This window comes from Myxocyprinus asiaticus, chromosome 8 (genome assembly GCF_019703515.2).
Source record: "Myxocyprinus asiaticus isolate MX2 ecotype Aquarium Trade chromosome 8, UBuf_Myxa_2, whole genome shotgun sequence".
Lineage (NCBI taxonomy): Eukaryota > Metazoa > Chordata > Actinopteri > Cypriniformes > Catostomidae > Myxocyprinus > Myxocyprinus asiaticus.
This window is the reverse complement of record NC_059351.1, coordinates 28,561,130-28,826,970: the sequence shown is the minus strand read 5'-3', so window position 1 is coordinate 28,826,970 and position 265,841 is coordinate 28,561,130. Positions and strand designations below refer to the sequence as shown.

General features: G+C 41.7%; 1 pseudogene; it reads left to right on the top strand.

Annotated features, from left to right (window-relative positions):
* The first annotated feature begins 40,584 nt into the window (after positions 1 to 40,584).
* On the top strand, positions 40,585 to 260,402 carry LOC127444921 (dachshund homolog 1-like; annotated as a pseudogene).
* Positions 260,403 to 265,841: the final 5,439 nt, after the last annotated feature.

The window sequence follows — 265,841 nt, the reverse complement described above, 5'->3', positions numbered from 1 at the left end:
CTGAGAGGAGATGTGTTTGTGTTTCTTTTTGAACTATTTTCGTTGGTGGAAAAGAAATGCAAAGTTAACTGGACAATTTCTGCCTAAAACGGAAGCTATTTAATATTATTTGCATGTTGAATTGTTGTATAAAAGCACTGCTGTACTCAACCTTTGGCTTCATGCAGAACAACAGCCCTCATGCCCGTGTGATTTATTTTTATAATTATATTTGAATGTGTTGTTAGGACAAGGGTGGATTTTTTTTCATGAGTGTCAGGTAGGGAGATTGTCACACTTTTTATGTTAGACTTCCTTGTTACAATTTCTGTTAGCCAAAACATGATTTAATATTTTTGATTGTACCTTTTCCGTTGTTTTATTTATTTATTTATTTATTTACAAAGTTTTTCTGTTTATTAATTACTCTTAAAATCTAATACATTTCAAATACATGTATTTTGTAGAAGATGACTTAACCCTAACCCTTTTTTAAAACAAAAGTCTCAAATCAGTTTCGACAAACAACATCTTCCCAATGTGACAACCTGCCCTACAGGGTAGAAGTTTTGACTTAAATGAACAGTAGTATTTGTTTTCCTGGGCAATGGAAAGCAGACAAACTGGTTAATCTGAACGTCTGCTAGCTGCCTTGAGACATCACACAGGTCACATAAACTACAACACATAGAGACTGTATCATCTAGATATCATATAGAGGCTGTGTCTGTTCCCCGAACTTCCAAACACAAAACCCTCACTAAACAAATTTGATTAAGGTCAAACTTGAACAAAACAAACAAATTAAAGATAAACATCATATAAATATAGGGCTACTAAACATCAGCTCTCTTTCTACCAAAGCACTAATTGTAAATGAAATTATTACAGATCATAGTTTGGATGCGCTCTGTTTGACTGAAACCTGGCTTAAACCGGATGAATATATTAGTTTAAATGAATCTACTCCCCCAGGTTATTGTTATAAACATGAGCCTCATCTGAAGGGTCGAGGAAGAGGTGTTGCTACAATTTACAGTGAAGTTTTTGGTGTTATTCAGAGGACAGGATATAAAAGTAAGTCTTTTGAACTAATAATGCTTAATGTGACACCATCAGGTATAGATATAAATAAACTCTGTCATCTTTTACCCTTGCAACAGTATATAGATCACCCGGGCCTTATTCTGATTTCCTTGGTGAATTTGCACATTTTTTTATCAGATCTTGTAGTTACTGTTGATAGAGCTTTAATTGTTGGTGACTTCAACATTCACATAGATAATGAAAATGAAACATTGGGATTAGCATTTATCAATATGCTCAACTCACTTGGAGTCACACAACATGTAACAGGACCAATTTATCGCCATAATCACACGCTAGATTTAATTCTATCATATGGAGTTGATGTTGATAATATAGAAATTCTGCCGCAGAGCGATGATATCTCGGGTCATTACCTCGTCTCTTGTATACTGCGATCAGCTAATGTTACTCGATGTACACCACGCTATCGTTCAGGTAGAACTACTCTTTCGACCACTAAAGATAGCTTCACTAATAATCTTCCAGATCTATCTCATACACTCAGTAAACCCCAAAGCCTAGAAGAACTTGATGAAATAACAGAAAATATAAATACAGTAATCTCTAGCACTCTTGATAGTGTCGCCCCCCTTCGATTAAAGAAAAAAGCCCTGCACCATGGTACAATGATCACACTCATGCTCTCAAGAGAGCAGCTCAGAAAATGGAGCACAAGTGGAAGAATACAAAATTAGAGGTATTTCGCGGTGCATGGACGTATAGTGTCTGTAGCTACAGACAGGCACTAAAAGCTGCCAGGTCAGCATATTTTAGCAAAATCATAGAAAATAACCACAACAATCCTAGGTGTTTATTCAGTACTGTGGCTAAATTGATTAGGAATAAAGCCTCAACAGAACCAGATATTCCGTCGCAGCACAAGAGAAATGACTTCATGAATTTCTTTACTGATAAAATTGAAATAATCAAATAAAATTGGAATTATGCAATCATCTGTTACAGTACCTCAGAAAACAATGTCTCATCATTTTCCTCATATGCAACTTCAATCCTTCGCTGTCATAGGTCATGAAGAGCTAACAAAACTTATCGAAACATCAAAAGCCACAACATGTTTGTTAGATCCAATACCAACCAAGCTCTTAAAAGAGGTATTCCCTGTAATCTCAGAATCTCTTCTTAATATTATTAACTCCTCGCTATCCTTAGGATATGTCCCAAGAAACTTTAAAATGGCAGTTATCAAACTGCATATTAAGAATCCACAGCTTGATTACTGGAGAACTGGCTAATTATAGACCAATTTCAAATCTCCCGTTTATGTCAGAAATACTAGAAAAGGTAGTATCCTCCCAAATATGTTCATTTCTACAGAGAAATAGTATATATGAACAATTTCAGTCAGGATTTAGGTCTCATCACAGTACAGAGATTGCACTTATCAGAGTTACAAATGACTTGTTCTTATCATCTGATCACGGCTGCATTTCACTTCTAGTGCTTTTAGATCTTAGTGCTGCATTCGACACGATAAGATCACAACATTCTCTTGAATAGGCTAGAGAATTATTTTGGCATTTGTGGAGTTGCATTAGCATGGTTTAGGTCCTATTTAGCAGACTGCTACCTTTGTCTATGTAAATGAGGAATTGTCAAACCAAACAAAAGTAAAGTACGGAGTGCCACGGATCAGTTTTAGGGCCTCTGATTTTCTCCTTGTGTATGCTTCCCCTGGGAGATATTATCAGGGTTGAGAGATTTCACAATTCTTAGCAGAGTGTATCAATGAAATAAAAGATTGGAAGGCCAGAAATGTCCTTCTACTCAATTCCGACAAAACAGAGGTACTAATTATTGGACCAAAAACCTCTAAAAAAAATAAATAAAAAATAAGCCTCTAAAATATAATTTGACTCTCGATTGATGTACTGTTACATCATCTTCAACAGCAAAGAACTTAGGTGTTATATTTGATACCAATCTCTCCTTTGAAAATCAAATTACCAATGTTTGTAGAACAGCATTCTTCCACCTAAGAAATATTGCTAAATTACGACACATGCTCTCTGTTGCTGATGCCGAAAAACTTATTAATGCGTTTATGACCTCAAGACTAGATTATTGTAATGCATTACTGGGAGGATGTCCAGCAAGATCAATAAATAAACTTAAATTGGTTCAAAAATGCAGCAGCCAGAGTGCTGACGAGAACCAAGAAATATGATCATATTAGCCCCATTTTATCATCGTTACATTGGCTACCTGTTAAATTTCGTATTAATTTTAAAATTCTGTTAACTACATACAAAGATTTGAATGGTCTAGCTCCGCAGTACTTAAGTGACCTTCTACCATGCTATATTCCATCACGTTCATTATGATCGCAAAATTATCTGGCCTGTTAATAGTTCCTAGAATATCAAAATCCAGAAAAGGAGGTAGATCCTTTTCATATTTGGCTCCTAAACTATGGAATAGTCTCCTTAACACTATTCGAGATGCAGACACACTCACTCAGTTTAAGTCTAGACTAAAGACTCATCTGTTTAGCCAGGCATACACCTAATTTATCCTTCAACTCACAATTAGGCTGCTTTAGTAGGTCTGCCAGAACCAGAAACAGTGATCATGATCTATAACTCTGCAATAAATTGAATGGCATCAGTGCTAATATTATTTTATTTGTTTCCCTGTCTCAACCTCAGGACTCCTATCCTGAGGTCACCAGAACCGGCTGGATCCAGCTCCATTCCTGCTTCGTGTTGGACTTCACTGCTATGTGTTGTTGTGTGATGATGACTAATAGCAGCCGGTGCCAGCCAAACATCACTTCAGTCTATTACGATGGATTTCAGAGGATAAACTGATGCCAACTCCAACCATAAAACATGGGATACTTCATATGCCATTGCCTGAACCTTGGATTTAGGATAGACCTCACCGAAATTACCGGCCAGGTTGAACTGCGATGCACCTAACTGATCTCTGCCTGCATCACCTCGGTCTAATGACGGACTACACTCTTGAAATGGAATACATAGACTATCAATTAATTGCCAACAAAACCCTTCATCAGCCAACTAACAAGGACAATTGCATCTATATGAACTTCTGCAGTTAATCCAGGATGGACTTCAAAGACATTAGTCATTAATCTTACAGTTCATAAAAAATCTCTGTTTTAAACACTGACCGTTAACACTTACTTAGTTTAATAATTTTAAACCATGACTTGCACTATACATAAGTAATATTGGCATTATATTCATGATTTTAGCCAGAGGGGAACTGGCTCCCACAGTGAGTCTGGTTTCTCCCAAGGTTATTTTTCTCCATTAACCAACATCTTAAGGAGTTTTGTGTTCCTTGCCACAGTCACCTTTGGCTTGCTCACTGGGGTTATTAATACAATTATTATTTAATTACTTATTTTTAAACACAGTTCACAATTGTATTTTATCAAACTACACAATGATGACTCTAAGACATTATAGATATTACAGGTTTATCTTCTGTTAATGCCTGATCTTTTGTAATGCTGCTTTGAAGTGATGTGTGTTGTGAAAGGCGCTATAAAAATAAAAATGACTTGACTTGGTGGTGGAAATGTTCAATTGCTTAATAATAATTATGATAATAATAATAAAAATATGTATTTCGAGAAATTAACTTTCAAAAGTAACCCTTTTTAACGTTACCCTAACTGAAGTCAAAATGTGATACAACTAAATAGTCTAGAGTTTATGTTATGTAGCCTGCTATTAAGATTTGTTATTAAAATCATATATTCTCGAAGTAGAACTCAATGTCACAATCGCATGGTGATTATGACATGCACCACAAAACACATTACAACTTCTCAGTTGGTGCTGATTAATCTTGGCTAACACCTGTCACAAGGCAATATCTCTAGAAAAGTACCCTACTTTTCTTTCACACAATATCTTTCATGTGGAATGTCAAAAAGCACAACGACCGACAGACTTGAACTCTTCCGTATGTCAAGCCTGTTACTAACTTCATCAGAAGTGCATAAATTCCCATCAGCACCAAATTAACGTGCGTGAGTCTCCTCACCTCCTTGCTCGTTTGATCAGCGGCGCCGTATAAATGCCACTTCGACTCTCATTAACCTCCGCACCGGAGCTGCGGACATTTTCCGAGCCGAGCTTCCCACTAGACAAACAAAAAGGTCTGATAATACTAATGCCTGTGTTGTGACAGCGCTATTTATAATGATTAATGATCCGATGTTTTAGTTGATTAAAGTGCGGCCGAGTCTCCATGCTTGTTTCTTTTAGTGTTGTGAAGGTCGCTAAACTAATCCCTCACCCCTCCATAATCTTTTCTCATTAATAACAAGCAATACTTTCTGCCCTCTTGTTCATTTGAATCACTAACACGGCTAAAAGAAAATACATATTCAAGTGCTACTGCTTTGGACAAACATATGATGACCTGTTCCCTCAAGGGATTGGGCTAAGCTCTAAAATTTAATACATCGTTATTTGTATAATTAGAATGGATGTAATGATATTTATGTCTCATGAATCTTATCTGCTACCAAAACTCTTTCTCTGTAGGCTTGAGTGGGTCATATATTACTGTCAACAGGACCAGAAGCAACCTGTCATTTTCTATCAGGCCCACTCTGTTGTACTGCACACAGAGCATTAGATGCTTAATGCATGACTTATTTAAATTATGTTTAAGCAACACCATATCTGTGGCCTGAAAGTCCTGTCAGCTACATTCCATAACTTTTAGCATAGATAATGTATAGGATGTGGTATACTGTGATCCTTCTCACATAATTTTATATTTTTATTTTTTACTGTTTATGCTGGACCAAGAAATGCAGTGTTAGAAAGTAGTGAAGTGTGCCATATTAGGATGTTGCATTAAGATGTCTTGTAAGGAAATACAAGCCTTACAAGGTTCAGTTTAAACATTATTACATGATTTTTAGAAGGTATGTTCTGTTTTATTGTGAATTACACATAACTTTGCTGTCTGTGGTAGTTAGTTTGTGTTGACAGGGCCCTTTCTTGTGTAATTGATTCATATGGTCTTGGTTATATAAATTGTGATCCATACATTCAGATTGCAATGAAATTTGAAATTCATTGCTGGTCAATATTTATGGCAAAATAGAAAGAATGAACAAATCCACTGAGACAGTATACAGTACATTTGCCCCTAAATGGGTCTATTATTGATTTGCAAATGCAGATAACACTATTCATATTTGCATATTTTTGTCACATAGAATGCACATTTGACTGTAAAACATTGATTTTGAGTTGGGATACAGATGTAAATTTACTGATATTAACAACAATAATATCTGTAAAAAGTTTAATTAAAACCTAATTTATGGGGCTAAGTTCAAACATTCTGACTTTTTAACTAATATAGATTTTTTTTTATTAGGCTCTTAATTATTGAATAAACTTTTTCCTTCAATTAAACTTCATTAGAACTGATTCATAGATGTTCCAGCTTTAAAGCCCTTTTGTTAAATTCTCCTTTGTAGCTGCATTTTTGAAAATTTCCATTGATTTTGCACAGTATCCAGAGTTTAACTGTATTAGTAACATCATGGTAATCACAGGTAAAACCATGCTTCTCATTACCATGGTTAAATGTAGTTATGTATCCTCCTTAACACATGTAGAAAGTATATAAAGAACCTCAATAAAAGTGACTATTATTTAGGTTCCCTAAATAAACAATATTTAATATAATTGTAATAATAGTAACACTTAATGTAAAAACATATCTGTCAAAATACTTACAAAAACTGTTTCTAGAGTTAGTGCCAGTAACTGCAAGGTCAAGTTTCTATGAGGGTGGTGATGTGTGGATTAAAAAGCTTGTAATCGTTGTGCATGACTCAAAATGTTGCTGTTTACCTCATCACTGCTGTTTAGAATGTCAGGGCTGTTTAAAATGGTAACCAGGTACAGCATGGAGTCCCTAGGTACCCATATTGTTATATAACAGATCATTCTGTGTCGAATTCAAATGGGTAGCGTGACCCACGCTGTGTTTGCCATCAGGGACTAAAAACGGTTCATGGAACAAAAACAAATGAAATTGTTTGCAGAACGTAACCGAAAACGGGAATGAAATCCCTTTAAATTGTTCCGGAGTGAAAACATTATTTTTAAATGCTGGTAACCTGCTATTAACTGGTTAATTTTGTTTTGATAAGTTTTTAATGAAACCAAAGACTAAAGGGTTTATCACAGTACATTTTCGGAAATACATCACTTCCTGTTGCCCGAAAAAATGAAGCATCTCTCTTTTTAGTAGAACATAAGCATGTGCGTTGATTCTGTAGGACACTGCTAATTTAAAAACCAATGTAAAAAATTAAAACAAAATAATATCATTTAGCCCGCAAAAGGTGAAGTTTAGTCCAAACGCACCCATGCAGTATGTGGCGTGCATGCAGAAGAGAAAGATTTAGGCTATTAATTGATTTTAGGTGACCAACTGAATATTAGACATTTTTTACATATTTTTGGGGATACGGGTATATTTAATATTAAGAATAAATTTATTGAAAAGACATTACTTTATATAGGCTACTGTATACAATGCTTGTTATAATTTCTATCCTGAAAATTCCCCCACATGGGAAAATTTGAATCACTTACTTTTGTTGAGGCAAGTCCCTAATTTTGAGCTTGTTTTCCAAAACTGGTGCCTTGTTTACCTCATGATTTGGAACTGGAATATCACCCACCCTGAGCACAGATTACTGTAATTTTTAAAAAAATGTAACCATTCTTTTATTTCATTCTAAACTAATACTATTTGGAATGAAGGCAGCGGAACGCCGGAACCAAAACAAAAAAAACGCTGTTTCTGCTCTGAACGAACCAAAATGAAAAACATTTAGTTTTAATCTGTGAGCGCAGAGCTACACATGTACACATGTAAAACAAAAAAGCGTACTTTACAATGCTATGACTGTTTAGAACGGCATAAAATATGCTTTTTGGATGTAAACACATTATATCTGTATAGCGTATTTCTGAACTTGTCGGTTTGCCAAACAGTCCCGCTCTGCTATCATGCTGCCGCTGGCGGATGTGCTGCTTGGTTTAATCAGGTAGCGCCGTTTCATCACACTTTTGGACTTAATAAATAAAACTGGGGCAAACGTCTGATTACGATCATTTCATGGTCTGATGTGGGGGTGGGGGGTGCAGTGCTGGTGGTGGTTGTACTCCCGATGGCCAATCCATCTCACTGAATTCTGCAATAGTAGGTGGACAGTTCTGGAGCAAAACAGTTCTTGGTCTGTGCTTAACGAAAGTGGTCGAAGCAGGATTTATTTATTTATTTTTTCATTCTGCTACCTTGTGCTTCAAATGTGAGCGCCAGTTTAAGGGTAAAATGTCCACAGAGGGGCGCCAAAAGCAGGCGGTAAAGTGAGTTGTTTTTAATGGTAAATTATGTGAAACAGTGAAAAGGAATGCATATTTTATTAACTCTAACTCAAACCCTAAACCCTAAACCTTACCATCAGTGGAGTACAAATATAATCTTAGAGCAGTGTTATTTTGTACACCTTTTTTTTTTTTTTTTTTTTTGTCTGTCATGGTTTTAGTCTTTTAAAGGATTAGTTCACCTAAAAATGGAAATTCTCTCATCATTTAGTCACCTCATTCCATCCCAAATGTCTATGATTTTCTTCTGCAGAACACAAACGATGATTTAGGGAAGAAAATTTCAGCTCTATAGGCAGGGGTGGAGCTAGGAGGTGGCCAGGGGTGGCTGTGGCCACCACGGACAGAAGCCTGGCCACCCCATTGGCCACCCCGCTCACAGCCGCACCTCACGTGTAGTAATGTTCACGTTAACACGTTATTACCATATTAACACGTTAGTACCATATTACCATATATAGCCTACATAAGAATGAATGGTTATTTTTTTTACTTGTGTACTATTATGTGCTTTTCTGTGTATAGTGAAATGGTTTTCCTATTTAGAAATATAAATTGAAATGACTGCATAGCATGAGAAAAAGGCACCACAAACAGCAGTGAAAGTAAAAAAAATATAAATAAAAAAAAAAAAATAAAAAAATAAAAAAAAAAAGAGCATCAAAAATTAGCACGGGTGCAATAACATACAGTATTTTCACAAAGTTTAATTGCATAAGTTAAATTTAAATGTATATATATACACACACTATGTGTGTGTGTGTGTGTGTGTGTGTGTGTAGCAGGGAAATAAATTTACAGTGCAAATTATGGTTACTCCAGTTATGCTTGTGCATCAGATGCTGGAAATGTCAGCAGCCATATCACCCTGTAGCTCAAGACTGGTTGCCTATTGAAGCTAAGCAGGGCTGAGCCTGGTCAGTACCTGGATGAGAGACCTCCTGGGATAACTAAGGTTGTTGCTGGAAGTGGTACTAGGGAGTCTAACAGGGGGTGCTCACCCTGTGGACTGTGTAGGTCCTAATGCCCCAGTATAGTGATGGAGACACTATACTGTAAAAAGGCACTGTCCTTCAGATGAGATGTTAAACTGAGGTCCTGTCCATCTGTGGTCATTAAAAATCCCAGGACATTTTGTGACAAGATTCCACCCCATTGGCCCTTCTCAATTATGGCCTCCTAATAATCCCCATCCATTAATTGGCTCTATCACTCCACTCTCTCCTCTCCATCAATAACTGGTGTGTACTGGTGCACTATGGCTGCTGTTGCATTATCCAGGTGGATGCAGCACACTGGTGGTGGTTGAGGAGAGTCCCCTGTTCCCTGTGTAAAGTGCTTTGAGAGTAGTGTCACAAAAGTGCTATATAAATGTAACATTCATTCAATGTCCCACCCCTTACTGAAATGGAAAATATGATTCGTTAGCAAATGTCCCTTGTTGTGTTTTTTCCCCCAGTAGAATCTTAACACAATCTTTTCTAAGAGAATCTGAATGCTGCTCTTTTCCATACAAAAACAGCTCATATTGACCACTGCTGTCAAGATCCAAAGAAAAAAAAAAACATTATTAATTAACATAAGAGTAGTCCATATAAAACATAGCTGCTGTATGGCCCCAGAAAACTTGGAATGTAATGCACGTGTCATACGGACTACTATTATGATGTCTTTATACTGAACCTTTAATAACGCTTTATAGTATTTGTCCTTTTTGAAGCTTGACAGCTACTGCTCACTATAAACTGTTATTCTATGGAATAGAGCTGCATAAAATATCTATTTTTATGTTCCAAGAAAAAGTAAAAGCATGTGGGGTTTGAACAACATAAGGGTGAGTAAATGAGTGAGTGAAAGTAAATTTTCCATTTTTAGGTGAACTACTCCTTTAACTGGTGGCTCATACTGTACTCAAAATAAAATTACCTCTTTTAAAAGGAGATGCTGTACAAAATTCAGAATTAATTAAAGACATAAATAAATTATTTATTTCTTATCTTAAATTGATTTTAAATTATTACCTAATAACATTTGCATTAAAAATATATGACACTGTCCTTGCCACAACCTAAAAACTCAATTGAAGCCACAAGTCACAGGTTTTTACCATGTTCTAGTTTTAATCTGAGGGTGAAAACGCTCCAATTTGTGTTATAGATCATTTTCTAAGACAATATTAAGTGAATTTTCTAAAAAGCTACTTCAGAAACTTGCCAGATTACCACATTCATTAAATTCCTTTACAATATACACACTCTTTGTCTTAAGCCTGGTATTCTGAAAACGGCTCCCTTAATGTTTTCACATTCACAGTTATGAATGACATACTAATCACGTACTGTATGCCTATGTGACAGATTTTTAATTCAAAATGGCAAACTTCGGGAATTGTCCCCCTCAATGTATTATTTAATTGCAACAAACTATACATCATTAGAGGCGTAATCTCCAGATTTGATATTTCACTACTGTTTTATGATAGCATGCTACATTGAAAGTAATTCCTTAAGTTATATAAGGAGTACACATCTGACATGTAAAATCAAAAGGAGAGTTTTGATTTTACAGCAACTATCATGATGGCTCCGCGGATGGCTGCCTCGATGTGGAGCACTCCTATTGTTTTGTTGTTTTTGTTTGTTTGTCCTGTGTTTATTAATCTTTTTCCAGTCAGTTTTATCAGAGACGAACTGCTGAACATTCGACAGCATATACCAGACAATATTTTCCCGGTTTTTGAATATTCAGATGTTTCGCTGGACAGTTTAGTTGGAGGTGCGGTTGTGTTGTTAGGGAGATGCAGGTGAGGGAGACAAGCAGGCGTGCTGGTCAAGCTCCGTCGGTGCGGCTTTCGAACAGCGCTGCCGAGCATTCATCTAGCAAATCTCCGCTCTCTTCCTCACCCACACAAACAAGGACTTTTCAACCTCTGCTACCTTGTGCTTCACAGAAACCTGGCTAAGTGAAGCCATTCCGGACAGTGAGTTACATTTGCCGGGCTTTCAGCTGTTCAGAGCGGATCGCATTGCGGAGTTAACGGGGAAAACGAGAGGCGTTGGAACATGCTTTTACATCAATGAAAGTTGGTGTACAGATGTAACAACGTTAAAGAAGATGTGCTGTCCTAATTTGGAAGTACTCTTTATTAACTGTAAGCCTTTCTACTCGCCACGGGAGTTTTCCTTGTTTATTCTGGTGAGTGTTTACATCGCGCCAAACGCATGTTTGAATGCTGCGCTGCAACAGCTGGCTGATCAAATCACAGACACAGAACAACAATACCCGGACTCAGTTATTATTATTCTTGGGGATTTTAACAATGCAAACCTCACACGTGAACTGCCCAAATACAGACAGCACATAACATGCCCCACCAGAGACAGAAATATACTGGATCATTGCTACACAACAATAAAGGATGCATATCGCTCTGTCCCTAGAGCAGCTTTGGGACAATCTGATCACTGTCTGGTTCATATTCTTCCAAACTACGGACAGAAACTAAAATCTGCTAAACCTGTAGTAAGGACTGTAAAGAGATGGACCAATGAAGCAGAGCTGGAACTACAAGCCTGCTTTGACTGCACTTATTGGAGTGTTTTTGAGGCTGCTGACACCAATCTGGACTAGCTCACAGATACCGTTACATCATATATCAGTTTTGGTGAGGATATGTGCATCCCTAGTAGGACTTATTTAATATTTAACAATGACAAACTATGGTTTACAGAAGAGCTCAGGCAGCCTCGTCAGGCCAAAGAGGATGCATACAGGGGTGGGGATAAAGTCTTGTACAATCAGGCCAGGAACACACTGAATAAGGAAATCAGAGTGGCTAAAAGAAGATACTCTGAGAAGCTGAAAAACAAGTTTTCAGCTAACAAACCTAAATCAGTGTGGAGTGGCATGAAACAACTTACAAATTACAGGACTCCTACCCTGTGGTGGACCAACAACTGGCTGATGACCTGAATGTGTTTTACTGTAGATTTGAAAGGCCCAATCTCACACCCCACACCCACTCTGACCTTCACTTCACACAAACACCAACACTTCCTGCAACCCCCCTCTTCCCCCCTCCTGCTACTCAACCTGCACTTTAGATCTGTGAAGATGATGTGTGCTATGTGTCTTTCAGAAACAAAAGATAAGGAAAGCTTCAGGCCCAGATGGTGTTTCTCCTGCATGTCTTAGATCCTGTGCTAACCAGCTGGCCCCCATCTTCACACTGATTTTCAATAGATCACTGGAGCAGTGTGAAGTCCCATGCTGCTTCAAACGCTCAATCATCATTCCTGTCCCAAAGAAACCCAAAATCACAGGACTTAACGACTACAGATTGTCGCCCTGACGTCTGTGGTCATGAAGTCATTTGAGAGACTGGTGTTGGCTCACCTGAAGGACATCACTGGACCCTTTCTAGATCCCCTTCAATTTGCTTATTGAGCAAACAGGTCTGTGGATGATGCAGTCAACTTGGGATTGCATCATATCCTGCAACATCAGGACAGACCAGGGACATATGCAAGGATCCTTTTTGTGGACTTCAGTTCAGATTTCAACACCATCATTCCAGCTATTCTCCGGACTAAATTACACCAACTCTCTGTTCCCACATCTATCTGTCAGTGGATTACCAGCTTTCTGACGGACAGGCAGCAGCTTGTGAGACAGGGGAAATTCACTTCCAGCACCTGTGCAATCAGCACTGGTGCCCCCCAGGGATGTGTGCTCTCCCCACTACTCTTCTCCCTCTACACCAACGACTGCATCACCAAGGACCCCTCTGTCAAGCTCCTGAAATTTGCAGACGACGCGATCCGAGATGACGATGAGTCTGCATGCAGAAGGGAGGTTAAACAGATGGCTGTCTGGTGCAGTCAAAACAACCTTGAGCTGAACACACTCAAAACAGTGGAGATGATTGTGGACTTTAGGAGGAACACCCCAACACTGTCTCCCCTCACCATTCTAAACAGCACTGTGGCAGCAGTGGAGTCATTCAGGTTCCTGGGCACTACCATCTCACAAGACCTGAAGTGGGAGACCCACATTGACTCCATTGTGAAAAAGGCCCAGCAGAGGTTGAACTTCCTTCGCCAGTTGAGGAAGTTCAACCTGCCACAGGCACTGCTGATACAGTTCTACTCAGCAGTCACTGAGTCTGTCCTCTGCACGTCAATATCTGTCTGTTTGGTTCAGTTATGAAATCAGATATCAGAAGACTACAAAGGACAGTTCGGACAGCTGAGAGGATTATTGGTTGCCTCCTGCCATCCCTTCAAGAACTATACACTTCCAGAGTGGAAAAATCACTCTGGACCCCACTCACCCTGCCCACTACCTTTTTGAACTGTTGCCTTCTGGCCGACGCTTCAGAGCTCTAAGCACCAGAACCGTCAGGCACAGGAACAGTTTTTTCCCTCAGGCTATCCTTCTCATGAACAGTTAAAACTGCCCCATTGAGCAATAATTAATGTGCAATGCACAGCTTAGTCTTTTTATATTTATCCAACACATCCTACCTCTTCTGCCATTACATTTCCTTGCACTGTATATAACCGGTTTATATTTAGATTTGCACTATGTATGTGTGTGTGTGTGTATGTATGTATGTGTGTGTCTGTGTGTGTATGTATATGTATGTGTATATATATGTGTGTGTGTGTATGTATGTATATTTATGTATGTATATGTGTGTGTGTGTGTATATATATATATATATTGTCTATTGTGTATTCTATATATACTTTATTTTCTTTTCAATATTTATTTATTTTTTATTCAATTTTTAATTATTTTTTAAAGTCTTGTTGCTGTTTTGTATTGTTGTGTACTGGAAGCTCCTGTCACCATGACAAATTCCTTGTATGTGTAAGCATACATGGCAATAAGGCTCATTCTGATTCTGATTCTGAATAAAGAAACATATGTCCATTAAAGCGAGTAAGCTCTCGTGTTTTTGTCATTGCAAGGCTTCAGTTAACAACATCCATTAGAAGTTGTAGTCTAAATATGTGTGCATTTAGAGACAATTTTATGGATTCTCATGTTTACTTCACATTTCTTTAGAAAAGATTGGATTGTCATTCAGTTTTCCTCTAAATGATGCGACTCATGGTGTGTGTTACATTTGTACAAAAAGAGAGGGGCACATATAGAAGAGAGTTATTATCACAGCTAGTTTATGCTGTCAAGTTTAGATAAGCAACTTCTAGTATGGATTAGATCATTTATTTTTCATGAAAAGAGTGGTTGTGAGATGGCATTGCCAGCTTTTGAACCTATACTGTATGTTACAAAAATTAATGCTTGTTTGTGAAATATATTAGTTTAAATGCTCCATGCTTTCTTTTCTCTCTCTAAGAGCTTCACTGAAGTTTTTACAACACCCCAGACAAGCACATATTGAATGTGATTTCAATGTATCAGGTATTATTGATATCGATATGGCCTTCTCTCAAAAACTATTTTACCTAATTCTGTGTGTTACAATGAGAATATTCATGTTGAATGAGAACATTCAAGCTTCATTTATCTGATTATCTGAATGTATGTAATTATTTACTGATATCTGAATTTATATAATTATTTAATTTAATTATTTAGCAGTTCCATGGACTTCCAGTGCAGCCTCCTGCTCTGCTCATGATGAAGAGGATCTTCACACATCCAGTAGTGCCATCAGCTGTACCACAACAGCAGGTACTTCCAACACATCAACACCTCATAAAGAGAAAGAGGCCAAACCACTCCCTGGTGGCATCACCACAACAACAGAAGGCAGTCAGATCTCTTTAATAATATCAGATGACCTGTACTATGGCTAAGTGTCAAGTGATGCTGTGAAATAGTGAAAAAGGAGTCCCGAGTGCACTTTGAATTATTATTATTTTTCTTTTTGTATTACAGCGTGCACTTTAAACATGTTTCTATAATTGCATGAATTTAATATACGTGCATTTTAAATATAGCTTACTGCAAATGTTCTGTTTGATATGTCCCTGTTATTTTTGGAATGGTTAGTGTTTTAGAAGAACCTGTTTTTTTTTTTTTTTTTTTTTTTTTGTTTTTTTTGTTTGTTTTTTTTTTCAGCTTGGAAAGTCGTGCGGAAATTTTAAACTTCGCTGAGATGCAGGTGCGTGATGTCACAATCATGTCGGAACCCAGGAAGATATACAAAATAAGTGATAAACATTCACTTGTATTAAATAATATCGATAAATGAGTCAAAGTTCCTACATTACATGATATTAAAGCGTGTTTAACAAACGTTAGCAGAGTAGCAAGTGTTCAAACATGGTAAATAATCATACACCGGTATCACAAATGCTAGCGTTGCAAATTGTTTATGAATTAGGTTGCTAGGAGACATCTCTGGTGACAGTCAAACACCTGCTAAGCAAACGGGAGCATTGCAGTTTTGTTTCCTTCCGTGCATCTGGCAATGGAATGCATTTATGGTTGGAGTAGGAATATCCCACATCCGATTTTAATGGAACGCAGGAGTAGGAAAACTTTTTTTCCTTTTAAAGGTCATTTGAGTATTTACAAAATTATTTGGAGGCCATTCAGTTGCTTGCAATTTCTGATTGTAGGTTAAAATTAACGTACGTACGTACGTATTCCGTTTCATGCTCACGCACAAAGAAAAAACAAAATAAAAAAAGGTCTTTCTATCATACAATATTTTGTGTTGTTATTATATACAATTATTTTTAATCATTATTTATTTATGTTTTTTTTTTTTTTTTTTTTTTTTTTTTTTTTTTTTTGCTTTTCAAATTATTTCTGGGGTCAGGTAAAATGGTCTAGTGGGCCTTATACGGCCCTGAGGCCGGATGTTTCCCACCCCTGCTTTAGAGAGTCTGTTATTGATTTTCCATGTTTTAGCCAGTTTGGGATATTGTTAATATAGTGATTCATCTAATTTATTCAACAGTTAGTCTTGGTCCTCGAATCTGATTAGATGAGAGGCGTTCTAAGAGTGCTGATGCAAGAGTAATTTTAGCACTGGTATGCTACACTGTTTGTATCACTCCGCTTGTGTTCCTCACTTTCCAAACTAAAGAGTAAAAGCAGTGCAAATGTGTTGCAGATATGTGTGGACTTTGATCGGACTGTGTTCAACTGATTTTATTTGGAAAGAATGGAACCTTTTTTAAATTTCATATATTTTTTCTCTTTTATTTGCTGCCACACACTAGGTGTGTAAATGTACAGTACATTTTAAATATGTATTTTATCATTCTTGTGCGGCCACACTTAGCAGCCAAACTTTATTGTTATTCTTCATTAACAGTACAAAAATGCAAACAGACTGAACTGCACAGTCAAAATCCACAAGTAAAACTGAATTATTAAAGAGCTCATATTATGCCTAATTTATAGGTTCATTATTTTATTTCGGGGGTCTACTAGAATAGGTTTACATGCTTTAATGTTTAAAAAACACATAATTTTTCTCATTCTGTACATTTCTGCTAAACCTATTTTCATCTTCTGGCTCAAACGCTCTGAATTAGCTCCTGTCTCTTTAAAGCCCCTCTTTCCGAAAAGCCCAGTCTGCTCTGATTGGTCAGCTGGCCTAGTCAACCGCGTAGAGTGTGTGTCGGAAATGTAACGGCCGTTACCATAAACGAGTTTTAGCTCCCGAGTCTTCCTGAGCAGCTGTAAACACTACTGTAACTAAGGTAACAGTGGCGTCAGTTTTTGCCGTACCAGTATGAGTCCAAGTCAGATAATGAAAGTTTGGAAGAACAAGCTGATTGACCCGAACCACCTTCGCAAGCACGACTTGAGCAGGACGTTGCACAGTGGCAGGTTTTACTTTTGTAGCTTTCTACAAGTACATTGTTGATTATTGTGAACCTAACAAAGCTTCAAGTAAAAGACACATAGTGCATCTAACTTAGTCATCTTTTGCTGGAATGGGTGTATCCGAAATTCTTTTGCCCGAGATATGAATGGAAACAGAGGCTTACTCCCAGTTAGACATTACAGGGTGTATTAGAGAGTTAGCGATAGTGGTCGTAACATTACAGTTTGTAATTATATAATTATATAAGACACTTGTGATCGACCATTTTGTTACACAGTTTTAGGTAAAAGCCGGCCCACAGCTGAATAATAAACCCTTACCAAAACAATAACATTACATAGCAAGTTAGACAAGCACTACCGTGGATTGCAGACTTAAAATTACCGTTTGTAAAAATAAATCCATCTCCACACTTGATCAATATTCATGATAGTAAGAACAACAAACATTCTGCATAATTCTACACAATTGTAGGTTAAAATGGGCCCGCAGCTGATTAGCAAAACTATTTCAACACAATAACGTTAGCTAGCAGGTTAGCAGAGGCCTACAGCTGTGCACTGGGTGTACACCGTAGCTACAACACTAAACTCTGCATTTGAACTCTCGGAAGCAGATAAATCCACAAAAAATCAAACACACTTACAGGTTGTGATACTGAAGTGCCAGATTGTCCCAACAAAGTGGGAACTGCACCATCTTTCAGGAGTAACCATCTTGAAAATCCGGCATTGGTTGTGGTTGTACTGCTGAGGAATAGTGGTAAAATATATTTTAACCACTGATTCTTCAGTTCGTCTGCCTTTGGAAGTCCAAACAAAGAGGTTTTGCTTTCGCAGTGAAGAAAACAGCATCTACTAGACATGGCGACAATACTAACCCAACTTATATTGGCCTCTGCTATAACTACTTTTGTTTAAGGGCAGGCCAAAGTAGCCCTTAGACAGGCAATATGCAAATGTGTTACATAGTGACCTAGATACTTTACGGAAGAAATGGCTGGACTACAAACCAGCCATTTCTTGTAGTTCTTGAGCAGTGTTGTCTGTGGGAAAGAATAACTCCCTTTTGCATGGACTTTGTGCTTTGTAACTTTGCAGACCTTTTATATGCACAAACAGCTATATTACACACTAAAGGAAAGGTAAAATCCCATAAAGCATAATAGGGCCTCTTTAACAATAAGAATTAGCTTCCGCCATGATTCTTAACTTGACACCCCTAAACTCGCAAACTCGGAAAGTTGGGACTCAACGAAAATTCATTCCCACTCCTAATTACAACTTGTGGTGGCATTCGTGTGCGCTCAATTTGTAAATATTATCATTCCGACATGTCTTGTACACACCATGATACCCAGGTTTCCAAGGTGGGAGGAGACTTAAATTTTCAACAAATCGAGTACTGTAGTTTCTCTGACAATGTCCAAATAAGAGTTCCCCAAGAAATATACAAGAATGAAACTGGCATCCTCCAGTTAACCTAACCCTAACAAAACACTTGAACATAAGTAAAATACTCATGGGATAATTCTGATAGTGTCACGGTCCTGTCACTCTGTCAGTCTGGGTTTTTGTGTGGCAGGACCGTGACATCATCGTTCTATGAAGAGGTGGGAAGTACCATGATACATTTACTCCGTTACATTTACTTGAGTAACTTTTTGAAAAAAAATTTACTTTTAGAGTAGATTTAAAAATGGGTACTTTTTACGCACACTCAAGTACATTTCTAATGACATTTTTTTACTTTTACTTCTTTACAATGGGTGGTGTTCCTGTCGTTACATTACTGGGTTTAATTAATGTGTAATTTATTGAGAGATTATTGAATGGGACTTTTACAAGAGCTGAAGTTCACACAGCTGCGCGCGCTGAGCCGCTGTCACAGACTCAAGTCATCACTGCTGCAGCATCAAGCTCTTCAAAGTGAAACATTTTCTTCGCTCTGCACTTTGAAAAAAAAGAATAGTTTTATCATGCAATGCCTTCATTTAACACCAAGCCAAGCTGATATTTAAAGATTAAAATCACAGCTCCAACTTAAGGCTGAGGTAAGTTTTGGCTCTAATCCTAACGCAGGCTTTTCTGTGTAATGAAATGGTCATTTTCAGGGTGATAATGTAACTGGGCTCTTATGACACCAGTTTTTAAGTGTACATTTTAAAATCAGTGCAGCAATATATCAGTGCGCTTTGTCCCGCGTCCCGCATGTCATGAGCAGTATTTACGCATTTACCCCGTGCCCTCACGGGGGTACTGGAAACTATCAGAGCTACTTCAGGTGGATTAACTGTATAAATCCATGTAAACATCCAAGTTAAGTGTAAATCACTGCCATTCGCGTGATCGACAACTGGAGCATGAACAGACAGCACTTCTGAATGAGCACAGTGAGGTGCTCGAGGCACGCGTGTGTGAGATGTGTGGGTGCGAGGCAATCTTATGGCGAAGATAGTGGCTGTGTCCGCAGTCGTTCACTCATTCACTATTTCCTAAATAGCGCACTATATCTCTATAGCAGTAAGTAAACAAAATGAGTGAATTCGGACGCTGACGTATACACCGAGTGTCGGAGCTCTGGGGCTGTTGCAGAAATAACGTCACATATGAAATTTGGGCCTTACTTGTTATTCTTATTAAATAATATATTAATACAATAAATCTTCATTCTGTTTGTCATTTTTAACATATACTGTGTGTTAATATAAAGAGTAAACACATTTTATCAAATAAAGAGTACATTTCAAAAAATGTATCTGTATGTTTTGTCTCTCTATATGTTATTATGTTATTTTAATCAAGTAATGATTTGTCAAAAAGTAATTTACTACATTCAGCATGAAATAAAACATTCCAGGAGTGAAGGAAGCAGTAAACTCCCAGCTCGTACATCTTCCCCATGGTGGATTGTTGGCAATTAACCATTGTCGAGTGTACATCAAATGTACACTTGAATTTAGAGTGCATTGTGAGTAAGAATGTGTGAACAAAAGTAAGGAACGAGTGGCTCGCTAAGAATTCAGACACTCCTACAAAATGGCAGACATCCAAAATAGTGCACTATATAGTAGATAAGGGGTGGTTTCAGACACAGCGAGTGTTCCACGACCGGGGTTGGTGCCCTACACACTAGGCTGCGCATATGCATTTAGAGAGCGGTTGTACTGCTGTACAGAACTAATGATCTAAATACTTACGACACTGAAAACTGTAACTACACTGAAATAAGAATCCACACAGGACTTTAAAAGTTATGAAATAGTGAAAGAAGGCATTAATAAAGCATGATCTTGCTTTGGTTTATATTTCAGCATTATATATAATGTCCTTGTGGGACATTTTCATGTTTTCACTGTAATAATTACTAGAAATGTTTCCAAACCTCTCTTATTTACAAATTCATCCAGATCTGACAAGAGCCCTTAAAGGGATAGTTCACCCAAAAATTAAAATTCTCATTATTTACTCACCCTCATGCCATCCCAGGTGTGTATGACTTTCTTTCATCTGCAGAACACAACTGAAGATTTTTAGAAGAATTTCTCAGTAAATGATGAGAGAATTTTCATTTTTGGGTAAACTCTCTCTTTAAAGTGATAGCTCAGCCATAATTTAATATTCTGCCATAATTTCCCTACCCTTATGTTGTTCCAAACCAGTGTGATGCTTTGTATTATGTGGAACACAAAATATGTTAGACAGAATGTTAGGGACTGACAGTCTCAGTCACCATTCACTTTAAAAATATGGAGAGAAAAAAACACATTCACTGAAAGTAAATAGTGACTCAGGCAAACAATCTGTCTAATATCTCCTTATTGTGTTGCATGGAAGAAAGAAAGTCATACAGGTTTGAAACAACATGTGTTTGGTGACAGAATTTCCATTAATAATAATAATAATTCTGTAGTACATGTTCAATGTGTATTATGTAATGGAATATAGGGGAGTAAATGTCTATTATGTCATTTGTGAAAGTAATGAGTTACTCACTACTTGAGTACTCTTTTAATTGGATACTTTCTTACTCTTACGCAAGTAATTATTTATGTTAGTATTTTTACTTGAGTAATAATTTTAAGTAATTGTACTTTTACTTGAGTACAGTTTTTGGCTAATCTACACACCTCTGGTTCTATGTCTGTCTTGTGTTTCGTTTTCTGTCTTTGTGTGAGTGCACAGCTTCAGTTGCGATTTCTTTGCCATGCGCTCCTCGGATAGTCTCATGTTTCATGTTTGGTGCATGGTGTCTGGATCCTGAATTCCCTGTCTGGTTCGGTTTCGGTTGGTGTTGGGATCTGGACATGCATGCTCCATGTTCTGTCTGTTATTGGCTTAAGTGCATTGCGCTAATGTCATCTTGGTGGCATGCACTCACATCAATTGTTTATGTCTGTCTCTCGCTACCACAGACACGTTTTGCGTTGCACGCGCATTGCACGCCCGGGTCACTAGCTGTCTTCACTTTGTGCTGAGGTTCGGTCACTTCGGTCTGAGGTGTCTCTCGCACAGGTGTTCTGTCTCTTTTTGTCACCTGTTGCTTGCATCGCGTGGTGTTTGACTCACAATGTACGCTCAGGCTTTGTCTAGTGTGAGAATGCATGGCATTGCTTTGTTAGCGTTGATGTGCATTCTCTCGTCTTATCTATCAGTTGGCATGAGCACATGTTGCCTGTTGTCTTGGCGATATGCGCTCGTGCCGTTCGGGTGTCTGTGTCTTGTGAGAGCATGTGGTTCATTTGTTAGACCTGCCCATTAACCTGTTTGATTTCCTTGCCTATTTTAGTCTCCTCGTGTGTGCTGTCCAGTGCCAGTTCATCTTGTTTCGTGTCCATGTCGGTGTTTTTTGTGTCCCTGTTCCTAGTTGATTCAAGTCGGTCCTGTACCCAGCACGTCCGCCTCAGCCCAGCTTCAGTGGGCTCCAAGCCTGGATTGTGTTTTGCCCCTATGGGTTAGTTTTTGTTTGGTTTTGTTTATTTTTGTATAAATAAATCCTTTTGTTTTTTCACTCTGCGTTTGGGTCCTGACTCTTTGCAAATCTTGTGACAGATAGCATGTCCAATAGGCAGCATCACTCCATGTTTGATTGGAGCAGATTACTTCCACACTACAGCTGAGGAATAGAGTTAAACTAACAGCTTATGCATTAATGTTCAGCACTGCTTGGGAGTCATAACAGACGCAAGTGAACACACACGCTCTGTTGCGCAATCTTTCTTTCTCTCTCTGTCTCTCTCTCTCTCTCTCTCTTTCTCTCTCACACACACACACAAATGTCCTTGTTACTAGAAACAGTCTAAGCCATTGTTACTAGTTCTAAAGTGATGCGTTTAATTAGTAACATCTTGGTTACTGTTGTAACCTCTGTTCCCTGATGGAGGGAACGAGATGTTGTGTCGATGTAGTGACACTAGGGGTTCAATCTTGAGAGCCCCAATCACCTTTGCTTAAAATAGAAAAGGCCAATGAAAATTGGCGAGTGGAATTTGCATGCCACTCTCCGCCCTGGACATACGGTACAAAAGGAGATGGCATGCATCACTCATTCAGATTTATGCTGAGGAGCTGATAGAGAGTCCTGGCCATGTCAGCGGCCGGTTCAGCACCGCGGCAGGAAGGACACAATGTCTCGTTCCCTCCATCAGTGAACAGAGGTTACATCAGTAACCAAGACGTTCCCTGTCTGTCACTCACTCGACATTGTGTCGATGTAGTGAAATTAGGGGTTCCTATAGGAAACGCCACAGGCACTGAACCATGTCACGTGGTACAGAAGAGTGGACATGTGCAATCTGCTGCGTGCCTCGCAGCGAGCGCTCAACCACGTCGTGACCTTCCAGCGAGTTAGGTAAGGCATCTCCCTGGTCCTGTCAAGGGGGGTGGAGGCACTTACCCAAGGAGCAGTGTCTTAACTGATTGCTGTTAAGCAATGTCCCGCCGAGCACTTTTCTAGAATAGCGCTGGGAAGTGCTCTTCCCTCTCCAGGAAGGAGAGCACTACGGAGACCACATCTTGCCGAAGGGAGTTAGCATGTGGAGAATACCTCACATGGACTTGCCACGGGGAAGTTCACATATGGAATGATACCACAGGAGGACCCTATCTATAGAGAGGGTACACAGCACAGTGGCCGAGGCAGAGAAAGCTCTCACGAGGGGAAACACAGGGTTCACCTAAGGGGAACCGAACAGTGGAAACTCATCATACGGGATTACCAAGGGGAATCACCATGCATGGAGCACTGAGCCCGAGCACACAGGCTCACCTGAAAAGGGAAATACCACAAGTACTGGGCCTGGTGGCATCACTCCTCCGCCGTGTTCATCACCTGAACAGTGATAAAGAATTAAAGAGGCATCCGGAGTTCGCCGGAACAGGGAACTGTTGTGGACAAAAAGCACACATTACCACCTTTGAAAAAGGGGAAAGGCACAATGCAAGCAGAACACCCAACCGGCCGCCCGGTCTACCTGCTGTTACCATGTAACACTCGGGTCGAACCTGGGTCTATGCGTAGGTTATAAAACCTTGCAAAGGTATTGGGTGTAGCCCAACCCTCAGCTCTGCATATGTCTGAAAGAGAGGCCCCCCTTGCCCAGGAGGATGCAACACCTCTAGTGGAGTGTGCCCGGACTCTCAAAGGGCACGGCAAGTCCTGAGACTGGTATGCAAGGAAAATGGCATCCACAATCCAATGGGCTAATCTCTGCTTGGAGACAGCTTTCTACTTCTTCTGTCGTCCAAAACAGACAAAGAGCTCCTCCGAGCGCCTAAAGCTCTGGAAACTTTGGGCACATAACTGGGCCGGGGTCTCAAGATCACGTGAGAGTGTGCCGGCCCAAACTCCAGGCATTCGCTGGTAACAGGGAGCACCTGCAGATCCCCCACCCTCTTGATAGAAGTGAGCGCCACCAGAAGGGCCGTCTTCAGGGACAGAGTGCTGAGCTCGGCCTGCTCCAGGGGCTCAAAGTGGGCTCTCTGTAGGGCAGGTGGGACCACAGAGAGATCCCAAGAGGGGATCAGGTGGGGTCTAAGAGGATTCAACCTCCTCACGCATTTGAGGAACCTGTTGATCAGGTCACGCTGTCGTGAGGGTCTCCCATCCAGTGTATCATGGTATGTACACTTTCAGGGTAGAGGGAGACAGCCGTCTCTCCAGCCCTTCCTGAAGGGAAGACAGCACAGACCCAACGGCGCATCTCTGTGGGTCTTCCCCATGGGAAGAACACCAGTTAGTGAAAAGATGCCTTTTCAAGGCATACAGCCACCTTGTAGAGGAGGCCCTGGCCTGAGTGACCGTGTCTACCACCGTCCTGTCCAGGAGCCACACGTGGAGATTCCAGAGGTCCGGCCACGGGTGCTGGAGCATGCCCAGCCCCTGAGTGAGAAGGTCCTGCCTCAGGGGAATGCGCCAGGGAGGTGCTACTGTCATCAGATCTGAGAACCAAGTCCGGTTGGGCCAGTATGGCGCAATGAACAGGACTTGCTGCTCATCCTCCCTGACTTTGCACAGAGTCTGTGGAATGAGGCTCACAGGAAGAAACGCATACTTGCGTAGCCCCCGAGGCCAGCTGTGCACCAAGGCATCCATGCCGAGGGGGGCCTCGGACAGGGAGTACCACAGAGGGCAGTGAGAGGAGTCTTGGGAGGTGAACAGGTCTACCTGCACCTCCCCGAATCTCTACCAAATCAGCTGGACTACATGGGGTGGACTACATCTCCACTCCCTACGGAGTGTTACCTGCCATGAGAGTGTGTCCACTACATGGTTGAGGATGGCCTGAAGGTGAGTGGCCCGCAGAGACTTCAAGGTCTTCTGACTCCAAAGGAGGAGGCAGCGGGCGAGTTGCGACGTGTGACACGAGTGTACGCCGCCTTGGCGGTTTATGTATGTTACGGTCACTGTTTTTTCGGTTTGGACCAACAAATGTTTGCCCTGAATCAATGGCTGGAGCCTCCTCAGGGCCAGCAATACTGCCAGCATCTCTAAGCAGTTGATGTGAAATTGGAGTCGGTGCCCCGTCCAGAGCCCTGACACTGCCAGCCCGTTGCACACAGCGCCCCAGCCTGAGTTTGAGGCATCCGTCGTGACCACGATGCGCCTTGAGACCTGCTCTAGGGGAACACCTGCCCATAGAAACTCCAGGTCCGACCAAGGGCTGAAAGTCTGATGGCACTGTGGCGTGATGGTCACACACCGGGTGCCGTGGCGCCATGCCCACCTCGGAACTCGAGTCTGTAGCCAGTGCTGAAGCGGTCTCATATACATCAACCCGAGGGGGAGAACCGCTGCCGAGGATGCCATATGCCCCAGGAGCCTCTGAAATTGTTTCACTGGTGCCGCTACCTTCTGCCTGAAGGTCTTCAGGCAGGTCAGCACTGACTGAGCACGTTCGGTCGTAAGACGGCCCTGAGAGTGACCGAGTCCAACTCCATACCGAGAAAAGAGATGCTCCGCACAGGGGAGAGCTTGCTCTTCTCCCAGTTGACCTGAGGCCCGAGTCGGTCGAGGTGCTGATGCACAAGGTCCCTGTGCGCACACAATAGATCTTGCGAGTGAGTTAGGATTAGCCAGTCATTGAGATAATTGAGAATGCGAATGCCCTTCTCCATCAGCGGGGCCAGGGCAGCCTCTGTGACATTGGTAAAGATGTGAGGAGACAGGGACACATAGAAGGGGAGGACCTTGTACTGGTATGCTCATCCCTTGAAGGCAAACCGTAGAAAGGGTCTGTGTCAAGGAAGGATCGATACGTGAAAGTACGCGTCCTTCAGGTCGATGGCCGCGAACCAATCCTGATGTTGTACTGATGCCAGGATGCGCTTCTGCATTAACATCCTGAATGGAAGCCTGTGTAAGGCCTTGTTCAGGGCACGCAGGTCTAAGATTGGGCACGACCCCCCCTCTCTTGGGCACGATAAAATAAGGGTTGTAGAAGCCCTTGCGCAACTCGGCTACGAGGACGGGCTCTATTGCTTCCTTTGCCAGAAGGGTGGCAACTTCCGCCCGGAGGATGGAGGCACCCTCGCCCTGCACCGTAGTGGAGAGGATGCTACTGAACCGGGGCGGGCGTTTAGCGAACTGGATCATGTAGCAGAGGCGAATTGTCCTGATGAGCCACCGAGAGGGGCTGGAGAGCTCTCACCAGGCCTCCAGTCTCCGTGACAGCGGCACCAGGGGGACAACTGGACTTACCGTGCCCGGGCAGGGTGGTTCGCGGCAAGGCACAGCAGGTGCCCCACCTGGAAGACAGCCCAGGGGGGACGTGCTGCTCCCCAAGCCCGCAACGGTGGCCAGTGACTGGGGCGGGCAAGCGGCCCCAGAGACCAGCACACTTACCTGTTGCGTACAATAAATCTTAAAAAGCACACTTACCTGCTGGCTGTCTCTCGATGGAGAACGAGGGAACGGGAAGTACTCGCGTTCGCCTGATTGACCGGAAAGACTTCCAGTGCCTGGCCGTTGCGAGTGCGCTGGCTCAGGGAATGAGGAAACTGCTCTTTTATTGACTATGTGGGTGATGAGACCCAGGGGGCACTCGGCGATGTTATACTCACCACACACTGGCCCAGGGGTGATGATGGGGCTGGAGAGATGCCCGGGCCAGACCGGAGTAATCGCCTCATCCCTGGGTGGGCCAGGTTAGGACCACCTCGAAGCCCATCTGGGGTTCTTGGGGGCTGGCTGACAGGCAGGTGGAGCTGACTTCCCGCGGGAGGATATTTTTCTCTGAGGCCGGCACTGCAGGGGAACGGCTCTGGCGAGAAGCAGACAGGGTGCGGGACCTCGGTGGTCTGAAGGCGGCCGGGTCGCGCTGTGGCAAGATGTGTTTAATTGCCTCGGTCTGCTTCCTCACCGTCAAGAACTGATGGGTGAAATCCTCGACGGTGTCGCCAAAAAGCCCCCCTTGGGAGACGGGCACATCAAGAAAGCGGACTTTCTCGGCGTCATGCATCTCCACAAGGTTGAGCCAGGTGCCGTTCTTGGACCACAAGAGTGGACATCATCCGGCCCAGGGTGCACGCCGTGACCTTCATCACACGTAAGGCGAGATTGGTTGTAGTGTGCAGTTCCTGCATCAGCCCTGGATTGGTCCTACTCTCGTGTAGATCTTTTAGCGCCTTGGCTTGGTGGACCTGCAGAATGGCCATGGCATGCAGGGTGGAAGCGGCCTGACCCGCGGCCTAGTAAGCCTTCGTCGTTATAGAGGAAGAGAACTTACAGGCCTTGGAAGGGATCCTTGGTCGGTCGCGCCAGGTGGCTGCGCCCTGTGGGCGTAAATGCACCGCTATGGCGCACTCTACCTGGGGGAGCTCAACATATCCCTTAGCTGCTCCGCCATCGATGGTAGTCAGAGTGGATGAGCTCGCGAAGCGTGTACGGGCAGTAAAAGGTGCCTTTCACGACATCTTTATCTCCTCGTGCACTTCCGGGAAGAAAGGCACCAGGGCGGGGCGTGGCTGTGAGTCGCATTTCAAGCCCAGAAACCAATCATCCAGCCGCAAACGCTCAGGGCAGGGTGGAGGGTTCCACTTCAGCCCGATGTTCATAGTCACCTGGGCAAGCACGGCTGCCATCTCAGCGTCCACCTCATCTTGTGCTCTACCGCCCATGGGAGGGAGCTCAGAAGATTTGTCCACTTCCGATAGCAGAAGCCCACCCTCCGATGCCACGACCGAAAGCTCATCCTCGTCGCAAGCCACGAGCGACACATTAAACCCGCCCTAAGGCAGACCGCCTGCATCGCTTGACAGCTCATCTGGATAGAACGAGCATGCTGGGGGATGGGAGGTCCTTGGGGGCTGAGCCGGCAGAAACGCTCCCATGTCCACATCCAGATCGCCCGCGGTGTTTGCCGACCCGGCCGGCTGAGCGTCAGCCCAGGACGGACCAGGTTGGGGAGCAGCCGCGGTGGCTTCTTGCTTCACGAAGAAGGAAGTGAGCTGCGACCGCAACGTTCTCATGGGCATTTTCTCGCAATGAGAACACAACACTTCCACGAAAGCCGCCTCGGTGTGGTGGCGCCCCAGACTCTCGAGGCAGATTTCATGGGTATCTGGAGTGGAGAGATAATGGCCACATCCAGTAGCACTTTAAAAAGATGCCAAGCGTTTGCGCAAGCTCTTTTAGAAGGAAAATATACTCTTTCTTGAATATACTCTTTTAGCACCTGCAGACTCAGGCTGCCGAAGCGCCCAGGGGAAGTACAGCACTCAACCATGCGAGGGTGACCGCTGATATGCGCCATAAAAATCCACCAGCATAGCAAGAGGTGAGAGGATGAACACACACATGCATTCAGCTCCGAAGAAAAAAATCTGAATGAGTCATGCACGCCATCTCCTTTTATATCCATATGTCCGGGGCGGAGATTGGCATGCAAATTCCACTCGCCAATTTTCATTGGCCTTTTCTATTTTAAGCAAAGGTGATTGGGGCTCTCAAGATCAAACCCCTGGTGTCACTACATCGACACAACGTTGAGTGAGTGACAGACAGGGAACTTGGGCACATCTTTTGAACTAGCAACGGCAGATCCTGATCTGTGGTGTAAAAACAATAATTGTATTGTTATACAATTATACACAAGTGCATATTTTGGGTCAGTCCTTAGTTTTTCCTTAGTTATTTATATGGCCAAAGCAGCACTCTTGCTCATGTGATATTGCTTTAGGATAAACAGGATGTGTTTGAGTGAGGCAATTAATCTCTTTGTCTCTTTCTGTTCACGCAGCTCAAGTGAGAAAATGGCAAACATTCTGAAATATATAAATTCTTTCTAGATGTTTTTTCTTCAGAAAACATGTTTCTCTAGATGTTTCTTCTACTGTTTGTGCACTGTTAATATCTTGCAGTATTATTTTTTTCTTGTCATATTTTTGTCAATAGTATGTTTTAATTAAAATAGTTTAATTATCTTCATGATGCGTCTTTTACGAGACGTATTCATTAATGGAACCTCCAAAACTTGCTCATCACTTTTTGGGAAGTATCGGTTGCACCACAGGAGAAACTGAAAGTGAACACACTGGAACTGACACAGAAATGTCTGATTGGTGATTGTCAGTAACTTGGTGGGGTCGATGTCAGGGTAAAGAAACATTCAGTAGTAACATGTCTGCTTCCTGTATGATCATATTGCCAAGGTAGCCATCTTTCCAGATATCACAGATCAGTGCTATGTTTCAAGCAAATTTTGTATTTTAGTATATCAAGGACAAGCTGGTCTAGGATCACCACAAAAGAATAACTTCTTTCCAAGTCCTAACTCACTCCTGGCCTACGCTAGCAGTAAATATTTTATCAACAACTTGCTCAATACTGTTGTTGAGTGAAGGTTATTTGCCAGCTGAATGACCCCTCTTGTTTAGGTTTGATGGATGTTGTACAGAGTGAGCACAGCAGGAGTCTAAGGGGCAGAATGTGTGTGTGTGTGTGTGAGTGAGTGTGTGTAAGGAAACAGATGCTCTATGATCTGTGAAGAACCAAAGCGAAAGGGAAAGAGAGTGAGCACCTGAGTGTTAGCATCAATGCTTATGAGGCTTATTCATCAAACTCAACACACAGCTTAGCACGAATGAATAACACTCGCCCTCTCTCTGCCTCAGGAGGAAAAGATAAACAATCACACTGCCATTGAGGTCACAGAAGTTGTTGGTGGAAAAGTTCAGATACATGTTTGAAAGGAACTGTTTATTCTCAAAACAGGTTTTGCATGGTAAAGAGAAGAGAAAGCCCATGAAATACAGTATGAGAATTAAAAATCACTGGACGACTCTGAATGATAAATTTCAGCATTGTAAGTATTTTTCCCAACAACAGCAAAGGCTTGAGCTAACAAAATGTGGATGTTACATGTATCCCTTTTTGTGTCCAAACTGCTAGGGACAACAGGTTTGTAAATGCCACTATTGAAATCGAAATAGTTTGACTCATGTGTTCACAAGGCTGAACTATTCTGAAACAGTATTACAAAGAACCACTTGTTGCCACATTTTCACATATTTAAATGAACAGAGTGACTATTTGCAGTAGGTGAAAATAGCAACTGCCACAAAGTGCAGCTATTTTTACTCTAGTAGTCTGGTGGAAATACAGAAAGTTAAGACAAATTTCAACCCTTTGTGTTGCTGTAGTGGTGTGGGGTGTTACACCAGTTTGTGTAACAAGTGCTGGCACTGGCAACAATGAAGACGATGACGATGACGAAGTGTAGAGAACCCAAGTGCAGTTTATTTACAAAGTGAGAACCAATAACGCTGACTACAAAACAAAACATGAACATGGACTAGACTAGACTTGACGATGGCTTGGCTTGGCTTGACTTGACTTGACTTGACAACAGCGTTCCAAACACATACATTCACATTCAATACTTGACAAAAGACACAATGGAAAACATGAGGCTTAAATACATGGACATGGGGGAACATAAACCAATGAACAAACAGAACTGATAACAAGCTAATTAAACAATCAACCAATGAAAACATGACACATGAACATGGTGGGAAACATGAAATCACATGACAAGGGAACAGGAACTAAACTTTTCAAAATAAAAGACATGAATCAACAAAATACACATGACATATCCCCCCCACTAAGGGGCGGCTCCCGACGCCCCAACACATAAACAAAACACGTAAAACATGACATAAATTCAAAGTTCTGTAGGGAGCTTGGAGGGGTGTGTCTTGAGGCGTGGGGCGTGTGACCAGGGCAGAGTCCGTGGGGGGTGGGGCCATGAGAGGCTTGAGGGGCGGAGCCATGGATCTTGGTGCCAGGAGAGTAGCCAAAGACTCGAAGGGCCAGGGTGGAGCCGATGGCAGAGAGGACCAAGGCGGTGCTGGAGGCTCGGAGGAGCAAGGCGGAGCTGGGGGATTGGAAGACTGAGGTGGAGCCGGTGGGACTGAGGGCCAAGGTGGAGCCGTAGGGAAGGATGTCCCTGGTGGAGCTGACAGATCGGAGGGACGAGGCTCAGCCAGAGGATCGGCGAGCCAATGTGGAGCCAGGTGACCGACAGATCAAGGAGGAGCCGGAGGGACGAGCGACCCCGGCAAAGCCGACAGGCTGAAGGACCGCAGTGGAGCCGAGGGAATGCAGAGCTGAGGCAATGTCGAGGGACCGACAGGCCAAGGTGAAATCCAGGGCTCGGAGGGTCCAGGCGGGGTCAGAGGGCCGAAAGTTCCCCTTGCCTGCTCAGGAGAACTAAGGGTGGGTATAAGGGTGGGAACCATCTCCAGGTCCAACTGCTCAGGTGTGGCTGTGACATGGCATGGAGCAGGCTGAGGCGTTGCTGTGACGTGGCATGGAGCAGGCTGAGGCGTTGCTGTGACATGGCATGGAGCAGGCTGAGGCGTTGCTGTGATGTGGCAGGGAGCAGGCTGAGGCGTTACTGTGACGTGGCATGGAGCAGGCTGAAGCGTTGATGTGACGTGGCATGGAGCAGGCTGAGGCGTTGCTGTGACGTGGCATGGAGCAGGCTGAGGCGTTGCTGTGACGTGGCATGGAGCAGGCTGAGGCGTTGCTGTGACGTGGCATGGAGCAGGCTGAGGCGTTGCTGTGACGTGGCATGGAGCAGGCTGAGGCGTTGCTGTGACGTGGCATGGAGCAGGCTGAGGCGTTGCTGTGACGTGGCATGGAGCAGGCTGAGGCTTTGCTGTGACGTGGCATGTTGCAGGCTGAGGCATTGCTGTGACGTGGCATGGAGCAGGCTGAGGTGTTGCTGTGACGTGGCATGGAGGAGGCTGAGGCATTGCTGTGATGTGGCATGGAGGAGGCGGAGGCGTTGCTGTGACGTGACATGGAGCAAAAGATGGCACTAGCTCAGCGACCATGATGAGGAACTCTGGTTTGGCGGCCATGACGTGGAACTCTGGCTCGGCGGCGGCCATGTCGTGGAACTCTGGCTCCCCCTCAGTGAACGTGGAACCAATGATCTGTAGGGCGAGGTCGATATATTGAGCCAGGCTGAGGGAACTGCGACCGCCAGGCCTCAAGGAGGAGATCGGCTCACTTAACCCCATCCTAAATATGTCCTTGAGGGTGACCACATTAAAATCCACCTGGCTGGCCAGAGCGCAAAAGTCCTCTACGTAATCCTCCAGGGAACGATTCCCCTGACGTAGGCGTATGAGCCGAACTGCTGGGTTCATTATTTGGTCAGGTATTCTGTAACAAGTGCTGGCACTGGCAACGATGAAGACGATGATGATGACGAAGTGTATAGAACCCAAGTGCCGTTTATTTACAAAGTGAGATCCAATAACCCTGACTACAACACAAAACATGAACATGAACATGAACATGAACATGAACATGAACATGGATTTGGCTTGGCTTGGCTTGGCAACAGCATACCAAACACATACATTCACATTCAATACTTGACAAAAGACACAATGGAAAACATGAGGCTTAAAAACATGGACATGGGGGAACATAAACCAATGAACAAACAGAACTGATAACAAGCTAATTAAACAATCAACCAATGAAAACATGACACATGAACATGGAGGGAAAACATGAAATCACATGACAAGGGAACAGGAACTAAACTTTTTAAAATAAAAGACATGAATCAACAAAATACACATGACAGTTTGGGTGTGCTTTTTTTTTATGCAGATGGCCCAGGTTTGAATTTGCATTTTGTCCCACTTTTTCCCATCCTGTTTGCTATCTCAACTCTTAATATTTCCTTTAATACTACTTATAATTATAAATAAAGTGTTGATTTACTTGTATTGATTTGGTCACTGTGAAGGTCAGGGAGTTTAAAGAAATGTTTGATCTGGATAAAATTAACCATGGTTTTGTAGTAACCATGTTTTTTAGTGGAAGCCATAGTTTTAATGCAATTAACCATGATGTTGCTACAGAAATAGGGTGTTAATATAGTAACCATGATTAATTTTGTGGTTACTATGATTTTACTTCAAACTACCATGGTGATACTATTACTGTAGTAAAACCAAGGTTAATTTTTGTAAAGGAAGGTTAGGTGTAGGATGTCTTTGGGATTTAATTAGTATTAGTATTTAATTAGGGGTGTGGTGCAAATAGTATCTGTGACTATTTGCACCAGGGTGCAAATGGCATCTAACACTGTTTGCACTTAGTGTTATTAAGCAGATTTTTGTTGCTATTTACACTTATTGCTAGCACTTAGACTCAGCTATCCACAAACAGAGAACAGATTCTCATTATTACAGGGGAAAGAATGGATTTTAGACTGTTGATAAGTGTTTTCTGGCTGTTGATTAGCTACCGGTCGTTTTCATGGAGAATCCAGACTATTCAGACCACTGCCGACACACTGCAGAACAATGTGTGTTGTCAAATATGACTTAGTGGGATTGTGTTGCAGATTACTGTGCCATATTTTTAGAGGGAAGGTATGATGACAAATACATTTAGAAGCCAGCGGCAAGTATTATCACTTCTAATTTGCCCTCTGTTTTGCTTTCACTCTGATTCACATATAAGAGTCTTTGCTACTCGCTGCAACCTTGTTACCTTAGTATGATTACACTATTCTTTACATTTATTTTCCTATGACCCATTAAGCAGATGACCAGGGGGAGTGGAAGAAAGCTGCAGAGGTCTTGTTTTTACAACCCCCTATACACTGTGACACACAGTGAAGCTGAGGTGCAGCATACGGAAGGAAGGTGGTTAACTTAACTGCTGGGTGATTGATAAAGATATGTATGTTGGAAAATATGTAATGTGTATAAAGAGCATGTTGACAACTTTCGATCATAAAGTACCAAGATCAAAGAATGCGTTGCCTCATGTATATGTATGATAAAAGGAAACTTGTTCATTTATAGTGACATGTTCAAAAAAAGTTCAATTTTCATCTCTTTTGGGAATATCTTGTTATGCATAATTACCCAAATTTGATTAGAACATAACTTGACTTCTGGAGATGACTTTTAATGAATGTAAATCAGGCATCTCAGATCCCCACAATTAATTTTGTCTGTACCCCCCCCCCCCCCACCCAAAAAACAAAAAACAAAAAAAAAAACTTGTTCGAAAACAGAAAAAAGTTAAAGCGCTGACAGAGGAGTGCTGTCAGGCATTTTCTGCTCTATCTCATCTCCATCACTGGCACTCTAGAGATATTTTCCCCTCCCTGACTTTGATCATAGAAGTGATGTTCTAGAAGAAGCTGGAGTGAATTCCAATGTGTAGTGGGCACATCTTTAGCATACCTTAAGCATACCCCCCAAACCCCCCTCCACTGTTAGAAGTTACAAGAAAATGAGAAGTAAAATAATTATAGTGAGGTTTATGCTTAAAACAGTTGATAAAACTATTTAATATATATTTCATATATTTATTAATTAATATATGTCAAGTTTTACTATACTGTTTGCAAAGTTACTTCTAAGGTAAATGTATTTTGCTTTAAGGATGTTTTACTGGACAAAGATACTGATTAAGAATTGCATTTGCAGTGTGGGAAATTTAAACAGTCACACATTTGTTTTCCTCCATCCTTGAAGGACACATTCAAAGCAGCTCCCCAAAACCCACATCCATCTTCAGGAAAACAGGACACTGGCGTTTTGGCAGAGCTTGATTTATGGCACCAAGCGTCAGTGGCTGCATCAAACTCCATTCTCTTCTGAAGGACCTTTGTGGAAATGGCATGATTAATCCATCAGGGGACATGGCTATGCAGGGTGTATGCATGGCGAAGGGAATTAAATTACAGGGCTGTTGCAGGGACCATCCCAGCACTGTGCACTTGAAAGTGTGGCAGTTTTAGCTGATGGATATTGGTGGTCTTAATAGGCTGGTGGCCTGTGATTTGAGGTATTGACTCCTTCCCACTCTGTGTCCTGTACTTTGATGTTAAGGTTGACATGGGAGAAGAGAAAGTAAAACATGAAGCCTAGTGGATTCATATGCACATGTGAGATTTAACTAAAGTGAATATCCATGAGGCCTCATGAGCACATATGATGGATGTTCTAATTGCATGTAAATGTACAGTCGTAGGTGTATTGATTGTGGGAACAGCATCACTAAAAGACGTCTCAGAGGAATCGATAAGCATGTGTATATCAGTAGTGCATACAGTTAATTGTCCTATTGTAAATTGTATGCTCATAGTTCTCTCTATGTCTGTATATTTCTCTCTAGTACTACATGGTTAAAATTATTGATCAAGATTGTGCAAAGGCATCGGATGTACATTATAACAAATGTTCTCTTTGCATTACAATAGGGGAGCGACAAATGTGCCCGATCGATGAAGAGAAGGTCAAGGAATGGACTCTGGCCACAGCTCTAATAGAGAAGTCAATGAGGATCTACTGTAATCACTGTAGTGAACTGAATAAAGGAATGTGAGGGATGCAGGCAGTACAACTGCTTCTTGAAAACATCAATATGAAATTCCTCCAGAAATGCAAATTGTAAAAAAAATAAAATAAAAATAAAAAATAAAAAAAATGCTACAATTAAAAAAAAAATAAAAAAAATATCTGTTACAGTTTTTCTCAATGGCTTCGGCACATTCGTCGAATGACTATTAAACTTCGTCAAACTATATGACTAACTATATGAACATTAGGTCATTTGTTCACATGACTCTTGTCATTTATAATTGCTTTGGCACAAAATGCACTGAGTAAGCCTTGCAGATCAAAATAGTTTGCATTCAATTGCTACTGAATGATATTACTCTCAAATGCAATTATACACATGTTCATTGTGTAAATCCCTACATGCTAAATAGAACAACCTACAACCACAATAACCTGTCACACATATATTAGATACATAATAGTTATGTGGTATTGTTGTAATAGTTGTCAGATGGATAGACTTAGGCTAGATGGGGAACAATTCAATTTCCTCACAATTTAGAGCAACCAAACGCAAATGTGTCCAATTTAGCTGACAGGTGAAACTCATAAACTATCAGTTCTCAAACACATTTATACTGCTAGGGTAAGACTGAATTTCACAGCTGTGGAATATGGATCAGGCAGGAGACAGACAGGGGTAAGAGCCTGCTTGTGCAAGAGGAAGGGGCATTAGAGTGCAGGGGGTGGTATGGTGAGGGGGAGAGGAAGAGGGAGAGGGGGGCGGAGAGGGAGAGGGGGGCACAGAGGATGAGGATGAGCCAGAGAAAGGCAAAGGCACAGAGAAATCTCAAATGAGATACGGGCAACAATTATAGACCATGTCATCAACCTTGGCCTAAGTATGACAGAGGCTGGTCAGAGAGTGCAGCCTAATCTGGGCCGGTCCACGGTGTCGTCAATAGTCCAGACATTCAGGAGAGAAAGCAGGTGTGTAATCAAATATTGTACTGCAAAATTCCTTCACACTGGTATTCCAGTAAACTTGGCCAATGCATGTCTCAAAATGTATGTAGAATACATTGCCTTTACTGTGCTGTATTTTCTGTCTAGGATTGAGTATCTGCCCCATGGTGGTGGCAGAAGATTAGTTTTCACTGCTCAAGCACTTGAAATTTGTAATATAGTTGTATCAAACAATGCTATTAGACTAAAAAATATTCAAAGTGCAGTCATACAAGATGACAGCATCTTTCAAAATGCCAACACTGCCAGCCTCCCCACAATTGATAGAGTGCTGAAGAGAAATCAGATTGCAATGAAGCAACTCTACAAGATACCTTTTTGAGAGGAATGGTGAGAGAGTGAAGGAGCTGAGGTACCAGTATGTACAGGTAAGAATTCATCATTGTACACTACACAGTGCTGTAATCTCCTTGTCTTTTAGTATTGACAAGAACAACCTGTATATGCAGAATGTTACACAATGTGGGATATGTGTAACTGTATGATTTACAATATCTACTGTAAATTATTTCCTAAATTGCTTTACACTTTTTATAGAGAGTGATGGAGCTGGAGACTGATGAATCCCCACATTATTTTTATGTATGTTGATGAGGCATGATTCAGCTTGACCAAAGTCAGGAGACGTGGCCATAATATTATTGGTCACCGAGCCACTGTTGATGTGCCAGGCCAGCGTGGAGGGAACATTCTAATGTGTGCTGCCATGTGTGGGAATGGTGTACTCGGCCACATTCCCATCGTTGGGCCCTATAACACACCGTCTCAATTTCCTGGAAACTCTTTACAGGGATCTCATTCCTGAGAATGAGAGTGGGTTGGTAAGAAATGATTTGCCAACGTATGTTATAGTTTGGGACAACATACGTTTCCATCGTTCAAATACAGTCAGGGAATGGTTTGTTGCCCACCCATGTTTTTTTGATGACGTTTCTCCCACCATACTCCCCATTCCTAAATCCTATTGAGGAGTTCTTTTCTGCATGGATATGGAAGGTCTGTGATCACCGTCCTCACGGCCAGTTGTCCTTACTGTGTGCAATGGATGCTGGTTGTGATGATATCAAAGCAGATTGTTGTAGGGGGTGGCTGCGTCATGCCAAAAGATTTTCCCCTTGTTGCATTGCAAGGAAGGATATCAGGTGTGATGTAGATGAAATGTTGTGGCCAGACAGAGAGGAAAGATTGGAAGACCCATGAGGTTGATTAACTTGCAGCATATTTTCTTTTTCTTGCACATATTGTAGTTCCTGAATTTCTTTCTTTTTTTTTTTTTTTCTGTACAAGCTTTCTTTACGTATTTTCGGTTGGCTGTAAAGTGTGTACATACAATGAGAAATGTTTGAATGTTTTGTTGAAAGTATAGTGTGTGTGTGTGTGTGTGTGTGTGTGTGTGTGTGTGTGTGTACCATGACTTTTTAACATGGCACACACCATTTTCAGCTTCCTACATATACAATGTTAGCAATTGGACAATATTACATAGTGGGTAACTATCACACTTTCAGAGTACACTGTCATTTGACAAGATGTCTTTGCATTTTGACTGTCTTGGTCTAAGCAATGATAAAGGAACCTTTTGTTTTGATGACAATGAATAAAGCATTTATGGATTTATTTACATTTGAAACATGAGTTAATTATTTTGAGTAATCACCTTTTGCAGGTCACAGAGCAGTGTGCTGAATGTACCATGTGATGTGAAGATTGTACTTAGAGTTTTGACAATTGTAAGTTTGTTTCAGTAAATGTGCCAAATCGATTGAGAAACTAAATAAACCTTTCCCTACTGTAAAAAAGTATTGTATTAACAAGACATTTCACTGTAGAATATAAAATAATAAGTAAAAAGTATGATTTACCTGGTGAAAACTCTTGTTTAAACAAGACAATACTTGTACTTTTGAACTACTGTCAAAATTACAGTGAAAAACAACAATTGGGCAGTCCCAAAAGTCCCTGCTTGACCCATTATTTTATTATATTTTATTGAAATAGTTGTTTCTTGTTTGGTTTTTATATCAGTTATGTACACTGGGACGTTTTGTTACATTTTATGTTGTTTAGTTGATGGTTTTTGCATTTTAGTGTCCTGTGTGTTGCCCTGATTGTGTTTGTGTGAGTGGCACTGTGAACTGTCTGTGTTTTCACCATTACTCCTGGAAATGGCACTCTTGATGAAATTAAGTCATCATGAGGCCTTTAAGTTTTACCACCTGTGTTACTATGGTGGTTAACAGCCATTGTTTTACTATAGCATTTATGTCGGTTTGCGTGTAATGCAAACGTGCAAGGTTGTAACACCAGAAAACAGAGCAGATCATTAGGATCTGACTGACTGTTTTTGTCCACCCTGTTATGTCATGATACTATGACCTTTAATTGAAAATATATGTTATGAAATTACATCACACACACACTGGAGGTGGACATCAGCCATTCAGCAAAATTATTTTGAGTTATTTTTAACTCTTGTTTTATGTATGTTTTCTTTATTTTGTAATGTTAGTCATATGTGATCAACCATAACATGTCCACCCAGTTATGGTAAGATATATGTAATTTTAATATATTTATGTTATCAGAAATAAAATCAATATAAGTTTACAAATATTTTTGCTAGACATCATTCATAGACCTGGATAATTTATTAACTGAATTTCCACCCCATTATTGTCCATCCTGTTATTTTCTACCCTGACCCTACCCATTTAACTGGATGGACATCTGAATTTGTATTTAGTCATTTAGCTTGACCAGTATGACTAATAAAATCTTGAACATGTCCCTTTAATGATGAAAGATAAAGATACTTGTAAAGTTTTCTTTTTCAAAAGTTGCAAAGCCAAAATGTCACAGAATTGTAGGAATTACCAATATCTAAACCCAAGCGACAGTCTGTACAGTAAGCAGGGCTGAAATGAGGTACAAAAGTGACTTCCTGAAATTTCCTGCTATACCAGGGATACCATGAGGCCTAGAGAATTACAAAGATAACAATAATTAGATTAATGGGGGCCCGGGTGGGGTGGGGGAGTCAGCGGACCCCCTTACAGAAGCCTGGCCCCCCATGTGCCTCCCACTCAAAGACCCTCCTCCCACCAAGTTTGAACTTTTCTCCACAAGAAGGATGTTATAACACAACAGAAGTTGTTTACCCCTCTCTTAGAGTTGACAAGTTATATGGTGATACTTGTAATGTTCATATGATGTATAATTGCTTTAATAATTTCTTATTCAAATTTTCACTGTGCTTTCTAAGGCATATCAGTTTTGTTAATACCATGTAATTAAAATATGTCAGTGCACTACAGCGCTCCATCTGTTATAGCCAATTATAGTAAAGCCCCAACCATGAGAATTGACATTTAAATGAGCTTTATTTAAACTGCTTTCAGTATTGTTTTATCAGAACTTCTCATGCCGCGAATTAATCACTTACCCATGAGTAGGCTATGTACAAAGCGACATTAACTATTTATTATTCATTTCACCTCATGCTTGCATTGATAGACTACAATACGTATGTCCTTTCATAAACTTTATGTAACTGAAAAACTGAGTTTATCACTGGATGGCCTATTGCAGAATCACACAGGAAATGCTTCCAAATGTTCATGTACCCTGAAATCGACCCCAAACTGCCGAATTACTTAAAAGCCGCATTATAAAAACTGGAGGTTTTTGCGTAATTGACTGAATATATATATATATATATATATATATATATATATATATATATATATATATATATATATATATATATATAATTTTATTTCACGCAACTGTGTTGTCTATTGTTCTGTTTATTTATCTCTAGTGTCTGCGTATAAAGGGGTGCCTTGTTAACCACGCACAATATAAGAGGTGGCATGAGTTCTTCTTAAGTCCATTGTTTTGTTTCATATATACTTGCTCAGAAAGAGACGAACACACGTGCGCGCCGTGTCTCGTCCAAACTGTCTCTTTGTTACTTGGCTCCTCCTTCGGACAACAATTTGACAGATTCAGCCCGTCCGAACACCAGCGCAGCACTTCACTTATTCCCGCTGTCACTATCACGCTTTGATCGATGTCGTGACGCACCCCCACCCCTCCAGTGCTAGGCTGTTTTTATTTCTTAATCAAAGCGGAATCGTTTCTGTAATTCTTACATCAGTTTTCCCACATACATTACTTTTTGTCCGAACCCTTTGAAAACAATTATTTAGTGTTGAACATGGCCACACCGGCTGCGCTGCTGCCCGCGACACCGATGGCTCACGCGCCTCCAATCTCGATCTCCGCGGCTGCCAACTCCTCGACCCCGGCCACCCTCTCCCCTTCACCGTCAGTGGTAACCCCTGCCGGACCGAACTTCTTCAGATCGGAACTGCCCTCCTCCGCAAGCCCGGGTATCCCCATCGGTAGTCTCCCGCACAAACCTGTTTATTCCACCCCTTCTCCAGTGGAAAACACCCCACAGAACAACGATTGCAAAGTGGTCGAGGTCCGAGGCGCAAAACTCGCGTCTTTCACTGCAAACGGCGACGAGCTCATTTGCCTCCCGCAGGCGTTTGACCTCTTTCTCAAGCACCTGGTCGGCGGACTGCACACCGTGTACACGAAACTCAAGCGTCTGGAGATAACGCCAGTGGTGTGCAATGTGGAGCAGGTTCGCATCCTCCGTGGACTGGGCGCGATTCAGCCTGGAGTCAACCGTTGCAAACTCATATCGAGAAAAGACTTCGAAGTCCTGTATAACGACTGCACCAATGCAAGGTACATTTCATGTTCTCAAAGTAACATCAGAACAACTTTAGTTAGGCTATACTTTGCAAGCATTGTAAATTATGCCACAAAAAAAAAAAAAAAAAAAAACAAACAAACAAAAAAAAAAACAACAACAAAAAAAAAAAAACATGACGTTGCAAACTTAGTTATAAAGTCGCAACAAACTAAAGAATCAAAGTGCAATCACACTTTTCCCCGTGAACTATTAGGCTAAGAAACATTTATAATGCTTCATGGTTTTATTCAGTACAGGATCATATCAGTACAGGATCTTGCACAGACCTTACTTGCATCGTTCTTTGCTAAGATAAGCGCAAATATCTGCTTATGTTCAACAATAGTTTGGCCTTTGATGATCATGCACATATCAGGTTACTTTTATACTGAACTTATCAGCTTCATTAATACACACTAAACTTACACCACACACACTTTGCCAGACCTGGAACACCTTTGGCCAGGAGAGAGATGTTAATCATGTGTGGTCAGCCATAACATGTCCACCATATTATGGGAAGATATATGTGACATTAATGTAATTTTAATATATTTATGTTATCAGAAATAAAATCATCAATATAAGTTTACAGATATGTTTGCTAGATAACATTCATAGACCATGGATAATTTATTAATTGAATAATAATTGTCCATCCTGTTATTTTCTACCCTGACCCTGCCCATTTAACTGGATGGACATCTGAATTTTTATTTAGTCATTTAGCTTGACCAGTATGACTAATAAAATCATGTCCCTTTAATGATAAAAGATGAAGATACTTGTAAAGTTTACTTTTTCAAAAGTTGCAAAGCCAAAATGTCACCAAATTGTAGGAATTACCCATAACTAAACCCAAGCGATAGTCTGTACAGTAAGTAGGGCTGAAATGAGGTACAAAAGTGACTTCCTGAAAGTCTATCCCTAGCTATACTAGGGATACCATGAGGCCTAGAGAGAGAGAGAGAGAGAGAGAGAGATGATATCAGTCTGTGATATGAATATTTAATGGGACTACTCTGCTTTTGTTACCAGTTAAGCTGAATGTCAACTCTTGTCCCGTGCTTGGGTATCATGTATCCACACTTTTCGGACATACAGTTTATTGTGTTAAATGATTTTAAAGCTTGTGTGCATGTACTCTAACGAGTGTAATTTCCTTATAATAATCCTTATAATCAAAATAATTAGCCTACTGCAGTGTGGATACGTAATAAAATCTTTCCGTGCGACTGTGTGCTCATTTAAGCTTTAGCCTGCTAACGCTGCTTTCTCAGTAAATGTAAAACTCATTATGAATTTGCAGTGACTCACAACTTGACCTGAATTATTATTCCAGGTAGCAATTGAATATGGTTATCAGTTAAGATGCCTTGGCATTAAAAGTTCTATATCATGTTAAAATTAAATGTAGTTCAGCCGATTCTGTTGGCAGCAAGGTTCGCATTCTTTGAAAACAGTTACCCTTTATTTGCGTATTAATAACGCATAGTACACTTACATGATAATTGATCGCAATCTACTAACAGACGGAATTTATAGAATGGTGGTGAACAATATGTGTTTGCTTATCTAAACCACTGTGTCTGCGAGAAAATGTATGACACCAACTCAAATAGAGACTAGCTTATTAAGGAGCGCATTTACGGTATACAGCCATTGGCACTGAGGAGATGTTAAGTGCTTGTGACACAAGTTACTGGAACGAGATTAGAATCTCTGATTCCTGCCCGCACGCTCGCTCTCCGGCATTGTCTAATATAGAAATTGATTCTCTGCAGAAATTAACTAATTTTTCATATTGCCTAGAGCGGCAGTTTTAAAAGGGTGCTCTCTAACAGTCCCTCGCCTTCCCCTCCTTGTCTCCACTTTGAATTATATCCTAATCGTATTAAGACCTTTTGCCTCAGGATTAAAATACACATTTTACCAATGTGTTTTGAAGTTTTTATCACTGCCTATTTATGATTGAATAATGCAAATTAGATCATTCTGTCTGCCCTGTGATTTGGTCATTTGGGCTCATCATACAACATGAGAAGGTATTTGGGAATCTGAAATCTGACTAATATACTGTGTATGTAAAGGGCTGATCACTGTGAGATCATATAGCAAGACTAGACAGCATGGGCAATGTTCAGGGACCTCTGTCTTTGAATTCTCTGAAGACCTAACTGAAAAGTTTGATTTAAGTGATATGATAATATGTAGAGATTGGTATTTGATTTAAAAGTGACTCATGCTGAGTCAGAGTTAGAAACTGCACTTTGACTTACCATGACCGGATAAAGGGATTCTGTTCAGCTGGCACGTTATTTGTGTTTTCCTCAACTCATTAATACAACATCAGTTAACATATTTAGAAAATGTAAATTTAAACAATAAAACCAATCCTCCTCCATGTCACAAGTGTGCTTCAAACTCAAATAAATGGTTATCTCTGATGTCCTTCCTAGAGTAAGTGAGCTATGCTGTTATTCATCAAGTCTGACTACTTCCTCACCGCTTCTCTTTGTTGAAAAGATACTTCGGTTCTTTGATACTTCAGTCTTCTCGGACTGTCATCTGATCCATGTGCTCTTTGTGGCAGACAGAAAGAATGCCCTATAGGTGCTGACTTGGTCTGTCTGCTTTATAGTCATTCATCACTCTGAGCATTTCCTTTTATGACTAAATTCTAATGGTAAATGTTCTGAAACAACAAAACATAACTTGGATCAGCATAAAAGTAGTTGATTTACTGCAGTAGTTCACACACAGTGCCAAATAGAGTTTTTGTTGCACACAAACACAATGTTATTATTTAAAGGCTGATTCACTACCATGGAAGTTCTGAATGCCCTAAAGAGGTGTTTGGCTTTCAGTGTCTTTGTTTCTGCTCATAATAGTAAAAAAGCTTATGCCCTCTTACAGTTAGCCTGCACTTAGTCAGCCTTTATTTATTAAATTATTTGTTTTCTCAGAATCACATTCACTTCCAGAAAGTCTTAAATGAACATGATGTATCATGACTCATTGGCTTTATGTTGTGATCTTTCTCTAAGAAATGCTTCATCTGTGAAGTGGAGCTTAAGTTTTGTGTGTGAGGCCTGTGTTGCATGTCTGTGTGTGTGTGTGAGACTTGAGACCAAGCAAGAGAGTGCGAGACATAGTTTAGCACAAACCTTTTTATTAATACGCTGCAAAAATGGGTATTTATGTCTTTGAAGATTTTCTTGTCATAGAGTTAAAGTGTGAGAGGAGTGTGTCAGTGTGTGTTCTCTTTCTCTGATATTCAAATTGAAGGCATTTTAAAGGCCACGGATTACAGTCAAAACAAATGTCCATCCCAGTAGGACTGGCACTCTAGACAGCAAATTATCTGCAGACAATTAATTGATGTCAGTGTGATAGCTTTCATTTAAAAATTCCTGTTATCTTCCACTCACCCACTGTTTTCCCCACTCTCTTACACACACATACATGCATTAACCTCAAACAGACGTTTCTGCATGTCTTTCTCTTTCCTTGACCTTCAGGTCCTATTCAGCAGTAACATGAGCTTCTATCAGTCAGCAAAGTTTGATTCAGCCCTTCCACCGTGTGTTTGTGTGGAGCGAGGGATTAGTGGAAGAAAAATAGAAGAGTTTGTAGATGTGACAGAACCAGATCTGTTATCCTTCCACACAGTTCTCCTGCACTTCTATTGTAATGAAAGGTTTTGATTGCCTGTGCTTTCAGGACTACAGTGTATTTTTAATCCTGTAATATCAATCATTACACACAGCTGTGGCTTTGCATTTATGGTTGGCTGTTGTACATGTGTGGTTGAAATAGATACTCTTTGTGTGTGTGTTCAGATATCTTAAAGCTTTAGTGACTCTATTCAAAACTACCAGTGCAGCTGCTCAGACAGCTGATAGCTTTGTAGTGGCATGCTGTGTATCATAAAAGAAACGTGTTCGCGAACAAGGGCTTAAAATACTGTTGATATCTTGATGGTGCTATTGTGTGTGTGTGTGTCCATCTGCCTTTATGTGTGTAAGAGAGTGTGATCTGATGGATCAGATGTGATTAATGAGACTTTTGGAAAATATCAACTTTCTGCTTTCATGTATCACAAATAAATGCAATTTCTTGTAAATTACTTAGTAATTAGAAGATAAAAAAGCAGCCAAGAAGATAAATGTAAGTTAAAAAGCACTTAATGTGTCAGCACAGTTTGTATGTGTGTGTTTTTTGTGGCACTATTGTACCAGGGTTTGCCTTAGGCATACTATTTTTTACTCTTCAACAAATGTCCAGCAGAAATGATCATACACACAGACACACAAATTTCTCACAAACATACTGTACATGTGATAAATCTGAGATTGAAAGAGAAGACCGTGGCGGCTGGTGCTTTTTTAAAAGTGGGGAAGCACAGACAATGTTTTTGGATTTTGCAATGTTGCTCCCAAAGCTGCTCAATCTACTACTCATACAGCTAAATGAAAATGAACTAAGCTTATTTTGAAAATATTCTATTGTGAAAGCTGAAATAAATGTGTTACATCAGATTGCAAATAACTGCATGCAGCATGTGTATCTTCAAGCTGCCGAACACTCTGCGCTCCGGCAGCAGTGCTCTTCATACGCTGTCAATCATGTACATCACGGTTTCAATTATTGTTTTGTTGCGAAATCCCACCCAATTGAGAGAGTGACCTATCATCATATAGAGCAGCCGGGCATCCATACAATCAATACATTGATTAAAAGCCCAATGTCTAATATGTAATCAGATGCAGATTCAATGCAAATAGTGCTCATGAAACTCCCATAGACACCAAGAGAAGCATGGTGTCCATGAGGGACTCAAATTGACTTGTTTTGAGCCTCTCATCCAATGAACATTGTAATTTTAATCTTCAATGGGGTATCCATTTACTTCTATGAACACTCGTGCATTGTGTTACTGGAACGAACAGCGCGAACGTGATGTGTGATATTTTAAACTTTTATTTGCTAAAATATTGAAATACACAAAGAGTGATATGTAGATTATATGAATTACTGCATTTGTAGATACATTAAACTCATAATTGTCGTCATTCCCATGTAGTCTTGAGGCAACCGCCACTGGTTGAATCTAACAGTCCAAGGGGCTTCAGTACTTTGAAGCCCTCTTTTATGGTGAACTGAAGTGGTTCAAATAAATAGTTTACCCAAAAATGAAAATCCTGTCATTATTTACCCATGTCGTTCTACAGTAAACCTGTGTGACTTTGTTTGCATTATTTAATTTGAGTTTGGAACATTATATTTTTTTTAAATAATTACAGCATTTTTTTATGTGGATGAACTATTCCTTTAATATACAGTATCTCTTGAAATGGTCGAGGTGTGGAATTGGGTGGACAAGTTACTTTCATATCAGCATAAAGCACCTCTTTATTGGGCATAAAGTTCATCATGTGCACTCAGAAAGGGTTGTGCATTATTGTTCTTCCTGTTTGATCTGTGGGAAACTCCAGCTGCTGTTTATCACACACACACACCTGTGGATACACACATCTTTACAGGTGTACACCACTCTAAACTACCGCGTTCATCTTTAGTTCATTATGGTGCTTAGGTGTTTTCTTTTATGCTGAGTAGGCGAAACACACTGTAAAACAAATGATGGATTACTCTGATAACAGCTGTTCTCACAATGTTGTGCGCTAGTTAAGTCAAGTCATTTTTATTTGTATAGCGCCTTTCACAACACACATCGTTTCAATGCAGCTTTACAGAAAAATGCATTAACAGAAAATGAAACCGTAATATCCGCAAAGTCTTAATCATCATTGTGTAGTTTGATTAAATACAATGATGAAGTGTGTATAAATAAGTAATTAAAAAAAGCAGGAATGGAGCTGGATCCGGCCGGTTCTGGTGACCTTGAGATAGGAGTCCCGAGGTTGAGACATGGAAACAAAATAGAATAATAATAGCGTAGATGCCATTCAGTTTTTTGCAGAGTTATAGATCATGATCAATGTTTCAGGTTCCAGCAGACCTAACTAAAGCAGCCTAATTGTGTGGTGAAGAATAAATTAGGTGTATGTCTGGCTAAATAGATGAGTCTTTAGTCTAGACTTAAACTCAGTGAGTGTGTCTGCGTCCTGAACAGTTAGGGTTAGGGAGACTATTCCATAGTTTAGGAGCCAAATAGGAAAAGGATCTACCTCCTTTTGTGGATTTTGATATTCTAGGAACTATTAACAGGCCAGAGTTTTGCGATCATAATGAATGTGATGGAATATAGCATGGTAAAAGGTCACTTAAGGACTGTGGAGCTAGACCATTCAAAGCTTTGTGTGTAGTTAACAGAATTTTAAAATGAATACGAAATTTGGGGAGTCGCATGGCGTCATGCGGGTGTCGGAAATATGAACGTGAGCTCTGAGCACTTTGCAAATTTGTAATTCTTTTTGTGTCTTAAAACAGTGATATTTGATACACCCTGTTACATAACTGTTCTACATGTCAAAGAATTCAAAATCCTCGGGCTCTGGAGATATTAAAAGACACTTATGTGCTCAAGCTGATACCCCAGACAGGGCCACAGACCAGGGACTCAGGAGAAATTCAATGTCAGCTGTCCAGCATGACTGTAATGCTGGTGAAGGCCGTGGCGGACTTGGAGGATCTTGTGGTAATATGTCGATTGATCGATTGACCATGGAGGTGAAATTCTCTGAGTTGGTTACAAGAATCGGGGATGTCGAGAAACGGATTGATTATCTGGAGTCATCAGAGGGAGTTAGCTGCTAATCCACTAGCGACCAAAGTAGATTTGGAACGCATTTGGGAAAAGTTGGAAGACCTTGAGAATCGTAATCAGCGAAACAAGGTCCGAATTGTTGGAATTCCTGAGCATGAGAAAGACCGAGATATGGTAAAATTCCTAGACAAGCTCTTCCTGAGTCTGCTCGACATAACAGGCCATAAGCTGGAAATCGAGCAAGCTCACAGAGTTCCAGCTCGGAGATCGGCTGAGGGAGACAGGCCCTGATAAATTCTGGCCAAATGTCTGAGATCATCCGATAAAGATCTTGTGTTATGTGAGGCGAGGAGTAAAGGAAAGCTTTCTTGGAAGAACCACAACATTTTCTTGTTCTCTGACTTTGTGAATTTGACAAGAGAGAAACGTGATCGATTCAAGGAATGCAAGAATCTCTTACATTAACGGAAGATCGCTTTTGCACTGATGTTTCTGGCCAAATTGAGAATAGATACTAAGGATGGCCGCAAAATATTTACATGCCCACAGCAAGCATTGTGTTTCATAGAACAATGGGGTGAGTAAGCCATTTGGTGATTTTCATGTTGCCCCCAGGTGAGCTTGACTCACTGAAAATACACTTGACTGTCTGAGGAAGCTGGGTGCCTTTTTGTTTCTTTTTGTGTTGGTTCCGCCTAGCGGCTGGAGTTTGTTTTGTGGAATAACACTCCTTCAAGAAACTTTTGCATCGACGGAATGCAAGAAACTCTTACACAACAGAAGGTCGCTTTTGCACTGATGTTCCTGGCCAAATTGAGTATAGATACTAAAGATGGCCACAAAATATTTACATGCCCACAACAAGTGATGTTTTTCATAAAATCAATGGACTGAGGAAGTCATGGTGTGTTTCTCACGTTGCCCCCAAGTGAGCCTGACTCACTGAACATTGTTTTGTGGAATAACACTCCTTCGGGACAGTTGTGGATGAATCTGCATATTCTTTGTGTTTATGCCTCCTATTGGCTGGAGTTTGTTTTGTGGAGTATTTTTTGCAGGACATTGGAAGAATTAGGTCATCTGCTGCACTCTTGAACAGCCGGCTCACTGAGCACTCGTTTGACTGTCCGAGGAAACTGAAGGGATTTAAAAAAAAAACAAAACAATTTGTGATGGTTCCGTTAGTGGCTGGAGTTTGTTTTGTGGAGGAACACACCTTCAGGACACTTTTGTGAATTAATCTACATGTTCTGTGTGTTTATTCCACCTATTGGCTGGAGTTGTTTTATAGATTATTTTCTGTTATGTAATTCTGTCTCACAAAAGTTTTATAGAAACACCGGACTTGAGCAATCCGATGGCAAAGTTGTCGTGGGGACTCTCGTAGACGTACATGGACTGTTTGAGTTTAGAGGAATGGACGCCGGTTGGTGCTGTCGTGCGCAGGGTTAATGTGCACGTTTTTCTTTTTTCTGTTTGTTTGGTTCGGGGGGAAGTTCGGGGTTTGACTGTTGCACTAATGTTGGAAAGAGGTCTTTATAATTTTATTTTTGACACACAATATATTTTTTCTAAATGTCAAATGTTAATATGAGTGGATTGTCTCTCTCCACGTGGAATGTGAATGGGTTGGGGCACCCCATAAAAAGAAGGAAGGTTATTTCTTTTCTTAAATGTAAGAAATATGATATAGTGTTTCTTCAAGAAATGCATCTTACCCTGCAGGAAGCTGAAAAACTTGGGAAGATATGGGGTGGACATGTTTTCTTTAGTGCTTGCTCAAGTAAGAGCAGGGGAGTCATTATATTGATAAGTAAACATCTACAATTCAAATGTCTCAAAAAGATAAATTAGGAAGAGTCTTTATTATTTTAGCAGAAATTCTGGGGCAAAGGTTGATTTTGGCTAATATTTACGCACCTAATGCTGATGATCAGGGCTTTTTTATAGATCTTGAAGGGATGTTGTAAGCCGTTGGTACCCCTCATGATATAATATTGGGAGGAGACTTTAATCCATTGATGGATTCAGTCCTTAATCATAGTGAAGCAAAAGTGTATAAGCCCCCTAGAGCAACATTGACGCTTCATAGGATGTGTAAAAATCTTGGTCTTACAGATATTTGGAGACTTTAAACCTATCTGGGAGGGACTATACATTTTTTTCATCAGTCCATAAGATTTATTGTAGAATAGATTTTTTTATATCTAAGTCCCTCATTTCATCTGTTGTTGATTGTTCAATTGGAAACATCTTAGTCTCAGATCATGCCCTGGTGAGTTTAGAGGTGTTGCCACATATGGAGAAAAAGAAATCATATGGAAATCAAATCACTTTTATTGTCACACAACCATATACACAAGTGCAACAGTGGGTGAAAGTCTTGGGTGCACTTCCGAGCAACATAGCAGTCATGACAGTGATGAGACATATACCAATTTACAATAAACATCAGATTTACACAACACAATTTACATATCTAATATACACATAATTACACACAACACAATATACAAATAATAATATACAATGTACAGTATACAATACACACAATATAGAATACACATACACATAATATAGAATACACATACAATAAAAATAATATATAAGTATATATAAAATATACAGTAGGTTGCATTGTACTGTATTGACATTCAAGCTGTCGGTTGATAGTCAGTTGCCAGTGTGTTGTTAAGAGAGAATATCATTTATGACAGATTAATGAAGTGCAATGCTGATGTGTATTGATCGTGAGAGATCAAGAGTTCAAAAGTCTTGATTGCTTGGGGGAAGAAGCTATCATGAAATTGGCTGGTGCGGGTCCTGATGCTGCGATACCGCCTGCCTGATGGTAGCAGTTAGAGCAGCCCATGGCTCGGGTGGCTGGAGTCTCTGATGATCCTGCGAGCTTTTTTCACACATCGCCTGGTATATATGTCCTGGAGGGAGGGAAGCTCACCTCCGATGATGTGTCTGGCAGTTCGCACCACACTTTGCAGGGCTTTGCGGTTGTGGGCGGTGCTATTGCCATACCAGGCAGTGATGCAGCCAGTCAGGATGCTCTCTAAAGTGCTGGTGGTGGTTCATTCCAAATTTCCTCAGCCGTCTCAGGAAGAAGAGGTGCTGATGAGTCTTCTTCACAATGGCCTCAGTGTGGACGGACCATGTGAGATCCTCTGTGATGTGGACACCGAGGAACTTGAAGCTGCTGACTCTCTCCACCGGTGCTCCTTTGATGGTGATGGGGCTGTGTTCTCTGTCTTTTCTCCTGAAGTCCACCACAAGCTCCTTGGTCTTGCTGACGTTGAGGGAGAGGTTGTGCTCCTGACACCAACGTGTCAGAGTGTGCACCTCCTCTCTGTAGGCTTTAATGTATCCCTTTTGCAAAATCCTGTTTTCCAACAAATGTTGAAGGCTGAAATCAATGTTTATATGGAGACCAGCTGGTCCTCAGTATCCTCTTTGGGTGTGGCTTGGGAGGCACTTAAGGCAGTTCTTAGGGTTCGGATCATACAGTATGCCTCATTCATCAAAAAATCCAAAGCACAAGAACTTGTGGAGTTGGAAGGGAATATGAAAAGTGCCGAGGCAGAGCTGAAGTGCCGAATGTCGTCTTATGGCCTCAGAGAATTGACCCGATTGAAATACAGATATAATACTATTATGGAGTTTTGGTTATTCAGGGCAAGACAGTCATACTTTGAGTCGAGGGACAAAGCAGAGAGAGTCTTTTTCTATCATTCCCTCAGTGAAATCTGCTGGTGGTAAAATTTTTACCTCGGCCATTGATATTAATAATGCTTTTAATGTATTCTATATTGATCTCTTTAGTTCCACGTCTACGCCTACTGATGAGGCTATTCAAAATTTTGTGGAACCTTTAAAACTCCCTAATCTGACGACTGAGCAAAAAACAGGCAAGGCTCTGGGGCTAGATGGCTTTGCCGCTGAGTTTTTTAGATCTTATGCTACAGAACTGGCTCCACTTTTGTTAGAAGTTTATACAGAATCATTAAAGAATAGAAAGCTTCCACCAACTACGACACAAGCCCGGATCAGTCTGATTCTTAAAAAAGACAAAGATCCAAGCGAGTGTAAGAATTATCGTCCAATTTCCCCGATACAGCTAGACATTAAAATATTGTCAAAAATTTTGGCTAACCGATTAAGTAAAGTTATGACATCTCTTATACATATAGATCAGGTAGGGTTTATTTGGGGCCGCAGTTCTTCTGACAACATTAGGCATCTCATCAATATCATGTGGTCAGTGGCGATTGATCAGACCAGTTGCGGCCATCTCACTTGAAGCCAAAAATGCGTTTGATATGGTAGCCTGTATTTCCCATATTTAAATAGGAATTTCCACAGCAAGGTCCTCTTCCCAGGCAGATTACATTTTCTCCATAGACAGCTTTTCCACCTGTTCCAAAGCCTTATATAGAAAGGAGATTGTACCATCGCATCTGTGCGTCTATCCAAAAATGAATCCAGATATGCAGGTGTAGCCGTGGCATAATTCGGAATATTACACTTCACGAAGTTTCTAATCTGAAGGTATCTGTAGAAATTATTAGAAGGAATACTATATTTCCCGCACAATTGCTGAAAAGAAGCACATTTTCCCTCCACATATAGTTACGTATGCCCTATGTTACGTAACCCTAAATTTGTCCAAATCTCAAATGCGCCGTCTATCATGGACGGGCAAAAGGCAGGGTTAGCTGAAATAGAGAGCAAAAAAGACATTTGGGTAAATTTAAAATGTGACTTTAATTGTTTCCAAATCCGAATAGAATTATGAATAACTGGATTATAATCATAAAGTGAACTATTTATACCTGTGGGTGATAGAAGAATTGCGTTAATGGAGTATGGAAGACAATCCTCCTGCTCCAATTTCAGCCAATTCTCCCCTACCTGTGGCGAATCAATCCATAGATTCATAGCTCTCAGATTCGCAGCCCAATAGTAATAAAGAAAATTAGGTAAAGCGAGCCCTCCTTGCATTTTGGGTTTACAGAGGTGCAGTTTGGAAATCCTATGAGCTTTTTAGTCCCAGATAAAAGGGACCAAGATAGAATCCAATTTTTAAAAAAGGATTTAGGTAGAAATACAGGAATGTTCTGCACCAAGTACAGAAACTGTGGGAGAAATATCATCTTAATTGCATTCACCCTTCCCAGAAGAGAGATCGTAAGTGTTCTCCAGGACCTGATCATGGATTCAAGCTTAGGCAGCAGAGGTTGAAAATTAGCTTTGATTTAAGTTGGAAAACTTTTTTGTCACCTCAATTACTAAATATATGAATTGTTCCGAAGCAATCTTAAAAGGCAAGTGATAAAGCCATGAAGAATCTTTGATAGTGACTGGCATTAACACACTCTTGTCCCAGTTAATTTTATACCCTGCAAATGTACCGTAGTAATTAATCAAATTGAGGATATTTGGAATACTGCTATTGGGCTCAGAAATAAATAAGATTATGTCATCTGCATATAGCGCTACTTTATTATCGGTGTCTTTTGTTTTGAGGCCCTTAATACCAGAGTGAGCTCTAATAGCCTCTGCCAAAGTTTCAATGGCTAATGCGAACAAGAGTGGCGACAAGGAGCAACCTTGTCTTGTGCCTCTATGTAACTCAAAACGAGAGGATATTGTTTGATTTGTGAGAATTCTTGCATACGGGCTAGAGTACAACAACTTCATCCACGAGATGAAATTATCGCCAAGGTTAAACTTTCAAAACCGCAAATAGATAAGGCCATTAAATTTGGTCAAATGCCTTCTCCACGTCCAACGACAGAATGGCTAGATCCTGTGCCAAACCTCTGAAAGAGTACATGATGTTGAAAAGGTGCCTAAAATTGGAAGAAGAATTACGCTGAGGTATAAATTGGTTTGATCTGATTTCACTAGGTTTCCAATTACAGCGTTTAATGTACATGCCAAAGTTTTTGTCTGAATTTTTTGATCTGTATTTAGGAGTGAAATTGGCCTGTAAGAACCCACCTCTTCTGGATTTCTTCCTTTTTTCGGAACCACAATAATAATTGCTTCACCTAAAGAGGGCGGCAGAGACTGATCTTGAAATGACTGATTATAAACCCTATTTAAATATGGTAATAGTAGCTCGTTATATACCTTATAGAATTAATTACAAAATCCATCCGGACCAGGAGTTTTGCAGCCTTTTAAAGATTTTGTAGTATCTGAAATTTCTTTAGAAGTAATTTCTGCACCTAGCTCGTCAATTTGTTCTTGATTTAAAAAGGGAAGATTCTGTTGGGCTAGAAACTGAGCCATAATTGTAGGATCTATAATTCCCTTAGATGCGTACAGCGATTCATAAAATGTCCGGAACCTATTATTTATATCCCCGGAGGAAGTGAGAACCTCTCCATTGTCCGATCTAATTTTACATATTGTACGTTCAGACGCTGTTTTCTGAAGTTTTTGAGCTAAAAGTTTATGAGGTTTATCACCAAATTCAAAATATCTCTGCTTTACATATTGAAAGGATTTTGAAATTTTAGAGGAGAGAATTTGGTGCAATTTGTATTTAAGCACACAGATTATTTTATACTTTCCAATACATGGCTGTTTGGCATTTTCCATATCCATTTCTCGAATTTGAACTTCTAATACCTCTGCTTCAGTTCTACTTTTTTTCCTTTGAGATGCCTGATAGGAGATAATACACCCCCTAATGTAAGCCTTAAACGCATCCCATAATATCCCCATGGATAGGTCAGGTTTGTCGTTGAACTCAAAAAAGGTCTTTATATCCTATTTTAAGTGATTGATATAGACTTTATCTGCAAGCAAATGGGAATTAAGCCTCCAAGTTCTTTGTGGCTTCTCCATATTACCTATTTTAATCGAAAAGTTCACTGGGCCATGATAAGAGATAATTATGTTATGATATTTAGCCGTGCAGACCTGGGACATAAGGTTACCATCCAGAATGAAATAGTCTATTCGGGTATAGACATTATGGACTTGAGAATGAAACGAATATTCCCTAGCAGTCGGATGTAGCAGTCTTCACACATCAAACAAATTAGAGTTATTTATAAACGTATTCAAAATGTACTGGAGTTGGAGCTAACTATTTTTGTGGAGGAGGATTTGTCCAAATATGGATCTAGGACACAATTAAAATCACCCCAATTATGAGATTTGTGTCTGAAATATCAGGGATTAGGTTAAACAATTTATTAAAAAACTCAGGGTTGTCATAATTTGGCCCGGAAACGTTGACTAATGTCAAAGACACAGAAAATACTTCTCCAACAACTATTACGTATCTACCTTCTTTGTCTGGAATAGTCAAATTATGTTTAAATGGAACTCCTTTACGGATAAGGATAGCTGTTCCTCTAGATTTTGCAGAGAAATTGGAGTGATATGTTTGTCCAGCCCAATTGGTCCTCAGTCTAGTATGTGCAGAATGTTTCAGATGAGTCTCTTGCAGGAACATAATATCTGAAGACAGCAATTTTAAATGCAATAGTATTTTCCCTCTCTTAACTGATTCATTCAGACCTTTAACATTCCAAGATGAAAAATTTAGAGAAACCCCCTTCATATTTAGAAATGTCTCATTGTACATTGACAGTGATTATAACAGACATCTTACTCTGCTTCATGTTGTTACAATGAATATTGTTAGCACTTACCCACCCTCCCAACTGAACACTAAATAACAAAACATGACCAGCTGTTACAAGAACAAGTGTACAGCACGACTTACCATGAAGTAGATGGCAAAAGAAACATATAATAAGAGTCAAAAAGAATAAATGAACAGCCAACCTTCGTATATTTCTTCTCTGAGACTTCAGAAAAGTCCAAGATTGAGTCCGCCAAAGAAGAGGCATTTATGCAAAACAACATACGTTCCTTTCGACATTATTAAACATCATCTAGCTCTTTGCGCCAAACTGTTCAATTGCGAATTTCCATGCTTCATTTGAATCGGTGAAGATCTTCTCACCCTCGCTGTAAGTCACTCGCAGCTTCGCTGGATGTAGGATGCCAAACTTCACACTGGGTTTTTCACGAAGAATCTGCCTTACTTTTGCAAACACTGCCCTACATTTGACCACAGCCAAAGGGTAATCTCTGAAGACCTGAATGAATGGCCGTTAAAGGTTAACTTTCTTTGTGATGACACCTTACGCATGATGTTTTCCATGACATGGCCTTGATGCACCCGAACAATGAGCTGTCGCGGAGGGTCACAGTCCTTTGGATGGGAGCGGAGTGCTCGGTGAGCATGGTCCAGAACAGGGAGCTCGTCTAGTTCAAGAACCTCCATGAGCAACTTTGCTATAAATTCTCTAGTACTTTGACCATGTTCCAGTCCCTCACGGACTCCCACAATTCTGATATTTTGCCTCTTAGAACGACCTTCCAGATCTATGCATTTCTCCGTTAATTCTGAGACCTCTGCGGACAGATTTCTGACCTGAGCTTGCAGTGTCGCAACAGCATTCGACGAGGCCATAGCGGCCTGTTCAAGATGTTTGAGAGTTGTACGGTGGTCATTCACAATTAACTGCATTGCATCAAACTTCGCATCGATTTTCTTTTCCAGCGTTGCCAACTCTTCTCTCAAGCTTTCTTTAATTTCCGTTTTAACTTTGCACAGATCAGCTCGGAGAGACTCAATCGCAAGTAGCACTGGGTCATTACTCATCATTGGGATAACCTCTTCAGGTGTGCCTGCGGTCTCAGCCGGGCCTTCTCCCTCCGCGCCATCTTTTTTTCCTTGTTTCTTCAGAGGCATTAAAATGAGCAAAGTGAAATTAAAGTTTTTTTGTAATTAACATTCTTATTGATTCCTATGCACATGCCAGTGGAAAAAACTCAACACATATATAACGAATCAACATTTTACATTTAAACCCTACTAATACAATCCCACCCTGACCCCTAACGAGCATCTCTGTGGTCCCACTTAACACACACACAATCCAAAAAAATAAAATAAAATTATATATATATATATATATATATATATATATACACAAAATAAAATATATTATATATTTACATATATACATACACAAATAAATAAAATAATAATAAACATACATGATTAAACTAAACTACATTCTCCACATCCCCTCCCCGAGAGTCCCCCCAAAAAACGAAATATTTGCCCCATTTTTTAGCAAATAAGTCCCTAAACCCCAGCCTTCTACATACCGCCTCTTCAAATGCAGCTACCCTCCTCATTTCCACACACCACTCCGAAAAATAGGGTGCTCCACTTGATTTCCAGCCCCTTAAAATTACTTGCCTGCTGATCATGAGACTGGTCAGAACCCAGTTTTTTATGTGATTATCCCCTAAATGCATGACCGCCACATCACCCAAAATACAGAGTCTGGAACAAAGCAAAACCTGAGTGTTCAAAACATCACACAAATACCTCTGAACATTCAACCAAAACTCCTGGATCTTAACACACCCCCAAAAGACATGGGTAGTGTCTCCAACTTCTGATTGGCATCGCCAGCAAGTGGGTATGTATTTAAGACCAAGCCTATATAATCTAGACGGGGTCCAATAAAATCTATGTAAAATCTTAAATTGCAAAAGGCGAACCCTTGCATCTCTAGATACAGACTTGACATTTTTAAGAATCTTAATCCACACTCCATCTTCCAATACCAAATTCAAATCTTTTTCCCATACTCTCTTGAGAGAAGTCAAGGCTCTATCCCCCAGACTCTGAATTAGTAGGGAGTAATACACTGATGCTTCGTGGCCTTTTCCAAAAGCAGCAATCACCTCTCCCAAAGCACCTGCCGCTTTAGGGGGTTGCGTGCCACTCCCAAATATAGTGCAGAGTAGGTGGCGAAGCTGTAAATACTTATAAAACTGAGATCTGGGAATGCCAAAATGTTGAACCAAATTTTCAAAAGGTCTCAATACTCCACCCTCATATAGGTCACCGAGTGTATTAACCCCCCTCACAATCCAATCTGACCAACAGAAAGGGGACTTATTAATACATATTTTAGGGTTCAGCCATATGCTCGAGGGCTGCGTTTAAATAAATATCCGAATTAAACACTTTGGACACTTTTGTCCATATCGAGTGCAAATGCAAAATAACGGGGTGCGACTTAACCTCTCTGGCTAGTTTGATCAAAAGGCTTTGCAGTGGCGAGATGGGGGCAAGAACTTCCTTTTCAATACAAAACCAGGGAGGGGCTCTCTCAGGTGGAAGCGACCAATGAGCCAAATGTATAAGACCGAATGCATAATAATAAAACAAAATCTTGGGTTGGCCTAACCCACCATTGTCAATTGGCCTATGTAACTTATTGAAATTTAACCTGGGGCGCTTACCATTCCAAATAAAGGACTTCGCTATGCTATCAAATTGCTTGATATAAGAGAGGGTGACATCTACAGGGAGAGACTGAAGCAGACAGTTGAATTTTGGAATACAATTCATTTTAATAACATTAACCTTCCCAATCATCGATAAATGCAATGAAGCCCACCTGCCCACATCACTTGAAAACCTTTTTATTAAAGGGTCAAAATTAACTCTAACTAAATCAGACAAATTTGCTGGGAACAAAATCCCCAAATACTTAATGCCCTGTTTGGGCCACTGAAAGGTGCCCGGCTGGAAAGCCAAAGCTTCGGATTTAGACCAATTGACTTTGTATCCTGAGAACTTGGAAAAGGAATTAATAATTCTGTGGAGGCAAGGCATAAATCTAGTAGGTTCAGAGACAAATAATAAAATATAATCTGCGTAAAGCAGAAGCTTATGCGCCACACCTCCCGCCATCACCCCTGGAAAATCATCTTCCTTTCTTATCGCGGCTGTTAATGGTTCCAGGGCAAGACAGAACAATAATGGGGAAAGAGGGCAACCCTGCCGAGTGCCCCTATTCAGAGTAAAATAATCTGAAATGAATCCATTTCTTTGTACTGCTGCTACAGGGTGTTTACAAAGTAACTTAATCCAACCAATAAATGTACTCCCAAACCCATACATTTCCAAAATCTTAAAAAGATAATCCCATTCTACCATATCAAACGCCTTTTCAGCATCAAGTGAGATGGCAGTGACCGGAGATTGATCATTCGCCACTGACCACATGATATTGATGAGACGCCTGATGTTGTCAGAAGAGCTACGGCCCCGAATAAATCCCACCTGATCTATATGTATAAGAGATGTCATAACTTTACTTAATCGATTAGCCAAAAGTTTTGACAATATTTTTACATCTAGTTGGATCAGGGAGATTGGACGGTAACTTTTACACTCGCTTGGATCTTTGTCCTTTTTTAGAATCAGACTGATCCGGGCTTGTGTCATGGTTGGAGGAAGCTTTCCATTCTTTAATGATTCAGTATAAACTTCTAACAAAAGTGGAGCCAGTTCTGTAGCATAGGATCTAAAAAATTCTGCGGCAAAACCATCTGGCCCCGGAGCTTTGCCTGTAGGTAGGGAATGAATTGCCTTGTCAAGCTCCTCCAAGGTTATCTCAGAATCAAGAGAGTTTTTTTGCTCAATCGTCAGTTTAGGAAGATCTAATGGTTCCACAAAGTTTCTAATATCTTCATCAGTAGACGAAGGTGTGGAACTATAAAGATCAATATAGAATTATTTAAAGGTAATTATTATTAATTAATTATTAATTGATATTAATTATTAATTATTAATATCAATGGCTGAGGTAAATATTTCACCACCAGCAGATTTCACTGAGGGAATGGTAAAAAAAGACTCTCTCTGCTTTATATATCTAGCCAAAAGCTTCCCTGCTTTGTCACCCGACTCAAAGTACGACTGTCTTGCCTTGAATAACCAAAACTCCACTTTCCGTGACAAAATAGTATTATATCTATATTTCAATCGGGTCAATTCTCTGAGGCCATCAGCTGACATACGGCGCTTCAGCTCTGCCTCGGCACTTTTAATATTTCCTTCCAACTCCACAAGTTCTCGTGCTTTGGATTTTTTGATGAATGAGGCATACTGTATGATCTGACCCCTAAGAACTGCTTTAAGTGCCTCCCAAGCCACGCCCACAGAGGATACTGAGGACCAGTTGGTCTCCATATAAATACTGATTTCAGTCTTTAACATTTGTTGGAAATCAGGATTTTGCAGAAGGGATACATTAAGGCGCCAACTATATGATTTTATTTTTCTCTACATGTGGCATCACCTCTAAACTCACCAGGGCATGATCTGAGACTAAAATGTTTCCAATTGAGCAATCAACAACAGATGAAATTAGGGATGTGGATATTAAAAAAAATCTATTCTAGAATAAATCTTATTGACTGATGAAAAAAATGTATAGTCCCTACCAGATGGGTTCAAAAGTCTCCAAATTTCCGAAAGACCAAGATTTTTACACATCCTATGAAGCGTCAGTGTTGCTCTAGGGGGTTTACACACTTTTGCTTCACTATGATCAAGGACTATAGTCCTGGCTTGCAACATCCCTTCAAGATCTATAAAAAAGCCCTGATCATCAGCGTTAGGTGTGTAAATATTAGCCAAAATCAACCTTTGCCTTTGAATTTCAGCTAAAACAATAAGTACTCTTCCTAATTTATCTTTAGTCTGTTTGAGACATTTGAATTGTAGATGTTTATTAATCAATATAATGACTCCCTTGCTCTTACTTGAGCCAGCACTAAAAAAACATGTCAACCCCATATCTTCCCAAATTTTTCCGCTTCCTGCGGGGAGAGATGTGTTTCTTGAAGAAACACTATATCATATTTCTTACGTTTAAGAAAACTAATAACCTTCCTTCTATTTATGGGGTGACCCAACTCATTCACATTCCATGTGGAGAGAGATAGTACACTCATATTAACAACTGACATATTGATATAGTAGAAAAAATTAATTGTGTGTCAAAAACAAAATTATACAGACCACATTCCCCATTAGTGAAACAATCAAACCCCGAACATCTCCCCGAACAAAACAAACAGAAAAAAGAAAAACATGCGCATTAACCCCGCGCACGACAGCGCCAACCGGCGACAATCCCTCTAAACTCAAAAGGTCCATGAACGCCCACGAGCCCCCACGACAACTTTGCCATCGGATTGCTCAATTTTGCCTCACAAATTTGTGAAGCAAAATTACATAACAGAAAATACTTTGTAAAATAAACCCAGTCAATAGGAAGAATAAACACAAAGAATGTGTAGATTCATTCACAGAACTGTCTCAAAGGTATGATCTTCCACAAAACAAATTCCAGCTGATATAAAACCGATCAGATTCCTCGGACAGACAAACAAATGTTCCGTGAGCCGGCTGTTATGAGTTCAGCGGATGACATAATCATTTCAATGTCCCGTAAAAAAAACTCAAAACAAACTACAGCCAGCAGGAGGAATAAGCACGAAGAACGAACAGATTAATCCACAGCTTTTCCAAAGGAGTGTTTTTCAATAGAACAAGCTCCAGCCGCTAGGCGGAACCAACACAAAAAGAAACAAAACCAGCATCATGGTTCCCCGGATGGTCAAGTCAATTCACTCGGAGGCCGTATAAACATACATACCATGACTTACACAATCCATCAACTTTATAAAAGTCATCCTTTGTGTGAGCATGTAGATATTTTGCGGTCATCCATAGTGTCCACTCTCAAACTGGCAGGGAACATCAGTGCAAAAGTTTTTTTAAGGAAGTGTTATTCACAAAACAAGCTCCGGCCGCTCGGCAGAGCCAACACAAAAAACCCAAAATGTCGCCCAGCTTCCTCAAGAGTAAGTACAGCGAGTAACATGAGAAACATCCAATGGTTTACTCAGACATTGATTCTATAAAAGACATTGCCAGATTTGGACATGTAAATACTTTGCGACCAACCTTCGTTTCTATTCTCAATTTGGCTGGAAACATCAGAGCGAACGAGATCTTTTTCTGATGTAAGAGTTTCTTACATTCCTTGAACCGATCGCGTTTCTCTCTTGTCGAACTCGCAAAGTCCGGGAACAAGAAAACATTATGGTTCTTCCAAGAGAGCTTCCCTTTGCTCCTCGCCTGGCACAACACAAGATCTTTATCGGATGATCTCAGAAATTTGGCCAGAATTGGTCGGGGCCTGTCTCTCTCAGCAGATCTATGAGCAAGGACTCTGTGAGCTCGCTCGATTTCCAGCTTGTGGCCTGTTATGTCGAGCAGACTCGGGAAAAGCTCATCTAGGAATTTCACAATATCTCTGCCCTCCTCATGCTCAGGAATTCCAATAATTCAAACGTTATTCCTGCGGCTTATTCTCAAGATCTTCAAGCTTTTCATGGAGATGTTCCAAATCAACTTTGGTCATGGGCGGATTAGCGGTTAATTCCCTCTCCGAAGATTCCAGAAAATCGATTCGTTTTTCAACATCAGTCACTCTTGTAACTAGTTCAGAGAATTTTATTTCCATCGCCGTAATCGATCGACGTATTACAGCAAGATCCTCCAAGTCAGCAAGAACCTTCGTCAACATCACTGACATGTTGGACAACTGACGCTGGATCTCCTCTCCCGCCGCGCCATCCAAATCGAGTCCCCAGTCTGTAGGCCTGTCGGGGCTTTCATCCTGAACATGTAAGTGTCTTTTAATGTCTCCAGTGCCCGAGGATTTTGACTTCTTTGCCATGTTTTGCATCAAAGAGCAATTGTGTAACTGGGTGTATCTAATTCACCAGATTAGAACATGAAAATAATTTAAAATTTAGCAAAGTGTGCAGAGCTTGTCGCTCACACGTCTGCTCCTTGCATGGCGTCACGTGACCTAAAGTGAAATTAAAGTTGAACATATACTGTATAACTTTCAAATCACCAACGAGTTTTACGTATTCTTGTTGTAATGAAATTGAAGTGAAAATCAGCAGAGCTGCACGAAACGTCTTACTCCATCGCCAGCACGGAATTCCCCCCGGGGATTATCTTTTTAAGATTTTGGAAATATACGGGTTCGAGAATACTTTGAATGGATTAAGTTACTTTATAGACACCAGGTAGCGGTGGTACAAACAAATGGATTAATTTCAGATTATTTTACTCTGGACAGGGGCACCTGGCAGGGTTGCCCTCTTTCTGTCTTGTTCTCTTTCTGCCACGTTCTGTCTTGCCCTTGAACCATTAGCAGCCGGGGCAGTAAGAAGGTAAGATGATTTTCCAGGGGTGGTGGAGGGAGGTGTGGTGCATAAGCTTTTGCTTTACGCAGATTATATTTTATTATGCGTCTCCGACCCCACTAGTTCTATGCCTTGCCTCCACAGAATTATTAATTCCTTTTCTTTCTTTTTCCCCTTTTTCACCCAATTTGGAATGCCCAATTCCCAGTGCACAAAGTCCTTGTGGTGGCGTAGTGTTTCGCCTCAATCCGGGTGGTGGAGGATGATTCCCAGTTGCCTCTGTGTCTGAGACCATCAACCCGTGCATCTTATCACATGGCTTGTTGAGCGTGTTGCCACGGAGACATAGCGCGTGTGGAGGCTTCACGCCATCCACCGCGGCATCCGCGCTCAACTCACCACGTGCCCCACCGAGAACAAACCACGTTATAGCGACCACGAGGAGGTTACCCCTATACCCCTATATATGTGACTATACCCACCCTAGCAACTGGGCCAATTTGGTTGCTTAGGAGACCTGGCTGGAGCCACTCATCACACCCTGGGATTCGAACTAGCGAACTAGTGAACTCCAGGGGTGGTAGCCAGCGTCTTTTACCACTGAGCTACCGGTTGTTTAGATCAGTGTTACTATCAGAAATAATTGATAATTATTTCTTAGTTATTAATTAATATTTAAATTAATTAATTGAATCTAACTCATTAAAACCTCATATGGGGCTCCAGTAAATGTAGTGCGCTATGTTTATGAGCGGGTTTGGTTATTATCAATAATTAATAATTATCAAAGATAATTATTAATTGTTAAAATCAATAGAATATTGATTTGAATCAGTGTTAGCTTTTTTTTAATCCTTTAAATCAACAATTATCAAAGATAATCATTAATTGTTAACATTGATGAAACATTAATTAAAATTAATTAAAACACTAGCTTATTGATCCTTCAAATTCAACAGTCATCAAAGATAAGTATCAATTATCAAAAAAATCAACAGAATATAAATAAGGATTAATATTGCCAGGGCACCACCATGGAATCAGGGACTAATAACCAGATAGTATAACAGTCTCAATATTAGATTGTTTTCCTAGGAAAATCGACATCCGAAGAATATCGATTTTCGGAAAAAAACAATGAATGAAGGCTTGAATCTGAGCCCTGACATCCCGTCAGCATGTGACACACGTGTATGCAAAACAAACCAAAACACTTCTCTTTGAATTATAACAAAGTTTATTTATGCAGTAATATCAATTAATAATTAATACAATGCAGTCAATAAACTTCCGAGTTACAACTACAAACTAAACAGTGATATGATTAGATATGGTAACCAAAATAATCCTATAACACATGAGGGTGTGTGTGTGTGAGAGAGAGTGTGTGTGTGTTTGTGTGTTTAAGGAGGAATGCACACAAAATGGCGGATGGTAAGCGTCCTAGATTACATTACAATAAGTTACATAGGCCGATTGACAAAGCTAGGCCTCCCCAAGATTTTGTTTTATTATTATGCATTCGGTCTCAGACATTTGGCTTATTGGTTGCTTCCACCTGAGAGAGCCCCTCTCTGGTTTTGTATTGAACAGGAATTTCTCACCCCTATTTTGCCATTGCAAAGCCTTTCTATTAAACTAATTGGAGAAGTTAAGACACACTGTTATCTTGCATTTGCACTCGGTATGGACTAAAGTGTCCAGAGTATTTAATTCGGACATTTATTTTAATGTTGCCTCAAGCATATAGCTGAACCCAAAATTATGTATTGATAAGTCCCCTTTCTGCTGGTCAGAGTGGATTGTGAGGGGGTTTACTACACTCGGTGACCTATATGAGAGTGGAGTGTTGAGATCTTTTGAAAATTTGGTTCAACATTTTGGGATTCCCAGATCTCATTTCTTTAGGTATTTACAGCTGCACCACCTGCTCTGTATTGTTTTTGGTAGTAGCATTACCCCCTAAAGTGGCAGATACTCTGGGAGTGGTGATTGCTGCTTTTGGAAAAGGTCATGAGGCATCAGTGTATTACTCCCTGTTAATTCAGAGTCTGGGGGATGGAGCTGTATCTTCTATCAAGAGATTATGGGAGAAAGATTTAAACTTGGTATTGGAGGAGGAGGTGTGGCAAGGATTCTAAAAAATGTCAAGTCTGTATGTAGAGATGCAAGGGTTCACCTTATACAATTCAAGATTTTACACAGATTCTATTGGACCCCCTCTAGATTGTATAGGCTTGGTTTTAAAGACACACCCACCTGCTGCTGATGCGAATCGGAGGATGGAGACACAACCCATGTTTATTGGGGGTGTGTTAAGATTCAAGGGTTTTGGTTGAGGGTTCAGAGTTTTGTATGTGACATCTTGGGCACTAGGCATTCGTTCTGCCCCAGACTCTGTATTTTGGGAGATGGGACGGTCATCAGGAGGATTGGGTTCTATCCAGTGTTATGGTCACCAGACAGGTGATTTTGAGGGGTTGGAAGTCCAAAAAAATTAATACGAAATTTAACAGGTAGCCAATGTAATGACAATAAAATGGGGCTAATATGATCATATTTCTTCGATCTAGTCAGCGCTCTGGCTGCTGCATTTTGAACCAGTTGAAGTTTATTTATTGAACTTGCTGGAAATCCTCCCAGTAATGCATTACAATAATCTAGTTTTGAAGTTGGAAGAATGCTGTGCTACAAACATTGGAAATTTGATTTTCAAATGACATATTGGTATCAAATATAACACCTAAGTTCTTCACTGTTGAAGACAACGTATCAGTACATCCATCGCGAGTCAAATTATATTTTAGCGGCTTATTTGTAGAGGTTTTTGGTCCACTAACTAGTACCTCTGTTTTGTCGGAATTGAGTGGAAGGAAATTTCTGTCCGTCAAATCTTTGATTTCATTGATACACTCAATTTCAGTTTCAATTTCATTGAAATTTCATCGGGTTTCGAAGAAATATAAAGTTTGGTATCGTCGGCATAACAGTGGAAACTTATTCCACGATTCCTGATAATATCTCCCAGGGGAAGCATATATAAGTAGAAAAGCAGAGGCCCTAAAACTTACCCCTGTGGCACTCCATACTTAGCTTTTCTTTGATTTGACAATTCCTCGTTTACACAGACAAAGTGGTAGCAGTCTGCTAAATAGGACCTAAACCATGCTAATGCAAGTCCACAAATGCCAACATAATTCTCTAGCCTATTCAAGAGAATATTGTGATCTATCGTGCTGAAGGCAGCACTAAGATCTAAAAGTACTAGAAGAGAAATGCAGCCGTGATCAGATGATAAGAGTAAGTCATTAGTAACTCTGATAAGTGAAGTCTCTGTACTGTAGTGTGGCCTAAATCCTACTGAGATTGTTCATATATACTATTTCTCTGTAAAAATGAACATAATTGGGAGGACACAACCTTTTCTAGTATTTTCGACATAAACAGGAGATTTGAAATCGGTCTATAATTAGCCAATTCTTCAGGATCAAGTTGTGGCTTCTTAATAAGCGGTTTGATAACTGCCATTTTAAAGTTTCTTGGGACATGTCCTAAGGATAGCGAGGAGTTAATAATATTAAGAGGTTCTAAGATTACAGGGAATACCTCTTTTAAGAGCTTAGTTGGTATTGGATCTAACATACATGTTGTGGCTTTTGATGTTTTGATAAGTTTTGTTAGCTCTTCATATCTTCTATGACAGCAAAGGACTGAAGTTGCATGTGAGGAAAATTATGAGACACTGTTCCCTATCTGTCACTCGACATTGAGTTGATGTAGTGACACTAGGGGTCACTCTTGGGAGCCCGAGACACCTCTGGTCTTTGATAAAAGGCCAATGAAAATTGGCGAGTGGTATTTGCATGCCACTCCCCTGGACATACGGGTATAAAAGGAGCTGGTATGCAACCACTCATTCAGATTTTCTCTTCGGAGCTGAACGGTCATGCTCACTGAGCTGAATTCTACTGTTCATTCACCTCTGCTGGATCTGACGGCACATTTCAGCGGCTCCTCCCTCCTCTGCACTGGTTCACTGCAGAGAACGCCCCTGGGCGTTTGGCAGAAAATAAAGAGAGTATATTTTCTGAAAGAGCTTTTCCTCTAAAAGAGCGGCACACACGGAACGTCTTTTTAAAGACACATCTTTTTAAAGATGCCTTTCCGATTGTGTGTTATTCCTGGTAGCGGTCGTTATCTCTCAACTTCGGGAGGCCATGATTGCTGTCTTTTGTGTCTGGACGCGACCCACACAGAGGCAGCGTTTGTGGATGGTTCATGTTCTCATTGCGAGAACATGACCATGGCAACGTTGCGGTTGCGGCTTGCTTTCATAAGGAAGCAAGCCACCCCAGCGGCTCCCCACCTCGGTCCTTCTACCTATGGGTATGAGGCCAGCGCGGCTAGCACTGGGGGTGATTTGGGGACCCCAATGGGATCGCCTCCGCCGGGTATCCCCCTGCGGACCTCCCATTCCCCAGCATGCTCGTCTGCCCCAGTCGGGCTTCCGGATGAGTTTGCCAGCTCGTCTCATGGCGAGTCTGGCTTCTTGTTCAGAGCCCGCAAAGATGATGAGCTCTCGAGCTCAGCATCGGAGAGTGGGCTTGTCCAGTCAGATGCAGAAGCCTCAGCTGTGCTCCCCCCTTGGGGATGATTGCCCAGTCACAGGCTGATACCGAAATGATGGACATGCTTTTCCGGGTGGCTTTCGTCGGGTTAGAGTGGAACCCTTCGCTCTCCCCTGAACCCTCGCGGCTTGATGATTGGTTCCTGGGCTCGTGGCGCCGCTCAAAGCAGCCACGCCCCGCTCCAGTACCTTTCTTCCCGGAAGTGCACGAGGAGCTGACGAAATCGTGGGAGTCACCTTTTAATGCCCGGCCCCGATTCCGCAGTTCCCCCGCTCTCATTACCCTCGATGGCGGGGCGGCCAGGGGCTATACGGTGATTCCCCCGGTGGATAAGGTGCTCGCGGTGCACCTATGCCCGCAGAGCGCCGCCACCTGGCGCAGACGCCCTAAGCTCCCGTCCAAGCCCTGTAGAGTCACGTTGTCTCTGATGGCTAAAGCCTACAGCGCTGCTGGACAAGCCACCTCTGCCCTGCACGTCATGGCTCTCCTGCAGGTCCACCAAGCCAATGTGTTGAAAGAACTGCATGAGGGTAGTTCCGCCCCAGATTTTATGCAGGAACTGCGCTCGCGACCGACCTAGCTCTCCGAACGACGAAGGTCACTGCTCAGTCTCTCGGGCGGACGATGGCCACATTAGTGGTCCAGGAGCACCACCTTTGGCTCAACCTGGTCGAGATGGGTGAGGCCGACAAGACATGGTTTCTTGCTGCCCCCATTTCCCAGGCTGGCCTATTCGGCGACACCGTCAAGGACTTTGCCCAGCAGTTCTCGGCGGTAAAGCAGCAGACGGAGGCTATCTGGCACATCCTGCCCCGGTGCGGCTCAAGATCCTGCACCCCGTCTGCTCGTCGCCAAGTGCGTCCCCCTATGGTGACTGCACAGGCTCCGCCGCAGCCCACCCCTCCGGCCCGGCTCCGGCGTGGAGCCCACCGCAGGAAGCAGACACCACCCGTCTCACAGTCGGCGCCTAAGAAACCACGGAGGTCATCAAAGTGCCCCTGAGATGGGCGACCCAAGGACGAAGGAACCCACACACCTGGAGCTGGTAAGAAGACCACTCCATCCCCCGGTGGAGGGCCGGATGGAAAATCTTTTGTTGCCTTTTTGTTTGATTTCGCCGCATGCCCAAGTGGCTGCGGTACCCAACAGTCAAGCAAAAGAGCAGTTTCCTTCCTCCCTGGGTCACATACCCAGTGTGCATGATCGTCATCATGACTACCGTCCACGGGTTTTTCCTTGCTGGATTGGCGCTCCAGTGGTGGTCTTTCTGCCCCTGAGTGCCCAGCTGTGGCACTCAGCCGCCCCTAATGTGGCATTCTCCACGGGTTACAAGGACGGACCTCTTCCTCCCCCGTCCCAGGCTGTTCCGGGGGTGGTCAAAAGGAGCCAGGTAAGTGCTTCGATGTCCCTAGACTCAGCATGGCCATGACATGGTGTGGCACCTCGAGCTCCGCCCCGCTGTGAGGCCCCACCTGCCGGTATGTCCAACGACATTGACCCCTTGGTCCCCCTTGTGCGGAACTTGGATGCGTGGCTTGCGCTTTCCAGTCCACGATGGCTGATCTGGACCGTCCGACTCGGCTACGCGATTCAGTTCACCAGGCGCCTGCCCAGGTTCAGCGGTACTCACTTCACCTTGGTCAAGAACAAAAACGCTGCTACCTTGCACGCGGAGATCGCTACCCTCCTACGGAAGGGCGCGATAGAACCTGTCCCTCCAGCCAAGATGAAGAAGGGGTTTTACAGCCCCTACATCATCTTACCGAAAAAAGGCGGTGGGTTGCGGCCAATCTTGGACCGCGAGTACTGAACCGGGCCTTACACAGACTCCCGTTCAAGATGCGGATGCAAAAACGCATTCTGGCGAGTGTCTGGAATCAAGATTGGTTCGCGGCGGTAGACCTGAAGGACGTGTACTTCCACGTCTTGAGCCTTCCTCGACACAGACCCTTCCTGCGGTTTGCATTCGAGGGTCAGGCGTATCAGTACAAAGTCCTCCCTTTCGGCCTGTCCCTGTCTCCTCGCATCTTCACGAAGGTCGCAGAGGCTGCCCTTGCCCCGTTAAGGGACAACTATCTCGAAGACTGGCTAATCCTAGCTCTCGAGACATGTTGTGCGCACACAGGGACTTGGTGCTCTCACTCCTCAGCTGACTAGGGCTTTGGGTCAACTGGGAAAAGAGCAAGCTCCTCCTGGTTCAGAGAATCTCTTTCTCAGTTTGGAGCTGGACTCAGTCTCTTTGATGGCGCGCCTTACTAATGAGCGCGCCCAGTTGTTGCTGGCCTGTTTGAAGGCGTTCAAACAGAAAACAGCTGTTCCACTGAAACTTTTTCAGAGGCTCCTGGGGCATATGGCATTCTCGGCGGTAGCCACCCCGCTCGGGTTGATGCATATGAGACCGCTTCGGCACTGGCTTCAGACTCGAGTCCCGAGATGGGCATGGCGCCACGGGACACATCGCGTGGTCATCACGCCGGTCTGTCACCGTCTTTTCAGCCCTTGGACCAACTTCTCGTTTCTACGGGCAGGTATTCCTCTAGAACTGGTCTGGAGGTTTCAGCCGTTGATCCAGGGCAAGCACATGTTAGTTTGGACAGACAACACGGCAACGGTAGCATATGTCAACCGCCAAGGCGGTCTGCGCTCTCGTTGTATGTCACAACTCGCCCGCCATCTCCTCCTCTGGAGTCAGCAGCACTTCAAGTCGTTGCGAGCCACTCACATCCCGGGCAACCTCAACACTACAGCGGATGCACTGTCACGGCAAGTTACCCTCAGGGGAGAGTGGAGACTCCAAACCCAGGTGGTCCAGCTGATTTGGAGTCGATTCGGACGGGCACACGTGGACCTGTTCACCTCCCAAGAATCCTCCCACTGCCCGCTCTGGTACGCCCTCACCGAGGCTCGCCTTGGCATAGACGCGCTGGCACACAGCTGGCCCTCTGGCCTGTGCACATATGCGTTTCCCCCAGTCAGCCTACTTGCACAGACCCTGTGCAAGGTCAGGGAGGACGAGGATCAGATCGTCCTGGTAGCATCCTCCTGGCCCACCCAGACGTGGTTTTCGGACCTCACGCTCCTCGAGACAGCCCCCCTGGCAAATTCCCCTGAGGAAGGACCTTCTTTCTCAGGGATGGGGCACCCTCTGGCACCTGCGACCAGATCTCTGGAATCTCCATGTCCGGCCCCTGGACGGGATGTGGAAGACCTAAGCGGTCTACCACCTGCAGTGGTAGACACGATCACTCAGGCTAGGGCCCCCTCTATGAGGCACCTGTATGCCTTTAAGTGGCATCTGTTCGCTAAGTGGTGTTCTTCCTGATGGGAAGACCCCCAGAGATGCACAGTCAGATTAGTGCTTTCCTTCCTGCAGGAGAGGTTGGAAGGGAAGCTGTCCCCTTCCACCTTGAAGGTGTACATTGCCGCCATAGCAGCACACCACGACGCAGTTGACAATAAGTCCTTTGGGAAGCACGACCTGATCATCAGGTTCCTAAGAGGTGCCAGGAGGCTGAATTCCTCCAGACCGTGCCTCGTTCCCTCATGGGACCTCTCTGTAGTTCTTCAGGGTCTACAGAGAGTCCCCTTTGAGCCTTTGCAGTCAGCCGAGCTTAAGGCACTCTCCTTGAAGACTGCCCTCCTGACTTCGCTCACTTCCATCAAGAGGGTAGGAGACCTGCAAGCGTTCTCTGTCAGCGAAACGTGCCTGGAGTTCGGTCCGGGTTACTCTCACGTGATCCTGAGACCCTGACCGGGCTATGTGCCCAAGGTTCCCACCACCCCTTTAGGGACCAGGTGGTGAACCTGCAAGCGCTGCCCCAGGAGGAGGCAGACCCAGCCCTGTCGTTGCTGTGTCCGTGCCTGCTTTACGCATCTATTTTGGATCGCACGCAGAGCTTTAGGATCTCTGAGCAGCTCTTTGTATGCTTTGGAGCACAGGGGAAAGGAAGCGCTGTCTCCAAGCAGAGGATCGCCCACTGGCTCATTGACGCCATAACTATGGCATATCATGCCCAGGACATGCCGCCCCCGGTAGGGCAATGAGCCCATTCTACCAGGGGTGTAGTGGCTTCCTGGGCCCTGGCCAGGGATGCCTCTCTAACAGACATTTGCAGAGCAGCAGGCTGGGCAAAACCCAACACCTTTGCAAGGTTCTACAACCTCCGGGTGGAACCGGTTTTGTCCCAGGTAGTGGCACGCAATACAAGCAGATAAGCTCGGGTTAGCTGGCCGGATGTATCGCTTACATATAGCGCCTTCGACCTCCCTTTGAGCTGAAGATGTGCACCATTAATTCCCAGTAGTGTTCACAAACTTTGTTCCCTGGTTGACTTCCTCCGAGCCCTGTGGCAGTCGAGTTTTCGGAGAGACTTGCTGCCGGCCCAGTACACATGCTAACTAATATTCCTGTTCTGGGGTAGGTGCTCCGCATGTGGCGGTTCCCTGTAAGGCTAACCCCATGCGATATATATCTTCTGCTAATTCGTTTCCCTATTGGCAAACTGCGTCTTCCTTGGGCAGAGCCCCTCTGCCCCAGTCTCCATGTTTGTAGTAACTCCTCCCACATTGGGTAGGATCTACCTTGAAGACTCTCCACATGGATGGAAAAACCATGTGATGTATTCTTTCACTTAAATATCCCCCCTCTCTTTGGGTGAGGTGTGGACTCTAGACCTGGCGGCCCAGTCGGATAATCCCCCTTCTTTTTTAGGGAGTGGAAAAAGAGAAGGGGAAAAGAGGCCACGACTGGGTTAAGCCTGTCTCTATCTCTTGAGTAGTCGACTTGTCCCCAAAGGGCCGTTCGACACTCATAACTATGTTGGGGGAGGTTACGTGTCGACCTGGTGTGCTGGCTATGAGGCACACAGTAGTCTGCCCACCACACACCGCCAGTACATGTAACACAGTTCAGCCAATTGTGGCATTTCGTATAGGGACCCCTAGTGTCACTATATCGACACAACGTCGAGTGAGTGACAGATAGGGAACGTCATGGTTACTTGTGTAACCTCCGTTCCCTGATGGAGGGAACGAGACGTTGTGTCCCTCCTGCCACAACGCTGAACTACCCGCTGAAATGGCCGGACCTTATATCGGCTCCTCAGCATAAAACCTTAATGAGTGGTTGCATACCAGCTCCTTTTATACCCGTATGTCTGGGGGAGTGGCATGCAAATACCACTCACCAATTTTCATTGGCCTTTTATCAAAGACCAGAGGTGTCTCGGGCTCCCAAGATTGACCCCTGGTGTCACTACATCGACACAATGTCTCGTTCCCTCCATCAGGGAATGGAGGTTACACAAGTATCCATGACGTTTTCTGAGGTACTGTGACAGATGATTGCATAATTCCAATTTTATTTCTTATTTTTTCAATTTTATCAGTAAAGAAATTCAAGTCATTACTCTTGTGCTGCGACGGAATATCTGGTTCAGTCGATGCGTTATTCCTAACCAATTTAGCCACAGTACTAAATAAACACCTAGGATTGTTGTGGTTATTTTCTAGGAATTTGCTAAAATATGCTGACCTGTCAGCTTTTAGTGCCTGTCTGTAGCTACAGACAGTATCCTTCCATGCACCGCGAAATACCTCTATTTTTGTATTCTTCCACTTGCGATCCATTTTCTGAGCTGCTATCTTGAGAGCAGGAGTGTGATCATTGTACCATGGTGCGGGGCTTTTATTAAAAAAAATGATTTAATCAAAGGGGGGTGACAATATCAAGAGTGCTAGAGAAGACTGTATATTATATTTTCTGTTATTTCATCAAGTTTTTCTAGACTTTGGGGCTTACTGAGTGTATGAGATAGATCTGGAAGATTATTAGCGAAGCTATCTTTAGTGGTCGAAAGAATTGTTCTACCTGAATGATAGTGTGGTGAAGATTGAGTAACATTAGCTGATCGCAGCACACAAGAGACGAGGTAATGATCCGAGATGTCATCGCTCTGCGGTAGAATTTTTATGGTATCAACATCAACTCCATATGACAGAATTAAATCTAGCATATGATTATGTCGATGAGTTGGTCCTGTCACATTTTGTCTGACTCCAAGCAAATTGAGAATATCGATAAATGCTAATCCCAATGTGTCATTTTCATTATCTATGTGAATGTTCAAGTCACCAACAATTAAAGCTCTATCTACAGTAACTACTAGATCTTATAGAAAATTTGCAAATTCACCAAGGAAGTCAGAATAAGGCCCAGGTGATCTATATAATGTAGCAAGGGCAAAAGACTTAAGAGTTTTTTTTATTTATATCTGACGGTGTTACATTAAACATTATTAGTTCAAAATACTTAAACTTATATCCTGTCCTCTGAGTAACACCAAAAACATCACTGTAAATTGTTGCAACACCTCCTCCTCGACTCTTCAGACAAGGCTCGTTTTTATAACAATAACCTGGGGGAGTAGATTCATTTAAACTAATATATTCATCTGGTTTAAGCCAGGTTTCAGTCAAACAGAGCACATCCAAACTATGATCTGTAAGAATTTCATTTACTATTAGTACTTTGGATGAAAGAGATCTAATGTTTAGTAGCCGTATCTTTATATGATGTTTATCTTTAAAATGTTTTTTTTTAATTTTTTTTTTTTTTTTAAGTTTGACCTTAATTAAATTGTTTCTAATTGATTTAGTGAGGGGTTTGTGTTTGATAGTTTGGGGAACAGACACAGTCTCTATATGATGTCTAGGTGATCTCAAGGCAGCTAGCAGATGTTTGGATTAACCAGTTTGTCTGTTTCCTGACCTGGGCCCCAGTTAGTCAAATACTATAACTATTAAAACTATGATTTAAATTATTAGAGAGGAGAGCGGCACCCTCCCTGGAGGGATGGAGTCCGTCTCTCTTTAGCAGTTCAGGTCTACCCCAAAAACTCTTCTAATTGTCTAAGTCCTATGCTGTTCTCCAGACACCACTCAGACATCCAGCCATTCAGTGACACGAATCTATTATAAACCTCGTCACCACGATGAGCAGGTAGGGGGCCAGAGCATATAACAGTGTCTGAGATAGTTTTTGCAAGTTCACACATCTCTTTAACATTATCTCTAGTGATCTCCGACTGGCGAAGCTGGACATCGTTAGTGCTGACATGAATAACAATTTTAGAAATCTACATTTAGCATTAGCCAGCACTTGTAAATTTGATCTGATGTCAGATGCTGACACCCGAAATGCATTTAATGATGGTGGCTGGAGTCTCTATTTCCATGTTCCTTACAATAGAATCACCTATGACTAAGACTCTTTCAACATGATTCTCAGTGGGTGCATCACTGAGTGGGGAGAATCGATTGGAAACCCTAACAGGAACGGGAGAGTGGCGTCACTTTGCTGAGCGAGTTTGCCGCTGAGACGTCACCCAAACACCCTGCTGTGGGGGCTCTAGAGCCGGAACCAAAGTGTGTGTGTTGCTTGCTGTACTATCTGCATCCGAAACAGTATCTACCGGCTTCTCTTTCTCACTGACCTCCACTGCCGTTCGGATGCGGGTCTATAACTTATTAACCTTCTCCGTCAGCCTGACTAATTCCTTACATTTATCACAGGTGAATCCCTCACTGCTGACGGAAGAAGCTATAGTAAACATGTGGCATGTAATCAGGAAGCAATAATATGAGCGGATGCCATGACTTACCACAATTGTTTGTTGTTGTTGTTGGTTGTTCCTGAGTGGCGAGGGTTTGAGATCGATGTGAATCCATCATGCAATTGTTTGTTGTTATGGTTGTTCTTGATAATTGGTGCTTTGAGATCAATGCAATAATCCATGTAACACAGAGGAGAAAACAGGTGCACGCTGTATAATGCATGCAGTTTAATCGCGATAAAAGTAGAAAGCGGATGCACGCTGAAAAATGCATGCAGTTGAATCGCGATAAGAGAATAATGCGGGGGAAAACCAGATGCACGCTGAAAAATGGCGGATGTTAAAGATTAAAAGCTGAAAACAGATACATAAGCAATGCTAAAAAAGCTAGCAGGCTACAAACACTCGAGCTAGGCGCCAGCAGCAACAGAAAGTCAGTTAACAGTTAAATATTATGTCTGTAGACTCAAGGGGTTTTATCTTTAATTGACTAAATTCTCATTCGGGTGCTAAAAAAGACATTTTTGGATCCATTAGCTGTTTGCATATGATGCATTGTAGCGTCTGATAGTGCACTTGTGTATTCAGTGTAAGCACTGCTCTAAAAGTTCCCTGGTGTTTACAGAATGTTACCAAGCTAATGAAACACAGGAGGACAGATAGAGTAAACATGTCGTTTCAATTGGAGTGGTCTGTGTGGGCAGCTGAAGAAAGAATGTGTGTGTGCGTGTTGGCACTGATGGCCTCTGTGGGAAGGCGAGCCAGCATGGACGAAAGGAGTAGGTCAGGGGGAGATTTTAATTAAAGTATGAAATGTGAGGTCACGTGCTCTGAGCCAACCCAACCACTTGCTACACACACAAGGACATGCCATCTCTTTTTTACTTTCTCCCTTCCTCTCTCTCTCTCTTTCTCAAACACACATACACACACACTAGCGGTTTCCTCCTCTCTCTCAGCTTGATGAGTTTTCCATGAAAGGGTTTTTCATTAATTCCACCTCAGGGAGTCTCTGTGTCCGGCTACCTCTGTAGCACATGGAAATGTAAAGTGTGTGTGTGTTTCTGTTTGTACGTGGCCACCATGATGTTTTAACTCGGTCTGATTATTAACTCACTGCTCTGACTTTTTGACCAAGTTTCTTCTCACAAGTTCACACACAGACACACATGGTCGATGAACTTGTTGATGTGAGAGGATGATAGACAGGACTAAAACGGTTTGTTAGTTTCTTGTGATTACTTCATAATGGACATTATAAACACTGAATTACAGTGGTTTTAGGATTATTCAAACCTGAATAAGACTTTGAAACAGAATGGGAAGTAAACGGAACAGAAAATACTCTATAACTGTCAGAGTATCCATCAATGCTATTTTAGGGTAGTTGACTTTTTTAGGATTTGATTTGAGGATAAAAATTCATAAGAATATATAAGGGAAAGTTATTAATTTTTTAGGCACTGTTTCTGGTTCACCATATTTAATCACAGTTATACCTTCATTAGTTCATTTTAATTAGTCCTGCAGTGTGATAAAGGAATTACTAGTACAAATATTCTATGTAGCTTGTTATTATTATATGGTATGCATATAATGTCATAAAAGCTGATTGCATCACAATTATAAAAGAATTAGCTGTTTAAAATGAGCTGTTTTTGATAAAGTAGCCAGGACAGCGCAGGACGTCAACTTTCCAAAAGCATTTAATTTCAACTACCAGTTAGCTTGGCCATCTGGACGCAGAAAGTTTTATTTAGGTGCTCACATTGCATTTGAAGCGACAGACGTGACATCAGAGAAGATCATGTTTATAAGGCCAGTGCTGAGTCAGTCACCTTTGGGCACACTTTATATAAATACAGCAAGATATGAAATGTTCTGTAACTGTGACTTAAGCACAGAACTGGTGCCAAAAAGAGCTCTTTCAATCTTTCAGCAGCTTTTTCTGATATGTAGTGAGAACTGTGAAGTTACTATAGTGAGTAACTTCTTCTAGTGGTTACCCAACTTTTTGTTGTTTATTTTTTTTTATCGGCAGATGCCAATATCAATATCTAATAGAGAGCAGAATGGCCGATGGTTATAATGCTGATATATACAATTCAATTTAATGATTGCAAATAAAATGTTCTCAAAAAATAGCGGCACAGTTATAGGCTAATGCCGTTAATTTAAAAAAAAATGGCCAAATGTTGCCTGATTAATTGGCCTGGCTAAAATACACTTTATCTGGAACACTGTGGTCCTAATAAAGTTTCCGACATGGTCTTCTACTGTTGTAGCCCATTCGCCTAAAGGTTTGACACAGGGATGCCATTTTTCAGACATTTCATAATCAATCGTCACGGAAATTAATGATCAATTATTCGATTAATCGTTAACATTAATATCGCAAAACGCATGTGGAGGACTCCAAATAATATGTGCATGTAGCGTACTGTTTAAATATAATTAAAATTATTGCACTTAAGAAATGCAAGTATTGGCAAATATTCTTAGTTCAGTGTATTTTAATATATTTAGGCAATGTTTAGTACGAATTTGTGAATTGTTTAATTACTGTTAATGAATTACTGTTAAAAAATAACTTCTATCACTTGATACATATTTGAGTTCATTAAAACTTCACATTGTGGATCGTGGGATATTTTAGACCTTTGGACGTATATATATTTTTTTTATTAGAAATTAAGTCAGATCATAACAAGCTGCGCAAACACAGTACATTTACATACCGATTCTCTGGTGATAGTATGATGTCAGATGAAAGTACCTCTATGCTTTCCCGGCGATCGCTGACGTAATTGTATGTTGGGATAAAACAAGCAGATCAACAGTGCTCGTTGTCATGTTGTACTTTCACGGTGTGTGCAGAAAGTATTAATGTTCATTTTAAGGATGGGCATTTTTCAATAATTTTGTATTCTAATATTTGAGCTTATAAAAATGAATACTCGATTATTTGTTTATTTAAAGTTAATTAATGAAAAAGAGATTGTAATTTTTTTCATCATTATGGTTGCATCACCATTTCAAAACAAGCTTATATTTATATCCAAAACAAGCTTATATTATGTCCTGTGTTTTTGTTGAGAAGTTTTAAATAAGCAATGTGTGTAAACAAAAAAGTATAGAACAAAAGCATCAAAGCGGAGAAAAAGAAACTGCAACTAAAGTAGACTGCTGCAGTTAACACAGAACGTATATAAAAACTGGGCATATAATGTTTATCAAGTTTATATTGTTTCACATGTCAAAAAAAGCATATCCACATGCTTGGGTGAAAGTCAGCTCCTTAGTCTGTTAACAGTATAAGGCCGGCCGCAGAGAAAACGTACTCTGGCGGCACAGATGTTGCAGGGACACACGGATAACGGTTTGCTAAGCGACCAAGTTTGTTGAAGCTCTTTCATAACTGTTCACCTTCCCATCAGTGATAAAATGACACGTTACAGTGACATAGGACTCCGTAGTTAATGCTGTCCAACTTTCAGATGTAATGGCATGAAGTCTACTTCCCCTAAACTTTAAAGTAGTTTTGAGATTGGAAACCATGCTTTTATGTTGAAGCTCAATTCTTACAATTATGGTTCCCTATCTGTCACTCACTCGACGTTGTGTCGATGTAGTGACACTAGTGATCATTCTTGGGAGCCCGAGACACCTCTGGTCTTTGATAAAAGGCCAATGAAAATTGGAGAGTGGTATTTGCATGCCACTCCCCCGGACATACGGGTATAAAAGGAGCTGGTATGCAACCACTCATTCAGATTTTCTCTTCGGAGCCGAACGGTCATGCTCACTGAGCTGAATAATACTGTTCATTCACCTCTGCTGGATCTGACGGTGCATTTCAGCGGCTTCTCCCCCCTCTGTACTGGTGCACTGCAGAGAATGCCCCTGGGCTCTTCGGCAGAAATAAAAGAGTATATATCTCTAAAAGAGGATATTTCTCTAAAAGAGTATATTTCTCTAAAAGAGCGGCACACACGGAACGTCTTTTTAAAGACGCGTCTTTCTAAAGATGCTTTTCCGATTGTGTGTTATTCCTGGTTGCGCTCGTTATCTCTCGCCTTCTGACGGTCACGATCACTGTCTTTCGTGTCTGGGCACTGCTCACGCGGAGACAGCGTTCGTGGATGGTCATGTTCTCATTGCGAGGATGTGTCCATGGCAACGTTGCAGTCGCAGCTCGCCTTCGTAAGAAAGCAAGCCACCCCAGAGGCTCCCCGCCTCGGTCCTTTTACCCACGGGTATGAGGCCAGCGCGGCTAGCACTGGGGGCGATTTGGGGACCCCAATGGGACCTCCTCCACCGGGTATCCCCCCGCGGACCTCCCATTCCCCAGCATGCTCGTCTGCCCCGATTGGGCTTCCGGATGAGTCCACCGGCTCGTCTCACGGCGAGTTCGACCTCTTATTCGGAGCCCGCGAAAGTGATGAGCTCTCGAGCGCAGCATCGGAGAGCGGGCTCGTCCAGTCGGACGCGGAAGCCCCAGCTGGGCTCCTCCCTTCGGGGATGATTGCCCAGTCACAGGTTGACGTGGAGATGACGACATGCTTTCCCGAGCGTCGGCTAGAGTGGAACCCTCTGCTCTTCCCTGAACCCTCACGGCTCGGTGATTGGTTCCTGGGCTCGCGGTGCCCCTCAAAGCCACACCCCGCCCCCGTTCCTTTCTTCCCGGAAGTGCATGAAGAGCTGACAAGGTCAGCTTCCCCGCCCTCACTACCCTCGATTGTGGGGTGGCCAAGGGCTATTCGGCAATCCCCCGGTGGATAAAGGCGCTCGCGGTGCACCTATGCCCGCAGAACGCCGCCACCTGTCCCCCGTCCAAGGCCTGTAGGTTTACGTCATCTCTGATGGCCAAGACCTACAGTGCCGCTGGACAAGCCGCCTCCGCCCTGCATGCCATGGCTCTCCTGCAAGTCCACCAAGGCGCTAAAGAAACTGCACGAGGGTAGTTCCGCCCCGGGATTGATGCAGGAACTGCGCTCAGCGACCGACCTCCCTCTCCGAGCGACGGAGGTCACGGTGCGGTCTCTCGGGCGGACGATGGCCACACTAGTGGTCCAGGAGCGCCACCTTTGGCTCAACCTGGTCGAGATGGGCGAGGCCGACAAGACACGATTCCTTGCTGCCCCCATTTCCCAGGCGAGACCGTCGAGGACTTTGCCCAGCAGTTCTCGATGGTGGAGCAGTAGACGGATGCTAGCCGGCATATTCTGCCCCGGCGCGGCTCAAGATCCCGCACCCCGTCTACTCATCGCCAAAGGCATCCCCCGCGGTGACTGCAACCAGCCCCACCGCAGCCAGCCCCTTCGGCCCGGCTCCGACGTGGAGCCCACCGCACGAAGCAGACGCCACCTGTCTCGCGGCTGCCCAGAACCCATGAAAGGCTTCAAAGTGCCCTTGAGACGGGCGACCCAGGGACAACGAAACCTGCTGCTCTGGAGCTGGTAAGCAGATCTCTCCATCTTTTTGTTACCTTTTGCATTTAATTGCGCTGCATGCCCAAGTGGCTGCAGTACTCAAAAGCTCAGCAAGAGCGGTTTCCTTGTTCCCTGGGTCACGTATCCGGTGTGCACGGCCGTCATCACGACCACCGTCCACCACTCTATTTGGCAGGTTTGGCGCTCTCCCGCCCCTGAGCACCCAGCTGTGGCACAAATCCGCCCCCGATATGACAGTCTCCATGGGTCACGAGGACAGGGCCGTCCCAGGCTGCTCCAGGGGTGGTCAAAAGGAGCCAGGTAAGTGCTTCGATGTCCTTAGACTCAGCACGGCCACAACGTGGTGTGGCACCTCGAGCTCCGCCCCGCCGCGAGGCCCCACCTGCCGGTACGTCCAATGACGTTGTGCCTTTGGTCCCCCTTGCGCGGAACTTGGACGTATGGCTTGCGCTTTCCAATCCGTTGCGAGGGCTGGTCCGGACCGTCCGACTCGGCTATGCGATTCACTTCGCCGGGCGTCCGCCCAGGTTCAACGGTGTCCACTTCACCTTGGTGATGGACGAAAACGCTGCTACCTTGCGCGGAGATCGCTACCCTCCTATGGAAGGGCGCGATAGAACCTGTCCCTCCAGCCGAGATGAAGAAGGGGTTTTTCAGCCCCTACCTCATCGTACCGAAAAAAGGCGGTGGGTTGCGGCCAATCTTGGACCTGTGAGTACTGAACTAGGCTTTACATAGACTCCCGTTCAAGATGCTGATGCAAAAACGCATTCTGGCGAGTGTCCGGCGTCAAGATTGGTTCGCGGCGGTAGACCCGAAGGATGCGTACTTCCACGTCTCGATCTTTCCTTGACATAGACCCTTCCTGCGGTTCGCGTTCGAGGGTCAGGCATATCAGTACAGATTCCTCCCTTTCGGCCTGTCCCTGTCTCCTGGCGTCTTTACGAAGATCGCAGAGGCTGCCCTTGCCCCGTTAAGGGAGGTGGGCATTCGCATTCTCAACTATTTCGATGACTGGCTAATCTTAGCTCACTCGAGATGTGTTGTGCGCACACAGGGACCTGGTGCTCTCACACCTCAGCCGACTAGGGCTTCGGGTCAACTGGGAAAAGAGCAAGATCCTCCCGGTTCAGAGCCTCTCTTTTCTTGGATTGGAGTTGGACTCAGTCTCCTTGACGGTGCACCTTACGAACGAGCGCCCAGTCGGTGCTGGCCTGTTTGAAGGCGTTCAAACAGCGAACAGCGGTTCCACTGAAAATTTTTCAGAGGCTCCTGGGGCATATGGCGTCCTCGGCGGTGACCACCCCGCTTGGGTTGATGCATATGAGGCCGTTTCAGCACTGGCTTCAGACTCGAGTCCCTCTGGAATCTCCATGTCTGGCCCCTGGGTTGTAGACACAATCACTCAGGCTACGGCCCCCTCTACGAGGCACCTGTATACCCTTAAGTGGCGTCTGTTCACTAAGTGGTGTTCTTCCCGTCGGGAAGACCCCCAGAGATGCACAGTTGGATCAGTGCTTTCCTTCCTGCAGGAGAGGTTGGAAGGGCGGCTGTCCCCCTCCACCTTGAAGGTGTATGTTGTACGGTAAGTCCTTAGGGAAGCACGACCTGATCATCAGGTTCCTAAGAGGTGCCAGGAGGCTGAATCCCTCCAGACCGTGCCTAGTTCCCTCATGGGACCTCTCTGTAGTTCTTCAGGGTTTACAGAGAGCCCCTTTTGAGCCTTTGCAGTCAGCCGAGCTTAAGGCACTCTCCTTGAAGACTGCCCTCCTGACTGCGCTCACTTCCATCAAGAGGGTAGGAGACCTGCAAGCGTTCTCTGTCAGCAAAACGTGCCTGGAGTTCAGTCCGAGATACTCTCACATGATCCTGAGACCCCGACCTGGCTATGTACCCAAGGTTCCCACCACCCCTTTTAGGGACCAGGTGGTGAACCTGCAAGCGTTGCCCCAGGAGGAGGCAGACCCAGCCCTGTCGTTGCTGTGTCCGGTGCGCACTTTACACATCTATATGGATCGCATGCAGAGCATTAGAATCTCTGAGCAGCTCTTTGTATGCTTTGGTGCACAGCGGAAAGGAAACGCTGTCTCCAAGCAGAGGATCGCCCACTGGCTCATTTACGCCATAACTATGGCATATGTCACCCAGGACATGCCGTTTTGTAGTTTTGTGTTTTGTGTTCACAAACTTTGTTCCCTGGTTGACTTCCTCTGAGCCCTGTGGCAGTCGAGTTTTCAGAGAGACTCGCTGCCGGCCCAGTACACGTGCGATCTAAGAGTCCTGTTCTGGGGTAGGTGCTCCGCATGTGGTGGTTCCCTGTAAGGCTAACTCCATGCGATATATAACTTCCGCTAGTTCGTTTCCCTGTTGGTAAACTGCGTCTTACTTGTGCAGAGCCCCTGATTTAGCTTTTTGTTTACTGGACTTTGCATGACATCAATTGATAAATGAAAACTATTTATGGCATTATTTTTGAAGACATCTTTACTATGCAACATTTTTCACCAGTGCCTAAACTTTTGCACAGTACTGTATCTCTCGTGATCATTTTTGCTATCAGGTGAGTGGTCTTCTTGCTCGGGGGCCTACCTGCAGTTGTGAATACAGCCGTCTGTCCTCATTTGACTGGTCAGTTTCAGTGTTTAAATTTGATATGATTTCTCATTGTGGTGCTATTATGATAGCTCAGTTTCACCTGACAAAGCTTGCACATGACATGTTAAAATCATTTTGATCAAAGTAATTTGAAACTTCACTGCGCCTGGAGGCAGACAATGCTATTTTCTCATCAAATGTGACATCTTGTGTCCACAGCGCCACCCAATGCATTCAGTTATAACTGCAAGTTTTAGTTTGGGTGATTTAATGTGGATTTCACCATATTTACGCAAAATTTAGCGAAATTCGAGTTGTTTTTTTACTTTTCGAATAATTATTGTAGAATGAATACTTGAGTGTTCGACTACTCATGCACATCCCTAGTTCATTTATAGAGAAGCACTCCAACATTGTTTACATTGAGCCACTTCATCTCTAACTATGCGTTTGTATGGCTCCTCTTCTGTGAACTGTGTGAAGCGAATAAGACATGACATGAAGCATGCAGGCGCCCTCTAGCGGTGGGTGACTGTAGACAGTATCAACGTCTGCTGTTATAATTAAAAATGCATTTATCCTGAAATTAATTAATCCACGATCGATAAACTTCATCGATTAAATTATTAACGACAATTAATCGATTTCTGATTAATCATTAACATCCCTAGTTTGCTCTCTAAAATTGTATAGAGAGGTTATTTGAGTTACCGTAGCCTTTCTGTCAGCTCAAACCAGTCTGGCCATTCTCTGTTGACCTCTCTCATCACCAAGGTGTTTCCTTCCGCAGAACTGCTGCTCACTGGATGTTTTTTGTTTTTTGCACCATTCTGAGTAAACTCTAGAGACTGTTGTGCGTGAAATCAGCAGTTACAGAAATACACAAACCAGCAAGTCTGGCACCAACAATCATGCCACGATATCACTGAGATCAAATTTTTCCCCATTCTGATGGTTGATTTGAACATTAACAGAAGCTCCTGACCCATATCTGCATGATTTTATGCATTGCACTGCTGCCACACGACTGGCTTATTAGATAATCGCATGAATATGAAGGTGTACAAGTGTTCCTAAAGTGCTCGGTGAGTGTATATCGGTCTATCAACTGCCTCATCCCTATCAATGTCAGACTCACCTGGTAAATCATAAAGGATAAAAAAAAAAAAAAATAAAAACCTTATGACAGGACATGTACACAGTTAAATGTGATTATTATGATAGAAAGCTCTGTGCTTTGAAAAGCTACTGGAAGAGACTGGATTGTGGAAATTTGGAAGGTGTTACAAACCTTCACGATTAAGCAGTTTCACCCTTCTGGCTTTGAAGCCAATGAGATTCTGCAATCAAAAATGAGATAAAAATGAGATATCCAGAGTGTGGGGAGATGTGGCACGGCCACTGCTATGCTTACAAAGTAAAATGAATTGTTAATTGGACAGAAAAGGCATTCTAAATATGCACTCGTGATTGTTTGTGATGTATCTAGGAAACGTGGCGTGCAGAATGTGGCTGTGCAGAGAGGGGGAGAGAGAGAGAGAGAAAATGCAGAGATTAAATTGGAGGCTGAGAGAGAGAGTGAGATGGAGGGGAGTATCTGGACAACTCATCTTAATGAGTTAATGAGCAAAATGGGGATTACTGTATCATTTTAAACTTTGTTTTCTCTTTTTCTTTTGTCCGCTCTCTATTCGCTCTCCTTTTCTTCAATCTTCTTAAAGGTACTGCTTTTTAAGTAGAACAGGATACTGCAGCAGGAACACATACAGTTTTTGCCTAAAGCTTCCTTTATCACTGTGACCTGATTAGTGGAGAGAGGACAGAGGAAGGACATTTTGCACCTCTAAAAATATGTGAAAGAGACAAAAATAGAGATGGAGATAGGGATGGAGAGATCACAGTAAAACACTAACAAACAAAAGTAATCAAAATAGTTTCTAACAGTTGTTCCACCTTGTGAAATTATAGCGATGTGCAATGCTTAAAAATTCATTGTCACCCACACAAGTGCCATTTTTTTCACACACAGCACTAGTTGTAGGTTAATTGATTGACAGGAAATAATCAGGCCTGATCATCGGTTGTTTTTAAACAATCAGGCGATGTGATGACTGATGATTGGCTTATACATCAGTGCATTGCTTGTAAATAAGGTCAATGTTGATTTCATGTTGTCTTTTAATTCACAGTCCATGCTAATATATGAAAGAATGTTGTACGTTACTGCATCAATGGAGCTAGATAAATTACAAAAAGATTTGAATTTGAATTTCGTAAATTAGAATTTTAGGTATGTGGCATTTAACAAAATTGAATTGTTTTTAACCAGCAGATTTTGTGTTTTTAATTTTTTAAAGGTGAAATTAGCTGTAAATATTCAGATTATAAAATTACAGCTGAAGAAGAAATTCAGTATTCTAAAATTCAAAATGCAGAAATTCAAATCGTACAGAAAGTAGGCCAGAGGTCAAGCATCCAGTTTCCACAGGGAAAAGTAGAGGACATCAGAGAAGTCAAACGGAGCATTTTGGCCAGTCACAGAGCTTCAATGGCAATTCCAGCATTTTACCCATGACCAGTATATATCAAACCATTTCAATGAATTATCATAGACACATGCAGATAGAATCCAGACATCAGAAAATGTTCAGTGTAAAGTTTTCTTCCACTTTAGATTGGGAAATGAACTTGCGATACAGACGTAACTAAAGTGGACATGAGTAAAAACTTTGTGAACTGAAATCCAGAAATCATCCCAGCCACATAATATAGAAGGGATGACACTCCTAAGAACATGTAGTAATTATTTTTTATTAACTGTTTGTGAGGAGGAGGGTGCACGGCCGGCACTGAATCAGCTGATCAGTGGGAGAGCGAGATAAGGGGGAGCCAATTTGAGAGAGAGAGAGAGAGAGAGACACACGCGGCCGCGCTGCATGTGTGCCTGTGTTCCTTTATGTTCCATGTTGTTTTAAGTTCATTTATATCATTAAACTTTACATTTATTGTTCAGCTGGTTCCCGCGTCCTCCTTGCCCACGTTTAACTGTTACACTGTTCTTTTCACATAAATGAGGGAAACCCATTGTTACGGACGTGACCATTGTTAAAGCAGCACTTACTTGATGAGGGGGAAATCAAAACACTAAAACTTGTAACTTTGATCTCTGAGACATCTGTATGATATAACCATCAATGCTACATGATGGATTTAAAAAGAATAAAACTGCGATATGGCCTTGCACAAATACAAAGCCGCTGTGTGCTGCATTTTAAATGAATTGGCCGTTTCAGAAAGTGCTGCGAGAGCGAGTGGTGCCATTCGGGAGTAAAAGCGGAACACGCAGTGTAGCGCATCAATTATGTTTATCATATTACAGTTCAAATCGCAAAGATTGTCAAAATGGTCCCTTCTCAAATGCTGGCTATAAATGCAGTAGCTTGGAACAAGTCACAGACCATAGCAATGGTCAGTCATCTATCAGAATACTCATATAGTAAAGAAGGAGCGCTGATGGTTGTGATTCTCTCACTGACATACATATGATTTGATATGAAGCATCCATAACGGTCACATCCGTAATGCATATTCATGAGTGTTTTTAGTATAGAAGGGAGACTATTTGTTCATCATACTCAACATCAACATATCAAGATAAGTTAGCTTTGTACAGAAAGTATCAATTTATTTGAATTAATATTGTTTTATTGATATAATCTCAACCTCTAAAATGTTATGGATGTGACAGTGCTGAAACAACAATATCTTAAATGTGACTCTTATAATGTAAAAAAAAAAAAAAAAAAAAGAGGCGCTGTTATGACAAAGTGTGGATATTTTTCAGATAATTCCTTATCTCTCGGGAAAATTATTATTGTTAACATAAAGTGAAAATAAGTAGTCCATCAATCCCTCTTTTGCAAAATTTTTTTGGAAATGTTCATAAGAAGTGGATAAACAATGCAATTTTCTTAAAAACAAATCCATTATAGCACTATAATAATATAAATCTAAATGAACAATTTTTTTCAAAGGGATTTGTGCCTTTGCTTAAAACTTTATTTCTACATGGTATGGTTGACATTTTCGTGGAATTGCTCACTACAGGTTTCTGACCTCTGTGGAGTTGGCACCCCATGTAATTAAATCATTACCAAAATTATACCATTTGTTTGTGCTGATTTGTGCCATTAAAATTAACACTGAACTATTTCCCTTTTTTAGATATAGCAAGAAACTTTTTGGGAGCAGATGTCACTCTCCACCCATCGACCAAATCACTCCAAACTGGTGCTTTTCATTTGTGCTTGGTTTTTTGCTTGTTTGTGCCATCAAAATAAACATAATAACGTTTTCCTTTCTTTGTATTCAACAATATAGCTTTTGGGAGCCGTGTTGTTGCGCAGGCTACACCCCATGTCAGTCACTCTCACCTGTCTCCATCGTTTGTGCTTGATTGGTGCTGGTTTGTGCCGTGTTTGGTATCGTTAAAGGGGTCATGTCAGGAGGAATCACATTTTTTTTAAATATTTTGACATGTAAGAGGTCTTTCTACTATAAAAACCTACTGTAAATTTCAGAACTCAAAGCCCCCAATGCATTAAAAGCATTTATTGAAACCAATCTGCCAAAACACCTCATCCTCTACTTCTCGACTTCCCTTCATCACTAGAGGCACTCATTAATTCATGACTGCATCTACAGCAACAACAACAAAGCCTACATTACATCATCGCACGCATGGCCTTGCCGACTGTTGTCATGTCTCTGGCGTCACTTTTAAAAGACGTGGTGTCAAATTACAACTCAGTTCCCTATCTGTCACTCACTCGACGTTGTGTCGATGTAGTGACACCAGGGGTCACTCTTGGGAGCCCGAGACACCTCTGGTCTTTGATAAAAGGCCAATGAAAATTGGCGAGTGGTATTTGCGTGCCACTCCCCCGGACATACGGGTATAAAAGTAGCTGGTATGCAACCACTCATTCAGATTTTCTCATCGGAGCCGAACGGTCATGCACACTGAGCTGAATTCCCACGACTGTTCATTCAACTCTGCTGGATCTGATGGCGCATTTCAGCGGCTTCTCCCTCCTCTGCACTGGTGCACTGCAGAGAATGCCCCTGGGCGCTTCGGCAGAAATAAGAGTATATTTCTCTAAAAGAGTATATTTCTCTAAAAGAGCGGCACACACGGAACGTCTTTTTAAAAACACGTCTTTTTAAAGATGCCTTTCCGATTGTGTGTTATTCCTGGTTGCGTTTGTTATCTCTCGCCTTCTGACGGTCACGATCACTGTCTTTTGTGTCTGGGCACTGCTCACGTGGAGACAGCGTTCGTGGATGGTCATGTACTCATTGCGAGGACATGTCCATGGCAACGATGCGGTCGCGGCTCACCTTCGTAAGAAAGTAAGCCACCCCAGAGGCTCCCCGCCTCGGCCATTTTACCCATGGGTATGAGGCCAGCGTGGCTAGCACTGGGGGCGATTTGGGGACCCCAATGGGACCGCCTCCGCCGGGTATCCCCCCGCGGACCTCCCATTCCCCAGCAAGCTCGTCTGCCCCGATCGGGCTTCCGGATGAGTCCGCCGGCTCGTCTCACGGCGAGTTCGACCTCTTATTCGGAGCCAGCAAAAGTGATGAGCTCTCGAGCGCAGCATCGGAGAGCGGGCTCGTCCAGTCGGACGCAGAAACCCCAGCTGGGCTCCTCCCTTCGGGGACGATTGCCCAGTCACAGGCTGACATGGAGATGACGACATGCTTTCCCGGGTAGCCGCGGGCGTCAGCTAGAGTGGAACCTTCCGCTTTTCCCTGAACCCTCACGGCTCGATGATTGGTTCCTGGGCTCGCGGCACCGCTCAAAGCCAAGCCCCGCCCCCGTTCCTTTCTTCCTGGAAGTGCATGAAGAGCTGACAAGGTCGTGGGAGGCACTTTTTTACTGCCCGGTCCCAATCTTTTCAGCTTCCCCGCCCTCACTACCCTCGATGGTGGGGCGGCCAAGGGCTATTCGGCAATCCCCGGTGGATAAAGGCGCTCGCGGTGCACCTATGCCCGCAGAGCGCTGCCACCTGGCGCGGGTGCCCAAAGCCCCCGTCCAAGGCCTGTAGGTTTACGTCGTCTCTGACGGTCAAGGCCTACAGTGCTGCTGGACAAGCCACCTCCGCCCTGCACGCCATGGCTCTCCTGCAAGTCCGCGAAGGCGCTAAAGGAACTGCATGAGGGTAGTTCCGCCCCGGGATTGATGCAGGAACTGCGCTCAGTGACCAACCTCGCTCTCCGAGCGACGGAGGTCACGGCATGGTCTCTCGGGTGGACGATGTCCACATTAGTGGTCCAGGAGCGCCACCTTTGGCTCAACCTGGTCGAGATGGGTGAGGCCGACAAGACACGATTCCTTGCTGCCCCCATCTCCCAGGCTGGCCTATTCGGCGACACTGTCAAGGACTTTGCCCAGCAGTTCTCGACGGTGGAGCAGTAGATGGAGGCTATCCGGCATATCCTGACCCGGCGCGGCTCAAGATCCTGCATCCCATCTGCTCGTCGCCAAGGGCGTCCCCTTGCCGTGACTGCACCGGCTCCACCGCAGCCCACCCCTTCGGCCCGGCCCCGGCGTGGAGCCCACCGCAGGATTCAGACGCCACCCGTCTCACGGCCACCCAGAACCCATGAAAGGCTTCAAAGTGCCCTTGAGATGGGTGACCCAGGGACCGAAACCCGCTGCACTGGAGCTGGTAAGCAGACCTCTTATTCGGAGCCAGCGAAAGTGATGAGCTCTCGAGCGCAGCATCGGAGAGCGGGCTCGTCCAGTCGGACGCGGAAGCCCCAGCTGGGCTCCTCCCTTCGGGGACGATTGCCCAGTCACAGGCTGACGCGGAGATGATGACATGCTTTCCCGGGTAGCCGCAGGCGTCGGCTAGAGTGGAACCCTCCGCTTTTCCCTGAACCCTCGTGGCTCGATGATTGGTTCCTGGGCTCGCGGCACCGCTCAAAGCCAAGCCCTGCCCCCGTTCCTTTCTTCCCGGAAGTGCATGTAGAGCTGACAAGGTCATGGGAGGCACTTTTTTACTGCCCGGTCCCAATCTTTTCAGCTTCCCCGCCCTCACTACCCTTGATGGTGGGGCGGCCAAGGGCTATTCGGCAATCCCCCAGTGGATAAAGGCGCTCGCGGTGCACCTATGCCCGCAGAGCGCTGCCACCTGGCACGGGTGCCCAAAGCCCCCGTCCAAGGCCTGTAGTTTTACATCGTCTCTGATGGTCAAGGCGCTCTACAGTGCCGCTGGACAAGCCACCTCCGCCCTGCACGCCATGGCTCTGACACTGTCAAGGACTTTGCCCAGCAGTTCTTGATGGTGGAGCAGTAGACGGAGGCTATCCGGCATATCCTGCCCCGGCGCGGCTCAAGATCCCGCACCCCGTCTGCTTGTCGCCAAGGGCGTCCCCTTGCGTTGACTGCACCGGCTCCACCGCAGCCCGCCCCTTCGGCCCGGCCCCGGCGTGGAGCCCACCGCAGGATTCAGACGCCACCCATCTCATGGCCGCCCAGAACCCGTGAAAAGCTTCAAAGTGCCCTTGAGATGGGCGACCTAGGGACCGAAACCCGCTGCAATGGAGCTGGTAAGCAGACCTCTCCATCTTTTTTACCTTTGCATTTAATTGTGCTGCATACCCAAGTGGCTGCAGTACTCAAGAGTTCAGCAAGAGTGGTTTTCTTGTTCCTGGGTCATGTATCCGGTGCGCGGCCGTCATCACGACCACCGTCCACCACTCTATTTAGCAGGTTTGGCACTCCAGCAGCGGTCTCCCGCCCCTGGGCACCCAGCTGTGGCACAAATCCGCCCCCGATGTGACAGTCTCCATGGGTCACGAGGACAGGCCTCTTCCCCATCCCAGGCTGTTCCGGGGTTGGTCAAAAGGAGCCAGGTAAGTGCTTCGATGTCCCTAGACTCAGCATGGCCACAACATGGTGTGGCACCTCGAGCTCCGCCCCGCAGCGAGGCCCCACCTGCTGGTACGTCTGACAACGTTGTCCCTTTGGTCCCCCTTGTGCGGAACTTGGACGCATGGCTTGTGCTTTCCAATCCGTCGCGATGGCTGGTCCGGACCGTCCGACTCTGCTACGCGATTCAGTTCGCCAGGCATCCGCCCAGGTTCAGCGGTATCCACTTCACCTTGGTGAAGGACGAAAACGCTGCTACCTTGCTCGCGGAGATCGCAACCCTCCTACGGAAGGACACGATAGCACCTGTCCCTCCGGCCGAGATGAAGAAGGTGTTTTACAGCCCCTACTTCATCGTACCGAAAAAAGGTGGTGGGTTGCGGCCAATCTTGGACCTGTGAGTACTGAACCGGGCTTTACACAGACTCCTGTTCAAGATGCAGATGCAAAAATGCATTCTGGCGAGCGTCCGGCATCAAGATTGGTTCGCGGCGGTAGACCTGAAGGATGCGTACTTCCATGTCTCGATCCTTCATCGACACAGACCCTTCCTGCAGATTGCATTCTAGGGTCAGGCATATCAGTACAAGGTCCTTCCTTTCGGCCTGTCCCTGTCTCCTCGCGTCTTTACAAAGGTTGCAGAGGCAGCCCTTGCCCCACTAATGGAGGTGGGCATTCGCATTCTCAAATATCTCGACGACTGGCTAATCTTAGCTCACTCTCGGGACATGTTGTGCGCACACAGGGACTTGGTGCTCTCACACCTCAGCCGACTAGGGCTTCGGGTCAACTGGAAAAAGAACAAGCTCCTCCCGGTTCAGAGCATCTCTTTTCTTGGTTTGGAGTCTTTTTGATAGCGCAGCTCACGAACGAGCACGCCCTGTTGGTGTTGGCCTGTTTGAAGGTGTTCAAACAGAAAACAGCGGTTCCACTGAAAATTTTTCAGAGGCTCCTGGGGCATATGGCATCCTCAGCGTGGCCACCCCGCTCGGGTTGATGCATATGAGACCGTTTCAGCACTGGCTTCAGACTCGAGTCCCAAGATGGGCATGGCACCACGGGACACATCGCATGGTCATCACGCCGGTCTGTCACCGTCTTTTCAGCCCTTGGACCGACCTCTCGTTTCTATGGGCAGGTGTTCCCCTAGAACTGGTCTCCAGGCGCGTCGTGGTCACGACGGATGCCTCCAAAACAGGCTGGGGCGCTATTTGCAATGGGCACGCAGCCGCCGGCTTGTGGACGGGCCCGCGACTGCATTGGCACATCAACTATCTCGAGTTGTTGGCAATTCTGCTCGCCCTGCAGAGGTTTCTGCTGTTGATCCAGGGCAAGCACCTGTTAGTTCAGACAGACAACACGGCAACGGTAGCATATGTCAACCGCCAAGGCGGTCTGTGCTCTCGTTGTATGTCACCACTCGCCCGCCATCTCCTCCTCTGAAGTCAGCAGCACTTCAAGTCGCTGCGAGCCACTCACATCCCAGGCAACCTCAACACTACAGCGGATGCACTGTCACGACAGGTTACCCTCAAGGGAGAGTGGAGAATCCACCCTCAGGTGGTCCAACTGATTTGGAGTCGGTTCGGACAGGCACAGGTGCACCTGTTCGCCTCCCAAGAATCCTCCCTAATGCCCGCTCTGGTATGCCCTGACCGAGGCCCCCCTCGGCATAAATGCGCTGGCACACAGCTGGCCCCCTGGCATGCGCAAATATGCGTTTCCCCCAATGAGCCTACTTGCACAGACCCTGTGCAAGGTCAGGGAGGACGAGGAGCAGGTGGTCCTGGTAGCACCCTACTGGCCCACCCAGACGTGGTTCTCGGACCTCATGCTCCTCGCGACAGCACCCCCTGCGAATTCCCCTGAGGAAGGATCTTCTTTCTCAGGGACGGGGCACCATCTGGCACCCACGATCAGACCTCTGGAATCTCCATGTCTGGCCCCTGGACGGGACACGGAAGACCTAAGCGGTCTACCACCTGCAGTGGTAGACACGATCACTCAGGCTAGGGCCCCTTCTACGAGGCACCTGTATGCCTTTAAGTGGCGTCTGTTCGCTAAGTGGTGTTCTTCCCGATGGGAAGACCCCCAGAGATGCGCAGTCGGATCAGTGCCGCCATAGCAGCACACCACAACACAGTAGATGGTAAGTCCTTAGGGAAGCACGACCTGATCATCAGGTTCCTAAGAGGTGCCAGGAGGCTGAATCCCTCCAGACCGCGCCTTGTTGCCTCATGGGACCTCTCTGTAGTTCTTCAGGGTCTACAGAGAGCCCCCTTTGAGCCTTTGCAGTCAGCCGAGCTTGAGGCACTCTTCATGAAGACTGCCCTCCTGACTGCGCTCACTTCCATCAAGAGGGTAGGAGACCTGCAAGCGTTCTCTGTCAGCGAAACGTGCCTGTAGTTTGGTCCGGGTTACTCTCATATGATCCTGAGACCCCGACCGGGCTATGTGCCCAAGGTTCCCTCCACCCCTTTTAGGGACCAGGTGGTGAATCTGCAAGCGCTGCCTCAGGAGGAGGCAGACCTAGCCCTGTCGTTGCTGTGTCCGGTGCATGCTTTACACATCTATTTGGATCGCACGCAGAGCTTTAGAATCTCTGAGCAGCTCTTTAGAATCTCTGAGCAGCTCTTTAGAATCTCTGAGTAGCTCTTTGTCTGCTTTGGTGCACAGCGGAAAGGAAGCGCTGGATCGCCCACTGGTCATTGACACCATAACTATGGCATATCACGCCCAGGACATGCCGCCCCCAGTAGGGATTCAAGCCCATTCTACCAGGGGTGTAGTGGCTTCTGGGCCTTGGCCAGGGGTGCCTCTCTAACAGACATTTGCAGAGCAGCGGGCTGGGCAACACCCAACACCTTTGCAAGGTTCTACAACCTCCGGGTGGAACCGGTTTCGTCCCAGGTAGTGGCACGCAATACAAGCGGATAAGCCTGGGATAGCTGGCCGGGTGTATCGCTTGCACATAGCGCCTTCCATCTCCTTTTGAGCTGAAGGCGTGCGCCATTAATTCCCAGTAGTGTTCACAAGTTTTGTTCCCTGGTTGACTTCCTCCGAGCCCTGTGGCAGTTGAGTTTTCGGAGAGACTCGCTGCTGGCCCAGTACACGTGCTAACTAAGAGTCCTGTTCTGGTGTAGGTGCTCCGCATGTGGCGGTTCCCTGTAAGGCTAACCCCATGCGATATATATCTTCCGCTAATTCATTTCCCTGTAGGCAAACTGCGTCTTCCTTGGGCAGAGCCCCTCTGCCCCAGTCTCCATGTTTGTAGTAACTCCTCCCCCATTGGGTAGGATCTACCTTGAAGACCCTCCACATGGTTGGAAAGACCATGTGATGTATTCTTCCACTTAATTATCCACCCCTCTCTTTGGGCGAGGTGTGGTCTCCGCGGTGTTTTCCCCCTGGGGGGGACACCCCCCCGACTAGACCTGGCGGCCCAGTCAGATAATTCCCCTGCTTTTTTAGGGAGTGGAAAAAAGAGAAGGGGAAAAGAGGCCACGACTGGGTTAAGCCAGTCTCTGTCTCTTGGGTAGTCGACTTGTCCCCAAAGGGCCGTTTGACACTCATAACTATGTTGGGGGAGGTTACGTGTCGACCTGGTGTGCTGGCTATAAGGCACACAGTAGTCTGCCCACCACACACTGCCAGTTCACGTAACATAGTTCAGCCAATTGTGGCGTTTCGTATAGGGACCCCTGGTGTCACTACATCGACACAACTTTGAGTGAGTGACAGATAGGGAACGTCATGGTTACTTGTGTAACCTCCGTTCCCTGATGCAGGGAACGAGATGTTGTGTCCCTCCTGCCAAAACACTGAACTACCCGCTGAAATGACCAAACCTTATATCGGCTCCTCAGCATAAAACCTGAATGAGTGGTTGCATACCAGCTCCTTTTATACCCGTATGTCTGGGGGAGTGGCATGCAAATACCACTCACCAATTTTCATTGGCCTTTTATCAAAGACCAGAGGTGTCTCGGGCTCCCAAGTGTGACCCCTGCTGTCACAACATCGACACAACGTCTCGTTCCCTCCATCAGGGAATGGAGGTTACACAAGTAACCATGACGTTTTAAGCAAGGTTACTTTCAGCTGCTGCTGTTGTTGTGTGCACAAACTGCTCAACATACTGTTCTTTTGCCCATATGTGCTATTTTTAATTGTTGGTGTATTTAAACATACACTAAATGGACGTCTTTTACCATTTTGATGCATTTCTGGTGATGTGCACCTCAGTACAGGATGACACTGGAAACTGGATGCTTCATTGTGCCTTGGACTATCATTGTGCAGCATGTGAATATGTCTTCAGCGTATTTCAGTGTGGATTGCTTGTGAACCAGTTATAAAACGATTCAAGCTTTGCAAGGGAATTGTCATTATGGATGGGGCAGTTAAAAACACTATTTGGAACACTATTGTAAACAGTTCCATACGTGAATATTTCAAATGTCATGACTGATGGTGCTGAAACCTTGTCTACACCGGGCGCGTCCATTGACGTGACGCAATGGCTTGAGGCTGTCTACACCGGGCGCATCGATATGAACTTTCTAAACCGTTTATTTTTGTTGTTAGCCAATCAGAACAGTGGCCATCTTTGTTTAAAGGTGGAGCTGTGGGCAAAACCAAGCATTTAGACAGAGAGTAAAAAAAACAGTGTGGAAAATGATGAGGAAAAAAACTTCACCAACATTATTAGTGGACCTCAAGGAAGATAATAAAACTATATATATATATATATATATATATATATATATATATATATATATATATATATATATATATAAAGAGCATTTCATGACCCCTTTAAAGCATTAAGGCTACAGTGCATCTGGAAAGTATTCACAGCGCTTCACTTTTTCCACATTTTGTTATGTTACAGCCTTATTCCAAAATGGATTAAATTCATTATTTTCCTCAAAATTCTACAAACAATACCCCATAATGACAACGTGAAAGAAGTTTGTTTGAAATCTTTGCAAATTTATAAAAAAAAATAAAAAAAATCACATGTACGTAAGTATTCACAGCCTTTGCTCAGTACTTTGTTGAAGCACCTTTGGCACCAATTACAGCCTCAAGTCTTTTGGAGTATGATGCTACAAGCTTGGCGCACCTATTTTTGGGCAGTTTCTCCCGTTCTTCTTTGCATGACCTCTCAAGCTCCATCAGGTTGGATGGGGAGCGTCGGTGCACAGCCATTTTCAGATCTCTCCAGAGATGTTCAAACGGGTTCAAGTCTGGGCTCTGGCTGGGCCACTCAAGGACATTCACAGAGTTGTCCCGTAGCCACTCCTTTATTATCTTGGCTGTGTGCTTAGGGTCGTTGTCCTGTTGGAAGATGAACCTTCGCCCCAGTCTTAGGTCCAGAGCGCTCTGGAGCAGGTTTTCATCAAGGATGTCTCTGTACATTGCTGCATTTATCTTTCCCTCGATCCTGACTAGTCTCCCAGTTCCTGCCGCTGAAAAAAATCCCCACAGCATGATGCTGCAACCATGCTTCACTGTAGGGATGGTATTGGCCAGGTGATGAGCGGTGCCTGGTTTCCTCCAGACATGACGCTTGCCATTCAGACCAAAGAGTTCAATCTTTGTTTCATCAGACCAGAGAATTTTGTTTCTCATGGTCTGAGAGTCCTTCAGGTGCCTTTTGGCAAACTCCAGGCGGGCTGTCATGTGCCTTTTACTGAGGAGTGGCTTCCGTCTGGCCACTCTACCATACAGGCCTGATTGGTGGAGTGCTGCAGAGATGGTTGTTCTTCTGGAAGGTTCTCCTCTCTCCACAGAGAAACGCTGGAGCTCTGTCAGAGTGACCATCGGGTTCATGGTCACCTCCCTGACTAAGGCCCTTCTCCCCCGATCGCTCAGTTTGGCCGGGCGGCCAGCTCTAGGAAGAGTCTTGGTGGTTCCAAACGTCTTCCATTTAAGGATGATGGAGGCCACTGTGTTCATTGGGACTTTCAATGCTACAGACATTCTTTTTGTACCCTTCCCCAGATCTGTGCCTCGATACAATCCTGTCTCGGAGGTATACAGACAATTCTTTGGACTTCATGGCTTGGTTTGTGCTCTGACATGCACTGTTAACTGTGGGACCTTATATAGACAGGTGTGTGCCTTTCCAAATCATGTCCAATCAACTGAATTTACCACAGGTGGACTCCAATCAAGTTGTAGAAACATCTCAAGGATGATCAGTGGAAACAGGATGCACCTGAGGTCAATTTTGAGTGTCATGGCAAAGGCTGTGAATACTTATGTACATGTTATGTAAATTTTTTTCATTTTTAATAAATTTGCAAAGATTTCAAACAAACTTCTTTCACATTGTCATTATGGGGTATTGTTTGTAGAATTTTGAGGAACATAATGAATTTAATCCATTTTGGAATAAGGCTGTAACATAACAAAATGTGGAAAAAGTGAAGCGCTGTGAATACTTTCCGGATGCACTGTATATTCACCACATCAATCTCCATATACAACAACGAAAATCATCTGTGTTTAAATAAAAAATAACAGCCCACCCCAACCACATTCAATTTGAAAAGAAACAGATCAAAATAAACAATTAACAAAACACAGACACTTTTCGGACCATTTTAAAACAACATTTTCAAACTGCTATATTTTATAATTGCAAAAGACGTATTGAAGGACTATTTATTTTCACTTTATTTTTACAAAAATAATTTTTCCGAGATATAGGCCTATGGAATTTTCTGAAAAATATGCACACTTTGTTATAACAGTGCCTTTTTACATTATAAGAGCTACATTTATGATATTGTTGTGTTTCAGTGATATGTCACGCCATAACGTTTAAGAGGTTAAGATTATATCACTAAAACAATATTCATTCAAATAAGTTCATACTTTGTACTATACTAACTTTGTTGATATGAACAAATGGTCTTCATTCTATACTTTAAACACTCAGGAAGATGCATTACATCCGTTATGGATGCTTCATATCAAATCATATGTAGGCAATACAACCATCAGCGCTCCTTCTTTTACTATGATTATTCTGATAGATGACTGACTCTATTGCTTTGGTCTGTGACTTGTTTCAGGCTACTGCATTTATAGCCAGCATTTAAGAAAGGACCATTTTGACAAACTTTGCGATTTGAACTGTAAATGATAAACATAATTGCTGGACTACACTGCGTGTTCCACTTTTACTCCCGCAAGGGTGCCACTCGCTCGCGCAGTGCTTTCTGAAACATATATTTAAAAATGCAGCCCATAGCGGCTTTGTATTTGTGCAAGGCAAATGTTTGCCAGAAATTCGCAGCTCTTCACCGGTAGTGGTGAACCTCCGGCAAACCTTTGGCAACAATGGATGTCTCAGAGATCAAAGTTACAAGTTTTAGTGTTTTGATTTCCCCCTCATCAAGAAAGTCCTGCTTTCACAACTGTCACGTCCGTAACGATTTTCCTAATTTATGTGAAAACAATAGTTAAAATAATTACTACATGTTCTTAGGATTGTCAACCCTTCTATATTACAGGGTACCCACGAGTCCTTAAAATGTCTTTAAAAAGTCTTAAATTTACTTTTTAAAATTTAAGGCCATAAAAAGTCTTAAATATCTTGTAACATAAAAAATTACAAGAAGTCTTAAATTTCATTTGCTGAGGTCTTAAATTTTGGGGCGTGAATAGAGGACACACAAAAAACTGCAGAATCTGCGCTAGTCATAATCATCTCTCTCTCTCTCTCTCTCTCTCTCTCTCTCTCTCGTGCATTTAGCAGCTGACGCTTGAGTTTAGTGTGAGCGCGCACAGTGTAGGGCCTTGGCCCACTTAAAATGGCAGCAGAGACCGCATGGCCCTTTGTTCTACGATCAAAGGAGAGACATTGAACTCAGTTTCCCAGGATCCTTCACAAATTCACAACTGGATGCGAAGTCCCGCCCATGGACCCAGTCTCAGACGCCATTGGTCGAAAGCGGCCTACGACCGATGACGTCATCTTGTCAATAAAACCAGCGGACAGATGAAGTTCGGCCTCTCTGTGCTAAGCTCTGCCTGGCTGTTAAGGGACATCTGTACTGTGCACGTACTGAAGGAGTTTTCCCTCCATTTGGACTGAGAACAAAGGGACCATGTTTTTCTAACCTCACCATTTGGCCACGGTAGAGTAAGATTAACTTAGCTTTGTTCAAGTCTTATAGTATACTTATATCAACCGGTTCAGTTTCACTGTAAAGCAACAGTGAATTTGTTTTGAAAAATGGAAATGCGACAAGTTTCCCTTCTCCCTCTTTTTCATTCAACGTTGACTACTTTCTGCATTCCTCTCCATCGCTGGATCGGAAGAATAAAGCAGAGACGCGTCTTTTCGCTGACGAGTGTAAGACAAGGGACCATCCGGACCGTTTCTCCTGACCGCTCAATGCAACAGGAATTCCAACAGACAACCCTACTGAAATCACACAGGATTTCACAAGTAAGGCTTGATATCTGGGCAGATTTAGTTTAGAAACTGTTCTTGTTCTTGTGAAACTAAATCGTATTTTTGATTCTAAATGCTGATGTTTTGAGTATATTTGTATGTTAAACTCTGCTCGCTGTTTCGAGTTGGGAGATTTGTTTTAGTTTCTTTTGGGGTTACGTTTGTTTTGTTGAGCGATCTGAACTAATAATTCAGTCCTGCTGTTACGAGCGGTTACCCTTAATTAAACTGCATGCACTTTTCCTCTCTCTCTCACTCTCATTCTCTCTCTCTCTCACTGATATTCATTGAGTGAGCGGCGCTACGGTTTGTGTTCGACTCAGGCTGGTGAACCAAATTCTCCCGCCTGTTTCGTCAGTTCCTCTGTGTGTCCGTTCATTTCCACCCTCACGTGGTATCAGCTCCAATTTGGATCCAACCCTCCATTTTGAACCTGATCCTCTATTTTGATTCCTTTGTTACCGCATCTGGACACACACACACACACACACACACACACACACACACACACACACGCTAGCATATAGCTCCCCTGTTAGTTTAGGATTTCCTTGATTTTATTTTTGGATTATATTCGGATAGTATTGGCTGTGTTCACTACTGCTTGATTATAATAAATCTTGTTATATTATAATAAGTACTCCTGTTTGTTTTTGTTTGAATATTGTGTTGAAGCCAACCTCTGCCACGTGAAGAACTCCCAAGTTACCTCAGAGTACTATTATTTTGTTGGTGTTATAAACTAACTGTAACTAGATTACTATTAGATTTGTATACCAATAATTTAACTAGTTTTTCCCCTTTTTGATTATTTTGATTAACAATTAAGATACTCAACCTACAGGGTAGATTTTGTTTTGTGAGACTCAATCAGTAACTTGCTATCATTTTTCTCTTTTCAAAGAGTGGTGCCCGGAGAATAGAATTTAATGAGTTAAATTCTATTTAATTACTATTTAATTATTTAATTGTTATTTGATTATTCCATAATTAATAACAATTAATTATTGATTATTTCTGGTAGTAAAACTGATTTAAACAACCAGTAGCACCTACAACAGGGAAGCTTATTTTTACTGAATTTACGATGTTACACATGGATAAACCTTCAGAAACCCGTTAGTCAGAAATGCAAATGCCGTTATTATGCGTCTTTGTAAGCAAGTGATGCACTGTAGCTCCTGCTTATAATCGACAAAGCTGTCAACATTGCAATTTAAAAGCACTCAAGGTTGGAGCGTCTTTTGACGCCTTTCAAATCATGGCGCTTCCTTATTTCACATTACCTTTGACAAGAATTGTAAAGCTAACAGAACTACTCAGCTGCAGAGTTACATCTATTATATCTCTCATCCCATCTCTCTAGATCTGACATATACAGGTATTTTCTCTGCCATCTGAATCAGTCAAAACATTTTTTTTTTAAATAATATACAAAACATTAATAATATAATTATATAAATATTATAATATTAATAATATAATATGAAAATATATTATATTTAATATTTAGGATATAATCTGTTTCCAATATACATAATAACTAATTATGCAGCACAGTTATCTTTCATAATTTAATCTGTTAACATTTTCAATACATATTGTCAGCTTTAAACAGCCATTTTTAAGGTAACTGATGAGTTTTCACTTTTACTTGTGATATTTCACACAAAAATTAAAATTGTCATCACTTACCTTCATGCTGTTGCAAACCTGTATGACTTATTTCAGTGGATATCAAAAGGAGATATTAGGGAGTTTCAATCACCATTCACTTTCATTGAATGATAAAAAGATGCAGTGACAGAGAATGAGACTAAATGTTTTGCTTAACATCTTTTTTGTTCCACGGCAGAGAAAAATTCATACAGACTCAGGGGTGAGCAGTGATGACAGATTTTTTAAATGAACTGCTCTTTAACTACCTGTTAAAGTATTTATTAAAGGTATCTGCCAAGAAAAAAAAATATAAATGTTCTTCAGCACATGCTAGACATTATTCACAGCAGTGCCATATTTAATTTTTGACGAGAATGACAACGAGGCTGTGAGGGATAGACGTACAGACTCTTCAATTGGCTGTACTACAGTTTAAAGTGTCTTTGGATCGTTCCGCAGACAAAACATTGGATAAATATCTTTTGAAGGACACTCAGTAGACAGAAAACTCCAGACAACATTAGATGGGATCTAGGAGCTTTTTATAGCTTTATAAAAATTTATGCCATTGAAGAGACTATCCCTAAGAAGTCTATCCCTCACAGCTTCATTTCCATTCCCATTAAAAATCAAACATGGCGCTACTTTGAATAAGGTCTATAGACCTATCCTCTTGTTTACAAAAATGTCAGCACATGTGCAGTGTGGTGGCAGAAAGCTCACTGACTGTTGCTTTAGATTTGACAGATTAGATGATTAAATGAAAGTATGACACAAAACTATCAAAAATACAAACATGTTTTTAGCGATAAAAGTACTATAATGAAATGAGTTAATAACAAACATGTAATCATGTTTGCTATAAATTTTTGCTGCAAAGTTGTGAGTTGAAATGATCTCCTCAGTCCAGTCAGCTCTGTTGATGGCTTGAAGCCACAGCAGTCAACGAGAGCCCTCGGAATAATTTTTCAACAATGTAATCCGATAAAAGTTTACTTTTTACGCATGGTTTTTGCCACCACTTCCATGTTTTACATAAGTGGTGACATTGCCAAAGCATTGGTCTATTGCGTCACGTCTTGCTTGAAAGCAAGTGACTAAAGAGAAAGGTCACAATATAGGCTACATACTTTAGGCTAGATGCATTCTTAATGAATTCATTTAGAGTTTTAATGTTGTATTAACTTATTTAAAAAAAAAAGAAAACACAAATGCACTATAAAATATAAAAAACATGTCCAGAGTCATCCAAGTAGCATCAGTGCTTTTGTATTTACCAGCTTTTTATTTTTTATTAAAAAAATGTATTTTATATTAAATGTATTTTATTTGGCCTTAAAAAGTCTTAAATTTCGTTCTTTCAAACATGCAGAAACCCTGTATTATGTGGCTGGGATTATTTCTGGATAAAATATTGAATTTCTTCTTAAGCTATAATTTTATAATATGAATATTTACAGCTAATTTCACCTCTAAAAAACCAGAACACAAAATCTGCTGTTTAAAAATACAAATCTATAAAATACACCACAAAAACAATTACATTTTGTTAAATGCCACATATTTAGAATTCAAATGTATGAAATTCAAATTGAAAACTATAAAATATGCCATGGAAATTCAATTTTGTTAAATGCTATGTATAAAATTCAAATTCACAAAATTCAAATCTTTTTGTCTTTTATTTAGCTCCATATGCATCAGTCTGAATGGTATGGATGAAATTGGTATTTCTCTCATTCATGGCTTTAGAGGTAGTTTCAGCTCTTCAGGAAACAAATAAAAATGTTCTGTTTAACTTTTAATCTGTCTGCCATACTTGCAAGAAAAGAAGAGATGATGTGTGTCGCTATTCACTGACACTCGAATAATATTTAGCAGCCCCACTGCCCCCTTTTTTTTTCTTCACCTGTGGGAGTGTACCCCTTTTATCTATGCTTGGTAAATCCTGGACTAATGTCCTTAAAGCATTAACATATTAATACTGACTTACAGTTTTCTTAAAATTCCCACTTATAACTCTCCTCCTGAGGATAGGATGTCACCTGGCAGGTCCCTATTCACTAATTCTGTAATGAGAGACAACAATATCAGCGAATTAAGCAGGAGCACGAACCTGAACAGAAGAAATAGGCTTTTGCAATTAACCTTTTAACACCTGCCAGATATGAGATTGAACTGTTCCCTGGTTACAAACTGATCAAATCGACCTGTGAACTGACATAACTGAACCGATAGAATTCATAGCTGATGAAATATGCTTGTCAAATGATAAGGTAGTTTGGTTAATTACATTTGTTCATAAGCTGTATGCTCCATTCTTTTGCTGATAAACGGAGCAGTTTTTTTTAATTCTTTGATTTTTTTTGTCTTTGGTTCAGGTGATTTAAAATGTCTCTCTCTCTCTCTCTCCCTTTCTGTCTTTTGCTAGAGTCAGGAGGTTGTTACTTATGGTAATCATATTAGTCAAAACCATTTCAGTTTAGCGTGACATGTTTTTAACAACCTCATGAAATATCTTACACAAAAACAAGACAAGGGGGTGAAATGGTTCACTTCATGTGGTACATATTTACTAACAAACGAGATAAGTCAACAAATCCTAAATGACTCACTTACACTCATCCTTTGCTCAGCATTAATTTCCACCCCATTTGTCTTTCAGCACAATCCCAGCACTAAAAATAAGTCATCTTTAAGTTCTGTGTATCACATTTATTAGGTTTTCCAGACTATAGATTTTACCACATGATTCTGATGAATGTTTCCTAGTCTATTAAATACCATTATGGCCTCTATATAGTTTCTGTTACAGTGCGTTTTAACAGTCAGACACGTGCCTGTGGAACTAACCTTTTAAATGAAATGTCATAAATTTTTTGTTGTGCTGCTTTACTGTGATTGTGTGAGTATAATCTGTTATGAGAATGATCTGACTTTGTGTTTATAATGTAAACAGATTTGTAAGAGACAGCTGGCAGTGTCCAAGAGAATATTATTGTAATACACGCACAATCTCATTGCAAAGATCTTGTGAAAGTGTGTTTGGGGAAGCAGTCTGTTTGTAAAATGTTTACTGTACTGCTTTTTTTCATTGCTGTTATTTCCTGTGCATTGCATATGCATGTGTCTGTGTGTTTGTGTGTGTGTGTGCACGAACGTATGCTTTGGGAACTAGAATGTTGAAGTGTTTGTGTGTGTATGGGACAGATGTTAAGTCTCTCTATTTCTCTCTCTCTGCTTCTTTCTTCGTCCCCCGCTGGGTCCACAACACATATTTACATTTCATTCATCACAGAGCACCAGAGACTGAAACACAAACAGTGGACTATTTGGGTTCAGTCTTTCACTGTGATAAGAGCTCTGATTATGCCCCATCATGAAGGAAGTTCCTGTTTGAGCCCAGAATAAAGGATGTTTGCTCTTATACTTTCTTCCCCCTTTTCCCATTTTGTTTCATGTTGTTTTAAATTGTGTATCAAATGTTCCAAAGGCACAATTTATCAAGAAAGCACAAAGTTAGCAGAACAAAACTGTTCAGTATATAAATGAATGAAAAACTGGCTGGATGCCCTTCTTAATAAGGCACTGTGTCTAAAACTCTGTATTGTGTATTGGGGGTGGGGGGGTGTTTGGACATTGCTAAGTTATGAACCATTTACTTTGTGCAGTAAATTTTGGTTTGTGAATGTTTGTGAGATATTTAAAAAAAACTATCCATTCTTGATAAAATTCCTAAACCTGATGATAGAATTTCACTTGTCAACTAATGTTAGACAAACACACACTACAGCCTCTTATTTTGTGCTTCATTAACTCTCAATATTGATATGGTCATCCCCACTTCTCCTAATTTTTTAAAATGTGTTTATTTTCTCCAGTTTAGGATGACAGCTTTATAGTGAAATAGATAGTTAATGAAGAGATAAGGATGAAGAATCCTAGTCACTCTTCCTTTTTTCTCTTGTTGTAATCTAAAGCTGTTCTGTTCTGATGTGGTCATGGACAGTAAGGAGAAAACAATGCAAACTGTAAATAATAAAATGCAACTAAACATAACTAATAGGCTTGTCAACTTTTAAAAGAGAGGAGAAAATGCTCCCCATATATTTGGTTTTGATGTCCAATCAAACTATACAGAATCAGATTTGCCTGCCACTTGTAGAAGCTACAGCAGATATAGTACTTAAGGCAGATGACAACATGAACAGGTTACCTAGTCTCATCATTGGAAAAAAATGATTATGAGAAAACTACAAAAGATAAAAGAAAATTCTAAATCTATAAATCACGTGCAACAAGAATACACATGGTTTGTGCCATCCGCAATTTTGTCTGCCGAGAGCCTGAAACCATCAAAATTAAAAAAGAAATTTAGAAGCAAACACTTCAACTATGAAGACAATGTAAAACTGAGAAGTCAAGATTCTTATTCAGTCTGCACTGTGAAAAGTGGTAACTTGCAATTGTTACCTTACTGGGCTATTTCTACCTGTTGTAACACTGATGTTAAATTATTTAAGTTTTATTGGTGTAATCTAATGTAGTCAGGGTGATTCAGTGAAAATTAAGGCATGAAGCTAATTTTTTTTACAGCATCAAACAGTACATCAGTACATGTATCAGTACATTTTATGGTAATATTTAGCATATTGTTGAGCCTATTTATATCATGGCTATATTCATTATAAGGTCATTTTTATTTACATTTGTACAGTAAACAATTTTGGTACAGTGTTGTGTTTGCAGTTGATGTCCAATATAAAACCTGGGTCCTGAAGCAAAACCACTGATCTAAAGTAATCCCTTTCTAAAACACTGTACGTCCTGCTCTGACTGCCCTCACTAAAACCTTCCTCATCTCTCTGTGCAGTGGACAATCTAGAGTGTCAATCTAATGCTTTCACTGGAGATAATAATTGAAAAGTGCACCTGAATGTTTGACACTATTTGTCAGTGCTACAGGGGAATTAGATTAAACAAGAGACCCCCCCACCACCACACAAAACACCATCTTTATTTCTCTCTCTGTTTCTCTCTGTCTCTCCCCTTTCATACCTTAGTAATTGATGAATTGTATGTGGTATGCAAATGAGAATCCATAAATCTTATGAATGACAGCTTCATTTATGTGAGCCTTAATGAATGCTGGTTTACATTTTAATTAAATGTCCTCAAAGGCACCCTGAGTTATACGTTGCATTTTTGTTCTCTATCTCCCTCTCTCCCACTCTGACTCACTCTTGTCATACACTACCATGTTAATCTTAAATCTTGTTTCCTGTGCACATCTGTCCTCTCAAATTAAGTACCTAGAAAAATCGCAGCGATTAAAAAAAACTCTTCATTTTGCGAACTGTTGGGGGCCATAGTTAATGAATCACACCGGGCTGGAGAGAGAGTTAAAATGGTGCCTTATCTGCTGATCTCTCTTTAAATTTCTTGAGTCATTTCCGCTGCACAGCTTAACCACATTTAATCTGATTCCATCAGTATCAGTTTAATTAAAATATGGCCCCATTAGGAATTATTAAAAATGTCAGCCTGTTCATTCAAATTCAACATGGCTGTGGGAAGGGAGAAAAACAGAACTTCACTACAACTGCGTCATTCGCACTAACATTTTAGCACATCTCTCAGAATATGCTCTTATAAATATCACACGAGCAAGAGAGCTGCTAGGTAATCGACCAGTGGTAATCACAGCCATGGCGATACTCAGCAAAAGTGCAAGTGTGAAATTGCTTTTACTGTATACAACAGTTCTATAAGCAAGATGTTTATAACGAGTAACTTTTAAACACAATATAGCCAGTTATTTTGTCTATTTTTGCTTCGCTAATGGAAATAGCTCCAGACAAGGCCACAGCAGGATCAACCGCTGTGTGTCACCGAGCAACGCACAGAGACCGACAGCTTGTCTGGAAAAAAGCAAAAACACACAAGCAGAGTGATAAATACAGTGAAGCTCCCCAGAACAGTTATACTAAATATGAGCACTCTTGGAACGGAGCTTTTCCAATCAGATTTGAGGACCAGAAATAACTGCTGTATGTAAATTAAAATAGACAAGATATTTTGTTCTGCTGGCCAGAGATGACTGTGTTTGTGCAGATACGTATATGCATGTGTATTTACAGTTGTGTTTATATAAAACACAAAAACGCATGAGTTTCAGCTGGTATAGATATCTGATAACATAGATGAGAAGTGTGTGAATGTGTGTGTGCGTTTCTAAAAAAAAGAATAAATGAAATACACAGGGTCGTGTTGAAACGAAGTGCCACAGGCGACATTATAAATATAATGTTCACATCATCATGCTGTCATTTGCTTTTTTTTCCTCATATGCACCTGCATCCATATACAACAGCAATCATCATCACTGTCAAAGACAAATACACACACACGCACAGACCCGTCCTGTTGTGTGTACAAGGTGAGAGTATGGGCTGAGAAATAAATCTGTGATAATCCTCTCTCGTTTCAAAGGTCAGGTGCTTTGATAAAATGGCTATTTTGTTCATTTATTTACTCTGCAGTGGACAGATAAAGAAACACTACAAGGGAATTGAGAGAGGGAGATTTTAAAAGGGCAAACGGTGGGGAGTTTAATATTTTATGAAGGATGAATGGCGCTCACAAGCACTGGGAGAGGTGTGAGCCAAGTCTCGGAGCGAAATTCTTTCCATTAAAGCAGTAGTGTAGTCTAAGGCATACGCAGGCATATGCCGTATGCCCACCTATCTTTCTTGGGATTTTCATATGCCCACCTAAAATAAGTGATGATGGAGTGAATAGTGTTTTATTATTATTATTATTTTAAAAAGTGTACAGAGATTCTCTATAAATGTGCAGTGGGAGGCGGGAGCGCAACTGATGGCACAAGCAAGACAGACAGTCCGACTAAGCTGATCCACCAATCAGATCGTTCATTTCAGACGCGACTAACCTTAATATTTGCTAACCAGTCATATTTTCCATTTCAGTAAGGGTCAGGACATTTCCAGCATCTAATGCTGATGCACAAGCATCCTGGAGTAACAATAATTTGCGCTGTAATTGTATTTTCTCGCTAATTATATATATATATATATATATATATATATATATATATATATATTATATATATATATATATATAGTTACTTTTAAATATATATAAATAAATATGTGAAAATACTGCATGTTATTGCACCCGTGCTAGTTTTTGATGCTCTTTGCAGATGCATGGACAACTGTGTCCCGTAATTATATCAAATGACTTTTCTTTTTTTGTGTGCCTTTTACTGCTGTCACAGTCTGTCTCCCTCATCTTCTTCAAGGACTCTTATATTGAAGTTTCCCCCTGCACTACGTTTCCCAGAGTTCACTGCCGTAATCACTTCCATCGGTTTATCATCATCCGCACCTGCCTTCCATTCCCTCATTAGTTTCCCTGTGTGTATATATACCCTCTAGTTTTGTTCATCATTTGTCAGTCTGTGAAGAGTTATGTTGAGTTAAGTTTGATGTTAAGATTTGTTTGTTTCCACTCCAGCGATTGTAATTAAAAGATTGAAAGTACTTACTCCTGCATCTCCTCTTCTACTCCAGACACCAACGTTACAGAAGGACTGACCCACAAAAATACGGATATACTTACCTGCACTTCCAAACGTCCTCCTCTACTCCAGCGATCCCTCTAATCCTCCTCTTTCACTCGTCCAGACCCACATGAGCATGGAGCCAACAGAGTTATACATGGAGCTTTTCAGGCAGGATCTTCCCCTCTTGGAATACTCAACCAAGTTCCTTCACCTCGCTGCTTCTATATCAATACCTGACATTTACCTCAAGCCCATTTATGGAATTGAATTAAACTTTCACAGACCCACAGCACTTCCAGAGGCGGAAAATCTGTCCTTGGCAAATTACATCCTAGCCACTCTGAATATCCATAACCCTTCACTTTCATCACGTTTGTTAGAGATGTTGACTCCACCTTCCACGGCCCCTGTCTCCGCGCCTTCCACGACTCCTCCCTCCATGACCCCTGTCTCCGCACCTTCCACGCCCCCTATCTCTAAGGTAACAACTCCATTCAATTTCCCTAAATTATTTTTTTTGGGGGGGGGCTCATCCTCTCCAGGTTTCGGTGGTCAATTCCCTGCCGCAGTCAGCGGTAGAGACCACGGAAGTTACATTTCCCCCATATGCTGTCAATTATGGCGGGAACACCGGGCCACAACCTGTGCCCATGCCTGCCATGGTTAACGAGCCAATGCCCATGCCTGCCATGGTTAACGAGCCAGTGCCCATGCCTGCCACGGTTAACGAGCCAGTGCCCATGCCTGCCACGGTGAACGAGCCAGTGCCCATGCCTGCCACGGTGAACGAGCCAGTGCCCATGCCTTCCATGGTTAATGAGCCAGAGCCAGTGCCTGTAGCCTTGACTGTCCCCGTATCTACGCTCCCTGCTGGCTGAAAGAGAAGGAAAAGGACTCCTCCTCCCCAGTCTCTGCCCATGCTCATGACCACGGATGTAGTTCCCCAGTCTCTGCCCATGCTCACGACCATGGAGATCGATCCCCAGTCTCTACCTGTACTCTTCCATGGCTCTCAGCCCCGAGCCTTCCTCGGCTCCCCCTTCCTCGGCTTCGCCAGTTTCCCCAGAGTCTCCTCCTCCAGACCCAGTCCTTGCCCTGTGGCCAGCCTCCAGACCCAGTCCTTGCCCTGTGGCCGGCCTCCAGACCCAGTCCTTGCCCTGTGGCCAGCCTCCAGACCCAGTCCTTGCCCTGTGGCTGGCCTCCAGACCCAGTCCCTGCCCTGTGGCCGCCCCCCAGGCCTCCGGATCCTTTCCCAGCCCTGAAGCCACCCCGTAGGCCTCCTGGTCATCCTCCTTGGATCCTTCATCTTCGTCATCATACCCTCCTCATCCGTCGTTGGGAGCCAGGAGTCACCCTTTAAAGGTTGGGGGGGTGGGGGGGGGGGGTGGTTAATGTCACAGTCTGTCTCCCTCATCTTCTTCAAGGACTCTTTGAAGTTTTCCCCTGCGCTACGTTTCCCAAAGTTCACTGCCCTAATCACTTCCATCAGTTCATCCGCACCTGTGTGTGTGTGTGTGTGTGTGTGTGTGTGTATACACATTTTACATGTGTAAGAAATTCACATAGAGGTGTACAGAGGGTTAGAAAAATCAGAAATGCACCGAATTGAGTGAAACTGGACCATAAGCTAGCTCCTCTCCCACTTAGACTCAATTAGGTGAAGCAGGTTGTCTAGATAATTACCTCAAGTTAATGCAGATGTTATTTGTGTGTGCTGCTGCTGAGAGCCATGGCTGATTTTAACGCATGTTAACTCGACAAATGTAAATTCTACAAATGCACAGGAGCAGGTAACAAGGTGCACAGCATACATTTATACATGAGCAAAAAATCGGCTGATTATGGAAAAGGGAGAAGAGTGTACTGTCTAATTAGTGAGAGAGAGAGAGAGAGAGAGGGAGGAGGGACAAGAGAGAGGTGTCAGAAAAAAGACGGTCCTTGAGAGTATTTACTGATGCATGCTAATATGCATTGTGGATTAGTCCAACTCTTAATATAAATGTGTGTGTATGACTGTGCAAGCTGTACCTTCTTTTGTGTAAATAGTGTTACTCTAAGATTCTAAGAATTGTTCAACATGTCTACACTACAAAACTACAATGCTCCCATTATTATCAACAAAGCTGTTTCACTCACTTGCAATGTAGATCAGTGGTTCTCAGCTGGCTTTGCTTCAGGTCCCAGATTTTACATTGGACATTGACTGGTGACCCAAAACTGTACCAGATTTGTTTACCATAAAAGGAACTAAAATGTCATTAAAATCAAACTTGAAATGTATTCATATTACCATAAACTATAAGCCCAACAATATGCAAAATTATGATATTGAGTTTATTGGCTAAATAGGAAAAAACAGACAATTTTGAATGCATAAACAACAGCAGAAGTGGGATTTACCAGCTTAAAGCATTGAACAAACACTTGGTCAAATGTTGCATATTAGTATTAGCCATATTACATTTGCACCATTTAGAGCATATAATAAAGATATGAGAAGTGGTTTCTCCTCTCCTTTAAAAGTTGATAAGCTTATTTATTTTGTTATCCTATCTACTGTATGTATCTGTTAATTGGATCTTATAACTTTGTTGGATCTTATAACTTTTTGTATTTTCCTGCTATCCGCTAACTGTGATTTCTGGGTCGCGACCCACCAATTGAGAACAACTGGTATTAAAAACACTATGTAACACAATTTTTGTTCCTGGGTAGTAAGTGTTATTTCCTAATTGCTTATGCCTCAAAAGTATAGAAAATGCCTATTATTCCCCACACACTTTGCTTTTGTGACCAGGACAGTGATATTTTGAGATGTACCTATTTCCAATGAGAAAACGGGCAAATTTGTGTCTTTTCGTTCACATAAAGTCAGAAAAAAATAACATATGAATCCAAATTAACATGTATTTATACTAAAGTAATACAAAAGTGACTACAAAAGATTTAGAAATGAGTAGGTTTTCGAGATTAACGATTATACTTTAAATCACTTTCACGAATCAGCCCCCAAATGTAGTCTCCCATCATGTTCTCGTTATACTGTACTTGGTAGCTGCGTTCAAAGTCCAGTATTTCCTGATGTAAGCGCTCGCCTTGCTCCTGTGAGTATGCTCCCATGTTCTCCTTGAATTTATCAAGATGAGCATCAAGGATATGGACTTTGAGGGACATTCTACAGCCCATTGTGCTGTAGTTCTTCACCAGAGTCTCAACCAGCTCCACATAGTTTTTGGCCTTGTGATTGCCCAGGAGCCCTGAACCACTGCAACAAATCTGTTCCAAGCCGCTTTCTCCTAACTAGTGAGCTTCTTGGGGAATTCATTGCACTCCAGGATCTTCTTTATCTGTGGTCTGACAAAGACACTGGCATTGACCTTTGCATCAGACAGCTTAGGAAAGAAGTCTTGAAGGTACTTGAAAGCTGCCGACTCCTTATCTAGAGCTCTGACAAATTGTTTCATAAGGCCCAATTTGATGTGCAGTGGTGGCATCAGCATCTTCCGGGGGTCCACCAGTGGCTCCCACTTGACATTGTTCCTCCCCACAGAGAATTTGGTCCGCTGTGGCCAGTCCCACCTGTGGTAATGCACCTTGGTGTCCCTGCTGTCCCAAAGGCAAAGATAGCAGGGAAACTTGGTAAAACTGCTTTGGAGACCCATCAGGAATGCCACCATTTTGAAGTTTCCTATGACCTCCCAGCCGTACTCATCATACTTCAAGGCATCCAGCAAGGATGCCTTGAAGTATGCTGTTGTATGCTTTTGTAATCCTGTTGCTGTTGTAATCCTCTTTGAGGTGCACCGAGTGAGCCAGGGGAAGAGACGGGTACTTGTTACCATTATGGAGCAGCACGGCTTTGAGGCCCCTGGATGAGCTGTCGATGAAGAGGCGCCATTCATTCTGGTTACAGGTGATTCCGATTGCCTTGAACAGACTGGTCACATTGTGATAGAAGCAGAGCCCATCTTGACAGGTGAAGAAGCTGGAAAAAGGTTGGTGATGCTTCCTCTGATCTGCGACTTGCAAATTTTCATCCAACAAGTTCCACTGCTTGAGCCTAGACGTCAAAAGCTCGGCATTGGACTTGGTGAGACCAAGATCTCTAATCAAGTCGTTGAGGTCTTTTTGGTTTGGTTGGTATGGGTTTCTCTCCTCAGCTCCACATCTGAAATTGCCACATCGCTCTCTGACTTGCTGCTCTCTTCTAAAGACTCATGGCAGTGTGACACCGGGGCGATGGATGAAGGAAGGCCTGAATACGTGATAGCAGGTGCATTCTTGCCAGTCCGATGTTTGGAAGGGTCCACCATGCTGTAGTAGCAGTTGCTTGAGTGGTCAGTGGGTTCCCGCAAAATTCTTGGGATAGCGAACTTCATGGCTCTCTTTTCCCCTCTGTACCATCCTACAAAAATACATTTATTTCACCCATGACTAATGTGGAAGAGATTCTCACAACATTTTTCATATATGATATATTTTTTCAATAACATTGAACATTTTAAAACATTTTAAAATTAAAAACTTTTACAATTTTAAAAATGATAAAATTTTATAACATAAAATTCAGAGCAACAATTGTCCATCTTATCATCCAAAGTTTTTTTGCAGTGCTCGCAGGTGAAATGAGGTGCCCAGGGTTTATCTTGATCCCCGACAGGCATGCCAAAATATGCCTTGTAGGCCTCACACATCTTATCAGATGCTTCCACAGAGTACTTTTTCACTCTTGTCTTAATAAATTGGCCGCAGACATAGCAAAATGCATCTGCCGGATGCTTGCAGCCTCTTGATGCCATCTCAGAAAAATGCAGATATGTATCCACTTAGGCAGCTGGAACTAAACTGAACTGGTGGGCTTAAGGCCCCTGTATTGTACTACTATTTATATTACTGGAAAGTTCTAGAAAGTTCTAGAAGTTACTCCAAGTTTACTGTTGGGCCTCATGTATTCAGATAGAAGACAAAAGCAGGCCTAACACAGTCGTAAAACCTAACTCAGGCCCCCACATAAGTCATAAATCTTACTGATAAAAACCGCGCCAAAATCAAACAAAGGGAGTCCAAAACAGACTACAAATCCCATGAAGCCTTGCTCACTAAAGGATCGAACTCTCAACTCCTATAGGATGAGGCACACAACAGAACGCACCTCAACCATGACATCATCAGGAGTAGAAATACCTCTGAAATGCTTCCGGGATTTACTTCCAGCAACTTTGCTCACCGTGTGTAGACGCAGCTCATCGCTGCTCTCAGGTGCAGCCTCGTGGCACAAGGAAGTAACGTCCGAATTGAAACTGTGGCCATACAATCTCCATCTCGCTGGACGAGTTGAGATTACTCTGAGTTCCACCGAACACTCTAACGGATCCAAAGGAGACCGCCGAGCAATCCGCATCTTCATCCGTTTGCCTGCAGAAGTGAAGAGAGAAAAGATATCTCTTTCATCTTCAATCAAGTCGACGTTGCTGATTTCTCTGCCAGCCCGCCGAGAATCAGCAGCCATACCACCCGCCGACAGAGCGAGGAAACGGCCTCCCGTCATCACCCAAGCCTCGAGGAACCGAGTCGGAGTTAAAGGACAGATGAACACACATTCTGCGTCCTCATGCGATTCAAGTAAGAGGTTTACGTCTGGGCAGAGATAGAATATTACAGTGTGTTATTCTTGTGTATCAAGGTTATTGCTTGTACAGTTTACGGACCACCGAGTCCGCTCATTGCGATTAACACTCAGGGTATTAATTATCACAAAAGAGATTTGTTGTATTGTAGTCCAACCACATTGGACTGTTGTGCATTTCCGCCATCGCGGGTGAGACCGGCACATGAGTTTATCCATTAAAGAATCAAAGACCGCGGGACGGTTTACGAGCCATCCACCGCGTCTCTGAGTGATAAACTAACAGCTGCTTTCTCTCCCACGATCGCGAAATCGGCTTTGGGGCCGTCACTTAATTCTCTCTCTCGTACTAACACACACACACACACACACACACACACGTGACCCCTCACAAACATTCTCGCACACATTTTTGGCTAGTAGATAGCTTCGTGATAAAGCTCAGCTTTGTCCCTAAGCTAACATTGACTGGTTTCTCTCCGCCCACATTCGCGGCCATATTCTCTGGCCGGAAGTCTCGCATGACATACTCTCCACGAGAGTCACGTCCACCATTTTGTGTGCGTCCCTCCTCACACACACACACTCTCACACACACACACACACACACCCTCATGTGTTATAGGATTCTTTTGATTTCCATATCTAATCATATCACTGTTTAGTTTGTAGCTGTAAGTTGGAAGTTTATTGACTGCATTGTATTAATTATTAATTGATATTACTACATAAATAAACTTGGTTATATTACAAAGAGAAGTGTTTTGGTTTGTTTTGCATACACCTGTGTCATGCTGACGGGATGTCAGTGCTTGGATTCAAGCCTTCATTCATTGTTTTTTTCCCGAAAATCGATATTCTTCAGATGTCGATTTTCCTAAGAAAATAATCTAATATTGAGACTGTTACACTATCTGGTTATTAGTCCCTGATTCCAGGGTTGTGCCCCGTCAACATTAGTCCTTATTAATATTCTATTGATTTTTGATAATTGATAATTATCTTTGATGATTGTTGAATTTGAGTGATCAATAAGCTAATGTTCATTTTAATTAATGTTTCATCGATGTTAACGATTAAGGATTATCTTTGATAATTGTTGATTTAAAGGATTAAAAAAGCTAACATTGATTCTCATCAATGTTCTATTGATTTTAATAATTAATAATAATCTTTGATAATTATTAATTATTGCTAATAACCAAACCCGCTCCTAAACGCAGCACACTACATTTACTGGAGCCCATATGAGGTTTTAATGAGTTAGATTCAATTAATTAATTTAAATATTAACTAATAACTAAAGAATTAATTATTAATTATTTCTGATAGTAACACTGATCTAATCAACCAATAAAGCCCTACATTACTCAGCATTGAATCTATCTGGAATGTTCTGGAAAATAGGTACATTTCAAAATATCACTGTCCTGGTCACAAAAGCAAAGTTTGTGGGGAATAATAGCCATTTTCTATGCTTTTGAGGCATAAGCAATTAGGAAATAACACTTACTACCCAGGAACCAAAAAACAAAAAAACAAACAAAAAAAAAAATATAATAATAATAATAATAATAATAATTTGTTACACGGTGAAATGTGTAGATTGTAGCGTTGCATGCAAAATAGGCAGCCTGCAGTAGGACAGTGGAGGAAGTGCCTGTCTGACATTTGGTGTTCATATTTCAGCTCCAGACCTGGCAGACCTCCCAAACGGACCCAGAGTGTGACATCACCCGAGAGTCCTCACATCCTGCCCCATTCCGTCTCTGGAATCATGTCCTCAGGAATGATGTCTCACACTGGTAAGAAGATGAGGGAATAATTACTGCCACAACAAACAAATCTCATTACTTCTCAAATGAGACATAAGGAATTTAGGACGCTCTGGATTCATAATTAAGAGTGAAAGGAGAACAGGAAAAGGAAGTGGTTGATTAATCTTTCAGAGAGTGTAAAATAGGAAATACTTAAATTTATGTTAAGAGCTTAACTTTAATTCTCAGTACTTGCACATGGCTTTGTTTGCTTTGTCTTTTTAATTCAGTTGCTTGTTGCTGAAATTGTGTAACATTTTTAATAAGATAAACCATCATATCTGTTGACCAGCATATGTTGTGTTTTAGATGCTGTATGCTGCTGGTGGTAAGCTTAATAAGTCAACCAGCTTCATTTGAAAAAACATGCTTGTTTACCAATTTCACCAGCTTATCATTTAATACATTTTCATGCACTAAAAGTTCTATTTCAGTCAGACTAAAACAATATATATATTTTTTTAAATGTGATGTAAATGCTTTAGTTCAACTTTAATTGTACCAGTCTGATTTTTGTGGAGTCGGACAAACAGACCTTCACATGCGATTGTGGCTTGGCTTCGTCCAGTATGCACACGTAATCGGACCATTTTAACGAAGGTGAAGCGTGATCTGAATTAACAGCACTTTCTTAGCTGATGTCCTCAGGGCTTCAGACTGCAACTAAAATGGTTGCAAATTGCGATGATAATTTAAAATCGAATCACCTTTGGCGACAGTCAGGTTGTGTGCGTTTATATGTTGTTTCTTCAGATATCATCTAGTGAGTTATTGGATTACGTCTTTCAAGTGCGATGACCTCGCTGCATGCAACAACAAACACAGCAGGAGCATGATGCCTGATTCATGAACAAATGACTCTTTTGAATCAAGTCTATTTAATGAATCACCCGAAAAGATTCACGAAATGGGTTTGAACCTAGGAGCTCAGGTTAGCAATCAGAGTTTGAATCAGAGTAATTTTCCAGTGAATCATACACCATAAAAATAATTGTATTTTTAAAGAGAAAATACAATTTAATTTAACATTTATTCCTAATGGGGGCCTGGGTAGCTCAGTGAGTAAAGACACTGACTACCACCCCTGGAGTCACGAGTTCGATTCCAGGGCATGCTGAGTGACTCCAACCAGGTCTCCTAAGCAACCAAATTAGCCCGATTGCTAGGGAGGGTAGAGTCACATGGGGTAACCTCCTCGTGGTCGCTATAATGTGGTTCGCTCTCGGGTGGGCGCATGGTGAATTGAGCATGGATGCCGCAGAGAATAGCGTGATGCCTCCACATGCGCTATGTCGCTATGCCACCACGAGGACTTAGAGCACATTGGGCATTCCAAATTTTATTTTAACCTGAGTTGTATTTAAAAATGTCAGTAAAAATTTTTATTCCAGTGTAAAAAAAACTTATTTTTTACAGAGAAGATACAGTATAATTTAACATTAATTGCAAATGCTTTAATAAAAGTGTTAAATTCCCATAAAAATATATCTATTCACACCAAATTTACATTTTCAACAAACATTTCTCATTGGAAAAAAAAAATGTTTTGCTTATAAAGTTATGTTTTGAACTTTAATTGATGCTACATTTGTGAAACAAGATATTGAGTTTACAACCCCAATTCCGAAAAAGCTGGGACAGTATGAGAAATGCTAATAAAAACAAAAAGGAGTGATTTGTAAATTATATTCACCCTTTACTATATCGAAAGCACTACAACTAAACATTATATTAAGATTTTCCTTGTGAATGTCATTGTTTTTTTTTTTTAAACGTACAGTAATTTCAAATCAGATGATTGCAACACGCTCCAAAAAAGTTGAGACAGGGGCAATTTAAGACCAATAACAATTTGACGAGTTGAAATAACAAGGTGATGTGAAACAGGAGATGTTAAACAGGTGAGACAATCGTGTCATATAAGGAGCCTCTAAATCAGCCTAGGCTTTCAAGAGCAAGGATCAGAATCGAGACTTGTCAGTTTGCCAACAGATGCTTCAGAAAATGATCCAGCACTTTGAGAACAATATTCCTCAAAGACAAACTGTAAGTATTTTGGGCATTTCACCCTCTACAGTGACAAAACATAGTAAAACATTCAAGGAATCTGGTCAAATCTCGGTACGTAAAGGGCAAGACAAAAACCATTTCTGAATGCACGTGATCTCTGATCCCTCAGATGTCACTGTCTTAAAAAAACGGCATTCATCTGTAATGGATATCATGAACATGGGCTTGGGATAACTTTAGTAAACCTTTGTTAGTCAACACCACTCGCTGCTGCATCCACAGATGTAAGTTAAGACTTTACTATGCAAAGCAGAAGCCCTACATCAACACTGTCCAGAAGCGCTGCCGACTTCTCTGGGCTTGGTCTCATCTTAGATGGAAAGTAGAGCAGTGGAACTGTGTTTTATGGTCTGATGTTTTTTAAAAACAAAGTCGTCATGTTATTTGGGTCAAAGAGGAAAAGGGCCATCCAAGCTGTTATTAGCGTCAGGTCCAAAAGCCAGTGTCTGTATGGGCCAGGGGTGTGTCAGTGCCCATGGCATGAGCAACTCACACATCTGTGAGAACACCATGAATGCAGACAGATATGTACAAATTTTGTAGTAGATATGTACCATCCAGCACCGTCTTTTCCTGTGAGGTCCCTGTATTTCCAGCAGGACAACTTCAAACCACATACTGCCCGGATTACAGGTGCATGGCTGTGTGAGTAGAGAGTGTGGGTGCTAGACTGGCCTGCCTGCAGTCCTGACCTGTCTCCAATTGAGAATGCATGGTGCATTATGAAGCACACCATCCAGTAACGAAGACCCCGTACAATTGTGCAGCTAAAGACCTACATAGTGGATGATTGGGGGAAAATTCCACTTTCTAAACTTAACAAACTTGTGTCTTCAGTGCCCAAATGCTTAATAAGTGTTATAAGAAGAAATGGTGATGTTTCACAGTGGTAAACACTCGACTGTCCCAACTTTTTTGGAGCGTGTTTCAATCATCTGTTTTGAAATTACTGTACATTTTCAAAAAACAATGAAATTCACAAGAAAAATAAATCATATAATGTGTAGTTGTAGAGCTTTCAATATAGCAAAGGGTGAATATAATTTACAAATAGCTCCTTTTGTTTTTATTAGCATTTTTCATACTGTCCCAACTTTTTGGGAATTGAGGTTATATGCTGTACATAATAATAAAAAAACTCAAATAATTTTGAGTGTCAAAATTAATCTGGAGTTTAGTAAACTCCAAAGTCAAATGTATTTCCCTCTCTGTCACTCACTCGACGTTGTGTTGATGTAGTGACAGTAGGGGTCACTCTTGGGAGCCCGAGACACCTCTGGTCTTTGATAAAAGGCCAATGAAAATTGGCGAGTGGTATTTGCATGCCACTCCCCCAGACATACGGGTATAAAAGTAGCTGGTATGCAACCACTCATTCAGATTTTATCTTCGGAGCCAAACGGTCATGCTCATTGAGCTGAATACTACTGTTCATTCACCTCTGCTGGATCTGACGGCGCATTTCAGCGGCTTCTCCCTCCTCTGCACTGGTGCACTGCAGAGAATGCCCCTGGGCGCTTTGGCAGAAAAACTAGAGTATATTTCTGAAAGAGCTTTTTTCCCCTCTAAAAGAGTATATATTTCTCTAAAAGAGCGCACACACCGGACGTCTTTTTAAAAACGCGTCTTTTCAAAGATGCCTTTCCGATTGTGTGTTATTCCTGGTTGCGGTCGTTATCTCTCAACTTCGGATGGTCATGATCACTATCTTTCATGTCTGTGCGCGACCCACACGGAGGCAGTGTTTGTGAATGGTTCATGTTCTCACTGCGAGAACATGACCATGGCAACGTTGCGGTCGCGGCTTGCTTTCGTAAGAAAGCAAGCCACCCCAGCGGCTCCCCACCTTGGTTCTTCTACCTACGGGTATGACGCCAGCACGGCTAGCACTGGGGGCAATTTGGGGACCCCAATGGGATCGCCTCCACCGGGTATCCCCCACGGACCTTCCGGATGAGTTCGCCAACTCGTCTCATGGCGAGTCTGGCTTCTTGTTTGGAGCCCGCGAAGATGATGAAGCATCGAAGAGCGGGCTTGTCCAGTCGGACGCAGAAGCCTCAGCTGGGCTTCCCCCTTTGGGGACGATCGCCCAGTCACATGCCGATGCCGAAATGATGGACATGCTTTCCTGGGCAGCCGCGAGCGTCGGGTTAGAGTGGAACCCTCCACTCTCACCTGAACCCTCACGGCTTGATGATTGGTTTCTGGGCTCGCGGCGCCGCTCAAAGCAGCCGCACCCCGCTCTAGTGCCATTCTTCCCGGAAGTGCATGAGGAGCTGACGAAGTCTTGGGAGGCACCTTTTACTGCCCGGCCCCAACTCCGCAGTTTCCCCGCTCTCACTACCCTCGATGGCAGGGCGGCCAAGGGCTATACGGTGATTCCCCCGGTGGATAAGGCGCTCGCGGTGCACCTATGCCCGCAGAGCGCCGCCACCTGGCATGGACGCCCTAAGCTCCCGTCCAAGCCCTGTAGGCTCACGTCGTCACTGATGGCTAAAGCCTACGGTGCTGCTGGACAAGCCGCCTCTGCCCTGCACGCTATGGCTCTCCTACAGGTCCACCAAGCCAAGGCGCTGAAAGAACTGCACGAGGGTAGTTCCACCCCAGATTTGATGCAGGAACTGTGCTTGGCGACTGACCTCGCTCTCCGTGCGACGAAGGTCACGGTGCGGTCTCTCGGGCGGACGATGGCCACACCAGTGTTCCAGGAGCGCCACCTTTGGCTTAACCTGGTCGAGATGGGCGAGGCCGACAAGACACGGTTCCTTGCTGCCCCCATTTCCCAGGCGGGCCTATTCGGCGACACCGTCAAGGACTTTGCCCAGCAGTTCTCGACAGTGAAGCAGCAGACGGAGGCAATCTGGCACATCCTGCCCCGGCACGGCTCAAGATCCCGCACCCCGTCTGTTCGTCGCCAAGGGCGTCCCCCTGCGGTAACTGCACCGGCTCCGCCGCAGCCCGCCCCTTTGGCCCGGCCCCGGCGTGGAACCCACCGCAGGAAGCCGACGCCACCCGTCTCACAGCCGGCGCCAAAGAACCCACGGAGGTCCTGTGGAAAAGAACCCACGGAGGTCCACGGTGGAGGGCCGGGTGGAAAATCTTTTGTTGCCTTTATGTTTGATTTCGCCGCACGCCCAAGTGGCTGCGGTACCTAACAGTTCAGCAAAAGAGCGGCTTCCTTCCTCCCTGGGTCACATACCCGGTGCGTACGGTCGTCACCACGACTACCATCCACAAGCTTTTTCTTGCAGGATTGGTGCTCCAGTGGTGCCCTTTCCGCCCTGTCCCAGGCTGTTCCGGGGGTGGTCACAAGGAGCCAGGTAAATGCTTCGATGTCCCTAGACTCAGCATGGCCACGACGTGCTGTGGCACCTCGCGCTCCACCCCGCCGCGAGGCCCCACCTGCTGGTACGTCCGATGACATTGTCCCCTTGGTCCCCCTCGCGTGGAATTTGGACGCATGGCTCATGCTTTCCAATCCGTCGCGATGGCTGATCCGGACCGTCCGACTCGGCTACACAATTCAGTTCGCCAGGCGCCCGCACAGGTTCAGCGGTATTTACTTCACCTTGGTCAAGGGCGAAAACGCTGCCACCCTGCGCACGTAGATCGCTACCCTCCTACAGAAGGACGCGATAGAACCTGTCCCTCCAGCCGAGATGAAGAAAGGGTTTTACAGCCCCTATTTCATTGTACCGAAAAAAGGTGGTGGGTTGCGGCCAATCTTGGACCTGTGAGTACTGAACCAGGCTTTACACAGACTCCCGTTCAAGATGCTGACACAAAAACGCATTCTGGTAAGTGTCCGGCATCAAGATTGGTTCGCGGCGGTAGACCTGAAGGACGTGTACTTCCACATCTCGATCCTTCCTCGACACAGACCCTTCCTGCGGTTCGCGTTCGAGGGTCAGGCATATCAGTACAAAGTCCTCCCTTTTGGCCTGTCCCTGTCTCCTCCCATCTTTACGAAGATCGCAGAGGCTGCCCTTGCCCCGTTAAGGGAGGTGGACATTCGCATTCTCAACTGTCTCGACGATTGGCTAATCCTAGCTCACTCTCGAGACATGTTGTGCGCACACAGGGACCTGGTGCTCTCACACCTCAGCCGACTAGGGCTTCGGGTCAACTGGGAAAAGAGCAAGCTCCTCCCGGTTCAGAGCATCTCTTTTCTCGGATTGGAGTTGGCCTTACGAATGAGCGCGCCCAGTCGGTGCTGGCCTGTTTGAAGGCTTTCAAACAGGGAACAGCGGTTCCACTGAAACTTTTTCAGAGGCTCCTGGGGCATCTGGACGGGCCTGCGACTGCATTGGCACATCAACTGCCTTGAGTTGTTGGCAATTCTGCTCGCCCTGCAGAGGTTCCGGCCGTTGATCCAGGGCAAGCACGTGTTAGTTCGGACAGACAGCACGGCAACGGTAGCATATATCAACTGCCAAGGCGGTCTGCGCTCTTGTTGTATGTCACAACTCCCCCGCCGTCTCCTCCTCTGGAGTCAGCAGCACTTCAAATCGCTGCGAGCCACTCACATCCCGGGCAACCTCAACACTACAGTGGACGCGCCGTCACGGCAGATTACCCTCAGGGGACAGTGGAGACTCCACCTGAGGGTGGTCCAGCTGATTTGGAGTCGATTCAGATGGGCACAGGTGGACCTGTTCGCCTCCCAAGAATCCTCCCACTGCCCGCTCTGATACGCCCTCACCGAGGCTCCCCTCGGCATAGACGCGCTGGCACACAGCTGGCCACCTGGTCTACGCAAATATGCATTTCCCCCAGTGAGCCTGCTTGCACAGACCCTGTGCAAGGTCAGGGAGGACGAGGAGCAGGTCGTCCTGGTTGCACCCTACTGGCCCACCCAGACGTGGTTCTTGGACCTCACGCTCCTCCCCCCGACGAATTCCCCTAAGGAAGGACCTTCTTTCTCAGGGACGGGGTACCCTCTGGCACCCGCGCCCAGACCTCTGGAATCTCCATGTCTGGCCCTGGACGGGACGCGGAAGACCTAAGTGGTCACGATCACTCAGGCTAGGGCCCCATCTACGAGGTGCCTGTTTGCCTTTATGTGGTGTCTGTTCGCTAAGTGGTGTTCTTCCCGACGTGAAGACCCTGAGAGATGCGCAGTCGGATCAGGAGAGGCTGGAAGGGAGGCTGTCCCCTTCCACCTTGAAGGTGTACGTTGCCGCCATAGCAGCACACCACAACGCAGTCAACGGTAAGTCCTTAGGGAAGCACGACCTGATCATCAGGTTCCTAAGAGGCGCCAGGAGGCTGAATCCCTCGTTCCCACATGGGATCTCTCCATAGTTCTCCAGGGTCTACAGAGAGCCCCCTTTGAGCCTTTGCAGTCAGCCGAGCTTAAATGCACGCTCCGGTATGGACAACTGATGACGGTTGAATGCTGTAACACGTGTCAATGACCGTTGTTAAACTCACCTCTGACTGCTGAGGCTCGCGCATATGAACGCTGAGTTTTGCACAGAGAGCACTCTGGTATTTCAGGTGGCGAGACAGTTTGAACAAAAATCAGTCGAGGGCCAGACAAAGATGATTGATGGGTCGGATTTGGCCTACGGGCCACCAGATGACTAGCCCTGGTCTAAGATTTCTAGCGATAATTCTAGATAACTATTATGTTTCTACTACAAACTGCTATCAAGATTTAATATTTTAAATGCTTTCCTTTTTACTTTAGTGCATAAAACACGAAATGTGTTTTATGCACTAAAGAAAAAAGTGACTCAAAATGATGGAGCAGGTCACTAAATTATATAGATTTTTAAAACCATCGGCCAATGAATGGGTTATCAGCTGTCTTTCTTTTCTTTAATTTTCTATCTTGCTTCTGAAAAACCATCTAAAATGAGCAATTCTGTAATTTGGCAACTAAAAACATCCATTTGACTCTTAAATGTTTCAGTTTAGGAGCAAATGGCTCCATTGTCATTTTTTTTTTTTTTGCCTGGAGCCCAGCTTCCTTCAAATATTCAATTACACATTGAGGTACAACAAACCTGTATACGTATTGACTATGAATATGCTGGTCCAGCAGGTAGGCCAGTACCACACCAGCACTATTTATGCTGGTCTAAGCTGGTCTTCTCAGCAGGGTTATGCTTTCAGACCAGTTGCAGCCTGTTATAGCTCCATGACATGTCAGCCACTTCAAACAGCACTTATTTAAAGTAACAAAAATAAAAATAATCTGACTCTGTTGTTCTGTGGGAAAAGCCCCAAGACAAAAAAACACAGCTATTGTTTCCACACTCACAATGCAAGTTTGTGGGAGGTCATATGTAACCTCAACTCTAATTCACCCTTTATTATGTTGTGATATTATGATTAAAACCTATTACACATTTGGCCTGGAGATGTGTTCACCTCAGTCTCTGCGGTGTCAACTCTACTCTTGCTGGAGTGCCATTAAAGGCATCAAAACTTCTGTCCTTCCCGCCTGTGAAGTTAAACGCACATTTGCTGCATCGACTTCTAAGCTGCCCTTCTCTTTGTGTGTGTGCACACTCATAGTCTGCTCATTGCGACTTCTCAAAGAGACCCCAAAAACCCTGCACATTTGTACTCATTTTGAAAGTGCAGGTGATGGAGAGAGAAAGAATGAGGGGGGGAAAGAAAATGCTCAATAACTCAGGCCTCTTTTATCTTTTGCAGAGGTCACACTATCAGTGTCAGCCACAGAGCTGGATACTCAAAGGCCACTAGGGAGATAGAGAGAATAAAAGAGAGAGGACACTCCCCCACCCCCTTTGAGTGGATTGCAGACTGAGAGTGGGGAATGCTTTGATATTGTCTTCTTCACAGGCTGAATAGGGACCTTGGCTTTCATGCTCTGATCTTGACATTTATTGAAAGCATTTGGAGAGCAACTGAGAGGGCGAAAAAACAACAACACGCAGCTCCTTAAGCCCGCTGCCAAAGCTTGCCTCATACAGTATTTACACGTAACTTTGTGAATTTCAGCCAAATGCCAACGAGCCAAATTTCAAGAACTAGATTTGAGAGTGGTTTGCCCAGCAAGGAATTGGAGTGCAAATTTGAACTCTCATGTTCTGTTGAAACAGGCTCTGTTTTATGGTTGAGGGCCCAGACACACCAATGATGTACTTGTAAAAATAATAACAATACTCTGTAAAAAGTGGCAACCTGCAACTGTTACCTCAAGAAGCTATCTCTACCTGATCTAACCCTTAACATTAGTTTTGTTCGTGCAACCTAATGGGTTCAGGTTTATTCAGTAATATGAAATAATATTTTGGCCTGAATAAAACCAATTAATTTAGATGTTATCACATGAAGCACCATTTTTAGGTTAACATTTTTTTCATTGTACCTGATTAATCCTTAAAATTAGTTTTGTTGGTTTAACCTAACCTAATGTTATTCAGGTTATTCTTTTTGCTATATTAGAATAATCTCAATTTCACAAACCTCACCTTTAGTTTGATTGAAGGAGATAATTTTAAAGGGGTCACGAACTGAGAAATCAAAATTCCCTTTTGACATATAAGAGGTCATTGTACTATAAAAACATCCTGTAAGTTTCAGAACTCAAAACTTTCTCGTTAGTCTAAAAACAGCTTATATTGAAGCCAATCTGCCAAAACGACAGGATGTGGAATGTGCCACTTTATTACGTAATAGTGTGGCTAAACACCGCCTCCGCAGAAGAAGATCAATGCCTGCTTCTACATCACTGCCTGTTTAGCCCCGCCCACTGATTCACGCATGTAGTAGGTAAATAACGAGAGAGGCAAACGCATGTCTACGCAGACACCAAACGATAAAGATGGATCCGAAGACAACAAGAGGCTGTGCATTGCAAGTTGTGGAAAAACACAGTCTTTGCATTGCCTTCCTTCTGATCCCAACATTAGGAAAGAGTGGATGAACTTTATTTTTAATGAAGTTCCAGACCGTGTTAGTAAGAACTTGGTCCTTGGTTCACTTCATTTTACCGTGGATTCGTATTATAAACAAGGCACAATTCGACGCAAGTTTTTTTGAAAAATTGAAACTAAAAGACGATGCTGTGCCGACTATATTGGATCAGACTGTAATGTCGCACCACACAAGTGTGAGTAACTGTTCCCTATCTGTCACTCACTCAACGTTGTGTCGATGTAGTGACACTAGGGGTCACTCTTGGGAGCCCGAGACACCTCTGGTCTTTGATAAAAGGCCAATGAAAATTGGCGAGTGGTATTTGCATGCCACTCCCCCAGACATACGGGTATAGAAGGAGCTAGTATACAACCACTCATTCAGATATTCTCTCCGGAGCCGAACGGTCATGCTCACTAAGCTGAATTCCCTCGACTGTTCATTCAACTCTGTTGGAACTGACGGCGCATTTCAGCGGCTTCTCCCCCCTTTGCACTGGTGCAATGCAGAGAATGCCCCTGGGCGCTTCGGCAGAAATAAGAGTATATATCTCTAAAAGAGTATATTTCTCTAAAAGAGCGGCACACACGGAATGTCTTTTTAAAGATGTGTCTTTTTAAAGATGCCTTTCCGATTGTGTGTTATTCCTGGTTGCGCTTGTTATCTCTCGCCTTCTGACGGTCACGATCACTGTCTTTCGTGTCTGGGCACTGCTCACGCGGAGACAGCGTTCGTGGATGGTCATGTTCTCATTGCGAGGACATGTCCATGGCAATGATGCGGTCGCGGCTCACCTTCGTAAGAAAGCAAGCCACCCCAGATGCTCCCCGCCTCGGTCCTTTTACCCACGGGTATGAGGCCAGCGCAGCTAGCACTGGGGGCGATTTGGGGACCCCAATGGGACAGCCTCCGCCAGGTATCCCCCCGCGGACCTCCCATTCCCCAGCACGCTGTCTGCCCTGATCGGGCTTCCAGATGAGCCCGCCGGCTTGTCTCACGGCGAGTTCGACCTCTTATTCGGAGCCCGCGAAAGTGATGAGCTCTCGAGCGCAGCATCAGAGAGCGGGCTCGTCTAGTCGGATGCGGAAGCCTCAGCTGGGCTCCTCCCTTCGGGGACGACTGCCCAGTCACAGGCTGACACAGAAATGACGACATGCTTTCCCGGGCAGCCGTGAGCGACGGCTAGTGTGGATCCCTCCGCTCTTCCCTGAACCCTCGCGGCTCGATGATTGGTTCCTGGGCTCGCGGTGCCGCTCAAAGCCACGCCCCGCCCCCGTTCCTTTCTTCCCGGAAGTGCATGAAGACCTGACAAGGTCGTGGGAGGCACTTTTTACTGCCCAGTCCCGATCTTTTCAACTTCTCCTCCCTCACTACCCTCGATGGTGGGGCGGCCAAGGGCTATTCGGCAATCCCCCGGTGGATAAAGGTGCTCGGGGTGCACCTATGCCCGCAGAGTGCCGCAACCTGGCGCAGGTGCCCAAAGCCCCCATCCAAGGCCTGTAGGTTTAGGTCGTCTCTGACGGCGAAGGCCTACGGTGCCGCTAGACAAGCCGCCTCCACCCTGCACGCCATGGCTCTCCTACAAGTCCGCCAAGGCACTAAAGGAACTGCATGATGGTAGTTCCACCCCGGGATTGATGCAGGAACTACGCTCGGTGACCGACCTCGCTCTCCGAGCGACGGAGGTCACGGCGCGGTCTCTCGGGCGGACGATGTCCACATTAGTGGTCCAGGAGCGCCACCTTTTGCTCAACCTGGTCGAGATGGGTGAGGCCGACAGGACATAATTCTTTGCTACCCCCATCTCCCAGGCTGGCCTATTCGGCGACACCGTCGAGGACTTTGCCCAGCAGTTCTCGATGGTGGAGCAGTAGATGGAGGCTATCCGGCATATCCTGCCCCGGCGCAGCTCAAGATCCCGCACCCCGTCTACTCGTTGCCAAGGGCGCCCCCCTGCGGTGACTGCACCGGCTCCACCACAGCCCGCCCCTTCGGCCCGGCCCCAGCATGGAGCCCACCGCAGGAAGCAGACGCCACCCGTCTCGCAGCCGCCCAGAACCTGTGAAAGGCTTCAAAGTGCCCTTGAGACGGGTGACCCAGGGACGACGAAACCTGCTGCTCTGGAGCTGGTAAGCAGACCTCTCCATCTTTTTGTTACCTTTGCATTTAATTGCGCTGCATGCCCAAGTGGCTGCAGTACTCAAGAGTTCAGCAAGAGTGGTTTCTTTGTTCCCTGGGTCATGTATCTGGTGTGCACGGCCGTCATCACGACCACCGTCCACCACTCTATTTGGCAGGTCTGACGCTCCAGCGGCGGTCTCCCGCCCCTGAGCGCCCAGCTGTGGCACAAATCCGCCCCCGATGTGACAGTCTCCACAGGTCAGGGTCCTTTAACCTAAATCACAGCAGCGTCCATCTATGAAGGATGTAGGCTGTCAAACATACATGCAGAAGTTTACATCGTTGGGCACAGCTGTCCTTTGGAACAAGTTTTTTACTTTAATGAAAATGATGGATGATGAATATAAGAACGACAGCTTGAGAAACACTGGTACATTCATTTATACTTTGTTTACATGAAGCAGCGCGAATTATCCTTTGTCAGCTATAACTGTATTAACGCCTAGTATCTAAACTTTATATGCAACAACCAATGAAATATAAAACGTGTAATATGCATAAATGTTAACAACATAACGACACAAACAGCTTTCTGTATCGTCTTCGGCTAAACTCTAATATAATGTAATTGGCTAACTACCTCACAAATAGATAAAGTATAAATATAAATAAAGATGATTATTTACCATGCTGTCGCAGGCTGTAGTATCCTTGCCATTTGAGGTGCAGGTTCGTTGTCTTCTGATTCGGGATCAGACTCCAGCTCAAACATGTATGGCTGAATTTCACTGGCTACCATTTCTCAACATCGGAAGTTTTCAATACAATTCCACACGTGTACTGACGGCGGCATTGAAAATGTTTAAATATGCAAAACTGTTAGCCAATCATACCAATGGGCATTTACTTCTGAGTCTACAATCCGCCACGCCTATTCAAATGGTGTGTTACCATGAGGGGGGTCAAAACAGGACAGAAAATAGCCTATTACTTCTAAATTATGATGTTTTTTTATGTAAAAATCTTGATAACATTATAAGTGGACCTCAGAGAACAGTACAAAATAATAAAAAAAGGCAGTTTATGACCCCTTTAAAGCTAGACTAAGAGGAAAGAGCCATGTAGCTTGAAGCAGCTCTCTGTGCAGTGAAGGGAAGCTAATCTAACTTTAATTGAATTATAACATGTGTGCACTGGGGGCACACACACAGTTAACAAGGGTTATTGGAGACTTGTGACAATGGGCAGGTGTCTGGCAGCCTGAATTATCAGCTTATGACAAAAGGAGCAGGGCTCAATTTACAGACTTATCCTAGTTCAGCTGATCCAGGACCTGCTCTTCAAAGTTGATTGCGCAGTGTCACTAAGAGTGAGGTGCATAGTTGGACTGACTGCAGAAGAGTGATGTGGGGCAGAGCATGCTGCTCAGCCTGGAAGTGGAAGCTTTGGGATGATGCTATGTGGGTTATTAATAGACCTGTTGTTATCATCTAATGTTACAGTGCCAGTGTGTTCTGTCAAATTCAATTATGTGATGTGAAATATTCATAATTGCTTTCAAATTTATGGAAAAAAACATCTGCGTAGCTTTATTTTATCTTGTGATTGATGCAGTGAGGCGAATCTGCTAACAGTTTTACATATTTACATATTCTCACAAAATTTAGGCAACTGAATTAACATTTTTTTTTTTTTTTTTTTTTTAAAGGCACACTTTGATACTGAAAAGTAAGCCAAATGATTATGACGCTACATTAAGTAAACTGAGTGGTTTTGAATTAACACTTTATCGTTCTCTGTTATTTCTCTCTTTTTAACACTGGGACAGGCCTAACAGCTGCTATGCTCGCTGAGGCCATGAAAAAGAAGATCAAATTGGAGGTGATGAATAGTTACCATGGCAAAAAAAAAAACACAGTGCAGATTCTGACAATGGTGACATCACCACCAGTATGGGTGAGTGTCAGTTCCCACCTTAAACAGATGCTCACATGTCAAGCCATACTAAATCCTCAGACCCAAACTACAAAGCATTGTCCAAAACTGAATGTACTAAAAAAAAATTTTTTTTTTTTTTTTTTTTTTTTTTAACCTGTCAGATACTTTCTGTCCATGATAGATAGATTTTGTTTAAGATTTTTATTATTTTCACTTCTTAAGATTCACCTATTAGGTGAACAATAGAAACAAACATTTCTAGATGTGGCCTGGCATATAAAGTGCAGAAGTACACTTTTCATGATCAACATTTATTACTGGTGAAGTTTGTAATTTTTGTGCCACAAGTGTGCTAAATGTAAATAAAAAATGGAGGTGAAATTTGTCTGACCATAGAAATCAATGGGGATATCTGTGGGTGAGACCACAATAAAAAGAGACAATGCAGAACACACATACAAAGAAATGAATCGGTGAGACTATAACATTGCCACAGTGCAGAACACACACACTGATTTTCATGTTTTTATGGGGACTTTCCATAGACATAATGGTTTTTATACTGTACGAACTATAGATTCTATCCCCCACCCCTAAACCTATCCCTCACAGAAAACTTTCTGCATTTTTACATTTTCAAAAACATTGTTTAGTGTGATTTATAAGTAGTTTTCCTCATGGGGGAAAATGTCCCCACAACATCAACAATTTCGGGTTTTACTATCCTTATGGGGACATTTGGTCCCCACAAAGTGATAAATACCCGCACATACACATACACACACAAACTTGTTTTTATATCATTGTGGGGACTCTCCACAGACCAAGAATTTTATGGATTTTATACAGATCTAATGATAATTTCTATCCCCTACCCCTAAACCTAACCCTCACAGAAACCTTTTTACATTTTTACATTTTCAAAAAAAAATAAAAAATAAAATAAATTTTTTAGTATGTTTAATAAGCAATTTCCCTTGTGGGGACCGCTGGCTGGGCCCCACAGTGTAGGTGATCTCAGGTCTTACTATCCTTGTCAGTTCTTTGTTTTAGTTTAGTTTTAGTTCTTTGTTAATTTTAGTTTAGTTTTTCAGTACATTTAGAGAAATACAGAATAAATTACTGGACATTGTTATATTGTTTCTGTTCTCTTTGTTTTAACCTCATTCTTTGACAACACAACAAACAGTCATGCCAATAAAGGTTAAATTATAATAAATATTAATTTACTGGATGTTGTGGACATATTCAGACCTGGTGTTCCCAAATGGTTTTAAACTATGGCACCCTTTTATGGTGTTTGTTTTTTGTTTTTTTTCACAGCACCCCAACCACTGAAAAATAAGTAAATAAACAAATATGCTTTTGAAAACACCAAAAACGTTTAATATTAATATAAATATGAACTAATTAAATTAAAACAAGTAGTCTTCAAGGTGTGTTCCCGCTCTGTTGCTAATGCAATGAGGTCTATTATCACCATCTTGTGTCATCTTTTAAAAACATACCGCAACAAAAATGAAAACTAAATTTTTTTCAAGATTATTTTTATTTTATTTTACTTAGTTTCAGAGCCATGAAAATGTATTTTAGTTTAGCTTCAGTTTTTCCATATGCTATTTTTGTATTTCAGTTTATGAAAATGTTTTTAAATTTAGTTTTTGTCTTCATTTTCGTTTAAGTTTACGACAATAACCTTGCAACACATACACACACGCACACACAATTTTACATATTATTGAATATGTTTGCAAAACAAATGGTACATAACAAAATACTTTTTCTAATTCTTCACTTTGTAACACCATGGTCAGATCTGACTGTACATTGAACACTATACTATATGTGGCATTATTGCAAAAACTGAATATTTTGAGCAAGTGGTTTAAAAAATATCTACACTTTGACAAATAATTGTATTTTAGAACGCCTAAATATACAGTATATCTAAATGTATAACTTGTAATAATATCTATAAATTAAGTAACAGCATTGGGTTAAAGACCTTTCAACAATAAGGGGAACACAGAGGCCACCTATAGACTGTACTTACAGTGCTATGAAAATGTACAATTTGTCTTTTTTTTTTTTTCAGCAGATGGCAGCAGGCCCTCAATGCATGACACATAGCAGCCTTTTCATAAATATTTAACTTTGCTTTTTACTGAATTGAAGATTACAAAAGATTTGCTTATTTTATATCAAAATGAATGGTGTAATTTGAGTTTGAGTTCTAAATCCATAAAATCCCCCCCAAAATGCAAAAATTGTGTTATTAACTAAGAAAGCAGTTAGTTTACAGATGTGACAAACAGAATATGTCAATAAATGTGTAATCCTGTATAATGGAAAAGACAGGTTACACGAAGACTGTTCTGAACATTTTTGTCTGGGAACAGTACAAGTGTTACTACAGTATGAACAGGACACAAGGGTTAAGCAGTGGCAATCAGCGCTAAGATAGAGCAGTGTCCTGAGTATTTAAATAAAGTCATTGTAATTTTTTTCATCACAAAACACGCCTCCTTTCTATGTTAATCAGGCTCAGTAGAGATTGCACTTTATTCATGATTCATCCTTGCTAGGTTTGTCACAATAACCAAATTTCAGTAGCCGATACCAATACCAGTACAATTTCATGATTCTCGATCAGTTTCGATGCCACAGAAAAAATAGGTAATATGCGATTGAATACACTCCTTTAGCCAATTTAAAGTTAAATATCAATGTAAATAATAAAAAAAAAAAATTGCATGTTTCTTTCAAGTGGTTCTCATTTAAGTAAACATTGCTTAAAGTTATTTTAAAGTTGCAGTGAAGTGCCTTGACAAGCACAGTTCTCTTTGGTGTTTGGATGTATTTCCTGCTAAAATAGGAAGTCTGGGTGGGACATGAATGGCTTGTCCCTTTAAAAAAAAAAAAATAGCCAATAGACTTTAGTTTACAGCCACACACACAAAATCCTTTACACCATGCTGCTCATGTCACAGGCTGATACTGGGGGAAAAGAGAACCAATCTCAATACCGGCCACTTTTCCTCTGACATGAGAACCGAACGATGATCTAACATTAATACATAACCAGGCAGCACACATCATGGTCTTTGCTTACAGTATTTCAAAGATTTGAATCACAATACACAAAATATAAAGAATAAAGAACACTTCTCGATCATCTCTGGGAAGATCACAGCCAGGTTTGTGTACATGACAGGCTCTTGACGTGGCAGGATTAAAACGAAAACATTTTTAACTATTGTCTTAACTGCAGTGCGGCCTCGCATATGTCAACAGAGAAGAATCAGTCATATCAGCGGAAGGCAAATGTTGTGACATTTTGTTTAAAGATAACGAGGTTCAAAAATGTGGTTGAATCATTGACAGTAAGACCGGTAACATGCATTACAAAAAAGAAAATATTTTATGCCAACTTTAAGTAGGAACCTATAAAATCTGTTAATGTTTATTTTTATTCTGTGTTTTCCATTTTGTTTTTCTGAATTCTGTGTTTTAAAGTTTAAATAAATGTCATCATCAACATTGTTTCTAATCAAAAGAATAAAACTTTAATCAAATGAAAATAGAACAATTATATTTCAACAAACCATTGTGTGTGATTAAACATTTTTAAATCTTTTTTATTTGATCTTTTTTATTGACTTTTGAAAATTGCATTCAGCACAGATTTCTTTGCTTCGAGTCATTGCCTGATCTGCATAATTGCTTTACTGAATGGGAGCTAAACAATGCAAATAAATACATGCTGCTTTTATTGGCTGTAATTCATTCGTTAATTCCTCCCAGAGTGTTTGAACTTTGGCTTGATCATAGTTGTATCTGCTTATTAAATTAGAATTGGAGACTTGTGAATTACATCACCTTTAATAAAAGAGAAAAAGGACTTGTCATTGTTCTTTGATGCAGTGTTTATTTATATGAAACTGTGCAATGATGCAGTGCTTATTTTATTAAACTGTGCTTTCTAAGCTGATTTAAGTGAGAAAATACCTTGAAAATGAGGTTGTGACCTTTCTAGGGAAAAGAAGTGAAAACAGAGGCCAGGATGTCACAGTAAGAGGCATAAGTGTGAATAAGATTAGCCAGGTTTTACCCACAAATGCTAATGCGTAGCTAATTTATCTTCAGCAATTTAGAGTGAGAATAACCGTGAGTGCGGGCTCCTGGTGTGGAATATTAATATAACTGAAGAGAGCTGAGTGGTGCAGAACTGCCCTATCTTTTCAACTCTCATTCCATCAACTTGCATATGATGCCGGTAAATTAACTACTTCAACACAATTAATGCCTTGTCTTGTGAACATATAAAAAAATATCAGTCCCTCATGCCAATGCCTGTGTTTTGAACCTGATCCTTAATCCCCATATCATATAATTATTTTCATTTGACAAACAAAAACTGTTCCCAGAATAGGACTCCCAGTCTAAGGAGTGTAATACATGTAAGCCCTGAAGATTGAATAGATCTGTAGGGCTGTGTTGCATGCATGACGCTGGCCAGACAGATACAAAATTATTAAAACAGAACTTCAGTGGCGCTGATCCAGTTGATGACTGGGGCACTGTTTTTGGCAGCTCCCCCTCCACCCTGATTACTAGGATTTGAGCTCATCTCTGGTTAAATAGAGGTTCTTATGACAGCTGTGCCCCCGAGCAGGAAGTGGGAATGGATATAGTCATACCGTTCTGTCAATGAGGTGAAAGACAGCATGCAGCTAGTCAGACTCAGTTATACTTATAGTTACAACACATGCATAAACTTCACACATTACCAGACAAAAAGGGGTGACCTGCAATTGTTACCTCAGGGAGGCATTTCTACTCGATATAACCCATAAAAATGACTTTTGTTGGTGTAACCTAATTTGTCAGGTTGATTTATTAACAGTCAGATTAAATAACATTTTTGATCTGAATAAAACCATCTTATTTAGATGTTACCACATGTAGCCAATTGTTTTAGGCTACCTGTCAAAACATTTGACAGTGAATTAATATGTTAGAACATAATAATGAAGAGTAGAGTAGAGAGATGTCCAGCTACTTTAAGCTGAAATGACTTGATTTGTGAAGGCTGGTTTCTTGCTAATGAACAGCTTAGACCAGTTAATGACCATCTAGAAACCAGCTACCATGTTCCAAAGCACGGATACCAGCTTTAGATAGACTTTTCAGCAGGGAGAGAAAAGAAGAGAAGAGAAGAGAAGAGAAGAGAAGAGAAGAGAAAAAGTCAGAAGCATTTAAGTATGTTATGGCTGCAGTTCCATGAGCTCATCCACATGTCCATTAGAGTATGTCTGTCACTCTCATGGGACTGACAGATAAGCCGAACCTTCCCTCCAAAACTGTAATGGAACAGAATGGGATTCCTCCAGATCATAATCAAGAAAAACTGGATGATAAAACAGTCAGTATAGTAGTCAGTCAGTGCAAAATTTGTACCTTTAGGGGTTTAATGGCTTGTCACTGGGGCAGTACCCTCAAAGGTACATTCGTGTACCCTTAAACGTGGGTAAATTTTCATACCCTTACAGCTTGTACCTTTTAAGAGACAAATATATAGCCTTGGTGACTAACTTGGACCTCAGTGTTATGGTACTATAATGTACCCTTGGAAAAGGTGCAAATTCGGCCTTTTAGGGGTACTGCCCCAGTGACAAGCACTTTGAACCTTATGAATGGCAAATTTGTACTCAATAAAGAATATTAAAAACTAGGGATGCATCGATCCGATACCTGGATCGTATTGGCTCCGATACTGTAGCTTTTAGACGGATCGGGTATCGGTCCGACCAGCCCGATCCAAATCCGATACTGTGTGTTAGTCATGTTCGTTACTCTCAAGCTCAAAAAATTACATAAATGAACAATAAAAACACAATTAAAGTAGTTCATATGGCTCGTGCATTTTGTTCAAAGCCACTTGAAGACATGCGATAGCTCTGTGAATCACAAAAGGCTGTGTTTAATAAGTAAATATATAAAATGCACACGCAACTCCAGCGCGTCAGTGAATAGTGCTGCTCTGTTTACACACACACTCGGTGCGCAATATTTGAGCGCTACTCGCAAACAACATCTCAGATGTAGATGCTCAATAGTTCGGTTCACTTATAATATGCATTTAGAATGGCACTGAAGGTGCTTTTTTACCAGAATTTGAATAAGAAGCGAATTAAACTACTGTGAACTTGCCTAAAAACAGACACACTTACAGGACTTCCTGGAGAGTTCAGAATGTCAAAATAAAAGCGTGAGGGTTTAAAAGTTAAAGGTGCACAATTGAGATATATTACTATATACAGTTGTGCTCAAAAGTTTGCATACCCTTGGAGAATTGGTAATATATGTACCATTTTCAAAGAAAACATGAGTGAGCAGGCAAAACACATTTCTTTTATTTCTTATGGGATTCATATTCAACTGTAGGTTAGAACAGAATGGCACAATCATAAAACAAAACATGGCAAAAAAGAAACAAATGAAATGACCCCTATTCAAAAGTCTGCATACCCTTAGTTCTTAATACTGTGTATTGTCCCCTTTAGCATCAATGACAGCGTGCAGTCTTTTGTAATAGTTGTCTATGAGGCCCCAAATTCTTGCAGGTGGTATAGCTGCCCATTCGTCTTGGCAAAATGCCTCCAGGTCATGCAAAGTCTTTGGTCATCTTGCATGAACCTCATGTTTGAGATCTCCCCAGAGTGTAAGGTAAGGAGTCTGTGATGGCCACTCCAGAACCTTCACCTTTTTCTGCTGTAACCACTGGAGGGTCAACTTGGCCTTGTGCTTATGGTCACTGTCATGCTGGAAATTCCAAGAGCGTCCCATGCGCAGCTTTCGTGCCAGTATTTTCTGATAACATGCTGCATTCATCTTGCCATCAATTTTCACAAGATTCCCCGTGCCTTTAGAGCTCACACACCCCCAAAACATCAGTGAGCCACCACCATGCTTCACAGTGGGGATGGTATTCTTTTCACTATAGGCCTTGCTTACCCCTCTCCAAACATAGCGCTTATGGTTGTGACCATAAAGCTCTATTTTGATCTTGTCATTCCAAAGTACAGTGTGCCAGAAGCTGTGAGGCATGTCAAGGTGTTGTTGGGTGTAACATCTGAGCGGTCTCCTGCCCACCAGAGGGAGCCCTCACCTGAATTCTGAACTGTCACTTCCTGTTTCCTGCCACATCAGTTCCTGTATTGTCATTTCCTGTTTGCCTAGTATATAAGCCATGCATGCTCATTCCTATATTGCGAAGTATTGCCAGATCATTGCCTTATTGCCTAGTGTTTTGACCTGTTTGTTTTGACTTCTCTTTTGGATCTCCCCTTTTTCCTGTTTGCCTGGTTGGACTGCTTTACTGTGTTTTTGACCTCACTGCCTGTTTTTCTGACACTATGTTTGGATTTCGATGGACTGTTTGAATAAACATTCGCATATGGATTCTACCTCGGCTTCCGCCTCTCCATCATTACAGAATACTTCGCCTACTATGAATCCAGCGGAAGTTTCTCAGCTTCAACCGGCGTTCGCTTATCAGAGCGAAATGCTGAAGAACTACCAAGAGCAGCTCAACAAGCTGCAGTCGGCAAACGATCATTTGACCCACTATATTCGATCGCTTCCTTCAGCTACACCACCAACGGTAAGACTGGCATTGCCAGACAAGTTTGATGGCTCTGCAGGACGATGTCGTGGTTTTATCAGACAAGCACGCATTTATGTTGAAAGCCAGAGAGATCAGTTTCAAAATGAAGCAAGTAAATGCACTTTTCTGATGTCATTGTTATCTGGTAAAGCGATTGATTGGGCTGCAGCAGTTTGGGAGATGGATTCACAGTTTCGTTCCTCCTCTGCATACTTCTTACAACTACTCAGAGATGTGTTTGAATATCCAGAGGGGGGAAAGGATATTTCCACTCAATTGTTACACATGTCTCAAGGCAACCGTACCGCTGCAGATTTCGCTATTGAATTTAGAACCCTTGCCGCTCAAAGTGGATGGAACGATGTGTCTCTAAGGGCTGTTTTCAAACAGAGTTTAAACCTTGAGCTTCAGATGGAACTGGCCTGCAAGGGTGAGGATTTAACGTTCTCTGAGTTTGTTACTATGGCTATCAAGATAGATAACCTGTTGAGAAACAATCCTAAGAGGAAATCTGCTCATCTGCCTCACACACACTTCCTCACTACACCAACAATCAACCAAGAACCCATGAAAATAGGCTATGCACATCTGATGAAGTGAGAACTCGAACCTGCCAACATGATCTGTGTTTTTACTGCGGTGAAGCAGGCCACCGTAACGTAGAGTGCCCACACAAAGTCGGGAGAGCCACCACTACTACCAGACGGGTGAGTGTTAATCAATGCTCTCTTCAGATTTCAAAATCGTTGTTGATTCCTGTTCAGCTGTCTACAAAAAATGGTCCCATTACATTGACAGCGTTGATTGACTCTGGTGCTGCTCTGAATTTGATCAACAAAGATATTGTCAAGAAATACAGTCTACCTACGTTACCTTGTGTTCCCACAATTTGCATCACTAATGTCAACAATAAACCCATTGAGGGAGGTATCACCCGACAAACTGCACCTGCACAGCTACAGATTGGTCTGTTCCATAGTGAAAACATATCACTCTACATCATTGACTCACCCAGGTATGAAATCATCCTTGGACATCCATGGTTATCTGTTCACGATCCTGTACTATCATGGTATCATGGAGAAATGTCTCACTGGTCCAAATTCTGCCTAACCCATTGCATGAACATCAATATGCCAAGACCATGTCTCGCCACGAGTGTTGAGAGTCCGTTCACTGCCCCCAGTCCCAAAATTCCTGCCTGCTATCACGACTACTTAGAGGTATTCAGCAAAGTCAAAGCTACACAGCTACCACCACACCGCCCCTGGGATTGCACCATTGACCTTCTGCCCAATGCCATGCCACCTAAGAGTAAAGTCTACCCTCTATCGCGTCAAGAATCTCAAGCCATGGAAGACTACATCGAAGAGGCTATTAACTCTGGATTCATTCGACCTTCAACCTCAGCAGCAGCAGGTTTCTTCTTCGTTGAGAAGAAGGGCGGAGGTCTACGACCATGCATTGATTATCGTGGACTTAACAACATGATGGTGAAATTCCGCTATCCGCTCCCTCTTGTTCCTGCTGCCCTAGAACAACTTCGTGAAGCAAAGATATACACCAAGTTAGACTTAAGAAGCGCTTATAATCTCATCCGGATTAAGGAAGGTGATGAGTGGAAGACTGCATTTCTCACCACCAGAGGTCACTATGAGTACTTGGTGATGCAGTTTGGGCTAGCCAACGCGCCAGCTGTGTTTCAGTCATTCATTAACGATATCTTCAGAGACATCTTGAACCAGTATGTTATTGCCTACATTGACGATATCCTGATTTACTCCAAGTCGGAAGCTGAACACATTGAACATGTCCAAAACATCCTCTCTCGTCTTCTTAAGCAGTAACTCTATGTAAAATTTGAGAAATGTGAGTTCCATGTTCAGAAAACAACGTTCTTGGGATATTACATAAGTCATCAGGGAGTGGAGATGGACACTACCAAGATCCAGGCAGTCACAGAATGGCCCCAACCATCCACAATCAAGGAACTTCAAAGATTTCTAGGTTTTGCCAACTTCTACCGCCGTTTCATCAGGAATTACAACATGATCGCCTCTCCTTTGACGTCTCTTATGAGAGGGAAACCATCCAAGTTAAAGTGGACAAATGAAGCCACCATCGCCTTCACAAAACTCAAGTCAAGTTTTACTTCGGCACCTATCCTGAAACACCCTGACCCTAACCTCCCATTTGTAGTGGAGGTGGATGCATCTGACTGCGGAATTGGAGCTGTACTGTCACAGCGTCAGGGTCAACCAGCTAAATTGTACCCGTGTGCATTTTTTTCAAGAAAACTCATTTCTGCCGAAAGAAACTTTGATGTTGGAAATAAGGAGTTACTGTCCATGAAAGCTGCGATAGAGGAGTGGAGACACTGGTTGGAGGGAGCCATTCACCCGTTCCAGGTTATCACCAATCACAAAAATCTTGAGTATGTAAAGAGTGCCAAGAGACTAAACTCACGTCAGGCCAGATGGTCACTGTTCTTTTCGAGATTCCAATTTACTGTGACATATCGCCCAGGAAGTAAGAATAGCAAGGCAGACGCCCTCTCCAGACGCCATGACCCTCCTCTCCAAGATCATTCTCCTGAACCCATTCTCCCTTCTTCTGTAATTATCGCTCCTGTGAACTGGGACATCATGGAGGAGATCCAAAGAGCCACGCAGCAAAATCCTCCACCTGCTATGTGCCCCTCGAACAAACAATATGTTCCCCAGGAACTACGACAACGGGTCATGCAATGGGTTCATACCTCCATCACCTCAGGTCATCCAGGTATCTCACGCACAATCAAATTAATCCACAATGCTTTCTGGTGGTCAACGATGAACAGAGATGTAACTGATTACATGAAAGCCTGCCAAGTTTGTGCACAATCGAAGACCCCCAAGGAACTGCCATCTGGTCTTCTGCAACCACTACCCATCCCGCAACGTCCATGGTCTCACCTGTCAATAGACTTTGTTACTGATCTCCCTCCATCCGAAAATTTCACAACAATTCTTGTCATCATTGATAGATTCTCCAAGTCTTGCCGTCTTATTCCCCTCAAGGGTCTGCCAACCGCCATGGAAACGGCTCAAGCCCTGTTTCACCAGGTTTTCCGCATCTATGGTTTACCTGAAGACATCGTCTCTGATCGGGGGACTCAATTCACATCTCAGGTTTGGAAAGCCTTCTGCCGACAATTAGACATCAATGTGAGTCTGACGTCAGGATATCACCCCCAGTCAAACGGTCAAGTCGAGAGACTGAATCAAGAAATCGGTAGATATCTGAGAACATACTGTAGCCGGGAACAGAATCAGTGGGCAGAGTTCTTGCCATGGGCAGAATATGCACAGAATTCATTAACCCATGCCTCTACAGGACTAACCCTATTCCAATGCGTGCTAGGATATCAACCTCCTTTGTTTCCGTGGTCTGGCGAACCTTCCTCTGTTCCTGCGGTCAACGACTGGATACGTCGTAGCGAGAGAGTATGGGATAGCGCTCATGTCCATCTTCAAAGAGCCGTATGAAGGCAAGAACTCCAGGCTAACCGAAGATGGCACCCACATCCTCGCTACCAACCGGGACAGAGGGTCTGGCTCTCTACGAGGGACATCAAGTTACGTCTGCCGAGCAAGAAGCTCAGCCCAAGGTATGTTGGCCCATTCAAAATCGTAAAACAGATAAATGAGGTTACATATCAGCTTGAGCTTCCTGCTAACTACCGCATCTCTCCATCATTTCATGTCTCGCTCCTCAAACCAGTCCACCTGAATGCTGATCCCAACGCTGATTCTCAAGAACCACCTCCTCCGCTGGACATTGACGGATCGCCAGCTTATAGGGTGAACATGTTGCTGGACTCGAGGCGTAGAGGGGGTCGGCTCCAATACCTGGTGGACTGGTAGGGATACGGGCCTGAGGAGAGATCATGGATACCTGCTTCTGATATTCTGGACCCCTCACTCATAGAGGAATTTCATTAAGCCAGGCCAGACCGCCCAGCACCATGACCACGGGGACGTCCACGCCGAGCGCCAGGAGTCGCTCCTAGAGGGGGGGGTTCTGGAACATCTGAGCGGTCTCCTGCCCACCAGAGGGAGCCCTCACCTGAATTCTGAACTGTCACTTCCTGTTTCCTGCCACATCAGTTCCTGTATTGTCATTTCCTGTTTGCCTAGTATATAAGCCATGCATGCTCATTCCTATATTGCGAAGTATTGCCAGATCATCTGCCTTACCAAGTGTTTATATCATTGCCTTATTGCCTAGTGTTTTGACCTGTTTGTTTTGACTTCTCTTTTGGATCTCCCCTTTTGCCTGTTTGCCTGGTTGGACTGCTTTACTGTGTTTTTGACCTCACTGCCTGTTTTTCTGACACTGTGTTTGGATTTCGATGGACTGTTTGAATAAACATCCACATATGGATTCTTCCTCGGCTTCCGCCTCTCCATCATTACATTGGGCATATTGTAACCGGGCTTTTTGTGGCATTGGCGCAGTAAAGGCTTCTTTCTGGCAACTCGACCATGCAGCTCATTTTTGTTTAAGTATCGTCGTATTGTGCTCCTTGAAACAACCATACTGTCTTTTTCCAGAGCAGCCTGTATTTCTCCTGAGGTTACCTGTGGGTTTTTCTTTGTATCCTGAACAATTCTTCTGGCAGTTGTGGCTGAAATCTTTCTTGGGCTACCTGACCATAGCTTGGTATCAAGAGATCCCTGAATTTTCCACTTCTTAATAAGTGATTGAACAGTACTGACTGGCATTTTCAAGGCTTTGGATATCTTTTTATATCCTTTTCCATCTTTATAAAGTTCCATTACCTTGTTACGCAGGTCTTTTGACAGTTCTTTTCTGCTCCCCATGGCTCAGTATCTAGCCTGCTCAGTGCATCCAAACTCATTGACTATTTATACACAGACACTAATTGCAATTTAAAAAGCCACAGGTGTGGGAAATTAAACTTTAATTCCCATTTAAACCTGTGTGTGTCACCTTGTGTGTCTGTAACAAGGCCAAACATTCAAGGGTATGTAAACTTTTGATCAGGACCATTTGGGTGATTTCTGCTATCATTATGATTTTAAAAAGGAGCCAAACAACTATGTGATAATAAATGGCTTCATATGATCACTAGCCTTAAATAAATATGATCAGTCATATTTTCAAAATTAATGCCAAAATTTCACAATTTCTGCCAGGGTATGCAAACTTTTGAGCACAACTGTATTACTGTGGATTATAATTTATTATTATTATTATCATTTGTTTACAAATTATAATAATATTTAAGTTGAATGGGTTCCAAAAATTAACTGTGTGAATGAAAAGTGAGCTGATATCTTACAACTAAATTGAACAAAAAAGAGATCTGAATCCTTTAAAGTCCAGATACAAGTTGAACATTTTTTGCAAAAAAATAAATAAAATAAAATATGGCTTCTTTTCTACTGATGACTTATACTGGAATTACTGTTAATTTTGCTGCTACATTATCCAGTATACTAGATAATAATAAAGTGTTTCTTAATAAGCTATACATTTATATTGAAATGTGTAGTTAGAGGTTTGTGTTTCTTTACATAGTAAAGAGTACTCCCATTTAGTATAATTTATGACCTGGTATTCGGGGGCCTGAGTTAGGTTTTACGACTGTGTTAGGCCTGCCTTTGTCTTCTATCTGAATACATGAGGCCCAACATCACTACAGAAAACTTGGAATACATCGCACCTTTTATTTCAAATACTTTTACTGTGGTTTACGTCCTGCTACCAGAAATTCACCTTTTGTGTTAAAAAGAAGAGAGTCATGTTGGTTTGAAATTACATTAGGGTGAGTAAAAGACAGAAGTTTCCTTTTTGGGTAAACTATTCAACAACTTTTCAGTAATATAAAAATATTAAAATGCCCAAGTGACAGAACAATTCTGTACCCCTCTCATTTTCATGTCCCCCTGGTCAATGTAGTTCTAGCCTAGTATCCCCCTTGTACCACTGAAATCAAACATGTATTTTATGCTGACAATTGACATAAAATTATCTGTGATATTACTTACACTCTTTCGCCATGAAAAAGTTTGCTTCATCCAGTCTTCAATCAAGGTATCTGGTAGCATCTTGCCATACAATACAGTGGTGTGAAAAAGTGTTTGCCCCCTTCCTGATTTCTTATTTTTTTGCATGTTTGTCACACTTAAATGTTTCAGATAATCAAACAAGTTTAAATATTAGTCAAAGATAACACAAGTAAACACAAGTTGCAGTTTTTAAATGAAGGTTGTTATTATTAAGGGAAAACAAAATCCAAACCTACATGGCCCTGTGTGAAAAAGTGTTTGCCCCACCTGTTAAAACATAACTTAACTGTGGTTTATCACACCTGAGTTCAATTTCTCTAGCCACACCCAGGCCTGATTACTGCCACACCTGTTCTCAATCAAGAAATCACTTAAATAGGACCTGCCAGACAAAGTGAAGTAGACCAAAAGATCTTCAAAAGCTAGACATCATGCCGAGATCCAAAGAAATTCAGGAACAAATGAGAAAGAAAGTAATTGAGATCTATCAGTCTGGAAAAGGTTATAAAGCCATTTCTAAAGCTTTGGGACTCCAGAAAACCACAGTGAGAGCCATTATCCACAAATGGCGAAAACATGGAACAGTGGTGAACCTTCCCAGGAGTGGCCGGCCGACCAAAATTACCCCAAGAGCGCAGCGACGACTCATCCAAGAGGTCACAAAAGACCCCACAACAACATCCAAAGAACTGCAGACCTCACTTGCCTCAGTTAAGGTCAGTGTTCCTGACTCCACCATAAGAAAGAGACTGGGCAAAAATGGCCTGCATGGCAGAGTTCCAAGATGAAAACCACTGCTGAGCAAAAAGAACATTAAGGCTCGTCTCATTTTTGCCAGAAAACATCCTGATGATCCCCAAGACTTTTGGCAAAATACTCTGTGGACTGACGAGACAAAAGTTGAACATTTTGGAAGGTGTGTATCCCATTACATCTGGCGTAAAAGTAACACCGCATTTCAGAAAAAGAACATCATACCAACAGTAAAATATGGTGGTGGTAGTGTGATGGTCTGGGGCTGTTTTGCTGCTTCAGGACCTGGAAGACTTGCTGTGATAAATGGAACCATGAATTCTGCTGTCTACCAAAAAATCCTGAAGGAGAATGTCCAGCCATCTGTTCCTGACCTCAAGCTGAAGCGAACTTGGGTTCTGCAGCAGGACAATGATCCAAAACACACCAGCAAGTCCACCTCTGAATGGCTGAAGAAAAACAAAATGAAGACTTTGGAGTGGCCTAGTCAAAGTCCTGACCTGAATCCTATTGAGATGCTGTGGCATGACCTTAAAAAGGCAGTTCATGCTCGAAAACCCTCCAATGTGGCTGAATTACAACAATTCTGCAAAGATGAATGGGCCAAAACTCCTCCACAGCGCTGTAAAAGACTCATTGCAAGTTATCGCAAATGCTTGATTGCAGTTGTTGCTGCTAAGGGTGGCCCAACCAGTTATTAGGTTTAGGGGGCAATCACTTTTTCACACAGGGCCATGTAGGTTTGGATTTTGTTTTCCCTTAATAATAACAACCTTCATTTAAAAACTGCATTTTGTGTTTACTTGTGTTATCTTTGACTAATATTTAAACTTGTTTGATGATCTGAAACATTTAAGTGTGACAAACATGCAAAAAATAAGAAATCAGGAAGGGGGCAAACACTTTTTCACACCACTGTATATGCAAAATATTTACATTTCCCTCAGAGATGCATCCTCATCAGTGACAGCAAACTCATGTTGGAGCCAAATAAAAAGTGCAGAGGAAAATATTTGTTCAATTTCAATGTACAAAAATGTTTACCATCTGAACTTACATTTTGCAGCCACTCAAATATACTCTGTTACTCTTCAGTTATAAAGAGCATTAATGCTATCAATGATTAGAAGCTATATGCATTGTGAAAAGCACTATACAAATAAAAACGAAGACTTAAAATATATGTCCTGTAAAACATTATTGTGCACTTGGCTAGCTAAAGTGTTATACTACAGCAATCAACTCACCCCTGACACAGACTCTTTGCAGTTTCTTCAGACTGTATGACTGTGCCCAAATTTCTCCTTACTCCTCTCCTCTTTGAGAAACAGAGGTACACGCTCTAAGAGATTGGTGCCAAGTATGCTAACAAAAACAGAGAAACATAAGCATGATCAAGGATTACAGGCAATAAATGTCATAATACTTGTATTTATTGTGACAATACTGTGGCTGGGGAAGCAAAAGTGTAATAAATCAACAATGTTTTTTTAATATTTTGGGCATTCGGAATTAACGCTGGCATCTTTCCAACTGTAATCGTGCATATTAAAAATGATATTACTGCCTGTGGACGGAAAACAATCATAGCCAATTCACACTGCTGTACACCGGCCCAAAGCTCCAGCTCTCTGGCGCGGTGAGCGCCGTTGAACGGATTTCTGCCGCACCAGTGGACACGTACTGTTACATGCTTAATACGTGGTGCAAGAAAGCAGTTCGACAGACTAAAGTGTTTAAATAAAGAAAACATGACAAAAAAGTCTTGAGGTGTAGTAGCTTTGGTATAAGCGTAATAATTGTCTCAAATGTCGAATTATTGAAAATGAATGCAAACCTGAAGCTTAACAGCCGCAACGCGATTACCAATACGGAGTGTGCAATAATTGTCAATAATTCGACAGTCCCTCGTCAATTATTCGGTACTAAACTGAAGTAGGGAAACAATGTGTTGCTTTCTCAAGCCTGTATAATTAAATAAGTATTGTGGTGGGAGAGCAAATATGGTTAGCACTTGAACACGTCAATGGCTGTCAATGAAAATTAATGCCTACAAACACATAACAATTGGACAAATACACGAAATGCCAATTATAACACTTAAATTCAAAGTACCTCTGAATTTATGTGATTCTTCAGTGACTTCCAGGTTCTTTTAACTTGAGGAGATCATCCATCGACAGTCAGATATCCATCATGTTGTGAGCGTCAGTCCGTGCACATCCCAAACTTCCCGCGCACATCCCATACTTCCCGCGCACAGCACACATGGTGAATCAATCCCATTGGACAAATCTGAATAAAGCCCTACCTGTTGCACTTGCAGCTCTTCAGTTTTTCTTGTTTAAAAAAGTTTGTATTAATTGTGCATAAGTTTGCGCTCTTCCTTTGTATAAATGAAACGTCCAAAAGATCCAAAGTTTAATTATTTTATTTAAAGAAACAGCTCATTTATTTTATATGGGATAAAATGGCATTGTTTCTCAACCTGTTTGTAACTAGATGTAGTAATAATAATAATAATAATAATGAGGGGTTCCCCTGTCACAGGGGGACGTAGGGCCCTCGCAAAGTGTAGCCAGGGCAAACTGGCAAACGTGTGAGATGTGACCTGAGCAGGAGTCAGAGCGCTTGGAATGTCAATAAGAAATTAGAGATTCATCAAATGAACTTGATGAGCATGTTGATATAATTCTTGATCTATCCATTCAAAATGAAAGAAGCAATTGATTTGAATCTAGTTTGAATGTCTTGTGTAGATCAGAACATGTAGCAAGAGTTCCCCGCTATCACTTAATGACTTAAATATGGTCAAAAGTAGGGAAACTGGGCAAACCTCTTCCGTTTTACACATTTTCCCAACAAATACGCAAGTGGAAGAGCATAACATCAAACAGATAATTGCATATTACTCAGACCACATTTGGTCTGAGCAATACTGAACAAATGCAACTTCAAAAGGGACACTTTTCCAAAGTATTTAATTCCTGTTTACCAGAAATGTTTCAATTACGTAAAGGTGAGCGATTCATGTTAATTAAGAATATTGACGTCGCTGATGGGCTTGTAAATGGTGTCTGTGGTACTGTAACAGACATGGCCCTTAGTACAGACAACACAATTGTGAATGTAATATTTGTTCAGTTTGGTGATGATAAAGTTGGGAATACCACTTGAAAGCGTACACCACCACCTAGAAACATCATGAATTCCACTCCAATTACTTTAGAGGAAGAGCGAGTTAACAGCAAGAGTGGGTTGTGTAAGCAGTTCCCATTAAAGTTGGCATGTCAGTGCTCCAGACTGCAACTAAAATGGTTGCAAATGCGACCAAAAATAATTGATTGCGACAATCATTTAAATTCTAGTTGCCATTGGCGACGGTCGGGTTGTGTGCGCTCATATGCGGTTTCGTCAGATATCATCTTATGAGTTATTGAATACATCTATAGAGCGCCAGTATGTTTCGCGCCGCTTTTCACCCATTCTGTTGTGCAAGCTCGCTGCACCCCACGCAACCGCAAACCCAGCGCAAGAGAGTCGTGACCAAATGACTCTTTTAAACCGGATCTTTTTCATGAATCACCCGAAAAGATCTGAGGGTTTGAACTCAGGAGCTCAGGTTAGCAGTGTGAATCAGATTCACTTTCTCCGTGAGTCAGCTGTGAGCTCACAACTGGGAGTACAGACATTTCAAAATAAGAGTCCCAAGTGTATTTGGGGCTTCTTGATAATTAAAAGTCCCGTATTGTGTACCACTTTTTTCCTTCTGGTAATTATTGATTGGGATTGGAGTAGCACAATAAACTGCATCTGGGATTTCATTCAATTTGCACTCATTTTGTCTCTGTTTCTGGGCCATCTGGTAACAGTAAAGAAAGACTAAGGAAATATTTTAAAACAATTTAAATATATATATATATATATATATGTGTGTGTGTGTGTGTGTGTGTGTGTGTAACGGTACATGTATTCGTCCCGAACTGTCATGGTACTGATGTCACGGTTCGGTGCATGCAGTCAGAGGAAGAATACATCTGAGTCAGTCACAGGCGAGCCACGCTGTTTGCTTACCACCACAACAGGAAAAAGAGCAGAAGAAGAAGAGACTGCCTGTGCACCAACCCAAAACAAGAATGGCTTCTCCTAATGAACAAGTTTTATTTTTCATTATTCTATTTATTTTTGTACTTTTATAACACAAGGTGCTTTTCAGTTTTGTAGCTGATTGTGACCGAATACCTTTTGTTTTTTTATCAACCCTACAAAAATATATGTATATATTTTATGCATACATACACACATACACACACAAACACACACAAACCACGACACTTAAACAACCTGCCTAATATTGGGTAGGTCCCTCTCGTGCCCCCAAAACAGCACCAACCCGCATCTCAGAATAGCATTCTGAGTTGATATTTTTCTCACCACAATTGTACAGAGCGGTTATCTGAGTTACCGTAGACTTTGTCTGTTCAAACAAGTCTGGCCATTCTCTGTTGACCTCTCTCATCAACAAGGCATTTCCATCCACAGAACTGCCACTCACTGGATGTTTTTTGTTTTTGGCACCATTCGGAGTAAATTCTAGAGACTGTTGTGTGTGAAAATCCCAAGAGATCAGCAGTTACAGAAATACTCAAACCAGTCAATCTGGCACCAACAATCATCCATGCGATTATCTAATCAGCCAATCGTGTGGCAGCAGGGCAATTCATAAAATCAAGCAGATACGGGTCAGGAGCTTCAGTTAATGTTCACATCAACCATCAGAATGGGGAAAAAATGTGATCTCAGTAATTTGGACCGTGGCATGATTGTTGGTGCCAGATGGGCTGGTTTGAGTATTTCTGTGACTGTTGATCTCCTGGGACTTTCACGCACAACAGTCTCTAGAGTTTATTGTATTTATGGTTCGAACTGACAAATTCTACAGTAACTCAGATAACCACTCTGTACAATTGTGGTGAGAAGAATATCATCTTTGAATGCTATTCTGAGATGCGGGTTGGCGCTGTTTTGGTGGCATGAGGGTGTTGGGCCTCATGTATTCAGATAGAAGACAAAGGCAGGCCTAACACAGTCATAAAACCTAACTCAGGCCCCCACATAAGTCATAAATTATACTGATAAAAATCGTGCCAAAATCAAACAAAGGGAGTCCAAGACAGACTACAAATCCCATGAAGCCTTGCTCACTAAAGGATCAAACTCTCAACTCCTTTTGGATGAGGCACACAACAGAATGCACCTCAACCATGACATCATCAGGAGTAGAAATACCTCTGAAATGCTTCCAGGATTTGCTTCCAGCAACTTTGTTCGCCGTGTGTAGACGCAGCTCATCGCTGCTCTCAGGTGCAGCCTCGTGGCACAAGGAAGTAACGTCCGACTTGAAACTGTGGCCATACAGTCTCCATCTCACTGGTCGAGTTGAGATAACTCTGTGTTCCACCGAACATTCTAACGGATCCGAAGGAGACCACTGAGCAATCCGTATCTTCATCCGTTTGCCTGCAGAAGTGAAGAGATTAAAGATTTCTCTTCCATCTTCAATCAAGTCGATGTTTCTGATTTCTCCACCAGCCCGCCGAGAATCAGCAGCCGTACCGACTGCCAACAGAGCAAGGAAACGGCCTCCCGTCATCACCCGAGCCTCGAGGAACCGAGTCTGAGTTAAAGGACAGATGAACACACATTCTGCATCCTCATGCGATTCAAGTAAGAGGTTTACGTCTGGGCAGAGATAGAATATTATAGTGTGTTATTCTTGTGTTTCAAGGTTTTTGCTTGTACAGTTTACGGACCGCCATGTCCGCTTATTATTAATACTCAGGGTATTAGTTATCACAAATTTGATTTGCTGTATTGTGGTCCAATCACAGTGGGCTGTTGTGCATTTCCACCATCGCGGGTGAGACCGGCAAACTGAGTTTATCCATTAAAGAATCAAAGAACGTGGACTGTTTACGAGCCGTCCACCGCGCCTCTGAGTGATAAACTAACAGCTGCTTTCTCTCCCATGATCGTGAAATCGGCTTTGGGGCCGTCACTTAATTCTCTCTCTCTCTCGTACTAACCACACACACACACACACACACACACACACACACGCGACCCCTCACAAACATTCTGGCACACATTTAGACGCCATTGACTGGTTTCTCTCCGCCCACATTCGCGGCCATATTCCCTGGCCGGAAGTCTCGCGTGACATACTCTCCACGAGAGTCACGTCTGCCATTTTGTGCGCGTCCCTCCTTACACACACACACACACACACACACACACACACACACACACTCGCTTTCACACACACACACACACACACACACCCTCGTGTTATAGGATTATTTTGATTTCCATATCTAATCATATCACTGTTTAGTTTGTAGATGTAAGTCGGAAGTTTATTGACTGCATTGTATTAATTATTAATTGATATTACTGCATAAATAAACTTTGTTTATATTACAAAGAGAAGTGATTTGGTTTGTTTTGCATATGCCTGTGTCATGCTGATGGGATGTCAGTGCTCAGATTCAAGCCTTCATTCATTGTTTTTTTCCCGAAAATCAATATTCTTTGGATGTCGATTTTCCTAAGAAAATGATCTAATATTGAGACTGTTATACTATCTGGTTATTAGTCCCTGATTCCAGGGTGGTGCCCAGTCAATGTTAATCCTTATTATTATTCTGTTGATTTTTGATAATTGATAATTATCTTTGATGATTGTTGAATTTGAATGATCAATAAGCTAGTGTTAATTTTAATTAATGTTTCATCGATGTTAACAATTAATGATTATCTTTGATAATTGTTGATTTAAAGGATTAGAAAAAGCTAACATTGATTCTCATCAATGTTCTATTGATTATAATAATTAATAGTTGTCTTTGATAATTATTAATTATTGCTAATAACCAAACCCGCTCCTAAACCTAGCACACTACATTTACTGGAGCCCCATATGAGGTTTTAATGAGTTAGTTTCAATTAATTAATTTAAATATTAATTAATAACTAAAGAATTAATTACCAATTATTTCTGATAGTAACACTGATCTAAACAACAAGTAAAGCCCTACAAGGGGACCTTCACAATAGTAGGCAGGTGGTTTTAATGTTTTGACTGATCTGTGTATATATAAAATCAAGATTTTGACACTTAGGACAATTGAGGGACTTGCACACAACTATTACACAAGGTGCAAACATTCATTGATGCTCAAGAAAACAACACACTACTATATGCATAATACTTTATGAAAATATCTGTAATGTAGATTCTGAAGAGCAGTACTAAATAAAAAAATATTTTATCTCTTATATTTGTATAAATTATGAAAGGGGTGTGAACATTTGAGACAAAAGGGACTGCAAACTTCTCTTCTCAACTATATATCCTGTTTATTAAACCTTTGATTAATGGGTTATCAGCTGTCTTCCTTTTCTTTGGCTGTCTATCTTGTTTCTGAACAGCAATCTAATTCGAGCAATTCTGTGATTTGGTGACTAAAAACAGCCATTTGGCTCCTTAATGTTTCAGTTTAGGAGCCAATGGCTCCTAAGCCATTTTTTTAGTCTGGAGCCCTGCATGTGCTTACATTGTACACAAAGTGCAAGGATTAACTGTCAGTGAAGCAGTCATATCACTAAAAAAGTATTTTGCAGCTGGACAGGCATATGATGCTTTAAGTCGAGTCAAGACTTTAAGTGGGTTGATCATTCAAGATTTTCTGATAAAGCAATTTATTACTAAAACAACATCCAAGAATGTATCAACACAATGCCACATTTTGAACATTATAATATTTCTCCACATAATACCAACAAATCTTTTTCAATTTTCCTAATGAATGTTCAGGATTTACACTGCCATTTGCTAGATTTAACGGCTTCAATCCAATCCTATAATTATAGCTGTGTAGCTGTAACAGAGACATGGCTGCCTGCAAACATATCAAGTGAATCCACTTGCATTGAAGGCTACCACTTTCACAGTGCTCCACATTGTTTTGCTTACAGTACAGACAACCCTCTATTAAACACAATTCGATACCAAAAATATGGTGGTGTTGGCATATACTGTAGAGCTAATAATGATTACAATATTTTGGACATTCCCAATGTTAACATAGAGTACATAATATGTCAACTCAACGAATTTGATATAATCATAGTTGTTATTTACAGGCCACCACAATATCGCTTATCTTTGTTTCAAAAATATATTACCAAACTCTGCAATACATTAAACAATATGTCAGATAATATTTTTTTAATTGGTGATTGGAACCATGATGAATTGAAAACACACACAATGTCTACACTGATGGCAAACCTAGGCTATGTTCAGTGTGTCAAATAACCTACCACTGAAAATGGAACATTGATTGATCATGTGTACAAGAAAATGACATCTAAATATACAACCATTGCACAAGTTATGCCAGTATATTTCAGTACACATGAAGCAATTAATTGTACAGATTCATTAACATAACCGTGTTTCTATATAATATAAAATTGTGTAACTGAATACAACATAATTGCCATGTTGGTGTAATCAGGAATGGCCCATGGGTAACTATTCACAATTTGAAGCTGATCAGACCAAGCATGACCAAGTTATACCCACTTGCTGGCTGACTTCCTGTTGGGTGGAGCTTAAGACTGTCAGCGCGAAGTTGTCCAGCTTGATGAGATCTATATATGTACTGAATTTAGAGACTGTAGCTGAAAAAAAGGTGCTACAGAGCATTCCAAAAATTCATATTTTAAAGGGGGCAAAACTTTTGCCCAGCCCTAATGGTTAACAACTCTGATGTGTGTGCCAAATGTCATGTAAATTTAAGCATTCCAAGCTTACACCTAATATATAAAGAAAGGAATAATAACATTAAATGTGTTGCCATGGCACCATTATAAAAGATATCAATAAATCCTTACCAATTTCACATCAGCGTTGTCCTGACATTATTTTAAACAAGTTTGAAGTAATTCAGGTAAAAACGAGAGTGCTATTACAAAGTCTGTAAAAAGTGCCACACTTCCTGCTGCCAGTTGGTGGCACTGTGACCGTGCCCCACAATAGTCACATCCATGTGATCAGCCCCCAATACCAAATATAAATCTAAATTTTGATCTAAATCACACAATGCACACCGAAGATATGAACACTTCCTGTTTCTAATTTTTCACCATAAATTTATCACCTCGCCATGGCAACACAGTTCGATATATCAAAAATCACTTTGTAATTTAGCATCTTCAATGTCTTGGCATGATTTTGTCCAAGTTTGGTGCCTGTCACATAAATCCCTTAGGAGGAGTGTTTCAAATTCCAGAGCATGCATTTTACAAACAAACCAAAATGGCCGACTTCATGTTAGGTGGAGCTAATACAATCAAATCAAATCAAATCAAATCACTTTATTGTCACACAGCCATATACACAAGTGCAATGGTGTGTGAAATTCTTGGGTGCAGTTCCGATCAAACATAGCAGTCGTGACAGTGATGAGACATATACCAATTTACAATAACATCAAATTAACACAACACAATTTAAACATCTGTTATACACATAATTACACTCAACAAAATACAAATAATAACATGCACTGCACAGTATACAATACGCTGTTTTTTTTTTTTTTTTTTTTTTACTATATAGATACACATTATTCAATAAAAATTAAAAATTAAAATATATAAAAAAAAGTATATATATATATATAGAATGTACAGTATTGTACTGTATTGACATTCAGGCTGTCGGTTGATAGTCAGTTGTTAAGAGAGAACATAATATAATAATGATAATATAATTTATGACAGTCCGGTGTGAGATATAAGAGTAAGGGTAATAAAGTGCAGTGCTGATGTATTTTGATCGTGGGAGATCAAGAGTTCAGAAGTCTGATTGCTTGGGGGAAGAAGCTATCATGGAGTCGGCTGGTGTGGGTCCTGATGCTGCGATACCGCCTACCTGATGGTAGCAGTGAGAACAGCCCATGGCTCGGGTGGCTGGAGTCTCTGATGATCCTCCGAGCTTTTTTCACACACCGCCTTGTATATATTTCCTGGAGGGAGGGAAGCTCACCTCCGATGATGTGTCTGACAGTTCGCACCACCCTTTGCAGTGCTTTGCGGTTGTGGGAGATGCTATTGCCGTACCAGGCGGAGATACAGCCAGTCAGGATGCTCTCCACAGTGCAGGTGTAGAACCATGTGAGGATGTGGCGGTTCATTCCAAACTTCCTCAGCCGTCTCAGGAAGAAGAGGCGCTGATGAGCCTTCTTCACAATGACTTCAGTGTGGATGGACCATGTGAGTTCCTCAGTGATGTGGACACCCAGGAACTTGAAGCTGCTGACTCTCTCCACTGGTGCTCCATTGATGGTGATGGGACTGTGTTCTCTGTCTTTTCTTCTGAAGTCCACCACAAGCTCCTTTGTCTTACTGACGTTGAGGGAGAGGTTGTGCTCCTGACACCAGTGTGTCAGGGTGTGCACCTCCTCTCTGTTTCATCATTGTCAGTGACCAGACCTACCACCGTCGTGTAATCAGCAAACTTAATGATGGCATTGGAGCTATGTGTTGCCACACAGTCATGTGTGTACAAGGAATACAGTAGTGGGCTGAGAACACAGCCCTGCGGGGCTCCAGTGTTGAGTGTTAGTGATGAGGAGATGTTGCTGCCTATTCTAACCACCTGGCGTCTGCTTGACAGGAAGTCCAGGATCCAGTTGCACAGTGAGCTGTTTAAGCCCAGAGCCCGGAGTTTCTCATCAAGCTTGGAGGGCACTATGGTGTTGAATGCTGAGCTGTAGTCTACAAACAGCATTCTCACATAAGTGTTCTTTTTTTCCAGGTGGGAGAGAGCAGTGTGTATTTTAGATGCAATGGCATCATCAGTGGAGCGGTTGTTGCGGTAAGCAAACTGCAGCGGGTCAAGATTGAGTGGCAATACAGAGCAGATGTAATCTCTGATTAGTCTCTCAAAACATTTGCTGATGATGGGGGTCAGAGCAACAGGACGCCAGTCATTTAAACAAGTTATTTTTGGTTGTTTTGGTACAGGCACAATGGTGGATGTTTTAAAGCATGTGGGGACTACAGACAAAGAGAGGGAAAGGTTGAAAATGTCCGTAAAAACACCAGCCAGCTGGTTCGCGCACGCTCTGATGACGCGGCCCGGAATGCCGTCTGGGCCCGCGGCTTTGCGGATATTCACCCGTCGGAAGGATCGGGTTACATCCGCTACAGAGACGGAGAGTGAACTAACCTCTGTAGCTTCAGCCGCGAGAGCTCTCTCCATGAGGGCAGTGTTACTTCCCTCGAAACGAGCATAAAAAGTATTTAGCTCATCCGGTAGAGAGGCAGCGGTGTTCATGGCGGAGTTTTTATTCCCTTTAAAGTCCGTGATGATGTTAATTCCCTGCCACATGCTTCTAGAGTTGGTGGTGTTAAACTGTCCTTCAATCTTGCTCCTGTACTGGTGTTTTGCGGTTCTGATAGTTTTTCGGAGGGCATAACTGGCTTGTTTATGCTCCTCTGCGTTCCCGGAATTAAAAGCGGAGGTCCGCACATTAAGTGCCGCGCGAACATCGCTATTGATCCATGGTTTCTGATTCGGATAGATCCGTATTGTCCTGGTCGGAATCACTTCCTCTACGCACGTTCTGATGAAACACATTACGCTATCAGCGTAAAGCTCGATGTCGTAATCAGAGGCGGACCGGAACATCTCCCAGTCCATGTGATCAAAACAGTCCTGTAGCGTAGAGTCTGATTGGTCCGACCAGCACTGGATCGTTCTGAGGGTGGGTGCCTCCTGTTTCAATTTCTGCCTGTAAGCGGGCAGAATGGAAGAAGCAGAATGGAAGAGTGGTCTGATTTGCCAAATGGTGGGCGGGGGAGGGATTTGTAGCCATCCCGGAACGGAGAGTAGCAATGGTCCAAAACCCGGTCCCCTCGTGTGTTGAAACTAATGTGCTGGTGATATTTTGGTGCGACTGATTTTAAACTGGCTTTATTAAAGTCCCCGGTCACAATGAACACGGCCTCAGGGTGCGCGGTTTCCTGCTCACTTATTCTCCCATACAGTTCCTTGAGTGCCCGGTCTGTGTCGGCTCGTGGGGGGATGTACACAGCAGTGATAATGACCGCTGTTAATTCCCTCGGTAGCCAGAATGGTCAACACAGAAGCATGAGAAATTCCAGATCAGGAGAGCAGAAAGACTTGATAGAATGTACGTTCCTCTGATCACACCAGGATTTGTTGATCATAAAACATACACCACCTCCTCTAGTTTTACCTGAGAGGTCTTTCGCTCTGTCCGCTCGGTGCACGGAGAACCCCGTGGGTTCAATGGCTGAGTCTGGAATCTCCGCAGACATCCAAGTTTCTGTTAGGTAGATAATGCAGCAGTCCCTCGTCTCTCGTTGGAAAGAGATCCGCGCTTTCAGCTCGCAGAGCTTGTTATCCAGAGACTGAACATTTGCCAGTAGAATAGTGGGTAGCGGGGGTCGATTTGTGCGGCGTCTTACTCTGATGAGAACGCCGGCTCTGTTTCCCCTTTTCCTCCTGCGTTTCCGCGGCCGTGCTGCCCAGACAAAGGGCTCCGCCTGCGTGTTTGTAAACAGCGGGTCGGCATTGAGGAATGTGAAGTCCGGTTTTCGGTGTGAGATCGCTGAACCAATGTCCAAAAGTGTTTGTCTGTCGTAGACAATAAGGCAGACAACATCCAAGACAAAAAACATAAGAACTGTGAACAAAACAAACAAAACATTGCTATGTTGTGTCTGAGCTCGCAACGCAGCAGCCATACTCGGCGCCATCTTGAGTCCTTCCAGGCCAGTGGGAGATATGTCTGTCATGGTGAGAACAATGTCCTCACCAAAACTTGTGAATATCAGACAAACTCTGTGGCAACCACAGCGATAAATTCATTTGAAATGTTAGGGGGCGCTATGGAGTCCACTGGCCACACCCAAGTCAAATGACAAAAGAATTATAAAATCTTGTCAAACTTTGAGGGGTATGCCAAGTTTCAATAGTTTTGAAAAATGTAATAAGCATTTACGAACTGTGGGCGCTGTGGAACTGATGGGGCACGTCTATGCTGAATTGCAATATCAAATCAAAAGATGTTCTTTGACAAATGTATGTGTATACTTTCATAATTTTTCAGCCATCGTATGCCCCTCAAAACACCATGGGAATATGTGAAAATCCCACATTCCATCCAGCATGGCTGACTTCCTTGCCATGGCAACACCGTTCAATATTTAAAAATCTGTCTGCAATTTAGCATCTTCGATGTCTTGGCATGATGTTGTCTAACTATCACCATTCAGAGATCTAAAGATTATATTGTAAAGAAGTTATTTACCATTTTTATTTATCCATAAATTATTATTACACATTTAATAGAGATATAAAGTGAATGTTAGGGATTCTTTGTATAAATGCGGGTCGTGTCTAGAAGTATCCCTCTTTCGTCAACTTCTCGCATACGTCTGTTTTGTATAGTCTAAGTATCTGTATCTGTGTTATTCAGTTAACTGTGTTTATCAAAAGAACGACATATAAAGTTAAAGAAGTGGTTCTCCACTGGTTTTGCTTCGGGACCCAGATTTTACTTTGGAAATCAAGTGGCGACCCACCATAGTAAAAACTTAACCTGTATTTCAAATCAAATCCCTTTATTGTCACTCAACCATATACACAAGTGCAACAGTGGGTGAAAGTCTTGGGTGTGGTTCCAGGCAACATAGCAGTATGACAATTATAATAAACATCTGATTTACACAACACAGTTTACACATCATTACACAGTTTACACATTTAATGTATCCTGGGTCGCATTTCCTTTTATCTTGCATAGTATTGTTCATGGTTTTCAAGTATAAGGGCATGCATTAATGAAATTATTTTTGTTGTTGACAAAAGCTACAGGAAGTTTTCTTTCCCCCCTTTTAAAAAATAAAGAGCATATTTATTTAAATGAGTCCATTATTATGCCGTTTGTTTCCTAATTTCAAAAATCATTCAAACAGAACATACATATTAGCCTACACAGGAGGAAAGGCTCCTCATTACCATGGTTTGGTGAATGTTGCTAGTCTATAATAATATATAATAATAATAAACTATAGTATATATGAAAAAAATACTAGCCTAAACACATTGAAATTTTAACTACAACTGCTACTGTTGATATAAATAGATAATAGATTCTACCTATAGAATTATTTCATATGAAACTATAACATTTTGTAAAAATATATCAGTTACTTTTACTCATGTAAAATCATAAAACAATTTTGTAAAGGTGAAAAAAATATATGAAAAATTTTTTTTTAGCACATAGCACAGTGTTGCTCTTTTCCTCAGTGCTGTTTGGCATGTCAGGGCTTCCTACTGTTTGAGAGGTTTGACTTGAGTTTATCCGTAACGCTTTAAACTAGAAAAGTCTCACTAGAATTGAAATTGATCTCATCAGTTTTGAGGTCTGTGCACCGCAATATCAAGACAAGCACGGTTGTTACGTGAGTGCCAGAGAGCAGAGCAGATAATAAGCTTTAGCTGGTTCCGTTACACTCGTGCAAAAGCTTTAATCGCACAGCGAAATTATCGCAGTGCAGATGAGAAGCCTTTAGCTGAGATATTATCATTCAGTTTGCCTCGGCAGTCCTAAATAGGCTATCACTTGGGCGGCTGCTGAAAAATCTTCAATGGGAGAACCATGGCATTGTTCTTTCCCTGCTGTCCGCCACCCAGTCCAAACCCACCAGTTGAGAAACACTGAGTTAAAGATCCGTTTATGATGGCTAGCAAAATAACAACGTCATGCTCATGAAACACAGCGTTTGAAGTCGCACAGCAACGATGAGCGCTAGTAAAAGATTATTTTAAATGGCTGCTTTGATAAAAAGTCATTCTTGATGATCAATTCAAGCTCTAAAATAAATATTTAACAATAAAATTGACAACTTTATCCCTATGTGTGCTACTGTCGGTCATGAGATATTGTAAGTTAGTGGAAAAGTACATCAATCAGCGCCAGTTTAAAGGTGTCTGACTGTGTGGTCTAGTGGTAATTAATCTGCTCATTGCATAAGACATTAAACGTTCTAATTCGTCCACATAAAACTATATATTTTAATTAAAAAAGATTGCATCTGCACCTCAGTGGATGTATATCTTGAGTGGGGACACATTTGTTTGCTTTGCATTTTTCTAATGGATTCGACTGGACAAGGGTTCAAACTCATGAACTTGCAGCAAGGAGCAGCCCATTCTCCACTGAAGTGTTATGTTGGGAATCATTCAACAATGGAGCTTGGATGCCCTCTATTGGACATTTCTTGTAATTGCCACTCAGACCTGGGTTACATTTTTGGATGGTTTTCTATCATTTATACATTTCAGTTGATATTTTTATTATATTTTATTTATATAAAAATTAAGACACATGTTTATTAACAATAAACTTTAAAATTCAAGCTTGCCAAATACCTCAAAACATGTGAATATACACAAAAAGGAATGATGACATTTAATGCATTGCCATGGCAACAGTATTTAAGATATCAAGAATCCCTTCAGAATTTTAAATCTGCACTGTCTTGACATTATTCTAAAAATGTTTGAAGTAATTCAGGTTAACATAATAGGGATATTTCAAAGTCTGTTAAAAGTGACACACTTCCTTCCGCCCTGACCCACAATAGTTACATCAATGTGATCAGCCTGCAAGGACAAACATTTGGCTCAGTTTTGATGTTTTTAATTTTCTGCACGCAGAAGATATGAGACATTTCCTTATTCCAATTTTTTGACATTATTATCGCATCACCATGGCAACACCGTTCGATATATCAAAAATCCTTTCGCAATTTAGCATCGTCAATGTCTTGGCATGATGTCGCCCACATTTGGTACCTGAAACACAAAATCCCTGGGAGGAGTATATCAAATTCCTGAGCATGCGTTTTTCAAACAATCCAAAATGGCCAACTTCCTTTTGGGCAGAACTTATGACTGTCAGCGCGAAAGTTGTCCGGCTTCGTGAGATCTATATATGTACAAAGTTTGGTGACTGTAGCTCAAAAGGGATGTGCTACATAGCCCCCCGAACATGCCCATGTTCTAGGTGGTGCCGCAGAGCCACCCCCCATCTGTAACTTTGCCTCGCCCTAATGGCCAGCGACTCTGATGTGTGTGCAAACTTTCAAGAGTTTTCACGCATGTTATGTACCCCAAAAGTACCGAAAACCTTGAAAAGAATAAAATAATAATAATAATAATAATAATTAAAGCTGCAAGCAGCGATCAACGGGCCCTCGCACCCTGGTGCACGTTGGGGCTGCTGTGCCAGGGGAAGGACATTCAATTTTTGTAGCACTTTTTAGCACTTTTTATGTTATAATGTATTTCATTTTTCAGGTCATATATTTGTATGTAATTTTGAGAGGGCAGGAGAGTTAAGGAGGTAAAGTCTTTTTATTTCACAACAAATTTTATCAAAGATACGGAAATAACATCAGAATAATGATACTGACATATAGCCTGACAGAATCTTATATCACAGCAGATATTTAAACAAGACAACAAATTTTTCTCAGGCAGTTTAGTAGGCCTACTTCAGCTGCGTCTGAATGGAAAGTTCAGTCTTCCTGAGGTAAGACACTTATTACTTCACAACAAATATGACTTTTATAACTATACATCAAACCATGTCACTTCCTGTTGCCAGTAGGTGGCTCTATGAAGTTTCATGAGTTTTCGAGCATGTTTAAGCCCCAAAAATGTGACTCGTTTCATATCGAACTTTGTCAGTCTGCCACGGACACGCCCTTCAACGGAAACACAAAAGCTTCTCAATTTAACGTCAGCAAGGCCTTTAGATTAAGAATGACCAAATATAATGTTGATCTGATTAAATCTGTGGGAGGAGTTTGTTAAAGTACAAGACCTGGAATTGGCTGTTGCCAGTAGGTGGTGCTATGATTATAACTGAATATTGGCATGTAGATGTATTCAGGCCGGGACTATTATCAAACATGTGAAGTTTGGGGCAGATTGGACATTGTATGTATGAGTTACAACAACTTCCTGTTTCATGGTGAAACATCGGAATTTGTCAGACCGTCACAGCCATGCCGTGCAGTGAAAACTCAAAAGCTTTGCAATTTAGCATCGCCAAGATCTGCTGAAATCCCTAGGAGGAGTTCGTTAAAGTACGAGGCCTAGAAATAGCAAAAACTGAGCAAAAATTTAAGAGAAAAAAAAAATGGCTGACTTCCTGTTGAGTTTAGGGCAGGGGTCCAAGAGACTTGGTTACACATGTGTACCGAATTTCGTACGTGTAGGTGAAACGTAGCATAAAGCGCATATCGTTGAATGTTTGTAGGTGGCACTGTCGAGCCATTTTGCCACACCTAATACTGAAACCCTTATTTTCGCCACTTGTGATGCGTGTGCAAAGTTTCATGAGTTTGAGTATGTTTAGGCCCTCAAAAATGCGATTCATTTGGGGAAAATAAATAATAATAAACGCCTAGAAGAACAATAGGGTCCTTGCTCCATCGGTGCTCGGACCCTAAATATAGCTGCAAGCAGCGATGATGGGCCCAAGCACCATGGGTCCATTTCCACTCAGTGGCTTTCAGAAAACAATGCATGATGGACACAGCAACAACTCAACATTAATGTAAACTTGGACCCTAATCATACAATGAGTAATAGATATATGCCATCATTCCAGTTTGACTACAACTTCACAAAATGTTCCATCAGCAGTGTTTAAACAATTTAAGCAATTTGGGTAAGATAACTTTTTCAAAGTCTGTTGTAAGTGCCACACTTCCTGCTGCCAGTTGGTGGCGCTATGACCGTGATTAACAATAGCCACATCCATGTGATTAGTCCCCCAAAAAAAACATATAACTCAATTTTAATCTAAATCGCACAATGCACGCGGAAGAAATGAGACTATTTTTGCCATTAATTTAGTGAATTGCCATGGCAACACCGTTCGATATTTAAAAATCTGTTCGCAATTTTCATCTTCGATGTCTTGGCATAAAGTTGTCTAAATGTGGTGACAGTCTCATGAATCACCATTCAGAGAATCTATCTAAAAAATTCTAACTGATTAATTTAACATTTTTGCTATAATTTAATAGAATTCTTTATTGAAAATATGTAGATCTAAAGATTATATTGTAATGAAGTTATTTACCATTTTTATTTATCCATAAACCGGCTTTAAATTAAATTAACAAACGTAATTCATGGCACTAGGTGCTAAGGTAGTCTTAAGTAGATTTAATATGAGCACAGAATTCATTTAGGTTTGTAATTTCATTGCAATTCTGTTGTTGCATTTTTTTTTCTCTGTGCACTGTCAAAATAAATGAAGTACATTAACTTTGAGTCTGCATTCGTTATTCATACGCACAACTGTTTAAATATCCTCTTAATTAATGTAGGGCAAATGAGGACATAAATTAGTTTAGAATGCTACATGTTCGCCCATAGAATAATTATTCAAAGCATAAATTACCAACTGGTTACCAACAAACAACTATTTGTCACGGTTCCGGCATTTGTGTCGGCTCATACTGTTGTATGTTCCCCTTCTGTCACTCACTCGACGTTGTGTCAATGTAGTGACACTAGCTGTCGCTCTTGAGAGCCCCGATCACCTCAGATCTTTGAGAAAAGGCCAATGCCACTTTTTTTTTCAATTTGCATGCCACTCCCCCAGACATACAGGTATAAAAGGGAGCTGGAATGCAGGATTCATTCAGATTTTTTCTTCGGAGCCGAGCAGTTGTACTATCAGCGAGCTGAATACTACTGCTGTTCCATTCACCTCTTAAGAAGCGTATGCTGTTGGATATACGGCGTATTTCCAGCGGCTTTCTCTCCTTCTGCACGACGAGTGCAGATTTCACCCCTGGGCGCTTCGACAGCACTAAAAGAGTGTATATTCCTGCTAAAGAGTATATTTTCTCTATTAGAGCACACACATTGATGTTGAATGTCTTTTTAAAGACGTGTCTTTTTAAAGATGCCTTTTCCATCTTTGTGTGATTCCTGGATGCGGTCGTTATCTCTCCGCCTCCGACGGCCACGGGCACTGCCTCACGTGTCTGGGCACTGAGGCAGCGTTTGTGGATGGTTCATTTTCTCATTGCGAGGATATGACCATGGCAATATTGCGGTCGCAGCTTTCCTTCTTCTGAGGGAAAGCCACTCTAGCCACCCCTTGCGCTGTGCCTTCTACCCACGGGTGTGAGGCCGGCCCGGCTGGCGCTGGAGGCGATTTGAGGAGTTCAATGGGCGCTGTCTTGCCGGGTAATGCCCCGCTGACCTCCTGTTCCCCCGCAAGTTCCTTTGCTCCCGTCCTGTTCTGAAATGAGACCAGCCTGCCTCATCTTTCGGGACCCGCAAGCAGGATGTGGGATGCCGGAGGTGCATGACGAACTCACAAGGTCGTGGAGGGCACCTTTCGCTGCCCGAAACAGACTTCTGGGTTCGTCCGCTCTCACTACCCACGACGGCGGGGCGGTCCACGGGTACACGGAGGTCCCTCAGGTGGTTCAGGCGGTTGCAATGCACCTGTGTCCCCAAAACGCCACCACCTGGCGGGATCGTCAGGCGCTCCCCTCCAGAGCCTGTAGGACTACGTCGTCTCTGGCGGCCAAAGCCTACAGTGCCGCTGGACAGGCCGCCTCTGCCCTGCATGCCATGACCCTCCTGCAGGTACACCAGGCCAAGGCACTAAAAGAACTGCACGTGGGTAGTCCTGATCCTGATGTGCTGCAGGAGCTGCGTTCGGCGACCAACCTCGAGCACTCGGGCAGGCGATATCCACCTTGGTGGTCCAGGAGCGCCACCTGTGGCTGAATCTGGTCGAGATGAGGGACGCAGACAAAGCACGCTTTCTCAACGCACCCATCTCCCAGATTGGACTTTTCGGTGACACCGTTGAGGACTTCGCCCAGCACTTCTCGGCAGTGAAGTAGCAGACGGAGGCCATCCAGCACACCTTACCCCGGCACGGCTCAAGATCCCACACCCCGTCTGCTCCCTGAGGGCTTCCCCCTGCGGCGGCGAAAATCCAGGCGGCTCCGGCTCCGGCTCAGCCCGAGCCTAGCTCTCAGCCCCAGCGTAGAGCCCCCCGTCTCTCGGGCTGGCACAAGGACCTGGAAGGCACCTAAGCTCCCCTGAGATGGACGACCCAGGGAGCGAGACGCCCATTACGGAGCTGGTATCCAGACCACTCCATCCCCCGCTGGGGGGCCGGAAGGTAAATCCTTTGTTTGCTTTTCTTTTTTGTTCGGACCGGGTACGCAGAGCAAGGTAAGTGCTTTGAGGTCCCCCTCATCACAGCCGCCTCGGGTTGAAGCAATGCTCCTCGATGTGGCGTTGCCTGCTCCCCCCCGCTGCGAGGCCCCACCCCCAGGTACATCAGACGCGATCATCCCCTTAGTGCCCCTCACCCAGAGCTTGGATGCATGGCTAACGCTTTCCAATCCATCGCGGTGGCTGGCCAGGACCAGCCGACTCCGGCTACGCGATTCAGTTCACCAGGCACCCTCCCCAGTTCAGCAGCATCCGTTTCACTTCAGTGCAGGGCGAGAACGCCGCCACCCTGCGTGCGGAGATCGCGACCCTTCTACGCAAGGGCGCGATAGAGCCTGTCCCTCCAGCCAAGATGGGGAAAGGGTTCTACAGCCCTTACTTCATCGTAACAAAGAAAGGCAGTGGGTTGTGGCCAATCTTGGACCTGCGAGTTCTGAACCGGGCCTTACACAAACTCCCATTCAAGATGCTAACGCAGAAACACATTCTGGCATGCATCTGGCATCAAGATTGTTTTACGGCGGTAGACCTGAAGGACGCGTACTTTCACGTCTCAGTTCTACCTCGACACAGACCCTTCCTACGGTTTTCTTTCGACGGCCAGGCGTATCGGTACAAGGTCCTCCCCTTCGGCCTGTCACTTTCCCCTCGTGTCTTCACGAAAGTCGCAGAGGCAGCTCTTGCCCTGTTAAGGGAAGTGGGCATCCGCATACTCAACTACCTCGACAACTGGCTGATTCTAGCACACTCTTGAGAGTTGCTGTGCGCGCACAGGGATTTGGTGCTCAGGCACCTCAGCCGTCTAGGGCTTCGGGTCAGCTGGGAAAAGAGCAAGCTCTCCCCGGTTCAGAGCATCTCTTTTCTCGGCATGGATTTAGACTCGGTCTCAATGATAGCGTGCCTCACAAGCGAGCATGCGCAGTCGGTGCCGAACTGTCTGAAGTCATTCTTTCAGAAACACTTTCAGAGGCTCCTGGGGCATATGGCTTCCTCAGCGGCAGTCACGCTGCTCGGGTTGATGCATATGAGACTGCTTCAGCACTGGCTTCAGACTCGAGCCCCGAGATAGACATGGTGCCGCGGCACACATCGTGTAGCTATCACGCTGCTCTGCCACCACTTATTCAGCCCTTGGACAGACCTTGCATTTCTACAGGCAGGAGTTTCCCTACAGCAAGTGTCCAGAAGTGTCGTGGTCACCACAGACGCCTCCAAACTGGGCTGAGGTGCCATGTGCAATGGGCACGCAGTCGCCGGTTTCTGGTCAGGACTATGACTGGGTTGGCACATCAACTGCTTAGAGTTGCTGGCTGTACTGCTCACCCTGTGGAGGCTATTGCCGTTGATCCAGGGCAATCATGTGTTGGTCCGGTCCGACAACACAGCGACAGTATGTGCATATATAGATTGCCAAGGCGGCGTACGCTCTCGTCGCATGTCGCAACTCGCCTGCCATCTCCTCCTCTGGAGTCAGCAGCGGCTGAGGTCGATGCGGGCCACTCACATCCCTGGCAGCCTCAACTCCACAGCAGACATGCTGTCATGGTAGGCAATGCTCAGCAGAGAGTGGAGATTCCACTCCCAGGTGTTCTAGCTGATTTGGAGTCGATCCGGCAAAGCACAGGTAGACCTGTTCGCTTCCCGGGAATCCTCCCACTGCCCACTCTGGTATTCCCTGACGGGAGCCCCCCTCGGAACAGATGCGCTGGCACACAGCTGGCCCCGGGGGCTGCGCAAATACGCATTCCCCCAGTGAGCCTTCTTGCACAGACCCTGTGTAATGTCAGGGAGGATGAGGAACAAGTCACCCTCGTGGCCCCGTACTGGCCCACTCAGACTTGGTTCTTGGACCTCACGCTCATCGTGACAGCACCTCCTTGGCGGATTCCCCTGAGGAAGGACCTTCTTTTTCAGGGACGGGGCACCCTCTGGCATCCGAGCCCTGACCTCTGGAATCTCCATGTCTGGCCTGAAAGCCAGAACCAAGGAGGTCTAATACAAAGAAAAAGCTCTCTAATAATATTTTCGATTTCAATTTTGTTTACATTTACATTTATTCATTTGGCAGACGCTTTTATCCAAAGCGACTTACAAAAGAGGAAAACAAAAGTGAATCATCTTAAGGAGACAGTGGTATGAAAAGTGTCATACTACAAAGTTTCACTAGCTTCAGAATATTATTCAAAACAGATTAAATGTGCAACAAGATTTTTTTTATTTTTTTTATTTTTTTTTTTATTAATGACTGGTTAAGTGCTCATGGAAAAGATGTGTTTTTAGTAGTTTTTTGAAGACAGAGAGTGAGTCAGCTTCACAGATGGAGTTGGGAAGGTCATTCCACCATCATGGTATGATGAAGCTGAAAGTCCGGGAAAGTGTTTTGGTGCCTCTTTGTGTTGGTACAAGGCGACATTCCTTAGCCAACCGCAGGCTTCTAGTGGGCACGTAGCTCTGCATAAATTATTTTAGGTATGCTGGAGCAGACCCAATGACTGTTCTGTATGCCAGCATCAGAGCCTTGAATTTGATATGTGCATCAACTGGCAGCCAGTGGAGAGAGACAAGGAGTGGTGTAACATGCACCCTCTTTGGTCCATTAAAGACCAGACATGCTGCTGCATTCTGGATCATTTGCAGGGGTCGAATTGCACATGCAGTGAGGCCTGCAATGAGAGCGTTACAGTAGTCCAGTCTAGTTATGACAAGTGACTGGACAAGCAGATGTGGTCTGTGAAATTTAGTCTGTTGTCGATGGTTACCCCTAGATTTCTGACCATTTTAGAAGGCGATACTGTAGTTGCACCCAGCTGCACAGTGATGTTGTGTTCAACAGCAGGGTTGGCTGGAAAGACAAGGAGTTCAGTCTTGGCTGGGTTGAGTTGCAGGTGGTGTTCCTTCATCCAGGCCGAGATGTCTGCCAGGCGGGCTGAAATTCGATCAGTCACTGTGGTGTCGTTGGGCTGGAAAGACAAGTAGAGTTGCATGTCATCAGCGTAGCAGTGGTAAGAGAAACCATGTGCCTGAATGATGGGTCCCATTGATGTTGTGTATATAGAGGAGAAGTGGCCCAAGCACTGATCCCTGAGGTACCCCTGTAAGTAGCTGATGTGGCTTGGATACCTCACCTCTCTAGGGTACCTTGAAGGACCTACCTGAGAGATAGGAATTAAACCAGTCAAGCACAGTTCCTGTGATGCCCAGCGAAGAGAGGGTGGAGAGTAAGATCTGATGGTTGACTGTGTCAAAGGCTGCAGAAGGGTCCAGCAGAATCAGAACGGATGATCTCGATTCAGCTTTCGCCTGTCTCAGCGACTCAGTGACAGACAGCAGGGCAGTCTCGGTGGAGTGTCCACTTTTGAAGCCTGACTGATTTTCATCCAGCAGCTTGTTCTGTGAGAGATAGGCAGAGATTTGATTGAAAACTGCCCTTTCAAGTGTTTTTGCCATGAATGGGATGAGAGAGACTGGTCTGTAGTGTTCAAATTTGTGTGGGGTTAAGTGCGGATTTCTTCAGCAGCGGGGTTACTTGAGCCTGCTTAAATGTAGTGGGAAAAGTGCCTGTGAGTAGAGATGTGTTAATTACGTGTGTGAGTGCAGGTAGGATGGATGGAGAGATGGCCTGGAGAAGGTGGGAAGGAATGGGGTCAAGATGTTTGCAATACATTTTGTTTCGTCAGGGTACACAGTTACTTTTCAAAACTTGATCCGACACTGAGTGCTCAAGCAGCCTAATTTACACTTAGAAAACTACTGATGTTGCTATAACAATGCAAAAAGCACTTACCAATTTACTTGAAGTGAAAATGTGCAGTAACAAATAATAAAGAATAGGCAAGTGTGATCAAACTTTTCTACAGAGTTCTAGTCTTACACTGAGGGGCCATTCACATTGAGCACATTTGTGTCCGTCTGCGCTGTTTTAAAAATGATTTCAATGAAAACATGCACTAGATAGATGTCTTTGACGGCTTGTTCATGTTTTCAAGTTAAAAAGAACTTAAACTGTTAAACATCTCGAGTTGAGACACATACGTTTTGCTCTTTGTGGAGCTGCGTATAATTTTAGTGCAAAAACAAACGCATTCAAGCATGTGAACGGCAGGTAAAATGATTTCAAACACTGTGCTGAAATTTCAAAGAAATATTTTGAATATTAGCTAATATATAGGACTATATATATTATATACGGTGTTGACAAACACCGTCAACACAAGTCGCACCAGCTTCTAGCAGAATTAAAACTAATAAACTTATTCAGAACTGAATACTGTAGCTGTTCACTTGCGAAAAAACTAGGAATAATTTCACGGCTCCCAAAAGCTGTCTTGTTAAATACAAAGAAATTAATACGTCTGTTACACTTTAAAAGTAAAATGCAATAAAAGATGCGGGGAGACGAGAGTAGCGGAAACACAGACACATTTATTGACCGTTCTATATTTGAAGAAAAAAAAACCCAGCGAACTCCGAAGTTCAGACTGTGACGAACACAAACTCTCCACTCCAATCACATTTTATTACACAACTAATGGGCATTTTAAGTGAATGTTAGGGATTCTTTGTATAAATTCGGGTTTTTGTGTCTCATTCTCAGCACGCTGGGTGAAGATTAAACGCGAGCTGTGATGTGTGTGTGCTATCTGCTGTGTTTAGAAGGATACACCATTAATATGTAGATTATACAAACAGCTGCTGTACATTTGGAAATGTTGCAACTGCTTCAGACTTTAAGCATTTGTTTTGCCACTGTCAAACATAAAGGAAATAGATGGGATTCCCATAATAACATAATACATTTGATAACTTCATCTCTATGTGTGCTATTGTCGGTCATGAGATACAGTGCATCCGGAAAGTATTCACAGCGCTTCACTTTTTCCACATTTTGTTATGTTACAGCCTTATTCCAAAATGGATTAAATTCATTATTTTCCTCAAAATTCTACAAACAATACCCCATAATGACAATGTGAAAGAAGTTTGTTTGAAATCTTTGCAAATATATTAAAAATAAAAAACGAAAAAAATCACATGTACATAAGTATTCACAGCCTTTGCCATGACACTCAAAATTGAGCTCAGGTGCATCCTGTTTCCACTGATCATCCTTGAGATGTTTCTACAGCTTGATTGGAGTCCACCTGTGGTAAATTCAGTTGATTGGACATGATTTGGAAAGGCACACACCTGTCTATATAAGGTCCCACATTTAACAGTGCATGTCAGAGCACAAACCAAGCCATGAAGTCCAAGGAATTGCCTGTTGACCTCCGAGACAGGATTGTATCGAGGGACAGATCTGGGGAAGGGTACAGAAAAATTTCTGCAGCATTGAAGGTCCCAATGAGCACAGTGGCCTCCATCATCCGTAAATGGAAGAAGTTTGGAACCACTTGGACTCTTCCTAGAGCTGGCCGCCTGGCCAAACTGAGCGATCGGGGGAGAAGGGCCTTAGTCAGGGAGGTGACCAAGAACCCGATGGTCACTCTGACAGAGCTCCAGCATTTCTCTGTGGAGAGAGGAGAACCTTCCAGAAGAACAACCATCTCTGCAGCACTCCACCAATCATGCTTGTATGGTAGAGAGGCCAGACAGAAGCCACTCCTCAGTAAAAGGCACATGACAGCCCACCTGGAGTTTGCCAAAAGGCACCTGAAGGACTCTCAGACCATGAGAAACAAAGATTGAACTCTTTGGCTTGAATGGCATGCGTCATGTCTGGAGGAAACCAGGGACTGCTCATCACTTGGCCAATACCATCCCTACAGTGAAGCATGGTGGTGGCAGCATCATGCTGTGAGGATGTTTTTCAGCGGCAGGAACTGGGAGACTAGTCAGGATTGAGGGAAAGATGAATGCAGCAATGTACAGAGACATCCTTGATGAAAACCTGCTCCAGAGCGCTCTGGACCTCAGACTGGGGCGATGGTTCGTCTTCCAACAGGACAACGACCCTAAGCACACAGCCAAGATAACAAAGGAGTGGCTCCGGGACAACTCTGTGAATGTCCTTGAGTGGCCCAGCCAGAGCCCAGACTTGAACCCGATTGAACATCTCTGGAGAGATCTGAAAATGGCTGTGCACCGATGCTCCCCATCCAACCTGATGGAGCTTGAGAGGTCCTGCAAAGAAGAATGGGAGAAACTGCCTAAAATAGGTGTGCCAAGCTTGTAGCATCATACTCAAAAAGACTTGAGGCTGTAATTGGTGCCAAAGGTGCTTCAACATAGTATTGAGCAAAGGCTGTGAATACTTATGTACATGTGATTTATTTATTTATTTATTTATTTTTTATACATTTGCAAAGATTTCAGAAACTTCTATCACGTTGTCATTATGGGGTATTGTTTGTAGAATTTTGAGGAAAATAATGAATTTAATCAATTTTGGAATAAGGCTGTAACATAACAAAATGTGGAAAAAGTGAAGCGCTATGAATACTTTCCGGATGCACTGTATTGTACATCAGTGGAGAAGTACATAAATCTGCGCTGATAAAAAGAGTCTGACTGAGTGGTCTAGTGGTAATTAATTCACCCATTGCATAAGACGTTAATGGTTCTAATCCGTCCATATAAAACTATGTTTTAATTAACAAAGATTGCATCTGCATCTCAGTTGATGTATATATTGAGTGGGGACACATTTGTTTGCATTTTTCTATGGGATTTGACTGGAAAAGAGCTCAAACTCAAATGCGGGGTTAGTCGTCACACACGTGGTTTAAACGTTTCCACACAACAGCGTGAATTTGCGCAAGAGCACCGGTGACCAAGATCGCACAGCTCATGAACACCATCAATCAAAACATACACAGATCAGATGAATCTGGAGATATTTAACACATGAAATGAGAAATATAATTAACTGAAGAATGTAGTTACACATATTTCATATACATAACATACGAAAGAGGGATCCCTTCTAGAGACAACAAGAAAAACCTTCTCAGTGTTATTTTGGGAATCATTCAACAATGGAGCTCTGAATTGCAACTCAGAGTGGCAATTACAACACATTGGGTTAAACATGGGTTTTCTAGTATTTTTACATTTCAGTTGATATGTTTGTTATATTTTATTTATACAAAAATGATGAAATATGCTTATTAACAATAAACTTTTAAATTCAAACATGCAAAATACCTCAAAACATGAATATACACAAAAAGGAATGATGAGATTTAATGCATTGCCATGGCAACAGTATTTAACAAGTAATTTCCCTTCAGAATTTTAAATCTGCACTGTCTTGACATTATTCTAAAATTTTTTGAAGCAATTCAGGTTTACATAATAGCGATATTTCAAAGTCTGTTAAAAGTGACACACTTCCTTCCGCCAGTTGGTGGGACTATGGCCGTGACCCACAATAGCCACATCAATGTGATCAGCCTGCAAGGACAAACATTTGGCTCTATTTTGATGTTTTTAATTTTCTGCACACAGAAGATATGAGACATTTCCTTATTCCAATTTTTTGACGTTATTTTATTGTGTCGCCATGGCAACACCGTTCAATATATCAAAAATCCCTTCGCAATTTAGCATTGTCAATGTCTTGGCATGATGTCGCCCACATTTGGTACCTGTAACATAAAATCCCTGGGAGGAGTATATCAAATTCCTGAGCATGCATTTTTCAAACAATCTAAAATGGCCAACTTCTTTTTGGGCAGAGCTTATGACTGTCAGCACGAAAGTTGTCCAGCTTCATGAGATCTATATGTGTACAAAGTTTGGTGACTGTAGCTCAAAAGGAATGTGCTACATAGCCCCCCGAACATGCCCATGTTCTAGGTGGTGTGTTTTCACACGTTATGTACCCCAAAAGTACTGAAAACCTTGAAAAAAATAATAATAAAAATAATAATTCTTAGAAGAACAATAGGGCCTCGCACTTTCAGTGCTTGGGCCCTAATAATCCTTAGAAGAACAATAGGGCCTCACACTTTCAGTACTTGGGCCCTAATAATCCTTAAAAGAATAATAGGGCTCTGCACTTTCAGTGCTTGGGCCCTAATAATAATCCTTAGGAGAACAATAGGGCTCCACACTTTCAGTGCTTGGGCCCTAATAATAATCATCATCATCTTGATGCTCTAAATATAAACACTAAAATTCAGAGATCAGATATGGATCTTTTTTTCACCTGTTGTATGTGACCAGAGAACATGAACTATTTTACTGTATAACATTTTATTTTTATCATTTATTATTTAAGTTTATGTTGGTGTTGGGTGATTTTCAATTACATGTTTATTGAATTGTTGAGATCACGTATGAGACAACGATGTGAATTTCATGCACTTGAAGGGTTTGGCTTTGGCAGCCTTGAACCACACCATCCCCCACCAGGCAAATCATTTGATCACAGTATTTTGTACCTCTTTTGGGGGAAATGGTACATACATGGACCCTATGATGGACAGAAATGTATTTGTACCTTATCTATTCCTAAATGGTACATATTAGTACCTTAAGGTGTAGCTGACCCAGTGAGGATACAACCACATAAGCTGTACCCTATGTGATCACAAATGGACCCCGACCGTTCCCTTTTTTCTGACAGTTTTGTGAGTTAATTAAGTAGAACCCTTTTTCTTTTTTCTTTTTAATTCCTATAACATCATCTAAAAATCTGCATAGAAATGAAATATGAATAAAGAACATTCTCACTGGAGTCACTGAACAAAAGATGACATCACTGGATTGCTGTACATTGTGAAATTCTTTGCTGGTCTGAAGTCATTTTAGGTGTTGAGCCATAATGGCTAACACTGGAAAATGTGGCTGTAAAGACTGACACATGTTCAGCAGTTAGACAAAGTAAATAACAGATGTAACATCTAAACTACCATTACACCAGCATTCCATACAGCAATCTATAATGCATCCTTATTGATCAAACAGTAGAGCTGATATGAAGTTGTTTTCTATACAGCTGAGTAAGGGTCAACACCAGATCCTAAAATACCCAGACATAGACTAGAACCCATAAAACCCAGACCAATACCAGAACCACTTGGTGCGAGACCAATACCAGAACACCTAAGACCCAGAACAATGCCAGAACCCCTAAAACCCAGATCAATACAATCGAGACCCAGATTCAGACTTCAAGTTTTCAATCTCTGACTAAGACACCTAATAATGAGAACCAGATCATTTACATTTATTCATTTAGCACATGGTTTTATCCAAAGTGACTTACAAATGAGGAATACAGCAAACCGAATCATCCTATGGAATCCTAGAATAGGATAGCTATAGAGCAGGAACTCTTAAAATAGGGGATGGAGATTGGGAGGTGGAGGGATGCTGAAAGGACCGTCACCAGGGAGAGGGAAGCAGCGGCTTATATATTCTACAGCTAATTAGTTGATTAGATTGGCAGGTTCCTCCCGAACCTTTGTTTATTAACTTCATATTTTTGCTCTACCATGACAGTAGTTGACCTGAAAGTGAAAACCATCCATAGAAGACACCCCTTGCGACAACACTGAAAATGCAATGCGTACTTGTCTTGAGTTAATGCACACTACAATGGAACACTACAATAAACAAAATCAAGTTTCATATAAGCCTTTGTGTTCACATAATTGCGTAGAGAATGTTTCGAGCTCAATAGTCTCCATAATAAACACTCTCTTACACAAACACACACAATTTTTGGCTCATTTAAGCTGTTGTGCTTAGTAGAGTTAAATAACTTTAATAACATCTCAGTCTCTCCCTAATATTTGTGTTTGCAGTTAAGTGAGTCTGTACAGATTTTATTAGTCTGTATGTGTGCTTGTGCTCTAATAATGTGTATGTGCTTTTGTGTACATGTGTCATTAGATGTTTCCACAGACTGTGTGAGTGTGTGTGATGCCTGACGCTTATTGTAAACACAAGTAATCAAGAGCAGCTGGTCAGGATGACTGCCTCTCTGACTTTGTGAGGCTGTGGGTGACAGTCTCAAAAAGTGTGTGTGTGTGTGTGTGTGTGTGTGTGTGTGTGTGTGGTGTTCTCTGTCTAGAGCACTCAATAATTCTGCCGCTTATTCCTTTGACCAAACAGCATGAGTGTGGGAGAACACTATAGTTTAACACATTGTCTGTTGATACTTCCTCCAACAGTTTTACTCTGAGCAAATCTAATCATTCTTTATTTTTTTTATTTTTTTTTTCATTTAATATTTTTATCGATTCATAGACTTATCACAAAGAAAAAAAAAACACAACATATATATAAATAATCACATTTAACATTAAACACCCACTATTACACGTCACACAAAAAACTCTGTACTTTCAACCAAAATTCTTAGACCTTATCACACCCCCAAAAAACATGGGTTGTGTCTCCATCTTCTGATTGGCATCGCCAGCAGGTGGGTGTGTCTTTAAGACCAAGCTTATACAATCTAGAGGGGGTCCAATAGAATCTATGTAAAATCTTAAATTGCATAAGGCGCACCCTTGCATCTCTAGATGCAGACTTGATGTTTTTTTAGAATCCTAGCCCACACTCTCTCCTCCAATACCAAGTTTAAATCTTTCTCCCATAATCTCTTGACAGAAAAAGCTCCAATCCCCAGATTCTGAATTAGCAGGGAGTAATACACTGATGCCTCATGACCTTTTCCAAAAGCAGTAATCACCTCTCCCAGAATATCTGCCACTTTAGGGGTGTGTGTGCTACTCCCAAAAACAATACAAAGCATGTGGCTCAGCTGTAAATACCTATAGAACTGAGATCTGGAAATCCCAAAAAGTTGAACCAAATTTTCAAAAGATCAACACTCCACTCTCATATAGGTCACTTGAGTGTAGTAACCCCACTCACAATCCACTCTGACCAGCAGAAAGGGGACCTATTAATACATAATTTAGGGTTCAGCCATATGCTCGAGGCAACATTTAAATAAATGTCCGAATTAAACACTCTGGACACTTTTGTCCATACCGAGTGCAAATGTGAGATAACGGGGTGTAACTTAACTTCTTTGAATAGTTTGATAGAAAGGCTTTGCAATGGTGAAATAGGGGCAAGAACTTCCTGTTCGATACAAAACCAGGGAGGGGCTCTCTCAGGTGGAAGGGACCAATGAGCCAAATGTCTGAGACCGAATGCATAACAATAAAACAAAATCTTGGGTAGGCCTAGCCCACCTTTGTCAATTGGCCTATGTAATTTATTGAAATGTAATCTGGGACATTTACCATTCCAAATTAAGGACTTCGCTATGCTATCAAATTGCATGAAATAAGAGAGGGGGCATCTACACGGTACAATAATCTAAAATTAACCCATTTGTTTGTACCGCCACTACCGGGTGTCTATAAAGTAACTTAATCCATCCAATAAAAGTATTCCTGAACCCATATATTTCCAAAATCTTAAAAAGATAATCCCATTCTACCATATCAAACGCCTTTTCAGCGTCAAGTGAGATGGCCGCAACTGGAGTCTGATCATTCGCCACTGACCACATATTATTAATGAGATGCCTAATGTTATCAGAAGAGCTGTGGCCCCAAATAAACCCCACCTGATCTATATGTATAAGAGATGTATTAACTTTACTTAATCGGTTAGCCAAAATTTTTGACAATATTTGAACGTCTAGCTGGACGACAGTTCTTACACTCGCTTGGATCTATGTCTTTTTTAAGAATCAGACTGGCTTGTGTCATGGTTGGCAGAAGCTTTCCATTCTTTAATGCTTCCGTATACACTTCTAACAAAAGTGGGACCAATTCTATAGCATAAGATCTAAAAAACTCAGCGGCAAAACCATCTGGCCCCGGAGCCTTGCCTGTAGGCAAGTCCTTAATTACCTCACCAAGCTCCTCCAAGGTTATCTCAGAATCAAGAGAATTTTTTTGCTCAGTCATCAGTTTAGGGAGTTCTAATGGCTCCACAAAGTTTCTAATATCTTCATCAGTAGACGAAGAAGTGGAACTATAGAGATCAAGATTAATCAATTAATAAAGATCAATTCTTTAAAAGCATTATTAATATCAATGGCCGAGGTAAAAATTTCACCACCAGCAGATTTCAATGAGGGAATGGTAGAAAAAGACTCTCCCTGCTTTATATATCTAGCCAAAAGCTTCCCTGCTTTGTCCCCCGACTCAAAGTATGACTGTCTTGCCCAGAATAGCCAAAACTCCACCTTCCGTGACAAAATAGTATTATATCTGTATTTCAATCGGGTCAATTCTCTGAGGCCATCAGATGACATTCGGTGCAACAGCTCTACCTCGGCACTTTTAATATTCCAACTCCACGAGTTCTCGTGCTTTGGATTTTTTGATGAATGAGGCATACTGTATGATCCAACCCCTAAGAACTTAAGTGCCTCCCAAGCTATGCCCACAGAGGATACTGAGGACCAGTTGGTCTCCATATAAACATTGATTTCAGCCTTTAACATTTGTTGGAAATCAGGATTTTGCAAAAGGGATACATTAAAGCGCCAACCATATGATTTATTTTTCTCCATATGTGGCAACACCTCTAAACACACCAGGGTGTGATCTGAGACTAAGATGTTTCCAATTGAGCAATCAACAACAGATGAAATGAGGGACTTAGATATATATAAAAAAATCTATTCTAGAATAAATCTTATGGAATGAGGAAAAGAATGTATAGTCCCTACCAGATGGGTTCAAATATCTGTAAGACCAAGATTTTTACACATCCTGTGCAGCGTCAATGTTGCTCTAGGGGGCTTGCACACTTTTGCTTCACTGTGATAAAGTACTGAGTCCATCAATAGATTAAAGTCTCCTCCCAATATTATATCAAGAGGGGTGTCAGCGGCTTGCAACATCCCTTCAAGATCTATAAAAAAGCGATGATCATCAGCGTTAGGTGCGTAAATATTAGCTAAAATCAACCTTTGCCCCTAAATTTCTGCTAAAACAATAATGACTCTTCCTAATTTATCTTTACTCTGTTTGAGACATTTGAATTGTAGATGTTTACTTATCAATGTAATGACTCCCCTGCTCTTACTTGAGCCAGCACTAAAGAAAACATGCCCACCCCATATCCTCCCAAATTTTTCAGATTCCTGCAGGGAAAGATGTGTTTCTTGAAGAAACACTATATCATATTTCTTTCGTTTAAGAAAAGAAATAACCTTCCTTCTTTTTATGGGGTGCCCCAACCCATTCACATTCCACATGGAGAGAGACAATCCACTCATATTAACATTTGACATTTTGACATATGAGAAAAAATAAATTGTCAAAAATAAAATTATAAAGACCACATTCCAACATTAGTGCAACAGTCAAACCCCGAACCAAACAAACAGAAAAAAGAAAAATGTGCGCATTAACCCCGAGCACAACAGCACCAGCCAGCGTCCATCCCTCTAAACTCAAACAGTCCATGTACACCTACAAGAGCCCCTGCAACAAATTTGCTCAAGTCCGGTGTTTCTATACAAATTTTGTGAAACAGAATTACATAACAGAAGAAAATCTATAAAACAAACTCCAGCCAATAGGCAGAATAAACACAAAGAACGTGTAGTTTCATCTGCATAACTGTCCCGAAGGTGTGTTCCTCCCCAAAACAAACTCCAGCCTCTAGCAGAACCAGCACACACACACAAAAAAGCCGTTCAGTTTTCTTGGACAGTCAAACGAATGTTCAGTGAGTCGGCTGTTTCATGAGTGCAGCAGATGACCTAATCATAAAATACTCCACAAAACAAACTCCAGCCAATAGGAGTCATAAGCACAAAGAACGTGCAGATTCATCCACAAACTGTCCCGAAGGAGTGTTACTACACAAAACAAACTCCAGCCGCTAGGCAGAACCAGCACAAAAAGACAAAAAAGGAACCCAGTTTCCTCGGACGGTCAAGTGAATGATCAGTGAGTCAGGTCCACTCAGCTGCAAAGCGAGCGCCACACAATGACTTACTCATTTCACTGACTTTATGAAGGACGATGCTTGTTGTGGACAAGTAAATACTTTGCGGCCATCCTTAGCATCTATTCTCAATTTGGCCAGGAACATCAGTGCAAAAGTGACCTTCCATTGATGTAAGAGTTTCTTGCATTCCTTGAATCGATCACGTTTCTCTCGTCAAATTCACAAAGTCTGGGAACAAGAAAATGCTGTGGTTCTTCCAAGAAAGCCTTCCTTTATTCCTCGTCTCACGTAACACGAGATCTTCATCAGATGATCTCAGAAATTTGGCCAGAATTGTTCGGGGCCTGTCTCCATCCGCAGATATCCGAGCCGGAACTCTGTGAGCTTGCTCGATTTCCAGTTTATGGCCTGTTATGTTGAGCAGACTCTGGAAGAGCTCATCTTGGAATTTCACCATATCTCAGCCTTCTTCGTTCTCAGGAATTCCAACAATTCGGACATTGTTTTGCCAGTTACGATTCTCAAGGTCTTCCAACTTTTCCCAAATGCACTCCAAGTTTGTCTTGGTCGCTAGCATGTCAGCAGCTAATTCCCTCTCCGATGACTCCAGATAATCGATCTGTTTCTCGACGTCCCCCATTCTTGAAACCAACACAGAGAACTCCATGGCAGTGATCGATCGATGTATTACAGCAAGATCCTCCAAGTCAGCATCAACCTTCGCCAGCATTGCCGACATACTCGACAGTTGAATCTCTCCCACCGCACCGTCCAAACTGAGTCCCCGGTCTGCGGCCTTGTGAAACAGATTCATCAGCTTGAGCACGTAAGTGTCTTTTAATGTCTCCAGAGCCCAAGAATTTTGAATTCTTTGACATATTGTCTTCATAGAACAGTTATGGAACAGGGTGTATCGAATCTCACCGGTTTATGACACAAAAAGTATTAAAAATTAGCAAAGTGTGCAGAGCTCACCGTTCACACGTCCGAACCTCGCATGGCGCCACGTGACTCTAATCATTATTTATTAAGGATTAATTCTGGGATCAAATGTATATCTTTTCACAGGAAGTTTGCCTTGGTGTTTGTGGCCAAAGACTGAGCATCACATCTGTATAGAAAAAAAATGGCTTTGGCTTTATTTTCTGTGGATTTTGTAGTAATTGCAATTTCAATACTTGTCTCTCTGAATCTGAGCATTTGAGCCAAACATGTCTGTCACAGAGCAGATCATAGTCTAAGCGACAAGATTTACATCAAAATATCTACACCATCAATAACTCTTCAAGGGCCTCAAGTTACACAACATAACCCCCTTTTTCCTTTCTTTCCATCACTTTTTCATCCTTCTCTCTCCCCCACAGTGTTTGTTGTTGCTTGTTGTGTGATTATTTCCATAAGGGAAGTAACTCAACGTTAAGCACATGGAGGCATCACATGGAGAAACTAGACTTCCGGGTTTCCATAGTCCCCTCCCCTCACCCCCCTGCTGACGGGAATGTGGAAATTACTCCACAGTGTCTAACCACTACAAAGACCAGAGCTTAACACACAGACTAAACACCTAGACCACAGCTGCTTACTGGCAGCTGAACCATTGTCTGGGAAATCAAGCTCATCCATTGCTACCGTTTTATTCGGCTGTCAGGCTGTAACATGTTTAGTGCCTTTAATAGGGATATAGAATAAAGCAAATAGTCTTATTGTACGGTAGATTAATAATTAGTTGGGATGTTGTAGTGTGTGTGAAATAGTAGAGCATTGGCAAGATAATGAGTTATCGCTGAGTGCTTTAACTGTACAAGCTGTACATGTTTTGCATATGAACAGGCTAACAAATGCTTCTCAGATATACGTGTTCACAGACAGTCTCTTCCTCTCACATACAAACACACAGTTACGCACATTGCTGATGGTCTGTCTCTTTGGGGAGGTTGGCCTGAGGAAAAAAGAACTGCTGCGTTGCCCTGCAGGGGGCTGAAGCACATGACATGAGTAGAAAAGTTTATGAGTGAGATTAAAGTAGCAATAAAGAGAAAGGAGCTTCCAGTAGCACTGGGAAAATCGGAAGCCTTGATTCTGTGCATAATATCATTTTGATATTTGATTTTTATGAATCTATTGTCTAAGCATCTGTAGCAAAACTTAAAACTGAATTTGAAAAAAAAAAAAAAAATTTGCAGGGTTCCCTCAGTCATGGAAAACTTGGAAATATCAACAAATACTATCTTCATGGAAAGTCGTGGAAATTTCTGTAGTGACTATAAATATTTATTATAATGCTCAGGTCTAAAATTTTTCATTGGCTGGGAACTGCTCTTTGTTCATGCAATTTCTTTAAACAGGCTGATTGCACTGTGTACTCAGCAAAAGGAGGTTGAACGTTTTGCTGCTGAAATTGGTCTGTGCTTACCGAAATTCAAATCAATGCCCCCCAGTGGCCAAAGCTGTTAGTGTTGTTGAATGTATTGGCATGTGTGAGCTCCAGTTTCTGGATGAAATGTCCACAGAGTGGCACCAAAAGCGAGTTGTATTTTTATTTTTAGTTTAGATCAGATGACATGCATATTTTATTTTACCTCTACCCCAAAACCCCAACCCTAAACCAAACCGTCAGTGGAGTTAACATTTAATTTTAGAGCAAAAACACAAACTGCAAATCATGCTCACCATTGTTTATGTAATCGTGATTACTGCCTGGTTCTCACAGGACCAGAATCTGTGTCTCTGAGGTAGATAGCAACATGTTATCGGTAGGGCTAGGGGGAAATATGTTTATGTATTAATTGAAGAAAAAAATCTGATGGGGTATTGCACTTGTCAGTCACTTGATTAAATGGGGCTGATTTCAGGGTATATGAACTTTCGGAAGCAACATGCTGATTTCCTGTGTGATCAAATTGCTATAAAATGATTTTCAAAATTAAAATCCAGTATTCACAATTGACTGGAAAGGTCCTGGAAATTAACTGATCAAAAGATGTGGGAACCCTGCATGTAAAGATGTGCTGATTCCTTATTCAGCCCAAACAATACAGTATATCTGATAATCAGCATGTAATAATCTTCACACTTTATTCTAGCAGCAGGCAAAATCTGATATTTTTTGTTGCTGTTTCTTTGAATCCTTTCCAGGTGGTGTGCTGTTTTATTATTCTCCCCACTATTTTACGTAACTATTTTGTGGCCAAATTTGTACCAAGATCCCTTTTGTGTTTGGATTTATCCAGCTGAGTTCTTGGCTTCAGCCCAGCCCTGTCATTAGACTTCCTTTGTTTCCTTTCCTCAGCATTTGTTTTGTTTTGTTTCTCTTTTTATTAAATGCTAAATATTTATACAATTTGCAACTTACTGTCAAAATCATTTACACTCCCACAATAGCTCGGGCTCAACCACACAATGACAACTGCTGCAGGGAGATATTTTAGAATGCCGTGTCTCCAATTTCTTTGAGCCCTGGGCTCTTTTGTTTTAGGTAAATAAAGATTGAGAGCTCTTTGCGAGTGATATCGGCCATCATGTGTCAGACCTCAGTGGCACTGCAGTGTTAGCAGACGCTAGCAGATCACATTGTTATTCATTTTGCCGCTGAAGCTGAGACGTAGGCCCCTTGAGATATGGAAAAAGGGTGACGGATATTGATGCATCAGTCTCACTGAAAAGTGTCTTTTTGGATAGGGAGGGTTTTTAGTGTTTCCCTGCCACTTTGGCCCTTTCCTGAATGTGCTTAGAGAGGACCAGATATTGTGCCTATCAGCATTTTCTTCTCTTAGTGGTTTAAATTCCACTTGAAAATGCAAAAACAGATACTAGAAAGAATTTGTCAAATGCATGGATGGCAGATGTCATTTTAAAGCTGATGTGAGTCATTTTCTTTTTCAATGGTTAAACACTTCCTCTTTTTGCAGCATATAATTGAGAGACAACTATAACCTGTGGATTGTTTTCCCCTGAAAAATTTAAAACTGTGGCAATGCGGTGCTATGTATACATCGTTCTGAAATGTGTTTGCCATACAACGACGTAACTAACTGCTTAACTACCATAGTACGAAGCATTATAACATTATAAAAGCTCATTTACACGTACACCAGAAAGCTGTTTAATCAGAGAAATCTGCTGAAGACAGGAAAGCTGCATGCAACATATACATACACTGCAATAGATGGGTTTCCCTGGGGCCTGGGTAGCTCAGCGAGTATTGATGTTGACCAGAGTATGTGAGCGGAGCGGAGTGAGAGCGGATCGAGGAGTGGAGCAGCATGATTTTGCCTGGAGCGAGGAGTGGGTTTTTAAACAATCGGAGCGTCATTGTTTTCTCTCGCACCAAGAGCACTCCACTAATGCTCCATCACGGACAAAACACCTGTTAATGGACCCTAATGCAATAATTCACCACGTGTTAAGCTGTGTTAAACACTATTGGCATGAAGGAAAGATGGAATTTCTGATATAACCAGAAAAAATGTGCTAAAAAAAAAAAATTATAATTTAAAATCTAGAGTCACTTGATAATGTTCGACCTCCAGCGCGAAGGTTACTTTCGCTTTCTGTTTTCATGCTCCCTACTATTGAGTTAAGCGTGTGGTAAAGCTTGACTTAATTACATGCTTGTGTCTTGTCTATTTATTCTTACATCAGCTGGCATATAAGTGAAAATTAATGAAGGGATGGCAAAGGAGAACACGAGTGGGGAGGTGTCTGCCACGATCAAAGGTTTGTTGTGAAATCCTAAAAGATGTGTCCAAAAAACACTATGATAATCCGTTCACATGTGGAGAGAAAATCTAAAGGTCAGTAATACATATATCCCCTATTAAATATTTTGAATAATCATATCAACATTCTAATCTAAGGCATCTCAATCTTAACTGTAGGCTATTATGTCCCGCATTAAATAGAATTGAACATTTAACGACATAAAACACCAACTGAACTAATCAACATGTTAATATTGCGTAGTTTGACTTTAATCGATTGCCATCTAAATTTATTTTAGTGCCTAAGGCTAATTTATGCGTTATACATGTGCAGATGAAGAAGCTCAGCAAATGCGAATAGAGGAAGATTTAAAATCGTAAAAAATTCAAACACTAGTATCTGTAAAAGTGAACTCTGCATTAGACTTATAGTTTTGACAGTCCTATCTATTTTTGATTAAAAAAGTGTAGAACATTCTGAGAATGTTTTTTTTTTTTCGTTCACAGAATTATAGGGCAAGGTTAATTAAAAGAAGTACAATAATAGAAAATAATAGGCAAAAATGAAGCAATAGTACATAGGCCTAATAATGTTTTTGTTTTTTTTGGGGGGGGGGGGGGAGGTAATTTATTTATTAATTTATTAATTTGATTTAATTTAATGTTTTGTTTTTGCTCTGGTAATTTATAAAAAATGTCAGTTTGGTAAATTATATTTTTAATTTAATGTTAATGCATCTAGCAATTTATTTAATTGATCAAACCCAGAGATTGCTGCCGATATGTTTCAAAAGTAAGCTATAACATTTTTTTAATTTAGTCTTGGGCTAATGCTAGTGTTCTAATAAAGCACATTGTAGCTTTTCTTCTAGTACTGTGTATTTATTTTTCATTTCATACACCTTCTGCATGGAAGGTTCTGATATTAAAAAGCATACTGAAATAACTTTACAGTGGAGAGGTAGTTAGGAGCTAATTTTGCCAGCGAACACGGAGCGGGGTTTCTCTAATCCAGGAGCGCGGAGCGAGCGAGGAGCAGTAAATGGACAACCCGGAGTGGAGCTGGAGCGGAGTAATTAAAGAATGCTTTGAGCGTGGAGAGGAAATTGTTGTCCTCCACTCTGATGCTGACTACCACCCCTGGAGTCGCGAGTTCAAATCCAGAGTGTGCTGAGTGAATCCAGCCAGGTCTCCAAAGCAACCAAATTGGCCCAGTTGCAAGGGAGGGTAGAGTCATATGGGGTAACCTCTTCATGGTCGCAATTAGTGGTTCTCGCTCTCAATGGGGTACGTGGTAAGTTGTGCATGGATCGCGGAAAATAGCATGAGCCTCCACATGCTATGAGTCTCCTCGGTGTCATGTACGGCGAACCACGTGACAAGATGCGTGGGCTGACTATCTCAGAAGCGGAGGCAACTGAGACTTGTCCTCCACCACCTGGATTGGGGTGAGTAACCGCACCACCACGAGGACCTAGTAAGCAGTGGGAATTGGGCATGCCAAATTGGGACAAAAATAAAATAAAAAGATGGATTTCCCTCTACATCAGACTTCAGCATTCCCTCGACGCACTTGAGCACATACTGTGCGTGCACATGCGGACTCTTCAGAAACATATAATCCAATTTATGCATTAACATAAGCACATAAAGCCGTTTTCATCAACAGAAACTGTGTGTTACAAAGCGCTTTCTCTTAACAGCCTTTAATCCCTTAAACGCCTGCATCCGCATTTACGTGGTGTTTCAGAATACCGCTTTCTGCAAAACCCCGGAAAATGTTGTTTTCTTAAATGCATGTAAAAGTGTTGACTAGGGATGCAACTAACAATCATTTTGATAATCGATTAATCTTTGATTATTTCTTCAACTAATCGATTAATTGGATTTAAAAAATCCTGTATTTTATTAAAATGTGATAAAAAAAAAAAAAAACAGAAATGTAAAGGGCGTAAGGATTTGGTTTTGGTTTGATTTACAGTACTGAATTCACGATTCTATACTTTCACAAAACTTTGAACAAATCCTGAATCTTGAAAAGTTAAGTGTGAATTTATTATCATTATTATTATTATTATTATTATTATTATAACTTTCAGGACATAAGCAACTTGTAAAACTTAACAAAAAGTACTCTTCATTATATGATGATCCATCTGGGATGGAGTGGGACTAAAAATCAGCCCAGCAGAGGGCAATGGTGACACCAGAATTGAATTAATAAATCTGCCCAGCTAAAAAATACATAATTTTGTTAGATACATATGCTTGTATGGTGTCACTGATTACATACATTCGGAGTATTTTAAATCAATATTGTAAGTTTTAAAATAGTATTGTCACTGATTACGTTTCTTAACTATTATTTTCAAAAATAAATTTTTAACAGTAGTGTATGCTTATCCAGTAAAATGTTTGCCACAGTATACATTTACAGGTGAAATCAGACATTACTTTTGGCATTATCAGGAGGACTATTAAATATCAGGACCCTTAGCATTATTATACATTATATTCAGCATTATATACAGTTTAATATAGTACAATCATCTGTAAACGCAGTGCAGATTCACTCTCTGAAAATAGCATTGTTGCTTATTGTATTACATGCGCTTACATGATGAGGAGAAACCATCTAAAACACTTTAAAAACTGACACACTTTGACCTCTGAGACATCAGTGTGATATCCATTAAAGCTGCTTAATTGATTATATTGAAACTGAAATTGAGGTATGATGTTGTACAATAACATAACCGCAAAGCACAGTTTAATCAAAATGATGGCGCTCCCTTTCTTCATTGCGAACGGTTTGATTGACGTGGATGCACATGCTCATTAAACGGAGACTTGCTTGTGGTAAAGACAAACAGTTTTGCGAAATATTGTGGAAATACGCACCTGATTTTTAATTCATAAGATGTATACATTATAAAACATAGAAAATAGCAGTAATATGTAAGTTATTCGCTGGAGAGAAACAACTCTCAAGCACGTCAAACAGCACAGGGACTCTGTCAGTGCACCTGAAGCAGCCAACACTTCACATTCAACTGTATGCTTATTATGATCTTCTTTGAAGTGTTTATAAAGTGCTCTCGTGCACTGGACAATTTGAGTCATGTTTTTTTCCACTTCAACTTGTCTTTTTTAAATGAGTTTCATCATGAAACACATTTTACACTGGGTTGTAATGTGACGTCACTGACGGAGTTTCTGGGGGAGTGTTTAGAAAAACAATAATTATTTTCCCAATTCCGTTAGGTGATGCTTGTGGCGCAGAAATTACACACTTCAGTTTTAAAATACACAAGAAAATTAGAGATGGCCTATGAAAAAATACGGAGCAGTTTGCATGTTGTTGGCATGTGGTTGTGCTTGGCTCAGATTCCCCCTCCATCCAACAGCAATCCCCCTTAAACAACACACAAACACTCATTTAATTTCTTTGATCTCTCGTTCACTCCCTTTCACTTGCCTGATCACCGTGACTGATCTGCGTGTCATCTGATTAATGAAAATCAGTGGATTTTTATTATTTCCTTTCCCTCTCTCCATCTCTGATTTAAAATGTCATGGAGGGTGGGGGGTTGACTTGGGAGGAACTTTCATTTGTAAGTGCCCATAAGTGGCCCCTTCATGTCTCTGTGGCAGAAAGGTGACCCTTGACCCTCTGAGCTGCCTGGTATTTGCTTGAAAAGCAGAGTGAGATGGAGGGTCTACAAAACTATTAGCTCTAAAGGGCTCATCATCTCTTGGCCTTCCCTCTCATCGTCTGGCCACAGCCCGCTACAACGCAAGTGTCAACTGAGTAAATCCATTACCACGAGGCCAGCACAGTTCAGGAGCATTTCCTAAGGCAACTGATGGGAAATGAAAAAGTCTTAGAGAGAAACTGCTGAAATGTTCTCTCTCCCTCTCTCTCTCTTTTCTGTCAAAAAGAGAGAGAAAAAGTGGTGGTGAAGTACAGGCAGCCATAGAGTGGCTGACTGTAACCTTATGCCCTGACCTGTTCAGTTGTGAGAGGATCCATTTCCTTTTTTTCTGCTGTTATTCTTCTCTGGAGAATATCAACACACATTCCTCTGAAGTGCAACAACGTTAGAGTGCTGCACAAGATTGGATCGGCACACTTAAACAGCAAATCACCAGTCACACAGCAGGAGTATGTACTGCAGTCTTGCTGTCACATAGCTTGTTGTGCTACAAATAGAGTGTGTGGTCAAATTTATCTCAGGTTGTTATGTATAAAGACTTTGCAGCAGTTTGAGATGCAGCTAATTGGTTTGAGGTGCAGACTCCAGCAGGTCTACTTATACTTGAAGACATGCTGTGCCGTAATGGTACAACATCTTAAAAGAGAGCCCTAACAAAGCAGAAACTAATGAAATTTTCACGGTAAGCATCATAATTTTAAACTATTTACAAGATGTTCTCCCTCACGATATGATGAGTATTTCTTAAAGGAATAGTTCACCAAAAAGTGAAAATTCTGTCATTATTTAATCACAATTCAAACCCATTTCATTGTACATTACAAGATAATTATGGAATAATGTTCTAGTCCCTCTTTTTCATGCAAATTCAATAACTGGGGTCTGAAGCCTTTAAGCTTCAAAAAGGTTGCAAAAGCACAATTAAAGTTTTAAAAGTAATACATATGACTCATTCACTATATTTCAAATCTTCTGAAGCCATATGATAGCTTTAATGGGGAATCGCACCAAAATGTACAGGATTTTTATTACTGTAGGTGCAGCACATGTAATTTTAAAGAGTTTGACGTTTTCCTGAAAAAGTAGTAAATTATAGTCCTGGGTGATTAATTAACATCTATTATTATTTTTGCTCCTGGTAGAGTTATAATGTGTTTTTATGCTTTTCTGCTCAGGCTTGGAACTGCCATTTATGATGATGCCACATCCCTTAATTCCAGTCAGTCTGCCTCCTGCTTCTGTCACCATGGCAATGAACCAGATGAACCATCTCAGCACTATAGCCAATATGGCAGCTGCTGCTCAGGTCCAGAGTGCCCCATCTAGAATGGTGACGTCAGTCATAAAGGTACATAGGCACAAAAGGAACAAATAGCACTTGTTTTTTGCCATGATTTAGGTTAATATGACACCCACTTAACCCTAGCAGACTGTTGCAGCAGCTTTTTAACTTGTACACAATGTCAAGTGTTTCAAAGAATAGTTCCCCCTGAAAATGAAAAAAGTGTCATTATCTACTCACCCTCATGTTGTTCCAAACCATTGAACAAAAAATTTTGAAGAATCTACTGGTCGTTTCTTTTTTTTTTTTTTTTTTTTCTTCTTTTTTTTCTGTATAATGACAATGAATGGGGTACAGGGGAATTTTGTTTTTTGGGTGGACTATGCCTTTAAGATTAAGAACAGCATTTGAAATGTCACAAAAGTGAAAGATCTTGTGCAGTGATTTCGAAAATATAACAGAGGATGATGATGTTAATGTGTGTGCCCACTAAAAGGAACGTGTTCCAGACAGCCCGTCACCTGTACCATCTTTGGATGATGGCCGCAGGTCAGGTAGCCACTTATCCTCCAGACAGAGCAGCAGCGTGTCCAGCTTTCCTGCCCACACAGAGAGCTCCTCCGACCGGCCATGTACGTCTGCCTGCACACTTTCAACCACATCAGAAGAATTAGTCCATCATCTGACCACATAAAAGTTCATTTATTTTTCTCTTTTATTCCTCAATGTCTGTTTGCAAAGCATACTTTGCATATAAACTCAAGATTTCTTCTTGTATGGCTAAAGCCAAACATACTATTTCAACATCGTTGAGTTTGGTCCCAGGGCACTTAGCACTATGCTTTTAGGATAATGTGAAACTGCACATATAGCCTTACAAATGTGCTTTTAGAATTAAGAATAAGGTGATATCACAAAATCTACTAAAAGCAAAGCCTTCAGAGCAGTACATGTGCAATGCTTTAACTGGAACTAAAACTACAGTACATAATCACAGAAAGTGCTCTCTACTTTTTCAGTGTATCATCAGATGCATTTAAAGTCTTAACCAAGATATTGGATATCAGTGGTATGATACAATTTAAGGAGGAATATGTGTTTTAAATCCTATTTTTCACAAAACTGAGGTTCAACTCTTGTAATGATTTTTTTAATTTTTGAAGTTACATTACTTCTATAACATTATCTACTTACCACTTAGATTTTTTTTTTAATGTATTTATTTTTTATTTTTTAGACTTGTTCATTACAAGATTTACTAAATGTTACCATCTTGGAAAGGAGTGGAGCTTGCATTATTAAATTAAAATATAATAAACCCATCTCCAAAAAACATACATTAAGGATTTTATAGCACTAAGTGCATACCTGTTAAGAGCACTATGAGTCTTTGTATTTCTCTCCATGGTTTATAAAATGGCTTTCCTTTCTCTTTAGATTTACATCAGAATGGTCTGTCTCTTGGCCACGCCTTGTTAGGCCTGTCTCCAAGTGCACCACCAGGACCAAAAGAGGGGGATCAGGCAACCCATGACACAGGTCATGAAACAAAGAGGACGCCTACAGAAAAAGGTTAGTTCGCAGTACCCTCTTATTGTCATTAGCCTAGTTTCCATCCACTTTTCACGCTATTTTATTATCGACAATGTGAAAATGCATAAAAAAAAGTTTGGGAAATTTGCCGTCTTCTGCCTGTTTCATTTCAAATGGCCTTTTATAGATAAAAATGTTGTGCGAGATGACGTCATGCCTAAAACAACACTTTGTCATATAAGTTTTGGTTTATCGCAAAAGAAATCTGCCCTTAAGCCATTTCCATTCAGAAATGTGTGTTTATCGCTAATTGTGTTCCTTTCGCATCCCAGATGTCCCTAATTTTTTTTCTCCGAAGTTTTGGTAAAATGGAGAGAGTATTGAGACAACTCATTGAAATTAGACAGATTACTGTCATTTTAATTTCACAAATAAATACAATCAGAAGACGGAATTGCAATCAAAAGGGAGCTGTTGCCCTTCTGATATCGGTCCTGATGTTGCACATATCGTAGGTTCCCACCGATTCCGACCCGAAAGTGAATCGTCATGGCCCTGTTCAAGCTGGCAACCTGAACCATGTAGTGGTGGAAACTTTCGGTCTTAGTATAAGGACCATCCATCGATGTGTATATGCTGTGTGCTTTGCTATTAAAGCAAAACTGATGCGGTGTAATATCAGGGTTTTACATATGATACATTTCTGATATTCAATAGGCTATTTTGAACAATCATTTAATCTAAAGCATCGCCATCACAACTGCATTATGTCCTACATATTTGTCCAGCAACTTTTAACGACCAACTGAACTTGATTGTCATCTAAAATTAATTTTAGCATCATAATGCCATTTAAATTTTCTGAAGAAGCTCAGCAAATGTGATCCGAGGTAAAGATGGTTAGATTTTAAATCTTTAAAAGTTTTATAATGTTCAAAAGCTCATTTTCTGAAAGTGAACCCAGAATTGGACAAATAGTTCTGATAATTTATAGTCTTGAAAAAAGTGTAGAACATTCTGAGAATGTCATTCAGCCGACATTTTTCATCTACAGAACAGGGTAAGGCAAATTTAAGTTTGTGTAAAGAAAATGCATATATATATATATATATATATATGCCGTCTATTATTTTGAATGGTGTGGAAAAGCTACTTTAATAAATAAATGGATGGATTAAATGAATCACAACAGTGGCCATTAATTTGTTCTCAGTGCACCTGTCGATGTGCATGATATGAGATATCATATCTCTCACCCGGCCCTCATGGAGGTGTAATTTTCCTAATAACCTCCTAGAACCCTTGTTTGTTTTTTGCGTTTGAAGACTTTCATTAGCCTAATGAGGATTTTGCAAGGGCGCGTAGTCAGCACTATTTCTTCATAGTGCCATGGAGAGAAGACAAGACACCAGAAATCAGCAGGGGGGCTTTTGTGTGGCGAAATTGTGGAGAACGCACAGGTGCTAAACCCGGAATCATTTAGCAGCGACAGTGGAAAACAAGAAGGGCGGTAATTAAATCATGCACAGGCAAGGTGATGTTCATGGATTCGTTTTTGCATAGATAGTGGAACAATCATCAGGCATGACCATTGGTATTAGGGAAAGTATCAAATTACATCAGATTATAAAGCAAAATGGCATCATGACATCAAATATGAACATGCAATTTGTATTGATCACAAACATACAAGACTGAAATGTGTCGCTATAAAATGGATAGTTCAGACTCACGACCGTACATACACACCTGTGATCGCACATTTTATTTTAATGGCCCAAGTTCCTACATTTCTTGGCAACCGCAAACAAACTACACTAATGCTAATTAACTATATTACCTAGCAGAAGAATTGTTTATTCTCACCATTTATTTATAATAAATGTGTTTATATAACTGTTTGTAGAACAATGGTGTCTTTTATCTTTTGGCTGTTGTATAAAAGCACTAAACGACTCAAGTTTGTACATTACAGTGTTTTTACCACAGTTTAGGGGGTTTGTGTTGTGCCTAGAGCCCCCCTTACCCATGATAAAATTGCTACAATGTACAACCTCTCGTGGCTTATTGCTTTATTTTAATTCATGGTAAAGGCCACTCAAAAGTTACACAGAACTTTTATTACCAAGCTTTTTGAACTGTGTTTAAAAACATTTCAGAGAATGCTGCATAAATTTTAACTGTGATTCATTTTAACAGTCATCAAAACTGTGTCCTGTCCTTTAACTAGTTTTAATTCTGAAGTTAGCCCCTTGGCACAATTCCAGGCCTGCTGAGCTCTTCTGAAGTGTTGTCTCAGATGTTGATTTTATTAAACATACTTCAAAAATCAATGGCATCCCCTTTGTAGAACATCAACCTAGACTCCCACTCTCTACCAGGGAGGACACCTTTACCAATCACTAAAAATGAGGACTGAAAAATAACGTTCCGCATTCATGTACCTGAAATTAAACTTTTTGGGCAGCACTGAAAGTGTAAAGATCAGTCGTATCTCTCCTTCATGGCTTGTCAAAGACAGAAGCGTTCAAAGATGATTCCTTTGTCCACCTCTGAGCTTTTCAACCTTTATTCAGTCTCTGTTCTCTCGCTTATGCTGACTGTGGAGGACTGTAGCAGTGGATGCAGAAGTTCATTAGTCCAGGGAATCAAAAACAAGAGGGGGAAAAAGTGACCTTGGTTCAGGAGATACATTTATGATCTAACAGGCTGCCAGTATTTATTTAATTTTTTTTCTCGAAAGCAAATGCACACACCATAATAATTAAATGGCGGATCAATCAGACTTGAAGGCACAGGCAGAGATGGAGAAGGGAAAACAAAGTAGTGCTAACTCAGCACTGATTGTCCCTCCGGGGCACCGTAGTTCAGCGGCATGGTTCAAGCTTCCTCCTGCTGAGTGATTCAGCGGCCGACACTAATCACAATCCGGCAGACACCATGCTTTTAGGAATCCTAGAGAAGATGGAGGGAGGAAGACAGGAAAAAAAGAGAGAGAGAGAGAGAGAGCGATGGGCAGAGAGGAGCTGACAGTGAGCAAGAGGCAGAGGAAGCCAGCGACAGACTGTTTATCCTCTTTGAAACACCTTGAATGTGACAGAGGCATCTCTCTCCTGCCAAGATGTGAAGATCAGATAGTGTGAGCTTAAGATGCTTTGGTCAGCTAAGTGAATCTGCAGAGATAAGGGAGGGGGTGAGTAAATCTAATCAGACCTTATCAGGCACAGGGGAAGGTGAGATTTTGAGCACCAACTTGTTTAAGTGGATCCTCAGTTATATATACTTAAAATACACTATGGGCAAAAGAGCTGTGCGGAGGATTTTAATGCATTTTGTAAAGTGAAGAACATTCAAGAACAGAAGAGATACATTGAATTTTTTGAGTAAAAAGATGAAAAGGCATGTAAGCATAGGAGATGTATGGAAAGAAAGAGATATGGACAGAACAATGGACTGAGACTGAGAAAGTGAAAGGCACCAAAGTCAAGGACAAAGTTTCTAAGGATAAACTTTCAGTAACAAATTTTCAGTAACTACTCGATGTACCCTGTTGCATCATTACATACAATGTGAGCCTGTCAAAGTATATTCCAAATGAGTGTGCTCATACACAGGTGTTTGGCGCATATATACTACGACTACTATGAGACACTGTATTTCTCTTCAGGAGTTTAGTCCCATAAAGATGTCTTTATAGTTCTTCAGACTGGAGTTATAGATGCACATGCACATGCTTTTAAAGGTGTCTCCTGACCTCCTCACACACACATTCTTGATGTGCACATCCACTGTTGATGTTATTACTTTCGTCTTCTGTTGTTTACCAGCAATTACATCTTCAAGCACTTCTTTGTGACAGCAGTGGCTCAAATGTGAGTGTTGCCACCTTGTAGGCCTACTAATCAGTGCAAATAATTCCAGGCGCATGCGTAATCTGTGCATTCAAAGACACACGGTTAGAAAAATCGGACTGTTTGCGTTCAGTGCCCAAGCACTCTGCTGATGACGAGATTTGCGTCACGTGTCCTGAACGCGAATGCTCAGCACTATCCTGAGAATTTTGCAGAACAACACCTAGTTACACAGTAAGTGCATTGTATTGTAAGTTTTTTAATGTTAGTACACAGTAGTTAAAGACATATAATATAATCTAAATATAAAAAAGACCAGCTTTATCCGAAACCAAATACTTCTTTTTTTCTTACATTTTGTGTAAAAAGTTTATTTTTAAGGAACCTGGTTTCAGACCGGCCTGTGTAATGGTTTCAGACCAAGGCATGTCTATGACCTAAAACAAATTCAAGTGGGTGTGAGATATAACCAAGTAATTAAGTTACTACGATGCTTACAATGCTATCATTAGACATATAGTATCATAATATGAGAAAAAAAGGAAACATTTAAATTCATAATAATATTTAACATATATTTATATTTAGAGTTAATATAGTTGCTTCAAGATGGCGCCGAGTATGGCTGCTGCACTGCAAGCTCTGACCCAATATTGCAGTTTTTTGTTTGTTTTGTCTACAGTTCTTGTGTTTTTCATCTTGGATGTCGTCTGCCTTATTGTCTACGACAGACAAACACTTTTGGACATTGGTTCTTCAATAGAGCACCGAAAACCAGACTTTAAATTCTTCAATGCCGACCCGCTGTTTTCAAACACGACAGTGGAGCCCTTTGTCTGGGCTGCCCGGCCACGGAAACGTAGCTGGAAAAGGGGAAGGAGAGCCGGCGTTCTCGTCAGACTAAGACGTCGCGCAAATCGATCCCCGCTACCCAGCATTCTACTGGCAAATGTTCAGTCACTGGACAGCTTACAGGCAGAAACTGAAACAGGAAGCACCCGCCCTCAGAACGATCCAGTGCTGGTCGGACCAATCAGATTCTATGCTACAGGACTGTTTTTATCACGTGGACTGGGAGATGTTCTGGTCTGCCTCTGATGACGACATCGAGGTCTATGCTGATACCGTAACATGTTTCATCTGGAAGTGCATAGATGATGTAGTGCCAACTCAAACAATACGGATCTACCCTAACCAGAAACCGTGGATTAATAGCGATGTTCATGTGGCACTTAATGCGTGGACCTCCGTTTTTAATTCTGGGAGCGCGGAGGAGCATAAACAAGCCAGTTATGCCCTCCGCAAAACTATCAGAGCAGCCAAACACCAGTACAGGGACAAGATTGAAGGACAGTTCAACACCGACTCTAGAAGCATGTGGCAGGGAATTAATATCATCACAGACTTCAAAGGGAATAAAAAGTCCACCGTGAACACTGCGGATGAGCTTAATACTTTTTATGCACGTTTCAAGTGAAATAACACCACCCTCATGGAGAGAGCTCTCGCGGTCGAAGCTACAGAGGTTAGTTCACTCTCTGTCTCTGTAGTGGATGTAACCCGATCCTTCCGAAAAAATTTTGCCCATTCTTCCAGAAGAGCATTTGTGATGTCAGACACTGATGTTGGACGAGAGGGCCTGGCTCGCAATCTCTGTTCTAGTTCATCCCAAAGGTGTTCGATAGGGTTGAGGTCAGGGCTCTGTGTGGGCCAGTCAAGTTCTTCCACACCAAACTCATCCAACCATGCCTTTATGGACCTTGATTTGTGCACTGGGGCACAGTCATGCTGGAACAGAAAAGGGCCTTCCCCAAACTGTTTCACAAAGTTGGAAGCATAGAATTTTCCAAAATGTCTTGGTAAGCTGAGACATTAACATTTCCCTTCAGTGGAACTAAGGGGCCTAGGCCAACCCCAGAAAAACAACCCCATAGCATTATCCCTCCTCCACCAAACTTTACAGTTGGCACAATGCAGTCAGGCAGGAAACGTTCTTCTGGCATTCACCAAACCCAGACTCATCCATCAGACTGCCAGATAGAGAAGCGTGATTCATCACTCCACAGAACACATTTCCACTGCTCCAGAGTCCAGTGGTGGCGTGCTTTACACCACTCCATCCGTTACTTGGCATTGTGCTTGGTGATGTAAGGCTTGCATACAGCTGCTCAACCATAGAAACCCATGCCATGAAGCTCCCGGCGCACAGATATTATGCTGATGTTAATGCCAGAGGAGGTTTGGAACTCTGCAGTTATTGAGTCAGCAGAGCGTTGCCGACTTTTACACACTATGCGCCTCAGCACTCGGCGACCCCGCTCTGTAACTTTATGTGGTCTGCCACTTCGTGACTGAGTTGCTGTGGTTCCTAAATGCTTCCACTTTGCAATAATACCACTTACAGTTGATTGTGGAATATCTAGGAGGGAAGAAATTTCACAAACTGACTTGTTGCAACGGTGGCATCCTATTACAGTACCATGCTCGAATTCAGTGAGCTCTTTAGAACGACCCATTCTTTCACAAATGTTTGTAAAGGCAGACTGCATGGCTAGGTGCTTGATTTTATACACCTGTGGCAATGGGACTGAATGAAACACCTGAATTCAATGATTAAGAGGTGTGGCCCAATACTTTTGTCCATATAGTGTATGTGAGAATGCTGTTTGTAGACTACAGCTCAGCATTCAACACCATAGTGCCCTCCAAGCTTGATGTGAAACTCCGGGCTCTGGGCTTAAACAGCTCGCTGTGCAGCTAGATCCTGGACTTCCTGTCAAGCAAACGCCAGGTGGTTTGAATGGGCAGTAACATCTCCTCATCACTGACTCTCAACACTGGAGCCCCGCAGTGCTGTGTTCTCAGCCCACTCCTGTATTCCCTGTACACACATGACTGTGTGGCAACACATAGCTCCAATGTCATCATTAAGTTCGCTGATGATTCGATGGTGGTAGGTCTGATCACTGATAATGATGAAACAGCCTACAGAGAGGATGTGCACACTCTGACACACTGGTGTCAGGAGCACAACCTCTCCCTCAACTTCAGTAAGACAAAGGAGCTTGTGGTGGACTTCAGGAGAAAAGACAGAGAACACAGCCCCATCATCATCAATGGAGCACCGGTGGAGTAAGTCAGCAGCTTCAAGTCCCTCGGTGTCCACATCACTGAGGAACCCGCATGGTCCGTCCACACTGAGGCTGTTGTGAAGAAGGGTCACCAGCGCCTCTTCTTCCTGAGATGGTTGAGGAAGTTTGGAATTAACCACCACATGGTTCTACACCAGCACTGTAGAGAGCATCCTGACTGGCTGCATCACTGCCTGGTACGGCAAAAGCACCACCCTCAACCGCAAAGCCCTGCAAAGTGTGGTGCAAACTGCCAGACACATTATTGGAGGTGAGCTTCCCTCCCTCCAGAACATTTATACCAGGAGGTGTGTGAAAAAGCTCAGAGGATCATCAGAGACTCCAGCCACCCGAGCCATGGGTTGCTCTCACTGCTACCATCAGGCAGGTGGTATCGCAGCATCAGGACCCACACCAGCTGACTTCATGACAGCTTCTTCCCCCAAGCAATCAGACTTTTGAACTCTTGATCACTCACGATACATATATCAGCACTGCACTTTATTAGCCTCAGACTGGACTCACATGTTATACTTCTCTTAATAACACACTGGCAACTGACTATCAACCGACAGCACAACACTTCATATTTATTTCCATTGATTACATGGAGGGGGGTGGGGGTACAGTATATTTTTATTGTATACAGTCTTCTTATTTTGTGTATACTGTATATTGTATATTATTTGGTGTATATTGTGTTGTGTAACAAGATGCGTAAACTGTGTTATGTGTAAATCAGATGTTTACTGTAATTGTCATACTGCTATGTTGCTTGGAACTGCACCCAAGACTTTCACCCACTATTGCACTTGTGTATATGGTTGAGTGACAATAAAGGGATTTGACTTAGGCAGCCCTGAAATTAACTGGAGATTTTATCCTTCATAACATCTTACATAAATATAAGACAGCTTTGTTTTTCGTTTTGAACTTTCAAGCCCCAAACCTACTGAATATAATTGTAATATCTATGCCATATGGTGGTGCAGTATTATGCTAATACATGAGCTGTAAAGTCAACTTTCTCTGGCTTCCCCGCTGACATTTTTTATTAGCATACACAGGACAGGTTATTACCACTACAGAACTTTGGATACCTATGCAAACCCTATGCTTTAATACAGCCCCACTAAACGAACAGAGCCCATTTGCTCTCACTGTGCAAAGTATTAAAATTGCTTTGATAGGTAAAATGCTAGAGCCCTAGGCTAGAGAATTAGTCTAATAGTATTCATTTCAATAGGTGTAGATATGAAAGCCTGAACATGTTGTGGTACTAAATTTTTTGTTTGTATATTGGCATCACTATTGCTGGGACATGGGCTGCCACTTTGCAGTAAACTGCTCGCAATAACACAGTCCTAACTCTACTCCTGATTTTTTTTGTCTCCCCCAGAATATTTAAAATGATAGTTACTATTTAATGTCAGAATAATAGTGGGGTAACTATCTACAACACCAATAAGAAACTCAAAGTGTTAAAGCTAATGTCTATTCAGTCTGCTGTCTCTTATTTCCTGTTCTTAGGCACCCATGCAACATGACAACACATAAATGTTGCAGATTGATCATTCTAGAAGGATCTTGACACCCAGAATATGGATTTTATTTATTTATTTTAACATTTTTTGGCAGACTTGTTTTTTTGGCAGACTTATTTTTTGCTAACTAAAGTATAACAAGGTTACAGTGATAATCATATAACATTTCTATCCACGATTTATTAAATGAAACACTTCTGCTCTTAAACTGTGCCTCATCTTTTGTAATACCACAATGTATCAGAATTTAAAGTTCCATGTGTCAAATATTATTTATTATCATTAATACAATAGGCCCACAAGGAATCTTTGCATGCAGAACCCTGCAGAAAGCTTTGCAGAAATTCTGCAGGTGAAATTCTTTGAGTTGGTCACAAGAATCGGGGATGTGGAGAAATGGATCGATTATCTGGAGTCATCGGAGAGGGAGTTAGCTGCTAATCCGCTAGCGACCAAAGTAGATTTGGAATGCATTTGGGAAAAGTTGGAAGACCTTGAGAATCGTAATCGGCGAAACAACGTCCAAATTGTTGGAATTCCTGAGCATGAGGAAGGCCGAGATATGGTAAAATTCCTAGATGAGCTCTTCCCAAATCTGCTCAACATAAAAGGCTATAAGCTGGAAATCGAGCAAGCTCACAGGGTCCTGGCTCGGAGATCGGCTGAGGGAGAGAGGCCCCAATCAATTCTGGCCAAATTTCTGAGATCATCCAATAAAGATCTTGAGTTACGCAAGGCGAGGAGTAAAGGAAAGCTTTCTTGGAAGAACCACAACATTTTCTTGTTCCCTGACTTTGTGAATTCGATGAGAGAAACGTGATCGATTCAAGAAATGCATTGAAACTCTTACATCAACGGAAGATCGCTTTTGCACTGATGTTTCTGGCCAAATTGAGAATAGATACTGAGGATGCCCGCAAAATATTTACATGCCCACAGCAAGCATTGTCTTTCAAAGAGATAATGGGGTGAGTAAACCATTTGGTGATTTTCATGTTGCCCCCAAGTGAGCTTGTCTCGCTCAAAATACACTTGACTGTCTGAGGAAGCTGGGTGCCTTTTTGTTTCTTTTTGTGTTGGTTCTGCCTAGCGGCTGGAGTTTGTTTTGTGGAATAACACTTCTTCAAGAAACTCTTACATCAAAGGAAGGTCGCTTTTGCACTGATGTTTCTGGCCAAATTGAGAATAGATACTAAGTACGGCTGCAAAATATTTACATGCCCACAACAAGTGATGTCTTTCATAAAATCAGTGGACTGAGGAAGTCATGGTGTGTTTCTCATGTTGCCCCCAAGTGAGCTTGATTCACTGAACATTCACTTGACTGTCCAAAGAAGCTAGGCACCTTTTTTGTTTCTTTTTGTGCTGGCTCCACCTAGTGGCTGGAGTTTGTTTTGTGGGATAACACTCCTTCGGGACAGTTGTGGATGTATCTGCATATTCCTTGTGTTTATGCCTCCTATTGGCTGGAGTTTGTTTTGTGGAGTATTTTTTGCAGGACATTGGAAGGATTAGGTCATCTGCTGCACTCATAAACAGCCGGCTCACTGAGCACTTGTTTGACTGTCCGAGGAAACAGAAGGGATTTTTTTTTTTGTGCTGGTTCCGCTAGCGGCTGGAGTTTGTTTTGTGGAGGAACACACCTTCGGGACAGTTTTGTGAATGAATATACACGTTCTGTGGGTTTATTCTGCCTATTGGCTAGAATTTGTTTTATAGATTATTTTCTGTTATGAAATTCTGTCTCACAAAATTTGTATAGAAACACCAGACTTGAGCAATCCGATGGCAAAGTTGTTGCGGGGGTTCTCGTAGGTGTACACGGACTGTTTGAGTTTAGAGGGATAGACGCCGGTTGGCGCTGTTGTGTGTGGGGTTAATGCGCACATTTTTCTTTTTTCTGTTTGTTTGGTTCGGGGTTTGACTGTTGCACTAATGTTGGAATGTGGTCTTTGTAATTTTATTTTTGACACACAATCTATTTTTTCTAATATGTCAAAATGTCAAATGTTAATATGAGTGGATTGTCTCTCTCCACGTGGAATGTGAATGGGTTGGGGCACCCCGTAAAAAGAAGGAAGGTTATTTATTTTCTTAATCGTAAGAAATATGATAGTGTTTCTTCAAGAAACGCATCTTTCCCCGCAGGAAGCTGAAAAATTTGGGAAGATATTGGGTGGACATGTTTTCTTTAGTGCTGGCTCAAGTAAGAGCAGGGTATTCATTAAATTGATAAGTAAACATCTACAATTCAAATGTCTCAAACAGAGTAAAGATAAATTAGGAAGAGTCATTATTGTTTTAATCAAATCAAATCACTTTTATTGTCACACAGCCATATACACAAGTGCAATGGTGTGTGAAATTCTTGGGTGCAGTTCCGATCAACATAGCAGTCGTGACAGTGATGAGACATATACCAATTTACAATAACATCAAATTAACACAGCACAATTTAAAGTCTAATATACACATAATTACACACAACAATATATAAATAATAACATACACTGTACAGTATACAATACACACAATATAGATACACATTATTCAATAATAATAAAAAAGTATATATAGTAGTATATATAGAATGTACAGTAGGTTGTATTGTACTGTATTGACATTCAGGCTGTCGGTTGATAGTAAGCTGTTAAGAGAGAATATAATATAATAATAATATAATATAAGAGTAAGAGTAATAAAGTGCAGTGCTGATGTATTTTGATCATGGGAGATCAAGAGTTCAAAAGTCTGATTGCTTGGGGGAAGAAGCTATCATGGAGTCGGCTGGTGCAGGTCCTGATGCTGCGATACCGCCTGCCTGATGGTAGCAGTGAGAACAGCCCATGGCTCGGGTGGCTGGAGTCTCTGATGATTCTCCAAGCTTTTCTCACACACCGCCTGGTATATAGTATGTCCTGGAGGGAGGGAAGCTCACCTCCGATGATGTGTCTGGCAGTTCCCACCACCCTTTGCAGTGCTTTGCGGTTGTGGGCTGTGCTATTGCCGTACCAGGCGGAGATGCAGCCAGTCAGGATGCTCTCTACAGTGCAGGTGTAGAACCGTGTGAGGATGTGGCGGTTCATTCCAAACTTCCTCAGCCGTCTCAGGAAGAAGAGGCGCTGGTGAGCCTTCTTCACAACGACTTCAGTGTGGAGGGCCCTGTGAGTTCCTCAGTGATGTGGACACCCAGGAACTTGAAGCTGCTGACTCTCTCCACAGGTGCTCCATTGATGGTGATGGGACTGTGTTCTCTGTCTTTTCTTCTGAAGTCCACCACAAGCTCCTTTGTCTTACTGACGTTGAGGGAGAGGTTGTGCTCCTGACACCAGTGTGTTGAGTGTGCTCCTCCTCTCTGTAGGCTGTTTCATCATTGTCAGTGATCAGACCTACCACCGTTGTGTCATCAGCAAACTTAATGATGGCATTGGAGCTATGTGTTGCCACACAGTCATGTGTGTACAAGGAATACAAGAGTGGGCTGAGAACACAGCCCTGTGGGGCTCCAGTGTTGAGGGTCAGTGATGAGGAGATGTTGCTGCCTATTCTAACCACCTGGCGTCTGCTTGACAGGAAGTCCAGGATCCAGCTGCACAGCGAGCTGTTTAAGCCCAGAGCCCGGAGTTTCTCATCAAGCTTGGAGGGCACTATGGTGTTGAATGCTGAGCTGTAGTCTATAAAGAGCATTCTCACATAAGTGTTCTTTTTTCCAGGTGGGAGAGAGCAGTGTGTATTGTAGATGCAATGGCATCATCAGTGGAGCGGTTGTTGCGGTAAGCAAACTGCAATGGGTCTAGAGAGAGAGGCAGCACAGAGTAGATGTAATCTCTGATTAGTCTCTCAAAGCATTTGCTGATGATGGGGGTCAGAGCAACAGGACGGCAGTCATTTAAGCAAGTTATTTTTGATTGCTTTGGAACAGGCGCAATGGTGGATGTTTTAAAGCATGTGGGGACCACAGACAAAGAGAGGGAAAGGTTGAAAATGTCTGTAAAAACACCAGCCAGCTGGTTCGCACACACTCTGATGATGCGGCCCGGAATGCCGTCTGGGCCCGCGGCTTTGCGGATATTCACCCGTCGGAAGGATTGGGTTACATCCGCTACAGAGACGGAGAGTGAACTAACCTCTGTAGCTTCGGCTGCGAGAGCTCTCTCCACGAGGGCGGTGTTATTTCCTCAAAACGAGCATAAAAAGTATTTAGCTCATCCGGGAGAGAGGCAGCGGTGCTCATGGCGGAGTTTTTATTCCCTTTAAAGTCCGTGATGATGTTAATTCCCTGCCACATGCTTCTAGAGTTGGTGGTGTTAAACTGTCCTTCAATCTTGTTCCTGTACTGGTGTTTTGCTGTTCTAATAGTTTTTTGGAGGGCATAATTGGCTTGTTTATGCTCCTCCGCGTTCCCGGAATTGAAAGCGGAGGTCCGCACATTAAGTGCCACGCGAACATCGCTATTTATCCATGGCTTCTGGTTTGGATAGATCCGTGTTGTTCACACTTTTTGATGAAACACATTACACTATCAGCGTAAAGCTCGATGTCGTCATCAGAGGCGGACCGGAACATCTCCCAGTCCGCGTGATCAAAACAGTCTTGTAGCGTAGAGTCTGACTGGTCCGACCAGCACTGGATCGTTCTGAGGGTGGGTGCTTCCTGTTTCAGTTTCTGCCTGTAAGCGGGCAGAAGCAGAATGGAAGAGAGTAGCAATGGTCCAAAACCCGGTCCCCTCGTGTGTTGAAACTAATGTGTTGGTGGTATTTTGGTGCGACTGATTTGAAACTGGCTTTATTAAAGTCCCCGGTCACAATGAACGCGGCCTCAGGGTGCGCGGTTTCCTGCCAACTTATTCTCCCATATAGTTCTTTGATTGCCCGGTCTGTGTCGGCTTGTGGGGGGATGTACACAGCTGTGATAATGACTGCTGTGAATTCCCTTGGTAGCCAGAATGGTCGACACAGAAGCATGAGAAATTCCAGATCAGGAAAGCAGAAAGACTTGATAGATGTACATTCCTCTGATCACACCAGGATTTTTTGATCATAAAACATACACCACCACCTATGCGATTACCTGAGAGGTTTTCGCTCTGTCCGCTCGGTGCACGGAGAACCCCGTGGGTTCAATGGCTGAGTCTGGAATCTCCGCAGACATCCAAGTTTCTGTTAGGCAGATAATGCAGCAGTCCCTCGTCTCTCGTTGGAAAGAGATCCGCGCTTTCAGCTCGCAGAGCTTGTTATCCAGAGACTGAACATTTGCCAGTAGAATACTGGGTAGCGGGGGTCGATTTTCGCGGCGTCTTACTCTGATGAGAACGTTGGCTCTATTTCCCCTTTTCCTCCTGCATTTCCGCGGCCGTGCTGCCCAGACAAAGGGCTCCGCTTGCGTGTTTGTAAACAGCGGGTCGGCATTGAGGAATTTGAAGTCCGGTTTACGGTGTGAAATTACTGAACCAATGTCCAAAAGTGTTTGTCTGTCGTAGACAATAACGCAGACAACATCCAAGACAAAAAACATAAGAATTGTGAACAAAACAAACAAAACACTACTATGTTGTTTCGGAGCTCACAACGCAGCAGCCATACTCGGCGCCACCTTTTAGCTGAAATTCAGGGGCAAATGTTGATTTTGGCTAATATTTATGCACCTAACGCTGATGATCAGGGCTTATTTTATAGATCTTGAAGGGATGTTACAAGCCGCTGGCACCCCTCATGATATAATATTGGGAAGAGAATTTAATGTATTGATGAACTCAGTCCTTGATCATAGAGAAGCAAAAGTGTGTAAGCCCTCTAGAGCAACATTGACGCTTCATAGGATGTGTAAAAATCTTGATCTTGTAGATATTTGGAGACTTTTAATGGGTTTAAAAGTCTCCAAATTGACGCTTTTTTTCATCAGTCCATAAGATTTATTCTAGAATAGATTTTTTTTTATATCTAAGTCCCTCATTTCATCTGTTGTTGATTGTACAATTGGAAACATCTTAGTCTCAGATCACACCCTGGTGATTTTAGAGGTGTTGCCACATATGGAGAAAAAGATATCATATAGTTGGTGCTTTAATATATCCTTTTTGCAAAATCCTGATTTCCAAGAAATGTTAAAGGCTGAAATCAATGTTTATATGGGCACGGCTTGGGAAGCACTTAAGGTGGTTCTTAGGGGTCGGATCATACAGTATGCCTCATTCATCAAAAAATCCAAAGCACAAGAACTTGTGGAGTTGGAAGGGAATATTAAAAGTGCTGAGGCAGAGCTGAAGTGCCAAATGTCGTCTGATTGCCTCGGAGAATTGACCCGATTGGAATACAGATATAATACTATTTTGTCACGGAAGGTGGTGTTTTGGTTATTCAGAGCAAGACAGTCAGACTTTGAGTTGGGGGACAAAGCAGGGAAGCTTTTGGCTAGATATATAAAGCAGAGAGACTCTTTTTCTACCATTCCCTCAGTGAAATCTGCTGGTGGTGAGATTTTTACCTCGGCCATTGATATTACTAATGCTTTTAAAGAGTTCTGTCTTGATCTCTATACTTCCACGTCTTTGTCTACTGATAAGCATATTAAACATTTTGTGGAACCTTTAGAACTCCTTAAACTGACGACTGAGCAAAAAAAATTCTCTTGATTCTGAGATAACCTTGGAGGAGCTTGGCGAGGTAATTAAGGCATGTAAGAGTTATCGTCCAATTTCCCTGATACAGCTAGACATTAAAATATTGTCACAAATTTTGGCTAACCGATTACGTTATGACATCTCTTATACATATAGATCAGGTAGGGTTTATTCAGGGCCGCAGCTCTTCTGACAACATTAGGCGTTTCATCAATATCATGTGGTCAGTGGCGAATGATCAGACTCCGGTCGTGGCTATCTCACTTGACGCTGAATAGGCGTTTGATATGGTAGAATGGGATTATCTTTTTAAGATTTTGGAAATATACGAGTTCGGGAATACTTTTATTGGATGGATTAAGTTACTTTATAGACACCCGATAGCAGCAGTACAAACAAATGGATTCATTTCAGATTATTTTACTCTGGAAAGGGGCACCCGGCAGGTTTGCCCTCTTTCCCCATTATTGTTCTGTCTTGCCCTGGAACCATTAGCAGCCACGATAAGAACCGAAGATGATTTTCCAGGGGTGATGGCGGGAGGTGTGGCACATAAGCTTTTGCTTCACGCAGATTATATTATATTATTCGTCTCTGACCCCACTAGATCTATGCCTTGCCTCCATAGAATTATTAATTCCTTTTCTAATTTCTCAGGATACAGAGTTAATTGGCTAAATCCAAAGCTTTGGCTCTGACAGCGTACTGCCCAGTAACGGCTTTCCAGCCGGGCGCCTTCCAGTGGCCCAAACAGGGCATTAAGTATTTGGGCATTTTATTCCCAGAAAATTTGTCTGATTTAATTAGAGTTAATTTTGATCCCTTAATAAAAAAGGTTTGAGCAATGTGGGCAAGTGGGCTTCATTACATTTATCTATGATTGGGCAGGTTAATGTTATTAAAATGAATTGTATTCCAAAATTTAACTACCTGCTACAATCTCTCCCTGTAGATGTCCCCCTCTCTTATTTCAAGCAATTTGATAGCATAGCGAAGATCTTAATTTGGGATGGTAAGCGTCCTAGATTTCATTTCAATAAATTACATAGGCCGATTGACAAATGTGGGCTAGGTCACCCAAGATTTTGTTTTATTATTATGCATTCTGTCCCAGACATTTGGCTCATTGGTCGCTTCCACCTGAGAGAGCCCCTCCCTGGTTTTGTATTGAACAGGAAGTTCTTGTCCATATTTTGCCATTGCAAAGCCTTTCTATTAAACTAATCAGAGAAGTTAAGTTACACCCCGTTATCTCACATTTGCACTCGGTATGGACTAAAGTGTCCAGAGTGTTTTAATTTATTTTAATGTTGCCTCAAGCATATGGCTGAACCCAAAATTATGTATTGATAAGTCCCCTTTCTGCTTGTCAGAATGGATTGTGAGGGGGGTTACTATACTTGGTGACGTATATGTGATGGAGTGTTGAGATCTTTTGAAAATTTGGTTCAACATTTTGGGATTCCCAGATCTCAGTTCTATAGGTATTTACAGCTGCGCCACCTGCTCCTGTATTGTTTTTAGTAGTAGCATAAACCCCCCCTAAAGCGGAAGATACTCTGGGAGAGGTGATTACTGCTTTTGGAAAAGGTCATGAGGCATCAGTGTATTACTCCCTGTTAATTTAGAGTCTGGGGGATGGAGCTCTAACTTCTATCAAGAGATTATGGGAGAAAGATTTAAACTTGGTATTGGAGGAGGGAGTGTGGGCTAGAATTCTAAAAAATGTCAAGTCTGTATGTAGAGATGCAAGGGTTCACCTTATGCAATTCAAAATTTTACATAGATTCTACTGGACCCCCTCTAGATTGTATAGGCTTGGTCTTAAAGACACACCCACCTGCTGGCGATGCCATTCAGAGGATGGAGACACAACCCATGTTTTTTGGGGTGCGTTAAGATTCAAGGGTTTTGGTTGAGGGTTCAGAGTTTTGTATGTGATGTCTTGTGCACTAGGGTTTCGTTCTGCCCCAGATTCTGTACTTTGGGAGATGGGGCGGTCATCAATGTGGGGAATAAACATGTGGAGGATTGGGTCCTATCCAGTGTTATGGTCGCCAGACAGGTGATTTTGAGGGGTTGGAAGTCGGATGGAGCACCCCCATTTCAGGAGTGGTGCTCGGAGATGGGGAGGGTGGTGGCTTTAGAAGAGGGGTCATATAGAAAACTGGGGAATTTGGATTTGTTTGTTGGGAAATGGGGTAGATACTTGGCGTTCTTGGAGGCTTCTCGGGGTGGATCAGTGGAGAGAGAGGGGTAGTTATTAATGTGTGTGATTTATATATATATATACAGTTTTGCTCAAAAGTTTGCATACCCTTGGAGAATTGGTAATATATGTACCATTTTTAAAGAAAACATGAGTGAGCAGGCAAAACACATTTCTTTTATTTCTTATGGGATTCATATTCAACTGCAGGTTATAACAGAATGGCACAATCATAAAACAAAACATGGCAACAAAGAAAAAAATGAAATGACCCCTGTTCAAAAGTCTGCATACCCTTAGTTCTTAATGCTGTGTATTGGCCCCTTTAGCATCAACAACAGCCTGCAGTCTTTTGTAATAGTTGTCTATGAGGCCCATAATTCTTGCAGGTGGTATAGCTGCCCATTCATCTTGGCAAAATGCCTCCTGGTCATGCAAAGTCTTTGGTCGTCTTGCATGAACCATATGTTTGAGATCTCCCCTGAGTGGCTCGATGATATTAAGGTCAGGAGACTATGATGGCCACTCCAGAACCTTCACCTTTTTCTGCTGTAACCACTGGGGGGTCAACTTGGCCTTGTGCTTAGGGTCATTGTCGTGCTGGAAAGTCCAAGAGCATCCCATGTGCAGCTTTCGTGCGGAAGAATGCAAATTGTCTGCCAGTAATTTCTGATAACATGCTGCATTCATCTTGCCATCAATTTTCACAAGATTCCCGTGCCTTTAGAGCACACACACCCCCAAAACATCAGTGAGCCACCACCATGCTTCACAGTGGGGATGGTATTCTTTTCACTATAGGCCTTGTTGACCCCTTTCCAAACATAGCGCTTATGGTTGTGACCATAAAGCTCTATTTTAGTCTCGTCACTCCAAATTACAGTGTGCCAGAAGCTGTGAGGCGTGTCAAGGTGTTTTTTTGTGGCATTGGTACAGTAAAGGCTTCTTTCTGGAAACTCGACCATGCAGCTCGTTTTTGTTCAAGTATCGTCGTATTGTGCTCCTTGAAACAACCACACTGTCTTTTTCCAGAGCAGCCTGTATTTCTCCTGAGGTTACCTGTGGGTTTTTCTTTGTATCCCGAACAATTCTTCTGGCAGTTGTGGCTGAAATCTTTCTTGGTCTACCTGATCTTGGCTTGGTATCATGAGATCCCCGAATTTTCCACTTCTTAGTAAGTGATTGAACAGTACTGACTGGCATTTTCAAGGCTTTGGATATCTTTTTATATCTTTTTCCATCTTTATAAAGTTCCATTACCTTGTTACGCAGGTCTTTTGACAGTAATTTTCTGCTCCCCATGGCTCAGTATTTAGCCTGCTCAGTGCATCCACGTGAGAGCTAACAAACTCATTGACTATTTATACACAGATACTAATTGCAATTTAAAAAGCCACAGGTGTGGGAAATTAACCTTTAATTGCCATTTAAACCTGTGTGTGTCACTTTGTGTGTCTGTAACAAGGCCAAACATTATAGGGTATGTAAACTTTTTATCAGGGCCATTTGGGTGATTTCTGTTATCATTATGATTTAAAAAGAAGCCAAACAACTATGTGATAATAAATAAATTATTATTGTTATTATTCGTTGTTTTTTTGCTTTTTTGTGTATGTGTCTTATATGACCACAGGGGTGTTTGCTGAGGATCGGGGTGTGGTTGGGAATGGAGAGGGGTGGTAGTGGGTGTTAAAAGTTGATTCTGTCTATTTATGTTTTGATTTTCTGTGTTTGAATAAAAATGTTAATAAAAATAAATAAAAAAAATCCATTCCTCAGAATTCCAGAGATTTTCCCCCGGAATCAGTGCAGAAAATGCTGAAAATGTCTTCAAATTTCATCTGGGGTTTGAACAACACAGACGATTCAGTACTGAATATCACACTGTAATTTTCCACAAAATTAAGCTAACAGTCAAATTTAAATATTAAATTATGTATGATTCATAAAAATTAGTGTAAGGCTCATTAAATATTAAGATCATATTTGGATAGCGACAGAGAGGAGAGGAGTAAGATGAACTCATCCGATCGAGACGTTGTCTGGTGCTGCTGTTAGTTCTGGATAATAGCAAGAGGCCCCCATAAATTAGCAAAGTCTTTGAAGTGAGTGACAATGACAAGATCAAGACTCCGACCTGATCATTAAAAGAAAAAACACACATTGCTTTGTCTGTTTCTCAGCCTTTTCCTGTATTTTAAGTGCAGATCTTTGGTCAGTGTTCCCAGGTTTTACTCTAATCAGAAGCCTTGAGAATAATGTGGGATGGCTGGGTAAGAACATATTGTAATGGAGAAGAGAGACACAATGGAGGGATAAAAGGAAGAATGTATGTTTGTATATTAAACTTTAGGAGAATCCTTTTGCATCTCCTAAAGAAGTGCCAGGATCAGAATGATTCAATATTTCAGTCATATTTTAAGCCTCATGAACATTGTAATACTGCTCTAACTAAAACCTGAGAAAAGAGCTAGAACCATCAGACAGCAGGAGTGCCTTCTGTGACTGAAGATTTTACTTCCTCTGAGACCAAAAAACTGAACCAGAACAAGTGCATAGTATTCATAGCTCATTGAAAGAGACTCAGACATACAAAGATGACACAATGGAATATGTGCATCTAAAGTAAACAAACAGCTGCATCTAGGCCTGTCACGATAACTACATTTTGATGCCACTGATATAATGATAATATAAGTCAAGGCAAGTCATTTTTATTTGTATAGCACCTTTCACAACACATATCGTTTCAAAGCATCTTTACAGAAGATCAGGCATTAACAGAAGATAAAACTGTAATATCTATAATGTCTTAGAGTCATCATTGTGTGGTTTGTAAAATACGATTATGAATTGTTTAAAAAGAAGTAATTAAATAATAATTGTATTTATAACCCCAGTGAGCAAGCCAAAGGCGACTGTGGCAAGGAACACAAAACTCCATAAGATGTTGGTTACTGGAGAAAATAACCTTGGGAGAAACCAGACTCACTGTGGGGGCCAGTTCCCCTCTGGCTAACATTATGAATATAATGCCAATATTACTTATGTATAGTGCAAGTCATGGTTTAAAATTATTAAACTAAGTAAGTGTTAAGGGTCAGTGTTTAAAACAAAGATATTGTATGAACTGTAAGATTAATGACTGATGTCTTTGAAGTCCATCCTGGATTAACTGCAGAAATTCACATAGATGCAATTGTCCTTTTTAGTTGGCTGATGAAGGTTTTTGTTGGCAATTAATTGATAGTCTGTGTAATCCATTTCAAGAGTGTAGTCCATCATTAGACCGAGGTGATGCAGGCAGAGATCAGTGAGGTGCATCGCAGTTCAACCGGCTGGTAATTTCGGTGAAGTCTATCCTAAATCCAATGTTCAGGCTATGGCATATGAAGTATCCCATGTCTTATGGTTGGAGTTGGCATCAGTTCATCCTCTGAAGTCCATCGTAATAGATTGAAGTGATGTTTGGCTGGCACTGGCTGCTATTAGTCATCATCACACAGCGACATGTAGCAGTGGAGTCCAACACCAAGCAAGAACGGAGCTGGATCTGGCCGGTTCTGGTGACCTCAGGATAGGAATCCCGAGGTTGAGACAGGGAAACAAATAAAATAATATTAGCATAGATGCCATTCAGTTTATTGCAGAATTATAGATCATGATCACTGTTTCTGTTTCCAGCAGACCTAACTAAAGCAGCCTAATTGTGAGTTGAAGGATAAATTAGTTGTATGCCTGGCAAAATAGATGAGTCTTTTATCTAGACTTAAACTGAGTTAGTGTGCCTGCATCTCGAACAGTGTTAGGGAGACTATTCCATAGTTTAGGAGCCAAATATAAAAAAGGATCTACCTCCTTTTGTGGATTTTTATATTTTAGGAACTATTAACAGGCCAGAATTTTGCAGTCGTAATGAACGTGATAGAATATAGCGTGGTAGAAGGTCACTTAAAGGGGTCATGAACTGAGAAATCAAAATTTTTGACATACAAGAGGTCATTGTACTATAAAAACATCCTGTAAGTTTCAGAACTCAAAACTTTCTCGTTAGTGTAAAAACAGCTTATATTGAAGCCAATGTGGAATGTGCCACTTTATTACGTAATAGTGTGGCTAAACACCGCCTCCGCAGAAGAAGATCAATGCCTGCTTCTACATCACTGCCTGTTTAGCCCCGCCCTCCGATTCACGCATTTAGTAAGTAAATAACGAGAGAGGCAAACACACGTCTATGCAGAAACCAAACGATAAAGATGGCTACGAAGACAACAAGAGGCTGTGCATTGCCAAGTTGTGGAAAAACACAGTCTTTGCATTGCCTTCCTTCTGATCCCAACATTAGGAAAGAGTGGATGAACTTTATTTTTAATGAAGTTCCAGACCGCATCATTAAGAACTTGGTCCTTTGTTCACTTCATTTTACCGTGGATTCGTTTACAAACAAGGCACAATTCGATGCAGGATTTTCAGAAAGATTGAAACTAAAAGACGGTGCTGTGCCGACTATATTGGATACGACAGTAATGTCGCACCACACAAGTGTGAATAACTGTTTTTATTACGTGGTCACGTAATAAAGTATTTATGCGTTTTTAACCTAAATCACAGCAGTGTCCATCTATGAAGGTTGTAGGCTGTCAAACATACATGAAGAAGTTTACATCGGTGGGCACACAGCTGTCCTTTGGAACAAGTTTTTTACTTTAATGAAAATGATGGATGATTAATATAAGAAGGACAGCTTGACAAAAGATGGTACATTCTTCGTTTACATGAAGCAGCGCGAATTATCCTTTGTCAGCTATAACTGTATTAACGCCTAGTATCTAAACTTTATATGCAACAACCAATGAAATATTAAACATGTAATATGCATAAATGTTAACAACATAACGACACAAACAGCTGTCTGTAGCGTCTTCGGCTAAACTCTAATATAATGTAATAGGCTAACTACCTCACAAATACATAAAGTATAAATATAAATAAAGATGATTATTTACCATGCTGTCGCAGGCTGTAGTATCCTTGCCATTTGAGGTGCAGGTTCCTTGTCTTCTGATTCAGGAACAGACTCTGGCTCAAACATGTATGGCTGAATTTCACCAGCTGCCATTTCTCAACATTGGAAGTTTTCAAAACAATTCCACACGTGTACTTACGGCGGCGTTGAAAAATTTTAAATATGCAAAACTGTTAGCCAATCATACCAGTGGGCATTTACTTCCGAGTCTACAATCCGCCACGCCTGTTCAAACGGTGTGTTACGATGAGGGGGGTCAAAACAGGACAGAAAATAGCCTTTTACTTCTAAATTATGATGTTTTTTGATGAAAAATCTTGATAACATTATAAGTGGACCTCAGAGAACAGTACAAAATTAAAAAAAGGCAGTTCATGACCCCTTTAAGTACTGCGGAGCTAGACCATTCAAAGCTTTGTACGTAGGTAACAGAATTTTAAAATTAATACGAAATTTAACAGGTAGCCAATGTAACAATGATAAAATGGGGCTAATATGATCATATTTCTTGGTTCTCGTCAGCACTCTGGCTGCTGCATTTTGAACCAATTGAAGTTTATTTATTGATCTTGCTGGACATCCTCCCAGTAATGCATTACAATAATCTAATCTTGAGGTCATTAACGCATGAATTTGTTTTTTGGCATCAGCAACAGAGAGCATGTGCTGTAATTTAGCAGTATTTCTTAGGTGGAAGAATGTTGTTCTACAAACATTGGTAATTTGATTTTCAAAGGACAGATTGGTATCAAATATAGCACGTAAGTTCTTCGCTGTTGATAGCATAGTGAAGACCTTCATTTGGGATGGTAAGCATCCTAGATTACATTTCAATAAATGTAAACATAAAAACCCCAATTCCAAAAAAGTTGCGATGCTGTGTAAAATGTAAATAAAAACAGAATGCAATTATTTGCAAATCTCATAAACCCATATTTTATTCACAATAGAACATAGAAAACATATAAAATGTTTAAACTGAGGAAATGTACCATTTTAAGGAAAAAATAAGGTAATTTTGAATTTGATGGCAGCAACACGTCTCAAAAAATTTGGACAAGGCCATGTTTACCACTGTGTAGCATCCCCTCTTCTTTTAACAACAGTCCAGATACATCTGGGAACTGAGGAGACCAGTTGCTGGAGTTTTCGGAGAGGAATGTTGTCCCATTCATGCCTGATACAGGATTCTAGCTGCTCAACAGTCCTGGGTCTTCTTTGTCATATTTTTCGTTTCATGATGCGCCAAATGTTTTCAATTGGTGAAAGGTATGGACTTCAGGCAGGCCAGTTCAGCACCTGGACTCTTCTACTACGAAGCCATGCTGTTGTAATAGATGCAGTATGCGGTTTAGCATAGTCTTGCTGAAATATGCAAGGCCTTCCCTGAAAAAGACGTCGTCTGGATGGAAGCATATGTCGCTCTAAAACCTGTATATACCTTTCAGCATTGATGGTGCCTTTCCAGATGTGCAAGCTGCCCATTCCATAGGCACCAATGCACCCCCATACCATCAGAGATGCAGGCTTTTTAACTGAGCACTGATAACAAGCCGGATGGTCCCTCTCCTCTTTAGTCCAGAGGGCGCGGCATCCATGGATTCCAAAAAGAATTTCAAATTTCGATTCGTCTGACCACAGAACAGTTTTCCACTTCGACTCAGTCCATTTTAAATGAGCTTTGGCCCAGAGAAGATGGCGGTGTTTCTGGATCATGTTCACATATGGCTTCTTCTTTGCATGAAAGAGCTTTAACCTGCATTTGTGGATGGCACGGCAAACTGTGTTCACAGACAATGAGTTCTGGAGGTGTTTCTGAGCCCATGCAGTGATTTCCATGACAGAATCATGCCTGTTTTTAATGCAGTGGGGGCCCGAAGATCATGGGCTTCCAATATTGATTTTCGCCCTTGTCCCTTGCGCACAGAGATTTCTCCAGATTCTCTGAATCTTTTGATGATGTTATGTACTGTGGATGATGAGATATTCAAAGTCTTCGCAATTTTACGTTGAGGAACATTATTCTTAAATTGTCCCACAATTTGTAGACGCAGTTTTTCGCAGATTGGTGAACCTCTGCCCATATTTACTTCTGAGAGACTCTGCCTCTCTAAGATACTCTTTTTATACCCAATCATGTAACTGACCTGATGCCAATTAACCTATTTAGTTGCAAAATGTTCCTCCAGCTGTTTCTTTTTAGTAACACTTTTCCAGCCTTTTGTTGCCCCCGTCCCAACTTTTTTGAGATGTGTTGCGGCCATCAAATTCAAAATTACCTTATTTTGTTCTTAAAATGGTACATTTCCTCAGTTTAAACATTTGATATGTTTTCTGTGTTCTATTGTGAATAACATATGGGTTTATGAGATTTGAAATTCGTTGCATTCTGTTTTTATTTACATTTTACACAGCATCCCAACTTTTTTGGAATTGGGGTTGTAACAGTACATCCATTGAGAGTCAAATTATATTTTAGCGGCTTATTTTTAGAGGTTTTTGGTCCAATAATTAGTATCTCTGTTTTGTCGGAATTGAGTAGAAGAAATTTCTGGCCATCCAATCTTTTATTACATTGATACACTGCTAATTTGGAGAATTGTGAAATCTCATCAGGTTTTGAAGAAATATAAAGTTGGGTATCGTTGGCATAACAGTGGAAACTTATTCCACGATTCCTGATAATATCTCCCAGGGGAAGCATACACAAGGAGAAAAGCAGAGGCCCTAAATCTGATCTCTGTGGCACTCCATACTTTACTTTTGTTTGGTTTGACAGTTCCTCATTTACATAGACAAAGTGGTAGCAGTCTGTTAAATAGGACCTAAACCATGCTAATGCAACTCCACAAATGCCAACATAATTCTCCAGCCTATTCAAGAGAATGTTGTGATCTATCATGTCGAATGCAGCACTAAGATCTAAAAGCACTAGAAGTGAAATGCAGCCACGATCAGATGATAAGATCAAGTCATTTGTAACTCTGATAAGTGCAGTCTCTGTACTATGATTAGGCCTAAATCCTGACTGAAATTGTTCATATATACTATTTCTCTCTACAAATGAGCATATTTGGGAGGATACTACCTTTTCTAGTATTTTCGACATAAACGGGAGATTTAAAATTGGTCTATAATTAGCCAGTTCTACAGGATCAAGTTGTGGCTTCTTAATAAGCGGTTTGGTAACTGCCATTTTAAAGTTTCTTGGGACATGTTCTAAGGATAGCAAGGAGTTAATAATATTAAGAAGAGGTTCTGAGATTACTGGGAATACTTCTTTTAAGAGCTTGGTTGGTATTGGATCTAACAAACATGTTGTGGCTTTTGATGTTTTGATAAGTTTTGTTAGCTCTTCATATCTTCTATGACAGCGAAGGATTGAAGTTGCACGTGAGGAAAATTATGAGACACTGTTTTCTGGGGTACTGTGACAGATGATTGCATAATTCCAATTTTATTTCTGATTATTTCAATTTTATCAGTAAAGAAATTCATGAAGTGATTACTCTTGTGCTGTGACGGAATATCTGGTTCTGTTGAGGCTTTATTCCTAACTAATTTAGCCACAGTACTGAATAAACACCTAGGATTGTTGTGGTTATTTTCTATGAGTTTGCTAAAATGTGCTGACCTGGCAGCTTTTAGTGTCTGTCTGTAGCTACAGACACTATCCTTCCATGCACCACGAAATACCTCTAATTTTGTATTCTTCCACTTGTGCTCCATTTTCTGAGCTGCTCTCTTGAGAGCATGAGTGTGATCATTGTACCATGGTGCAGGGCTTTTTTATTTCATTTTCTTTAATCGAAGGGGGGCGACACTATCAAGAGTGCTAGAGATGACTGTATTTATATTTTCTGTTATTTCATCAAGTTCTTCTAAGCTTTGGGGTTTACTGAGTGTATGAGATAGATCTGGAAGATTATTAGTGAAGCTATCTTTAGTGGTTGAAAGAATAGTTCTACCTGAATGATAGCGTGGTGTAGATTGAGTAACATTAGCTGATCACAGCATACAAGAGACGAGGTAATGATCTGAGCTGTCATCGCTCTGCGGTAGAATTTCTATGGTATCAACATCAACTCCATATGACATAATTAAATCTAGCGTATGATTATGGTGATGAGTTGGTCCTGTTACATTTTGTCTGACTCCAAGAGAGTTAAGAATATCGATAAATGCTTATCCCAATATGTCATTTTCATTATCTATGTGAATGTTGAAGTCACCAACAATTAAAGCTCTATCTATACAAGATCTGATAAAAAATTTGCTAATTCATCAAGGAAATCAGAATAAGGCCAAGGTGATCTATATTATGTAGCAAGGGTAAAAGACGACAGAGTTTTTTAAAATTTATATCTATATCTGACGGTGTAATGTTAAGCATTATTAGTTCAAAAGACTTACATTTATATCCTGTCCTCTGAGTAACACCAGAAACGTCACTGTAAATTGTAGCAACACCTCCTCCTCGACCCTTCAGACAAGGCTCATGTTTATAACAATAACCTGGGGGAGAAGATTCATTTAAACTAATATATTAATCTGGTTTAAGACAGGTTTCATTCAAACAGAGCACATCCAAACAATGATCTGTAACAATTTAATTTATAATTAGTGCTTTGGTAGAAAGAGATCTAATGTTTAGTAGCCCTATCTTTATATGGTGTTTATCTTTAATTTGTTTGTTTTGTTCAAGTTTGACCGTAATCAAATTTTTTCTATATGATTTAGTGAGGGTTTTGTGTTTTGTAGTTTGGGGAACAGACACAGTCTCTATATGATATCTAGGTGATACAGTCTCTATGTGTTGTAATTTATGTGACCTGTGTGACGTCTCAAGGCAGCTAGAAGACATTCGGATTTACCAGTTTGTCTGCTTCCTGACCTGGGTCCCAGTTAGTTAAATACTAACATTATTAAGACTATGAGCCAAATTACTAGAGAGGAGAGCGGCACCTTCCCTGGAGGGATGGAGTCTGTCTCTCTTTAGCAGGTCAGGTCTACCCCAAAAACTCTTCCAAATGTCTATAAACCCTATTCTATTCTCCAGAAACCACTCAGACATCCAGCCATTCAGTGACACTAATCTACTATAAACCTAGTCACCACGATGAGCAGGGAGGGGGCCAGATCATATTACAGTGTCTGACATCGTTTTTGCAAATTGACACACCTCTTTAACATTATCTCTAGTGATTTCCAACTGGTGAAGCCGGACATCATTAGTGCTGACATGAATAACAATTTTAGAAAATCAACGTTTAGCATTAGCCAGCACTTTTTTGCCCAAATTTGATTTGATGTCAGACGCTCTGGCACCCAAAATGCATTTAACAATAGTGGCTGGAGTCTCTATTTCCACATTCCTTACAGTAGAATCACAAATAACAAGGGCTCTTTCAACATGATTCTCAGTGGGTGCATCACTGAGTGGGGAGAATCGATTGGATTATAAAAGCGATTATAAAAGCATAATAATGCAAGTACACCCTTTCGAAGAGCAATGTACTTTTAATTCTTATGAATATTCAGACAAGGGGTGCCTGGGTAGCTCAGCAAGTAAAGATGCTGATTACCATTCCTGGAGTCACGAGTTCAAATCCAGGGTATGCCGAGTGATTCCAGCCAGGTCTCCTAAGCAACCAAATTAGCCCGGTTGCTAGGGAGAGTAGAGTCACATGGGGTAACCTCCTCCTGGTCACAATAATGTGGATCTCACTCTCAATGGGGCACATGGTGAGTTGTGTGTGGATGCCGCGGAGAATAGCGTGAAGCCTCCACACGCGCTATGTCTCCGCGGTAATGCGCTCAACAAGCCACGTAATAAGATGCGCAGATTGAGATTCGTCCTCCGCCACCCGTATTGAGGCGAGTCACTACGCCACCACGAGGACTTAGAGCGCATTGGGAATTGGGCATTCCAAATTGGGGAGAAAAGGGGAGAAAAAAAAAGAATATTCAGACATTGGAATCGGAATGTCAAAAAAAAATTAAAGTCGGGAAGGCCCCTCTCCATCTCCAACTGCGGTTTTTGTTCCCAGCTCAGAAAACTAGATGGGATGGTTATGTTTTAGATGAGCTTTTAGGTTAGTTGTAGGGCTTGGCGATATGGCTTCAGAAATGAGATCTCAATATTTTTCAGCAAATTGGTGATATTCCATATATATCTCGATAATTATGTTTTTGCTCTGAAATAGCATGTGTTTTTTTTTTTTTCAATCAGAGGAAACATCATTTCATCTATACAGCCATTGTAGCCATGTAGAATTAATATTACAAAGGTATTAAATAAAAATCTATTTAAAAATGATGAAGGCATGTTTTCCACAATTTTTCAATAAATTAACACAAGGGAGAGTAAAATGTAATTTTCATTGATTTGCACATTTATACTTATGTTTAACAAACAATCATACATGGAAGCTTAATAAAAATCTTATTTAGCTTAATATATTTTTACTAAAAAAATTTTCTTTGTGAATAAACAAGGTGTGCAAAAACTATTTCACTTTTTATTTTTAAACCAGATGAATATTACGTCATACTAAATTATTACTGTGGAACCCAGTCAAGTTTATTATTATAATATAATACTGAATTAATATTATTTTCAGGAAAAGATTTGTTAAAGATAAATTAATATATTTCTGTCCTATTTACTTCATCCTAAACTGGAGTTTTTATTTTGACACTGCATGCGGTCGTGTTTATTTCACCTTCACCAGGAGCTTTTATTATGAAACGGGAAGTGCAATGTTTGTTTGACAGTTGAGTTTCGCATCTTAAGAACTGCTGTCAAACTCTCCTTTATGGTTCTGCATTTGTAGATTTGTACAATAACTTTATTGCAGTTACTAATGTTTGGAATTGCGCGAATGCTTGAACCAGCCGCCCCCACACGTGCACAGATCAGCGTGTCGCCGGTTCATTCTGAAGTGCACACAGACCATATTTATCTGTCTTTAATCACAGCCTTTGACAGTTAAATAATCACATATGATCATATCTCCATTTTGATGTTATTTTGATTAATTATACAGCCCAGAAGGATCGTGAAATTAGTCTGCTGATGCACTCTATGAAACTTAATGGCCAAATAAAAAGCTTATTAAAATCATTGCGATATTCATAATATTGTTGAATTTTATATCGTCATCAAAATCATTGCCCAGCCCTAGTTAGTTGTATTGCCACTTTTCGTTGCCACTGTTTTTAAACAAATTCGACATACCGGCTCATTCATGTTAATGGGCTCTCCGCTCTCATTCGACTTAAAACTTGCGCTGGTCAGGAACTGCTGTCACATCCGCAAATGATTTTAAATTCTCCACTGTAATGCAAACCATGCATGAGGCAGTGGTGTGATTGGATGAAAATGTTCCTTTTCATGAATTATGTAGAGAAACACTCAGAATCTACTGACATATTATGATATTACTGACTTGTGCATTCTACAACCAATCACAACTCAGAGTTTACACATATACCTCATGTTTTCTTTGACATTGCTTTAGTATCATTTTTAAACTGGAAGAACAAAATGGCTCAACAAAAATAATTTAATAACCACTTAACCCTTAACAATAATCATAATGAGTGCTGTAGTGGTTTTCAGTGATGTGCAACATGTACATATCTGTTAACATCTCAAAAATGTGTTTAGGGGTTTCATGACCCTTTAACTGTTCTGGACCCAGATATAGGAGACATTGCAGATTCTTAGCAAATAAATAAACAGACATATACTGAAAGAAAGAAACAAAGTAACACAGATGTGCCATGGTGACCTTGAACTGTTAGATGACTCTAGCATTCTGCAAAATGTGTAATGAGTCTTAAAAATGCAAACACACATAGAATATAGAGGAATTTTTGCAAATGTGCTTGGAAGAATCACAGTTTCCCAGTACCTGCACTTTTGAAAAAATTGCCATTTATTTGCACAGCTCTGTGGAATACTTGATTTTGATTGGTCAATGCTGCATTCTGTGGTCAGAATTTTTGCATAATAACATCTAAACTGTATATTTGACCATTGCACCAGGCTCATACAGTGCTAATATCAGGTTTGTACTTTGTAACAATCTCCAATTTTTAGGGAGAGTATACAGAAATAAAACACAATTCAGAAGCTATGTACCTTGCTTGTATGAGATGGAGAATCAAATGAAAAAAACAAGTTCTTATGAATCCAAGAGTAAGTTGTATTATACAAAGAAAACACGTGCATAATAAACAATAAATCACAACCTTTCCCTTCACTGATGATATATATATATATATATATATATATATATATATATATATATATATATATATATATATCACACACATTGAAACTGGAGTAGCAGTGTGGAGTCTCTGTCTCTCTGGGTACCTGATAGTCTCTCCAATAAAGGAATAAATGGATTACGCTTACCGCATTAACAAACATCCTGGTAGTACAGCGCTGTACAACGTCACAGTAGAATAATCCAATGTGAAGATGATGTGTCCAAGTACAAATCCAAATGGAAACGTTCCACAATATAAACACAAGTAATCCAGCCAGCGGGTGTCGTGGCTTCTGCCGCCTCTGTGAAAAATCACTCTCAAAGTCTTGGGGTTTTGATGCCAGAAGATAGACTTTATTATCAGAGATAAAAAAGCCGAGTCGTCTGCAGAGCAAACCCAGCATCTGGGTTTATACCCGCTTATATACATATGATCTACCAAGGCGTGGCTAATACATTCCATACATGTCACTATTATTTATCATTTTGTTCTGTGACTCCAGTCTGTTGTTTTTTAAGAAGTGGACAGGAAACCTCTGTGAAGGGGTGTCACCATATATTTTCTCTAGTGTCAAAACAGGAGACTCAGTTTACCATATGTGAGCACATTCCATTCCTACACAGGCCACTACACAGACACACACAGTAAGATACATGCTTGACCATCAGAAATAATTGTAGAATAAAATGGCTATATTTACATTGATTATACTTGATTAATTTATATTCAATTTTATAAAAATATTCTACATTCCCCCCTATGGGACTTACTTAAGTCCCACCTTCACTGTCTTTACCCAGAGTGCAGTTTCATAATTCAGTCACCTCAGTTATGCTATCTAGTGACTAAGTTAAGTCACACAGCTTCACTACCAGTGACCAGATTATGCAACCGCTCTCCGGTGGAGATTTCAGAACCAAACGTCTCCATCCAAGTTTGATTAAGAATGGAGTAAATTCCTTCATTCAATCAATGAAACATATAAGCATGAGCGTGAAATTGGTTCAGCCTTGCCTGTGGTTGTCACAGTTATGTAGAGTATATCAAACATAAAACAAAATATTCATCATAATATTAAGAGTTCTTTTTTGTTGTGTAGATATCTTCAACCCAGATACTTTGCACATCGTAGAGGGTCACCCTTTGGGGAGCGGTTAGGCTAGCTCATCTTTATTCATCTTCTTTGTCCTCATTTGAGGTACTTGAATCCTCATCCAATGTTTGTGAATCCCAATTTGGTTTATAAAGCCAATGCTGATAATATACACTTTGGTTACCCTCTAAAATCACTTTCCCATTATCTTGACATCTTAGCATTTCCATTTGCTTAACCATGGCTTTGATAAATAGTGACCTCAATAAAGGAAGTACACAAAAAAACAATAGCCCTCCTATCATTATTGCAGTTCCCAAAAACATTCCCAATTTAGCAAACCATGCTCCCCATGCTCCTAACTTTAGATCAAACAAATCCCACATTTGATTATCTCTTCCAGCGTTTGCTTTAACTTCAGTTCTTACGTTTTTAATTTAATCATGACTTCAATAAATGTTCCTCCCAGAGCAGTATTATTTAAAAAGTATAAAAGTATAACATTGATCTCTAAACATAGCACATACACCCCCTTTGTCTGCCAATAAGCAATTAAGAGCCTGCCTATTTTGCCATGTCATTCTACTTGTTTCATGTACTTGTTCTATTAATGCAGATAAAGCATCATCAGTGTATTTAATAAATTTCTGCTGATTATAGTAAATATAATCGATCCATTCTGTGTTTTTATTTTGTGTGATCCAAATGAATATTGATTCAAACCCTGCTTTGACTTCATCTCTAGCCTTAAATTCATTAGGTATACCCCTGGGTTGACCAATTGAGTCTATATACACATTAGGGTCTGTTTTATAACAGACCCTAATGTGGGTCTATAAGGGTAGGTGCCCTTTGTAGTTCTTTCTTTATAGACTCAAATGCGAGCAACACATCTGTATTCCATCTTAGTGGAGTACTTACATTACTCTCTTAGTTCTATTCTTATCTTCCTTCATAAATTGTCCTAATTCCCACTGTGCCATGTCAATTTCCTGGATCAGTCGTACTCTAACACATATTCATTTCCATCCTAGTGGTAAGGAGGCCATAAGTCGTTCTTTTCCACAGACCCAAAAGAAGTCTGCCACCACTATTGTCTAATCTTCATATAACTCTGGGGCTCTTACAGGTACATTTGATCGCCAAACATTTGTTTTGTCTAAGTACCAAATAGTAGCACATCTTCCCTTGAATTCTCCCAAATCATGAGTTCTTTCATGCTTACTATAGCACTCATACCCTTGGCTATAATCTATGTTGTACCATTTTGGGATATCTACACCAATCTCCCCAATGTGGTATATTAAATTGATCCTTAAGGATAGAATTACCCAAAAAAGCCAAACAGTCAGCTGAGCAGTAGGGTCTAAAATGTTTTTTCAGATGACAAAAGTTTCTATTAAATTCAGCACATTTTCGATAGTCATGTGGATTTGGAACTACTATTACCTTGTTTAAGGGTGATTTGGAGCACAGTAGGCAATTTTCCATACCTGTCTCTCTTGCTGTAAACGTTGCCCATTCATACCATTCATTATTTTGTGTTTCCCATAAACTATCTAATTAGCTAATTTTCTCATTACTATTGATATCATTATCAATGTTTCTACGTTGTTTTGATATCTTTTGTTCTTTATTCAATTCTTGTTCTGTTAGAGTTATTATTGAGTTGTTACTGGGTCTGACCGAGGGCTGAAAAATCAATTGTAGGGAAGTCTGGTTGAAATTTGAGTAGTGGTATTGGCTGTAGCTTGAGCTTGTAGTAGAGAAGCTTGGGTGGTATTGATTGTGGCTTTAGCTTGTAGTATCAGATGCAGTAGGTATGTGATGATCATCAGACATGCTATTGGACTCATTCCTTCCACTCTCTTGATTCTCTCTGCTTTGCTCAGCTCCTTGTACATCTCTTTCTGAGCTTTTGACATTCTGCACCATTTCATCCTGTGTCTCTGGTCTCTCCTCACTTTCTTCTGTATCGACTGTTTCAAGTCTCTTTCCTTCTCTTTCCTTCCTTACTCTGGGAACTGGGAAGATGTCTCTGTCTCCTCCCTGGGCTCCTTTCTCTTTTCCTGTAAATAGATAGCTTTATGTATTGCAGTTAGTTTCTTCATATAAGACCTAAGTTCCATTTGCAATTGCTCTAGAAGGGGTCCTTTGTAGGGACCTCTGCAATATGGCACAAGCATGGGTCGACCCATAAGCATCTCATGCGGTGTTAAGTGCGTGCTTCTGTTAGTTTCCATGCGATAGCTCATTAGTGCAAGAGGTAAAGCATCAATCCAGTTAAGTTTAGTGTTTTCACATATTTTGTTAAGTTTGGCCTTGAGGGTACCATTTACCCTTTCTACCATCCCTTGTGATTGTGGGTAATAAACACCCTATTCTCTGTTTTATTCTCAATTGCTGCAATATTTGTTTTACAGTTTTTTGAATGAATGCTGATCCATTATCTGAACTTATTTCTGATGGTATTCCAAATCTAGGGATTACTTCTCTCGTTAGAAATTTAATTACTGTTCCTGCCCCCTAATCTGCTGATGGTATTGCTTCTACCCATCTGCTAAATCTGTCTATTACCACAAGCATATACCTTTTGCCTTGTACTCGCTTTATCATGTCCACATAATACATCTCCAGGTGCTTGAATGGTCCTTCTGGTACTGGTATGTGGCCTATTGGTGTCACTGTTCCTTTCCTAACATTGTTTTTGGCACAAACTTCACATGTGGACAGAAAATCATCTACCATTGCATGTAAGTATGGAGACCAATATCCCTGCTGTTTAATTTTCCTTATCACTTCCCCCCTTGTGCAATGGTCAAAACCATGCGCATCTGGAATGAGAATGTTTAAAAGTGAGGTTGGTGCAATGATCTGTCCTTCATGTGAACGCCAAATATCTTGTGTGTCTTTCTTGGCTCCTCTTTGGTGCCACATGGAGTGTTCATAAGGACCTGCTTGTTGTTGAATTCAAATAATATCATCCAACTGAGGTTGTGGTTCTATAAGAACAACTGGAGCTAATACTGCTACCTGACATCCTGATGCTTTTTTTAGCTTCCAAATCTGCTATGTTGTTACCCTTAATGACAAAGTCATTTCCTTTTTTATGAGCCTGACATTAGATGACTGCTAATCATTTTGGTAGCATCATAGCAGAAATTAATTGACCTATCTGTTCAGCATGTTGGATTGGATTTCCATTACTCTTTTTGAAGCCTCTCTGTTTCCACACTGCTCCAAACAGATGACATACACCATGAGCATAAGCTGAATCAGTGAAAATATTTGCTGTTTGTCCCTTTGCTAATTGACATGCAGTCATGAGAGCTTTTAATTCTGCTAATTGAGCAGAGCACGGCTGTACACAATGTTGGGGTATTACAGGCACAAATTCCTCCATGTCTTTCTTTACTACTGAATATCCTGTATGATTTCCCAAATGATTTCTAAAACTAGAACCATCTACAAAGTAAGTGACTTCTGCCTCAGAGATTGGTGTAGACTCAAGATCTGGCCGTAACCTAGTGAATACCAATGAATTAGCCACACAATCATGTGGCTCACCTTCATAAACCAAAGGAATCAATTCAGCTGGAATAACTGTATTACATCGCTTAATGGTAACATCTGGATACGTAAGTAGTGATGAATATGCTATAATGTGGGCTTGAGTCAGAACAAATTTTCCTTGTTCTAGTAACTCCACAATTTTGTGATGCGTATAAATGGTTACTGGGTACCCCATGGTTAATGTAGATGCTTTCTCATTTGCATAGTATACTGCTGCAAGGCCTTGTTGGTAACATGGTGGGTAACCTTGCGCTACATAGTCCAGCTTAGTGCTATAGTAAGCTATGGGTTGTTTTTTCCTACCACTGCAGGTCTCTTGCATCAGTACAGCTGATGCATAGCCATCAGTTCTGTTTGCCACATACAGGTGAAATGGTATTGTGTAGTCAGGATTACAGAGGGCAGGTGCCCTTTGTAGTTCTTTCTTTATAGACTCAAATGCTAGCAACACATCTGTATTCCATCTTAGTGGAGTACTTACATTTTGCAGTCCTGCTTATATCATGATTTCTCTTAGTGGAGCTGTTTTTACTGCATACTCCTCTATCCAGTCAGCACTGAAGCCAGTCATTCCTAGGAAAGTCATCATCTGTCCTACTGTTTGTGGCAATGGTGTTTTACTTATGCCTTCTAATTGATCTGGGGCTATAGCTTTTGTGCCATATGAGATCAATCATCCTAAATATTCAACCTGCGGCTGGCAATACTGTAGTTTGGTTTTGGATGCCTTGTGACCTCCTTGAGCTAGTTTAGTAAGTACTTTAATAGAATCTCTATGACATTGTTCCAATGATGTGGAACAAATCATCAAATCATCTACATACTGCAGCAGAGTACTGTCTATCATTATGTCTTCTAAATCGGCCTTGAGAACCTGATTGAATATATTTTTGGTGAGTGTTTAAATCCCTGCAGCATTCTGGCATAGGTATACTGTTTACCAGCATATGTGAATGCAAACAAGTGTCTACTTTCCTCTGCCACCAGAACACTGAAAAAGGCAGAGCATAAATCAATCACAGTAAAGTGTTTGGCATCAGGAGGGACATTTGTCAGCAGCGTGTGCGGGTTTGGAACAACAGCTGGCCAATCCTCTACTATATCATTGATTGCTCGTAAGTCATGAACGAGGCACCATTTAGATTTGTCTGCTTTGATCACAGGCAAAATTGGAGTATTACAGTATCTGTTTGTTTCCATTAATACTCCTGCTTTCACTAGACCGTCAGTAGTGCTTTTTTGTGCCTGTTTCAGCCTCAGGCCGCAAAGGGTACTGTGATTTTCTGGGCAGGCGTGCACCTGACTTAAGTTTTATTCATATTGGGCTGGCTGATTTTACCAGTCCTACATCTGTGTCATGCTGAGACCATAACTCAGTTGGTACCTGATGCTCCACTTCCTTAACCCTCTGGGGTCTGAGGGTGTTTTGGGCCCTGGAGAAGTTTTGACATGCCTTGACATTTGTGCTTTTTTCAGTTGCTTAAAAACATATTAATGGCTAAAGTCTAATAACACTGTATTCAGCACAAACTGGGCTACAATAATATGTGAAAAACATGTATGTACATGTTTGTATTTTTGAGAAAATAACGTTTATGCATGGTTTTTGAAAAAAAATTGTAAGTCACTGAAATAAGGCCATATATCACATACTAAACATTTGTTCACAAGACTTTTGAGAACTGCATCTTGTAGCCTAGAGTTTTTGCTACAAAAATGATGTGAAACCATCCTGATCACTCATTCATACAAAATAATATAGTCATTTAACTTTTGTAAGACACTTTTAGTGTTAGAAAGGCCATTTGCGAGGATGCGTGGATGATCATGAATATTGATGTGATTCACACCTGAGGAGACAAAGACCCCTCCCCTGAAAGAGAATGAATGTGAGAAGACTTAATTATTGAATGTATTATCAGACTATACATTTTCTTTACAAAAAGACTTAAAAACTTTAAACCTACACTACCATTTAAAAGTTTGTAGATCTGCAAGATTTTTAAATGTTTTTGAAAGAAGTCTCTTCTACTCATCAAAATACTGCATTTATTTGATCCAAAATTCAGCAAAAACAGTGATATTGTGAAATATTTTACAATATAAAATATTGTATAATACAGCATAAACACTAGTTAACATATAATCTAAACATTCATATTATTTTTATATCATATCATATTTATATCATACAGCATACAATTTAAATACCTGCTTTAGCCAAAACGACATTTAAATGTAACTAAAACTTGCCTATTAGGACATATTTCAAATGTCAATACTCTGAATCCTGGCTGGCACGTCTGCAAATAGTCCAGCTAGTAAAATATGTTCATGTTTATATAAAATAACATGTCAACTAATGTAAGTAAAACTAAATGACTTACTCATCCGGAATTGTATCCTCGGCTGGATCAAGTTGCTCTTCAAAATGTAAACGTTCATCGTCGGAGTCCCGCTTTTCTTCTGAGGAAAATGTGAACTCTTCGTCACTATCCAGGACCATCTGTAGAGCTTCCTCACCTATGTGAGCTTGTCATCTTCCAAACATGCAGGAAAGTGAATGAATCTGATGATAAAACGTCATGGTTACTTGTGTAACCTCCGTTCTCTGATGGAGGGAACGAGAAGTTGTGTCGATGTAGTGACACTAGGGGTCACTCTTGGGAGCCCGAGACACCTCTGGTCTTTGATAAAAGGCCAATGAAAATTGGCGAGTGGTATTTGCATGCCACTCCCCCGGACGTACGGGTATAAAAGGAACCATTCATTCAGGTTTTATGCTGAGGAGCCGATATAAGGTCCAGCCATTTCAGCGGGTAGTTCAGCGTTGTGGCAGGAGGGACACAACGTCTCGTTCCCTCCATCAGGGAACGGAGGTTACACAAGTAACCATGACGTTCCCAATCTGTCACTCACTCGACGTTGTATCGATGTAGTGACACTAGGGGTCCCTATACGAAATGCCACAATTGGCTGAACTGTGTTACGTGAACTGGCGGTGTGTGGTGGGCAGACAACTGTGTGCCTCATAGCCAGCACACCAGGTCGACACGTAACCTCCCCCAACATAGTTATGAGTGTTGAATGGCCCTTTTTGGGGACAAGTCGACTACCCAAAAGATAGAGACAGGCTTAACCCAGTCGTGGCCTCTTTTCCCCTTCTTTTTTTCCACTCCCTAAAAAAGAAGGGGGATTATCCGACTGGGCCGCCAGGTCTAGTCGGGGGGTGTCCCTCCCAAGGAGAAGACACAGCGGAGACCACACCTCGCCCAAAGTGAGGGGGGGATATTTAAGTGGAAAAATACGTCACATGGTCTTTCCAACCATGTGGAGAGTCTTCAAGGTAGATCCTGCCCAATGGGGGAGGAGTTACTACAAACATGGAGACTGGGGCAGAGGGGCTCTTCCCAAGGAAGACGCAGTTTGCCAACAGGGAAACGAATTAGCGGAAGATATATAACCGCATGGGGTTAGCCTTACAGGGAACCGCCACATGCGGAGCACCTACCCCAGAACAGGGCTCTTAGTTAGCACGTGTACTGGGCTGGCAGCGAATCTCTCCTAAAACTCGACTGCCACAGGGCTCAGAGGAAGTGAACCAGGGAACAAAGTTTGTGAACACTACTGGGAATTAATGGCACACGTCTTCAGCTCCAAGGGAGGTGGTAAGCGATATGTGCAAGCGATACACCCGGCCAGCTATCCCGGGCTTATCCACTTGTGTTGCGTGCCACTACATGGGATGAAACCGGTTCCACCCGGAGGTTGTAGAACCTTGCACAGGTGTTGGGTGTTACCCAGCCTGCTGCTCTGCAAATGTCTGTTAGAGAGGCACCCCTGGCCAGGGCCCAGGGAGCCGCTACACCCCTGGTAGAATGGGCTTGCAGCCCTACTGGGGGTGGCATGTCCTGGGCGACATATGCCATAGTTATGGCCTCAATGAGCCAGTGGGCGATCCTCTGCTTGGAGACAGCGCTTCCTTTCAGCTGTGCACCAAAGCAGACAAAGAGCTGCTCAGAGAGTCTAAAGCTCTGCGTGTGATCCAAATAGATGCGTAAAGCGTGCACCGGAAACAGCGACGACAGGGCTGGGTCTGCCTCCTCCTGGGGCAGCTCTTGCAGGTTCACCACCTGGTCCCTAAAGGGGTGGTGGGAACCTTGGGCACATAGCCCGGTCAGGGTCTCAGGATCACGTGAGAGTAACCCGGACCAAACTCCAGGCACGTTTTGCTGACAAAGAACGCTTGCAGGTCACCTACCCTCTTGATGGAAGTGAGTGCAGTCAGGAGGGCAGTCTTCAAGGAGAGTGCCTTAAGCTCGGCTGACTGCAAAGGCTCAAAGGGGGCTCTCTGTAGACCCTGAAGAACTATGGAGAGATCCCATGAGGGAACGAGGCTGTCTGGAGGGATTCAGCCTCCTGGTGCCTCTTAGGAACCTGATGATCAGGTTGTGCTTCCCTAACGACTTACTGTCGACTGCGTCATGGTGTGCTGCTATGTTGGCAGCGTGCACCTTCAAGGTGGAAGGGGACAGCCTCCCTTCCAACCTCTCCTGCAGGAAAGAAAGCACTGATCCGACTGTGCATCTCTGCACAAAAGTCTTGTGAACGCATGACTGTGACATACAACGAGAGCGCAGACCGCCTTGGCAGTTGACATATGCTACCGTTGTCATGTTGTCTGTCTGAACTAACACATGCTTGCCCTGGATCAACGGCCGAAACCTCCACAGGGCGAGCAGAATTGCCAACAACTCGAGGCAGTTGATGTGCCAATGCAGTCGCGGACCCGTCCAGAGGCCGGCGGCTGCATGCCCGTTGCAAACAGCACCCCAGCCCATTTTGGAGGCATCTGTCATGACCACGACATGCCTAGAGACCATTTCTAGAGGAACACCTGCCCGTAGAAACGAGAGGTCGGTCCAAGGGCTGAAAAGACGGTGACAGACCGGCGTGATGACCACGTGACGTGTCCCGTGGCGCCATGCCCATCTCGGGACTCGAGTCTGGAGCCAGTGCTGAAGCGGCCTCATATGCATCAACCCGAGCGGGGTGGCCACTGCCGAGGATGCCATATGCCCCAGGAGCCTCTGAAAAAGTTTCAGTGGAACTGCTGTTTTCTGTCTGAATGCCTTCAATCAGGTCAATACCGACTGGGCACGCTCGTTCGTGAGGCGCACCGTCAAGGAGACTGAGCCCAACTCCAAACCGAGAAAAGAGATGCTCTGAACTGGGAGGAGCTTGCTCTTTTCCCAGTTGACCCGAAGCCCTAGTCGGCTGAGGTGTGAGAGCACCAGGTCCCTGTGTGCGCACAACATGTCTCGAGAATGAGCTAGGATTAGCCAGTCGTTGAGATAGTTGAGAATGCGAATGCCCACCTCCCTTAACGGGACAAGGGCAGCCTCTGCGACCTACATAAAGTCACGAGGAGACAGGGACAGGCCGAAAGGGAGGACTTTGTACTGATACACCTGGCTCTCGGACGCAAACCCCAGGAAGGGTCTGTGTCGAGGAAGGATCGAGATGTGGAAGTACGCATCCTTCAGGTATACCGCCGCGAACCAATCTTGATGCCGGACGCTCGCCAGAATGCGTTTTTGCGTCAGCATCTTGAACGGGAGTCTGTGTAAAGCCTAATTCAGAACTCACAGGTCCAAGATTGGCCGCAACCCACCGCCTTTTTTCGGTATGATGAAGTAGGGGCTGAAAAACCCTTTCTTCATCTAAGCTGGAGGGACAGGTTCTATCGCGCCCTTCCGTAGGAGGGTAGTGATCTCCGCACAAGGTAGCAGCGTTTTCATCTTTCACCAAGGTGAAGTGGACACCGCTGAACCTGGTCCGTACCAGCCCTCGCGACGCATTGGAAAGCGCAAGCCATGCGTCCAAGTTCCGCGCAAGGGGGACCAAAGGGACAACATCATCGGATGTACTGGCAGGTGGGGCCTCGCGGTGCCACACCATGTCGTGGTCGTGCTGAGTCTAAGGACATCGAAGCATTACCTGGCTCCTTGTGACCACCCCCGGAACAGCCTGGGACGGGGGAGGAAGACGACCTGTCCTCGTGACCCGTGGAGAATGTCACATCGGGGGCGGATTTGTGCCACAGCTGGGTGCTCAGGGGCGGGAGACCGCCGCTGGAGCATCAAACCTGCCAAATAGGGTGGTGGACGGTGGTCGTGATGGCCGTGCACACCAGATACGTGACCCAGGGAACAAGGAAACTGCTCTTGCTGAGCTCTTGAGTACTGCAGCCACTTGGGCATGCAGCGCAATTAAATGCAAAAGGTAAAAAAAAGATGGAGAGATCTGCTTACCAGCTCCAGAGCAGCGGGTTTCGTTGTCCCTGGGTCACCCGTCTCGGCGCTTTGAAGCCTTTAACGGGTTCTGGGCGGCCGTGAGATGGGTGGCGTCTGCTTTCTGCGGTGGGCTCCACGCCGGGGCCGGGCCGAAGGGGTGGGCTGCAGTGGAGCCGGTGCAGTCACCGCAGGGGGACGCCCTTGGTGATGAGTAGACGGGGTGTGGGATCTTGAGCCACGCCGGGCAAAATATGCTGGCTAGCATTCGTCTACTGCTCCACCATCGAAAACTGCTGGGCAAAGTCCTCGACGGTGTCGCCGAATAGGCCAGCCTGGGAAATGGGGGCAGCAAGGAATCGTGTCTTGTCGGCCTCACCCATCTTGACCAGGTTGAGCCAAAGGTGGCGCTCCTGGACCACTATTGTGGCCCGAGAGACCATGCCGTGAACTCGGTCGGTCGCCGAGCACAGTTCCTGCATCAATCCCGGGGGCGGAACTACCCTCGTGCAGTTCCTTTAGCGCCTTGGCGGACTTGCAGGAGAGCCATGGTGTGCAGGGTGGAGGCAGCTTGTCCAGCGGCACCGTAGGCCTTGGCAGTCAGAGACGACGTAAACCTACAGGCCTTGGACAGGGGCTTTGGACACCTGCGCCAGGTGGCGGCGCTCTGCGGGCATAGGTGCACTGCGAGCGCCTTTATCCACCAGGGGATTGCCAAATAGCCTTTGGCTGCCCCACCATCGAGGGTAGTGAGGGCAGGGAAGCTGAAAATATCGGGACCGGGCAGTAAAAAGTGCCTCCCGTGACCTTGTCAGCTCTTCATGTACTTCCGGGAAGAAAGGAACGGGGCGGGGCGTGGCTTTGATCGGTGCCACAAGCCCAGGAACCAATCACCGAGCCGCAAGGGTTCAGGGAAGAGCAGAGGGTTCCACTCTAGCTGATGCTCACGGCTGCCCGGGAAAGTATGTCATCATCTCTGTGTCAGCCTGTGACTGGGCAATCATCCCAAAGGGAGGAGCCCAGCTGAGGCTTCCGACTGGATGAGCCTGCTCTCCGATGCTGCGCTCGAGAGCTCATCACTTTCACGGGCTCCAAATAAAAGGTCGAACTCACCGTGAGACGAGCCGGCGGACTCATCCGGAAGCCCGATCGGGTCAGACGAGCGTGCTGGGAAATGGGAGGTCCACAGGGGGGTACCCGGCGGAGGCGGTCCCATTGGGGTCCCCAAATCACCCCCAGTGCTAGCCGCACTGGCCTCATACCCATGAGTAAAAGGACCAAGGCGGGGAGCCTCTGGGGTGGTTTGCTTTCTTACGAAGGCGAGCCGCGACCGCAACGTTGCCATGGACATATCCTCGCAATGAGAACATGACCATCCACGAACGCTGTCTCCGCGTGAGCAGTGCCCAGACACGAAAGACAGTGATCATGACTGTCAGAAGGCGAGAGATAATGAGCGCAACCAGGAATAACACACAATCGGAAAAGCATCTTTAGAAAGACGCGTCTTTAAAAAGACGTTCCGTGTGTGCCGCTCTATAAGAGAAATATACTCTTTTAGAGAAATATACTCTTTTATTCCTGCTGAAGCGCCCAGGGGCATTCTCTGCAGTGCACCAGTGCAGAGGGGGGAGAAGCCGCTGAAATGCGCCGTCAGATTCAGCAGAGATGAATGAACAGTAGTATTCAGCTCAGTGAGCATGACCGTTTGGCTCTGAAGTGAAAATCTGAATGAGTGGTTGCATACCAGCTCCTTTTATACCCGTATGTCCAGGGGAGTGGCATGCAATTACCACTCGCCAATTTTCATTGGCCTTTTATCAAAGACCAGAGGTGTCTCGGGCTCCCAAGAGTGACCCCTAGTGTCACTACATCGACACAGCGTCGAGTGAGTGACAGATAGGGAACTTGATGTCTTTTAAGGCATTGTTGTGGGGGCATTTACCATTTCCATATGTTGGGCCTCATGTATTCAGATAGAAGACAAAGGCAGGCCTAACACAGTCATAAAAACTCAAGCCCCCACATTCCAAGTCGTAAATTATACTGATAAAAATCGCGCCAAAATCAAACAAAGGGAGTCCAAAACAGACTACAAATCCCATGAAGCCTTGCTCACTAAAGGATCGAACTCTCAACTCCTATTGGATGAGGCACACAACAGAACGCACCTCAAACCATGACTTGAAATACCTCTGAAATGCTTCCGGAATTTGCTCCCAGCAACTTTGTTTGCAGTGTGTAGACACAGCTCATCGCTGCTCTCATGTGCAACCTCGTGGCACAAGGAAGTAACATCCGACTTGAAACTGTGGCAATATAATCTCGGATGATTCGGACGACCCGTGGTCATACCGACACCAACGCTTGCACATCCGACTACTCGAGTCCCTCGCAGGGGACATAGAACTCTTTGACCCAAGTAATCGAGATTCAAACATCGACAATTATCTTAGAGAAATTGAGCACTGCCTGGTTGATTTGCCTTATGCTTCGTTGCGTGAAAAACTCAAGCTTATATGGAAGACCACGGTAAGGAGTGTCCATGCGTTCATGGAAACACTACCGACTGGTACACGAAACTGCTACTCAGCTCTGTGTAAAGCCCTACGCGAGGAGTATTCGCTGTATATCGACAAAGCCTCCGCTACCATAGCTGCTTTTGCCATCACCCAGAAGAGGCACGAGCCTTCACGTGAGTATTATAGACGCCTGAAAACCATGTACTTCCAAGGAAGTAACGCACCAGGTCTGGAGGAGGAACGAGCTTTCAAGTCTCTTTTCCTTCACAACCTCCACGAGTGCATGCAATATGACTTCACGATGCACTGCAGAATGGGCAACTCCACCATGCAGGAAATCAGAAAGTACGCGCAACTGGCATGGGAGACACACGTGCGCCCTGCCCGAGGGCACGAAGGCGACGCCAGAGCCCTGCGGATCCAAGCCTCATATGCAGACCTAGCGCTTGAAGGCAACAAAATGCCTCGCGTTAAGGTAAATGCTAGAACAGGACCCCAGAGGTGCCGATCACCCCGCCAGCAGGGTAGGCAACAGAACCAGGGGGGTGGTAACCAGAAAAACCCCCAGGGTCACGGCAGGCCTAAACAACAAAACGTTCGCCAGCAGAAAGAAAAGGCGCGGTTCGAACAAAAACCCAAACAAGAAGGTGAGTGGGTAGGCAAGGTTTCAAATCCCCTCAGAGAACAAGATTTGAGAGAGGAAATGGAGGATATAAGGAGACGCTTGACTGAGTTAGTAACTAAGCTTGACGTGCTCCGTTGTTCACCAGGTCCGTCGACCTCCTCAAAGGAACACGGCACTGAAACCCCGTCAGTATAAATAGACGATGTACCCCCTCCCATTAACGGCAAAGTTTACCTTGTAGGTCGGGAAAAGGGGAACAGTGTCCAAGTTGCTCCCCAAAACAGTCACTCCTAACATGCCACAGCCTCCTTTTCTGACCTTCTTGGGCGATCTGTACCATAAGGGCAACGCCTGACACGAGTCATTCCGCTCCCACGCACTACTCGACACCGGTTCCGAAACAGTCTATTGGGTTCCAACACCTTCGCAGAGGTGGCTAGAGCAAAGCTCTCCCTTGGCAAACTGTTATAGACAGAGACCTGCAACGTAAGCATCACAAGCTACATGCAAGATAGGTCATCTATCACAAAACGGGCCTGGATTGACACCTTTCAAGGGATGATGCTAATAGACCCTGTTTACATATGTCCCATTAATACGGAACTACTGTTAGTTGGCCAGGACCTACTGAACCGATTGACTCTGCTCATTGACTGCCGTCATGGACACATGTGGGCTCAGGTTGACATACCGAGACCACTTGGTCCAGAAAACAGTTCGCCAGCTTCAGATGCACACGTTGCCATCGTCCAAAAATCCAGCAGAGACGACGACTCCAATAAGAACAATTACAGGGCCTGGGAAAACCCTTCAGGGTACTATAGTCACTGTTAATTTGCACTGTGTTCTTATCAATAACACTTTGCACGCTTTAGGGACTTTGTCAGAGAAAACAACTTATGCGTGTATCGTTAGAGATCTAATGCAGGACCTCCTCAGGGAAGTTAGCTCCTCAGTCAACGGTCTGAGTGTTGGAAGGATTCCAGCTTACCTGGTCTCCCTAGACCTTGTCGAACAAATCCTTAGTGCAACCTTCACAGATACACATGGCATATAGTTTTGGCATTGAAATCCTAATCCATGTAAATCCTCAGAACCTCAAAATAGGATTTATCCTCAATCTACCATTATAGGCAGAATATATATAGACTAAAGTCTGTATTTAATGTTGGTTTTCAGAGAGGTAATGCACACATTCACCTCAAAACACCACCAACACTCGCCGACCATGATGAGGACCCTTCGCTCTACCTTATCTCTAACCTAAACATGTGTACCAAGACAAAGAACATTCATTGGGTTTGTCCAAACGCAACCCCTTTGTTAGAGATGTGACTAACTACCTCCCTGAGCAAGTGTCATGGTAGCATGTCCATCAAAGATGAAGGAACAGAAACAAAGGTAGACCGAGCAGGCAGTCGCTGGCTCATTAACACACCAGCCACCGAAGTCCCAATGTCATACGACTGCCATGATACAGCCACTAAACTAAGGCTACCAAACCAAACGGTGTTCTTAATGGTTCCCCAAAGAGCCACCGTACACATTGACGATATTGACGATCATCTCAATGTCGACAAACATGACGCAGAAATTGAGATCATGGATGCATTTAGAGGTCACAGCCTCACCGTTGATGACACCCTTCAACAGCAGCTTCAGGCTGAAGGGACGAAATTAGTGGAGTTCAGTCTCAAACCGACTGGCTTGACCACTATATTTCCTAGTCACATAAGCAGATCGTCATCTTACCAAGAACACCCTATCAGTTTGGTTGGCCTCTGGCTCCTCCTTAGTGGTTGGATCATCATCGCAATTATTGCACATGCCATGTACAGGTACATTCAACACCTACAGGCCAGACTGGACTCACTTCTCATACAGCCGCGTTTTACACACCAGTCTGAGCCCATCCCACAGGTTAACCCAATCATTTCCAAGGATAAGCCTTTTAACCTTTAACCCTCCTTTCCTCTAACATTTTGTTCCTAGTAACCAATGTCAGGTTCTACATTGATTTTGTGTTATGACCAAAGAACAAGAAAGGATTGTGTTACGGTTAATGCTGTGCCTTCCAATAACTTGAAATGTTTATGTGTGATGAATGTAGTTTTAGTTTTAGCTAGAAGTTCTATGCCCAGATGTGCCTCAATCTCTGTCCAGACGATAAAGCCTCTGTGAACTCTAATGAACTGTATGGACTGTGCAACCATTTCTCTTTCCTATCAGGAATACATGGATGGCGTAACCCACAGGTTACTGTGAACCGACAAGAACTGTTCGGCCCTTCAGTTGCTCTAAAGATGCTGGACAACAACCAACTCTTCAGACCAAAGGGGGGAATGCTGGGCCTCATGTATTCAGATAGAAGACAAAGGCAGGCCTAACACAGTCGTAAAAACCTAACTCAAGCCCCCACATTCCAAGTCGTAAATTATACTGATAAAAATCATGCCAAAATCAAACAAAGGGAGTCCAAAACAGACTACAAATCCCATGAAGCCTTGCTCACTAAAGGATCAAACTCTCAACTCCTGTTGGATGAGGCACACAACAGAACGCACCTCAAACCATGACATCATCAGGAGTTGAAATACCTCTGAAATGCTTCCGGGATTTGCTTCCAGCAACTTTGTTTGCAGTGTGTAGACGCAGCTCATCACTGCTCTCTGTGCAACCTCGTGGCACAAGAAAGTAACGTCCGACTTGAAACTGTGGCCATACAATACCATCTCGCTGGACGACTTGAGATTACTCTGTGTTCAACCGAACACTCTAATGGATCTGAAGGAGACCGCTGAGCAATCCGCATTTTCATTTGTTTGCCTGCAGAAGTGAAGAGAGAAAAGATTTCTCTTCCATCTTCAATCAAGTCGACATTTCTGAGTTCTCCGCCAGCCCGCCGAGAATCAACAGCCGTACCGCCCGCCGAAAGAGCTAAAGGATGGAGGAAAACACATTCTACCTGTGTCCTCATGCGATTCAAGTAAGAGATTTACGTCTGGGCAGAGATAGAATATTATAGTGTGTTATTCTTGTGTTTCAAGGTTTTTGCTTGTACAGTTTACGGACCGCCATGTCCGCTCATTATTAATACTCAGGGTATTAATTATCACAAATTTGTTTTGCTGTATTGTGGTCAAACCAAATTGGACTGTTGTGCAATTTCTCCATCGCAGGTGAGACAGGTAAACTGAGTTCATCCATTAAAGAGTCAAAGAATGCGGGACTGTTTACGAGCCGTCCACCGCGTCTCTGAGCGATGAACTAACAGCTGCTTTCTCTCCCACGATCGCGAAATCGGCTTTAGGGCCGTTAATTTATTCTCTCTCTCTCTCTCGTACTAACCACACACACACACACACACACACACACACACACACACACACACACACATGCATGCGACCCCTCACAAACATTCTGGCACACATTTTTGGCTCCTAGATAGCTTAATGCTAAAGCCCAGCTTTGTCCCTAAGCTATCGTACAAGCGGATACACACGGTAACTGGTAGACGCCACTGACTGGTTTCTCGCCGCCCCCATTTGCGGTCATATTCCCTGGCCGGAAGTCTCGCATGACATACTCTCCACGAAAGTCACGTCTGCCATTTTGTGCACGTCCCTCCTTACACACATACACACACTGTCACACACACACCTTATATGTTACAGGATTATTTTAGTTTCCATATCTAATCATATCACTGTTAAGTTTGTAGTTGGAAGTTGGAAGTTTATTGACTGCATTGTATTAATTATTAATTGATATTACTGCATAAATAAACTTTGTTTATATTACAAAGAGAAGTGTTTTGGTTTGTTTTGCATATGCCTGTGTCATGCTGACGGGATGTCAGTGCTCGGATTCAAGTCTTCATTCATTGTTTTTTTTCCCGAAAATCGATATTCTTCTGATCCCGATTTTCCTAAGAAAACAATCTAATATTGAGACTGTTTTACTATCTGGTTATTAGTCCCTGATTCCAGGGTGGTGCCCTGTCAATGTTAATCCTTATTAATATTCTATTGATTTTTGATAATTGATAATTATCTTTGATGATTGTTGAATTTGAATGATCAATAAGCTAGTGTTAATTTTAATTAATGTTTCATCGATGTTAACAATTAACGATTATCTTTGATAATTGTTGATTTAAAGTATTAAAAAAGCTAACACTGATTCTCATCAATGTTCTATTGATTTTAATAATTAATAATTATCTTTGATAATTATTAATTATTGCTAATAACCAAACCTGCTCCTAAACGTAGCACACTACATTTACTGGAGCCCCATATGAGGTTTTAATGAGTTAGATTCAATTAATTAATTTAAATATTAATTAATAACTAAAGAAATAATTATTAATTATTTCTGATAGTAACACTGATCTAAACAACCAGTTAAGCCCTACACATATTTGCATAGACCGCCTCAGCACAATACCGTGTGAATAGCGCGCTCTGTTGGTGGGTGGGATCACATTAGCGATAATGAGCTGAGCCAGGAGAAACTGTACATCGCTTTGTTTCATACAGATTACATTGCAGGAGAATATTTGTTTTAAATTTGAATTGTTTTATTTAAAAGTAGACATTTTAAGCTTTCTTTAGACATATGTTTCATGTTTGTGTGATAAGTATTCGCGGAGTTTCACCTAATTTTTGTGACGTGTTTCAGAAAGATGCTCGCAGAGACAGACGGCTGAAAGCGCACCCTGTTTATTTTCTTTATTAAACAAAAGCACAAGGTTTTGTTGTTATTGTGAGTGTACACAAATAAAAGTAGACCCTTTATAGTTTCTAATGATGTCTTACACTTCTCTGTTTGCCCAAAAATGATGGAGTATTTTAATTTGTTTCCGCTGTTATGAGGAAAAAATCCAGCAGGACGAGCCGGCGCATCCGTCGGCCCCAGACGGTTAAACAGTTCAACATCAATAGTCTCTACCAATTTGGGTGTTGTTATCATCTGCGTTTGTATTTTTTTATTAATGACTGCTTCCTGAAGAGTACTTATCAATATAGTCCCACACAAAATTTTTATGTCATTTTTGTCAACAGAATGAAAAATGATTGGAGTCTGATTTGATACAAGGATAGGTATTGTTGCACTTTTGTTTTTAGTTTGTAGACAAACTGGAGCGGTCATAGGAATTAGCTGCATTTGTCCCGAGAATCCTATTGTCTTTGCAAATTTTCCAGACAAGGGGAGATGCGAGGCATAATTTGAATTTACACACTTGTAAACCGCTCCTGTGTCTACAAGCACGGGTGTGGTCTTTCCCTCTATTTTAACCTGCAGGATAGGTTCTTGATCAGCATTGGTTGTTAAAATTGGAAGCTGACTCTCCCCTGTAAGATTCTCTGGGCGTCCCTAATATCCTTGATTTGGACCTACCCAAGGGTTTACTGGGCCTTGAGATGGACCTCGAAAGGGCTGTTGCCAACTCCTATAATACAACAAATCCTATCTTTAGGAAAAATGTATCAATGTATCAATATACACTATATTGCCAAAAGTATTTGCTCACCCATCCAAATAATTGAATTCAGGTGTTCCAATCACTTCCATGGCCACAGGTGTATAAAATGAAACACCTAGGCATGCAGACTGCTTCTACAAACATTTGTGAAAGAATGGGCCGCTCTCAGGAGCTCAGTGAATTCCAGCATGGTACTGTGATAGGATGCCACCTGTGCAACAAGTCCAGTCATGAAATTTCCTCGCACTAAATATTCCACAGTCAACTTTCAGTGGTATTATAACAAAGTGGAAGTGATTGGGAATGACAGCAACTCAGCCACGAAGTGGTAGGCCACGTAAAATGACAGAGCGGGGTCAGCGGATGCTGAGGCGCATAGTGCGCAGAGGTCGCCAACTTTCTGCAGAGTCAATCGCTACAGACCTCCAAAGTTCATGTGGCCTTCAGATTAGCTCAAGAACAGTGCGTAGAGAGCTTCATGGAATGGGTTTCCATGGCCGAGCAGCTGCATCCAAGCCATACATCACCAAGTGCAATGCAAAGCATCGGATGCAGTGGTGTAAAGCACGCCGCCACTGGACTCTAGAGCAGTGGAGACGCGTTCTCTGGAGTGACGAATCACGCTTCTCCAATCTGATGGACGAGTCTGGGTTTGGCGGTTGCCAGGAGAACGGTACTTGTCTGACTGCATTGTGCCAACTGTGAAGTTTGGTGGAGGGAGGATTATGGGGTGGGGTTGTTTTTCAGGAGCTGGGCTTGGCCCCTTAGTTCCAGTGAAAGGAACTCTGAATGCTTCAGCATACCAAGAGATTTTGGACAATTCCATGCTCCCAACTTTGTGGGAACAGTTTGAGGATGGCCGCTTCTTGTTCCAACATGACTGCGCACCAGTGCACAAAGCAAGGTCCATAAAGACATGGATGAGCGAGTTTGGTGTGGAAGAACTTGACTGGCCTGCACAGAGTCCTGACCTCAACCCGATAGAGCACCTTTGGGATGAATTAGAGCGAAGACTGCGAGCCAGGCCTTCTCGTCCAACATCAGTGTCTGACCTCACAAATGCGCTTCTGGAAGAATGGTCAAAAATTCCCATAAACACTCCTAAACCTTGTGGAAAGCCTTCCCAGAAGAGTTGAAGCTGTTATAGCTGCAAAGGGTGGGCCGACGTCATATTAAACCCTATGGATTAAGAATGGGATGTCACTTAAGTTCATATGCGTCTAAAGGCAGATGAGCGAATACTTTTGGCAATATAGTGTATTTAACAACTTTGGATTTTTGGACAATTTTTATTTGTTCAAATAATATGATCTTCTAAAAGAAATTCAGTTATTTTTATTTATTTATAAACCAATTTCCCTTATCTTCTTCTATATCATGCACTTTAATTGTAATAATTATTATACCACATACATGTTCAAATTTCCAATATGTTGTCAATTTACTTTTAGGATCACTCTGCATCCAAATAGTGCCAAACAACAATAACAGCTGCTTTTTCTTAGATAAGCTGAGTCTTTATTTCTTTCACTGTTATTTTCACTTGGCATACAAAGAATGAAAAATTATTTTATCACCATTCATTTAGATAAATCATTAAATTTAGAGGATAAACGTATATCTTACTATTTTAATGTATTTCCTACTACAATAATCTGCAAAGCCAATATCTTGAAACAATGTTTCTGATTTCTTTCACCTTCACTTTTTTTAATACACAACATTCATACAAGTCCCTTTATTATTTTGTGGGACTCAAATCCTCATACATCCCTATTCTCATACATACTGTCCCTTTTTTGGGCTCATACACATTCTTTGTCCTTTTATTATTTAAGGCTCATTCACTCATTCTTTGTCCCTTTATTATTCAGGGTTCATTCTCTCATCCACTCCTCTCAAGTGCGACAATAACTGTGCCCCTCTGTTTAGTCACACTCAAGTGATGGTCCAGGAGGCACCCACTGTCCACAAGATACAGAGTTTATTTTCTCATACAGCCACAGTCACAGATATACTCACACAGACACTGACACAGACACTTACACATACACATACACATACACGTACACTTTTCCTATTCTACACTCCCTTAAGTGACCTGTCAGTTCTGCTCTCACTGATACACTTCCTCAACACAGTGAAAAGCAATGTCCTGCAGGATTTTTTGCCTACCCGTTCAGACCTCTGTGATTCACTTTCTCAACACAACAGAGCGGTATCCGCAGGACATTTGCCTAGGACTTCATCTGCTTTCATTTACTGCTATCCATCAAGGCCCACTTAACAGTAAAAACAGATCATTGCATGCAATTATTCCTTCTGGAATCAGAACCCTTTTATTCTTTTTGCTCTTTAAATTTGGAGGAGCTTTTTGAGTGTCCTTACCACCACAGGCAAACTCTGGCAAACAACACAAACTAATTATATAAGCAAAAAATGCTTACCTTTAGGTGGCCACCTGTTTGTGTTGCTCATCCAGCCAGCCCACTGTGGTCTTCCACTCTTCTGCTCCTTTCCAGTCACGTCGGGGTCACCAATTTGTTGTGGCTTCTGCCGCCTCTGTGAAAAATCACTCTCAAAGTCTTGGGATTTTGATGCCAGAAGATAGACTTTATTATCGGAGATAAAAACGCTGTCATCTACAGAGCAACTCCAGCATCTGGGTTTATACCCGCTTATATACATATGATCTACCAAGGCATGGCTAATACATTCCATACATGTTACTATTATTCATCATTTTGTTCTGTGACTCCAGTCTGTTGTTTTTTTAAGAAGTGGACAGGAAACTTCTGTGAAGGGGCCTCACCATATATTTTCTCTAGTGTCAAAACAGGAGACTCAGTTTACCATATGTGAACACATTCCATTCCTACACAGGCCTCTACACAGACACACACAGTAAAATACATGCTTGACCATCAGAAATAACTGTAGAATAAAATGGCTATATTTACATTGATTATACTTGATTAGTTTATATTCAATTTTATAAAAATATTCTACATGGGCTAATGGCAAGACTGACGATAATTCCTGGAGTGTTTAGGAATCGTTCTGGAGGATAACTTTCACAGAGAACTAGACCCCCCCCATGGCTACTACTCCTTCTATATATACTCTAAATCATGGGGCAAAGAGGAAGTCAAGCGGAAGTGAGGAAGTAAAAGGTAAGCACAGTCCAGCATTATCAGTAATGGAGTTATGTACATAGTGAATACGTTTCAGCCAACAAGAGGTAAGTACCTGATATAACTGAGAAAACACACACCATAATAAATACTGACATAAATATGTAGCAGTGTTACATAGACAGCCTCCCCCCCAACTATGGCACAGGTGGAACAGAACCATTGTATCTTTTCAGATTGACTACATTTATACGGTCAAACTTCTCGGGAGAAACCCATTTTATGCTGTAGTAGACTGGCCCCAATTTTCTTTCTACTCTAACTGGCCCCTCCCATTTTGGCACAAGCTTAGCAGAATATTTGTTAGGTGAACTTGAGAGTGGAAGAGAATGACACCAAACCAAATCTCCCATCACAAATTGCGCATACTTGTGGCTGGTATTATAATATCTGGAATGTCTGGCGCATTGCACTCCCACCCTGCACACTACCTGTTCTGACAACAGTCTCTGTTTGTCAAGGATGGTGTAGGTGGCTTGACTTGGCATAGGTGGTTTGTAGATGAGCCTCTCCAGTGGTCCTTTTAATGTTAAGGGGATAAGCCTGTGGATTCATGATGGGCTGAGTTAATCGCAAATCTTAGTTCTGGTAGCCATTGGTCCCAGTGTGTTTGTCTCCAACAAATGAAGCCATCATAGTTTTAAGGTTCTTATTCACTCTCTCGGTCAAATTGGACTGGGGATGATAGCTGGTTGTTAGCTTCTGTACCACCCCCCAGTCTTTACACAGTTCAGCCAAGAGATTTGGTGTAAATTGTGGACCCCTGTCAGAGACAAGATAACGGGGAATCCCCCCATCAGGTAAAGATATCCTTGAGAATTTTGACAATCCTGGCAGCTGTACTATCTTTTAAAGGAAAGAGCTCAACCCATTTGGTGAAATAATCCACAATCACCAGCAGGAATGTGATTTCCTCTTACTGAGAGGAAGAGGAACCATATGATCAATGCCCAGAGTGTGGCTTGCTTCTGAGACTTCTGTAGACTGCATCAGCCCGGAGGGTTTGGTGTTTTCCCCCTTGTACCTCTGACATATGTGGCTAGTCTTGACATATTCCCATACATCCTTACACACAGTTGGCCACCATGCTACTTCCAAGACTTTCAGCAGGGTTTTTAGCCTTCCCAGATGTCCACCCATGGGGTTATCATGGAAGTAATGTAAGAATGCAGGTATCAGATCTTGTGGAACAACTACTTGGTACTTTTCTCCATCTTGTTTTAGAGGTACAATTCAGTATAGGATGCCTTGATGTTCTTCTAAACTTATCCTCCCTGGTTGCTGCTGCAGATTGGTGTTGTCAGATTTTAAAGATGTGATGGTTGACTCGTTGGCCTGTGCTTTGGATATTTCAGATAATGTGTGATGTAGGTCAGTGGTGTGTTTGGATCTTGTTATTACAAGACAGGGTGCATTATCTTCTGAGGTGGATGGATAAACTCTGGAGAGAGCATCTGGAATATGGTTGAGGCATCCCTTCCTGTATTGAACTTTGAAGTCAAGGGATTGAAGTCACAGAATCCACCTTGTCAGCCTTGAAGACGTCTTTGGGCAATTGAAGGCCCAAGTCAAAGCTGCATGGTCTGTGTACACTTCAAACTTCTTACCTTCCAGGTAGTGCCTCCATTTCTTCACAGCCCATACAGCTGCCAAGCATTCTGTTTCAGCTCCCCTCAGTGCTCTTGAAGTGTACGCAATCACCTTCTCACCCCCTTCATTTATCTGGGTGAGGACGGCACCTAAACCCACATCACTGGCATCCGTATGCACTTGGAATGACAGGGATAAGTACAGCTGCACTAGGACAGATGGGCTTTTCACAGCTTGTTTGAGTGCCTCCAAACTGTTTTGGCACTCCTCCTCCCACTTCCAAACAACTCCTTTCTTCTTTATTCAAAGGGGCTGCAATGTCTGCGAAGTGAGGAATAAACTTATGATACCACCCCACGAGTCGTAGGAACTGCTGCAGTGATTTTATTTCAGTAGGCACAGGCTAATCAGTGATGGTTTGAGTCTTGTCAGGGTCCACTTCCACTCCACATTCTGACACAATGTGTCCCAAGAATTTCAGTTGACATTTAAAGAAGTGGCATTTCTTCATATTTAGACTCAAGCTGGCTTTTGCAAGTTTCTCCATTACAACATTCAGATCCAACAGATGTTGTTCTTTGGTTTTGGAGTATACAATGATGTCATCAATATAGACAAAGCAACTTTTTCCAATCCTTTCCCTCAAGACATTCTCCATTAACCGTTGGAATGTGGCTGATGCATTACGAAGACCAAATGGCATGGTCTTAAATTGGAACAGTCCGGATGACGTAATGAAGGCTGTTTTTTGCTTGGATTCATCTGCCATTGCAACCTGCCAGAATCCTGACTTCAGGTCTAATGACGAGAACCATGTCGCTCCATCTAGTGACTCAAGGATGTCGTGGATTATTGGCATGGGATATGCGTCTGAGAAGGTCTTCCTATTAAGTTTATGTTAATCCACACAAAACCGGTATCCACCATCAGGCTTTTCCACTAGGACTACAGGAGGAGACCATGGTGATAGGCAAAGCTCGATGATGTTCTTCTTATCCATCTTCTCCACATTTTCCTCGATTATCTTTTTCTTGAATGGTGAGACACGATAGGCCCTGGACTTTACCAGAACGTCTTCATTGCTGTAGATATGATATTTCACTATTGAGGTTTTTCCCAGCTTGCCTGAAGTGACTTGTGGCCTTTCTTGCATAAGCTGCCTCATCTCATCAGGACAATCGGAACCACATTCCATACCTTTTTCTTCCACATTGGGTCTATGAATGGGAAATTGTTGGTCGACAGGTATGGGGGTAATACAGGTTGAGGTTATTTCTGGTCTGTGCAACGTGGTATGTTAGGTCTTTGTTTGAATGCTGGCTGCTGGTTGTAAAAGAATTAATAGAACGCATATCTTTTCTTTGTCAGCAGGCCATATCTGTGTTTAGCAAAGTATAGAATGGTGTCAGTCTGAGTGAGAAAGTCAAATCCTAAGACCACTGGGAAAACCAAATGTGTGTCTTCCATTATGTGTGCCTCAATTCTTCCCTTTTCTTGGTGCCACTCCTACCTCAGCTTCACTTGCCCCTTTGCCTGGTGTGTCTTACCATCTACCATTACAAACATCTGTCCAGCACTCTTATCCATCACAGGTTTATCCACCATTTCCCTCCACCGGCTCTCTTGCAGTACGGTGAAGGTGTTTCCTGAGTCTCACTGCCTCATACTGTATTCCATTCAATTTTTAGGGGATAGTCAGTAAGGAAGGTGGTTGGCGTTGAGTTTGATGGATATGTTGTTGGATTACAGATACTCCTACTGGCAAACTTATTGAAGATGGCTTGTTCAACCCTCTTTTGATTGGCTTATCTTTGATGTTTTGATTATTGATATTCTGCCAATATTCTTTTATGTTTAAACAGTCTTTTTCTAACATTGAGCCGACCTTCACTAATTGTTCCACTGTATGAAGAGTCCCTCTCAGCGAACCTGCCACCTTGGGGTTGATGTTACTGAGAATCCTGTTCAGATTCCTTGATAAATACTTCCAGACATCCTTGCTCAAGTCAGGCTTCCATTTTATGCACAGGGCTCTGTAGTCATATGCAAAGTCTCTAAGCCTGGTTGTTGTACTATCGTCCTGAGCTTGTCCTCTACCTCACACATATAGTCTGTTGGTAGAAATGCAGACATAAAAGCTTCTTTGAACGTTGACCAGTCGTTCACTTTATTCTTAGAGGCTTTCCACCAGCTTTGGACTGAACTCTTTAACACAGTGCTTAACCCTCTGGGGTCGACGGATGCGCTGGCACGTCCTGCTGGATTTTTTCCTCATAACAGCGGAAACAACTTAAAATACTCCGTCATTTTTGGGCATACAGGTAAGTGTAAGACATCATTAGAGACTATAAAGGGTCTACTTTTATTTGTGTACACTCACAATAACAACAAAACCTTGTGCGTTTGTAAAATAAAGAAAATAAACAGGGTGCGCTTTCAGCCGTCTCTGTCTCCGCGAGCATCTTTCTGAAACACATCACAAAAATGAACTGAAACTGCACGAATACTTATCACACAAACATGAAACATATGTCTAAAGAAAGCTTAAAATGTCTACTTTTAAATAAAATAATTCAAATTTAAAACAAATATTCTCCTGCAATGTAATCTGTATGAAACAAAGAGATGTACGGGCTCAGCTAATTATCGCTAATGTGATCACACCCACCAGCAGAGCGCGCTATTCATACGGTAATATGCTGAGGCGATCAATGCAAATGGTAAACTCCCTCAACAATGCCTTCAAAAGCATCAAGTTCATCATCAGATTCATTCACTTTCCTGCACATTTGGAAGATGGCACGCTACACAGGTGAAGAAGAGTTCAGATTTTCCTCAGAAGATGAGCGGGACTCCGATGAACTTTTGCATTTTGAAGAGTGACGATCCAGCCGAGGATACAGTTTCTGATGAGTAAGTCTTTACTTACATTAGTTAACACTTATATTTTATATAAACATGTACATATTTTACTAGTTGGACTATTTCCAGACTTGCCAGCCAGTATTCAGTGTAATGAAATTTGAAATATGTCCTAATAGGCACGTTTTAGTTACATTTAAATGTTGTTTCAGCTAAAGCAGGTATTTAAATTGTATGCTGTATGATACAAATATGATATGTAATATGATATAAAAATAATGATGCTGAAAATTCAGCTTTGATCACAGGAATAAATTGCATTTTACAATATATTCAAATAGAAAAAAGTTATTTTAAATTGTAAAAATGTTTTACATTATCACTGTTTTTGCTGTATTTTGGATCAAGTAAATGCAGCCTAGGTGAGCAGAAGAGACTTCTTTTAAAAACATTTAAAAAATCTTTCCGATCTAAAACTTTTAAATGGTAGTGTAGGTCTAAGGTTTTTAAGTAAAGTCTTTATGTAAAGAAAATGTATAGTCAGATTACTTCTTTTAACTTAAACTTGATTTTGTGAATAAGCTACAAACAATACATTCAATCATTAAGTCTCCTCACATTCATTCTCTCTGAGTCACATTCCTCATTCATTGGCCAGGGGAGGGGTCTTTGTCTCCTCAGGTGTGAATCACATCAATATTCATGATCATCCACGCCTCCTCACATATGGCCTTTCTAACACTAAAAGTGTCTTACAAAAGTTAAATGACTATATTGTTTTGTGTGAATGAGTGGTCAGAATGGTTTTCACATCATTTTGTTGCAAAAACTCTAGGCTGCAAGATCCAGTTCTCAAAAGTCTTGTGAACAAATGTTTAGTATGTGTTATATGGCCTTATTTCAGTGACATACATTTTTTTTTTCAGAAACCATGCATAAATGTAATTTTCTCAAAAATACAAACATGTACATACATGTTGCTCACATTATTGTAGCCCAGTTTATGCTGAATAGAATGTTATCAGACTTTAGCCATTAATATGTTTTTAAGCAACTGAAAAAAGCACAAATGTCCAGGCATGTCTAAACTTCTCCAGTGCCCAAAACACCGTCAGACCCCAGAGGGTTAAAGTACCCAACAGTTCTGGACAGGTAAGAGGTCTTACTTCTAGGTAGCTTTCACAACGTTCTATGAAGTGTAGGACATCGGCTATCTCCCTAGACTCTCCAAATTCAGGAAACTCCAGTCTGATGGGAGGTTTTGTGCAGAATGAAGAGGCCTCGGCCAGACCTGCCAGACTATAAGTATGTGGGGAGGTTAAACTGGATGGTTGTCTATTCTGAGTGAGGGGTTTTGGACTGATCATACTGTCAAAATGTGAGGTATCAATAGCATTAGCATGGGATGTCTGGGTCACACCTGACAACAAGCGAGAGGGAGCAGGAGTACTCCAAAACTTCACTTTGTAAAGTTTTTTCTCCCACTTCTCGTACCTATGGAGGAAACAATTTACCACTTCCCTTTCCAGTTTTTCTAGGTCGTGACAAAACTTTTCCTCCAACTTATTGAAACTAATCCCGATAATTTCCCTCAAGCTTGTTTCTCTATTTAGAAACAATAGACAGTGTCTATGCTATGTTGATAGCGTCAGTGAGTTTATTTTCCAGACCTGCTACTTGTTCCTTCACACTAACCATTTCAGCTTTTAATTTCTCATCTTCTGCTGGTATCATTATAATATTACCCACATATCTATCATCATCATCAGTCTGTTCATCCTCAGAGTCCATATACAATGAGCTTAGCATGGAAAAAATCTCATTAGCAGTGTTTCTTCTCGTTACAAAAGACTTAGCATTAAAATCTGGCTCAACATCTTGTTCCACATATTTTCAAGGTTTGTATCATTAGGATTTTCCATGTTTACACAATACATACACAGCAACAATAAAATTTACAAATGCTTCTCCCCTTACGGGCCACCACTATGTAATAATCTCCCAAAATAAAACACAATTCAGAAGCTATGCACCTTGCTCGTATGAGATGGAGAATCAAATGAATAATGAGAATAAACCAAGTACTTGGACCAAATAATAAAGAAAAGCAGCCAATAAGTGCCCAGCATATAGATGGGAACTCCTTCAATACTGTTTAAAAAGCATCCCAGGGTGATACCTCAAGAAGTTGGTTGAGAAAATGTCAAGAGTACATGTCTGCAAATTCTAGGCAAAGGGTGACTACTTTGAAGATGCTAAAATATAACACAGTTTTGATTTATTTTGGATTTTGTTTAGTCACAAAATAATTCCCATAGTTCCATTTATGTTATTCCATAGTTTTGATGACTTTACTATTATTCTAAAATGTGAAAAAAATAAATAAATAAATAAATATAATATATATATATATATATATATATATATATATATATATATATATATATATATACACACACACACACATTGAAACTGGAGTAGCAGTGTACCAGTCTGTCTCTCTGGGTACCTGACAGTCCCTCCAATAAAGGAATAAATGGATCACTCTTACCGTGTTAACAGACGTCCTGGTAGCACAGCGTTGTACAACGTCCCAGTAGCATAATCCAATGTAAAGACGATGTGTCCAAGTACAAATCCAAATGGAAACGTTCCACAGTATAAACACAGGTAATCCAGCCAGCGGGCTAACAGCAAGACTGACAATAATTCCTGGAGTGTTTAGGAATCGTTCTGAAGGATAAATTCCTGTGAGATCTAGCCATTCCTCTCATGGCTACTACTCCTATATATATATACTCTAAAAACATTCACGTGGCAAAGAGGAAGTAAAGTGGAAGTGAGTTGTACAGAAAGTGACAGGTAAGCACAGTTCAGCATTATGGGTAATGGATTTTTGTACAAAGTGAATACGTTTCAGCCAGCAAGAGGTAAGTACTTGATATATTCTGATAAAACATACACCGTAATAAATACTGACATAATAATGTGGCAGTGTTACAACTTTGCTGTCACATAGTAGTAGTTTAAACTCAAATCAAAATGTCATGTTAATTTATATACTTCTTTGGTAAGTAGCCATGAAATAACTGGGATAATGTACAGTAAGCAGGTCATTATTGCAAAATAAACCCTTTCAGTCCTGATCACCCTGCCAGGGTTTATTTTGGGATAATGACTGGCTGACTGTACATTATCCCTTACATATTGAAATGCACAGATTTTTGTTTAAAAAGAAGTGAGAAAGACATAAAACATATATTGATTAAATATACAAATATAAGCAAAAGAGGCTCCGAAGTGCCATTTCCTATATTATAAAAAGTTTCTTACTAATATTTTGTGCTGTGTTTTCTTGTGACAGATGAGAATGTCCTGTGTACCCCTACATCTCGAGACAGCTATGAGAGAGTGTCTCACTGTGTACAGACATTACGTCCAGGATTCCCTTCACCGCTGTTCTTTCCTGAGGGCCTGTCCTCCATAGAAACCCTCCTGATGAACATACAGGTAGACCTGCAACACAAACACATTCAGCCAGAAATGTGAATCAAAATGATGGGTATTCATGTACTCAGCATATTTAAAATGTAATTTGTTCAACAACAAAAAAAGGTCTTGAAAAATTTGACAATGATAAAATATATGCAGTGGGGTTCAAAAGTCAGATTCTGCTTGTGAAAATGGTTCTATTTTGCATTTTTCAAAAATGTATGCTAGAATGCATATGTAGGTCAAAAATGACCCAGCATCTAGTTTTTAAGATATAATTTTTTACATGAAGTGAGCTGTGTCCCAAATGACACACTTTACGCTATGCACTTACAAAATATTCTATGCACTCAGCCATGTAGTGTATGAATTTTCTAAGTGTATTATTGTCCGAAATGGAAGACTTAGCTTTTTTTTGTACTTCACAGAAGTGTTCGCTGTTTAACAGCTGACGGAAGTGATGTTTCATGTGCATGTGATATGTTGCCGCTAGCTTTAGCGTGTTAGCCAACCTCAGTTCAACACTTGTATCTTAAACAATGTCCATATTCGCACAGCGTGGGGTGATGGTAAAGCATTCAACTCACATTTGTAAGGTGCTGTCTTCACTGAAGTTTTGCTAGCTGCTACATTCTTCATTATTTACAACTGTTTTGTCAGACCAGTAGCACAGCCAGGTAACCGCTATGTACAGCAAGCCGCATGTGCTGAGTGCATGAAGTGTCCAACACTCCGTTTTGACAGTTGAAAAAGTGCATTATCTGGGTATTTAAGTACACTTCTTTTTGCTGCATTTTCAGTGTTAACATTCTACTCGCACTACTTACACTACAAAATGCCATAGAATAGTGAAGAAGTGTGCGGTTTGGGATGCACCTAAGTGGTCTTTTGATCTGCCACTCTAGGTATTCCTCAATGAAGGTGTCTTCTATCATGTGAACTGACTTTTTTTTTTTAAATGTAGTTGAATATTTTTTAATTATAAGAGATTTAGCATCACTACCCCTAGAATGCATGTGGATCTTATTTAACCCATATGTTTCCTATGGTATGCAATGCAATTGGCAATGGACAACAGCTTGTCAGCTGAGCTTTCTCTCCCTCACACTCTGAGGACTCGCCCTTTTATTTCCCCGTCTCTCACTGCGAACACAGAAACAAGCAATTACCAGCAATTAATCTCAGGTGAGAACCCTTACCGCTTACTCTTTTCCAGACCAACACTCGACCATGACCTCACCTCCACAGCCTAATTCACGTCAAGGGCACAATGATAATAGCTTCTGGACCACTTCTTAGTGTGTTTGAACTTGAACTTGTTTGAACATTTATTTTTTCAATACGCCTCACCACTCCAAACAACAACATAGAGTAATATATAAATATAGTATCATTCTGCAATATAGATTGTCATTTTACAAGTAAAAAAACAAACAAAAAAACAAATATATATATATATATAATATTTTTGGTAAAAAACATTTTATCCTTGTCCATTGTATTTATTTGTATGTGTTTGTGTGGGTAGAGTTGTTGAGACATTTCATATTTTACCACCAAACATTTTTGCTATGCCCATATATCTGTCATACAGGCTTTTTTTACATTGTCACTCAAAATTCCCACTCCATATACAATGTGTCTGAATCTCTTCAGAATATATTTTCCCTTGAAAAAATACATCGTTTTATAAACAAAAAGCTTTTAAAGTAAAAGATTTTACCTGGTTCTTCTTGACCCACATATGCATTTAAGGGGGTGAAGTTACATATGCGTTCTAGGGTTAAAACAGTTTATTGCATATGAAATTATAATTCAGCATAACCATTTAAGCAAAAAGATGGCATACATTTAAACATGAATTGACTAGCAAGGTTAAACATGAATTGATCAAAACTATCAATTATCATAAAAATTAATATGAATTTCATAATTTTCTTAGTATATAGTAAGCCCCCCCCCCCCCCCCCCATTTAATGTCATAAATATACTTTTGATTAGTGACCTAGTGCAGAATCTGAAATATTGCACATTTATTTTATTTCCGTAAACTTTATTTCCAGGTTTCAATTAGATTTTGAATCCCAGATTTTAAATGTGGACTTTTTTACAAATCTTTGAACCTCACTGTATTTAAAACATTTCAGAGTGAAGATTCATGCTAAAGGTCGACCGATAGTTGGTTTTGCTTATACTGATAACTAAGGTGGAAAAACAGACCGATAGCCAGTTAATCAGCCGATAGTTTTTAAAATGTATAATTTTAATAAAAACTTTACACTCAATGTACAGTAGTGTTGAACTATAGTATTACTTTCCATGGCGATACTTTAATACATTTCTCCCACACTGATACATTCTTCAGAGCCTTTGTCATCTGAAATTAATTAAAATATTAATTAAAATATTACAGGTCAAATGTGTTTGTTGTTCAGTAGTAACATAAAACATTGGCTTAAAGTCAAATAGCGACTGTATGCTTTATCACTACTGACAATATTTATTATTTTCTTTTATTGTCATTTAAATCTATAAATGATGTACAAGAAAGAGAGAGAGAAAAAGGGACAGAAAAAAATCAACTCAAGTCTTGTCTTTTTAAAGGTAATTTTAGAATGTCATTGTCTATAATATATATCCATGTGCCCTCACAAGAACATATTGTATTATATAACAATGTGCCCTCTCATGAATATTAAATTTATTTCAGATGGATATATTTTACCATGCTCTTTAAGTTTTTTGTACATAACTACATCATAAAATTAGGTAGTTTAGACAGAAGATAATTTTGTCAGAACAGAGAATAAAAAATAAAAAATTTAAACAAACAAAATTTGTAGTCAAAAAAACTATAAAATTAAAAACGTAAAACTGTTCCTGTGCACGTGCATTCACACAATAAACCATGCTCACACTTTTTCTTCTGAAGCAAACGAACGACCGAGCAAAAACAAAAACTCAGGCAGCATATTCATAAAAGGCTGCCATTAACGATTGATTAACTGATAAGTAACTTATAAAATTAACTTAGAAACAAAACCTTTGATTGTTCATGTTTATAATCTGACTGGAACAAATTGGACGCACCTCTAAAAACTCAAGGGATTATAAGTGACTTTTTTATTCAAAACAGCGTATTAAGAGGAAAGGTAAGCAGTTTCCATCCTTGACTTTGGAACATTGTTCTAACCATTCGAACAGCTAATGTCCATTTTTCTGTCCTCTCCACCTTGTCGGCGTTGCAATTCTCCAGTGCAGCGATTAGTTATAAACAAATTTATTATGAAACCACCTTTGTCTTAAATGACTGATTTATTGTACAATGACAATAATAACAGCGTGCATTGTATACATACCGTGGCTTATTTCTGTCGATGTTTTAAACCTGTGTTTGAAGCATCCATCTCTATAAATAACCTAGTCATGCTGCACAACATACTCAAAGTGGAGTCAGTGATTGTTTTTATTTAACCTCTAGAGGATGCAGTTATATAGTTAAACCAAGGAGTTCAGTCTGTAGAACCCTCCAGTGCTGGCCATGGAGAAATGAAACCAAAAAACTATCATAGTTGATTTTTTCCAATAGCTGATAGTTAAAAAACGCAGCTATATCGGCCCCGATTAATCAGTAAATCTGATATATCGGTCGACCTCTAATTCACGCATCTAAATGTTTAGGCCAATTTCCTCTTCTCCAGGGACTATTAAAGGTGGCAATTGATAATGCACGGGCACAGGAGAAGCAGGTGCAGCTGGAGCGCACAGAGCTGAAAATGGAGCTGTACAGGGAGAGAGAGCTGCGGGAGACACTGGAGAGGCAACTCTGCATGGAGCAGAAAAACAGAGGTGATTAGTTGATCTGAGAGCAGTCTGCTTACGATGCTGTAATTTAAAAGTTTCTGTGTATACCTCTGGTTAGGTCATGTTAGTGTCCAAGATAGCACATGTACATTGCCAAGATATTTTTGATGTGTTAATTTTCAACTGGAAAATAAATTTTTTTAACTGTTCGATCATTTTGCTGTTCATCTTTCAAATGTTCTGTTTTTGGCATAATAACAACAATCAACAGATGTATTCTCGATTCTTAAGGTTTACACATGTCCTAACCAGCCACGATATGATAAGATTCCAGCAACAAGCATTTTGTTTCTCCACTTTGAACGTGAAACTGCTGCGCAGTCAAAACATGTTTGATGTTTGTCAAATGTTTGTACAAAAATAAGACATTTAAAACAGATCGGCGGCATACGTGTGCTATCCGGGGTGGATGTTTTGACCTCACAAAAGTAGTTAAAATTAGCAAGTTCTTGAGTGCATCATGCATGACTGATGATTGGCAGATGTCTTCAAGAAAAGCTGTTGAAAAGTTGTCATGATTCCAGTAAAACAAAAAGGGAATTACAGTTAAAAGCAGGTTGGTGCTTTCACTGTTTAAACCTTAATTTGCCATTATAAGGAGGGCTCATCTTCAGTCACATGTAAACATAAAAAAACAAGTACAACAAGTTTTCACATCATAGAATCTAACTGCCTGGCACTCGATCTTTCACGTCAACCACCAAATAAATTTGCAGACAATTTAATCTCTTAATCTTCTGTTCACTTGAATGTATGTACAATCTAATTCTAAATAAATCAGAAGCCTCTGAGACTGCTGTCATAAAATTGATTAATCATTAAAGAAGGCAACAAGTCAACATGCACCATTAATGAATGTTGTTTAATTAGAGAGCTCATCTCGTATTCTCTTGTCGCCCGCATTGTGATTCAGCTAGTCAGAGTACTGCAAATTTAGCACTTTCCTTCAGGCACACACACAAACACATATACAGACAGAGAATTATCCTTTGTAATTACAAGTACATATTATGATATTAGTGTGAATGATTTATTATCACCTCAAACAGAATTGCTGTGTTAATATTCGCCCGCACCACATATGAGAATAATGAATCTTCTGCATAATTCATCAAATCAACTGGCTCTTCCATTAGTGAGAGATGTCTTTATACTCCAGCCAACTGACTTAAAGTCAGTTTGTGTTTTATGCCTAATGGCAAAATGAAAGATTAGGAAGAAGAAGGCTGGTCCTAGATCACTCAAAGAGGGATGGCTCACAGCTATCGGATAGAATGTGTTTTATTTCTGCTGACTACGCCATGTGAACTAAGCTCTACTGAAAACTGCAAAATTAACATGTTCCGATGGGCCCAAGTCTAGTTTCTCATTAGATATGATTATAACAGACATAGAATTCAGGAAAAGGCTGAATAAGTGGAATTTTTTTTCATGGATTGCATGTATGATGTGGGAAATTTGCTGTAATGATTTTAAAATTATCCAGTGGTATAAAGCTCATTCTTCAACAATTCTTTTTTAAAGAAGGTACAGCATAAAGAGATATAATACTTTGAAACATGCAGTGGAGTTCAAAAGTCAGAGCCTACATTGCAAATATAGGATTCAAAATGTATTTAAATCTGCAAATAAACAGATAGTTTTAGGATTTTGAAAAAGTTTAAATGAAAATTCTGGGATCAATACAAGTTAGGCTCAATCAACAGCATTTTTGGCATAATGTTGATTACCACAAAAATTTATTTAGACTCGTCCCTCCTTTTCTTTAAAAAAAGCAAAAATTGAGGTTACAGTGAGGCACTTACAACGAAAGTGAATGTGGCCAATGTTTGGAGGGTTTAAACACAGAAATGTGATGCTAAAATTTTTATAAAAGTACTTGCATTAATTCTTCTGTTAAAACTCATGTATTATTTGCTGTAAAGTTGTTTAAATTGTAATTTTTACAGTTGTTTTAGGGTTTGTTAACATTACATCATCATGGTAACAAAGTTGTAAAACTGGCTTCAACTTTGCACAGAAAAATTTAGTACGAGATTTTTTTACACTAAAATCATGTTTATATGCATATCCTTTGTCTTGTGGCTATACTTTTGAAAAAGTGAATATTTTAACGTAAAAAAATTGGCCCCCATTCACTTCCATTTTAAGTCCTTCACTGTAACCCAGATTTTTGCTTTTTTTAAAGAAAAGAGGGGCGAGTCTAAGTACATTTTTGTGGTAATCAATATTATGCCACAAATACTGTCAATTGAGCTTAACTTTTTAAAATTAAAGAAATTGTTATGCTGACAATATTGTTTGTAACATAAAAAAAAAAACTTTATTAAATTAGAAAAATGCAAAATAGAAACTTTTTCACAGATGGACTCTTGTGACTCAAGTAGACTTTTGAACCCCAATGTACATTCCTATCAGAAAATAAATAATGAAAGTTTTCATATGTGCTCATCTAAGCAATCATCCAGAAGCGTCTGAAAAAAGAGAAGAAGACTAAGAGGAAATTGCAGGAGGCTCTGGAGGTCGAATCCAAGTGGCGTGACCAAGCGGAGCAGACCCTGCAGCGGACGGCCTCCATCGAGATATCACCCACTCAAAACGGTTAGAAAACACACCTGCACAGGACTAGATCCCAGGCGGGACACAGGACATGTCTCCACCAACTTAGAGGATACAATGAAATGTCTAAAAATCAATATTGTAAAGACATTTTCTTGTGTTGTGCACGCCCCAAAGCTGAAATGAGATTTATGTCCCTGCTATGCTGTCATTGACTATGCAACCAAGAGTGACAAGAGATATATGCCACATCACTGACTAGAAAAGCCATTTGAAATTGAATTCCTTTTTGGTCATCTTCACTGTTTTGCCACGTAATAAGATACTTTAAAATGTATTTTATTGTTATATGAAGAACAAATGTGACAAATAATCTATTACCAATATCTCCATGTTATCAGACCCTCCACAGGAAATGGAGACAAACCATTGCATCAGCAAAACAGAGACTGATAGAACAATACAAGGTACAGACTACTGAATAGACATTTAATCTGCCCATATTCCATTGCATAGTTTCTTTCTGTCTTTACTCTTTATTTAGGTTTAAATATCTTTTTGTCCTGCTATCCTGAAAGTATTGAAAGAAAACGCTACTACAAAAAATAATGGGTATAGTTTGTCCTTCCTTTTTGTTGATATGTTGGTATTTGATCATGTATATGGTTGAATACTGTTTTGTCACTGTTCTCTCAGTATCTTTAGTGCAAAGTCCAGGCTCTAGAACATGAGACCAGACAATGTATCATGAGCCTTTGTTGGAATATTAAACATCTAAAACTTTGAGAGTGAAATTAAGTTGAATGCATGTGAAGCAAAAAAAAGGAAAAAAGAAAGACAGAGAAAAATGGGAGCAGTAATTAATGGATCCCTTAATTGTCCTCATGAAATATTTGCATGGGCATAATTTACATAATCTACATGTTGTAATTAATCTTTCAAAGAGTTTTCTTTCTGTTGTCGTCTTGGTTGAGAGGAAAGGACTTTTTTTTTTTTTTTTTTTCATTTGACATTTATTCTAATACTACATCTTCTCTTTTAACAAGCCTTTTATCTCTCTCTCAGACTGTATATGTTAGAACATTATGGATTTATTCATTAATTATATGCTGCATGTGACATCAGTTAAGCTTTATTTCTATCCTTTTCTGTTCACAGATGGAAGGTTCTTTCTAAAGTCCACAATGATGTACTGAAGAATGAAGAGCAGGGGCAGAGGAAACACATTTGTCATATTGTATTGGGGGGACTGGACATGATTATTATGGCCATTGAAAGTCGTCATTCAGTAGGCTGGAGTGTGAGACAGGGTGCAACTAACCTGGGACCGGAAAGGAAGTGATGTCATTTTGTACACCTGGTTGGATAGCAACGTTTTCAGTGGACTTTTTGCAACACTTAGAAATGAATAACATTTTGTACAGCATTTAAATCTGCCTGACTACACTGACAATATATTCAAATCAGATTTTGCCATTTAATGCCCTTTTACCATTTCACATTTTAGTCTATTGATAGAATCATTTCCTAAAAGGAGGTGTCTGAAGAGAGATTTGAATTTATTTAGTTATTTATCAAATATAAACAATGCATTTAAATGCATATTGTGCATTTGTCTGTTATTTTAGAAAGGGCTTTTTTTTGTCACAGTCTCAAAATTCATAAAATATAAAACATGTACATAAAAGTGATGCTGTAGATCTAGGAAATCAATACAAATGTTTTTAATAAGATTTCTTGTATCCAAGTTATTTTTTATTTTATTTTTGTTTAGTTATTTTAGTTGCCGTTTATTACACTATGTAACACTATTTTTGTTCCTGGGTAGTGTGTTATTTCCTAATTGCTTATGCCTCAAAAGTATAGAAAATGGCTATTATTCCCCACAAAATTTGCTTTTGTGACCAGGACAGTGATATTTTGAAATTTAAAACGGGCAAATTTGTGTCTTTTTGTTCACATAAAGTCAGAAAAAAACAACATATGAATCCAAATTAACATGTATTTATACTAAAGTAATATAAAAATGACTACAAAAGATTTAGAAGTGAGTAGTTTTTCGAGATTTACGATTATACTGTAAATCACTTTCACGAATCAGCCCCCAAATGTACTCATCATACTTCAAGGCATCCAGCAAGGTCTTGATGCTGTTGTAATCCTCTTTGAGGTGCACTGAGTGAGCCAGGGGAAGAGATGGGTACTTGTTACCATTATGGAGCAGCATGGCTTTGAGGCTCCTGGATGAGCTGTCAATGAAGAGGCGCCACTCATTCTGGTTACTGGTGATTCCAATTGCCTCGAACAGACTGGTCACATTGTGGCAGAAGCAGAGCCCATCTTGACAGGTGAAGAAGCTGGAAAAAGGTTGGTGATGCTTCCTCTGATCTGTGACTTGCACACTTTCATCCAACAAGTTCCACTGCTTGAGCTTAGACGTCAAAAGCTCGGCACTGGACTTGTTGAGACCAAGATCTCTTATCAAGTCGTTGAGGTCTTTTTGGTTGGGGTAGTATGGGTTTCTCTCCTCAGCTCCACCTCTGAAATTGTCATCTGGATCTACAACGTCTTCCTCGCTCTCTGACTTACTGCTCTCTTCTAAAGACGGCTGCTCTCTCTCCTTAGGAGTGGGTATGGGGAGCTCATGGCAGTGTGGCACCGGGGTGATGGATGAAGGAAGTTCCGGATACGTGATAGCAGGTGCATTCTTGCCAGTCCGACGTTTGGAAGGGTCCACCATGCAGAAGTAGTAGTTGCTTGAGTGGTCAGTGGGTTCCCGCAAAATTCTTGGGATAGCGAACTTCTTGGCTCTCTTTTCCCCTCTGTACCATCCTACAAAAATACATTTATTTCACCCATGACTAATGTGGAAGAGATTCTCACAACATTTTTCATATATATATTTTTTCAATAACATTGAAAATTGTAAAACATTTTATAATTAAAATCATTTACAATTTTAAAAATTAACAAATTTTATAACAGAATTCTAAGCAACAACTGTCCATCTTACCTTACAGTTTTTATTTGCAGTGTTCCCAGGTGAAATGAGGTGCCCAGGGTTTGTCTTGATCCCCGACAGGCATGCCGAAATATGCCTTGTAGGCCTCACGCATCTTAGCAGATGCTTCCACGGAGTACTTTTTCACTCTTGTCTTGATACATTTGCTGCAGACATAGCAAAATGTGTCTGCCGGATGCTTGCAGCCTCTTGATATCATCTCAGAAAAATGCAGATATGTATCCATTTAGGCAGCTTGAACTAAACTGAATTGGTGGGCTTAAGGCCCCTGTATTTATACTACTATTTATATTACTGGAAAGTTCTAGAAAGTTCTAGAAGTTACTCCAAGTTTACTCAGCACTGAATCTATTTGGAATGTTCTGGAAAATAGGTACATTTCAAAATATCACTGTCCTGGTCATAAAAGCAAAGTTTGTGTGGAATAATAGCAATTTTCTATACTTCTGAGGCATTAACAATTAGGAAATAACACACTACCCAGGAACCAAAAAAAAAAAAAAAAAAAAAAAAAAAAAAACTTTTTGTTACACGGTGTTATCATTCCTGACATGGAGAGCATGTCTTTATGTCTGTCCTGTCCATGTGGAATACAATAAAGATTTTCACACATGCTTTAATAGGGAGCCATTTCAAAATCCACTGACTGATACTGTTTTACAAGACAAATCAAATTAATTAAGCACAAATAGATTGAAGTCTCCTTTTTGTATTCTTGTTCTTGTGTACTACTGGTAAAAGTTTGTCATTTTTTCTTTAAATATATACATTTTTTTCTTAAAACGTCAAAAGATAGAGTCATAGAGATAGACATTTTCCCTTTTCTCAGGAGCACATGTGAAATATTTGTTGACACAGCATTTAGCCAGTCACTCAAGCTGGACTGTTAGCAGTTTTCTCTCTCTCTCTCTCTCTCTCTGAACATAATAAGAAGTCAGGAGAGATTAATAATTGACTGATTGTTGCATTATTCTGGCCCCTATTGTGGAAAAAAGCCCAGTCTCTGGCACACTTCAGGTCTCTGGCATATTGAATATGAGGTTAAAGTTTCAATCAACCTTGAAAGAGAGAGGCATTTTTCATTGCATCGCTAGTGTGGCAAGTTGATGCACTCTAGGGCGTTTTCACACCTAGTTCGTTCGAGCACTCAAAGTGCTCTCAGAGCGGTATAGTGTGTATGTGAACAACCCAAGTGGTCTCAGACCCCCCTAAAACGACCCAAAAGCTAACCATACTCAGACTCCCTCAGGAGATGGTTTGAGTACGGTTCCTGTTTTGGGTCATTTTGTGGTTAGATTGATTTGTGCGATGTAAAAGCGAAGAGGTACCAGTCCGTTTTGCATTTTATGACATTAGTACCTCGTGGCTTGCCATACATAGCTGCATTACATGCTTCGTATTCCAGTCACAATTTACTGTCCACATATAAGAATTTTAAGCGAATGTAGATATACCATGATTACCATGATGTGTTTTTGTGTTTCATATTCCATTATTGTTGTATTATTTGAGCACCTAAAATGAACGGACCGGCCGCATTCAGAGCAGAGCAGCGAGATAAGATGAACCGCTTTAAAGTGCTCTGATGGGCATACCATATACAGAGGTTTGCGCTAAACTTTTTTTATAAACTTTTTTTATAAGATTTTTATAATTTTGCTTTAATTTTATTTGCGCAATGGCAAATGTTCTTGGCTCATGCACACAATGTAAATGACATGCAGCAGGAGATGCTTGCTTGCTCCATTACTCTCGAGATGATGGATAAAGAAACATATTTTCATATGCACGTAGAATTTCAAATGTTTTCCTTCATGCGAAATAAGGGCTTGTAGGTTTTATTGGAGAGTCTTAACATAATGTGAGAGAGTGAAGAATTTAGGACAGAAATACAGTATCCATTATTACTATTGCATATTGTAATATAATTGGCAGTGTTGTCTGGGTTTCATAAATGCTATAACATATAAAATATAACTTTTTATGTAATTTGTGCAAGAATGTTTTTTTTTTTTTTTTTGTTTTTTGAATGAAAAATTAAATATTCTTTAAAGCCTTAAAAGTTATCATATAGCCCCATTTTATTATACGATTTCAGTGTGAAGAGGACCAAAAAATAAACTGGGTCCTCTTTTAAGTCCACTTACATTGTGAACACCAGAAGCACTGAGGTCATTTGCGGCTGGTTCCCTTTCTGATTCACTACCCAAATGTACCAAAAAAGTTTGTGCAGAATAGGTTATTAAAAACAACACTTGCAAAAGTATTATTTTAAATCTGTTTTAGAGCCTCACTTTAAGTTAAAGTGGATTAAACTAGACTAGTTGTCAACTAAATGCAGGATCATTTGATAGTTAGCTCAGTGTGGAAAATCAAGGTAATTTTAGTGGATGTATAAAGTCAATTCCCTCAAGTATGTTTAAGTAAGTGCCAATTGGTTTGTTATTTTGTTGTATAATGCAAAGTCATTCATACAAGTGTGGATTTTGTAGGGCCACTGTATTTGAGCTTGTGGTGACCGTTGGTCACTAAGGGTTGACCATGAACCTGAATTTGCCTATTTAATTGCAATCATAACACACTTAACACTGAAGGGCGGTATTTGTTTCCTCTTTAAATGATCCCTTGTACATCAATTTCTATAAATCTCACATTACTCAATCGCACCGTTTTGAACAATGACTGTGTAACAAGACAAACTATGGCTTGCCAATGTCGGTAATCCAGCCACGATGGAGTAGGAAGATTAACACAAATGTAATCTAATCAGAGAGGGTCTATTATGCATTAGTGCATGCAGTGATAGAGGTGCAGGACAAGTTATCCAAATGAGTGTTAGAGCAGGATGGGAGTCGAACCATGGACGAGTAATGAAAGGGCAAGAGAGTAGTGCTCATTTTACCTTTCACTGTCATTACTAATTCATGTTGCTCCTTCTCGCTCAGAATGAGAGAGTCAGGGGAAAGGAAGAATGGTGCCTGGATAATGTGCCGTGAAATTGACTCATTTGCGAGGGTATGAAGAAGAAAAGAAAGGGAGGGGATCAGCTTTTGATTTTAAACTGCCCTCCGAGGAAAATATGAATTTAGTGCTCCTGACAAAAAGAGGGGATGGTTTACTTAGTTCAGCTTTTTTCATGAAAGCAGAAAGAAGGAATGAGGTTAACAGACAAATAAAATCATGTATCAACTCTTCTACACACCTTACCTGCATTTAAGGTAGATCATGTTTTTAGGGGCTGTTAAATATGTTCATTGCTTAAACATGGAATTTGAGATAATATTCATAGGGTTTAAAAGTCACTTTAAAAAACTGGGAATAAAGCAGGAAAAAATAACTGGAAATAAAAAGTTTTAGGTAAATTTTAAACAAAGAAATGTGAAGACAAAAAATAAAAAATAAGAACCTTTCTGTACTATTTCAAGGTCACTAATCAAGTATCTTACATTGATCGTGTTAACTCCTTTTTTACAAAAGGTTGCATTTCAGATGCTGTCATTCACACAAAAGGCAGACATAAAAAGTATCAAGAAATTCTGAAAATCATGTAAATTTTTCAATTAAGCTTTTCACTCATATTGTTATTTTGATCATATAATTTGGCATGAAAAATAAAACAATTAAATTAGTAAAAATGCAAAAGAGAAGCATCTTCACAAGTGGACTCAGGCTTTTGAACCACACAGTATGTCAACAATGTTATTAGAATAATATAAAATATGTATTGACACTTACTGAAATTAACTGACAAGTTTAATTCATTTTAGGTAGTGGTCAAGATGAAAAAACAAGGTTTCACACCACAACCCAGTGTGACAGATCTTTCATATTACACCCTTTGCTGTAAGGATTTCTGTGTAATTCGTATTTATTGTTTATTATTATTAATTATTATTATTTTTATCATTGCCTTGTGAGTGTGTGCATGCTCTCACTCAATCTATTTGACAGAGGTATGGGGTGCTTGGGAGGACTTGTGTGCCCTAGCTGGACTTCTGACAGCTAGATTGGCTTGTTTTCCCTCCCTCTCCCTGGGGGCTTTGCTGTCAGCTCTATACTCAGGCAGACTGTGAAGAGAGAGATTAATGGACAATGAGGATGGTAGAAAGAGAGAGACATAGGGAGAGAGGAGAAAAAAGGACAAGAGGAGGCCAACTGCCATCTGCTCATTTCCTTTTAATGGACAAAGCAAACAGCAGGAGACAGCGCTGCCGACAAATCTGGATTTTCTTTATTACA